The 288358-nt window shown below is 39.0% G+C and overlaps 1 protein-coding gene and 1 long non-coding RNA gene across 2 annotated transcripts; one reads left to right on the top strand and one right to left on the bottom strand.

Moving 5' to 3' along the window:
• The first annotated feature begins 97255 nt into the window (after positions 1-97255).
• On the top strand, positions 97256-216583 carry ZNF804A (zinc finger protein 804A). Its single transcript, XM_034065587.1, has 4 exons — positions 97256-97369; positions 195362-195505; positions 211104-211234; positions 213128-216583. Exons 1-4 carry the CDS (start codon positions 97259-97261, stop codon positions 216384-216386), a joined length of 3645 nt encoding a protein of 1214 aa, XP_033921478.1. The 5' UTR covers positions 97256-97258; the 3' UTR covers positions 216387-216583.
• Positions 216584-280105: 63522 nt separating this feature from the next.
• LOC117436601 (uncharacterized) lies at positions 280106-281789 on the bottom strand. The gene is made up of 3 exons (XR_004549937.1): positions 281646-281789; positions 280827-280964; positions 280106-280514 (listed from the first exon to the last, which is right to left on the bottom strand). It is a non-coding gene; the product is annotated as an uncharacterized lncRNA (long non-coding RNA).
• Between the last annotated feature and the right edge of the window lie 6569 nt (positions 281790-288358).

Below are 288358 nucleotides of genomic sequence, written 5' to 3' on the forward strand. Positions count from 1 at the left end.
ATGTTCCAGGGTTTTAACCTCATCAGACTAATAGATTTATATTTAAAGAGGCATTTAGCAGAGCAGAAATGTTTTTCCTGTCTAACATATCTATAACCTTGAGGATCTTTCCTTTTTTCCCTCTTTCTCTTGACCTTTAGTTAGAACACACTTTCAAACTGTGAAGTGGCAAACATCATAGAGCTTTGCTGGAGGCACACGAAGCTCGTTCAGAGCACAAATGTTACTGTACAAAGTTCACAAACTTTCATTTATTTTCCACCCATAGAAGAAAGGTTAAATTTTTTTTACTTTTTTTAATTTAAGGCAGTACATGGACAGAGACAAATTGAAACCCTGCTAAATGAAAGTGGCTCTTGAAAACCGTTTTGGCTGTGAACAGATATCAAATGAAAACATTAAATTTACACACCTTCAAAACATAATGATTAAATGATTCCTTTTGCCCTTTTGTTTGGTAAAGAAAAACTAAGATGATGTTTGGCTGTGTCTGGTGGAAATTAGGATTGAATCAATGTTTTCAGAAGAGCAAAGTGATGTAAGTACATGAAATATGCTGTTTTCCACTTTGAAATCTCCAGTCCAGTGGTGTGGACTGAATGCTTGCTATGTGTGGAACAGATTCAGGTGCACTTCTGGAGCTTGGCTGTTATGCTTGATTTCACCCCAAAGACACCCAGGTCATGCTCTCAAAGCATTCAGTGTTGGACTGGGTGTGTGGAAGGTTGGAGTGGGTGATGGTGAGACCTTCCTGGCCTCATCCAAAGTGCTCTTCTGACATCCCTTGTGAATCTCAGATTTAAAACCTTGAATTGTTTTGCTGATCAATATTTGTAGCCATGTATGTCTAAATCCTATTTGTATTGGCTCTCAGGAAAGGTGTTCAGATTTTTGTTGTTCAGAATTCTGGTCAGCCAAATCAATACTTTTGAATCTCTTTATCTGTGCTGGTAAAAAATTGGACCTTTCTTAAGGGTGCTTTTAGATGAAGAAAATGTCCATTGGTATTGGCTACCTGTTTTATACTTTTGCACAGTCCCTACAATTCCTGATGGCTCTGTCCATGGTGTTCTTGTCTCTTTCAAACACCCCCTTCCAGGGTGTGGGAAAGGGCTTTATATGTAGTTAGTGCCTGCTAGAGTGGATTTACATATGGAAACCATTAAGCAGCATAGGGCCCTGTTTGAAACTCACCTTTGCTAAATGCTCTGAACAACCATGTGGTTTTTTGTGTGTGGCACACTGAATTTCTCATTCCCATTTTGCTCTTGAGCTGTTTTCGTGTATGGAGCACACAGCACTCAGTCTGACATCTGGAAGGAAACAGAGTACTTTCATACTGGTGATTTATTTATTTGTGTCCTTTTCATCTTTTTATTGTCTATCCTGATGCAGGTTCCACTCGTAAACGTAGTCTGTTGTCTATGGACTTTCATTCTGGATGTGAGCTAGCAATGACTGAAAGTACATTTTGTAGCAAAGCTACTACAGCTGTTTTTGAGGATCAGTGTTTGTGTCACAACAGGTTTTAATCATTTTCTTTCACACAAATGCTGAGGAAATAATTTCATTCTTCTCCTATTTCTCTTTCTGATCAAGCCTTGAAGTCACAGGAGCCTTGACAGCCATGTAGCAACTTCAGCTTGGAGGGTGCCAGTGTTCTTCAACAGCGCCTGTTTTCTGTGTATCAGGCTCATCATTTTATTTGAAACAATTGGGCTTATTTGACTCATAGACGTAGTAGTTGCTGTAATGAATTCATGAAATATGCATATGGTGGACTAGAGAAAGCTATCAAGACTCATGCATTTTGCATGGGGCTCACTCACTTTTTTCTCCTCCCACATGTCTCCTCCCCCCTTGATAATGTGGCTTAGTGTGCAAGAGTCTTATATCTTCAATAAATGCAGGGGGGAAAGCTCTTCAGGAGCCCCATTATTGAAAAGCTTATTTGCATTTGTAAGTGTGGGTTTTAAGCCACATTTATTCCAAATCTTTAAAGCTCCAAAACCATCAGAAGAAGTCCCCCAAACTGGACATAAGGGTTTGCTGAGGTTATTCACTGCAGCTCAAACACCAGTGAGCACCATCTGAAACCAGAATTAGGAAGCAGAAAATTCAGCATCACATCTTTCCTGCTTTAAATAGAGCTCTGGGCAGCCCTCTGACCGAAGCTGCATCTGGCGAGAGGATCCATGCTGTTCAGCCAGCACTTGCTTGTGCATTGGCTGTCCTTCAGCTTCCCTTCCAAGGCTTCTCTTTTGTCCAATAGTGAGATGGAAAACACAAAGGTCTCTGCATTTTCCCAGTGATCTGGAAAGCCCTCCTGCTGCATTCCATGTGAGCACAGGATTATGACCCGTCCCTGCAAGTGTTCAAGTCTAAGTTGGATGTGTCTTGGAGCCACCTGGTGTAGTGAAATGCGTCCCTGCCTGTGGCAGGGGGTTGGAAGTGGATGAGCTTCAAGGTCCTTTCCAGCCCAAACCAGTCAGTTATTCTGTGGTCTCTCCTGGGCTCCGATGCTCCAAGGATAGGGTCACCTTCTCCTGCTGCAGTGGGACAGTAAACACACTGATTCAGATGTTGGAAGAACTTGGAAATGTACAGAGCGAGTATAGTTCTGTGGCCCTAAAAGGAAGAATATGGGTGCCCCACACATTGTGTTTGTGCTATACTTAGCATTCCTAGCTTTGTCGCTGGAAGAAGAAAATGTCAGTGGGACAGGAGTGAGAGTCAGTGCATTTGAGGAACAACTGAAATAAGTACAAGTTAGTCTTGGACTTCTAAATGCTAATTTGCAGGCACCATGCAATGGAATGTCACATTGCATCCAAACTCAGAGAGAGCTGCAGTCTTCTTTTGTGCCTTTTGCATATCTGCACTCAGAAACTTGCAGAGAAGAGTGTTCAACTAAGTGACTTTGACTTGATATTGGTAAAAATTCCACTCAAAATGACTGTATTCAGAATTACTGTGTGGTAGTAATGTACTGCAATGATAACAGCCAGCAGAAAACCTTCAGGTACAGTATGACAACTTGCTGCTTAATTTCTGGCAAATTCTGGCTAATCTGATCTGTGCAGTCTGGGCTCTTCTAATTTACTCCTCAGACTAATGTATAGGTGCTGATGGTATGGAGTTAGGGTAACTTTGCTCAAAGAGAACCACAATACTTCCAGCAAAACCAACTTTCTATATGTTTTTTTTTAATGTGGTTTCTCCTTTCCCTTTGTCCTTTGTCTTGAAAATCGGCCATAACTTATCCCAAATCTCAATAAAAAAGATTCTTCTGCTCATTTTATCTTCACAGTGACTAATCTCTCTATACTTCTTGCAGGTTAAAACTACACTGCTATAGTAGGTTTGTAATTTGAACACCATAGTATGTATATTTACATTGACAACAGTTGATATTTTTAATCCAAGCCTTTTTATCATGAGCTGAAGTGCTGCAAGAATCCATAGAGCTCTGTAGGAGGAGGAGTTCCTATGTACACTCTTTGATTTTGCCTAGTCTTGCATGTTCCAACTGTAACATGTGCTACTTCTCTGGACCAGTTACAAAGCTCAAACGAATTCCAGTGTGTTTGCACCCTCAGTGCTTGTCACAACCTAGAAATATGTATTTATGCTAATGAAGGACAAAAGTGACAGATCCTGCAGCAGATCAGTATGGTCTTTGGGATAAAGGTCTGATTTCAATGTCTTATATTTGCTGCAGATAAAACCTCTTTGTTTATCTGAGTCTTCATCTGCAAAGCAGTGGTAGCAATTCATGTAATGAAGCTGCATGCAGAGCTACGAAGGGGAAGTTGCTGTGTGAAAAGCTTGGAGTGATGACTGTGCTAGCCCAGGCTGCAGCACTGCAGGCAGCAAAGCTGAGGTGAGGAGAGTAGAGAGTTTAATTTGCTTTTACATGTAATCTACAATGCTACCGAATGCTGCTTTGAAGCTACTGTACTGGTATTAAGCGCAGTACTGGAGAGCAGTATTGGACACTGAAGGAAGGTTTTGGCTGATGCTAATGAATAACATAACACTACACTGAGAATAATTTTATTGTCTTTAAAATCAATGCACAGAGAGCCTAAGTAACTTTCTTTCTTCAGTCTTTAGAGTGAACTCTATAGCAGATACTTGCCTTTTATCTCCATACCCCATTTTTGAGCATTTGTGATGTTCAGAAGTTGAAGGGTTTCTGGCTCATATGAGTCTATGGGAATTTCTTTAGTTGACTTATTAAAAGCAAAACAATCCTCTCATGTATTATGGGGTTTAATACTTTTTCCTGGCACCTTCCCAAAAGAGTGGACTTCAAGGACACACCAGGTACTTTCTGTTTACAGGAATATAGTTCACTTTTTCAGTCAGTCATTGTTTTGTTACGTTTCTGTTGCTCAGCAAATGGCTGTCTGTGAAATGCAAATTGGATTATTTGCTAATTAGAATATTTCAGGTTTATGAGAAAGTTTGAAAGCAATAAAATATCTTTATTTCGGTGGAGTGGAACTTCTGTATTTGTAAGCACAGAATCCTGTAAGGTATAGAGGAATAGGAATAGAAATAAAACTAATAGGTGCTTTCCATCTCTTTGAAGATTGTTTTCTACTGGATGGTATCTTTACTATGAGGATATTTGTTCCCCAATCTAATTTAAATATCCCAGGAGATTGGCCTTGTAATGTACCTGTTATTTTTCATATGCAATTTTAAAGTGCCTCTCTTTGGTGGAATCTTTTAGTATTACAATTGTGATTTGCAACATGCCTTAGCATCTGACATGCAAAGCAGCATAGCATCTCTTAGTACTGGGCCTCATGAGCAGTCCAGTATACCTGGCCAAAGGTCAATAATTAAGGGAGGTCCACAGCAGAGTTGAGGAAAAAGAATACAAAGATTTCTTAATACCCTGAGATAATCTATTCTGAAAGAAGAATGAAAGATAAATACAAAAAATAGTCCTTTTTAATATATTTTTGTTACCATAGTAATTCTTCTTGTACATTTTATATAAGTATTGCCTGCCAGAAACATAGAAACTTCTATTTTGAAGAGAAAAATATTTTCAGGTGTATAATTTTGTCAGTGTTGATGTTAGCATCTATCATGGCCAAATCTCTGCAACTGATAAATACTGTTCTGTTCTTCTGATTTTTCATTTTCCTCTACTGACATTTTTAACCAATGCCCTGCAAATGTCAGTATTGTTAATTTTACATCTTGGAAAGGTGAAAGGTTAAAGAGTTATATATTGGGACACAGAAACAGAAATTGGGACATAGAAAAAGGTTGGATGTTTAATGAGACTTTGTGAAGATTGCTTTTAAGGCTACATTCTGGGTGTGGACTCTTTATATTCTTTATTGCAGTGCAGCATTTATGCCTACAAAAAATCCTGTTCCATAATTTCCAGGTTATGATTATTTTAATAAGAAAATATGTTTGTAAATGTCCTGGGTTCAGCAGTAGCAGTCAGTTTTTCTCCTTCTTAGTAGCTGGTGCAGTGCTGTGTTTTGACTTTCAGCCTGGGAACAGTGCTGATAACACCAGTGGTTTTCGGTTGTTCCTAAGTAATGTTTACTCTGACCAAGGACTTTGTGAGTCTCATGGTCTGCAGGGAGGAGGGGAGGCTGGGAGGAAGCAGAGACAAAACACCTTATCCAAACTAACCAAAGAGGTATTCCATACCACAGCATGTCATGCCCGGGGAGGTAATTGGGAGTTCCCCGGAAGTGCTCACGCTCTTCTGGGTCGGGCTTATTTTGGTGTGTGGTATCATATTCTCTTGCCTTGTTATTTCGCTCATCATTATTCTGATTGGTGGTAGCAGCAGTGGTTTGTGCTATACCTTAGTTACTGGACTGTTCTTATCTCAACCTGTGGGAGTTCCATTCTTTCGATTCTCCTCCTCATCCCTCTGGGGAGAAAGACTGGGTGGGGGTGAGAGAGAGACTGTGGTTGGGTTTTAAACCACAACAGTAAAACCATAAAAACTGGCAGTCAACTGAAACAGCATTTTTAAATTACATTTAAAGCTGATGGAAAAATCATAAATAAGCAAACCAATTTTAAAATGATTCCTGGAGATATCAAACTCATTATGGTATAGTAGCAGGTAAGCACTGAGAAAAATCATGGGTTTATTACACCTACTAGAAAAGTGGTATAAAGTCTGTAGGAAATATTATAGCATATAGTAGTATATAGTCTAAAGGAAAAAAAAACAAAACAAAACCAACTGTCTACAGAGAAAGAATTTCTTTATAATTTGAGGGAAAGGTATTGATGGATAGACTTGACTGTATGTTCATACTGGTCACATGCAGTGACTTACACCGTTCAGTCAAACAGATGTTTCCTTTCCCTGGTTAGGAATAAAGCTTCTTCCCGTATCTCTGTCTTTCACCTTCCTTTCATCTAGTGTGGCATGACTTACCCATGGCTTAAGGCTTCATATGAAAGCTGCACAGAGGCTGAATGTGATGCTTGCTTGAAGGTGAAGCAGACAAATGCCCTTAGTAAAAATCTGTTGAATTACAGTTTGGAATGTCATAGTCATTTCAAATGCAGTTGTGATAAAAAAAAGTAAACTAAAAATTCGTATTTTACTTCTTGGAGAAGCTCCTATGTTTTATTATAATAATTTCTGTTCTTTGCTGCTGCAAATGGGGAAAGATCAGTTGATTATCACAGCACACAAACATAAATTACCAAAGATTTGAAGCTTTAATGCAGCATAAAATTAACAATTTGAGGAATTTTAAGTACTTTGCCCTAAATAGAATCTGTGGAGAGATTTCAGCTTCCGGGTTTCCTACTACATGTTCCAAATACTGAAGGGCACAGATGACTAATGAACAAAAATAACTAACAGTGCAGAATTAACATGATTGCTGGTTGGGTATAAGTATGGCAGTAGTTACAGATTCTGCAGAGGAGAAATGGTGAGTAGAGTTTATGTTACTAGTCTGTAATAGAAAACCAAAGAAGGTCCGTGTCAGTACCAAAATGAGAGCTGCTTCTCTAAATGTACAAAGTAGGAATGTTCAGTCTGAGGTTTAAAATCCGGTGTGAAATGTTCAATAGATACCTGATACTGATTTGCTCCATATTTTGAAAATTGTGCTGATAAATGTTACTCAAAGTGTATTGTGAATTTTACTCAGTGTCTGCAAAACAAAGCATAAGACTGCAAAATGTTGTGTTTATTTTCATAACACTGTTTGGGTTTTTTTTTACTCATTCAGCTTTTATCTGCTTTATGATTATGAATTGTTTTATTTAGGGTGTTTAAAGCATTCTACCTTGATGTTTTCATGGATATAAAGCTTTGTTAGGCCAACTTCTCTTTTAGTGCTAGTACCATAACTGGGATTTATGTTGAAACCTTGTAGTTCTGAAAGTAGTGAAATAAGATGGCTGGATGTCATGCAGGTGTTCTGCTTTTGGGGTTCAAGGTTATACATCTACCTGTTTTCTGGTCCAACGTTATTCTTCCAAATCACACATGTACTTCTTTGAGGGCTCACTGAAAAAGCAGGGGTCTGTCCTTCCCAATATTCCTGCCCTTTGAAGAATACCTTCAGCCAAACTGGCTTCTAAACTGCTCTTGAACCCCTTCATCCCTGTGTTAATTATGACCTTAACATAATGCTGAGGCTACGTCAGCAGCAGCTGATGGGCATTTGCAGACACCTCTCCCTCCCTTTCTTCTCTTTGCTAATGAGCCCAAAGCAGACAGACTCAGCACAGCCAAAATCTGATGCTTCCCACATTGGTTCCTGATTAATTGTTAACAGCAGTAGGTGACTGCAGCTTTTTTCCCTTGTTTTTTGGATTTATAAATTAATAGGAACACAAATGCTTTAAAGTGTTTTTCTAGGGCTACATGCTGCACTAATCCTACCAAGAATAATGTAAAAATTGAAATAATTTAGAATCAGGATTCTTTTGTTAAATTATTCTCCTACTGAGGAGTCAGTTTTCACAAAGGAGAATAATCCTCATTTCATGTCAAAAACCAGAAACATGACACAGGAAAAAAATTAATGCATTTTAACACTGAAAACATTCTTCCTCTTCCTATTTCAGGCTTAATTTTTGCACTAGAAAGGTTACCAATAAAGGATGAAGAAATGTTTCTAGCTGTTAGGATATGAGAAGAATTATTTCCAACATCACAGCGATCAGCATCCTGTGGGAAATAATCTTATCTCTCCCTCATGTGATTTGATATAAAAAAAAAGAGCTTGGAAAAATGGTTTATTGCTGACTGAATGCAGAGACTCATCTGACCTTTCTGCTTAAAATGTTATTTCAAATCAAATCTATTTATTAAAAAGCTATATTGTAGGTTATCAGTGTTTGAGAAATGCTGGAGTATGCACTTGGTATCTTCACACACATCTCTCAGCTTATCTTCATTCTCTGCCTTCAAACCATCTGCTCTTTTCCTGTGGTCATTGTTTTCCCTATAATTAGTAGAGTGTCTGCTGACTAAATAAGGATTTAAAGACTTAATTCCTGTGTGCCTGTCAGGGGTGGGGGGAATGGGATAAAGCAGAAAAAAAGACAGTGATGCTGTCTGGAATTTGCAACTAATGAGTTTAAAGCTGTGAGTGCACTTCTGGGTGTTTAGGCAGCTTGAATAATTTAGGGCCTTTATATATAGCTGACTTGTCTCGTTTGATTTATCTTCTTCACATGGGATTTTGTACTATTTCTGGGTATTTTATTATCACCATTGTCTCTCACATTCATAATATGGGTAGAAGTGCAGAGCATAAGCTAAGCTTTGAGGGAAAGGGAGCATCTGCTACATCATTTGATTTAGCAGTATGTGGTATATAATCACATGTAGCCTTACCCCTCAAATATGAAAATCAAGCTCTATGAGACACCAGGATCTTACATGCTTCCTTTCATGTTTCAGCCTGCTTTTTCTCCAAGGTTTTCCAACATTTCCAAATTAACAGCATCACTAAAGGTGTCACTGGATCTTGATATAAATCCTTTCTGTTGGTTCTTGTGATCATTTCCTCCGAGGCATTTTGGTCCTCACAACAGAAGTACTGTGTGAGAATTAAAGGAAGTGTTAGGGTTGTGTGAAAACTTTCCACCTCCTCTGTCATGTGAAAATTATTGGCCATTTCTCTGCAGAAACCTATCTCCAAATAAGAGGGAAGTTGCTATGCTGACTCTGACAACAGCTAGCACATGCTAACAGGCTGTGTTGACCTTGATAGTGCTGGTGCAAAAGGGTTGTACTCTTGAAACAGCTACTGAAGGATTGTAGATCTGATGTAGATTTGGTCCTGATTCAAACAGAAATTTGATCATTTCTGTTTTTCATGTTTGTCTATTGCGTTCATTCGTGATTCCAATAAAACTTGCAGTGCAGCATGCTTTCACTGCATGCTTCAGTGCTGTCAGAGATACAGCATTAGAAAGCCAGTGGCAGTTTCTGCAGCACATAGAATACCTTGCTTCAGCTTTGTTGCACAGCTGTGATTCTTTTTTTCCCCTCATATTTGCTGAGATTTCCCTAAAATGTGTGAGATTATCATTAAGACAGGAGGTGCTCTGGTGAACCATTTACACTTCTTCCTTCAGATATCCTAGTATCCTAAAGGGTTCCTGCTCTCTGTCTCTATAACTCTTGCAGATGCATTTCTTGCTTGGCAAGTATTTGTGTGAAAGAAAATTCTCTCTGTGGTGGTGGGCTGGGGGTTGAGTCTGCTCTCCTTTGATAGATTCCATCAAAGGCATGTGTGGTTTGACTGTAGAATGGTGCTTCCTGAGAAAACGCAAAGTTGTACCATGCAAACCTGAAAACATCAGTCTTTCACTGTGTGAATACCCAGTAAAAACCAAACAAAGTTTAGATGTCTGGTGTAGAAGCTACACTAAATTTTATTTCATTCATTATTTGAGTGAGATAGCACAAAACGGTTTTAGTGCTTACACAGAATCACAGAATAGTTTCTGTTGGAAAGGATCTTCAAAGCTCATCTAGTCCAACCTCCTGCATTGAGCAGGGACATCTTCAACTATCATTCTACCCTATGCTTTTAGAGACGATATTTTATTATATGCACTATTATATTGTATCCAAAATGCAATCAAACTTATATTCAAATATATAGTTAACTACTGAAAAAGGTTTTGGTCTGCTTCTGCTGACACCTAATAGGTGTTGCTAATGCTGTATGTATCGATTGAAAAGCATATGAAATTGAAAATCAAAGTGGCCTCCACAATCACTCTTCCAATCTTGAGAAAGCCTGTATTTGAAATGTAATTACAAAATGCACTTTGATTTCAATAGAAGGTAGTTGCTAAATGTTCATCTTTAAGACCCTAGTTCTTCCATTCACTTACTAGTTTTCAGTGACAAGGCAATCATCGTGATTGTAATTAAATATTTATCACACAGTTCTCTTTTGTCATTTGGATGTTACAAGGCAGGCAAAGATATACTTTAAAGGCTGAGTAGTAAGCTATATTATGATAGTATATCAAGCAAATGAGTATTTGATGGGCTGTGTTAACGTGAGCTAAAAATAAAATGCCATCTGTTCACCTTTCAAACTGCATCAAGACACTGCATATGGGTTGCGGAATAATTTAATGAAACACAAATGGAAATAATGTTTATTTCCATCTTGCTGAAGCAAGTGAAATGGGCAACTTGTCAGTAAAGATGCTTTAACAAGCAAGGAATTGTGTGCTTATGGCTTTTCTGGAACCTAGTAACACTGCATTCTTTCAAAAACATAAATGAGTAGGTATAGAAATAGAGGTACTCACTGAAGGTACTGTCTCTAATAATTACATAAAGCTCAAATATTGATTAGTGGTGCCAAGAGTTTGAACTTTTTACACAAGTAAGGATGTGCCCTATTAGGCTCAGTCCTCCAGAATGCATTATGCATTGTGATCTTCAGAAACACTATTTCAGTGCTCATTTTTCTTATAATTGCATGAGTGCTCTTAATTTATTGGTAAACTGTCAGGAAACTTTAAAGCCACCTGCTGATTAACCCCAGCTAATTATCTGTTCCATAAAAATAAGCTGTTTCAAGGTAGGATGTATGCTACCTGTAGGCTAGGCGCTGTACAGTGAGGATATCAAGGGAAGCACCACTCTTGGAGCTCTTGCTGACAGTGGTATAAGCTGAAGCCACTGGAGCAACAGGAATTTTTGCATGCTCAGGACTTTTCAATGCACTGCATACTTTAATACTTCTAGTGGAATGATTATTTTTTCCCTGCTTTTTTAGGTAATTGTATCTTTGATGTTGATGCAGATGTGTTCATCTCCTTGCCCTCTTGTGCACAGGCACTTAAATACCTTGTCTCCTGCTTTTTACCAAGCATTTCCTATTACTTCTTAATCTTTAGCCAGATCTCAACCACATCTAGTGAGTTTGAATCACAGGTCTCCTTCTTTTGCTGAATTTCTGAAAGTAAACTGAAAGACATTGTGTAATCTGTTAACTGCAGTTGAAGTGCATGAGATGATTTGGTGGTTTTGAAATAGCTGTGTGATCTAAGTGTGAAATTAGGAAGTAATTTATTATCTGTGGCACTCCTATAGGTGAAATAGGTAGCGAGGTAGGGCCAGGTATGAATGGTTCGTCTGATTACTAAAAAGAGAAAAAGGACAGTATAAAATATGAGCAGGAAGAGCTTGGGGAAGAAAATACCTTTTCTTGGGTAAGATGTGCCTGATGGGACAGGCTACAGGGGCACATCTAGCACCATGAGAGAAAAAAGTGTTTCTTCATGGAAGAAAATGTGGATATAAAGTTATAGTATTGTTCACTGAGGTCCTGGGGGAACAGAACCTGTGTACCCTGCAGACTGCATGAGTCCATAAGCGCTTTCTTGACTTCAGCTTAGCAGTTGCTGTCAATAGGAGTATTTTTAACCAAAGGTATGCTGAAGATACAAGTTGAGGGGTGTGTGTGTGCATGTGGATGTGTGTATATATAGAAAATCATAATGTTTGCTCTGGGTAAACAGATTGCATTCCCAAATAGCTGGGATGTGTTACAACAACTCTGAAAAAGAAAGCCACTTGCAAAAGCCTTATGTTAGAGGGTAAAAAGCTGTCTGACTTGTCATCTTTTCCAGGTCTCAAAAGCCTCTGAAGCAGGTTGACAGGAAACATTGAGCAAGTGCTTTCTGTCAATCTGAAGTGAAGATGTTTTTTCTGGCTTTTTTTAAAACCAAAACCCAACAGCTATCAGGCAGTATTTTTAGATGTGTGGAGGTACATTAAAATGTGATGTCACATAGGTTTTCATCCTGAAAAAAAAAAATCTTATTTCAAAGTAAATTTTTAAGATTGAAATTTTGAAGAAAAGAATTTGTATTTATGTTCCACTTGCATTGACAAGAAAAGTGTAAAAAGTGAAATATTAGTTTGTTCTTACCCCCATCTCGCTTGGCAAATTGTTTTGATACTAAGGTAGTGCAGATGCCTGTCCTACGTGAATTTACATCCAGGGGAACTTTAGTTTTTGAATGTAAGCATGGTGACTAAGCACTCTGATGCACAATAAGGTACTTTGCTTTTCTCACAGTCTCTGCCTTAGGAAGTGTACAATTTGGAGCACACATCCTATATCAAACACTTCTGAAACTTGTGCTCTGAATAGATCCTTTCCTAATTTATTACACATCATCTAGTCAATAAGGTAGAGATTTTATAGAGTCTGTGCTTTAACTTACTGAAACAATGTGCATGCACATGTTATTACCATTTGTCTTCTTGAACACAATTAATGTCTCTTTTCCTCTGGTACCATGTAGCCTACTGGGACATAAAAATAATTAATACCTTCAAACTATTATCTCATGTTACCTCATGTTTGTTTTATTTCAGATAAAGCATTTCTACTACAGGTCCAAAAAGTATAAAAATAGGCTAACATTTGTGTTCTCTGGAGATACTTTAGGTGCTTTAACAGAATCTTTTTGCCTTTCTGCCAGAGGATCAGTTGGCACTGTGGCCATGTACAGTGACAGGGATTTTAGACAATGATATCAATATGTCACAACTGTGACATGCAAGTTTCCACATCTTCCTTCTCGGATCCTTAAAATGTTTCTTGCATAGTGAATAATACCCATGCAAAATATATTCAAGATATAGAAGTTACATTTAAGCTCAAACAAAACCATAGGTCCAGATGGTATATATTCAGGATTTGATTATATTTCAAACAATTAAGAATGTATTTCAGTGTACTGGCCAAAATGAGCTGTATCCTCCTTTATTTCCTGTTGTTGTTTTCCTCTAGACAAACCAAGCTGAAAGAGACATTGATTTAATTTGGTGAGGAATACGTTATCTGTCTGGTGCTTTGTTTTCTGCTTGTTTGTGTCTTGCCAACAATTATCTTGTAAAGAGGTAATGCAGGCAACAGAGAAACAGTTGGGAAACTTCTGATAGAGGTAAACTCTTTTTGTTGCAATGAAACTTGATCTAAAAGCAATCAAATGTTATTATTTAAGGAAATTATCTTCTTGTTTTCCCATAAGACAAATACTGTCTTTACCATTGACATTTTCTGGACCTGAACCCCTGCACATTAATGCAGATCATGGCCCAAAACAGATTTAGACATGAAATTAGATTAATTAGAGAAGCATGGTATAGAGCTGGGTCTGTGCTCTTTTCCAGTTCCTTTTGCTGGAACGAATGTAACTGGAATGCTCAAAGTATCCTCATGGGGCACTGGGACCTTGTAGCTGGGAACAACTGGGGACATTGCACACTGCTGGCTTCCGTGCCAATGCAGCAGTATGTGTAGGAAGGAACAATCTCTTTTCAGACTTCTATTGATTAGTATAATCAACTTTAAACCAAGCAATTGTTCTCTATCCGTTTAGCTTTAAAAGTTTCTGTTTCTTGCTCAGATCAAATAAAGCTTCATTGTCCAAAAGGTGAACAGTTTCTTCCCAGAAACAGCTGCTGAAAATATTATATCTCCCCCCAGTCTTTGTCATATTTATATCCTCAAATAATCTTGAGTAAAACTGTGCTGTTGCTTTTGGTGTGTATGGGACTGTTTGCAAACTCTGCCTAGTGAGAAACTGGGTATTTGTTTAAAGGTTGGGATTTATTTATATACATGCAGGATTTATTTATATACATGGTAGGATCACACACAACCCATGTATAGACGTTATATATACACACCTGTATCAATGTGAAGCCTTAAAGACTATTTAGACATTGATTTCTTGATGCAATGACCTATCTGCCTTGGCACTTTTACCTATTGGACAAGCTTGGGGGAGAATAGGGGTCCTCTTTCTATAGATAGGGCTTTAAATGTTACAGAACCATCAAAGTGGGAGTGAGGAAGGATGGGCAGTCTGTGGTGTGGTGGGAAATTTGGTCTTCTTTTGGTTTTGGTGCTGCAGAATGAGTTTTGATGGCTGCTTATGGCAAGCTTGAAAGATTTATGAACAGATGTCTGTCAGCTCTCAGGCAATGAGCTGGCTTGTTGGGGATTGGGTTTTGGCTTGAGGTTGTCTTCTGTATTTGGATACAGTAAATGTAAGTATTCAGACGAAAAAGGCAGAATGAGATTGGATTTACCACTTGGGTTTTTTCTTTCAGGAGGACTTGGGAACTGATTTTGTGTTTAATAATGCAGAAGCAAACGATGGCTGAAACATGTTTTTCTTTACTTTTGTAGTTCTTTTGGAGCAAGTACAAACACTGTAGGGTTTTTACATTTACTTTAACAACAAATATTGAAGGTATGGTAATGTTATTTGTCTTAAATTTAGGGTGTGAGTGGGGCAGAATCCTAATGTTTAGTAATAGAAGCAAAAACTTTAAAATGTAAGTTTGTATCTATTAATATTTGCAATGTGCACAAACTAAAAAAGTTCCTATACTTTTTTTTAAATGAAGGACATTAATAGGTTATAATCAAATTCCTTTACCAAAGCTGTGATTTTGCTGTTGTTGCTGAGTCAGGATTGCATCGTAACTCCTTTGTTTTTGTGTATCTAGTTATGAGTGTGTGAAAGAGAATGTTTAAGTGTGCTTATGTACCTATTGTATTTGCTTTTGGTAGTAATTCTGGAAATTATTTTCCCTGTTGAATGGGAATTGTTGTAGTCTAAAACTACAGAATAGGTACACCAGGTTTGTGCAGAAAACAGGGCTCTGTTTCTTCAGAGGGGGAACTGAACTGGGACCTAATAGCTGTGGCTAAAGAATGACTGCAAGGAAGTTGTGATGGTGTTCATAACAGTTCATGGGCACAGGGTGCCCAGAGAAGCTGTGGCTGCCCCATCCCTGGCAGTGTTCAAGGCCAGGTTGGATGCACAACCTGTGGCCTTTGAGCAACCCGGTCTGGTGGAAGGTGTCCCTTCCTGAGGCAAGATGCTGGAACTAATTGAGCTTTAAGGTCCTTTCCGACCCAAACCATTCTAGGATGGTAGGATTCTGTGAGTTAAAAAAGAAACAAAACAGTGTAAAAGAGTATTGTCTTTTGAACTTTTCTGCTTAAATATTCATGAAAGTTTGGAAATGGTTTCTGGCATCTCATTGCCATGGTGATTGACTCCGTGCATGATCTAACAGTGTGAGTCAGTGTGAAACAGAAACCCAAGCATACCTTCAGCTGCTGTATTTGTTTACATTTATATAGGCTGTGAAGAAAATGTTTTGCTTTCCCTATTAGCCGTGAACACCGTATAGCAGCTGAAGCTGCAGGAAGATGTAAGGGGGGGTAGACAAACACTGGAGGAAGAAAATATTGAGGTAAATATAATCTTTGGTTGTTATTCACCAGTTATGGAAATGTGGTGTGCAGCAATGACTGAGGCTGGCTGCTGCCAGAATGAAGATGCCGAAGACTACATTGGCTCGTATAGAAGTAGCACTAGTGGTGAGAATGTTACTTTGATGTGTCAGGAAATCCTGAGGTTTAAACTTAAGGAGCAAAAATTCAAGATTAGGCTTTCTGTGATACCTTTATTTATATTTTAAAGGGGTTCTTTATCTAAAAATTCAGCTTCTGCTTGGATTTCTTTTCTGTTTGAGTCATAATTTCAAAAATATGCATGAAAAGGCTTTTAAATACGTAATAGGGGCTATGGTATTTATAGTGATGCAGGGAAGGGGAAGGTTGGTGTGACTGGGCAATGTTCCTGTCTAGTCTGGGTCTGTCTGTCTTTTCAGCCTCCCACGTTTCCGAGGCATCAGGTTGTTAAATAAGGAGACTGTGTTCTCCAGACTGATAATTTTTTCTCTTTTTTTATTCTTTTTTTTAGTTTTTTTTTGCCTTCACACACTCTTTCTGCACTGTTGCAGAGAACAGGAGCTAATTGAATGAAGGGGCGATGGAGAACAGACTATGCGGTTCGGTTGCCTGTGAAACCTTAAGCCTAAGGGGAAGCGTGGCTGTGGGACCTGGGTAAAGCCACCTTGCATGCAGTCTGTGGTGCCCACTGACTTTTCTGTCTGATGAGTTGCATAGTTTTCCTTCTTTTGTAAATGACTGAACTTAGTCTAAGAAGCAATCTTTCTGAGTCTGTTTTGTTACCTAGCTTATGTTGAGTTGTGTTGAAGCTACTGGTATTTTCTTTTGCCTTATTCATTAACATGCAGCCTCAGTGTTAGCATTTTCCTTAAAACAAAATCTTCACTACTTCAATTGTTCTTGTTTTGAAGGGGAAAAGTTGATATGCAACTGGATGAATCCAAGCTTGCTTTATTTACAGGAGAGACTGGATAACTGGGGAGAGGAGCAGTGTGCTTGCAGCTTCCCTTTGGAGTCTGGTTTTCCCTTTGCAAATGAGCAAAACAGGAAAAGGTCTCAGATGGGATGGGAGGAGGGTAAGGCAGAAAAATGTGTCCCAGTTTTCTCCATACACAGCTCAGTATCAACTTGGAATTATGTAAGAATTGATTTTTGCTGTCTCAGGTGTGTCCTCTTCACTTCTGAAAGTCAAACTACTTACACCTACTTAGGTAATTTCAGTGTGTAAAAGTGCACTCATCTTCTACTGGGACTTGATGGCTTTATAGCTGTTGTTTAACAGACACATTCCTCTGAACTCTGAGGTTGAGCAATGTAATAGCCACATTGTTGGCTCACTGTAATATCACTACTTATGTCTTTTGTGGCAATACTGCATTCAATCCCAGCTAGTGGGCTGCAGAGGGTTGAGTTATCCAGTGTCTTTGCATCATGCCAAGTACTTGCCACAGGGTCCAGCAGTTCTCTCATTTTCTTTTTCTGCACCTTGCAGAGTAATAAATCAGCACTAAATTTAAGCTTTTAAATTAATCTCTCTTTTTTTTTGAACACTTTTTCCAGTATAGAGTTTCATTAAAAGTATGTTGTTTAGCACCAGATGGAAACAAACCACCTCTATCGTATTGGAGATCTATGGACAAATGGCATTTGTGGCTGTTTTCTTCCCCACCTCATTCTTTTGCTACTGAACACACTGAAGCTGGTTCATGTTCATTTTCTCATTGACCAACACCCCCAGGTCCTTCTCCTTGGGCTGCTCTGAATCTCTGCTCTGCCCAACCTGTAGCTGTGCCTGGGATTGCTTTGACCCAGGTGTAGGACCTTGCACTTGGCATGGTTAAACTTCATGAGGTTGGCATCAGCCCACCTCACAAGTGTGTCAAGGTCCCTCTGGATGGCATTCCTTCCCTCCAGCGTATCAACTGAACCACACAGCTTGGTGCCATCAGTAAACTTGCTCAATCCTACTGTCCATGTCACCAACAAACATGTTGAACAAGGCCTTAAGCTTTCTTCACACATGATTTCCAAAACATTTCAGCGTGAAACCAGCATTGTATGTACAGCGCTGGCAACAACCTATTTGCAAAATCATCTGACAACCAGGAGATACACCTACATAGGTGTATTTATATGGCTGTTGTAACAACTTACTGGTTGGTTTTGCGGTGTGTAACGTGGCACGTGCCACTGAAGGGCTTGCAAGCTGTTCAAAGCAACCCATCACTAACCCTCATGCACTGTATTCATAGCTTTTGCTATAAAATAATACCCATGGTGTGCACTGCATGATTGCAGTTTAACTGAAAATAATTATTCAGGTAGTTCTCAGCTATCACTGAAGTACTGATTGCTCTCCTAATAGAGCTACCAGGATTCCCTGCCAGCTCTTCAGCTCTCTACCACTAATTATTTTGGGCTATAGATTTCAAGAAATCGTATGTAATAAGAAATACACTTTGTATTCACAGCGATCCATTTCTGACAGTCATTGTAATACAGCTCAGGAAAACAGTATCTCGCAGAGCTAGAAGGCAGTTGCCTGGAAAGTTGCCTTTGAACTTCTTGTATGTCAGAGTGCTGAGGTTTTTGCATGACAGCTCAGAGATGCAATAGGGAAATGCGTAATAGAACAACAGAAGAAATAATTAACCTAATGCCAAATATGAAAGAGTAAGGTAGGAAGGGCTGGTAGCTGGACAGAGAGCTGCCTGCTGATGGGAGAAGTCAGGAACCCACCAAACTGAGGACAAAATGTCCACTAGTTGGAATTCCAAGTAAACAACACATTAAGTCTTTGCTCTTGGGTTGTGTTGCTTTGGTTTGCTTTGTTTCCCTGCAGGTTGTATTCGGAGCCACTCTGTTCCTCCAGTCTTTTTTGTCTCTTATTTGAGCTGAAGTGGTTTCTGTGCACAAGTGAGCACTAATTCTCCATATCTGCTGGAAATAAATAACAGGTGAACCAGAAAATGCCACATTCTTTTCAGTCTGTTTCATTCCCATGTTCCAGTGATGTGCAGTCCTTAGGAAAATTTTATCTGAAAGAGTTATTGTGCTTCTTTTAGGCAAAAATAAAAAAGAGATAGGGGCTGAGTTTATTAAAGCTATTTACAGTATGCTTATAATTCACAACTCTTCATTTCTGATCATGAGGTCATTTTTCAGTAGGGGTTACTATCTCTCTTATGTACTGTAATTATACAGTTCTATCAGGCAGAAGTTAGTATCATAGACATTTAAATAGTGTAAAGAGAAATAATCATCAGAAATAAGCTGCTTAATAATAGGAAGGTTCTGGTAAAAGCAAATTAGCCCAGTCTTAAGAGCTTAAATTTGCCACTTAGTATTTGCATGTGCATAATGCAGGGGTGTTACACTAGAAGGGAAAGAAAGGAGTTGTGGAGTAGTCCACAATATTCTGATTTAATTTATTCCTGAATATTTCACAATGTGGGAAGTAAAACACACCTGGAAGGTGTGAGCTCTGCCTGGCCACATGATGAGAATCATCATATTCAACAAGACATGTACAGAACACACATAGAAAGTCTTCAGCAAAATTGAAGTTTGAAGAGGAAATGGTAAACAATTGCCTTCCTGGTGTTGCTTTAGATTAATGCAGCAACAGGATGAAGAGACTGTGCAAACACGGGATCACAACACAGTGCTAAAATTGCCTTCCTGAAGAACAGTGGCTTTTCTAACCAAGGAGGTTAGCAATAGCTATTGGGTTTTAACCCCTGTTAGCAATGCTCTCTGCTCTATCCTGAAAGATACTCTGCAGAACTCTATATAGAAAGTGTCCCAGATTCTGGGAGAAATCACTGTTCTGCATTTCCTTCCTCAAGTCAGTCCTGTCAGAACTCAAACACCTCAGCAGTGTGAAACAGTTCACCCGACTGTATTACAATTGTTGCAGTGGTATTTGTTGTAGGATAAGATGATAATCTTACTATTCCTACATCACTGGTACAGAAAAGAACTAGAACAGTTTTTAATTCACAGGTCCATATAGACATTTAGCTCTTCTTAATGAAAATGATTGGGCCTGAAATGTCTAAAATTACCTGAATGTCTGTTTTGAGCTTAAGCTTGTAAAAATGCTGCTAGAATAATGCTTTAGAGTAAATGACATATAGTCTGTACATAACCATTTTCAATTTATATGCTGCACTGAGCCAAAACAAAGGCTTTCACAAAGTTTTCACCCACAGTTACTCCTACAATAACAGCTGCAGTTTGACATCCCCAAAACCAATAATGAAGAGGTGGCAGTCGTATTAGATGAATCTTGTTGCTTTAAATAAAGGAGATGGCGGGGAAAGGGAGAAAAGATGAACAAACTGTTCTAATTAGAAGGCTAAATACAACTCTAGGTTTATACTGATGTAAATGGATGCTGGACTCATTTTGCTGCTGGGGGTGAGTTTGGATTTGCACTGGTGCAAGTGCTGACTTGTGTATCAAACTTGTTCCCACATAAAGTACAAACTAAACTGTTTTGCAGAGTCCACAAAAATTAGTATCCTTAGGGAATTTCCTCCCTGTTCTCAGAAATTCACTGCTTCATTTATTCACTTAATGACTCTGGGTTGCATACTTGATGGGCAGCAGATCTTTATCTTTGCTGTTCCCCATGCAACTGGGCTGTCTGCTCCACTCACTCCATTCTATACCCATAACTCATTGGCTATAGCAGCCAGTAGTCACAAGCTTTTTAAAACAATAATTCCTTTGAAGTTTAAATGTTCTTTGGTTTGTTTTTTTTCTTTTAATTCAAGTTTTTAGTTCTACATCTGTTAGGTATTGCTAGAAACTATTCTAATAATAATATCTGCAGTGAAATAGAAAAAAGGAACCACAGTATTTCTTTTAAAAGGTGCTTTTAACACTGGTTTACTGCAGATACTTTTTGTCTCACAGCTAAGTGCAAACATAATGACTATTCTGATGAGATTTGTATGAAGGCAGCGACTTTTGTGATGTGGGTAGAAATCTTAAATGAGAAAATATAGAGAAATGCTACTGCTTTACTTGTGGCTCTGTCAGAAATTCCCTTTTTATATTTTTTTTACTATTATAAATTCCTTTTATACCCTCTTTATATGAATTGTACAGTAATTGGAAATAAAACTTTTTCAGCAATAGAAATTGATGTTAAGGAAAAAGAAAAGACAAATAGGTAAAGTGACACTGTAATCTTCAGATGTGTCTGACCAGAAAGTAGCAAAGCAAGAAAGAAAGAGGTTTCCTTATGCCATCCAGAGTAGGTCCTGCAAATTTGTGTCTGTACAGTTAATGTCCCAAGGTTCTGAAAGTTCTGAATGTCCATTCTTGCTTTGTTCAGTCCTCAGGGCTCCAGCTGAAGTGCTCACCAAGTACTTCTTTTGGAAGATGGGTTCAGCAACTGCAGAATTCTGTTGTCAAGAACAACTCTTGCTGTTTAGCCTGTATTTCACTGCCAGGAACATTTCTTAATGTTCAGTCTATATTTGACCTTTCTTAAGTTCCTTATATACTCTTGAAAAACTTGTATAAATAGGCCTATAGAAATCCTGCTCTTTGGTGGTTTTTCGTACCTCTTCCTTTCTCTCACCATCGATTGGTCCTGCTTCAAGTTAACCAGTATAACTCTTTTGTAATCCCTAGAAGAATTATTTGTTCTTGGAGAGAGACTGCATAAAATATGTGGAGCGGAACTGCAGTTGGTGTGTTTATACACACACATATATTTCAAGTGAAATTCAAGTATATATTTTAAGTGAATGAGTAAGACATGGTAGGAGGCTTTTGCGGATTCGATTCTTCCAAGGTCAGTCTCAACACAGCAAGTGTATTAAAGTTTTATGAGTAGTTTGCAAGTCCTGAAACATTAACTTGTTCCTGACCAGCAATAAATATGTAATCTTGGTCACTAGGTACACCACAAGATCGGGAGGTAAGTTCTAGTGTGCTGACCTCTTAGCAAGGGCCTCTCCTCATGAGCAGTTTCAGCAGAATATGTAACTACGGATTGCTTTTGAAATGCTTCCTATTTGGACAAATAATAGCATATAATTGCTTGGTAAATATGTTGGTTAATAACTAATAACATTCCATTCCTCTGAAATACTCCCTGCAAATAGCTCCATCCAATTAAAGCACTTGATTTATTGATCTATGTCCTGTTATTCTTCTTTCATCTTGCTGCAAGTCCTTTCATCCTTCTCAATACTGGGATTCATCAGTTCTAGTTTACATCTGCAGTTCAGATAACTGAAATAAAAGCTAAAAGTTGTAAAGTTTCCACCTTCTCTACTTGGTAGGATCAGAACTTGTACTGGAAGGTTTCCATTCCTCTTCCTGCAAAGTGATTACTCGCATAGTTAATTAAAACAACCTACATTTTAGTAGCATACATTAAACCAGCCTATGTATATTTAGTAAATTTCCATAAGACACTACTCTGGCATTGATGAAGGACCTAAATGTAGCAATTTTTTTTTGTGTGGGGGCCTTTTTATTAAGAGAAGTGCCTTTCTGCTGTCTTTGTGATTAAAGCCATTGCAAATAACATGCAGTATTAGGATGAGGCAATCTGCCCTATGGTCTATTTAAAGCATCATGCCACTGTTTAGCCTATTTTTTTCACCAGTAGGAAAATGTAAGTGCAAAGCAGCAACAATCATATTTTGTCAGTATGGAAACTTAAACTTATTAGGGACAAGCCTTGAGTTAGAATGTGTGGAAATGTTAGGAAGATGCCTCCCATACATCTGGGACATTCACTGCTTGTATCTTTACATGAGCAAGTGATTGTTGCTCTGGCTGTTTGTATTTACCTGACCTTCCATTATCAAATAAAATCCAGAACGAAATACAATTTCTGTCTGAGGCAAATATGCCTGAAATCCCCAGAAAGACTCTAAAGGTCAGATACCCTGTTTTGAGATATTGCTCCCCAGTATCTACACAGTGACATTAAACAGTGCAATGTGTAGGTTGCTAGAAGGTACCCCAGTGTTATGTATTTAAAGCACAAGCTATAACCTAGAAATAAATGAAAATCTGTGGTGAAAGACTTCTAAACCTGACCAGTATTTGTGGAACAAGGAATATTGTGAAGAGAGCTTCTAATGTGTCAGCAGTTGAACTCCAGATCTCTAATGTTCTGGCACCGCTGGTACGGTCGGATTGTGTCTCTCACCAAGCAGATTGACTTTGGTACTTATTTCTCGTTGAAAGAAAAATGGTGATTGCTTTATGTATAAATGGAGAAATATTTGCATTTTATAATTGTTTACGCAGACAAGGAAAACTGAATCATAACAAGGCACTTTTCCTTTGAAATGTGATAGAATTTTAATTAGCCCTGTTTCTTAGGAAGTATGGTACTATAGGAGGCTTGCTGCTGTTCTAGTTTTTTACACTGAGTTTTACCCAGAGGCTTATTAACTAATATTGAAATAATTTATTGGTTGTGTATTTAGACTGAATTAGAAGGTAATTAAATCTAAAAAAAGAGAAAACGGCAAATGTATCTAAATATATTAATCGTAAAACATCTTTTTTGGCATGTGAGAAAGAAAAAGATGTTAATTTTCATGGTTACCAAATTTGCAAAGCTAACTGCATGCATGCAGATATCCAGTCTATTTGTCTACTAAGAAAAATGCACATAAAGATCGCATGGTGATACACATGATTGCTAGAACTGTGAAAACATAAAGATTCAGCAAAATTGTTAGCTAGTTAATTTCTATGGTAAGACAAAAGGTAGCTCTGGAAATGAGTGGAAGTTGGGCAAGTGATCTCCTGGGATATCTCTGAAAATTTCCTTCCTAGAGTTAATCAGTACATGGGAAAATATAAGTGAGAGATGGGGTGAATATGTGTATGTGAGGAGCCGGATGAGTGGCAAAAGGGAAATATAACCCCCATTTTCAAGAAGGGGAAAATGGATGACCAGGGAATTACAGAGCAGTCAGTGTCACCTCTGTGCCTGGCAAAATCTGGGAGCAGATTCTCCTGGCAGGCATGCTAGGGCACATGGAAAACAACAAGGTGCTTGGTGACAGCCAGCAGGGCTTCACTAGGGGGAAATCCTGCCTGACCAATTTGGGGGCCTTCTATGATGGACAGGGGTAGAGCAGTTGATGTCATCTGCCTGGACTTGTGCAAAGCATTCGATACTGTCCCACATGACATCCTTGTCTCTAAATTGGAGAGGTGTCCCTGCCCATGGCTGTGGGGTTGGAACTCGATGATCTTAAGGTCTTTTCCAACCCCAAATATTCTATGATTCTGTGATTCTATGATTCTAACTACAGCCACTGACAGATATCACTCTGATATTCTGATAAGGAAGGAAGGTGACACAGAAAGAGTAGAAGAGTAATTCCTGACATCAGGCAGAGTTTTGTGCAAAAAAAGAAAACTCTGAGGGGAGTTAAGCTGTGGAATGAGAGATGTTTCTGTAAGTGACTGCTTCTGTGTTACCACAATGAGATTATGTTAGTTCTCAGGAGATACTTTCCATGATTAAATTTCACTCTTGAACTACTGTGGATTCAGCACATGATTGAGTCACCTTGAATCCAGTGATCGTTTAAGTGAGAAAAATCACATCCAACACTGAAATAATCATTTGTACTTCGTGTAACTCTTTTATAATGTGCCTCTCTCTGTTAAGGTACTGCTACCAAGAACAGCTTCAAACTGCTACCAAATTCAAGTGTAAATGAGCTTTTACTACTTTTACCTAATTATGCAAAAGTTGAGTACTTACATTCTAAGCATCTTTGTTTAGAAGACTTTCCATAATGCAGAGTAAATCTGAAAGATGAAATGTGAATGTCCAGTATACTGTGTTAAAGGAAGCATTTAGTTGCTTCTGTTAGTTGCACCTGTATGCTTGATCATTTAATAATGCACAATTTTGAACTGAGTAGGTTAGTACAACTTGGAGAAAAAAACCCAAACAAACCAAAACCAACAAAGACACATTCCTGGTATTTAATGGATTTTTTATAGTTATTAAAAATCAATCTGTTGTCAGGATGGCTGAAGGTCACCGAGGTGCAGCAGCAGCTTTGTTGAGGTAGGGATTCCTGGCCCCTGCTATCTTCTAAGGCAAACTCTGTTTCTAATGGAAAAACTCACATTAAATTAAACTGGCAAAGCAGAACAGCCTCCTGCTGCTGATCTTGTGTTTGCAGAATGAAGTGCATTGGGTTGTCACTGTAGCAGAGCGAGAATCATACTTCATAAGATTAATTCTTTGGTTTTGTTTTCTAATTGAGTTATGGGCTAAGTTTAGACCTCTAGGTTAGCCATAGAAACAGAAAAACCTACCAGAAAACAAAGCTAAAAACCAACAAGCCATAGAAATCTTCAGTCTTATCAAATTTTTATCACTGGCATAAACAGCTTTAAACAAAATTAACCTTTTAAATGTTTTATTTACCCTCCAGCTCAGACCATTGATGTTATTGACCTGCTTTAGGGCTTGCTTGCTCCACTGTGTAATCTAGGAATTTATTACATCTTTCTATGGCACTGATGTGTTTCAAACTGTAGATTAGGATTGGTATAGTCCAAACACTAGTCATTCCTCTGGTAAGACTGTGTACTGGGGAGATAAGGACATTTCATTGCTGAATGGGAAGTAACATCTGCCTCTTTCTGGCCACATAGAAAATGTTCATGTTTCCACTCCTTGAATTAGTTTATAAAAGCATATTTTTTTAGTAGAAAAGTTGTCTTAAAGGGTTTTAAAATCACTAAATATTTAACTTTACAGTTGCAAGTTTAAGCTGAACTGAATTGCAGAGCTCTGAGCCCTTCATCCTTTGCAGACTAAAGGAAAGATGTTTGATCATTCTTTCAGCTCAGGTATGATGTTCAATGGTATCTTCTGATACCATTGTCTTTGAGTTGTCATTAGGCACCTGCTTAAATACTTTTGAATGTGGAAATCGGTAGATCCGTTTTGATTTTTGCTGGATGAAAACCAGATCCCTGCAAAAGAGACCCTAAGAAATAGCTGTGCAGAGTGCTTCCTGAAAGCATCTTGTTAATGAGGGCAGGCAAGGAATTTTTCTTCATCAAAATTAAGTGTTCATTTTGTGTTGAAGATTGGCTTTTTATAGTTCTACTTTTTTCTTATCTAATGCTAATAATAAAATACTGCCTTCCATCCTCCATTTCAGAGGTATGTCTGGGGTAATAAATACAGGAGAACATTGTCATACATGCAAACTGCAGCACTAAGGGAAGTACAGTGAAGTATATAACTTGAGATATTCACTACAGTCATATGTGGCAAAACCCAGGGTAGATTATTGAGTTGTCAATGAGCAATTATGAGCAGAGATGTTATCACCTGAAATGAGGTCCTAGTAAAGTCTGAGGTTTCAGTACTTTTTATATGGATACACAGAAAGCTGGATCTGCTTCAAAAGGTAATGATGCTAATGTTATGGATCTGTCTTGGGCACTATAAAAGAGATGTGTGATGTTTATTATGAGGCAATAGCTGGTATGGAGCAAAGGTTTTTAGCAGCTGACACTCCAGTTATTTGAAGAGATGCAGAAGTAGCCATTGAGAAGTGTTCCTGCTTAATCAGTAGCTAAGTCAGTTTTCATCCATGAGCCACTATAAAAGGATTGCTGTATTGCTAGATGATCTTTAAGGTCCCTTCCAACCTGAACCAGTTCTAGTGATGGTTCACAGGTGATTCGGTAGGCTGAATTAAAAACCTCAGTGTTCTAGTTTTTGTGTGCCAGTGTTGTTCATCACTGCTTGGTAAAACTGCAGTCTTAACAAAAAGAACTGCTAGTTGTTTGTTTGAAGTAAATGGGTTTTTGTTAAGAAGTTATCTCATTGACTTACATCCTTGCCCCTAGACTTCCTGGTGTACTGAGACATGCTGGCCGTATATGCAGATTTCATGAAATGATGTGTGTCAGTCTTTTCCATACAGGTCTTTACTGTGCAAAAGCTCATAGGCTGGATAGATTTTATCTTCCTGATTATATTTGGTGTTGTGAAGTTCAATGGCAGCAAACGTTTCCATGTTCCTACTGAATGCTATTGCAATTTAGTGTGAGGTGTCCCTGCCCATGGCAGGGGGGTTGGAACTAGATAATCTTTAATCTTAAGGTCCTTTCCTACCCTGACTATTCTATGTTTCTATGATTTATTGTAAAAATTTATTGTAATTTCATTGCCCTGTAGAACAGAATATGTGAATCTGTGGTCATTTAATTTAAGGAAGGATTTAAAGTACGTTACTGTTGAACTAGTGAAAAAAAGACTTAATGAGAAAGGCAAGTAAAGAGCAGAAGAAACAGACTATAAACTGATTCTGATTCAGATTTTCCATTTAAAGGACTGATCATTTTTAATACAATTATTAAAACACAACAGGGAACAGGAACAGAATAAAGAACAATTCAAAGAACTCTTATATCACTGAGATGCTTTTGACTCAATGGAGTCTGATGAATTTCACTCTGGGGTGTTTCAGATCTAACTGAAGAAATGCCTTCCTTTCAGAGCTAACTGAAGAAATGTGCTTGAAACTGGGTAAAAACCCAGAGAACCAAGGAAGACTCCAAATAAGCATTATTTCCAAAGACAGATGGAATGCAGTGTTTCAGAAAATACTAAGCAGTTAGCTTAACTTGCAAAATGCAAAGATCCTGTAAAATTAAATGATCTATATATACATATGTAGAAACTAAGAATAAGCTGCTGATACAGTGACTGTCAAGTGTAAATCATACCTCTGACTGCTCATAAAATGCTTAAGTGAAAAGGATGTGAGGTTAGGGTAAAGTAGCAGATGTAGTAAGATTTTGGTGAAGATTTGTGTATTTCTCTATAGGATTTACAGAAGCAAGCAATAACACATGGTCTTGATAAAATTGCTGTAAGCCCACTTTACACAAGAGGCCACTCAAAGTAGATACCAGTGTTTTCCTGTGATGTAAAAAGGACTTTTTCCTTCTGAGTTCGGTACTGGATGCAATTCTGTACCCTTATAGGGTACTGAAGCTTTTTAATCAGGGTGTCTGACTATACTTCTATTACATTTTAAGGCTTTACAATATACAAAACTAGTTACCTCACTGATTATGATGTAACTAAACTTGCACATTAACTGCATGTGATAGGACATCTGCAAACCCAGAAGCTGGTATGTCCTATTGTAGAAATGTTCTCCTTTTAAATTTTATTCTTCATTTTCCTTGCTTTTATTGGGTGAAGACTTTAAAACAAATTTGGATGGGCAAATTAATGACAAAACTGGCATAATACACATCCCTTCAGCGTTTTCTTGACAAGCTTCCGCACCTCTGGGGTTTAGCAACACTAGTCGTTTGCAGTCTGTAATTTTCCTGGTTTCTGTGATGATAGAGGATTAAAGACCATTTAGGCTTTCAATCTGCACATTAATCCGAAGCTTTGGACAGGTTTTAATCTTCAGATTTGTATTTTAATGTAAGCCATAGTTGAGAGAGCTGGCCTGGCTCCAGGGGACCTTGAAGCAGCTTCCAGTGCCTAAAGAGGACTGCAGGAAACCTGGAGAGGGACTTTACAAGGACATGTGTTGGTAGGACAAGGGGAATAGCTTTAAACTCAAAGAAGGGAGATTTAGGTTAGATATGAGAAAGTTACTTTACTGTGAGGGTGGTGAGGCCCTGGCACAGGCTGGGGGGAGAGGAAAATGGTGATGAATAAGAGAAGGTACCACTTATTTTTAATTGCTTTACATCGAAAACTTGTAGGCTACCATGGAGTGAGTGGGGAGGTGTGCACTGCATTTCTCAAACAGGGAACACTGTCTGAAGCAATTACCTGAACTGCTTTTAGACACATTCAAGGAAATCTTTCATATTTAAAGTGTTTTCTGTTAGCCATGAGACTGTGAATTCTCTATGTGAGCAAGAGATAAGCTGCTTTAAAATATTCTTGACGAATGTTTGCAAATCATGAGGCCCCTGGAATTAATATCTTGAATGCAATGTGCTGCTTGGATGCAGTGTTTGCAAAGTCCCTCAACAGAAATGGTGAATTTCAACAGGAATATGGCTGTTTATTGTTCGGAATTCTTGTTTTTCCCCCCCTCATTGCCTATGCTTTTCGTGATGTTTCTAGTTTAATAGACAATATTTTTTCCCCTGAAGACCTCAGTGACATTGTTGATCTGCAGGCATACCCCCAGGCTAGGAATCGCAAGAAAACCTAGGAGGATACATGTTCTGATGGTAAATAGAGTCCTTTGAGAGTTATCTTTCTATTTTTAGATAATGTTTATTACTATAACTGCCTGTAAGCTGTACTGATCCCTGCATCTTGCAGTGTTACACCTTTGGGAAGAAGGCAAATTTGGGAACTTTGGGAGGTTCATGATTTAAATGATGTTGTGTTGCAGGAAGCAGCAATAACTTGGTTTCTAAATCTTAACATTTACCTGCTGTGCTCCCAGGAGAATATTTCCTTACTTATTTCCTGGGAGATCAGCTGGACACATCACACATATAGGGGGAAAATGTCTCTGAACACCATCTTAGCAGCAGGAATACCTCAGTCTTCTCAAATTTGTCCTGTAGGGTTTGTCTATCAGGGATAAGTTTGCTTCCCATAGGGTTATAATTACAATAGAGGCACCACATCATATCTGTGCAACTGGTTAACAGAGGTTAGAGGCAACTATGCCACTCAACCAACCCAATGTATTATTTCCTTTAGATTAACCTTTATACCATGGATTTGTTTGTTTGGTTTGTTTTCTTAGGAAAATGAGGTGCTTTATGTTCTCAGAAAGAATGAATTTTGTAAATGCAAAATAGCTTAATAAAATTCCCAGTATATCATAATGTGTTTTAATAGCTGTAACAGACTGCACACAAAGTCTCCTAGCTGTTTATCACTTCTCAGTCTTCAGTGATTTAGGACTCGAAATGAGATAAGTGTTGAACATTTCCGTGCTGTTCATTAATAAAATGAAGTCTTTGTAATTGGGTTATGATGTTAGAAACTATGGTAAATACGCATCAAGAAACCCCACTAATCTCTAAGAGATGTAAATTATCTTTTTAGTACTGCTTTCATTCAGGAATATGAATATCAGTTTAGTAATATCACATAGTAATTGCCAAGGTTCTTTACTGCTGTATAAGGAAAGTGAAAATGGTATGATTATAATTATTATGATATTTTACAGAAGGGAAAGCTGAAACACAAAGAAAAAAATAAATTCCCTGAGCTTGCATGATACAGTGACTTCCAAAAGGCTTTACAATCAGTAGCTGTTGCCCCTGTAATCAGACCACAGCATACACAGTGCATAATGCATAAACTTGTATAGATTTGCATGCTAGTAAAGTAAGATTTATATTCAATAGGTACTGGCAATATTAAAAAATCTTGGGCTTTAGATGCCTGACAACAGTAGGACTTCAGAAGACCAAGACAAATCCAAGAGGAATTGTATATTTTAGTGATATTCCTACATGTGGAATTGTATTAGGTAATATTGAAATTAAAGGCATAGTTTTCCAAAGATGTTTTGGAACACAGATTCCATCAGGCTTTGGTTTGCAGGTGGAGGTGGGAGGTGTTATTGTCCACAGCTAACTTTGAGATAACTTATCACCTGAATGTTCCTGCTCACTGAAAGGGTAGCTGAGTTAAGAGCCATCTGAGTAGCTTCAACTAAAACCTTTCCTAGAGGAATTCTTTGCTAGAGGAATTCTGTTGTCTTGAGAGGGAATGGAGACAGGGACAGCTGAGCTGAAGCTCATCTTTCTGAATACTTTTCTTTTTATTTGATGTCATAAAGTATTTAATTCAGTAAATTTAATAAATCCTTCTAAATTTTTGCTGTCATGCAGCTGCGCAAGGCCTGAACTTCTGATTTTCTGTGACATCTTTATGCTGTTGGAAAAGCACAAAGTGACTGTGTAGCAGGCAAAACTGCTGACTGGGGAACCTTGCTTTTGGCATAAAACTGGCAAAACATCTGTGTACTTTGCTGTGGCTGTTCCCATTATTCTGTCATTTTAGGAACAGTAAAGAAGAATTAGCCATTGGGATGGATAAGCCAGGAAGGAGGATTGAAACAGATGTTGTCAGAGATGAGAAGGAGATGGCAGATGTGAGACCTAAATTTGTATTGATGGGAAGCCAGAGCACAGCATGCTCCATCTGCTTCTGACTGCATGTGACCTAAGCTGCAATGAACTCCATAGTACTGAGTGGAATTTATCCTCTAGGGCAGCAAATCCTCCTCTCAGTAGAGGAGAGCAATTAAGGGAACAAAACTGGGAAAAAAAGATAATTTGAATAAAGCAAGAATTGTCAGAGGTGGTTGATGAGTCACTGACAGAACATTGATGTGTCACTCATGAAATGTAATTATTATGACTTTTTAAGTAAAGATGCAAGTCTTTGTTTCACCCGTTCCTTGCATGAGGTATGAAAGATGCTGAAGGGATGTGAGAGTTACACTTGCAGCTTGCAATGGAAGTTTGGGTGATAATCCCTCACAACAGCAGGCAGCATGCATCAGGAAGCTGAAAGCAGTGGCAATCAGGCTTGTGGGAGATGACCTTTTCTCAATAGAAAGGATGTATGTCAGATGTATACATATCTTTGTAGGAAGATGTGCTGCAGGGAGAAAGCTCTGGTTTCTGTCTGCTTTCAGCAAAAGCTTCCTTGTCTTCTGTGTTGGGGCAGATATTTCTAGAAGTAGATTGTCTTCTTGAGCCCTGTTCAGCTTCCTTCCAGGCTGCTTTGGATAGAATGAAACCAAGTTACATTGAAAACTATCCAGATTGCATTTCCCTTGTTTTTCCTGAAAGCCCAGACACCTACTGTCCACCGGTAGAGCTGTAGCCGAACTAAATGTGTTTGTGAGAAACAGAAATGTATGCCATATTGCCATGTTTTACAAAATGTTGTCCATGTCCTAATATTTTGCATTGCAGGAGCTTGGCCGGCTGGCTGTAATACCTCAGATATGTTCACTTCCTTTCCTTGGAAAACAGACTGCCTCAGAATGAAAGGAGGGTTTATGATAAGAACATGAAATGCTTCTGTCTGTCTTAATATTTATCTCAAAAAAGATACAAAGAGCAGTGACAGGAACATAACAAAAATCTTGCTATCCCTTTTAGTGGCAAAACAACTTCAAAATCATAGCAATTTGAAGATTGTGATGCAACTTAATTGACTTGGACAGCTATGCATTGCAGAAGGATGTCAGTAACATTTTTATATGTGATCACTAGTGGCTATAAATAAGAAGAGAGAATTCTCAAGATTAACTTTATTCTGCTTAGAAAAAGACTGAAAATGAAATATTCTGTTGTTGGAGCATGAAACAATGTACAGGAGTACGAGAGAAAATAACAAGAGCAAGTAAGAAATGTTCATGTATGGGGTTACATGAAGTTAATGGAAGTGGCTTTAAAAACAACTGCTTCATGATGAAAGAAGGAAGGCAGACAAAAGTATTATTGTTTCAGAAAGAGAGCTCAAAGACTAAATTACTTTAATTCCTGATTATTGCCATGGACACAGCTCCTGATCTAAACCTGTGTTTTACCCCTGCCCTGTATTAAATGCAATGAATTCCTTTGAGTTATGCTGAATGATAAAGCTTCTGGAAGGTAATTAGCAGTAAGTCCTGAAATAAATTCTAATCTAACATGTTGCAGTTGTTCACTATAATTGATTACATTATTGATAGCGTAAGCATAATTTCCTCTTCTTTATAGCAGGAAACTTAATAATTGGGAAAATAGTCCAGTAGAACTGGTATGTCTAGTATTAGTCCATTGCTGTGAGCATGGTAGTGGTAGTGATCTAGTGTCATTGCAATAGCATAAATGCTCTTGTGATTTTACATTAGGGTCTTTTGGCTCTCCACATTCCTTTCCACAGAAGTGTGGCAACTTCTTGGAAAATTCTTGATTAAGGTGGAAGAGGAACTCAGAAAGCTTTTATCTTGTTGGGTATGTTTGATCTCTTTGAGGTTTTCTTCTCTTTTGGACCACTGGTCCTGAGAGAACAGTAATCTCTGCCTGGGTCCAACAGAAAATATTGATGTCTGAAAGGAAAATGGGTAGGAGGTAACAATGCACATCAGAAGAAGTTTATTTCATGTCAAAGGAAAGCTTCAGTTTGATACCGATGTCATTGCAGAAGTGATTTACTATTTTACTGTACTCTATCTCATACTGTAGCACTGTATCTTCACACTGTCTGTGAAAGTCAATATCTGAGTGGGATCTGGAAATGTAGGTGACCCCTGATGAAAAAGCTCAATTCAGTCAGTAGTCTCAGAACAAGCCACCTCTCTGAAGGATGGCTATCTTATGGAGTATGGTATTTCATGGTGGCTATGTACTTTTGGAGTGGGGTACCTAACTTCTACTCCTGCAGGGATCCAAGAATTACAACCCTCATCTCAAAAGACACTTCCTGAACATCCAGGATCTAATTTTTTTTGTGGTGCACGTATTTTTCTTCCCTTCTACTGAAGCTTTTTGAATGTCATTTCTCAAATTGGGCATTTTCTGGGTCACTGCCATTTTCTGTCATTGTAGACTTACAGGGATTAGCTAGTAATTGAATCTGGGGAGCCATAACCAGAGGGTAAACTCATCAGCACTGTATATATATATCTTATCTTATACAGTAATTGATACATATTTATCAGATTCACCTGGTGGCCTAGGTTAGGGGCAGAGGAGTGGAATTTTTCTTGTTCTTTTTATTCTGTCATATACAGCAAATTCATATTTATTAATTAAAAAAACCCCAACCAAAACCATACAAAAAAAACCCAAAACAAACCACAAAAACTGAGCATTTACTTTTACTGTAGTCCATCTTTTTATGCTATCTGAGGTTATTTGCAAAACAAGATACAAAAATCTGAATAAAACAAGCATGAACATGACTGAATAATAGATTATTAAATTTGCAGGGAAACAATAATTATTTAAATTAAGAAGACATCAAAAATCTGCATATAATAATGCTTAGCGAAAAAACTATAACATCTAACAAGATGAGACAAGCAAGAACTCATCAACAGAGGGAGGCTTTAATTGGAGTGGCATAGAAAGGAAGACAAATAAAACTGACTTTTCAACTTCAGTTGGGTGTTTTTTAGGGACTGAAATTTGTTGAGAAACATAGGAGAAAACTCATTCCACTGCCATATCATCAAGGTAACAGAACAAAGCGTCTTAGAAGAAAATAGCATCAAAGACATGCTGTAAAAAGAAATAGCAGCCTGGGATAGATGGAAATGCTCTTGCAGAGTCAAATCAAGCCTTAGAGCAGAATACCTTCTGTGCTATCTTCATTAGTGACTATTCTGCATCCTATTAACAATTATCGCTGTGAGTGGCTGAACGCATGACACTTGATTTTCCCCAAGGGAAAAATCTGTCACGTAGGATCTGTAATAATGGTTGAGTCTGCTCTGTAAACACTTCTTCAGTGGGAGTATTAATCTGCCTCTCTCCTTGGTCGTTTCATGCCGGCTCTTTGGACAACCCGTGAGCTTAATGCCTGCGGTGCTTCTACCCAGAGTCAAATAGGGTTGACCTTGACTCCTAGGCATAGATGAGAAGTTTGATGTTTGGAAAATTAGAGTGGTGAATGATGGATAATTGAAATTGGATGTTCTGTTTCCTTTGGAAGGAGGGAATCCTGAGATGGCCTTAGGAAAAGAAACATATTTCTGTAATAGGTTCATGCTGTTTTCTAGAAATATTGCATTTGTGAACAATCAATTAATAACGCTAAATGACAGAGCCATATTCAGAATGCCCAAGTTGATCCCATCTAGCTGACCACATCTCTGTGTGCATTACAGCACTCAGCCTGTCATTAGTAATAAGTGTTTATGCTGGTAAAAACCTTGATGTTAGGCATCTGTATGTCATCTTTTTACAGGCTGACCTTCGGCGTTTACCTAGAAAGTGCCTCTGCTGAGTGCCTGATACGGTGCTTAAGGACATGGTTTAGTGGTGGGCTTGGCAATGCTGGGTTAACAGTTGAACCCAATGATCTTAAAGGTCTTTTGCAACATGAGCAATTTTATGCTTCCACATAGTGATGTAATTCTATTAGCTCAACTGTGATGGTGTTAATCCTCATTTACATGAGAATCAGCGATAGAAGGCAGCCCTATCTGAAAAATTGAATTATTCTGTGTATCTAGAGATTAATCAGATTCTTCTGGAGGGGAGGAAAAGGTTCCCACTGATTTTGGTAGTCTTTGGGCCCTTATTAGACTTCTATTTCATTCTGAGGTACAAATAAATGGCCTGAACAGCAGTGATCAAGCAATGCTGGTCCTGTTTAGAAGACAAATTATCCAGTGAAGAGAAATGAAAGCTTATATGAGAAGTACTGTAATCTAAAGGATAAACTATTGTTTTCTTAACAGCAGTTGTTATTTCAAGAGACTGCACTTTTATCCCTGAATAACAAATCCTATTTAAATCTCTGTTCAAAGCTGGCTGTCACTACGAACAGAGCCTTCTTGAGCAGGTAAAAAACCCATTGTAATTAAGGTGAAGGATCAGAGCTTTCGCTTTGGTAGGGAAATCTCCATCATATGAATGTCTCTGTTATGATAAAATAAGGAAGTAAGCTACAAAGAGGTCATTGACTGTAAGAAGCAATTTTCTAGCTCTTATTGCTTCTGATACTGTACAGTGTAATTCACAAACAAAAGCATAAATCAACAGCAACCTTTTCCAGCAGGTTAGCAGAGAATGGGAGAGATGAAGCCATATAACATGGAGTATTAAATTGCCACAACCAATTTTGTGTAATCATTCTTAAAAGAAAGCAGAACATTTCTTCTTTATAATTACAAAGATATTCTGTAAAATCCTGCATATTTTAGAAATGTTTCAGAGCATCCAGTCTAATAATTCTTTCTGCTGTAAAAAAATCTGAACAAGAAACAAGCAAATGCAAGCATTCCTGTATATTCCCTTGTCACGCTAGTGAATTTTCCTATCACATGCATGACTGCTCCCTATTCTGGCACTTACTTTATCACAACATCTACAAAGGCTTCTAAGCCATGAACAAGTAGTTTGAAGAAAAGTCTGTGGAGGCTGCTTTGTCTCATAAATACAATCCATTTCGTTTCATTCCTTGATAACATATACTCAGCTATAACCATTCTGCAGACTCAGCTGTTAGGAGTGTTTATAAATTGTATTGGTTTATGTTTCAACAACAATAAATCTCAGTACTTCAATGCTTATTCAGTGAGCAGTGCTGCTTACAAATCTCACAGGGGTGCATTGTTTGTAATTAAGCTGAATTTAACAGTAGAATCATCACCCTCTGAATGTACATTTGAACTTTGAAAAGTTGCTAGCTTAATTTCAGGAATCTTTAGTGTCTTAAACTATACCAGGGTGTCTGTGGTCCCAGCTGTGAGCCCAGGTACCTTGCCTACTGCTATTCCCTTCCCACGTCCCGGTTTGTGCATCACATATACTTCTGTAACAGTACTTTTAGAGGCTGATGTACTGAAGGGTAGGATAAGGGCAAACACTATCAGTATTACAAGTTTTGGATAGTTAGTAAGAGGAGAAAATTTATGCCTGGGACATGAGCCTGAGATCAGAATTTGCAGTTGCTACTTGGGACAGCTACTACTTGGGACAGTCATTACTGCTCTGGGTTGGGTTATTTGGTTAACTGTCCTGGTAAGGTTACATGTTCACTGTGGGATGGAAATGTGAAGTACCATACACACCAGAGCAATCTGGTGGCTGAAGTTGGAGCTAGCTTGTTATTGTGTCGATGTTTTAGGGTTTTATATTTTTAATAATTATTTTTTCTATCATTCCCATCTGTGCCTAAGTTCTGTAGAAACAGCCTTAGATCTGCTTCTATGTGCGAGCATCTTATTAAAGGTAGTTATTTTCAGAAATCCCAGATTTCCAAAATGCCTTGCTGTTTCCTTTATCCAATTGCTTAGTATCTTCACTTTGTTATATTTAGAAAACGGGTCTTACCAACAAGCTTAGTCTAACACACTTAGATAACTGTGCATATTGCCAGCAGGACCCCTGTTTTCAGATGAGGATCCCATCTTATAAGTTATCACAAGTCTGCATGGTAATGGTGTCTGAAAACGGATGCACAACTATTCTTCTGCTGGCTTTCCAGCAGTTCACAGTTTACAACTCATGAACTGTGCTTCACAATATGAAAAGTGCTTCATGAATCAGATGAAAAACAAAATTGAGACACTGATAATTTCCAACTTTGATAAATTCTACCCCAAGCATGAGGGTGGTGAAAGAGATGTAAGACAAAAGAGGTGCAAGTGGTAATAGTGTCAGGGGAATCGAATGCTATTGCAGATAGCGGTCTCTTCTTCCTTGGGTAATAAATACAGGACAGAAGAGACATTTATCAAAAGGAAAAATTGGCTCAAAGGAAAGTGCTTCTTTTCACAGAGGGTGCTGCCTTTTACTTCTGGGTGATGATGATGTAGTAGTGACTGTTATCAATTAAGATAAACTGTGTTTCTAATACATTAGCAAAGCAGGTACTTACCCTACTAAGGCTGTTTGTTCTAATTTCCTTAGATAATGAGAATTTCTGAGATAAGTAATATGTGATTAATTAAAAATAATACAGTTGACTCTGATTTTCTGTTCAAGCAACTCCTAGCAACCTTCTAAGGAAATGCATATTGAGTTCATGCAGAAATAGAAGTATTTCAGGTGTGTGATCTCCTGTGCATAGCAACAATTGCAGCAACATTGTGGTGGAATTTCAGCTTGCTTTATTTCATTTTGAACTTCACAGAGCAGTTAATGCAGGCTGGAATGTGGGTAGCATGCCCTAGAGTGATAAAGCTGTAAACTGTTAGCTTGAAATCAGTTTCTAATGAAGGAGCTACTGAACTGCTATGAATTGGTGACACTGTACTCTCACTTGCCAGTTATTGATATCAAAACTGATATTTTTTCCATTACTAACTGATAATTATTAGTCATATGTAAGATTTCATATAGCAAGACAATGCTGTTACACGTATATACACACACACACCTTTGTGAGAGACAGCTTTGGTCATTTTATTTTGGATTCCATAATACTGCGTTTGGTTCTTGAAACCACTCTTCTGTGAGCCTTGTAAGTTGTTAAAAAGTTCTGTAGGATTGGAAGGAACAGATTTGGAAAGCAGATCTCCAGAAATAAAAAGGAATCTATGTAAAGAACACGTTTTAAATCTCAACATTGTAAAGGAGAAGGGATTGGTTTCTTTTCCTGGGGACAGAATTACACCACATTATAACTCAAGTTGGCATTGCAAGGTCTTCCAGTCATTTCTTTGGTTTTACATGAGTGAGGATTGGGGAATGGAAAAATATAATTAAAAATAAGGGTGGATGAATATTTCTCAGTTTTTATTTAATGATATGCATTTGTCTTAGTAAAAAAGTGTTGGATTGGCTACCTTAGGTGACTATATGATTGAATGGCAATCCTTTGTAATTAAGGGCACTTGAAGGTACAGAAAGTATTCAGGGTCATTCTGTTTCTTGGATAGAACTCAGTTTTGGAACGAATGCTTGGTGGTTGTTGTGGGGTTTTTTTACCTTTTCCATAAATAAGGAATGTTGTTTAGAGTATTACATATTTCCTTTGGGCGGTGAAAGAGCTGCTTGAGCTCTCACATCAAATGTTCTAGGAAAACAAGGAGAAGGAAGAAAAAAGAACAGGAGGAAAAGGTGTTCTGCTCTTTACCAGTAAAACTGACACTGAATTTACCTTATGGAGTTCCCTAGATACAGGGAGGGGAAAGCATGTCACTTGTTTCTTCATGCTACTTGTTTCTTCCTGCTTAATGCAAGTTTCTTTATTATTGCACCAGGATGAAATATAGGACAACAATTTTCTTAATCCCCAACACCAATAAACCCTAAAAATCACAAAATCAGGGGGAAAAAAAAGGGGGGTGATGGTAAAAGGGAAAAACAAAGATAAGAAAAGCGATGGGGGGAAAAAAGTGAAGATTTTTCTTACTATGTCAACTCTGCCTGTTCCTGATGTCCCCCATTTCCCCCCCAGAAAATGTAATTTGGAATGGAGTGTATAAAAAAAGACACTTTAAAGAGACTTCACAAATTGGCAGTGCATTTATTTATACATATTTCGCCCTGACTCATTACATATCATCATGAGACACCGCAGGCTACACATAAAAAGAAGAGCAGGCATAAATCAAACTAGATGCAACTCTTCCTTGTCTTCCCTGATTTTCAGATCCCCCTGACCCAGCAATACACAGAGGACATGTTTTTTCTTATTACTCCCAGAGGGAATACTATTCCTTGTATTATCACCACGTTTTTATCCAGTAATTATGGTAATAATAATAATTCTCATTGCAGATATATTTTAAAGCAGGATAAAATTCTGTGGAGACACAAGCATGTTATTTTTTCCATTGTTTATCTAATCTCTTTAGGATTTTTCTTCCTAACAAGGAGCTGATATTAACCTTTTCTGTCAACTTCCAAGATGAAAAATTTCTACTAAACAATTATTAAGTGTTTTATTCCTCTGATTTTTACTCTGTAAATGGAAAACCCCAGTTGCTAAAGTGTGTGAGTTAACTGTGTCTTCTTTTCTGTGGGGACAGTATCTTTAGGAGTTTTTCCTTTTTTTAGTTAGTTTTTAGTTAAATTCCCTGAGGGTTGTATTCTTTCTGCCTCATTTTAGGCTAATCTTGTGAAATAATCTGTCTTTTGTGTTCAATGAAGTGAGAAAGGTTTCCCTTGAGGATGATGTATGGTACCTAAGTGAGGGTTCTGCTTTGGATTTCTCTTCAGAGAAACAGGACTATATCCACTGTCAAGACAAGAACATGTCTCAGTTTGCTATTGGAAATAGATGACTGAGTACTTTTTTCTTCATTTTTTATTGTCCTGTTGTGTTGGGACCGTTGAGTTTGGGTTTGTGTGTGTGTGTAGTTTGTGTGTTTGGGTTGGGGTTTTTCACCTAATAAATACGCTGATCTTCTGTGTTTTCTAAATATACAAACCAAACCAGTGCAAGCCAAAAAGTTAGAGACTCCCCCAGGATCCATACAGTTCACTACACATCTGACAGTATGTTCTCAAAGGGCTGAAAAGGTTGGGGATTGGGTGTGCCTGGGCAAAGTTTGAGAAACAAAGCTGGTTTTGAACAGGGATAAAGTAACTCTCATATCCTGTGAGAGAAATGTCTACCAAAGGCATAAATGGGAGCTCTGGGCTTGATTGACTAAGAAACAAGCAAGATGCTCCCAGACTTTGTTTAGGGCATACTGGAATTAATTGTCTATTTTTTATATGTATTTTTATTATTTTTTATTTTTAATGATGTTGATCAGTCTCAGTGTGGAAGAATGTGAAGGTTTAGTGCCATGGGAAAACGACAGGCAGGGCTGAGGAGAGGGAACCTCCTCCATCAAATCTGCCAATTCACAAGGGAAGCACATGAGAGCAGGAAGAATCATCAGAGAATAGAGGAGAGGGCAGCAATGACAAGAGACACCCCATCCCCAGACCCATTGCAGTCAGCTTGTGCTAGAAGAAAGATTATTCTTCCCTGAATGGATGTCTCTTAGGACTTGTCTTAGGGCATGTTTGTTCAACAGCTTAAAGATTATGCCAGAACATTGCTAGCATATATTTTATATGTCACTGGGAGTCAGAATTGAGTCTCACTGTTGTTCAGGTTGGTAAAGATCATTCAAAATGGTAGGTATTGATTCACACCTTTTCTAATCCAATGATCCTCAGCCTGTATAGATTAAGAGAAACTTTTTCTTGCTTCCAGAGGATAGGACAAGAGTTCTTTTTTGCACTGTTTTGTGGTGATACGAAGCAATTTTTTTTAGTTCTAAATGGTCAATGCTGTTCTTAATACTGAAAGTTTCACATTTTTCCCATGATTTATTTAAAGGTAAAAATAGCGAAGTATTTATTTCCAGATGGAGCATGGCATTTATTTAAACTCTTTGGGTCAAAAAAACCCCAACTATTTTATATATATATATGTATGTTTATATATTTATATATATAAAAACCTGTACATATCTTCATCCAGCACTTTTGAGTAAAGTCAGGATGTATAAATTACGACTTTAGCCATTTAAAAAGTTACAGTAGAGCATAAAATACTAGCAAATTATCAGAACCTATAATTATTACAATTTTCATTTTCCACCCAGTAAAAATCATCTCCTTAAGTAATGATAAATAGAGGTTTTGTCTTCAGATTTTATGCCCTACAGACCCCTCTGTAATTTCTTTCTCTTATAGCAGGATTTTTAAACAATTTAAATGGTCAATGGAGTTGGACTAAAGTGTAACATCACCTATGTAAGTGGTATTGCATTTTTAGACACCTGAAACAGTTTTGAGGAGAGTTCAAAAATCAAGCTTTCACTTTTGGTCACAACCCTTAGGTATTAAGACAGATTGATGTTTTCTTGTAGCAGCAATTGGTGCCTTCCTTGGAAAAATAAGTGCACTCCAAAATGATGTATTGCCAGGAGGGAGAGCGCTTCTCTCAACAGCTTCTTATGCAGTCAGCTGGAGGAAAGATGCTGATCCTGATGCTAATGCAGTTCACAGGATTCAGTGAGCTACAACTGGATTTCAGGGCCCATATATGTGGATTTTCAGAGAATAAAGGCCAGAGGAATAGATTTCTGCATCTAAACTTAGTGAGTTGAAGACTCTACAGGAAACCTTGCTTAAGGATTTTCTTAACAATTCCAGTTTGACTCCCAGGCTGCCCATTGATTCAGGTCACCCTTCTTGGCAATGTCTCATTTTTCAGCACTGTTCCCTCACCTGAACAGGGTCAGCCTGCATCTGTAATAAATCTGTATAACTGCAATAATATCCTTTATTGTTTTATATTAAAAGATACATTTAAAAGGACACATTTTATGGTTTTATGATTACAGGTAGTAAAAATGGATATAAATAATATTTGCTTGCTTATGTTTCAAAAACATATGGGAGACCATTTTCTAATTAAGTGGTCCTTGGACCACTTAATTACTGTTCCATTCCAGAAAGTGAAAAGGTGAAGTTTTGCCTTTTCTTAATCTATTCATTTATTTATGAGAGGTGCAATATATGCAAGGGCTTTGTAGAAACAACCAAAACCACTGGTCTCTATTCTGAGAAGGATCAGCTGCTGAGCATTTATCCCGTGCATGTTTAAGCCCCCAAGCAATCCTACTGGACTTGCATAAAAATAATTACAATGACAACTGGTTTAAGATCAGGTTTTAAACTCAGATTGGACTCAGCAATTATTGACTATAAACTCATGAATTCCAATGTAGGACAGGTTCAAAAATAGATAGTAAAAGGTAGAAAATAAAGGAAAAAACACACACCAGATAACTTACCAAAAAGCTTGGTAAAATAATGGGTACTGAAAATGAAAACAAGGTGCTTTGGACCAGCATAAGAGGTCAGCATTTCCAACCCCACTTAAAACAACCTGCTTATGTTTGTTTGGATAAATGCTCTAATTTCAGTATTTAATAAAAACACAACCTTGACTGGCTACCTAATGTTTCTGATCTTATGGAGAGATTTAATGAATGAGGCCCTGCAACTTTTATTTAGTGTCTTCAGGTGGTAAATGAACTGCAAGAGGGCTTCCCTATTGTTCCCTGAAAGCAGTAAAAGCAGAGGGAAGATTAAAAGCAAAACATTAATTAAGTGTAAGGGCTAGAGAATTCAAAGAAGGCCTGTCCTTGGTACACAATAACATTCATATGAAGGCAGAACTTCACAGAAATTAAATTTAAGTATAGACTATACATTTAAATATATGAACAACTCCTTTATAAATCCCCATGAAGTGCAATGCTTTTTTAATGATGGAAATTAATCTAGTGATTTTCTGATACAAACTATTTGTCATACAGCTAAAACCAACATGCTTCCATTGCTTTACTTTCCAAACACTTTGCAACTGAAACTAAGAAAGAAGTTAATAAAATTGGGGGGTGGTGGAGGGGGTTGCTATGGCTGTCAGGCTGACTACCAGATCATAAACTGATGCAGAGAGGTGTCTGCCAGTGAAGCCAGTGTTGGTTGGTGGGTAAAGCAATGGAGCAATAGTTTTATATGGGGTTTTTTATTGTTTGGTTGGGGTGAGTTGGTTGGTTGGGTTTTTTAGAGGAGTCCCATTCCTCTGTCAAATCCAGCTACATTGTCTATAGTGCTTTCAGTTCACTGTAAGGAACATGACAATATAAGCACCCCTGTCTGGTGAAGCCAAACTGAAATATGTGACAAAGAGGCAGAGGAAGAGGGTGCAGATGTGACAAAAGGGGTGGGGGAAGACAGAAATACCAAAGTTATAGAAAGAGACGCAATGCCAAGGCCTGGGAGAATAGGACCATCTGGTTCTGTTGCAGTATTTCTATGCAGTTGTCTCCTCTCTTTTCTACCCTTTGTCAACAATAGTGGATGAACTACGTAAGGTGTAACATGAAGCCTTTAGTGTAAAACATGACAAAGTAACCTACATTAAAAAGCTTGTTTTATTCACTATGATTTGTAAATGATCCCTCAACAGCAAATGCTGTGATAGCAATGTGCTGTATGCAGATGTTTCACTGCAGTGATAACTGTTTGCAACCACTTGTGCATGTTTAGCAGGCAATGCCTCACAGATAAACTGTGAATCCCTTGAGCAGAGCAGTGCCTGCTGGTGTTCTACACATCCAAAGCCTGGTTAAGGCTGACTCCCATTACAGCAAAGGACCCAGCTGACAAGCTGTGTGATTCAGGAAAGCTGGACCAAAGGTTGCTGCAAGTGACCAGGGTAGTTCAGAGAGTTTGTAGCAGAATACAAAGCCTTTCGCTCCTGGGTTACCTGCCTCTTTCCAAAATGACAGAGAGAGTTGTGTTGTATGGCCTGTGTGCTAAAAATGGGTTGGTTTACTTCATCTGTCAGTACAGCTGACGTATGGTAGCCATCGCTATAGGAAGATTAATGGTCCTGTGTTCGTGCCACATAAACCACCCCTAGCAACTTCTTAGTTTCAATCAGGTCATGATGGACATGGTTTGACACCTATAGGTATGAGTTTGCAATGCCATTACCTCTTCTGGAACTCCTGGGGAATAAAGAGCAACTGTAAGTGTCGGTCAATCTGGCACCATTAATGGGCACTGAATTGACTTAGGAGGGATGGCGAGAGAAACATTCAGGAAGCATATAATAGACCCAAAATGATCTTTGTGCCCTGGAACTGGAGTTTCAACATTTACAACAGAACTAATGTTTTATATGAAAACAACTTTCAAGCAAAACTACTATTGAGAGAATTTTGCATTCAGCAAGCCGCTGCTGGGCTAATAGGAGAGGGGAGTGCATTGCAGAGCTGGGTGCAAGCTTTGCATTTAATTAAAGTGGAAGCCTGCATGAAAGCTATGTCATCTCTGTGAGAAGCTCTGCATTTTGTAGCATTTCACATGCAGCATTTTAAGTAGAAGGATAGTTAAATGACAGCCACAATAACACGTTATGTTGTTCATAGCAGTCAGGTGTCAGCAAAATGGATTGATTTTGATTAGGGAGTGCTAAAGGAGGATTGGATTCAATTGGATTAAGTAAATGTGCTGTAATATCTCTCTGAAGTTTCTTGCATTTTCCTGTAATGGCACCTGGGAGAAGTAAAAATGTATGTGTAAATAGTTATTAAAGAATTAGCAGAGTACAAATACTGAAGAATTCCTGTCTAGGAAGCCTTTTGGGAACCATATTCTTGTTTACTGTTTTCAACCTTTCTGGACAGGATGCTGATTTCTACACCTATGATTAAAATAGTGTTTTAAAAATGGTGAAGGGAAGATGCAGCTGCCACAGAGAATGCAATTCTTTGTTAGACTGACTTCAGCCATGTCAAGCTGTTAGAAACAAAGTAAATTTGTTCAGCCTAAGTCAGCAAGATTAATATGAATGTATTTTTTTTAGTGCTACTAATGTGAATTTGCTTCAGTACATAGGAAAAAGTATCTTGGTCCTATTGTCCAAGACTTCTAAAATAGCAAAGCCTACATTGTCTTGTGGATGAGAGCTCTGAACAGCACAGAAAGACAGTTCCTTTCCCCATAGCAATGGTTTGTTGCTATCATCACATTCTGCTGCTGACACAGACCCAGATGAGCTCTTCATGCTTTGGTATTCAATTCATACACATCTGAAAAACCTGCCAAATTGGTATTGAAGGTTTCTGTTCAGGCTTTGGTGTACTGAACTGGTACCCTGTTAGTTTACATCTAAGCAGTCCTCTAAACAATCCCCTCCTAGTCATTTAGGCAGCCTGTTTTGTATGTGAATGCTAATTAAGGGATATCAGAAGTTTGAAGTATCTTTTTAAACACATCCTTAAACTTGCAGATTGTAGCAGCAAAACAGTATCTCCAGTATACCCTCGGGCACTCCAGGAACCTGGAGTGCTTATTGTGGTATGACTTGCTCCTACCAGAAGTCCTTTGTTTAGCCAGTGTTAGCATTGTATAGTTTCCTTTGGGTTGACTTTTTTCCATGCCATCTCTTGTTGTTATGCTAAGGTAATCATTAAGTATTAAAACAATGGTCCAATGGTCTCAGTTTGAACTCTAGGATGTACACAAAAGGTTAAACTTGAATGCAAAGTTGTAAGCTGTCAGAATTCAACAACCTGATGGGAACACATCACCGAGGATATGTTGCAATCAATGGGGATAGTGAGCAAGTTATTCATTTCACCTGTGGTAGGTTTGGTTTGAAATCAATAGCAGGGAACTTCCTGTCCTTGCAGGCAACTATTGGTGGACTCAGAAGATCAGAGCAATAAATTGTTGCCTCGTATAATCTCCTTGATTATTTCATAGGAGTGAGTGCCTGCAGAGTATTGTAACCTTTACCACAGCAGCACAGAAAGCAGACCTAGAACCCTGTGGAGAGGCACAAACAGTGACAATTACTGGGTTTGCATCTCAGAGGGAGCAGTAAGTTCACTCTGTCAGGTGCATACTTGACATAATTACACAACACAGTAACAGCAATCAGATATGATGAAAGTTGGAAATTAGTGCTTGCTATGGGAACTGTTGGGTGTGTTTTGAACCACACAGATACATAAGCTTTCAAAGTTGGAATAGATGCCTACAGTGTGTTCAGTTTTACCTGCTGGACACAACTACTTACCTTGAGCTAGTACAGGCATTGAGGTGATTTTCTGTCCACTTGTGATTGTGAAACAAAGCACTGATTTCTATTGATAGTCTGAGCCTTGCTAAGATAACAAGTCCTTTTTGTTTGTTCCCTGTTCAGATGAGTGACAGCTGTGAGATTTTTATTGCTGGCTCCTAATCCTGAATACTGCTGGTGTGAAGGATCAAAGGTAAACTGCCTCTTGATTTTGCTGCTTTTATTGGTTTCAAGCACTTGAATATGCCTCTATCAGCCAAACTGCCAATATTTGTTATACTGTGTTATCTGTGGTCTCACCTGTTTCCTGAGCTAAAGAAATAGATATTTGAGGTGGTTATTGTATTTTGAGGTTCTTATCATGCTTTTATACAAGAAGAACTCACTTGACTTGGGTTGAAATGTTTTGATTTACATCATGGAAAAAGGAGAGCTTGAGAAAAAGAACAAGCAGGTCATGATGTTTTAAGGATGATATCTGTATCAGAAGATAGTGGTCCAGAAAGCAAACTAGATAGATACAAGATATTAAATCAAAGTAATCAATATCTTGGTTTTATTTCCATTGAACTTTGCAGTTTTCTTTTGTCACAGTTATGAGGAAGAAATACTGTAAGACTGTAGAAACAGAAGAGTTTGTATATCATGAACACAACTGTGCCTTGAGATTCATGGTCTTTTCTCCAAAACGACAGTGAGAGGCTTTAAAGATGCATCTTTAATAGCTCAGAAGCTGAGTTATATGCACCCTCAGTAGCAGAAATTTACAGAAACAGCAGTGCTTTGATTCTGTGGCCTTTCCCTGAATCAGCTCCAAACTGAAACTGCAGAAGAGACCGATTAGTATGAATATCAACACTGTAACTGAGATGCTCAAAATAAGTAAGTAAGAAATTGCCAAAGAGAGAACTGAACAAAGTAATTGCAAGTTTAAAACAGTCATTAATACTGAAAAGCTAAAGTGGCATAAAAGGGGCCATGAACATTATGGTGCAGCTAGCCATGCAGCCTACAACAGTTCTGTAATTAAGAAACCATTAGCGGTCTAAATGCTGGGTAGTGTTATTCTAACTCCCACATCATGTCAGTTAAAACACTATTAACATGTTTGATGCATCGTGAGGTAAATCAGAGATAAACTGCTCAGGTTTAGGAAGATAAATTTGTGGTTTATGCTTTTACAGAGTTAGGATGCTGGAAAGGGGGATTTTCTGTAGCAGTGCTCAATAGGAACACTATATCCTTGTGTGGCTTTCCAGTTCAGATGTTTGGACTGAAACTTGAGAGAAAAAGGTTCAGTTCTGGGTTCTGCTATAAGTCTACTGAGTGAGCTTGTCAGTCATTTTTCATGTGTGGAAAACAGACAAAAAACTGTAAGTTATTTCTATATAAAGTAGTCAGAGTATTAGAGGTTGAAAATATATTATCACCAAAATCATTGAGCTTCACACTTTAACAAAATGTCCATCTGTTTCCTTTTTACTTTCAACAAGATACTCTCATTTATTAACAGAACAGGAAATGGAAGAAATTGCAGTGCTGCTTTTAGCTTAAAAAGTAAAACTGATTTCAAATGTTCTGTAGAACACTATTGGTCAAAATACTGAGGGAGTTTAAAATATGTATGTATCCACTGTGATTAGGTAATACAGAAGGGTTGGAACAAACATTAATAGAAATTAAACACTGATCTAAAGATCTGTGACTCCCAAAGGTACAGATCAACAATATATTAATAAAATAGTCAAAAAGCATGCACAAGAACACTTCTCAAAATGAACTTCAAGGGCAACCAAGAGTTTCAAGTAGAAAGCAAGAGGAAAAATGGGGCTCAGACTTTAAGAACTGTATTTTGTAGTGTTATGCATGTATTCTATGATAATAAATGAAATTGTTGTTTAGTATAGTGTAATAGAAAATAGAAGTGGTATGCATCACACATGTGTAAAGGCTTTGAAAATGCAGCAATATTTAAGTATAAGCCTTTCTAGCAGTTTTGGATGGAGGAGCAAGACAACATTTCAGCAGTGCTGAGCTTGATTTGTTTCTCCATTTAACTTCTCTGTTAATTAGTTCATTTTCCTAACTAGCCATTTATGTGATGAATGATTCCTTAAGTAAATGCAACAATAGTCATGCAAGCTTGGAAATATGATCTGCCAATATTGCAGTTAGGGGTTTCAAGGATCAGTGATCGGCTGATTAATCTGTACACTTGCATTCAAAATGATAGCAGCCTGTGGTATTGAGATGTCTGGAGTTCAGTCTGTTAACAGTTGGTCTTTTTAGCTGGAGAATTACTTAAAAGGTACCCAACTTAGCACATTGTCAATAAATAGGTGTGAGATTCTATGTATATTACTTGAAACAATACATCCATCACATAATAGTCAATATTTAAGGGAAGCAGGAGAGACTATACTTGCTGCTGAGAAAAATATATATATAACTATGCCCAGAATTACTGTAAGAGAAAAGCTGAATATATGAAATTGCTGCTGGATTTCTCTGTATGCCAAAACCAGTCTTTCAAAAATCCTGTGGCTTCAGGGATTGACAGCTTGGATCCTTGAAGTCAATAGGAGTATTGTTATTAAATTCAGTGTGATCAGGATTTCACCTTGTGTTCAGGCACTAGGAGTTTAACATGCAGCAGGAAATGAAGGCATTTTGCTCTTGATTTATGAAACACATCTTGCTGTGTCACATTACTAGACTGTTGCTGGTTTATGTTAACAAAGACAGGGTCAGATCTTTGTGCTGAAACCCCCTGGATTGCTGCCATTTGATCCAAACTAAATCTCTGCCTGTTGTTAGCAACATGGGATTTATAGAGCGGATCATGGTTCCATGTGAAGAGTGTTGATATGAGAACAGATACTACATTGCAGGACTGATAAAGTTTAAGCCTACACCTGCTGATACCCAGAAAAAAGAGGTGAATGCCTTAAGGAATAAAGGAGAAACCATCCTTTTTTTCCTCTTGTACTGTTTTCCTCAGCGTCCCCTGGCCACTGTTGGAGGTACAGAAGTGGTTTAACCAAATGTGTTTGACACTGTGTGGCAGTTCTCATCACTATAAACTTTTAAGAACAGTATTCACCCGTCTTTCTCTTTTGGCTAAAAATATGGAGCAAAAAGAGCAAATATGTAAGTCATGACCAACTCTGTCTTCCTGATAGAGGGGATAAATAGCCCTGTTCTCAATACACATGATATGGGGCAATGTCCATTGTCAGGGTTCATCAGAGTGAACATGAAATTTGAGTGAATTTGATGCTTGGAAAGAGAGTGCAGGTATTCAGAATAGTGAATCCGTTCCCTGCTCTGCTGTGCGCCCTGGGGGTACCCTTCATGCTTTCAAAGATGGCATTGGATACTGAGAGAATAAACAAATGAAAAACCCCAACCAAATAACTGCAAGAACAGCAACAAAAACCCAAACAAAAGAACTACCTGTGTTTGTAATGGGGAAAATCAGAATTTTGGGTATTTTGTTAGCTTGCAATTCTGTCCTGCATTATAAACTCTAAAGTTGGCATTTCCACTGTTTAAGTTAAAACTGCAGTAGAAAAAAGGTATTTTTCCTTAACCTTTCAGTAGAATTATTATTTCCTTTCTTTCAAGAACATACAGACAGAAAGACTATATAAATATGGAAATGTTGTTAGGAACGAAACATACCTTGTTATATCTAAACTATGAAAAAGTAATTTTGAGCTGCTCACTGCTTCTGTTGGAAGCATCGGGTTATTTTGGTCCAGATAAAAATTTAGCTTAAATTGAACAAAATCAACCTCTCTAAAGCGACAGATGTCTCCTTCATATATTTTCTTTAAGATATGCGTGAAATAGCAAGTGTATCTGAAGACAGTTGTTATAGTAAATTCTGACTCAATAAACAGATGCTGAAGACTTTAAGTAAATAAAGTGGAGCTTTATTGGTAAATAAAGTGGAGCTTTGTGGAACAAAATTGAACTGATGCACATGCACAGTACTCCCGGACATGTGCAGGTGCTTCTGAAATTGCAGCATTCCTGATTACTTTCAAAATAATAAATGACAATGAAGATCTTTTCTAATAGGAAACAAAAGTCATGAATTGCAGAGAATATTAAAAAGATCTTTTTGTGTTACTATTGGAATATTATTATGTTGTTTATGCCCATCTAGATTTTTTCCCTTTAGATTCTTATGAGATTTATTCTTCTGCAAATTTTTATGAAGGCCTTTTTAGTTTGCTTATGCAAAAATTAATGTGAATGCAGATTCCTCAAGTTTGAAAGGTATATTGGTTTTTTGTTTCTACAGATAGCCTTATCTCATGTCACTGAAATGCTGTCTAGAAAAGTCTTATGTTATAGTATTATAGATACAGAATATGGGAGAGAAAATGAAGATGTGAAACAAAAATTTTATACCCAATCTGTAAGATTTGTCTCAAGGGATTTGTAAACATTTTTACACAGGATTTGCTTAGAACTATTCACTCTGTGTTGTTTCATCATCTTACAGTCTGGCCAGTTAAACCTCAATACTGACATAACCTCTTGTGCTGTCCTTACTCTGTAAGTTACAGAACATTTCATCCCCAGTCTCAATCACAGCATGATGGACAGTATTGTGTATCCTAATGGCTTTCTGAATGTAGAAAGGCTGACTAATTTGGATGACAAAACCACTTTGCTTGAGGTATTCAACCATTCAACAAGCTCAGTCTGATGCTGGTATCTTGAGAAACTGAGATAAAATCTGTAATCCCACTACCTTTGCACGTATGTGTTTGTAGATGATGATGCACATGTACCTAGCAATCAGTATGTAATATGAAGTATACCCCAGATCTGTTGAAATAAGTTCCAAAAGGACCTGGGAGGAAGGCAGTCCTCCCAGCTGCAAAGTTGCTCCAGCCTCATAGCAATGCTGATTAGTAAAAGAACTGTGAAATAGGGTACTAATGGAAAACCATGGAGGCTGGAAGGTACACAAGAAGACTCATGCACAAGTTGTAAACCTATAGAGTCCTCGATCTCTAGTTATTAATATGATGCTGAAGAAGTTAATTTACTTTCTTAATGGTATTTTAGTATAGGGCTTTTTAGTAACCTCAAAATTGGACCTACCTAACTTAGTTCATTGGAAAAAAGCCCCGAACACAACATTTCATTAGCCTGTTCTGTGACATGGTTCCTGAATTTCTTTTTGTTTTGATGCATTAAAAAATATTCACTGTCAAAATGATTGACAGAAATGCACCATAAAAAGAAATAAATTAAATCAATGGATTTATCTGCTTGAAGCAAAATCCCATGCAAGATCAGTCTTGATCTACATGGCATTAAGTACTTATTAATGTTGTAGTAGATATATCTAAACTCATGACAACTGATTGTTTGAGGGAATTAAATATCTAACAACACAGATGAGGCGTCCTAGCTGTATGCAAAGAATTTGAAAGCAGATTTTCCTTGATCACTTTCTTGTACAATATTTAAAGGAAGTTTATTCCAGAATACCAATCTTCCTATGAATCCTATTTAAAATGTAGCTAGGGTGGAGCGGCCAGGGAAGAGGGGAAACCCAAAACAGACCCACAAACCCCATATGATATATAAGACCAGCCAATAAATGATGTGGTAATGCAAACAAAATTGCAATTTCTAAGAGAAGCTGGTTAAATGGAGTGCATATATAATTCTTAGTGTTAAAAAAGTGGTATTATGGGTAAAATAATTGTATTTGATTTTTACTTCTCAGTTTCCAAAATAGGTATTTTACTGTGGGACACATTGCAGGTAGATATTGCTGTGTCATCTGTGTTTTCCTGAAGTCAACTGACATAATAAGCATGAAAAACATCAGATGGAAAATCAGAACAAAATATTTCTCTTTGACAGTTCAAGCCCCCAAAATAATAAGGGTTTTACTCCAATAAAAGGGTATATGGATATTCCTTTTTATGGTAAAGTTAATTTTTATTTAACTATTTAATATAGATAAATGGTCTACAAATACCAAACACTGTGGTGGTTTTTATTAAAGGGAAATTTTCTGCTGAGCTTGTGCTACAGAAATGTGAGCAGAAGGAAATATTTTACTTGTGTAACCTCAACTTTGTGCTGTTTATAAAGTCTGTAGAATCCCATTGACTGTCAGATGGCATCATCATGATATATATGTCAGAGAAGGGTGGGCACTAGGAGTAAAGTCTTCTCTGTCTTGAAAAGAAAAAAGACAAACACTAACTGTATTCTCTTTGCTTGAAATTTCTCCTCATTCTTAGTAAAGGTAATAAAATCATAAAAGCTTAAGAATGGAGGGCAACTCTTTAAATTTATCCTTCTCTAGTGGCTCCTTACTTCTAATTTCCATGTTCGGAACTTGCTTAATTAAATCTTGGAAAGATTATATTATTACACATAGCCATCAAAGATTGTTACCTAAATGACATAATAATTCATATATCCTAGGCTGTTTAGGGACATATATGGGAAATTAGAACAAAATATGACTGCACAGCTTTTATTTGTATGCAAATCTCTGCTATTCTTCATGCATATACTAGAATAACCAATAATACAAAATATAATTAATGTCAAAATGTTACAGAAGGGAACAAGAAGTGATCTTGCCTTTATGGAGTTTTATTTAGCAGTTAATAGAATGTGGTCCTGTATAAATCACTACTTTTGCAAGTAAGAACATCTTTTATAAGAACATGTTTATATATTCTTTATTTTATTATAGTATTTTTTAAATTAGGTGATGTTATTCCCCAGTATACATCAAAATCAAAGACCATTGTTGATTCTTTTGGCATTGTTTTTACATGCAATTTCTCATACTTGAACCAAAATAAATATGCAGATTAATTGTGAATTTAGTAAAAATTATTGATTTTTGACACATTCTTTTCCATTCTAATACCACCTCAGAAAATGCATCTTTGTACTTGTTAAAGAAGAAATATTGTCTGAGAAATCAATAGCCTCAAAAGGTCACACCTGTCCTTTCAGAAGTTGGGAAACCTTAAAGAAAGGTGTTCTTTAGAATTCCAAATTAAAACTTGGGCTTCTATCCGCTCCTCTGTTAACTGTTTCCTGCAGTTCTTAACAGAAATATTTAGTGCATATCACAGAAGTATCTAAAAGTGAGTTATTAGGCACATAATAAAACAGCTTGTAACAACTGTAAAAAAGCCATTGCAGCCAAGTATGGAACTTTTGATAAATGTGGATAAGGAAATTAAATAAAGCTATGAGTGTATATTTTGAGTATTAAAACCTTGGCTAACTTAGTAGAAAAGAGATGCATCCCTCAAACCTGAAAAAAGTGTTTAGAATTCCTGTTTCAACATTGGGTTTTAAATTAATTTAACTTCAGCAAACACCTGTTTGTTGACATGGCTTTAAAATAACAGCAAAGTGGTTTGGTTTTGATTTAGTCAAGGGAAAAACGCTGCTTCTTCCAAAATCTTTGTTATTCAAATACAGTCAAGAGCTCTTAGGAGGTTGTGCCTTTTAATCCAGGGAATTTTTAATGGGTTGTGAGCATTAGCCATACTGCAGTGATATGAAAAGGTTCCTATAAAACAACTTATAATCCTACTTGGAAATAAGGTATAAGGCCAAAAAGAGAATCGTTAGAGTTCGGATTGTAGCCACAGAAACTTTCTATATTGTCTTTAGGAGGCCCAGGAAAACTTTGTGTTTCATGGGCTCAGGGCAGGTGATCTGCTGAACTAACAGGATGGGGATTTTTTCTAGGTATTTCTCTAAGCAGGGGTTGTTGTGATCCTGGAAACACTGGTACAAGAATTTAGCACCAAGTAATAAAAATGTTGATTTCCTAGGTAGAAAGCATAAGTTAAATAAAAATAAGTCAATTCTGCCAGCAGTTCATAATTGACTGGGAATTCTCATATATGTGTGTCTTTGTGTGCGTATATATACATCTGGAAGATGCTAGGGGAAGTGTTTTAGCTTTGGGGTTTGGACGGATTTATTACTAGTCATGGAAATTGTTCTCTTACTCTTTTTCCTCATCAAGTTGAGGAAGACTTAATTTGTTGTTATAATTTCCAGATATATCTTAATATTCAAGTACAGAATAAAAAGTGGTCATTTTCATGCTGCTGGGTTAATTACCTGCCAAGTGCTGTATAAGTAGAAAAGGGATATCAGAATGAAGTCTGAAGCAGAGATACTACTTTAATCATTCAAGGTTTTAGTTAGTCATTCCAGGTGGACAATGCTGTCTGTACATATGAAACTTATTTGCTTGGTAAATCTATGTGACATATAAATTATATGAAGATCCCAAAACCTAGTATAACAAAACAGAGCACGTAGTTCCTGTTCTGTGTAGATATTAAAATCTTCACAGTCATAATGCATATGAATATAATTGGTCTGTGAATGTATAAAAATCTTATTTTAAACCTTCATTGTCTTTTTTAACATCAAAATGAAATACTGATTAAATTGCAGTATCTAATTGCTCCTGTTTATTTGCAAACTCCTTTTTTAATAGAGTAATTAAAATTATATAACTTAAAATATGATCTAGCTATTGATTTTAATTATAAAATTCTATGTCTTTTAGAAACAGGCAGTATATGATTTAATGCAATTATCATATCTATTTGCCTGTAAGCATGTAATTCCAAATTAGTCTTTAAACCCAGCATTATTATTTCCCCAGTGCTTCAGAAAGACATAAAAATATGTACTATTCTATTTTATTGACTATTTTGTTATCCCATCTGGCTTTCAAGCTCCATAAACACTAATGAAGGTCAGGGGGCTTTAGAGTGAAATACAAGCCTTTCACCTGGAGTACAATACCTGCTTCTACAATAACAACAGAAAATACCAGTTTCTTTCTAGTGAATATTAGGTTGCTTCATAGGTGAAGATCAGAGCAAGGGTGCTGAAAAATAGAAATGACTGTATGAGTGGATTCTGGTACTTGAGTTCTAGTGGCTGGTACTTGATGGCCAAAGCTTATTGTTATTTTACTTGCTAGAAACATAATGGTCGTAGCAACAGTTAAAAATTTGTAGTAAAAGTCATGATAGTTAAATGTCTTTCTGATGTGGTTCAACTCTTGCACAAGGAGCTTAAAACTACCTTTGGTATAATAATAACCAGATATAACATGAATGAAAGATGAGTATTTAAGCTTAAAGTTTAGGACATGCTATATAAGCATTCAATGAGATTGCTGAAGTGTACAAAGAATAGGAATATGTGAACTTAAATGACTTGCTGGAGCAAAGTACTGTGACCATCTCTTTTAAAGGATCATTCACACAGTTCTTCCCAACAAGTCAGTGGCTGTGACTGTGCTGTTCTCTATTTTCCTATGTTTAAGGAAAAAAATGCTGTAGAATACTTCTACCCGCTTAAGAGTCTCTCAAATTTACAGGAATTAATGTTATTTCAATATCATTTTAAAGAAAATTTCTGGATGAGTTAATGTTCTAAAAGGCAGATGGTTTTTACTTACTTGTTTTTTGTCTTCATTGGTTTGTGCTGGTCATGAAGACACCCCAAAATTCAGAATGTTACCACAACAGGGTTCCTATTTTTCCTGTTATTTAGTTCACTACTTCCACTGCCTGCAGTTGATTCACAGCTCAATAATGCTTTCAAATCAGTTGGAACATATATATGTAAGTAAAGGGGGAATAAAAGAAAAATAAATAAAAGAAAAATAAATACAACTCAAGTTCTAACACAGTTAGAGAATAAAATATCTCATTTTCATGCTAAACTACTCTGTGTTGTGCTTCCCTGCAGAGTGCTCACACTATTTGCCTTACTTACATTTTATAATTCCAGTATTCTTTTTATGTATGAAATGATATCTCAGTCTATGAGATGGAATACCTTGCCATTGCTCTGAAATTCATATTTCTAATAGTAAAGAGAAAGAACTGATAAAATATAGACTGTAAATAAGTGTCTGAGGCCTCATCTCTCCAGGTGCTGAACAGAAGGTTAAGCATCATCTTCTTGCTGGCTATGAGCTCCTATGTTTGTGCTTAGTAAAACCTTAGTTAAATCTTCAGATTTTGAAGGTGTACAAGAGGCAGTTGCTGCTGTATTACTTCAGAGGAGTGTTTTCAGTCTTTATGCTGAAGACTGATACTATAGATTCCCTAAATTACACAGACCTACACTATAATGATCATAAGGATATTTAGTATTACATTGAGCTACTAATCTATCATGTTTACTTACAAGAAAATATATGTAAAAAAGGAAATAGGAGGTTTGAACGTTATGATAATAAAAAATGTTATTCTGTTCTTTCTTGTGCTCTTTTTCTTTGTGGCATTTATTATATAGACACTAGGAACATGAGACATGTTATACCATGTTGTATCAGCAGGTCATGGCTTAAAGGTTTCCTGGTCTAATGATTGTCTCTTTAAAATGTTATAGCATTTAATAGGAAGCACACACCTTAATATTTTGTGTATCCTAGTGCTCACAGTTATGGTAAGCATCTTCCTAGTAGTGCAAGCACTTGTATGATTATATGGCATAGAACTGACCTTGCAGCACTAGGGCTTAGCTGAGGGCTTTCAGAGGATGGAAAGTAAACTGTACCAATCTGCAAAGCCACAGCAAGTGGAATTTGCATCATTTACTGCCTTTTGTTGGTTTTCAGCATCTTGCCATGTCCTATTCCTGCCCTGCCTTTCTCCACTCTTTTCAATTCCTTTGCTTTTCTATTCTCCTGTCTGGGTTTTGAAATCAGTGCTGTGTTTTAGGAAGTGTCCGCATCTTTGGATGTTTATCTTTGGGTCTTCTTACTCTAAGGCATGAAATTATTCTTTGGCACCTCATCTCTTGTCTCAGGAAAGTGGCCCAGGGAGAGGGCCGTGAAATATGAAGCCCTTGTATCTATCTATCTGCATCCTTATAAAGCTAGTGGAAGGGAACTTAATAGCTCTTTAAATACTGACCACCCTATAGGCAGGCTTTGCTTTTACCTTTAGAACTGGAGAACTGCTGGTAAGAAATACATTTCTGATTTAATATATTTAATAGCAAATAAGTTATGAAAAAGTTTTCAGAGGGTAAAGCAGTTGCAAACCAGCTCCTGCTTCAGGAGTGTGGATGCTTATCTGCAGTAATCTGATACAGAACCAGAGGTGTAAATCTGAGATGATGAGGATTTGTTCCAGCACTGTCTTGCCCATTTCCAGCCAACTCAGAAATTCCACTTACAAATCTTCCTCAGGCACATTTTCTATCCTAAGCATGCTACATAATAGAGTTTATTATAACTCTGGTCTAGATAAACTTTTATGGTACTTCTAGTGAGATATAATTTGAATGTCTTGTATAAAGTTATATGTCACCATTGTGACATCCTTTTGAAGTTTCAAAATCTTAATGTCATGAGCAGCTCCTAAAATGAGCTGGGTTACATCAACTGTCAGACAGGATGCTGGGTTACATCACCAAGGGCATCACCAGCAGAGACAAAGATATCATCTCATGCTACTGAGTGCTTGTCAGGCTACACCAGGAATATTGTGTTCAGTTTTGGTTCCCCCTATGCAAGAAAGATGCGGACAGGCTTAAGGCGGTCCAAAGATGATCCATGGACTGTGAAACCACATGAAGAGAGGCTGAGAGAGCTGGGTTTGTTCAGCCGTGAGAAAAGAAGTCTCAGGGGAGACCTTATGACCATGTTCCAGTATTTAAAGGGTGGCTACAAAGAAGGTGGAGGGTCCCTTTTTACAAAGAGTCATGTGGAAAAAGATGAGGGGTGATGGGCACAGGTCACTCCTGGGGAGATTCTGACTGGACACAAGAGGAAAAGTTTTCACACTGAGAACAACCAGCCACTGGAATAATATCCCCAGGGAAGTGGTGGGTTTCCCAGTGCTGGACTCTTCTAAGATCAGGCTGGACATGGTGCTGGGACATCTAGTCTAGGTTACGCTTTGCCTAGAAAGGTTGGACCAGATGGTCCTTGAGGTCCCTTCCAGCCTGGCATTCTGTGATTCAAGCTGTGTGTGGATGCTCACACCTTCTTACCTACCTCTCTTCAGTGACTACAGCACCTTCTGGAGGTCACTGGTCTAGACTGGAGGCACCTCACAACTGTCCTTATTTACCCTGGCAACAGCACAGATAGCTTCATGATTGAGTACAAAAGTAGTATTTTGGTGCTGCTTAGGAATTAACATTTCTTTGCTTCTTTGGCTCTTAGCCATCATCTTCAACTTGTTTTTGTGATGTGGTTACACTGGCTGTATTGGTATTTTGGTGGCTTTTACTAGAGAGCTGCTGTAAGTGTGCAAGGAGCTGGTTCATTAAGTGGAAGTAAATTACTGACTTATTTTTTCAGTAGTTAAAGAGAAGAAAAACAAAACAACCACCTTCTTTTTGCAGAGACAGCATCAGTTGGTGCCAGGGCTGTGGACTGCTTGTGATGGCTTTCACCTAACATATGAGGAACTGTACCACTTAATTGCTGCTAGTGCCCATCTTATCTACTGATGAAGCTACCTGGAACGCGCAAGGCTCACTTGAATGATTCAGATCAGGTCAGTCATATCTGTTCTTGCAAAGTCTCCTGCAAAGCTTGGATTCCTTGATTTATGTATTGACTCTGACTGTAAATTGGGGTGAGTTGGTTGGTTCACAGAGCAGATGCGAGTTAAGAATAGTTTCAGTCCAACTCCCCCCACAAAAGCAGAGCTATAACCTAGCTTGAGCCACTTGTCTCTGAATGCAAACCTGAATTCAGTGAAGTGTCACTGACAGTGTTTTCATCTATTGATTGAAAAGCTGATAAAAATACCTGAATAAAACCTGTGTCCTCTCAGTATTCAAATCTCTCTGCCTAGTTACCTGTTGTCTGATGGTAGAGTACTTACGCATTGATTGAGTACTGGTTTCTTGGTACCCTGGGTGTCTTTGTCTCTATAGCTATTCCTTCTTGTTGAATATGTGTGTTCTCAGGAATGCAAGATCTGTGATGATAAAGAACAAGCAAGAAGGTATCTGTCTTACTATTTAACTGACAGAAAATACTCCTAAGGAAAGGTGGAAGTTTTGGGATGTTTCTCTTGCTAAGATGGGCCTTATTCCACCAGGTGGAATGGTTTTGAGGGCATCAGGTTGCACATTTTTTAGGCTTATTGAGATTTCTGTCTCAAATTAAATGGAAATATTGAACTTGTGAATCACTATGATCTTCAGCCTTGTCTCCCAGAATGGTTTTCAAGATGTGAATCTCAGTGGTAGTCTTGGATTTATGTGGACAAATGCCATGCTCAGCACTGTAGCCGCTACAAGAGCATGGGTTTAAGGACTAGGTACTTCTCAGATGAGATACCCCTGATGATGTGAATCTCTTTGCTGGATATGGCATATGCATAAATATATAAATAATTATATCATAAATAAATATATCTTGGGCAGTATGGTGCAAGCTTTAATCTCTTCTGCTTCAGTGTACCAAGTGTGAAATAATAACAGCAGCTTTTAATATCTCTTAGTAATTTTCCAGCTGATAGATGAAATGCTTTATTTCTGTGTTTAAATTAGGGAAGAGCAAGAGAAAGAGACAGAATTTCTTAATTCCTTCAGTATCTTGATATATTTGCTATTAAAACACTGAAAAAATATTTTTATTAATGCAGAGATTCAAACAACTTAGAAACTGAAATATTATTCTCTCTGAAAATATTATTCTCACTGTCATTATTCATTGTTGTAAGAACAATGGGAAGTATTTTTAGAAAAGGAAAGCAAAGAAAATATATGTTTAGATTCCAGAAAGCTCTTTGAAAAATGCCCTTGTCTTTTCAGATCCAAGTATTTAATAGTATTGTTATTTCAATTCTTTACCCTGTGTTTATGCAGCGTACTTGGTTTCACCAGGTGAACAGGACAGACGTTTCTGAGGTTGGCATGTTTTTTATGCTCAACAACTTTAGTCTGTATATGTCTCCCTTTTCTAATTACACATGGGAAGTGGGGTTTAATATTTAAACATGTTAAAAGACAAATGTCAACATCACTACTTCAGAAGAAATTAAGAAATAATCAATAAAGTGGTAGCAGTAAGAGAACCTCCAAAAAGGCTAGATCTGCCAACATTAAACACTTGTGGTGTGTTTCATTCATGCAAACTTATAGTGCAGATGTATTAAAAATAGCAAGATCAAGTTAGCTCTTATGGAATAAGGTAATGCAATTAATATTACCCACAAATTGCTTTTATATACAGGAAACTATCTGTAAAAGCATTTTCACTGCAGTGTATCAATTGATGTTTAAAATCTTATGAAGTAAAAGCGTGGGGCTTTCAGATTACACCTCTAAATGGCATGTGTACAATGTCCCTAACAGGTGGTTCTGTTCCAATGCTGAAATAGGAGCTTATTTTAAAGACCTTGGAAATTTTGAATGCCTTTACCTTTTGTCATTTTATATGAAGGAAATTATAATTATGCTTGCAGTTCATGCCTTTGCCTTTCTTGATTCTTTGAAGGTGGTATTTCTTACTGAAAATGTCAGAGAAAGATTATACTAAAATAACATTAGCTGATAGATTACAATTGGCATCTGACAGCTTAATGAAGGAAAAGAAAATGGCACATTTTGAGCCACCAGCGTTCTCCATCTTATCTTTCTTGCTGGGTAGGACTGGGGGAAAAGAGCAGTTTCTAAGTCCTCTGCTTGACACCAAATCAAGTGCTATGCAGTGACTGAGATGTATTTCTATTTTACTTCTTTAGTTATATGAGCCATAGTTCTTTTTAAGGAAACTTCCATTTGAAGCCAAATTCCCCATTACAAAGTTAGGGAATATTGCTTCTCTCAAATGTTCATCTTCCATTGGCACCTCTGAAAGCCTCCAAGAAATGCTCTAAGTGATGTGACTAATCTGCTTAGTCTCATTCTTTAATGTCACTGCATAACATCTGTGCCCAAGAGAAACTGGAGTGACATCCTGAGCATGGATGCTGTTTAGATAGGGTATAGGGGATTTACTGAGTTACCTATGGCACGTTTTGGAGGAGAGGAAGTACAGCAACAATTACTGGAGGAGCAAGGCGGGTGGATTGCTCAGAGGAGGTCAGTATCTGAAAACCTGCCTGCCTTCATGCATGAGTATAAAATACCTGGTGAAGGGGACAAAAATCTATAAAGTGATTTATCAGTGTGAGAAGTGCCCTTGAAAACAGTAGTATTTGATACAGTAGTAGCTGATACATCCCTTGAACTAAGCCTGCTTTTTTTGAGTCTTGCCAGCTGTTTTTGGCACTAATTTTGGCTGGATATTCAGACGCCTAGTAACTTTGCCATCTCAAATATTCATCCATATACTACTTCTGTTTCATCACATGCTGTGAAAAAAGCTTTCAGAATTGCTTCCTACAGGTGTTGAATAACTTAGATGAAAAATGAAACTTGCTGAATGCCACAATCAGTTTTAAGTATAGAGAGGAATTTCTGTTAAGAATGGCCTTTTCAGAGGAGTTTTTAGGGAGCTTCTCTTCATTGATACAGCTTGTTAAAGTCTTTGTTATCCCTTTAAAATTAATAATAAAAATTAAGAATATCTTAGTGATGCAGTAGTAATAAGCCTTGGTAAAGATTGATGATGTTATTGACAACAAGATTAATAAAAATAATGAACACTTCATCATGAAAATAAAGAAATCTTTAAAATATAGTTACTTGGAGACCAACACAATCAAGTTCCTAAAGTTGTCTTGAAGTCCATCAGGATTTAGCAACATAGGTGAATAAAACTGTATTGTATGCTGAAAGAAACTCTCCAATATTGATGTCAGCATCCCTCCTTAGACTGGTTTCAGTGGGTTTATGAAACTCAATGGCAAGAATTCACTGGGAGTTATAGGCATGGCTTTTCTGTTCCAGTTATTGTCTTTTAAGGGGGAATAAGTGATCTCTTAAAACACAGTTTATAAAGTGGAATATGACCATTTTATTATCATGTTTTAAAATGTTTAACTGAATATGACTTGAAATTGTCCTTCATTTAAAAAAATACTGCTGCTGTTATTTTGGTTGGAAAGGAGGGATGTCACTCACCTATGTAACTACATATAGTACTTATCCTTCAGAAATATTCCTGATACATTGCAGTTTGGGGTTTCATTTTCATTTAAATCCCACCTATCCATAGCTAGTAAATAGATATACAATTCCTTCAGAGCTGTGCAGGACAACATACCTTATTTCAAAAGCTTCTACTTTTAGCTTACTTTTATATAAAGCTTGCTGCCATGTGCTCCACTTGGAGAATAACCCTTGTATTAATCTGAAGGTGAAGATATTCATTATGAATTTGTCAGCTTCCATAATATCTTACGGATTTTAAAGAGGTATTTGGAGCTACATTACAAAACAAATAATACCCTTCTTCTGGAAGAGACCAAAGTAAAAAATGTTCTTTAAGTAGTGCTGTGTTGTCATGAAATATGTGCTTACTCTCAGACAAATACACTTACTTTTAATAACACCCTTGTTTTTATAAGATGCTGCCTTCATGAAATTTCTCTGCAGTCAGTGAAGCTCCACTGAGGTGAAGAGGTCTGTGCTGATGGGAGAGATTGTGAAGACAAGTTAGCCTGCCACATCATCACTGAATCCATGCAGTGCGATGAAAAGGGCACCTGGAATATCACATGCTCTCTTTTCCTCTCCTTTGAAATGCGGGTAGGGCATTCACATTGCAGAGATCTGAGCTGTATTTCCACCTCAGCCTTTAAACAGTTGCATGGGTCACTTTCCTGCCTGGTAACAGCTTCTTTTTTGGTGATAGAACAAGCAAAAGGATGTTAGTGATTATGTCACTTGAATATGCTTTGAGGTCTAGAGATGAGAAGCAGAACTGGAAGGCATAGGTGTTAAGACATCCATCTGTATGTACAGATACTGTAACAATACCCCACATGGGGAAATACAGATCTTGATGTTCACCAGCATACACAGAAAATGAATACCCTTGGCTAGAAAGTTGAACATGCTCTTTTACCCTACATGGAGAGAGATGCAACATGGAGTGTTTACACCACCACAGCCATATGGTGGCTTTAGGGAATGAACAGGTTTACCTCTTCCAAAGCTGAAATGCAGCCATATGATTGTGTAGCAAAAGGATGTTGCAGCAGTGGGGGAAGATGAGTTTTCTTTTAAAGGCATGTTAAAGGTGTTGTGAAATCAGAAAACTGACCCTTGAACTGGGGAAAGGGAAAAGGAAAGCAGAAAAGCTTGTTGCCTTGGTGGTGGGAAGGAAGTCACTGTAACTAGGGGTGTAATTTGTAGTGTTTCAACTTATCCTTTCTGGCCTATTTTTTTTGTTTGTTTGTTTTTTGTTTTTGACTTGAATGGTTTATTTTAATGCCTTTAGAGTTAGGACTGAACGTGAGCCAATTGTAACACCTGGAGTTAAGTGCTTCTGGTGGAAGATGGATCTGAAGGGCTGGTAGGAACAGTCTCACGTGAGGACACCATTGAAAGGCAGGCTGTGTGTTAAATGTGTTAGGCCATTTTAACAATGCCTTATCTTCATCTATCAACATAAGCATGTCTAGATGCTTTCTCTGACTTCATTCTCCTGGGTCACCTTATTTTAGAGGTGACTTGCCAACAAATGGTTAAGACATGAAGAGAGATGTCTCTCTTGTAGCTGTGCTCTTGTTCTGGCTGATGCTCCAGAACATTCAGAGACAGAAGTGCCAGCAGTGCTGGGAGGGGGTTCTTCACTTACACACCACCACTCATGCACACATCTCATTTGCCACAGTTGTTCTGGGTTATTAATTGCATAATGAATCTATTTGCACCTCTCATTTGCAACCAGAGCTTTTTACAATGAATGATTTTGTTGTCCGTGGCTCAGGCCTGAGCAGGACGTGTGTTACTGAATCTGCTGAAGCAGATTAGTACTTCCAGCTAAAATAAAACCTAAATCTTCTCTTTGCTGGAGCTACACATGGTATTAATATTTCCATCTGCAGTGAGAGATTTACACTACAAACCTCTGTAGGTGGTTAAGCCCAGGGAGGAAGATGAGTTGTTGAAAAGCAAGGAGAATGTAGTACTTATTATATTTCTTTAAAATGTTCAATATCTGTTGCATTGACAATTGTGTGATTAACATGGATGCAGTCCTGCAATCCATTTGCAGACTATAGTGGCATCCTGGTTTAGGCTTGGATACAGTTAATTTTCTTCCTAGTAGCTGGTATAGTGCTGAGTTTTGGATTTAGGATGAAAACAATGTAATAACACAGCAATGGTTTAGCTACTGCTGAGAAGTGCATACACAGAGCCAAGGCCCTTTCTGCTCCTCACCCCACCCCACCAGCGAGTAGTTTGGAACACACACATGTGCTTATCAGAGATACACTTCTCTTGACTATTTCCTTCTGAGTTTTGGGCAACCCCTGCCAGGGACTGTGCTTCCTCAAACTTATGGAAGCATTAATGTGGTTGTGGTGTTTGTGCCTCTGATGGTGTCCATCATGGGATGAGCTGTCAAGTGCAAGGCAAGTCTGAGGCATGGGTGGCATGAAGTTAGGCTGGAAAGAACAGTTGGCAAATCTGGGAAAGGTCCTTGGAATTCCCAGCTCAAGTATATCTGCTTTCCTTGACGAAAGTGCAGCATGTGGATATCTGTGTATTACTTGTGGGTATTGAAGTGTGGCATTGGATAGCAGTGCTTGTTTCCATTTGAATCTGTCTGGAAGGACATTTGCTCTTACTTTCAGTGTGGAGCCTGTTGTAATTACTGGGTGCTTGTGTTGACATTAAACTCTGTTGTTGTAATATAGGTCAGAGGATTTACATGGAAGGGGCATGGCTTGTGAATTAGTTCTAACACTGTTGGATCCCTGTCTTGAAGTGAAGATGTATCTAAAGTGAGATTCCGAGTCTCAGAACATGGATCACTGCCCTTTGCAGCATTGGAGAAGTAAAAAGGTTTTTAGTGTTTCCTTTGCAGAACCTTAGCCTCCTTTCACCACCCGCCTGCTGTGCTAAAGCCCGGTTGCTTTCCACCTTGACCTTCCTTGTGAGCTTGGAGCTATGGCTCTGGAGGCTCCCATATGGCTGCATGACAGGAATTTCTCTCTTGTCTTAAATAGTTTTAAGGCCAAGCTCAATCTGGTATTAAAGAGGTGATGGCAAATAAATTCAGAAAAACATTGCAAGATAGAGGGTTTATCCACATGCCTGCTATTCTTATTGCTTCCTTTACTATAAGAGATGAAGCAAGCAACTGAAGAATCTACCATTAACTGTAAGACTTAAGCTGTAAAAGATCCGATAGAAATGTTACAATGCAATTGAAAAAAGATTCAGTTACCTTGAAATTCTTATTAGACAGCTGCATCTCTAATGTGTCGTTCTTTCAGCTGCTGCTTAACAATACTTGATTCTGGTCTTTGAGTCATCAATGCCAGTAACAAAGCATCACCTTGAGCTAGGAAAATACAAATCAAGATAGAAGAGCATCAGCTGGTCCTGATCTGTCCATGTTACAGTGTATTTTTTCTCACATTAATGATTTTATGGAGATTATGCTTTTTAGAAACAGCATTTCCACCAAAACCACCAGAACTCTCAAACTTCCTAAGACTCTTAAGCTGCAAATTGCAGTGAATTATAGAATAATTTGAGTTGGAAGGAACCTTTAAAACTCATATAGTCAAACCCCCCTGCAATGAGCAGGGACATCTTCAACTAGATCAGGTTGCCCAGAACCACATCCAGCCTGGCTTTGAATGTCTCCAGGTGCATCCACATCTCTCTGGGCAACCTGTGTGAGGATTTTACCACCCTCATGTCCAGCCTGAATCTGTCCTCATTTAGATTAAATCCATCATCCCTCACCCTGTCACAACAGGCTCTGTTAAAAACGCATTTCCCATCTTTCTTATAGATCCCTTTTAAGAACTGAAAGGGTGAAAGCAGAATTTAGGCTTTATCTGTTATGGGAATTTCCAAGCAATTCTGACCATTTGAATAATGTACTTTTGACTTTTGGTTTTATACCGTACAGAGGAAATGCTGGTAGGAATGGCTGGATTCAAAGAGCACCAGTCATAGCTAAATCTAATTTTAAATATTAAAACTCTTTTTCAATACCAGTAAATTAGTTTAACCAAATTATCAATACATACTTTATGAAAAACACAGTCTTTTTGAAGGTTTGTATTGAATAATATCCTCTTCATCAGGATCTTAATGTTTTTTCCAGATGCCTGTGTTGTCAGCTTCATCACACCCTGTTAATTTTAACTTATCATGTCTCAGGTTAAATCTGCCACATCAGCTTCAGTGATAAAAAAGCTTGATCCTAGAGCTGGTTGTGAATGCCACTGTAGCAAAACTGTCAGCACTGCTTATTCAGGCTGGGGAGAGGGAAAGCTTACTTGAGATTCACAGCCCAAACAGTCTCATTTGTGATTTTGTTAAGTAGGAATAATTCTTTTTCTTTAGTTTTATTTTATTCTTCATAATACAAATATATAGTAAGCAACAGCTCATATTTGAGTAGAAAAACTACATGAGTTTATGTATTTTTATTCCACTAAAAGTATCTAGGAAGTACAGCAGTTGAATATCAATGTGCAGATCTGTCACATTTTTTATGAGCTTTAGGTGACAATGTAGGTTCAAGACAAAACAAAAGCCCAGGCTAATTTTGGTATCCATCTACACTGAAATTTCAAATTTACAGCATTTTTCCAGTCTTTTACAGAGCTTATCTAAAATCCGTAGTGGTAAATGAACAGTGGTTACTAAAAATACCTTCTTGATGTGACAGGAAAAATCACTTTTTATCTACCACTGGATCATCCATTTCTGAGTCAAAAATAGTCTGTTCCTGTAAAATTCCATGTAAATACACATTCCTTCTGTTTAACTGCATTTCATTTTGGCTGGTGGAGAGCAGCAGCACTGTGATCACCAGCAACCACTGGTATTTGACTTTGCCCCAGTCAGAAAATAAGAAAGCTCTGAGAATCTGAACAATTTGGAGAAACCTCAATGTTGTCTTCAAACACAGTTTTGGTTGATAACTTCATACGTGTTTCCTGTTTTCCTTCTGCTTTTCTCAATAGAAATGACCTAGAATGAAAGTGGACAGGCATAGAAATGTGCCCTTCTTCACTACCTGGTTTTACCTAGTGCTTAACACCTAATGTTTTCTTTTTTAAAGTATATATTAGAAAAAATACCCCAAACAACAACAGCAAAAATTCTACCCCAGGTTTAGTTGCAGCTTATGGAACAGCCTGCCATGATAATGTCATATGTGACTTTCTGCCTGGAAATCAGTATTTTAAGTACGGTTATAGATGTTTGCTAGTGCAATATTTACTTTTAATGTTTCAGTGTAATTGGCTCATGCAAAGTAAAAATCTCATCTGACACTGTGAAATGATTTTGTGATATTGGTAGCCAATGCTAGTTGTCATATAAATGTGCAATACTTGGTGCAGCATTTATCAGAGTTAAGTTCTGCTTGATAGGATGAGAACCTACATCTCTTTCTCTGAGAAATTAAACTGTTCTGGTGTACTAAAGCAATCAGATGACCAACCTTGTGTAAATGGTCCAGATAACTCTCTAATCCTTCTTCCCACTTCAGGCTTAAATTGCTAATCTCTACAAATGAAACTATTTTTATATATAATTTATAGAATCGTAGAATAGTTAGGATCGGAAAGGACCTCAAGATCATCTAGTTCCAACCCCCCTGCCATAGGCAGGGACACCTCACACTAAACCATGTCACCCAAGGCTCTGTCCAACCTGGCCTTGAACAACACCAGGGATGGAGCATTCACAACTTCCCTGGGCAACCCATTCCAGTGCCTCAGCACCCTTACAGTAAAGAACTTCTTCCTTATATCCAATCTAAACTTCCCCCATTTAAATTTGAACCAGTTACCCCTTGTCCTATCACTACGGTCCCCAATGAAGAGTCCCTCTCCAGCATCCCTGTAGCCCCCTTCAGATACTGGAAGGCTGCTCTGAGGTCTCCACGCAGCCTTCTCTTCTTCAGGCTGAACAGCCCCAGTTTCCTCAGCCTGTCTTCATATGGGGGTGCTCCAGTCCCCAGATCATCCTCGTGGCCTCCTCTGGACTTGTTCCAACAGTTTCATGTCCTTTTTATGTTGAGGACACCAGAACTGAACACAATGCTCCAGGTGAGGTCTCACAAGAGCAGAGCTATTTTCAGAAGCTGAGGAATGGGAACTCCAGAGAGGACCTTCACATTTACCTTTCCCACAGTCTGTATTCCCAAGTCTGGTTGCCTTTGTAAACTAACTAGTTAATGAGCTACTTTACTTTTAATGTGACATCCTAAGCCTTAGTTAGATTTCAGCTGTGTAGAGTATGACTGCCCAGTGGGTAAGCCATGGCCCTCTACACTGAAAGAAAGAGGGTGCTTCCTACCCTGCTCCATGCTGTACCTGTCCTCTGCCAGCTCAAGCCCAGGAGCTGTATGTCTGGTTTCAGTTGCAGTGCACCAAATTGAATTGGTTGCAGTAGATCTAATTAGTTTACATGAGATACTGCATGATGTGGTTATATTTTCCCTGTCCCAGACTGATAAGATCACATGTAGATCTTATTGGCTTCTTGTTCAGGGCATTCTCTGCACCACTTCTTAGTAAACAGAAATATCTATAATTTAATTGCAGCAATTTAGATTCTTGTCAGTATTGAATATTCATTGTCTGTCTGTCTAACAAAGCCATACAGGGCTTCTGTTATTGGGAACACGCCATGAATTTGTCTGAGGGATCAGTGCAGATCCATCCAATACAGCCTGTTACCATCGCAGAAAACCAGCATTGACACTGAGACATGAATGCTTGAATAAGAGTTGCAGATCTGTGGGGAAGGAAAACATCGGGTTTAATTAGTCCTACAGATTTCTTAAACAAGCAAGCAAACTTTCAATGAAAAATGTGTAGGTTTTCAGACTACTCTTGATATAATCTGAATACAACCAGGCTGATCTGATCATTCCAAGCCTATACTTCACCTGCAGGCTGCAGGACACATGAACTAATGGTTTGAAAGTAATTGAGGCATTGAGTGCTACAGAAAAAGAGAAGTATGAAGATGAGCTTTGAAAAATCAAAGGAACTGAAGAATTTTTCCATAGTCAGTTAATTATAAATTATCAAGTGTGTTTTCAAGAAATACCATTACTATATTTGGGTTATTGAAAGGCATAGTCATGTAATTAGGCAGCCACTGATGCAGTGCAACTGAAAATCAAGCTAGGTCACATGAAAAAACAGAATAAACAGCCCACATACTTCTTGAGTATAGTGTATTCAAAAGGCTTTTCTCTGTGGATGATGATAATGATGATAAACAGATGTGGGTCATTATTGGAGAGCTAAAGAAATAATGTTCCAGCTTTAAATTTACAGTTCAGCTCAGCTATTAGAGAGAAACCAGTGACAACTCCTTGCGGAAGCCAAAGGTGTAACATGAAATTCTGATAGGGAGGTATTGAAGCTCACTGGCACGTTCACATTTGTCCTGCCCTAGGTGCGCTGATTTAATAGTTTAGATTGTTCACATATTATTGATAAACATAATAATTGAAGACCATTAGCCTTCTTGCATTCAAATTCAATATATACTATTTGAGGGTTGATTACAATGTGACCCCCCAGAAATTAATGTGGAAAGTAAATATGGCTCAGGAGAAATCTATTTTTAAGCTTGAATACTCTGTTCCCTTTCCCTTGCATTTTAAATTATCTTGGTCAATTCATGCATTAATCAGAGCATCAAAAGAATTTGTTACTGTACAAGACAATGCAGACAGTGTGAAAAATAGAGCACTCCATCAGTTTTGCTGTTACATTACACAGATGTACCCCAGCTACTGTAAGAGTTTTTGCTGCTGTTCTTGATTTGCTGATGTCTCTGTAAGTGATTTTATAAATAGAAGGGATACTGTCATCTGAAAAATGCCACTCATTATATTTGTTTACAGTCCCCCACATTAGACAAAATGATTTCCATCTGAAACTGACCCAAGATAATGAGGAGCTGAGAAAGCTTATTTTTTTAGGAAATCAAAGTTTGGCAATTTTTAGTGTTATATCTTGACGATAACTGTTATATCTGTATAGTTGTATTTTCTATTTAGGTACAATTTATGTGTTGTCCTTTTTTTCAGAGATTGCAAATATCAGGCAGTCTCCTTCAAGTATTTGGCTTCTTTTCTGACTTAATAGAGATAAAATGAGATATTTATCACTTGACATAGCACATTGAAAACACATTGGAAGTATTTTAACTGAGGCTGATTTGCAGAAATAGCTTGATAGCTCTTCCTTTGAAAGCATAGGAGGAATTAGATATTATCAAGACCCTCAGGGAAATAACTCCTTAATGAAATGTTTAAAATGGAATGAGCCCTTTGGTGTCTGCGTAAAGAAAGAACTGTAACTATTTGGGAAAGGTACATGACAATACTATTGTTGCTTCTCAAGTAAGGAAACACTGAAGCTATTATTTTTGTTGAACCTCATTTCTGCCGGGATGTTGATAATTTATTTCTGTACTCTGGATCATAATCTTTCAGCCCCTCAGATGAGCAGGTGAAGCTCTGTTTCCTGCAGGATGAACTACTTTAAAACACTGATTCGTTGTCTCTTGTCACCCATACATTGCGTTCTGCAGATAGATGTGAACAAACTAGGAAAGAATTAGGCAATCTTTCATCATTTACCAGCAATGCCATGCTACTCTCTGGTGTAAGTGCTGGCAGAGAACTGACAGCTTTGAGTGAGAGTACAACCTGGGAAGACTGCATGTCTTTCTCATAGCTATTAAACCAAGACTATCAAATGCAATACTCAATTTCCTGACCTTGAGGGGCCTGGGGATGCTGGGCTTAAACCAGCAGTGACAGGGCAGTAGCTGGTGATCTTCCAGGTTGCTGCAGATGTAATGTTCCAAAAGTACAGTGCTTAGGAGGGCCTTAATGCCTAGACCAGAGCAGGCAGACAGCCTGAGTATTTTATTGATTCATTGAGAATGTTGGGTATCACTTGTCTTTTTCACTCTATTTGGAGTGAAAAATCAGCATTTCTACAGGAGATCCTTTCAAGCAGGTATTGTCCTTGGCTGAGCTGTTTAGAAGGGACTGTCTTAACGGGAGAGCACTCTTGTTCCTTTTTTCCATTTTCCTTTCCTATAATATTTTTATTCTTAATCTTCTTAGCCCAAAGGGAAGTCAGGAGGCAAAGACAGCTCTTGTGTATTGAGGAGGATTCTTTCTGTTCAGTGGTACCATAATTTCCTTCTGCTGAAGCCAATAGAAAGCCCCTGTGGTTAATCCCATACTGACCACCTTTTCTATGTGCCCACAGCCATCTCTATCTTCTCAGTAAAGAAAAAAGGAACCAATCCATATTTCTCATTGGAATGTTTTACTGCCCATTTTTGTTCTGCTTTATTTCTTTTAGTGTCCCTTCTTTATACCTTTATTGGCTGAGCAGTGTGACCTGAGTTTTTCAGTGAATTTAAGTGATGTGATCTCATTAGATTTTGTGGCAGTAATTTGAATTTTTATTTTACAGTGTAGGTTATCTAAATGTTAAAGGGGTTTTATATTTCTTTATTTTTATGAAGAATATAGGAATCAAACTGATCTTTCTCCTTAACGAGAAGGTTTGCCTAAGTGCAAAACCAGATAAATGTATAAATGCAAGAAGTCTGAAGTCTAATAGAGAGGATGTCAAAGTAATTAAAGTAATCTTGGCAGTTATTAGTGAAATCATCTTTACAAATAAGTTATTTTAACACTGATTTGGCCTACGTAAGCCTTGTATTAAAAAAGATAAAAAAGCCACACAATGCAAAAATAAGCAAGATATTTCTGCCTTTATGGTGTGCTTATTGCATTCTACCTTTAAATTTTTCTTTTTCACCCAAACTCTACCATAAAGAAATAAGACAATTCAGATGATTGCTCCTTGTTTTGCTGATTTTTTTGTGAAGCACAGAGGATAGACACTCTCTTCTGTTTGTATAAGAAACTGTTGGGTGTGTTTGGTACAGCACAGCAAGACTTTAAGTTGTAGTAGAGTTCTGAAAACCATTACAAATACTGTCCTCATGGATAATGTGAAAGCTGCTGCCATTCTGCTAGCTCCATCTGGTCCATAACATTGGGATTGTTGCCTCTAGACTATTTTTCCCTGTTTCTGCTCTCATTTTCCTGTTAAATTCCTGATTAGGAAAGGCCCACTCGACATGTATGAAATGTAACACTTTGGATAAATATCTCAAAAACGTGGGAAACCAAAAAGCAAAATATTGACCAAAAAGAGTGATTTCCATATGGATGTGTAAGAAAAAGAATATAGGCATGTGACTGTAGGGGGAAAAATATTGCTGCAACCCTCCTGTAGTCTATTCTCTATTAAAAATTCACCCTGCTTGTTAGGAGAGGCACAGAGGTGCTGGAGAATGCCCCAAACCAATTGCTTCCCATCATAAAGTATAATACTGGAAGATATGCACAACACTTCACCCTGCCGATAGCTGAAGAAACAGCCAAAGAAGTTAGAAAGTGTGCAGAGCTGGCTTTTCAGTAAGGAAAAGTGAGGAGTAATCTAGGAAGTGCAAAGCACTGTTATCATTGGCTTTGTGAGGAGCTCCATTGTAAAGCATCATATTTTAAAACACAAAACACTAAGAGCCTCATTGGATTGCAATATTGTATATAAATGTGAAACTTTCCCTGGCATAAATTCTAATTTCATAGGGTGCTGGAATACTACAAACCAGAGCTTTCACATATGGAAATGTGATGACATTTAATTCTACAGGGGGCAGGAAAGGTGAATAAATAAAGGGTGCTTAATGTTCTGTGGAATCTGGAATACCATTGTTAATGGGTAGCAACTATTCTGGGTATAAAACCAATTTGTCTGGGTTTTCATTGAAAGTGAGAAATTTCATAAAGTTATTGAATGGAATATTTTACAATAAGGCAATACTTCCTTTCTTGACTATGCAATGTACTCTGACCAGTGCACTAATAGAAAACCATAACAGGCAAGCTTCATTCTGTTAGAACTACTCCCATTATCACCATAACAATGGTGCATAATGGCATAATGATAACCCTTTACATCAATATTCAAAACACTGAATAAGGTATGAGAATAGAGTTTTTATTTCTTTTTTCAGTACAAGAGAAAAGGAGGAGGATACCTGTAAAATATTCACAGGGCAAGTGAGAAGGATTAGGTATGTTCTTACAAGTGCAATTGAATTTGCATTGGTATAGGCTGATGCTGGATTTTATTTCTTTATTATATCTTTATTTTCTGTATCTGACAGAGGAATCATAGACTCACAGAATCCCAGGTTGGAAGGGACATCAACAATCATGTGGTCCAACGTTTCTTGGCAAACCATGACTTAGACAAGATGGCCCAGCACAAATCTTATGAGTCTGACACAGGGGAGTGCATCACTTCCCTGGGGTGATTATTCCAGTGGCTGGTTGTTCCCAGGGTGAAAAAGATTTCCTCTTGTGTCCAATCATTTGTCCAACAAGACAATTCCTATTTTCTAACAAGTTTCTTCAAGGATTTAGCTGAATTTAATCTACTATTGGCTTGTTATTGTTCTTTAATAATAAAAAATGCTTTCAGGGGGTCAAAATATTACCTTTTGTGTATAGACACATAAGCAGGGAATTAATGCTGCAGGTTTTGTGGTCTTTCCTACATAGACATTTGCTAAACTGCGAACATTCTGGAAGTAGGTACCTGCACCTATTCCCAGACAATGAATGCAGTTCATTATTTTGTTGCTGAAGTCTCAGGTTTCTGGAATGAGGCAATTATGTTTGAGTCTGGAGGGAAATGGATTCATAGTAACGTGGGAAACAGAAAGTTAATTTGATTAAGAAGATCAAAAGAACGACTTTTACTAACACAAAAGAAAGTTGCTGCTTTGCAATATCTTAAGGAACTGGAAGAAATGAAAATCTTAGAACAAAAGAACATTCTGAAAATGCTGATTAATAATATGATCTTAATTATTATTTTCTAAAATCTAAAATGCTCTTGCAAGCTTTATAGATCCATGAAACATACACGTGAAGGAGGCTGAGTAATGCATCAAGTTACTTGTTCTTTTGTTTTCCCATTTTTAAAGCCTGCAGGCACGAGCAGGGATCTGTCAGTGGGAACAAGATGGCAAGAGGCCCAGGTAATTTAGCATTGTAAAACTGGAGGAGATGCATTGTCTAGCCTATGACACTAGTGTCATGTGAGATTACCCTGTAGTTAGACAATTCCAGACAGATGGCTATCTTCTCAGATTTAAAATCTAATGGAAGTGATTATTCCATAACCTCCAAGTAACATTTTCTAGGGTATGTCAATGGATGCAAAGGGGTCCCTGGTACACAGTGAACATTTTCCTTGCTGCAGGGTTACATCTATTCTTTCTGTTATACTGTTTCTGGTATCTTACACACCTGATGTGTGCCATTGTCTCGTACTCGGTGGTGGTAACAAAGTTGCCATGGGAATATTGATTTGAAAAATTTAGCACTTTCATGATAGAAGGATGCAGATGTTAACAGTTCTGTGCTTATGCTGTGCTATAACATTGAAATGTCTTCAGGATTTAATTTAATTGATCAGTTTAAAACATGAGCGCTGTTATTACAGCTCAGCATTGTTATTACAGCTCAGCATTGCTTTTCTCTGTGTAGGAAGTGTTTCAAAGAAGTTAAATGATTGAATATTTTACTGTTTGATCACTTAACATTGTTTAAATATAGCATCAGTCGAGAAAATGTTGGTATTTGTGTCCTGGAGGGAAGCATTAAGGTTTTTCTATGTATCATCTTAAGTCTAACTCTATTTTAACCTTAGCTTGAGACTTTACAACAGCTGTATGTTCATTGTAAGTTGCTTTCCCCAAAACACTTCATGTCTTTCCATTTTTCACATTGTACCAGTCCTTGCTGCTTTTTTCCTTCCTGGATTTAATGACAAGCTTCATTTATAGACGATACTAATCAAATGGCAGCATCTGTCTTCTCCCAGGCTTGTGGAGCATTTGTGCTGGCAGTGTTCAAGTTGTCCTAGAGCAGTCATTTGTTTAGGCTGCTGAAGGCTGCCCACACCACCACTGCAATCTGCACCCTTCTACAGTGTCATGTTGGTTAAAGGTATTTAAAATAGGTAATAGAGAAAATGATCACTCTGAAGATGAGGGAGCAAAAAACCCTGGACCTTAAAAGAGTACAATAAACTGACATTGTCTGTTACATGGAGAACACTTGAGAAAGGGCAGAAAAAAGGGGAATATTTAATTCTTGCCAGTGTTTGGAATCAGATATGTTTGAAAACACTGTCCCTTTTGAGGAACAGATGAAACCCAGGGGAACATTCAGCAAACAGAAACGTTTTGTTCCCTTGTACTATTCATTAAGCCTGTACTGGTGTCTGTGACAGAGAACTATTTTGTTTTCTGATCCCCAAACCTCAATTAAAAAAGCAAAGGGCCTAATAACATGTTTAAAACTAAAAGTGGCTGGCCTGTCTTGGTTTCAGTCTCATGTCGTGGCTAAAGAAATCTTTCAGAACCTTAGGTGATTTATACATTCACAAACTATTTATCATCATCCAGTAATGAGGAGAAAAGCCCCTCAGCCATAGAGATCATTGGGCAGGGCAGAGAGAAAGGGGGGACATGGACAGCCAAGGGTTCAACGCTGCAAAACTGCCCATACAGTTATCTTGCATAGGGCAGCCCCAAAAGCTGGCTGTACTTGTTAATGCGCTCTGGTTTTTGCTATAATCTGGAGCAAGATGGCATACACAAGCCTTTGAGAGTAGTTTCCCACTTCTGCTCACACCTTGAGTGTAAACCCTCAGTGGTGCAGGCTATCATTCAGCTGGGATCAATGCTGAGGCTAAACTGCTTTAATTAAAGGCTACTCCAGAGTAAGATGCCAGTAGTATTCATTACTGTGAGATTAAAGTTCATGTATTAGGTTGTTATTGAAGGGATTAAGCTAATTGATCAACAGCAATTTAGAACTGAAATAACTGTGCCATACAAAAATAAAACTATCTACTGGTAATATCAAAACCTGTATGGATTGAAATAAGGTAATGCCAATTGAACTGAAAGTGCAAAATAGATCTTTGAAAAGATCTATTGCAAAGCTCAGATTTTCAGACTGATGTGGTGTCACTCCCACTGTGGATAGAGAGCTGTTATATACAAGGTTAGCACAGAGAACTTCAGAATCCTGCTAGCTCTGCTAGTGCACTGGAATTGTGTTTGCTATCAGCTGTGGATGCACCTTTCCAGTCAGTTCCTTTTCGTTGGTCACAGTGGGGAATGATTTGGAGTCCAGCAAGGTGCTGAAGCAAATGCCAGACTTGAAGGCCACACATGCTGGCTAGAGCCCAGAGCTGGCTCCGCAGGGATGCAGGAGACATGCCTCCTCGGATGGAGGGTGCTGTAGGACACAACGAAGATGCCAGGAGCATCAAAACTGGGCTCACTGCCACTGCCAGCCCAGCCAGAACAGCTGTAATTGGCCTGATTTTAGGTCTGCTCCCTGCTCCTGTTCCTCACTGTACCATAGACAGAAAATTAGAAAACAGTTTCTATTTTTTGTTTTTTTTAACTGTTCCTCACTATTCTTCAGCAAGATCTCTCATGGTATCCTAACTATTCTATGATTCTATGGTCTACCTGCAGGTGATCTATAATTAAAATGGCACACTCCACACATTTTTTTAAGCCATCAGGCTTTGCTGTGGGGAGGCAGAAAGGCCTCACCAGGATGGGGGATGAATTGCTGTTTCAGGATGCCTCAGTTGGGATGCTGGTATCTCCAGCAATGCAGGGATGCTGTGTACTTACAAAGACTTACAAAAAGCTTTTTCTTGTTCTGAGTGATTTGCACTGACCTGGGTTAGCAGGTCTTCTGATAAGCTTTAGACAGACATAATGGAAAAAAAAAGCTCAAAACAGCCCAAGAAGTATATAATTTTTGTTATTTTTTTTCCCTTGTTCATGGTGATTAATGTCAGCGGCTTTGCACAATCCATTTCCAATTAATTTTAGCAAAGGAAGCTTTGCTGGCCCTCTATATGAACTAAATTCGTATTAAAAGATTATTTAAGGGATTGCTGGCTCAGGATTGAATGCAGAGCTTAAGCTCCAAACTAGCCATCATGTGAGTCACCAGAAGCCATGGTTCTTCCTCAGCATGAGTCGTCCTAATTATACGTTTGCAGCCAGTGGAGCTTAGTGCCTAATCCCCCTGCCACCAAACCTGCTTCTGCTCTCTAAACCTACTTCAGTTGTATCTGGACTCCGGTTGCTCTGAGGGTTGCTGACAGCCTCAGCCATGCCTGAAGAAGACAAGGAGAGGTCACAGCAGGTAACACATTTAGTGCTTTCCATTTTGGCATTGGGACTGGGTGAACAGTAGTCATGCTGCAACCCACACTGACCCCCTAAAATCAGAGACACCTTGGTGGTCTTAAGAGAGGGAGAAGAAATGTTTTGCTCCCTCTTTCTTCAAGCTCCTTTGAATACCTATGGTACAACTTTATGTCATCTTTGCTAAGGGAAATAAAACTGTTATTGCTTATGAGAGCACTTACTTCAATGCTGTCCTTGCTGTCACAGATTATTTTCCCCCTTCCCTGGTCTATAATAGCCTTTACAAATACAGTTGATGTTGAAGAGCAAGAGAACTTCTTTTTAAATTGCATTTTGAGAATTACAAGAAGCTCCATGTATGCTGGGATTTAAAAGAATGGAAGTTAACAGGCAAACCTCTGTAAGCTTCACTGAGAAGCAGAAAAAGGACGAGCACATTAATCAGCACTATCCCCTGTAGTTTTATTCTGCTAATGGCAAAGGTATATACTATAACTCTAAACCAGCTGATTCATTCTTCCACTTTTATTTTTGGGATGCCCTGACAGCTGCAGAATAGGATGCCAAGTGCTGGCTGCTGCCTGCCCTGGAGTGTGGGGAGCTGTTAAGATGGTGCTGACTTTAATCCAATAAGCAGTGACAGCACAGCAAATTTGAAGGTGTGTGGGCATTTGTGGTAGGCAAAACCCTTGGGATGGAGAGAAATTAGTCTGAGAAGGGATTTCAGGAGTTGGGGTGGTTTTCTTTCTTTTCAACCTAAGTGTAGGCTGATTTGTGATGCTTTCAGGCATTTAGCCTCTTCTCCTTACCTTCTCTGCTGGTAGGGGGTGATGGGTACTTCTTCCCTCCTATGTTATCCATGTCGCATTTGAGATTCTTTCATGCTGAGAGATGACAATAGGAAAGAAAAAGTGGACAAGCATTATTAGCAGTGTACAGGTTGTATTTCTCTAAGGAAAAATGAATGCTGGTGTTGTTTGCTCTGGAGCAGATGATACCACTTTATTTTCAAGATTTGTGAGAGATAGGAGGAGAACAGGTTGTACTTTAATGGCACGCAGATACAGCACAGAGAGAAAGCACACTTACATCTGCTAGCTGGAAAGGTTTACAGATGATTTGTTATGACCCATTCACTGAGCAGAAGGAAAAACTATTGCATTCAACACAAGATATAGTCTATGTGTTTTTCATGCAAGTAGAAAGCAAAAGTTATTGATCAGTACTAAAAAAGCCCCATGTTTTTCATTTGGCTTGAATCTTGCTATGGGGCAGTGCTCTCAGATGGTATCAGAGCACTGCACTGGGTAAACATGGAATTCAGGTATTGATAGTTACTATGTGCATCTACAGTACTTGAAGTTTATTTGGACAAGTAGAGTGTTAAAACACGAGGTGATGTCCCATATAACAGAGTATCTGTGATAGCAATAGAAATGAGATCTTGCAGAGGCTGGGCAATTTACTATGAGAGTGACAGAACACTGGAACAGGTTGTCCAGGGGGGCTGTGGAGTCTCCTACGTTGGAGATATTCAAGGCTCACCTGGACAAGTTCATGTGTGATGTGTTCTAGGTTACCCTGCTCTTGCAGGGGGTTGGACTAGATGATCTTTGGAGGTCCCTTCCAACCCTTGGGATTCTGGGATTCTGTGTAATAGCAAGTCTCAGATGGTGGAGTGGCTGCCAGAAGGAAGGAAACTCACTGCAGATAATCCTGCAGGAAAATTTATCTTATAAAGGATGTAAATTCAGACTTCTGTAGTGAGAAGAAAGGGAATTGGTAGAGGAAATTGTTGTAACTTTTGGTGTCAGAAATTGTATAGTCAAAACAACTGCTTTTTAAGCCTCACTTTGTAAGTTATTGCTGAATATGATTCTGCTGAAAGTCAAAGACAGGATGCCTGTTTTAGCTAAGACAGACCTGATTAGATGGAGAAAATAGAGATATGGACAAAGGGTAACTATACTGAAATATATAATCCCTCAAGGAGAAAAGCAGGTTCCACAGGAATTTGGCAGAGCATGAGCTACTGCTGAACCCATGACACTGAGTCAGCTAATAGCTTAGTTCTATGGACCTGGGGCCCACTTATGGGTGGATGAGTTTAGGCTGAGCCTACCAGTCCTGACTCTGCCCTGTTAGGACAGCCAAAAAAATGGGTATGCTAATTCCGATTCACCAAATAATCCTGAGAACTATGGAACAAGGCTTTCTGTACGTGAGACCTCTTACATGGTGTTTCAGAGTTGTTCAGACTTCCCTGCCTACGAGAAGGGCTGGAAATCTGTTATTAAAATATCTCTGTTTTCACACTTTCTTTACAGCTTTCTTTACATTAAAAGGAGAAGGATCTAAGTTGTAGGTTTCCAGGTCAGAAATTGGAGGCTTGATTGCTGAGAGTGCTTCTGCAGCGCGTTTATCTGGCACTAATTCTTGCAAAAAGTGATTTATCGGACTCCATACCCCATTTGTAACCTTTGATTATTCATTCTGGATGCACATGATTTTTCTGTGAAATTACTGGAAACGAGTGAAGGCAGATTTGAGAACGAATTGCCTGGAAAATTGTATGTAATGCTTTGGCTTTTAAGGCTGCTTTTCTTTTAAGGTGTTCACCTAGATGTGCAACAAAAAAACCCAAAACCAACAACAACAAAACATTTAACCCTCCCTTGCTTCTCATCCTTTTCATTATTTGCTATTCTCAGTAGTTTCTCTACTCTGTAGTAACTTCATCCAGAGTGTATGAAATTGGGGCAAAGACTGCACATTTGCGCCTTCAGCTGTCTCTGTTCTCCCCCTAAACACCTCTTGCATATAAGTGTTCGGATGCAGACTCAGCATGAACAAGTGGTAGTATCTCTTGCAATGTGTGGACCAGCTAGGGAAACAAATACAGAGGCCCTGAGACTGGGAAATAGACTTGTATGTTAGAAGAAGCAGACGGGGAAGTACTTTGACAGGATGTAATGGAAAAAAGGGGGTGAAAAAGTTGTATGGCTATTTCTGCATTAGCAGTGTATGATGCTTTAGATATGTGGCAGATTGTTTGTTTTAACTTTTAGCTTGGTTTGTATGTTGTGTTGGAACATGTTTGCTTATAAATACATTTGCAACTCTATAATTGCAATGACAAACATTGCAATAACACCTGTGAATGAAGTGTTGTGTTTAGATGTTCACTGGGATATTGTTCATTCTCCATTAAATCTATTTACTATTGGCAAACTTCCTATACTTAAACACTAGGAGATGATCTTGGAGGGATTTTGTAAGGACCGGTGGAAGAGCAGTGCAAGCTATCACTGTTTATTAAAAACAAGGGGTGGACCACAGATGAAGTCAGAACAACTGGGTTGGTGCAGCCACTTGGGGGCTGGGAACTTAAGGGAATGTCTTCTTCATAGGGCAAAAAAGATGTGTAATTGCTAAACACTTGTATTATATACCTCCCAAAGTATAGAGGTGATGACCACACTGGGAACGTAAACTAGATCAGTTTCATGATCAATGAGTCTGTTGTATTACAAGTCATTACCATTACCCAGGACAGCTATGTGTTGTGCCAGCACCTTGTTGGGGTTTATATAAGTTGATACAGTACTAAAATCAGATTTTTGCCAACAGTAACTGCTTTTCTTTGAGTTTTGTTCCTGACTAGATTCTCGTTCTCTTTGGGAAGGTGACCTAAGCTGTACTGTGGTCCTGATGATATTGCTGTTTGATTCATTTTGTCAATTGAACTCAAAGATTTATGTTTTAGGCAGTGTCATGGCTTGCATGATTCTCTTTCACTCCTACTTGTGAAAATCAATCATGGAGAACATGACAGGAGAAATTACCAGCATAAGCAGGGAGTTCCTTGAGCAGCAGTTTATCCCTATGCTGCTCAAAAGTGCTCTGCTCTTTTCCTGCCTATGTTTGCAGGAGCCTGGATCTGTTGTGTGGTATAAAATGAGAGCTCCTCTATAACACTGAATGAGTATGCATTTTTTATGCCTTAATTTCTCTTGTCTATAATTTTTTAGTATGATAATCATAATATAATACTTTATAAAACTATACACTAAAATCCAGTTATACATTATAAAAGTATTAACATTTTATGCATTCCCCGGGGGTGGAAACCTGTAATAGTTAGCTATATCTCTATACATATCACATATATGTATGAAGTACATATATATATTTTCATCTAAATGGCAGAGGCTCCCTTCTTATAGAAACATTTGCTGTAGTTGTGATTAGCTCCAAGTGCAGGAGACTGAAGAGCAGTGGTGGGGCTTTTCAGCATTTCAACTGCTTGAATGGAGCTTTTCACATCTAAACTCTCTTATTAGAGAGAAGCAAAGATGCTGGACACCCAGTTACAGAGCCATGGATCAGTCCTTTATCATGAGGTTAGTGCTTAGCCAGCCTTGGAGGGATATCATAGTAATAAAGCTGAAATCTTTAACTAAGTTTGCAGCTACTGTGGTAATGTTGGCAGATGGCTCATTTCTGAAAATACAGTGAATGCATTTGTTTCTGTTGTTGTGAGCAGCAAGCATGACAGAATCCCTAAATAACTGATGCCTGTGCTTAGCTGTCTTCTCACTGCACTGCATGTCCTAATCTCTGCTGGGTCATTTTTCTTGTTCAACAGTGACACTGCTTGCTTGCTATTTAAATAACTGTTATTGGTCAATGGCTGGTACTGACTGCATTTTAAACAAAAATACACTCAAAGTCCTTTGATTTAATTGCTTTCTGATATACCATATTCTGTCAATGAGGCAGGTTTCCTTGTTCTTAGACCACCTCTGATTTAATCTTGATTTTAAAGCAGTCAGCAAAGCCATTTAGCTCTCAAGTTTCTGATTCTGTTTATTAACATTAGATTTGCATTTATATATCTCCATTTCAGCAAACCCCGTTTCGAGTTCTTAAGACTGACTTATCTCATTTGGTGTAGATTGGTGCTCTCGTTGACTGCATTAGGACCACTCACTGCTGTGCATTTAAGAATGTGAGAGCCCTTTCCAGAAGTATGGCCTCAACATCTTTTAATTAATCATTAAATTACAGCATAGTTGAAGACAAAATCAGCAACAACTGAACTATTCCTACTGTAGTGCTTAAAATGTTGTAGAGCTTTAAAAACAATGTTAAAAGTTTAGCTCCTATGAGACCTTATAGGATTAAAAACAAACAAAAAATCTAAACCGAAACAAAACCCCAACAAAATCAGCGAGAACTCCACCAAAATTATGGTGAAATTAAATTGGCAAAGGGAAGGTAAAGGCTGTACCCAAATCACTGTATGTTTACACAGCTGCAATGAAAAGATCGCTTTTGTTGCTAAATCATACCTCATGCTTTGTGTCCTAATAAAGGGTACAGATTGATACCAGTAAATGCTGCATATTGCTTATATTAATTTTTATATTGATTATTGAAAAAAACTTCTGAGAATACATTGCTATGGAATGGAAGATGATTTCACAGTGACAGGATTTGAAAATGGATTTTAAATCCATAACAAAAATAAATATGTGTGCTCTATATACTATGTTTTCTACATGGGTTGAGGGGACGTGTTCTTGCAAAGCTTTGTAAGGACCTTATCATCTATGTTAGGGGTTAAATAACTTTCTCATTATTTTTAATTTAGCTTCTATTTAAACTTAAGCACTTTCACCTACCTACTCATTCCTAGGGGGGATGAAATATATTTACCATAATTCAACTTGAGCTTAATTTCCTTAGGTACACAGTAAGCCAGTGATCTCTGGAGAATGTGCTTCTGTTGTAAGAGGCTTATGAACAGAGGAAAGCATTAAATAATTACACAACTTCCAGATAGTCATAATGGCAGTGAGGACACCTGGCACTGGGGCCTTTTTTTTACTCTGAAATGGAATTATTTCAGGGTCTTTGGTGGTTCTTCATTTTTAAAGTATTCCATGATTTTTAAAATTATTTGTTATCTCTTCTCACCTTGTAGCAAAAAGACTTATATAGAGTTATACCAAATAAAAACTACTAGTAAAGTGCCCTAAATGGGAATTGATACAACGATTATGACTTTAGAAACATGTAATTTGAGATATGAATTTGATTTCTCTTGGTATGTTTACTAAGAGCTGAACAGCTGTTCTCTGTTGGACTCCTTTCAAGGTATGAGTTTAAGCACTGTAAAATGAATGTGATATAGGAATTTGAAGGCAGGAAAATCACAAGTGTGCTGCTAGTCTGTCTGCAGCAGAGCCTGGGTTGTATCTGGTTGGAGTTCAGATGGTTTTTGACGGTTAAGACAGCCCCTTGTTCTCACCTTTTTTTATGCTTGGCTCTTTGTAGCATGAATTGAGTGTAACCATGTTCTGGATGCGTTGACACAACTGTTCTGTTTTATGTACACACTGTTCACACTCATTCCTATAAGTTCTCCATATAGAGCCCCAGCCACTGCAGTTCCTTGTCCTTCACTCTCTGTGCTTACACTTGCCACAGACACATTGCACAGTTCCCTTCATCAGCAGGATCACTCCAGTACACCCATACCCCATGGAGAGAGGATAAATCAGCAAAAATAATCCAGGAGGATGGAGGAAGGATAACAAATGCCTCTTTGGATCACTGCCCTGTTTTAAACAGCAGCAGAAAGCAGAATTTGACTTTGTGTCTTTCCATCCTAATCATGGATTGTGGCTGCAGCTTCACCCTTTGAAGCACCAAATCTAGGAAATGGGCCCTTTGACACCATGCACTTGCTGTTCTAGACCTTATAGGATTTTGGCTAGTAAAGGATTTTACATTAAGCATATTCCAGAATGTCTTTTATTGTACCTATATCAGCATAAATTCCTCTCTTCTCCATACAAATCTGCATTTACCTTTCCCTGATGTTACTGATGTTCACTGTTCTTAACATGCTCATATCTAAGGATGCAGCTCAGGAGTTTTGGTGGGCTGAGGTGCCATGTGCTTGCTGCCAGGCTGTGGCAGTCACAAAAGAACCAATGGGGCCTGAGGGCAGCCAAAGCATCTGTGGTTGTTTTTCAGCTGGACCTTGGGAAGCAGGTCAGACAGCTGTGGCTGTACAACAGAGATGCCTGCACTGCTCCAGGCAATGCTGCTTGCTGGCTGGAGCCCACCACATTGTCCCAGCATGACTTCTTGCAGGGACATTGCTTCTCCCACCACCCACCAGCATGGAAGGTGGAAAAAGAAATCATAGATACCTGTCTTCTGATGGCATGGCCACCATGACATTGCACCATGGTGAGATGCCATGGGGTGCCTACATGCTTGTCTCATTGGAGCATCCTTATGAGCTCATGGCTTGGCAGTCTTTATCAGCTGTAGCAGACAAGCAAGCAGACAGACAGATGCAGACACTGAGGGCAGGAGCTCAAATATCTGGAGCAGAAGGTTTCAAGCTCAGCTAGACAGGATTGTGAAACAGTTTTTCAGCCTCCTGGTTGGTGATGTGAAGGTGATGGGAGTTACATTGTCCTGCTGAAAGTCTGTACACGTTTGCTCTAAATACTGCTGGAGGGATTGCAAAAAAGCCATAGTTGCCACCTTGCATGTGTTGATATGTCCTGCAGAGACATGCGGGGTCAAAACACTGCTGACCTATTCAACAGCCCAGGGCTCTGCCTGCTTTGGAAGGATCTGTGCTTGATGCAGAGGATGCACTGTCATATCATGTAAATAGGACCCAGACAGCAAAAAACCAAGCTTGCTGCTCATTAAACATTTTTATTACTGCATGTCTGAACACGGAAAAAATCCAAATGCTGTATACAGGACTATATGTCAAAATACTTTATGAAGAAAGAAAACATAAAGGATGCTTTCAATTCCAGACATCTTAAAAGCCAAATAATTAAGGTGATGAAAAAGATTGCTTTTATCGTCCTCACTCAGAAGAAAGGGAAGAGGAGGAAACTGAACACGTACAATGTACCAAAAATAAAGGAAACAAAGATGTGAGGTTGTTTAGAAATAATCTTCACAAAAACTTTTTCAGAAAGGTTTTCAAGAGACCTTCTGCAGGAAAAAACAAATCACAGTTTCTAACATAGCCTGGGTTTCAGTTAGCTCCTCTCACTTCAAGCATGACTATAGCTCTGTCTGCTCTTTGGAAGGCTGGAAAATGAGTTAGCTTCAGTATTAATGTAGTGAGTTGCATTTGCAAAGGGAATCGAGAGCTTTACATGGTGTTCTGAGATACCGGAATTTAATTCACAGATTTTGCCAGGCTCTATTTTTATTTTGTCTTCATCTGATGCTATCAAGGTTGTTCATGTTCCAAAAATGGATGAGTTTCAGCAGTAGTTAGCAGTTGGTAATAGGAGTCAAGAAGACCGAGGCTTTTAACACATTCAGAATGTTTTAATTTCCCCTCCATCTGATGGTAATAATTTAACACGTGAGGGAAAAAAATCCACAAAATTATGTGGCTTTAAAAAAGCCTCCCACGTACCTTATGGAATTAAAATACTGTGTGGGTCCGGAACCATGAGGATGCTCACTGAGTATGTTCTCCAGAAGCATGTTTTATTGGAGAAAAAGATTAAATGGAAAATTAATCATTGCTATTTTATCCAAACATTCCATTTTCCCAACATTTTGCTTATGCCCATTAGGTAATTGTGCCATTTATGTTTAACTGAGATTTTTCCTTAGGGGGATATCTGTAAAATTTAAATATTTGCTTATTCATTTGGGGAGTTTCTATTATTGGAACATAATGTTACCGTAAGTCTTGAAGTATGTCCGAGGAAGGGTCAGGCTTTGATGAAACTTTCACAGCTGACGTTTTTTCACCCAAAATGTGTTTAACGGTATAGTCTGCTGTGTATTTTTATAAGGTTGGATAATTGTGGTTGTGGCATGAAGAGCTGCTTGAAAGTCTGGCTTCCCAGCAGACCTGGCACACAACCAAGATATATACTGTGCTTTGCAGAGTCACATAACAGGCTGACGCAGAAGACATACTGGAGATAAATGTGGGAAATCCTATCTGCTTCATCATCTAATAGATGTGAAGAGGGGAAAAAAAACAAAACCCCAACAAATCCTTCTCCGAGGCATTTTTAGGAAGCAGTGTGATGAATATGAGTGCTTTCTGTGAATAATCTTTTTGGAAGCATGGCAGGAGGGACTCAGGAATTCTTAAGACAGGATAGACCCAGCCTTAGTATGTTCAGGAATACATAGGAGACTGCATTTTATACATAATTAACCTTTTTTAATTTACCTAACAAAAATATAAGCTGACCATAGAAAAGTGTTCCTTTTAATGGTACTAGTGCTGTAAATGAGAACAGTAGATGTTACAGTATAGTTTACTTACAGTAGTAAATAATCCCATTCTGATTGTTGTAACAATGATTTTAGATTTTAAACTCAGAATTAATTAGGTTAAAACACTTTCTTGATCAAAAGGACAACATTGCTCACAGGGAACCCTTTTGAAATCTGAGTTGATCTGTGAATAATTTTGTAGTTGATAGAGTGTAGGACTTTATAGATACATTTTAGGATACAAGAGTCATTGAGAAGATGAAGAATGACCCAGAAAAGGTTGACACAGAAAAGATATACATAAAAACTACAAAACACAAACCAGATATTTGATATAGTGTTGGTAGCTTGTAGTATAGACCCTTTATGATACAGTTAGACTACTGTTAAGAATTAAACTGCAAAGAAAATTATCAATCATACTTTTTACTATGTATACTTTGACAGGTTCCATTCATAAATCTCATATACTAAGAGCATTTTAGAGCTCTAATGATGAGAGATCATTACAGAAGCACTAAAAAGATACAGTAACTGTGAGCAGATTTTTGCCAAAAAAAACCATTTCCTGAAGAAGGCAGTCATGCACACAAAGCAGAAATATGCTATTTTTAAATGGATTTGTATATAGGAGGCATCTTCAGGAAGAAGAGATGGAATTTTATCTGCCTTAGGTATACACCTGTTGTTAAGATATTTTTATTATGTACTGCAATCTAATGTTAGATCATGTAAGAGGGGGTTTGCACATTCCTTTCTTATTTCTGTTACGAAATTAGATCCTTGTAAGATTCTATATGATGTCTCTTATCACTCTGTAGAGTAGCATTTTAAAGACCAGAAACACATAAGGTTTTTCATCTTTATGACCCAATTTTGACTACTGGAGTTGGTTTCCTGCTGCTGTTTTCATAGGTCAGAAAATGCTTTAACCAAAATCCACTTACTTTGCTGCTAGCCTTCATTTTGAGGAATGTTCTGTTAAATCCAAAATACCCACTTGCAATATTGAACAAAAATTGGTTTCCCATTAATAAATGAATACAAATAGTATTTAGGTTTCTCTCAGATTTATTAGTCCCTCATACGAAGGGTGACTAAGCTGCAGATGAGAAATGACAAGAAAACATATTTGACAAAATGAAGCATCAGTTAGAGTCAAGAAATTGACTGTACTGAAAATTAAGCAATGAGAAAAACAAACTGGATGTGAAGCATCTGCAATGACGACACAAAAGACAGCATGGGCTTGCCAGCCCTGAAGGGAGGGCACAAGGGCAGGCTGGAGTACCAATGTCATCCCTCACTACGGACTCTCCACAAGTACAAAGCAAGAATGAGGAAGGGACTATCAAGAAGCAGACCCACAGTTAGATGTGTGCCCTGTGTATTTATGTTCCATCTCATTTTGCAGTGACATTCCCTGACTGTTATTTTTATACTCAAAGCTGCTCAATGAGACAATTTTGATACAGCTCCTGCTTTTCAACCTTTATGGTGTTATTATGAAGCTAATCCACATTTCGCTTTCTGAAAATAACATGGAGCACATAATGGAGATGAATACCCAACCAAAGAACTTAAATTGCTGTCTTTAAGAGATGATCTTTGCATAGAATCAGTCTGCAAGTAGAGTATGCTTGTGGTCATTTGGGTATAAGTATACTTTTATAACAGAATTTTCTGCTCTGGAAAGTGAATGGAGGGAATTTAGAGAAGATGTACAAAAATGACTTGAAAGCTCAAGGAATCAATATATGTTTGAGAATTAAAGTAATAGCAATAAGTCTGGTAGGCAGAAAAAAGAAGAAGCAGGGATACAAAGACTTCAGTGTCTTGCAGTAATGCATAAGTATTTGTAAAGAGGAAGAAAAAGGCTTGAAGGTTGTTTGATTTCAGTGTTAGGTCACATAATTGATAGTGAGTTGTAACAATTTGAGTACAGCTGGGTCTTCTTTTTTGTTTGTTTTTCATTTTTTCTTCTGCATGTTTTGATTTATTTTAATGTTTTTGTTTTACAGTAAATACGTTTTCCTGTAGGAATTATAGAGGACACCAGTTGCTAGGGAATAGCTGAGTTTTGGTTTAACTTGTAAAACATTTTGTACTTTCTTTTCCTCTGACCTCTTGCATTTCAGATGCATTACAGTCATTAGTTCTAATGGGAATGCCAATGTTAAGGTTAGTTATTTAGGGGGTATCAGTGTTGAAATCCTATAAAAGCAAATATGTGTTACTTGGAGTAACACTTTGAATGTCTGTAGATATAGATAATAGATATCCTGTGTTAAATTCCAGTTTGTGTGGAGAAAGTGTAACACAGAGTTATGGAATTATGTCAAGTGACATGGGTGTGAACATAGCAACAGTGAAAGTGGAAATTTAAGCTCCTAACTTGATGTATATGCATGCACTGTGTCATAGTTATGCAGAGAAGAAAATGGAAGATGGTCTTTAAAAACTGGAGAAGGTTTATTTTTGGTGACCCTATCTATGTACTTCACAGCAGGAACTGCTGGTCTAAGGGACCATGTGAACCTAGCTGTAGAGCAGAAAGATCTTGGAGTTATCTTTTCTCACTCAAAGAAATGAGGTCAAAATGCATATCATTTTAATTAATGTGTAGTCATTAAAAGTAGCAATCCTTCATCTTGGAGACAAGAAGGACTGTTAATTCAGAGCTCAGCAGAACAGGAGCAACATTAACTCCAAGGCAACTAAAAAACTGGATGGAAAGACAACTGCTCATGTTGCTGCTTGGGCACAGATTTTCAGCTTACCCATTGCAGCAGTTGTCTTATATTGTGATTAATAGAATTTTGCCTTGTATTCTGACTACACAGGTTTTACAGATACCCAAGGAAATGTACATTTGGATAAAACTTAGCATTATTTATGTAGCTTGGGCTAATTAGTAATTTTTTACTTAATTAAATGAATTGTATAGACATTTTTTAATTATCAAAATGCCAAAACAGATAAACTGGGCTTGGGAAATCCTCTCTATTTTTAGAACAGCACTGATTCTGTTTCTTCTAATGAAACTTTTCAGGATAGTGATCTATAGTATGCTCATGGCTATTTTAATACGGCTGTCTTTAACAAAGCACATAAGTTATGAATATTTTGAAAGTCAGATTAAATTATTTTGCTAGTATTTTGAATGTGCCTATTTGTAATTCCATTCCTTCGCTACACCAGACAGATTGGTAAGTCATTAGTTATTAGGCAAAAATAATTGTTCTAATGAGTACACGGGGCCTTTCACACAGTAAGTTGATAGTGTTCAGCACCACTCAGGAGGACCATAATGCGTACTTCAGGACTGTTACTGTACAGCATGCATCTACCTGTATTTAGATCATAACTCATAATAATTGTGAGGGTTTACAATTATTATCATGATGATTATGCAGCTCAAACATATTCTTGCAAGGAGTTCTACAGCCATATTAAGCTATGCAGCAAGAATTTTAAATGAACCATAAAAGTCTATTCAGATAAAATGAGGAGATAAAATTGGGTGTAGAACAGTAAATTAGTGCAGATGTGAGGTTCTGACAGCCTTCTGCATCTTGCTTCACTCTCCTAAGGAAGCCTTGCAGTGCTATTGGCAGCACTTGTGTGCTCTAACGCCAGGGTCAATGAGGCAAAGGTCATCACAAGCCTCACTGGTGCTGAAGGGCTAAAGCGAACTCATATAACTATATCCTACTCCTTATATAAGCTGTGATGTAAAGGGTTATGAGCTAAATTTTACATGGCAACATGTCATATTATACAGTGTTAGAAATATCCTTCCCCAGCCCATACTTTATACTCTCCTGTGTTTTGGTATTGTTAGAACAAGTGTCTTGTGAAAGTGAACCAATTAATGCCTGATGTGATTTATGGTGTCTTAAACTTGGAGGATGTAACCATAAATATTGCAAAGGGCTTTGCTTTTCAGATGATGCCAAACATTCCCATTCTAAAAATTGAATCTCACTGATGTGTAGTATTAGGAAAGTAAACACATAATTTTTAATTTCATTTCCATTCTTTTCTGTGGCTATTACACTCAAAGTAACACATACTTTGTTATGTGTTACTTATAGAGTTTCATGAAAAAGGAAGCCATAATAGCATGTGATATACTGAACTCAATGAAATGTGTTAAAATATTAATCATTGGACTTTTTTCCCCAGTGGGTCTCCAATTTATATTGGCTTATTCAGGAATACCATAGTGCTACTTTCTAATCTGTTCTCAGTTTCACACCAACTCTCTTTAGCTTCTACAGTTATGTGTCAAACTGAATGCTAAAGAAGGATATTGATAACAATTTCTTTTGGAGGCTAACCCTTTGAAAACAAATGCTTCAAGTGTTTCCTATCATCCCTTGAAAGATTTTAGAAGCTGTTTTATTCATCCTTTCATTACTGCAGCACTACTTTGCGAGTGTTGTGTATCCACCCATAGGTAGGTATCTATGTTCACACACACGCAAAAATACCTATGTGTATATGGAAAGAGACAGAATGAAGGAATGTTCTGAGTTCTTTGTTACCAGGTCTCCTGAACTTCTTGATCTCATTACCACCACCCAGTGGAAAAGCTTGGCAGTAATGCCAACTCCTGATGAAGTTCATGACTTCTGCCTATGGAAATACCTCCTGCTTTGGTAAATGAGCCCGAGACCATTGAATGTGAAGCTTCCTGTTGACTGTGAAGACTTTTGATCAATTATTTAGACTCCAGATCTTTTAATTCTGGAAAAACTTGTGTGAATGTTTGCAAGGAAAATAATCTTTTTTGGATAAATGGCCATAACCCATCAGCTATCCTGGATGTCAAAATGTACTGGTTTCCTATTTAATTCACAAGTTTTCTTTTGCTTGCCCTGTTTTCTCTTAAAGTTTTGTTTGTTTTGGTTAAAAGCCTTTCATTCCTTAAGTATCTTTGAAGTATTGTATTCTTTAACAAAACAAGTATTAACTGGTATAAATTAAGAACAAATGTTACTTGGTAAAAACTAAAACTGGGTGCTGCTTATGCTTCAACTCCCTTTCCAGAATACATATTATACAAGACAATGAAGGGCTGCTGGAAACCTCTTTGCATAATGGTTATGGAGTGAATGCATCATTGGCTTCAAAAGTGCGCTAGCTGCGTAACCTGTCTGCTAGCTTTTGGGGGTTTTGGTTGGTGGCTCTGTGGAATTGCACCCATCTGGGGTCTTTCTGAATCTGCTTCTTGATTTATGGAGGGATATGTTTCTTTTGGGGGGGGTTGTTTGGTTTTTTGGGTTTTTTTACACTGAGGTTTTCCACTTTGTCCCTGGACAGATTGTTCTTTGCACTGTTGTGCTACATTATTATAGCAGTGAAGCTGGAGAGGATTTTCTATAGTAGTAACTTGTGAAAAATTGAGGTATTGCCTTAGTGAGATCATATGACTCAGTTTTTTGTTATATAATTTTTCATAGTTTGATTTCATTTGTTCTGCTTGGAAAACCAATGCAGTCAAAAGACTGGGATGATTGGTTTGAGTGGATGTTGGGAAACTCTAATTCCATCGCAGATTGTTCTCAGGATTCATTTGCCAGTTGCTGGCTCCATTTGCTTTTCATTTAGAATCATTCCTCAAGCATACGTGACGTGACGGAGATTCTGTTCATAAGACAGTGTTTAACATAGAGTGAATTTCAGTGTTTGAAATAGGCAATAGTTGCTTTTGCAGAGGCTTCTTTCACCTTGGCTGCATCAGCAGGTGCTTTCTGGCCACTGTAAAAGTCTCCTATTTAATGCTCTTATGGTACATCAGTTACTTGTTGATGTCAGCTGAGTGTTCAGAGTTATTTGCAAATTTCATTTTCTTTTCTTCTTTTTATTAGGGAAGGTAAAATAACCAGGAGCACACATGAACTGCTGGGGAGATTCTGCTGCAGAGACATTAAGAAAGGGAGATAGAAAGAACAGAGTATTTGATTCAATAACAACAGAAAGGACTTTTTCCCAATAGTACCCTAAAGTAGACAGTGGTAGTATTGTAAATTTGGAAGAGAAGGGATGGAAAGGCACCTTGTACCTACAGGAATTTGTACAGAGCTAGATAGAGATGCTATGTGGATACCTGAAAAGAGGGAGGAGGCAATTCTTGCCAGAGGGCTTCTTCCTGGAGCTGCTGTGCAAGACCAGGGTATAAAATGATGTGCTTTGGAAGGCTGAAAGAGCAAAGAAAAGAAAAAAATACAATGTTTTATAAATCTTTGATGCTACTTTTGGTATCAAGCAGAAACACCAGTTTGTCTTTGCAGTTCTCTTCCTGTGACTTGGAGGACTTCAGGGTACAGCCCAATCTGACTGCTTGCCATGGGGCTTTAAGTCACTATTGCCTCTCCCTGGCTTTTGTGGTACCAGTGTTCCACTTGGCTCATATGTTGAAATAGGGAACCCACTCGGATACTCTTCACGTACAGTGAAGGATGTGCTGAGGAACTAGGCTACCAGAGTGTCCCAGTTTCCTTTTCTCTAGCTGCACCACCCCCATAGCTGATGAATGAATACAGTTGTAATATAGTGTTATAATCTGTGTTACACCATAATGGGCTTAAAATGGTACAGGATACTCTCTTTTTCCTTCCACTTAATGCAAGGATGACAAACATGTGAAACTGGGAAAAACACCTAAGGCTAAGTGAAAAGAAAAGGGCGGGTGGGGGGGGAAGGAAAGAGCAATAAAAGGAGACTGAAAATGCAGGAAATGGTAAAAAGGTGTGTCCCACAGTAGATTACTTACAGGGAGATATTCTAAGGATAAACTGAATTTCACTGAATTCAGTAAGAAATGTTATGGGAGTGGCATTGAGTTTCTTGTGACTTACAGCATAGATATTTCTTTCTGTTGCTGATGAGTGTGTTTCAGTAGTGAGCAAATGATTTCTTGGGGTACATGCATTTGGTAACACATACTCTGTGCCATGGTTTAACAACTGGTAACCAAAAGGTCACTGTTTATACTTCTGGCTATTTTTTCTGGATTATACCAGGGCAATTTCTTGAATTATAAGTATTAGTGAGTATTACAATGCAGAATTGTGAGTATGGTCCCAGGCAGAAAAGCAGTATAATGTATGAAAACTAGTGTAATTTCTTCACTTTTCCCAAGTTTTCCAGAAAGTCTTTCAGATCTGTAGCCTGTTTCTTGAGTTGGTATCTGCAGTTTTATACAGGAACAGCTCCTGGAAGATTCTTCTAAATAGTAAGTACCAGGGAGAATAAGAGAATGAGTATTTCAGTAGCACTGGTTATTATTTTATGTCAGAGATGTGAATAAATAGCAGTATGCACAGCTCAAACCCCAGATACTTACACAGGGGAACAAGACGGAGACAGAAATGGGTAAGACTGGTGATGTGCAAGAGCCATGGGGTGAGGGACTGATGGAATTAGCAGTTTATTAAGATTTAAACCAAAGCAAAGCAAGATTTGACAAGGAAGCAGCATCTTGAGCCTGTGTGATCACAATAGAGAAACAGAATGAGGCAGGGAAAGTACAGTGAAGGATTAAAGAAAGACATACAAGAAAAACTGGAGATGGCAAAGAATCAGAGAAGCAGCCAAAAAGAGGCCAACCAGAATAAGTAAGAGAAGAAAAATGTATATTTTTCTTATTAGGTGCCATTTAGTACAACTTGTCATTCCTTTATAGAGTGCTTTGGCAGAATCAAGTGGTCTTTAGTCATGGGGTTTTTTCACGCTGTTAACAGAGGACAACAACTTTCATTAGCAGAAGCTGTACCAGCTCCTAAAACCATATTGGGCACTCTCATTTGTTACAAAGCATGTTTATTCATTCAAACTCGAGCTACAGAAGTGGATTATTTCTCTGTTGCTACAACAAGGCATTTCCCAAGTCCTTAGACTCCCACAGGAGCGTGCCAGGCCAGAGAGCAGCCATACAGCATAAAAGGGCCTACCTATTGCTGCAGCAGGTGTAATGAAATGTGCCAGCAATGTGTAATTAAGTGGCCAGTGCATGGATTTCAGAGGAGAATGGTCCAATTCTTTGAAATGGTGGATGTGTGGAGCAGATGGACTGTGAAGGTTTTCACCCCCAGGCAGAAGGGTCCTCACATACCAGTAATGTATTTATAAGGTGGAAAAAGATGTTCTAGTCTGAGTTGGAATACGTTTATTCCCAGAAAGGAGCTTCAGTTTTATTTCTTGCATAACTTTATGTCCTTTCATTACTCTGCCCTACCTGAATTTCTGACGTTTTTGAAAGAGAATCACATCTGTGGCCCAGTCTGAAATGGGAACTGGGGCTTAACTGTGCTGTTAAATCTGTGCAATATTTATAATATTGACTTCATTTGTACACTGTAATAAACTCGCTGGTTATTTCCAGATGCACACGTCCATCCTTAAATGCTGAAAAATAGAGTTACTATGTGTGTGCACCTTTTCACTCTCTTTTTTCTGTTACAAGATGCAGCAAATTCCCATCTCTCACCTGTGTCTGAGCTGTCAAAACTTTTCACTTCTTTCATTTCCATGATTCCTTTGGAAGAGCTGAAAATGCTGCAGGATGAGTGACAGCTGTCAAAATTTACTATTCACTGTCTACCAAGGGAAGTAGCAATAGAAGATGTGTATCAGAGGAAGGCACTTCTCATGAACTGGGGCTTCCTTCATCAAGGATAAAAGCACAAAGACAGGAATTTCTTCTAGGGAAGTGCTTCCCTACCCTCCTCCCTCTTTCTTCCCCCCCCCCCCCCCCCCTCCCATTTTCTGGAAGTGGTTTCTTTATTGTGGAGGACAAAGTGTTTGGGTGGTGGTATTAGTACACGCTGACTAAGAGACATTTTCAGCTGTTACATCATGATTCTGGGCTCTTTTGGCACTGGAATTTCTCCCCATAAATCTTGATTTCTAGCAATCGAGAATAGAGGTAAAGCAGGCTGGAGGATGAGCCAGCAAAGTGTGTTTCAGGTCTTATGTGATAAAGCTGAAAATCGTAGATCTCCTGGTGTGTGTGGGGGAAGGGACTCGAGCATCTTTATTAAACACGTCTTTGACAAATTCTGGTTCTGGCAGCAAGTTCTGGTTTGCATGCTACAGAGAAAGGCACACTCACGATGGGGAAGGGGCACGGTGTGTATTGCAGTTGCCTTATGCTGATGTATCTGATGGTTTTCATCCCCCACTTTGCTCTGGGCTTCACAAAACGGAGAGAGTACATTTCACATTAAGGCTGAGGGCGAAGACCGCAGCGCAGCGCCGGAGCCTGCAGCAAACAGCGGTGGTTTTCGTTCTCCCCGCTCCGCCGAGGCCCTGCGAGGCCGGGGAAGCCGTGAGTAACAGCGGGAGCCGCTCGGTGCCCGCTCGGTGCTCGGCTCCCTGCTCGGTCGGTGGGTAAGCGGCAGGCACCTGGACGGATGCAGCCGCAGGTTCCTCAGCGCCTCCCTCCCCTCCGCACCCCAAACCCGCCGTGACCCACAAGTTTTGCCAGCACGCTCACGGTTCTCAAGCCAGCCGGGCGGGATGGATGCGGCGGGGATGGGCGGCGGCGGCGGGATGCAGCGATGCTGTACCGGCGGCAGCGCAGCCAAGGGCAGTACGGAGCTGGTGAGGAATGGACCCGTGTCCCCAGTTAGGGGTCAAAAGAGCCGAACGCGGCGGGCAGGGACGGCGGCAGCGATCCGTGTTGTGCTGCCGAGCCGGAGCCGGGAGCGGGGCGGGGGAAGCCGCTCCGCCATGGGAAGGTTGAGACGCCCGCTGGGTTAGGCGTTAAAAGACATATACATGTAGGATAAACTAGGGTGCGGTGGCGGGGCGCGGAGGCTGCTCGGGGGAGGAGAGGGGCCGGAGCTTTGGGCTGGGGGCGGTGTAGCCCCAGGCTCTCTCGCAGCAACCCCAAACCCCTGAGGGCCCCCACTCCTGCGCCCTTGGTGGGAAGAGGGACCCCGGACACACCCTCCATAGGGCTGCAGCGCCTGTCGGGGTGACCGGTCTGTCCCCCACCCCCGTGCTCGTCCCTCCGCCTTTCCCTGCCGTTGCCCGTCCGCGGCGGGGGCAGCGGAGGCTGTGGGTGGCGGTGAAGGCGGCGTGTGACAGATGTCCTCCTCTGACAGCTCTCGGTATCAGCCCAGTGGCTCCCTGCCATTGGCTCGGTGCAGCCGACCGGCAAGGCAGCTCGCTATAACAGCGCGGTGCCCGGCAGAGGCGGCAGCTCAGACGGCTCCGCCGCGCCCGCCCTGCTCCTCCCCCGGCAGCGCGCTGTGCGCCGGAGGGGCCGCACACACCGGCACATGCCGCCGGCCCCGGCCCGAGCCGAGCCGAGGGAGGCCGGCGGGGAGGCGGCCCCGGCCCCATTCCCGGCCCCATGGAGTGCTACTACATTGTCATCAGCTCCGCGCACCTCAGCAACGGGCACTTTCGCAACATCAAGGGAGTTTTCCGAGGCCCCCTTAGCAAGAACGGAAACAAAACTCTGGTAATGGCTTCTCTCCATTCCTTCCCTTCTTCCCCCCCTTCCCTCCGTTTCCCAGCCGCGTCTCCGCTCCCTGGGAGCCGCCGCTGCGGGTGCGCTGCGGGCAGCCCCGGCTCCTCTCCCGCATCTGAGATGAGATGCCCTGGGCTCGCTGTGCCGCGGTCCGGGACGTGCTTGTGCCTTCTTCCCAAGCTGGCTGGAAACCCAGAGCGGCGAGGCCGGCGTGAAGCGGAGCCCCTCGGTGGTGGTGGTGATGGTGATGGTGCCCCAGGGTCACCTCGGGGCCGAGCACAGCTTGCGAAGCGCGGAAAGCACCGCAAGTTGGTTAATGGGGATCTGAGCTGTTGGGTATGCGGTTGTTGGAGGGTAGCGTCGGAAGCAGCGTACGTTTGTACGCACCTTTGTGTTCGTCGGCTGCCAAGTTTTTTAAAAGCAGAGCTCTGGGTTTGGAGGTAATTGACGGGTTTAGGCGGTGTGGTTAAGTACATAGGCTATCAAAACTGTTCATATATATATATATGCCCCATACTTTCATCTACATCTGCTGGGTTTCCTATGAATTTTTGCTGACTTGTTTGGACTTGCTTCTCTGTTATTACTGAACTTGAATGGAAGAGTTAGGATGCAGTAGTATCGCCGATACATGTGCTTTCTTGGCTGATCAGATAGAACGGATGTCGAGTGACAGCAGGCTGGGCAAGCTGCATCTCCCGACACCCCAATCACGACTCAGCAAAGCGTGGACAGATGTATGGGCAACAGAGCTGAAGGGGGGTTTTAGCCACCTGGTTTATCACTCCCTCTCCCACCACTGTCTTATTATGAAATCCCCTTTGGAGGAGAGGGAGCAGAACTTACGCACCACATCCTTGTTCCCTCGAATGCACGACCTATATAGATGGGGAATTTACCAAAGTACTTAACATTTGCTAGAGCTGGCAACCTTGCAGTTTCTTCCTAAATAGAGAGATTAAAGCGAGTCTGAGCCAAGTTGTAAAAATAGTAACTACAAGAGAATCTGAGGCAGACTTTTATTTTATCTTTTTCTCTCTTTCAAATGTGAAGCTCCTGTTTTCACTTTGTAAATCTCACCACAGTTCTATTTGATGTACATTCTGCATACTTTTCTGTTAGGAAGAGTGTTCCTGGAATCTTGTAAACAAGTGTTTGTAGTACCCATAGGATGGCAATATGCATGTGGTATTTTACTGTCACAGTGGCAAACCCAAGAACTATCATAGCAATATTTGGTACACTTCAAGTAATTGCATGATACATCACCTCCCTTCTGCTGAGCAATTTCAGTAAAGATGCATTTGGCAGGACTGAGGGTACTCTGATGCAGCTTTTGGACTGTGCACTGTCTTGTAATTCATAATTGATTCTTCTTCAATAGCATTTTACTTTTGCTGTTTAATTTTTTTTCCTCTTGGGAAACCACCACCAAAGAGGCAGCTACCTATTCTCAGCATTCCTGACTGGTTTATTTACTGGTTAAAACATTAGTGGCCAAAATGTGTTGGGGAAATATTGGTGTTAACTCAAAATTCAAATGGATGTATGGCATAGGCTTTGAAATGCCCTTACTCTGAAAATCAGCTTAACTCAACCTTGCTCCTCTGTGGGATAAAAGCTAGTGTTGGTCATGGATTTGCTATGAGAAGCCTTTAAAGTCTTTTGCTGAGGGCGGTAAGTAGTGTTAACTGTCAAAGTTTTTGCCGGGTTAGAAAGGGAGAGTTCTTGGTGTTGACTCTGCAGACAGCAGAGTGAAATCCTTCCCTGTGAAATGAACAGGATAGACACAGACATCAAGACTTTAATTCATGTTTGAGTGTTTGGGTTTTTTAATTTAATGGAGGTGAATGTACCATTAACTTGCAATACAGGGTGATGGGTTAGTTCTGAGGCACCAAAGTGCCAGCATCCATGGGAAAAGCATTATGTCAGAGGATTGGTCACTTTCACTGTAAGTAGACTTTTAGACCTGAGAAGATTAAAACCTTTGTTAATACAAAGTAGAATATGACTTTAGATATTCTGATGAGAATGCAGCCTTTTAATGTGCTCTTGGCTTGTTCCATCCTAGAATAAGACTAGAAGAAGCAGTGATTTGTAAACCTAAAAGCCAGGAATGTTTTGGAGCTGTTCTGACTTGTATACATCGTCCAGTTTTGGTGTAAAGGTTTCAGTCTGATTTCATCTGTACTCCAAGCTTTCTAAAATCACTGCTTCCACCTAAACTGAGAAGAACCTGAAAAGAGCCTCTGCTTGTACTGTGTGGAATTGCTTCTGTGCAAAACTTATACTTTTGTTAAGCTTTGCTTCTCTTAAAGAGTTCTGCCACCATGTTCTGTCTAGACAGATAGATGACCGTAGACACTGCAATAGACTTTCACAGCAAACAGGAAAGTGCTGGTCCTGGTCCAGTGATGAACTTATGGTTTCAAGATGATTTCACACAGCCTATCTTCAAACCCAGAACCCAGCTCTGTTTGTGTTTCAGGGGAGGAAGGTCCTTAGAGCTTTTGGCTGTTTTCTCTCTCAGGGGTGGCACAGTATTCACTCATCTTTTTTGCCCTGCTTTCCAACAGAGGTCAAACACTTTTCTCTGAATGCTTGTCCCTGCTGGTAATCCTTACATGTCCATCCTCAGCCAGTGTCCTGGTTCACACAGCATTACTCATTTAAAGCTTCATGAAGACTCAGAGAAATGGTGCAAGAAATGAAGGAATGTGTATGTACATGCAGTTCTGGGCATCTGATGGCACAGCTTTGCACAGTGCACAGTACGTGCACTTCCCCAGCCCCACCGCATAGCTGTACAGTGTGGGTGTCATTACACAATTGTAACCTGCTGCTTCTTACCAGGAAAATAAGCCTGAATTATGAGCTGGTGGGAATCAGGCTCAGCTCATGTGGAAGAATGGCATGAAAACTCTTAACATTCCTTCAGAAAATGCAGCGGTTTGGTTAAAAGAAGTTGGTGGTGGTTGGGCTGTTGGATAAAGTTCTGTTCTCTCCCACTAGAGTTTCTTCTGTCTGGATATCTTTAGATATATGTGGTGTCAAAACAATAGCTCATCTACTACTGGAGTACTCTGTGTCAGCTCTTTGAAAGGAACTTCCTGTTGGTGGATAACTGTCCAAGTGAACCAACTTGCTGTCTGGTCTTTGCTTGGCGATGTTTTATGAACACGAAACTCAAAACTTGACACGTGGGTCAGTAATGCACAATGATGTTGCAAATTTCTGATGCTCTTTCTGCATTTTTATGTAGTATTGTTTATACCTGGATGTTTTAATGAACTAATATAGGCCTGGTGGCTTGGCCATTTCTTGTCAGTGTTCATATTTGATGACTTTGAAGCTTTTCCTGAGACTGTGCTTTTTAGCTGTAGCAGTTTATAGAAATCCATTTGCTACAAACTCTTTCTCTTTTCCATGGTTCTCCTGAAGTTTTCATGCAGTTGCTCTGTTTTGTTTTATTCCTTATGTTATTAATGTCAAATTACACCAGTGTTTCTCTGTAATTCATCTTCTTTGTTATGGCTTCTGTCTGGCAGCTTATGATCTCAAAAAGTATTGAAACATGTACAAAAACATAGCTCTATGGAGGGTGAAATCAGTTGTTTGGTGTCACAGTGACAGGGGATTTGCTAAATCCTGAAAATTCCTTTCAGCATATAAACCAAACCTTTTTAAGGCATTATCCTAGTTATGTGTATGATTTCTGGTTGCTCAGCGAGAGAACTGACTGCTTGGTCTTCTGAGTAGCGGGTACATGGGTGGTGACTGGGTATCTGCTATTTCACCCAGAGATATCCCACTTGTGTAAATGGCTCTGTATCTGTATCTGTCGCAATTTACAGTGATGGAGAACTGGCCCTGCAGGGCTTATTCACTCTATTGATTGGAGCAGTACATTTTCTCCATTGGTGACCAGAATGAGTAAGATCCTATTACTTGCCCAAGGAGGTCAGTGGAAGTTTAGACCTTTGTATGCTATAAATTGCTACTGTAATTCTAAGTGTTGTCTTGATACTGGTAGAAAGTAGGTAACATAAAAATTTCCTAGTAAGGAGTTAGTTAAAGGTCTGTAGTTTCAAATGTACCAAGCACTGAAGCCTGTTATTGTGTATAACAATAACTGCTCTATATGCATATAAACACATACAGGTTTATACTTTGGTTACAAACATTCACAGAGGAGTTACTTCAGGGGTAGAATTGAAATAGTCCTCAGCTCCAAGGGAGTCAGGCACAAATTATCTCCAACTGCCATCAGCCTCTGAACTCAGTGGTAAGCCCTGCTGAGAGGAACCTCATGTGAACTTCAGATGTCTGCTGCCCATGTAGTGCAGCATCATGCCTCCCAGTCCACTTGGGTATGGGTGCAAGGGGTGCTTGTTGACCTTTAAAATACAGTGGAGGTACAGGTTCCATCTAAAAAGCTGTTGGATGTCCATTTTGACCATATTTAAATAATCCAATTGGTTGTACCATCAGCTATCTTGCCTCAGGTTTATTGAACAAAACTGCTTTCAATTTTTATTTACATATATGTGTGTGCATATACATGTTTATAAATACTTACAACTCTTTTAGAAGTCCTAGAGCTTAGTTCTGCTTTTATAAAACCCCATGGGCTTCAGATACTGATACACTAGTGTCTGTTGAAAATGTCATCTGTTGTTCAGGGTGCCTCTGTCTAGTTCTTTTACATTTTGAAGAGTGTTTTTTGTATTTCCAGATCAGCTATGGTAAATATGTTGTAGTGGACATAAAAATCTGTTTTATGAGAACCTCTGTCACAAATATCCATACCTTGCTACAGTAAGAAAGCAGTAAACTACCTGAAAAACTGTCTTCCTGATGAATAACACCTAAGCTGCCGTACTTTTGCATGATCAAGTGGAATGTCTGGATTTCCAGCCATCTAGTACATATGTAAAATAAGCAGTATTTATCATAGGTTTATTTTAAATACAGATAAAAGCAGGTCTCATTTTCTATTTACCTTATCATATATTGGCAGTAGCTGAGGGTAATTTTTAAATTCTATCTTATATACACCCAATTGAATAAAACTAGTGCAGTGCATTGTTTCTCATCTTTAGCATTGCAGAATGTTTAGGGTAGAGTTGTTAGGCTAGAGCTATATTGGTTAAGGGAGAAAGATCACCTGTTACTGTCACCAGTGTTTTGTCCCCCATGGATCTGCTGATGTCTGGCATTTCAGCGTGCTCCTGACCTGAGTTTGGAGCTTGAAAATACTCACATCCTTTCTGTAAGAGAAGCCAAACAGCTCTGAGTCATTAAAATATTAAAATGGCAAAACAAATCCTACCTAATTTATTTTGAATAGTTAATCAGTGTCATTTCAATCATGACTGAAAACCAATCACTCAAAACATGACAGAATAATTTGGTAAAATGGAAATAGCAATAAAATCATACCTGTATTCTACTTTTAGGGCTTATTTGTATCAACTCTGCACCTTTTAATTAATTTATCTATTTATTATAAGGCTACTGGTAGTCACACTGACTCAAAGCATCATTAACAGGGTCACTGAAGCTGGCTCAGCAAGCAGGAGGCTATGATCATTTAAAGTGCATTTCTAATGCACCAGGTCTGGTACGCTGGGGTGCAGTGCTCCCATGTCCATCAGGCTCCCTGTAAATGCATCATCTGGTCCAGAAAATAGTAGTAGCCAGGGTCTCATATGCAGCAGCTTTAAAGTGGGGCACTTTCTGATTTGGAGCGACTGCTGAGGCAGACTTTTGTACTGTGAAAGCTTATTACATGCATGGTAAGCTTCAAACACATTGGTATTCTGTTGAATGTAATTAGACTATTACTATGGTTAAATTAGTACACTTGTTTAGTTTTTTCAGATCAAGAGTAAGTCTGAGGAGAGCGTTTGCCTTGAATATTTTCAGATGCATATATCCATAGCAATCTCTTGGCTCAGAGATGCAATATTAATTTCAACACGTTGCACAAACTGGAAAACACTGCTGCTAACGTGTTGTTTTAACATGTTGTTAACTGAAACACCAGCAAGCTGGCTTCTGTGCTTTCAAAACCACACATATTTTTGGATCCATTAGAGTTACCAATCGTCTAGGTGCAGGTTGCATGAAAGCCTCACCTTTCCTACAGGCTGTGGGTTTTCCGACCTACCCACCACCAGGGATTCGCTGCTGAAAAATGAGTTAATTGTGAAGAGCACATCATAAAATCATTGAGGTCTTTTAGTTCAGTATGTTGGGTTTTTGGAGTAGACCTTGACTAAGCAGCTGCAAGATCTTGGATGCCCCTATCTGGTGACAATGAAAATGTCCTTGGTTTTGAATAGCACTTAGGCATGCCAATGGGAGAAATTAATACCTGAAAAGAAATCAAAGCTATTCAGTAGATTGCATCTTGAAATGTTGGGGTGGACTAAAATAATCCCACAAAATCAATCCAGAGCATTTTCTATTGTTAAATATCTTAATACACAACAATGATGGTGGCCTTATTTACAGCATAGATTCTTTAACACTGCCTTCTGGTGGTGCAAAGTAGTTGATTTTTGGTTTGCTCTCTTGTGATTCAACTGTAAACACAGCAGAGGGAGGGAGCTTTCCTAATTTACTGTATCTATCTAGCTAATCCCTTAGAAATAAACAGTAGTCAAACCCTTTTATTTTTGCATGCCTTTTTGGAGTGAGAACAAATGCTTTTCCTCCAGCATTCTTGAGAAGCTGTTACATAATAAACTGTGACTTAATGGTGCTTATAAACCTCCAAAATAAACAAACCAACATTTGCTCACAACAAGGCACAATATTTGTCATGTTTAACCTTGTTTCTTCAATAGAGATCAGAAAGGTGTGAGGAAACTGGAATTTTAAACTCATAGTGTAATTAATGTATTTTGCTGGAAGATATTTGCAGTTCCCTTCCTTCTGAACCATCTGAATTGTGTGTGAACATCAGTTTCTGTGGAACCCTATTTTTTTAATTAGATCCAGTTGTAGATTTCTAAATGTTCTAAATATTATCTAAATAATTATTTCTAAATCTAAATACTCTAAAAATTATCTAAATATTATCTAAATAAAGGAAATGCAAATTCTTTCCCCCCACCCCCCCGCAAGCTGTAAGAGCAAATCCTCAAATAAAGCCTGGAAAGTAATCTCTGGATCTCCCTCCTGGCATCGCTTTCCTCACTGCACATGAGAAAGAACGGGCTTTTAACTTAACATTCTTGGAATGTCTTGGAAAATGTTTAGATTTGGTTTGAGGAACTGAGAGATTTTTCTTTGTAGTCTCTCATCAGTATTCTTGGTTGGGATGATTTCTGATTCAGGCCTTTGTTTGACCAAATGCTCATTTGCATTTCCTTAAATGACTTTTTTTGTGTGCGTGAAAATTATGTTTTTGGAGACTCTCTTTCCCAAATAGGAAGTGATCTGGCTGCGTCCTCTGGGACCTAGCTCATCTCAAGCAGTCATGCTGCTGGGTGTCTCACAACTACTGTAGAACCGTATACTTATATTGGCCAGGTCTTGGTCAGGTTGTTTTTGTTAAGCCTTTGTAGTGCGAATTCTGGTAGAATTTGCCTCTCCACCTTTCAGAAGTAAGTTTCTGGACTAGGCAAGCTGCTTCCTCTCCAGATTATGGATAACATACACTGCTTTGTACGTGCTGTGGATGTTTGCATTGTGTATCAGAGACCTGTGAGACTGTAAACTAAACAAAAAACAACAACAAAAAAGCTTTTTCTGTGTTTAGGTATCCATAAAGTGTTTTGTTGTTTTGGTTTTTTTTTTCCTCAATAAATGCACTTGATCTACATAGCAGAATGTAATTGTTCTTTTAGGGTATCTGTTTAAATACATGCAGTTCTTAAGTATTTAATTTATGCTGAAGGTGTTTTTAACAGGAGGAGACCACAATACCCATTACAGAAACACATATCAGCTACTACTTCATAAAATGGGTTTTGATGAACTCTCTGGAGTTAATGATGGGGACACCCTTGGGTCTGTATAAGGTTATGTTGCATAATCTGTAAAGCAAAATGCACTTTTTTTTTCCCCTCAAACTAATCATTATTGAAATATATAATTATTTGGGAAAGTTTGCTTAAAGATGTTTAATGATATAAGATGTTTGATCTTGCTCTATTGGAAACAGTTGCCTTTATCACTAGAGAGTACAGTGTGGACAAAGATGTTCACTTAAAGCCTCCAAGGTCTTATGCTGTTTCCAGCTTGCAGGAGGAAAGAAAGGCATGCAGTCATCCAGTATCATGTGTGGTTCAATTCTCCTTAACTGTTTGGTTAAGAGCAGCATGTGGGTACCCATGACAGATGGCATGCTGCCGCTCTGCTCCCAGTGGGCAAGGTCTGAGTGTGTCTTTGGCCTTTGGAAAAGGCAGGGGCTTTAAAATGTGTTTCTGGCTACAGTAATAAGCTTCACTGGACCAATAGACTTGAATTAATCAGCAAGGGTAGCTTTTAATCCAAGCATTTATCGCATGTTACTATTTTTCATGTGTTTGGATAACTTTTTATACCCCTAAGTGTTATTGAGCAAAACAAAGGAGCTTATAGGAGACACCAAGAATGACTTATCTTTTCCATCAGTGCAAAACCTCTACTCCAGTGTTAAAAGCACAGAAAGATGAATATCTAGATATTAAGCTCTCACTTTATTTGGTTTCTGAATTAAAAAGAAAGGACAAAGAATTGGTACAAATAACATTCCACATGAGATCTCATGCTTCTTATGTACTTGTAGCATAGAAAACTAGACTGTAGTCCCCAGTGTTTTTCTTTTTTTTTAACTATTGTATTTTGCAAAGTATTCTTTATTGTCAAAAGTGGTGATATATAGTTCAGGTTTGCTTAAAAATGAGACTCTGGAAAGTTAATGCAATTTCATAAAGAACTTTGCATTCTTTTACATGAGCAGTAAATGCTTATACAAATAAAACTGTGTTGTTGATAAACAATGATTTTAAAGCAAAATACCTTTTACGCTGCTTATTTATGATACTTTCTTAAGTTAGAGTTAACGCTTTAGGAAATGCTGAGGTTAGATATGGAATATACTGCTGAATAGACTTAAATTGTGTTGGTTCTTTGTGCTGAGTTTTCTAGTAGTAATGGTGATTTTTCTGGCAGTTTTAAGGAAAATACTCTTTCACAAGGGAGAAAAGTCAGGATAATATTTGCTTGTCCTTCTGCTGTGCAAATGAACCATTAAATCATCTGATACCTGTTTGTTTGGCAAATAAGCAAATGTGTGTGAGCTAGCTGGTAGAATTAAGGATTAGAAAGAGATTAAAGCAGTTTTAAAAGACCAGTTCCAAGGGTTGATGGAGTTGGGGTTCCAATGGCCTGCTGAGCCAAGAGAAGAGCTTGCTACCAACAAGATGTCACAAATAGTAGAGTTTCTTTATGAAACACCTTTAATGCTTGTGGGTATGGAAGTGTTAGGGCAATGTAATTAGAAAAGTCTGGTGGAACCTGGTAGCATTGTGTTGGCACCTGCAGGTGTGAGAGGGTGCCCAGGAGTGGACCTGCTTTATAAATGGGAAGGAAAGAAGAAGAGTGGAGTTTCCCAGTGTGCTGGTATTTGTAGGGAAACTGCAGAGAGGTATGTGAGGGAAATAAAAATACCCAAGCTGTTTCATAGAGAGAAAAGGAAGAGTTAGCAAATGATAGCAACCAATTATAGTGACTAATGATGAGAGGAAAACGGAGAATGACCATGACAAAAGTTTGCCTGTCACTGTCAGCATAGTTGCGGTGACAGTGGTAGTAACTGCCTTGTTTGTTCAGGTTCTTGGCTTGAGAGACCGGGCAGACTTGGAGTATTTTTGGTCATCCAGACTCCTTTTGGGAGTACGTGGTGGGAGGCACCAAGCTCAAGCTGAGAAGGAAACTTCTAATCAGGGAGAAAGAAGGGTTAAGGAAAAAACTGAGAGTGGTCAAGCACTGGGAGAGGTTGCCAGAGAGACTATGGGATCTCCATCCTTGGAGACGGTCAAAACTCAACTGAGCAATCTACTTGGCTTTGCTTTTAATCAGTGTGTAGGACTAAATGTCCCTTTCATCCTCAGTCAGCATTATGGTTCTCTGATTTATCTATAGGAGAGCAGCTTTTAATTTAATCTTCTGTAATGAGGTTCCTTGGGGAGTGAGGCAGGTCACTGTCATGACCTTGTGGGACCACTGGGTGCTTGTGGCTCACCTTGCCCCAAATGATGGCTAGCTGGCAGGAGAAAGAACGGACTTTCTCTGAGGATCTCCTAATCTGTCAGAGATCCAAAATACAGTGCTTGTTTCAACTCCAGTTATCAAATAAATCAAATGCAAGCATTGAATCTACTTAGGATTTCTTTTCAGGGATTCCTGAGCTGAGTCATGCAGTTCATATAGTCAGGGACCAAACTTGTAATTGGAAAGATGCTGGACTCGGAACTTGTCCAGAACTAATTCATATTTAGCTCTTACTCTCTACAAAACATATGCGTAATCAGCAGTATTTTATTGATTGCACTTTTTCATATTAAACATTGCTGGAAAGGCTTTTGAAAGGTATTCAGGAGCATTACTGATAGAGGAATTGATTAGTTGTCACTAGAACAGCATTATGCATGGGCCAGAAAAACTCAAGCTGAGCATTTTCTAAAGGCATTGTATGCTGCACTCCTCCATTACTAGAAGTGGAGATTGTTGTAAAGAGGGGAAAAATAAGGAACAAGCCATAAGCTTACCTTCTTCAGCCCCCAGAGCTCTTGCACTGAGAGATGGGCAGTATATACTTCCATTGTTTGAGTATTTCCAAGAAATTGGTCAGGTATTTTACATCTTTTTGTACAATGGGTATGGTGTGTTTTTAGTGCTTGATTCTGTTTGGATTTGGTATGTTTATATACTTAGTTTTTATATTACATTGTAAATAATATTTATATATTTTCTCATATACAATGTTTATTATAGTCTTAAGGTATGTTCTTTATATTCGCACCTGTATTTAACATAGTAGTGTGAGATCATACTCATTTCTTACAGTTCATGATTTAAGTAGAGCAAATAATATTCTGCAGGAAGGCAGTGCCAAAGCTCTTTGGGAGTGGCTGAATCTCTCTCTTCTGTAAGAGGGAGGTAGTTGATGCAAACAGAGCTTCCAGTTAATTGAATGGGACTGAGCAGATGACCAGCCTTGGAGGGGTCCCCATAGGGCAAATCTGTGCATGTGAAGACCCTGTTCTTCCTCATCCCCATCATAGGCAGCAGGAATACTGAGCTTGAAGTGCCCTGGTCACTGCAGGCTAGGTAGGTGGATAATGCTGACCGTCTTGTAGTCAAGAGATGAATTCACTTTCAAATCAGTTAGTAGAGTAACCGGAGCCATGCATTAGCCTTCTAAAAAAAACCTGTCAGAAGTTTGATGCATAGTAAATGTGAAAGCTAAAATATGGAATAAATTATCAAATGGCTCAAGTTCAGTGTCTCTTTGACGGCTATGGGGGTGGGGACAGAGGAAATTACACTTGTATTTTACACCTGCCAAATTGAATTACAGCAACAAATCTGTATAATTACAATTCAGAGACCATGATTTAGTCTCAGAGGTAGGTAATTAGAAGCAGGACTGCACTTGAAGGTTCAAATTGGATTCTTAGAAAGAGTCACTTACATGAATATGACCTGTACAGAAATCAGTGTATTTATCTCCTCTATTTTAAGAATTTTGAATCATAATGTAAAGTGACTCATCCATTATTTCCTCATCTCTTCATCAGAGAGACACACAAGAAATTGTTCCTTTGACTGTTTTCCTGCAAATGTGAAATCTTTACAGTTTCCTCTCTTTTCAACAGAGCATTATGTGTGTGCATCAAGAGGAAGACAAAACAGACCTTTTGTCTCTTGAAGTATGTGTTTAATTGCAGAAAAAATGAAGAAAAAGCTTTTGGTGAATTACAGGTTACAAAGTCAGTAACTTCTATCTCCTTTCTGCAGTAGCTAACACATTCCCCTGTATCTCTTTCCCCTGTCACGGGTCCTTGTATGAGCTGTAAATGCAGGATGAGCAGTGCTATCGGTGGAGTGCTGTTGTTACCTCTGGTTAGAAGATTAATTACTGATAGGCCACAACTTCAACTGTATGACAGTAGGGTTCATGTGGCTGTGCTTTTGTCTTGTGACATAACTATGGGAACAGAGTGAAAAGAAGTAAAAAATATCTTTTTATCACTAATATCTCAGTGACCTGTAGAAAAAAAGTACTTTGTGACCCTTTTCTTCAGAGGTTCTCTTATCCCTCTAAAGAATAGGTTGATGTTAGTGAAAGAAGTTATGATGTTAGTGCAAGAACTTAGTGGTATTTTGTGTTATTCAGTAATGCTTTTTGTTTACTTATGTGAGATTCAGAGCAGCTGTGACTTTCCCAATGTCACACAGGGTCTTGATCTTGCTCATTGCTGTTAGCAAGTGAATGGGTCTTAGTGAATTGAACAATGACCTCTAAAAAAGCATTCACTCCTGTTGGTGGCACAGCAGTCCTAACACAAGGAATTTCACTGAGTTTAATTCATTGCTGATTAACACCAACTTTTGCTTAGTGATTTGGGTATTGGGGTTGGGAAAGCAGACTTAAATTGAGGAAGCACTTCCTTAAAATTGGCTCTGGTGAAGCTTGGTGTGGGATGTGCAGCTCACAGTGGTGTCAGCACCATGGGGTCCATTGCAGTTCTCCCCGTAATCCCTTGAATCCCCTCACCACCAAAACCTGCCATGTGTCCCAGCTAAGCCCTAGTCACAGCTCAAAGGCAAAAAGGCTCTAAGGAGCTTATTGCAGTATAAATATGCTGAAACCATATGGTCTATCAAATCATAATATCACTTCAGAGGCTCAGAAATAGCATGTTTATTAGCTGTGATCATGCCAGAATTCTCATTTAAATCAATAGCCATAAGTACTCAATACACTTCTACACCCGTACAAAAGCTTTTGTGCAGTTTGGGTTGGAATACAAGGCATCATCATCCAAAGAAGAGTCAAAGGCTCTTTGGCTGACCACTGTGTCTGCAGCCATCTAGTTAGAATCATGCCTATACTTACCATGTATGATGATCTAGAGAGGATGTTCTGTGCTTTGAAAGAACTGTTTTCTTTCAGAAAGCATTTCCTGATACTGTTACTATTTTGCAATTGGGTTTCCTCTGCATTATTGGAAGATTTTGTTCTAACTAATTACTGTCACTTCTCAGTGCTTACATTCTTCAGAAATGCGTAAGCTGTAGGAATCCTCATTATTTGCATCTTCTGTAAGCTTGGAATGCTTGGCTGTTTTCCTCTTTATTCACACATCAGTTCCTCTAGTCTTGGTTTTGCTGTGGCTTTTTGATTTTGGTGTGTTTTTGAACTTGCTCCAGCCTTTCAACATAAATCTATCAAAATGGTTCCCAGCAGTCCATATAAAAGGTGAAATTAGAATTCTGTGGATGTTTCTAGAGGTTCCTTGATGTGTAGATACTTGGGGGTGGATTGTGCAGTCTGTATTTATAGTGGCATGTGCTTATTCTATACATAGTCTCACTAACATCATTGAAATAGCTCACTTCATCCTATTCTTACCATTTCCTTAATTCCCTCCTCCCCTCCTCAAAATTCTTTGCCACAGGTAGTTTTTTGTTTCCAGGAGTCTTATTTGTGATATGACAACTCCATTGCCTCCAATACATCAAATATCTCAGGAAGGTGCTTTAATAAATTTTCACTTCTAACACTTTCAAGATGGACTCATTTGTATTTTATAAGAGTAATGTGATCCTTGCCAGGACCTGACGTTTATTTCCTTCTGCACTATTAATTGCTTAAACTTGTAGATGTGTAAGTACATACTGTTAGGGTGGTGAGGCACTGGAATGGGTTGCCCAGGGAGGTTGTGAATGCTCCATCCCTGGCAGTGTTCATATCAGGTTGGATGAAGCCTTGGGTGATATGGTTTAGTGTGAGGTGTCCCTGCCCATGGCAGGGGGGGTGGAACTGGATGATCTTAAGGTCCTTTGCAACCCTAACTATTCTATGATTCTATGACTCTACCATTTACAGCGACTTCAGGTTCTTGCATCATTTCTTCATAGATTGTTTTTAAAATGACAGACAAAAACTCAATGAAGTTGAGCTTCACATCAGACAAATACTAGTCACCAGTACCCCAAGTTAATTTTTACTTGTAACACAACATGAGAGCCATCAAGATGGGCAATTATTTAATCTGAAGCACCATCCTGCTTTTGCAACATCCATTTTCCAGTGATGTCCTACACTGCTAGGCTGCAGAAATACCCATTATTGTCAACTGTCTCATAACAGGATTAGCTCTTACATTTGTCTGTTCTCTTTCACCGTTCATCACTGCAGAGGAGCCCAGGATGGAACTTGATGTGATTAGATGTTGATTTGCTTTGTGGTGACTGTGCTGTCCTGCTGTCCCTCCTCCCCTGTGCTGGGGAACAGTGTGGCACAGCTACCTTGCTTTCACTCTGTCTTAAGTACTGAATTTGGCAATGAAAGGGAGGCAAGAAAACATCATAAAAATTCCCAGTGCCACCTTGACAAGTTAATATGTGTGCTTGAACACTGGAAAACATGAAACAAAATCTTGGGATGCTAGGATTGTCTCCTGAGCAATCATTTTCATGACAAATCTCTGGATTTGAGAAATACTTGAAGTAGATAAACAGATTTGGTGATTATTTTCCTTGACATCACCCAACACTTTTTTTTCCCAACCATATATTAAACTATAGTACTTTGTTTCTTGCTGCATTTTCCTATCCCCCTGTTCCATTTTTTTATATCAGTCATTTGGGGGTAGGGGATGAGGACAACCTGTGACTACAGTACTTGTAATTGAAATGATGATGTGCTAAATGCAATTCTCTGCTATAATCTCTGTCCTTTTTAATGTCTGTCTGTTCTGGGTTCAGCAGTAGCAATCATTTTTCTCTTTCTTAGTAGCTGGTGCAGTGCTGTGGTTTTGACTTTCAGCCTGGAAACAGCGCTGATAACACCGATGGTTTTAATTGCTGGTCAGAATGTTTTCTCTGACCAAGGACTTTCTGAGTCTCATCCCAGGGAGGAGGAGAAGCCAGGAGGAAGCAGAGACAGGACACTTGACCCAAACTAGCCAAAGGGGTATTCCATACCATGGCATGTCATGCTCCATATATAAACTGGGGTCAGTTACCCGGGAGGGCTAGATCACTGCTCCTTCGGGTGGGGTATCGGTCGGTGAGTGGTGAGCAGCTGTATTCTCTTCCCTTGTTATTTCCCTTATCATTATTATTATTGGTGGCAGCAGCAGTAGTTTGTGTTATACCTTAGTTACTGGGCTGGTCTTATCTCAACCCATGGGAGTTATATTCTTTCCATTCTCCTCCCCATCCTTCTGGGAGTGGGGGGAAGTGAGTAAGGGGGAACAAGGGGGAGTGAGCAAGGGCTGTGTGGCTGAGTTGCTGACTGGTCTTAAACCACAGCACTGTCCTGTGCTCTTGCTCTGCTTTTCTTTCTCATGTGCTCTTTTTTGCATATTTTTCCTTTCTGCCCAAACCTTGCTAATGCAGCTTGCTTTCCTTTGTGTATTTTTTGAGCTTTGTTCCATTTCACATCCCAAATCTTTGCAAATTGTTTCTCAAAATTGGCTGCCACTTTAGAATTAGATTAACTGGTCAATCAAAAAATGAGAATTCAAGCTCTGAGCTTTTGGTTTGATTTTTTTGTTGTTTGTTAGAAGCAAAGAAGCATTTTTGATTATGTTGTGAGGATAAGGTCTCTAATACAGTCTTAATTGCTTTGCTCATTACTTTGGTAGAACTGGTACAGATTTAATGACACTGTTGCAGCTGGCATTTAGCTGATTGGAAAAATACGACGCTTGTGTTTCAGTTATTGCAAGTGAGAAAATGCTAAAACTGGTTTATGCTGCTCCTTTTTCCTACTTGCAATGCTCCACTGTTGTTAATGTGAGCAGTTGCAAGTGAGAAAAATCCTCATAAAACCTGACTAGACTGAATTCAAAACTCTCTGTAGTAATTACCACATTTTCTGCATGTGGTAATTTCTATTACTTCTTTTGACAAAGCCAAACTAGGACACCAGGGTGAGTGTGTGTGTGCACACACCTGAGTGTACATCCGTAAGATGTGGTTTTAGGGGCACCATTGCTTTTATACTATGATGAAGGCTGTATTCAGGTAGACATGGTCAAGGAGGGTGTAATCACGTGAAAATGAAGAGACTTGTAAATTTTCCTTGTAATAGTGTTGTTACAGCCTTCTTAGACAAGGAGACAATGGTAAAACTGAAGTCTGTTGTAAAATTGTTCATCATGACAGTGAACACTTAATCTGGTGTGAATTCACTCAGGTCTGGAAAATAAAGACCTGAGCTGTTGTTCATAACAAAAACGATGTGAAGAAGTAATGAAGAAATGATTTTGGAGAAATGGAGAAGGGGTGAGGAAGCAGAGGGGGACTTGGCTGGTCACAAAGCATAAGGATTGTTTCAACAGCATTGCTAGGAATGCTGAGGTGGGCTCGACTGCATGGCTGAAAGGTTGTGTTTTTTGAGAGCCATAGAGGAATGTTTAAAACAAGATGGTGAAACTTGTAACTCCCCTGAGCTGTCAGACCTCTTTGAAGCTTTCTTGTGCAGTTTTCCTTCAGCTTCCTCCAGCTCATCTCCCACAGGAGCAGTCTCTCCAGATGACATAATAGTCAAATACTCTGATAAACCTGTGTATGGTAATTAAGTGTTACCTGTGCATACACACCTGCGTGCTTGCTGATCTGTGGATGTGCACGGATCCATAAGGAATCAGACACCTGTACACACCACTGGTTAGGCTGGTGTTTGGAGTGTGTATAAAAGCCAAATGGCTGGAAAGCAGCGATCTTGTTCAAAAAAGCCACTGAATGAGACAGCCAGTGGGGAGGTAACATCTTCAATATTTAGTGCCACTCAAAGCCTGAAAAGGCAACTTTCCAGAATCTTTAAAGACTGGCATCATTCAGGGAAAAGCTGAGTGGGTCTCATGCAATGACATTGCTGTCTTTTAATGTTATAATCTCTCAACTGATTGATAGGAAAAACATCTCTTGATTACCTTATAGTGAGATCTATTTGCTACCTGGAAATACAGCTTGTACTGAAGAATATTAATTGTTTAAAGTTGTCGGATGTCAGAAGAAAACTGGCTTTGCTACACTGCATTAAGCATGTTAGAGTAATAACTTATAGTGTCCAAGCTGCTGACCAGGCAGGGCTCAGGAGTCTTTCCAGCTCTTCAGCATGGCACTCCTGGCACTCTGCACATGAACAAAAAGCAGGGTTGTTTTTAAAGGCTCCTGCTAATGCAGTGTATGCAATCCCACGCACAGCTGCAGTTGGGCAGAGAACAGATTCAGAGCAGCCCAAGGAGAAGGACTTGGGGGTGTTGGTCAATGAGAAAATGAACTTGAGCCAGCTGCAGTGTGTGCTCACAGCCCAGAAAGCAGCTGTATCCTGGGCTGCATCAAGAGGAGTGTGACCAGCAGGTGATATGGCAGTTCCTGCAGTGGGACATGGCCAGAACTCTCTTGTCTGCAGAGCTCCTTATGTGGCCAGAGGAGTGAGTATTACTTTTCTGCTGTGCAATACTGTTTCTGAGAGTCTCCACACTTTTGTAACCTGAATGGCAAAGGTTTCTCATACAGGTTGGTGGCAAAATGCCTGTTGAGCTTAATGTTGGAGCTCCTTTTGTGCAGTGTTAAATGTTTGTATGAGACTTTGTTTCCCTGATTATGCAAAATATGTGCAAGTTTTTGCAGTAGAGATGAAATGTGTACTACATGAACTTTTGGAACATTATTGCTCACTACTGGTGCAGCTGAGATGTATATAAAAGCTACAATAATTGTTAGAATATTCATGTTTTTATGCATTAAGAGATTTATATTTGTGAAAATCAGGAAGTTCAGTATATCTGTAAATTCCTGACTTTTTCAAAGAAAAGCAGTAAGTGGCCAAGCTTGTTCTGGGTTTATAAAGTATTTTGTACAGAGTCTAAATGATACCATGTTCCAATGGAATGAGATACAGGCAGGTCGTTTATCTTTTCACTTGTGTATGTTCTGAATTACAAGGTAGCTAGGTTGGTAGTGATGTATTTTCCTGTTGTTACTGATCTATAACCTGAGCTGACATTTCCCTTTAACAACTGGACATAAAAGCCCTAAATGGGGTGACTGCTACCAGCATGTGCTCGGTCCTTCTGTTCAGTTGGCATTTTGCCCACCTAGAAATTGTTCAATAAAAACTGAGTAAAATATATGGGCATGTAGTGGTATTTTTAAAATCCCTAGTAACTACCTTCCTTATTTTACCTCCAACACTGACTGTTGTTCATTTGCTCAATAATATTATCTGTGTTGGTAAAGTTAAGGGGAAATATTTAATGGATTTTCTCAGTTGTAATGAAGTGTGGTGGAGCTAATTTTTAAATAGATACTATAAGGTACAAAAGAATAATACGCAGATTTTGACTTGAACTTGAACTTTAATAGCGGCATAGCTAAAAACAGTCACTTATGAACCAATAATACAGATAGAGGAGGGAAAAATACTGAGTTTTGGGAATGTGGTATGAGCTATAATTGCAGGTCTTGCTCATTCTTTAAAAACAACCAAACCAAACTCAAAACCCAACTCCTCATTCCTTTTGGCTTCAGTAAATATTGTGTGGGGTGTAAATGCACATTTCCAGTGTGAAGACATGGGTAATGCTTTATATTTCAGAATAGTTGAATAGAAGTATGACCACTCATCCCATTTTTTGCACTAGGTTTAGGTGTTCTGAAAACTTGGGGCTTTTTCCCCTTTTCTGTTTCTAGTTTTAGATTTTGATGGAAAAAGATTCATGGCTGGACTCGCTTTTGCCAGGTACATCTGAGCAAGATTAGTTGGCTCCTACTCAAAGAGAGCATAAGGACAAGAGCAGTTCAGCACAGCTGGGTACAGGAGTGGGAAGCCAAAGCCTAGAAATAACCATTAGCCATGTCCTGGCAGGCAAGAGCAGGAATCAGATGACTCCCAGGCAGGATGGGAGGGTGCTGCAGCATCTTTGTTGCATGACATTGGTGAAACCTTGAGCTGATCTGATTTTCTTTGCCAAAAGGTTGTTTATTAAAAGTAGGGTATTTTTTGTACTTTCATATTGCAGTTTCTTGTGATTCCCCTAGGAATGTCATGTAATTGAAATAAATAACATTAGCCTGTATGTTGAATGCATCTGCTTGATATTCAGGTTGAAAAGCAGGGGGGTGAGGTGGTAGAGGAGGTAATTAGAGGAAAAGTACTTAATTTTGTTGCTTTGTATTTTTTTATGATCTTACTTTGGAAAAAATATATAATAAGTATTTTCTTCCCTGCTGCCCTCTTTTCTCCTGCTCTCCTCTATTTCATTTCAAAGATGCAAATATTTTATAAGGAGATTTCTTTATATAGTTTTTCTTCAATAATTTGAGATAATTCTCAATATAAAAGATAACAAGCTTGTCTACCAATTGAATGGACTTTAGTCTCTTGACTACAAATTTTGGTTAGGGCATGCAGATACATGGAAGGTACAGAATATATTTAAGAAACAGACTGCTGCTTAATTTTCTTTGCATCTTCCACTCTTACAAATTTAAATACCAGGAATGTATTTGATATAATGGAAATCCCCAGAACCTGAGCAGCAGCTCTGGGCACATAATCTGCAGAATTGCCTGGGGTTTGTGCAGTAAGTGCATGCAGAGGAGACTCTTGCTCTGTGAAGTGCTGCAAAATATGTGTCTTCCTGGCCAGATGGAAGAGCAATAGGGCACACAAGCAGGGAGGTCAGTACGAAAAACAAACACAGAAATTTTCTATTTCCCATGATGATTTAAAAGCTGCAAAGCTTTAATAAAGTCATTGTTATTGACCTTTGTTTCTAAACTGTGTTTTCACTGTTTATTAGAGATGAAAGGGAAGATGTTCATGTTCTTTATCAGTTTGGTCCCAGACTCTTGACACATCTCCAGCCCAGGTGCTCACATCTGTATTACCATGGGAACACATTAGGGTAGGAGAGTCAAAGTTAATAATATAAACCACCAAACAGTACCACCTCTCCCTTTTCCCTCAAAAAAAACCCAAAACCCCACCAAAAAGCCCCAGACAACCAAAACCCAGCATAGTCCATTACATGTTATGTTTCCAGAGGAAAGCAGTGAGAAGCATGAGAGTGCTTCAACTGAAGTATTGCTGTGAGTGCAGGGAGGCTTGTCAGAGGGTGAGCCCTGCTTTTCCCTTCTGCTGGGGATATGCACTTGTTTTGGCCAGTTTTGGTGTTCAGAAGTCACTCCCATGGTTGGTTGGTTTTGTTGTTTCCTTCTGCTTTGTGTATGCTTTAAATTAAAAACTACTTGTGGAGTTTAGGGGACATAGTGTTTATATAAGTTAACTTAGAATTACAGCACTATCTTTTTCTCCCTCCCCCTAGATCCCTCACTAATTACAAGGATGGATTATTTTATCTAGGGTTTTTGCAGGCACAGTAGTTCAGTCAAGGTTATGACTTTGCTCCTATTCAAAAAATTTGGTTTTGCAACTTCTACCATCACACATTCCCTTGGGGATTAGCCTACTAAGAGAAATACAGATAAAATCGCAATGATTTTGTGGAGGTCTACTAAGGATGAAAGTGTAATCATTAGCTATTGTTAAGATAATAGTGACTAGTTTATGTTTATAACTTATTGACAGTTTACAAAGAAATCAGCCTGGAAATCACACAATCTTAGAAATCTACTTAGCAAGTTTAAAGTATCCCAGGAAACCTGCTACGTGAACATCATTCCATTCATCCACAACACAGACATTTAAAATAGATGTTTGTGTTTTACATTCCCATCTTTTATTCCTAAATAATTAACCTATAGACATAATGAATGTATAGACACAGTGCACCTCACAGAATTTACCTGTAGAAAGTCACTAATCCTTCTGGTTGGACTACAAACATGGTCTTTCTGAGTGTTGATGTGTCTATTTAAATGCAGTTTCTTTGGAGCCCAGTAGGGGTGAATAATAGACCAGAAGATAGACATTTCCAGTCCAGAAGAATATAGGTATGTCACCTTGGGCAAATAAACAAACTCCAGAATTTTGCTGTTGTTGGGTGGAGTATGGCACAACTTTCTTTTTCTTTCTAGTTTATGTGCCCTTCCTTTGAGCTCACTGCCAGACTTAGAAAACTATTTGGGTGTAGCACAGATCTTGCTCTTTATTTGAATATGAAAGGGTGTCTTGGCCAGTAGACTTAACCCTGAATCACATGTAGCCTGTCTATGTTAGTGTTAAACTAGAGCTGCTGTTGTCTGTCCTGTCAACAGCACGAATACAGCATAGAATCCATTTCAAATATGCTTTTGTATCCGATCTAACCCAGGCTTGAGCCCCTGCAGCGACCTGGTGAATGAACACGTGAATGGAATCTTGGTTATCTGCTCTGGATGGGATCTGTGGTGTCATCCTTAGCTTACAGAATATATAAGGGAGTAAAGTAGAGGGTTATTTTTTGGGAAGATTGGAAATAGGAGCTTTGTCCTTGAAGGCTCTTCTTTTCTCTGTTCATCTTCATCTGTATGTGGCCAACTAACCAATGTGATGGTTGGTCACATTGATGATGTGATGATAAGAGATGTGGATTTTTCTGGGAACTGGGAAAGAGTTTTGTGTTAGAGATCCATAATTACTGTAGTTTATGCTTGCAATTTTAATAATTATTTTAATAATTATAATAAAGATGTAAAGCTGTCTATGTATCTGGTTTGACATACTTAAGATAAAATTAATGAACACTTGAATTGGGAAATAAAAGGAATGTATGCTTGGGTGTTTCTCTTCCAGTGCAGGGGAATTCTGACATGTAACAATCCTCAGTGAGCACACTATTCTATATTAGTTATGTAGAGATTTAAAGGAAAACCTGACAGAATAAAGTAAAATGTGAAAAGTGTTAAGTAGGATCATTTTTTCTTGGAAATCCAGATACTTCTGTTAACACACACACCACACTGGGGCAGCAGTTAGCAATTATAGGTTGTCTGAGCTCCAGTCTCATATCACAAGTGTTATGTGTTTGGCATTCTTGAGGAGATCGGCAATTGATTCCGATTGCCTTCGTGTGGTTTCTTTAGAGACAAACTCACTTGTACGCATCTTCTGATCTGGATTATATAGCAGCTGTTAACTGCTTGGGTTGGTTTATATGAAGAGGAAAAAAGGTTAAAGAAGAAATGTGTTGCCAGCTGATGCTCCTGTCAGCATCTCTGTCTCTAGTGTTCTCATACACATTTTGAAAAGCATTTTGTAACTATACACGTAGTAAATTAGCCATGTTTGCTTATCTACTGATGACACCTCTGTGTTTAAGTTGGCCCTTTCCCTACCTTTTTAGTTTTCTGATGCCAAAAAGGTAATTCTCTCACTATAACCTGTGGTTGGAATGGGGTTACAGGCATTACAAATCTATTTGACCCTCCTGCCCCCCAAGGTTCATATTGTTTTCAGGGATACAAAATCCTTCTCTTGGTGACAGCTGTGGGCTTCCTTGCATTGAATGTTTAGACCAAATGTGTCAGGAACCTGGTAGATGGTTAATGTACTGTAGGCTCCAGAGCTATCCCAATGCTCATGGGTTCCTCATTCCTCTTGCTTAAGTCCCAAACCTCACTGAGAAAGGGCCAGGGTATCATATGGTGTATATAATATCATATGGTGTATATAATATATGCAAGAGTTGCATGCATATTTTTTATTACTATTTTTAACCAGGGTTAGCATTCTGCTGGACTGATAAAGTATTTCTTTGAGATTAACCCACTATTTTGATCTTTCTAGAATTGATTTTAATGGAGAAAAGGAGATGTCATTTCCCAAAAAAGAGCTAAGAGCAGATTACAGCATTTATAGTGTGGTAGATGACTTGCTACAAGAAAAATGTCTATAATATTATTTAAATCATTAGAATAGTTGCATAAGGAAAAAAAAACCAAATACTTGCGTAAAGTATTTTGCAACATGTGCTTTCTGTCTTAAACATGCAAGCCCAGGCTCCTGAGCATTCTGCCTGGTTATTTACATGTGAATTGATGGAGTTCATTAGGTACCTAATGACTGCTTCAGCTTTGGGTCCTTATATTTTAGAGTAATTATTATCCTCTATAGAACTAATGAGTTAATTAAAAATATAGCCTGACAAATCCCATTAAGGTGACAACTTTATTATAATCTGTGATAATTCCTTTTGGAAACTTCATAATTACCCCTGAAGTTTTCTCAACTGCTAGGTTTGGTCATGCAGTGGCAGTAAATAAGGTTGATAAAGGAGTGAAAATGGGTGACAATCTGAAAGTTCACATGTAAAGTTAAGTATGCTTGGAGTGTCTGTAGAAGGAAGACGGGTATCTTTTGAGTGAAGAGGCTCTACTAAGCCTACTGATAACCAGAGGGAAAGTAACTTACTGTTCTTTTTCCTGTTTTGGAAAGGCAGCGCTGCGCTTGCAGTCTGTGATCTTGGTTTGGTACTTGTGCATGCTCTTCCGATGTACATGACTGTGTATGTCACTGGCCTGAAATGGTGACTTCTGGTCTAGGTCTGTCACAGAGAGAAGACAAGTAATTTTGTATTTCCATATATCAAGTTCTGATTTTTGTACATATACATTGAGTTTGTGACAAAGAGACGGGAAGATGTCTGACCTAGTAGAACTAAAGCATTTAGCTAGAATGTTATTGAGAAGAATGTAGTGCAAACACAGGAAAAAATGTAGTAATATAGATAAACTAGTTAATCTCTGCATGTCTTGGTGAGAGACCAATTTATTTGTAATAAACCTTGTGATTCTTTTGAACTGTCAGCCTGTAGGTACATCTGACAAAACCTATATATTACAGGTGTGCATTGAATAAGTTTTGGCCTCAAAATATTGAGATTACTTAGTGCATTTACCAAACTTGATGCTGAAGATAGAATAATAGTGATATTGAAGTCAAGAAATAAATAAATGCATACACACACACATCAGCAGAGTTAGTATTATCTCTAAAAGTATGTAACATAATTAGCTACTAGTAGGTGATGCAGCTAGTTCTATTAAACAGCCTTTAAATGACTGTTGAAAATCTTGTACTAAGTAATGCTGAGTTATCCATTCCTGGTTTTGTTCCCTGTTGTAATTACAGAGAATTTCAGTGTATTTTTTCAGTCCAATGGTCACATACATTGGCCATTGATTATCATTCATCTTTATGTACTCTGCATGTGCCTGTGTGTATATAAAATATATATAGGTGTATATATATATGTATGTCTGTTATTTAAATATGTGCAGGTTTCCTGCTCGACTTCTAAAATTCAGTTCCTTCATTTAGATCCATGTATCTGAACTATTTGCACAAATACATGTATTTCTGTCAGCCTACCAACATATCAACCTGCTTTATTTCGTATGTGTCAAGCTCTTTATAGTAATGCTGGGAGGAAAGCTTCCTCATTGCTTTTAAGCCGTGACTGTCAGTAAGCTACAGTTACACTCAAATGACTAAGGTATTTATTCTTCCTGCTAAATGTAACTTTCTTTTTTCCTAATGAAAATAAATCAGACAGAAAAATGTCTCTGCCCATCCAATGGTTATACAACATTTTTACTTTCAATTTTCTGCTGCTTTAAGTCCTAAGCGGTGACCTTCAGACTGTCTGATGCACTGTGAACAGTAGAAATAGTGTGTGTGCTACGTTTTGGTTTGGTTTTGTTTTGTTTTTCCTGTGACTTTTATATATCAGCAATGGGATTGTGTGCTGATGGTCTGGGTTAAAGTGTATTTCCAGAATGCAGTGGTTTAAAGGTGGGAGTGGTAGATGTTAGTGGGGAAAGGATGAAGGGGTGCATGGATGGTTTAATGTTATTCTAAAACTACTGACTCATGAAGGGAAAGTCTTTTGTTTCCCTAATCTGCCAATTAATTGTTCTCATTGTTTGTGTGGAGACTTACCAGCAGTAGGTAGGAAGTGCTAAATAATGAGCACATCCTCATCAAAATAGGTTTACAAGCAGTTATTATTGAGTTTGGATGGCTCCGGCCGAAGCCTTCTACCTAGTGCTCTGGAACTGAAAGATCCCGGAGAAACTTGAGATGTGCAGAGAGATATTTCCAAGTCAAACTGTTTCTAAGTCCAAAGGCCACTATTTAAAACAGTAACAGCATATTCATAGTGAATGTCTCTTGTTCATCATATTGCTCTTAGGGTAAGTCTTTTAGAAATAAATCCAAAGCTCCAGCAAGTTCCTCTGTATAAGGTCTCTTTATTTTTTAGAGGGTTTTGTGTTCACTGTCTATTTTTCAAACTTAGTATCTACTAACACTGATGTTTGAACTGTATTTTTATGTTTTCCCTTTAACAGGGTTAGCAGTTCTGTGTCTGGCACTCTCTAGGTGTTTTCATAACTCTGCAGCATTACTCAGTAGCATCTGCTGTTGCCTGTGGCAACTGCTGATAGCCAGTGGTCTTTTTTTCCCCTTTGCACTAAATTATTAGGTGTGTGTGTATTAGGTCAAACTATTTTGCCAAAGAAATCATCCAGGATTCTGTATATGTCGAAGTGATACTAAACATTGATAATTTAGGAAAAGATGTCAGTCTGCTGCATTTTTATGTATAAGCTTCCTAAGGAAAAGAAAAAATCATAACCATGTTCTTGATATTTAATCAAGTGTTTTTATACTGGTGGATGAGAGATTGAACATGAGTTGAAAATGTGTACTTGCAGCCCAGGTGGACAGTTGTATTTAGGGCTGCATCCAAAGGAGCACCTCTCCTGTGAGGGAAGGCTAAGAGGGTTGGGATTGTTTTGCCTTGAGAAGAGAAGGCTCAAGGGAGATGTTATTGCAGCCTTTCAGTACTTAAAAGAGGCCTATAAGAAAGATGGGAAGATGCAGCAGGATGGGGGTGATGGTTTTAAAATAAGAAGGGGGCTTCAGGCTGGATGTGAGGACAATTGTTTGTAGTGAAGGTGGTAAAACACTGGTACAGGTTGCCCGGAGGTGGTGGATGCCCCATCCCTGGAGACGATTCAGGCCAGGCTGGATGTGGTTCTAAGCAACCTGATCTAGTTGAAGATGTCCCTACTTATTGCAGGGGGGTTGGATCTAGATAACCTTTGAAGGTCCCTTCCAACACTAACTGTTCTATGATTCTATGATTTTCCCTCTTAATTTGAAGAGGTAATGTCTGTCATATGCTCTCTCTCATGCTCTCACATTCACTCTCACATACTATTTAATTCCTATCCTTCCTGATGTTACTGTGTGGTGCTCCAAGTCTATTTAGATGGTAGAAGTTTAACAGAAGATTTTGTGGTAGACTTGTTTGGTTTTGCATTAGAGGGCTGTTTGCTGATGAGACCTAGATTTTAGTCCCTTACCTGCATGAGCTGAAATTTTACTCTTAGTAAAGTTCCATTGTAATTATTGGGACATCTAGAAAAATAAATGGCCAGGATTACCAGAGTAGTATTCAGCATCTTCCCAAGAGTCTTTTCTTTTCTGTTTGCTCTACTGAGGGAGTTTCTTAAGTCTTCTGATCAAAATCTCCTCATTCTTAGAGAAAAGGAGGCAAGCTATTGGTAAAAAAAAAACATCTGCTGTAGAATATACCTGTTTGGTTAGGGGAAAGGCTTTAAAACATGTAGCTTCACTGTCACTGCTCAGTTCTGCATCATGGTTTGGTACTGCTGCTGCTAACAAAAAGGAGGAGTAAAAAAAAAATCTGAAAACACATTTGAGCAAGTTTGTTAGTTGTTGGGGTTATTTTTAGATATATTTTCTGGGATTTCCTGTGAGCCAATGACAATACACAATCAAAACTGCGGTTTTGTTATACTGTCATGGATATTTACAATTAAGATTGGAGTTTTGGGCTGTGGAATTTTATAAGGAAAGCACAAAATGACTGGGTTTGAGTGATTACATTTGAGTTGGTTGTATTATTTTCAGTATATGTTACCTTTTGGGGGAACTGAGCAGGTCTTCAACGGCTGTTCTTGTCATTACTGCCCATATTTTAATGTCTGACAAGTATCTAGGCTGCTTTGTGTGCATGGAGGAGCCGGATGAAACAGAATGGTGTGCTTCTCTTTTCATTTCAGTTCTTTCCTTCATGCTACTTTTGGCTATGAAGCTATCAGTGAAACGGACAGCATAGTTATTGTGCCTGAGGCAAAAGTATCTTGCATACTGTCCATGCAGTTTGGAGGAAGGGGAGCAGCCACCCTAAAACTTCCCAGGGGAAAGATTTCAAGTTATCAATTGAAAACTCATAGATTGACCCCTGAGCAACTCAAAACCAATCTCAAAACATCCACAATTTTCAAGCATCTCCTGGTCTGCCCCCAGCAGGTGGTTCAGCACTATTCATTGCTTTCCAGGAACACAGTATCTGCCCTCTCAATCCCGGTTTGCGTCACTGCAAATCACTGGCATGATTTGCACCCCACTGAAGTCTGCACTGAGGATTCTTTTTACAGCACAGAATTGATGTAAGCCCTTCTTTAATGGGGAGGTTATTGTATTTAGTGCCATTATGTTTCATTAAAGGACTTCAGACAATCTGAAATGCAGGAATATTCTCCATTATATAAATGGTGTGTCTGTGACCTTTGTATTGCTCAGTTCTGTAGTCTTATTTTTTCCAGCCACATTAATAGGTTTGCAGGGCTGTATGCCTCTGAAGCTGAATTACATTTGAAAATTTTCATGTACATGAGTTGGGCTTGTGAGTAAGTGAGGACAAGTTTTAGGACTTGGGAAGTATTTACTTATTTCAAGGATTGATGTAGTAGTGTTATTATTACTGTGAGTGTTGCCCAGGTGTCGTGGGTTCAGCAGTAGCAGTCATTTTTCTCCTTCCTAGTAGCTGATGCAGTGCTGTGTTTTTGACTCTCAGCCTGGGAACAGCAATGATAACACTGATGTTTTTAGTTGTTGCTCAGTAATGATTACTCTGACCAAGGACTTTGTGAGCCTCATGCTCTGCCAGGGAAGAGGGGAGGCTGGGAGGAAGCAGAGCCAGGACACCTGACCCAAACTAGTGAAAGAGGTATTCCATACCACAGCACATCATGCCCGGGGAGGTAACTGGGGTTACCGGGAAGAGCTCGCTCTCTTCTGGGTAAGGCTCATTTTAGTGGGTGGTGTCGTATTCTCTTCCTTTGTTATTTCTCTTATCATTATTATTATTGGTGATAGCAGGAGTGGTTTGTGTTATACCTTAGTTACTGAACTGTTCTTATCTCAACCCAAGAGAGCTACAGTCTTTTGATTCTCCTCCCCATCCCTCTGGGGGGAAGGAAAGAAAGAGGTGGGGGGTGAGAGAGAGACTGTGTTGTTGGGTTTAAACCACGACATCATTCTTACTGTTCTCTACAGCTTCCAACATGTTTAAGTTCATAAATGTAAATACATGAATGATCCCTTGTTTATTTTTGTTTATTTATTTTTAAGGAATTGTTTCCTGTCTTACTGGCTGTCTTTAATCATAGAATCATAGAATGATTAGGATTGAAAAGGACCTTAGGATCTTTAATACACATAGCATATTGCTAAGTTCAGGTAGTTTTAATATTTACCTAGTTTTAAGTTAAGTAATTAAAGTTATGGTATATTTACTTGTGTAACTATTGATCTGGTAACTGAACGGACATTAGCAGCAGTAAAAGTGATAGACAGCACTCCAGGGGTGTTGTGTCACGAGCCAGCCATGTGGCCTTGTGGCCAAGAAGGCAAATGGCATCCTATGGTGCATTAGAAAGGTGTGGTTAGTAGGGCAAGAGAGGTTCTCCTCCCCCTCTACTCTGCCTTGGTGAGGCTGCATCTGGAATATTGCATCCAGTTCTGGGCCCCTCAGTTCAAGAAGGACAGGGAATTGCTTGAAAGAGTCCAGCACAGAGCCACAAAGATGATGAAGGGAGTGGAACAGCTCCCTTATGAGGAGAGGCTGAGGGAGCTGGGGCTCTTCAGCTTGGAGGAGACTGAGGGGTGACCTCATCAGTGTGTACAGATATGTAAAGGGTGGGTGTCAGGATGATGGAGCTAGGCTTTTTTCAGTGATATCCAGTGGTAGGACAAGGGGCAATGGGTGTAAACTGGAGCATAGGAGGTTCCACATTAACATCAGGAAGAACTTCTTTACTATGAGAGTGACAGAGCACTGGAACAGGTTGCCCAGGGAGGTTGTGGAGCCTCCTACAGTGGAGATATTCAAGGCCCGCCTGGACAAGTTCCTGTGTGATGTACTCGAGGTTACCCTGCTCTTGCAGGGGGTTGGACTTAGATGATCTTTGGAGGTCCCTTCCAACCCTTGGGATTCTGTTTGGTTCTCCAGTGCAGATTATAGAGGCACCTCCTTGGTCTTGATTGCTAAAGAAGCTGCCTTGTTCTTTGAGGAGTCAGCCAGCTTGGCTGGGATGAAACTTGCAGAGAATAAATACTGCTTCTGCGAGAAGGTAGTTTTCTAAGGCCTATGAAATGTGACAGTATTCTCCTTAGCTGATAAATTGCAGTGTAGCAGGAAGGATGCTATAATGAGTATTGATTTCTTTTGTGCATAGAACTAATTTTGCTCCAGCTTGTGAATTGCCTTCATGAGCTGACAATCCATTAAAAATCACTTTGTGTGTCTCTTCCTTCATTGTTGCTTCTTTTACTGCTTTCTGCTTTACTGCCTTTAAAATACATTGTCAAGGCAAAAATAAAATAGGTAAAGAAGAAACTGTGACGGGAGCAAAGCAATTTGTCTCCTGCTAAATTACTTTATTGCAAAAAATATTTTACTAGGAGACTATCTACAAAGACAATTTCAGGGAGATAAACATATTATGTTGAAATGATTTTATAATAGGGTAATCCACCTAATGGTTGTAATTTTGTGACACAATTTTGTGTCACAAAATAAAACACCTTTTACTGTGATACTATTGGGTTTTTTTGAAGTCTGAAGACCTAAAATTCCAGTTCTATGTGGACACAATTTAGTCTTGTCTATTCTGCATGGCTAGTCAGTGCCTCATGTCATGAATATGTGCCAGTAATACCTTCACAAATGCAGTGCATGGTTTGGTTCGTGTCCAGGAGGGCTGTTTATCCTTATTCTAGGCACGCAAGCACTCCATTTCTCTATTTTAATGTGTTTGCTTTTTTAAGAAAGTAGGCAAGGTCTGTGACACAAGTGCAGTAGTAATAAAAAAGCAATTTATTTTGCAAGAATCTTTGGTATTTTCCTTAGTTATGTAATTGTATTGACTCAGTTTGCACATTTACATTGTAGGAAAGGTTGTAATTAAAAATTCCTAGATAAGGCTGTTGTCTATAAGGCTAGCAGCAATAAATGTATTATTTTAGTCACCAAGAATTTTTTAAATTCATAATAACTTCCCATGTGTCTTTGTTTTGTATCCTTTTCATGTCATTTTGTTTGGCATTGGGCAAGTCGTATCCTGCCAGGAGTCTCCTGCTACTATCAGCCTCTTGAGCGGAGGGGTAGATGTTGACTGCACAGTGGTTTGTGACCTAGTGGTGGAGAGCTCTGCTGAAGAGATGGGCTGCATTTTGGGGAGACAGATGTTGCTCTTCAGAGCTGCTTTTAGAACACACAATTAGAATGTCCCGTGGCAATGGCTGTTAAAATTCATTTCAGTGTAGTTATTCACACACATTGCAGAATTTTTCTCTTTTTTTCTGCCCCTTGGACATTTGTTTGAGGGTCTGATTCATCTGAACCCTGCAGCTTCTGGCACATCCTGAGTTATCCTGCCAGGAACCTCAACTCTGGTTCCTTCTGGGGGTTCTCCAGTAGACAGTGGCTTCATTAATCCCACCTCAGCTCTCTCATGCAAATGCTTTGCTATTTCAGCCCAAGAGTGACTCTAAATACATGAAGCAAAGTTGTTCTTTATGAGTGGTTGGCCAGACCCTTGATACTTGCTCTTTTTCTCCCCACCTCTTCTTCCTTACACTTATGCTTTTAACTTTGGCTGTGACCTACAGTATTGTATCCCCATGCTTGTGTTGCGTTGTCTTGGATCAGTGGCCTGAAGAGAATACAACTTTTCATCACCCACTAACCGGTACCTAGCCCAACCCAAGCAGTGATCTAGCCCTTCTGGGTAACTGCCCCCAGTTTATATGCTGGGCATGACATGCTGTAGTATGGAATACCTCTTTGGCTAGTTTGGGTCAGGTGTCCTGTCTCTGCTTCCTCCCGGCTTCCCCTCTTCCCTGGCAGAGCATGAGACTCACAAAGTCCTTGGTCAGAGTAAACATTACTGAACAATAACTGAAAACATCTGTGTTATCAGCATTGTTCTCAGGCAGAGAGTCAAAAACACAGCTACTAAGAAGGAGAAAGTGACTGCTACTGCTGAACCCAGGACACCTACTCTTTGATTCCTCCTTCTTTTTTGTTTTCTCCTACTTCTTTGTTTACTCGTTTTTCTCCTTGTTTTCTTTTTTCTTCCTTTTTTTTTCCTCTTTTTTCTTCTTTTTCCCTTCCTTTTTTCTTCATTTTTTTTTCCTTTTTTTCTTGTTTCTTTTTAATGGGGAGGACTTTTTATTTGTTGTGGGATTTATTACTTTTTTGAAGGAAGGTTGCCTTTTTTCAGTGTGTATTACAGCATTCACTTTTTTTTTATTTGTTTAGGGTCAAATCCTTGGCCATGTACATGGAACATCAAGAGACACAGAAATCAGAGGTTTGTGCTATTTCTGAATACCACTGAGTGTAAGGGGGGCTGGAGGCACTTGCTCCATGCTCAGGTCCTGTGTCAGCAGACACCTTCCCAATTTATTCTTATCCTTTATGGTGGTCACTGAAGCAGTCAGCCATGGAGCAGGGATTAACGTGGTCTGTAATTCACTTGAAATCGTCTTGAGACTTCTGTGAAGGATGGTTTCTCTCTTTCTTTGCCTTCCTTCAGCCCTAAACCCTCTAGTATTTTATCCTGACATGTTGCGTGGTGGGGATCAGCAGCATCTTTATGAGCACAGAGCTTTTGAAGTCAGTTTTCATTTTTGTTTTTCTGCTGGTGTGTGTTAAATGTAATAGTTTCTACTGTATAAATGTATGCATGTATGTAACACCTCAGCAATGAATCGCTTGGGGAACTGGATAATCTCACTACTCAAATTGGAGTTTTTACTCTGTGAAACAAATGAAGTGTTAAATCCCAGGTTTCCTGATAAAGGCATAGGTCTGCCATGGGTATATTGAGAGACTAGTTTTCTATTTAAAATACAGGATGAGACAGTTTGAATGTTATGCACATAGTACACAACTGTTTTAAATAATAATAGAAAAAGATGAAAAGGACTGTAAGCTCAACATGTGAATACAAAAACTCTACAGTAAGCATAACACACACACACACACAAATCCCATGGAGGAACACACTTCAATATGCACAGGGAAAGCTAATAGCCCAGCTTAGCTTTACCAAGACATTTGGTAATAAGAAAAGTGGAAGTCTTACATTTCTTCATAATGAATAAAAGCTTTCCCAATAGTAAAGCAAAATGAACCTTGGGAGGCTTTTCTATGGGGTCTTCCAAGCCATATGTGAAAGTTGGTAGAGCCTTGGCAGGAGGAATGGGGAAAATTTACTTTAGTTTTAAATGAAAAATGATTGTATCTTTTACATATTTAATAGTATACCACTTGTCACACACAAAAAGTCTTCTCCCTCCCTTTCTATTGGACTTGTGTGCTGGGTGCTGATGTTTGTTTCTCTGCTTACAGCAGAAATAATTTTAGTATTCAAAACATTAATATACAATCAGTTGAGTTGAACAGTACTTCTGGATTTCTCCTATTGCCAGCACTATTGATTTTTAGACCAGTGCCTCAGTGTATATTGCCTTCTTGTTATAAATTCTTAATTGGTTTATGGTTTAGATGATTCAAGCTCGTAACTCCTGGAACTCTTGTGTCAGTTCTTGAGCATTAGTTTGCTTCTCTTTAAGATAATTGAAATAGAATTCTCTTTACAAGTGTTTGGGGTTGGTTTTTGTTTGTTTTTTTCTTATCAAAATTACCAATTTTTTGTTTTTTTTTAATATCTTTTTGGCTAAAAAAAAGTCACTACTGAAAGATAAAAGAAAAATAGTTTTAGTACCACACTCAAACAAAGTAGCTCTGCTTTTGCTTTGTTTTATTTAAAAGGTTTCTGAATGTTAGCTAGTCATTACAGCTCCTAGCAAGCTCTTTTTAAGTTGGGAAAGACTTTGGCATGTTCAACCATCAATGAGCTGAACATGCAAAACTGCTGTGTGTGGTATTTTGTGCCAACTATGAAAAGAGGTAAGAGAGAAATCCCCACAATTATTTTTGGACAAGACTAAATCCAATACCAAGCAGTGACTTTCCCCAGGCTGAACTTTATATGGCAAGAATTTAAGAAGCTAGGCTTCTTATATTCATATGGGCTTGAACCCCACAGAATTCCCATATCAAAACAGAGGGAGGTATCTTACAAGGAAGAAAACAGGAGGAACAGAGCATAGAGAGGAAGCAGAGAAATCGTATAAGCTAGCCTTTGCAAAAGGAAGAGTGTAATTTCACCCTAATTTTAATGAAAAGAGTGCACCATTAAGATGTTTGCAGGATGAGGAGTTGATGTGTGTCATCGTGTGAGTTTTGTTGGCCGAGACAGAATGATGCTCAGGATAAGAGGAAGAAGGCAAATAACTGGAGTTTGTATATGGTGGGTCTAGCCAGGACAGTCTTCGTCTGTGCTCAGAGTGCAATGTGTGATGCAGGCTGCTGGCAGCTGGTTGAGAGAGGATGCTCTGGGGACAATACAGTGGTGGCCTGACTGCTTTTGGATATATTGACATCATTAAAATGAAATACACCTTTTAAAAATCCATCAGTTTGGTCTTGATTTAATTTAGTTTGTCTTGAGTTCAGGTTTCTTTTCATAATAGTAAGCCGATTGGCTGCATACATTTTTATATTCTAGTAATTTAAAATGCCTTGAAGTATAAGTTGTTTTAATGCCACAATACTTGAGAAAGAATGTGAAATATACATAACTAAGAAAAACATGAAATAATGTGGAAACAATGGTAAGGACAGACAAATGGGAGAGGGGGAGGGAAATACTACTCCAGTCGCTTTCAGCAGCAACATGCTTAAAATAGGTAACCCTTGTAACCACAGCAGTTTGGACTGATTTAACTGTAAAGCAGAGAAGTGAAGTGAAGTTACTCTCCCATTTTTACAGTTTAGTGTTTATAGTGAAATGTTTTTATTTTATTCTGAAGATCTTAGAAGTGTTTTAGAGCCACATAGATAATTAAATTACTTTTACCCGTATGTCAGCTTAGTCTTGAAAGTTGGGGATTAAGAAAAATACTTCTTTCAGTATTACTTCTTCAGAAGTTAAGATAGCCTTGTCAACATCAAAAATACTTATCACAGTTGTAATGCTGATTTCACGCTAAGGTGCTACTGAACTTCTTATCAGGTCTTTTATGCTTTATTATTCTGTCTTAAAAGACTACTTGGTCATTAGGGCATATGGTTAAGTTTTATTCTGATATAATTCTTCTGATACCAATTTTCAGTGTGATAGATCCATATGGGAACTGTGTTGTAACAGCCCAGAATGAAAGAACATGCCAGCATTGTAACAGTCCCCTGGGGCTTTTGGCCGTGTAATGCTGCTCTCTGCTTCAGTGAGGATTTTGGCTTTGATTTCTTTGGTTTAGGGACTTAATATGGATGCAGGAGATCTGAATACAGCTCATGAAATTATCCTTGACCTTGAGCAGTGAAAACACTTTGGATGTGAACACAATTAATGGCTACATTTTTATTTATTTAAGTATCATTGTTTTGTCTTACATGTTTGGGCAAATAAACTGTGATACATTGATGTAAAGATTAGTGGAAGAATATTTCTCTGTTGACTTGAGTTAGCCCTATCCTGTCTGCTGCATATACTAAATATCTGACTGCAGTGATATAATTTTTCATACTTAAGTTACGCATCTTTTAAAAAATATTAAATATACTGTAAAATAATGAGGAATTGGAAAGTTCTGCAGCTGGTTTTGTCAACCAGAAGACTTAGCTGTAATCTGAAGGATGACTTGTGTTAGTTTTCAGCTTTAGCATCTATCACAAAATAGCCTGTGTGATTGTACATAAATGTCTACTGGTAAGCATGAAGTGTTTTTCCCCTCTAACCTTTATTTCAAGGCTTTAAAAAATCATTTGTGAAGCCCAGGCCATAAATCAGAACCATGCGGTCTACTCAGACATCTGTCACTTGGTTTTCTTTATTTTCCCAAATTTGTTTTGTAGAGTATATTGTCATGGAGAAGTCTCTCCTATGGGGCCTCTGTAAAGGGCTCCATTTTGCAAAACACTATTTGTGTCTGTGTAAGCGCTGCTGAGCAGTAACAAAACCATCCCTGTTTTGTCAGCACTGTTTGCAGCACAAATCCAAACCAGCCCCATACCAGCTGCTATGAAGAAAATAAACACTAAAATGAAATCCATCTTTCTTATGGAGGTGGGACCAAGGGGTGGGTTTCTCCTGGGTGTAAAACCACCCAGCACTCCTGGGATAAGGTTCACAAGTCATAGTAAATCGGTTGGGTTTCTGTGAAGTAGCAGGCCTGAGGAGGATTCATGAATTAGGTTGAACAAATTTATGTGTATCAGCATTATTGGGTTTTTCCCAGGCACCAGAGAAGGTTGAAATTGCACTTTTTCCCTGTTCTCTGAATGACTCCTTTTTCTTTTTACTTATTTAAACGCAGCTTTGATGAGCCTGTTAGTGGTGGGGGTTGTGTAATTTGAAGTTTTCAAAATACAAACATTTTACTTGGAGTTGCAAAACAACTGCTAAAATGCTTCATACTTGTCCCCAGGGTGTATTTCTCCCATTGGTTCCAGGCAGCCCATTTCTGATGCAGGTAAACCAGTTTTCCAGTAAGGATTACATTCCTGCAGCTCCTCTGCTCCTAATCTGATGTATCATGTAACTAGGAGAGAGGATGGAGTTGCCTAATGTCACTGTTTCTGCAGAGAGAAGACAGGGCTGGAAGGTGCTGGATGCAGGGAGGCATGTTGCAGTGTTTTGCTACGTTATTTGACAAACACTTATTTCTATAGGGATTTCAGATCAATAAAAGGTGATCAAATATTATGTTTTGGGTTATCTGATACATGTTACAGAAAGTTCATTTTCTGCCAGGAGACTCGATGTGATGCCGAAGTCGCTGAAAGCTGTGCTGTATTTTCTAAAGGGGAACCTATGCTTGACTCAGCTTCCCCATGGGTGCTTTGCATAGAGAGCTTTTTTTTCTGTTTGCCAAATCTTCTGATCTTTCAGCTGTGGCTTTTTTCTAATAATGATTGTTTAAGTAAGAGTAAAGTAAGTAAGTAAATATATACATACTTAAGTAAGAGACTACACAATTTACTTACATGTGCATCCTATAGAAATGCTGTATAATAGGAAAGACATTGAAACAACAGATTGTTGTAGACCTTTGTTTAATCAGTCCAGATAACTTAATGAAGAACAAAATCCTTGCTAAAATGTTTCACAGGTATTAAAGCATCCTGTCAGTAATGAACAGCCTCCCCAACAGGTGTTGTAAGTTCTAACAAAACAAAAGTGTTACTTACAAAAGTATAAAGCTGTATGTTCCTAGTTTTAATCTGTGTGATTTTGGTTTTAGGGTAAGGATCCCTGCTACTTTGGGGTTGTTCTGTTCTGCTTGAGATAATCGTCAAATAATAGCTAATTCAATACAATGATCAATTCTGTTGCAGGTTAGTGTAGCATTCAGCAGTAAACCAAATGTCGCAAAACTGTAGAGACCCAAAGCACTCCTTAATTCTAGTACAAATTAGCTGTGCCTGGGATTGCTCCAACCTAGGTGTAGGACCTTGCACTTGGCATGGTTAAACTTCACGAGGTTGGCATCAGCCCACCTCACAAGCATCTCAAGGTCCCTCTGGATGGCATTCCTTCCCTCCAGAGTATCAACTGAACCACACAGTTTGGTGTCATCAGCAAATTTGCTGAGGGCACACTCAATCCCACTGTCCATGTCACCAACAAACATGTTAAACAGGACCAGTCCCAACACCAGTCCCTGAGGGACACCACTCGTTACTGGTCTCCAGCTGTACATTGAACCATTGACCAGAACTCTTTGTGTGCAGCCATCCAGCCAGTTCTTTATCCACCGAGTGGTCCACCTATCAAATTGATGTCTCTCCAATTTAGAGACAAGGATGTCATGTGGGACAGTGTGTAATGCTTCGCACAAGTCCAGGGAGATGACATCAATTGCTCCACCCCTGTCCATCATTTCCGTAGCCCCATCATAGAAGGCCACCAATGCTTTAAGCTGCCTTACTTTAACATATGCAGCTCTTTTAAATGTTGCAATTTCAATCGCTGGTAAATGGGATTTTAAAAGTATGAAAATTTCTTATCAGAAGAGAAAGAAGGTTTAGTTTGCTGTGTGAAGTCTTTTGGAGGTGATTACTCTCTCAATCAGACACTGTGTTCAGCACTTTTGTGCACAGGCATCTGTCACTCAAACAGATGTCACCCCATAAACCTGAGCATATAACTCTTTTTTTCCCATTCTGAGTGGATAAGTGAAGCCTTCAGGTTGATATATTCAGTGACACTTGTTTAAATGACAGATGTTCACGTCTAGTAGTCCTCAGTGGGGAGATGACCTTGTTGTCTTAGTGGGAGTTGTGTGTCAAGTGCTATAATTATACGTGCAGAGAGAATATATGCCTTTATGAAGGATTAAATCAATAAGGATGTTTTTTACACTTCAGATTGCTGTGTGTGCCAGCAGAGAGGCTTGGAAATTAGATAGCAGTATTTCAGGGTTTGATTCTAATCTGCCATAAATGGAGCCAGATTAACTCGATGAACTCTGGAGATGTAAAAACCCCCAAAGCTGTGGAGGATGAATGGTAGAACAACAGGACTCAACATTTTTATCTTGCTCCTTACATGTGGAAAAGACAAGAGGTGATGGGCACAAGTTATGTCTGGGGAGATTCTGACTGAGACTTTTTTTCACACTGATAGCAATCAGCCATTGGAATAATCTCCTCATGGAGGTAGTGGATTCCTCAACACTGGACACTGTTAAGATTTGGCCGTACAGGGTGCTGGGAGCCTGGGTCATGATTTGCCTAGAAAGGTTGGACCAGATGATCCTTGAGGTCCCTTTCAACCTATATTCTATGACTCCTTCTCCTGGATAGTTTAGCTGTTACCATAGGTCCAGGTTGGAGGGTTCACTCGCTGAGGAAATATCAATAGCTGCATGTAAGGATGATGTAGGGAGGAAGCTTTTGGTCTGAAGAAGTAAAATGTCCAAACTTGTTGTGTCTGGTGCTGTCCTCACCAAGCAGATGTTTAACAGTTGGTCACACATAGCTAAGTATAGGAAAGATAATGAGTTTTTCAGCAAGGTGGATTCTTCTTGGATTAGTTTTAGGATGAGTGCATTTACTTGGTGAAAAATGGGGGTTCAGATGGTTCAGTCTTCACTGCTGTTATCTTTGGTGGCCAAATTGGTTTCTGTACATGCTTTCTGAATTTAATATTTGTTATCTGTCATGAACATATTCTGAGGCTCCAAAAAGTTCTCTTTGGATAGGTAATCTCCACATAACTTGTCCCTTCCAAGCATGACAGATCTTCATTTAAAACCTGCCACTGATTCATTTTCTGCCCCCCTATTTTCTATTTTCTAGCTGGTTTAAAGGCTATGAGATTTGTAGTACCCAAACTGTTGTGTGACACAGTGCTCCAGCATACTTGTACATGGTCTCAAACTAGTTGCTTCAGGCTTATGATTTTATTACAGGCTTTCTAATTTTTTTCCAGTGAAAGCAACTAAACACTCATTCTCCTTCACCTTCTCTGTGTCATTGCAGAATATGCAAAGTCATAAAGAAAATCCATGCAGATACTTGGGATTACCGAGATAGATTTTTAATTAAAAATTCTTGAACATCTTGGTCTTTGTAAGTGAATTTATTGCAGATTTTATTCCCAAGAGTCTTCATAAAGCAGCACAAAAGACCAAACATTCCGGTGTAAGTTGTATTTGGCAGTGATGTTTTGTTTATATGTTTATTGGGGGGTTTGGGGTGTTTAGAGTTTTTGTTTGTTTTAAATGGTGAATTCTCAGTTTCATCAAGAGTTTTGCACATGAACTGGAAGTGTAGTACTGGGGTCCATAGACATATAGACATATAGCATGTTCCTCAAGTACAGCATGGATCTTTAGCTCTTCATTTCAGGCATTGCATCATTTCAGAAGAATCCTGGTTGATGACACTATGTGTGGGTGACACTAGTCTGAAAATAAGTTGCTGACAAAATAGAGTTTGGTGCCGCAGGTTTTTAGTTCCATTTTTTTCTTCAGGTATGTTTTCAGTGCAGTGAAAATGTGACAAAATGAAGCATCTTGGATAAACTCAACACTGGTTTTAAAGATCTTTTACTCCAAACTCGTTTTGGTGGATTGTTATTCTTGTGTTAGGAGTTTGCATTTGGCAAGCACAATACCTTAATGAATTTTCTTTGTTACAGGAAAGCTACTCAAGTTAGTGATCTTCAAGTTTCTTTACTAGCTAGCTCCCTCTTTGCTATGCTGTGGGAAAGGGAACGACAGTATTTGCTGGCGTTTAGGTACCAAACCTTCAAAATAATTGTGTTCATGGATCTGGTTTCTGAAAATGGATTTGTGTTTATCCAGTATTTGGATTATTTTCAAATGTTACTTTTGGGAATATGCCATTTGTTCCCTCTTCTTATTTTTCATTTCCTCCCATTTTCTCTTAACTCAGCATGACTTTCCTAATTTGACTCCCCTCCTCCAGCTGTGACAGGTTTTTCTTCTGCAGTCCTATGTGTGTTTCTGCAGAGCTTTTCTATAGTCAGTGTATATGAGGGGATTGCTGCTACATCTGCCATAGCGTTGGACTGAGTACCTGCCTCTGAGGGGATTTTTATATTTCCATTTGAATACAGATCTTTGTTACAGTTTTCTTAAGATGTGCTTGAGCCTTTAACAGCATCACAAACTCTGCACCAAGATGACTGTTTTAGACTGCAGGCGTTTTCCAGGTTATTAGTCCCAGTTTCAGTGTCAGAACTGTGGCACAGTTTGGGAGAGAATGATGCAGTGGTTACTGCATAGTGTTGAACAATTACAAGCATGGTAATATAATACAGGACAGCAGAATATAATATATAATGTAGTGTGGAAATTCAGGCTACAAAGAACATAATACCACCCAGTAGCATGCTGCCTTCAGGGCAGAGAATGATGCAGGGTTTCAAAAGCGGATATTCCCTATACATCCCACCTTTCCTACACATCCCTTTCTTCTGCTCATATTCATTAGTCACGAGGGAGCTTCTCAAGCTTGTTCACAAAAAAAGGTCTTGGGTATTTTTTTGCTATGAGTATCATCCCTTTTTCTGAATGCTGTTGAAACAGTTCAATTTTACAGTCTTTTCCAAGTAACCTACTAATAGTGTCTTGCCAGTGCCAGCTGTTGTGAGTTAGATGTGGCATTTAAAACCCACCCTCTAGTGCTTTGCCAAATGGTTTCAGAGCCTAGCATGTTTCTTTCATGGGGGTGGGTGTCAGCAAGTCTCATAATGGGATGCTGAAGGATGCTTATGGAAAGGGGAGTTCCTTTAACTTTAATTAGCTTTAACGAGGCAGCCCTGATGGAGTATGTGTAGTGAAAACCTTCTGACTGTCATCCTCTGCACACAGGCTCAAATTCCCCTGCTTTGCTTTTAAATCCCATTCAGTTAAAAGCTTCAGTGCAGGAATTGTGAAAGTAGATTAGGATAATTATTAATCATGAGTCTTCCGTCCACTTCGCTAACTCATCTGGAAGAAATTATCCCCTGTGTAAGTTCAAGTGTATTAACTGCTCTGCAGCTTAACAAGCCCTTAATCTTCAGGCTTCTAAACCCATCCCCTCATGCTTTCAGATTTTCCTTATCTTGAGGCTTCTTTGTCTGCTTTGCATTGCTTTAAAAAACTCATTTAAACACTTGCTGGCCATTCATGTTAAAATTCTAGAAAACAAAAATCATTATAGGCCTTTTGTAGGTGACTTGTGAGATAAATATTGATTGAGGGTTGATCCAATTCAGCACACTGTGAGTGCTCCTTTGAAATTTAGTGCTTGGGTGTGGGGATGTTACAGTTCTTTCCATAGATGACAACTTTACTGATGCACCAAAACTTCCTCTCTAAAATACTTTTTCTGACTTGTCCAACTCTCGTTTATTTTGCAGCCTGTGTATTTGTACACAGATTTTGATATTATTTAATATTTATATATGTTATTTTTTAAATATTATTTAGTATTTATCTAGGTTATCTTCAATTTACCTGCTGCAGGCTATTGTGTCAGATAGCACTTACAGTATGAGAAAAGATTATTATGCTTCATTAGCCATTGGGATTTTTAATCTGCTAGATTAGGAGAACAGACTGTGACCATAGACTGTACACAGCTGTCAGGCTAAACTATCTAATGCAGCCAGGATGCACAGGGGATGGGTCTGATGTGAAACACTCAGATGCAAAAGCTTCTGTTTTCAGTGTCTTGCTTTGAGTGCTGCACTGTGCATTGCCAGTATGTCTTCTTGTGCCATGATCAGCAATTCAGCTTGTTTAGCATGTTTCTTGCCAGTTGCTGCTGAGGCTGGAATTTCATGCCAGTTTAATTCAGCATCATAGCATGAAGTTATTGGTGTATTTGCTACTTGTTTTGTGAAGTGAGTTAATGTTCTTATGATTAAGGAATGGATGCATCACATTCCAATGTGCCTTCATGCAGCAATAAGTACATAAATCACATTTAAAGTTATTATTTCTATAAACAGACGTAATGCAGGAAACCTGTGGTCAATGAGATGTTTCAAGCCTATTGTTTTTTAATACAATGTGCCCGATTTCTCTTGGCACATTGAATGAAGATCTCCAGTAATACTTCTGCCAGGACAGGGTTCAGTCTGCTGGGACAGTGCTCAGCCAGACCCCAGAAGAGTTTCTAGACAGGGCTGTAAAGGTTGAAGAGTGAAGGGGGTGTAAGGAGCACATTAGGGCAAGGCAGGCTTTTAGTCTGCACCTCCTCCGTCTGTGGGTTTGAGGGTATTGGAATCTTTCTTACTCCACATTGTAACAAGCCAGTAGTTAAGTAACAAAATAGATCATTTGCATATGGGGAGGGATTAATGGCTGTGCTTGCTTTCAGAGGCATGCATGCCTTCCTTCAAAATTAATTAGTCTCTCAGGTTTCTGAGGAGAGCAGTAGACCTACCACCATCTTAGTATGTTCTAAAGCTTTGTGTCTGAGAGAAGTGAATTAAAGGATCTTAAATTTCTAATTACTTCAGATGTAATTAATTTAATCCTTTTTTAAAAGAAAGTTGGATGGGAAAATGTGGTTTTAGAAGGCAGAGGGAACGTGAAGGGGGATAGCTGTTACCCTGTGAGAACTGCTGCAAAGCACTGAATTATTTTATATTGTGCTTGGCAATTAGTTGTAACAGGATGTTACAGATACCAACTCAGTGCTTCCTATTTGTGTGAGAAGTATCTTGCCTTTTACAGTGGTGAGACTTGCAGCATCCTCAGGACTAACACCCTGTGCTTGAATGCTGCAGCCTTGCAAAGGATACCTGGAGAGCTTCATCCCAGGTACGAGCCTGAAGGGATCTGCTGGGCCCTGCTGCAGTAAGCTGGTTAAGCTGCAGTAGCTCCTGTCAATGCCACTAACCCCAGAAAGAATACTTGAGTTGCCCTCTCTGTAAGTTTCTAGCTTTCAATGTCTGACAGGTATTTTGTGGCAGCCCTTGAGATTTATCATCACTGCCTGATCTCCCCATCATATCTTGCAGTAGAGAATTCACAGCTTCTGACTTCTGTCTGCATTGCTGGCACCAAATGTCAGTTTTATTGAATTTCCCAGAGATGTATTAACTATGCAGAGATTGGTGTTGAATCCACCCAACAGCCACCTCTGCTTTGAACAGTTAAGAACATGCTAAAACTAATATAAATATTGTAAGGAGAGATGCCTTTACATATTCTCAAAGCACTGTCAGTGTTATCTCTGAATGGCACAACAGCTTGGTGCTGAGTAAGGGCTAGAAGCTGTTAGATGTACACTCTGCTGCCGCAGTAGCTGTTGAAGGTCTGTGCTGTCTTCCACATCAGATTTGCATCATAGCCTTTCCTATCATCCAGAAGTACCAAAGGCCCTTTCTTCCCATGGTGCAGGAAAATCCACACTGCCTTGCCTGATCACGGAAGGGATTCTCTTGCAGATTTGGGTCTTTTTCATCTGCATCCTCTTACACACTTAGCCCTGTCTGTTGAATGAAATCATGGCTTTCAAGTGCAAGGTAAATAAACATGAAGTCTTGACAGTACCGGCCAGGCTCAATGTACCTGAGGTAACCTCAGACCTCTCTGCATGTCAGGCTTAGGTGTCTTGTTTAAGCCTGCAATCTTTCTCCTGGAGGATGCTCATGACAAAGCACTCCTTCCCACGCCATGCTCAGCCCCAGCAGTGAGGCAGGATTGCAGTCAGTCATTCTCCAAGAGGTTCTTTAGCAGTATGTTGCTTTGTTGCAGGAATTAAGAGCTAAGATGTCAATTGAACCCTTCTTCACCATTTTTGTTTTCTCTCTAGTGTTCCTTTTCAAACGAAAGTCTATCTCCAGGATGTTACCATATGTATGTATGCACTGTAAAAGGCAACTCCAGACAATTAGCTGCTGATAATGAGCATATAAGAAACTTACATGAAATAGGGACTTAGGTGTGTGTGCTTTCATTTGTTGGGTTTTTTTTCCCCTTTCTTTTAAATTGCACAGAAGCACAGAAAGTAAATCTTAACACTGGGCTATACTCCTTGTAGAGGCTGGGTTATGGTCCTGAACTGTAAAGTGGCTAGAGTTTCCCAGTGAAATAAATTGAATAATTACTTTTATATGGACAAAATAACTTCCTTCCAGCTTTGTTTGCAAAAACAGTTCTTTGTATCTGTCAAAGCCATTCCTGCTGCAGCTTTCTGCAGGATTCCCTTGGTCCTAAACATTAGAAAGAAAAGGTGTTTGTGGGGGAAAGTAATGTAAAATGTTGGGGGAACTAAACAAGAGTTTGCAACCAGCTTGTTTTCCATTGGCTGTTCTGCTGGTTTTCGATTTTCTAACTGGTCGGCTTACCTGGCATTCAGCTGGGTTCACATATGCAGAGCCTAAACACTGGGAGTGACAGATTGCTTCTTGCTCAAAATTCATTCTTTGGGAAGCAATTTATCCAAAAGTATGTGTTCTGCTGCATGAAAATGGAGATTTCTAACCAGGCTTCTGTACTTTGGTTGTGGTTTGTTATTGGTTTTTGTTGGTTTGTTTGGTTTTTATTTTGTTGCTCTCCTCAGTGTGTTCAGATCTCAGTTCATGATAAAGACTTTCCTTCTTTCAAATTACTTTGTTCTTATTCATGTTTATGCTGCTGTCTGTGGCTACTGCAAAGAAGTTATTTGGAAACCGCAAGTCACTGGAATAAAGCAAGGCTGATCTCCAGTGGTTTTTGTGCCTCAGTGCAAGTGACAACGTTTATAGCCTGCTTCCAGAAAATAGAGCTAAAGCTTTAAGGGAGTGAGGATGAAAATATAAAATACAAACCTAATAAATGTTGCATAAGGTTGTTTTGTTTTGTGGGTTTGGTTTGGGTTTGTTTTTTCCAGTGCTACATCTGTAGTCTCAGCTCACTACAGAGAAATGGCAAAAGGGAAAATATCCATTTAACAACCTTCCTGCTACCACAAATCTGTACTTGGAAGCATTTCCTTACTCACTGTGAAGTGATAAAATAATTGTAAGAGCTGTTTGAGTCAATATGTCCTCATCTAGGATGAATAATGGTTCCTCCTTAGCGGAATTGTGCTGGCAGACTAGGAGCAGGACCAGTAGATCCTGGTACTTCTGCTCATAGGAAGTAGTAACTTATTTTGGAATAAGGAATCACTTTGCCCACAGAAAGAAACCGAAATGTGGTATGTTCTTGCACAACAAAGCATCAGCTTACAGTGTGGTTGGAAGGTATGGAAGTAATTTGCCTTTTATAGATGGAAATGGAGGCACAAGGTTGAATTCTGGGGGCAAGCACCACAAGCAGCATTGCAGATGTTAATTTTCTGGTGCCTCTGTCACCTGAGGTGGTCCTGGAGCCTCCAGTTTCATAAGCAGGCAGAGTGAGGTTCTTCAGAGTGGGACCCTGATGAGCCAGAGGATTGCCAAGTGATTCCTTTTAGCTTCCTTGCTGGGGGGTTTAGGGTCAGGTGCCATCCAGGGGGAAGGATAAAGATGATCCAAAGACTCTCCTGGTGTACATCATGTGAACAGAGATGGCAGCAGTTTGTGACATCTTGGATGTGACCCTGAACTGAAATACCTGCCAGTGGTGAGGGAGGCGGAGGAGAGGGGAGTTTGTTCATTCTTCAGTAGTTTTGGCATAACAGAGGTAAGTTGTGCAGTGCTGTCAGGGCTGTATAACCACTGAATGATTGTGTCCAAAGACTGCACCTGAGGTACCTGGGAGGCATTCCTGATGGAAACTGGGAAGAGGCCTTTATAGCTTGGGAGTGGTCTTTGTTGCTTACTGGTGGCTGTTTCCTGTTTGAGCCTGTTGTTTGTGCAGAGTTAGCATTAGTTTCTCAGAGTGGCAGTATAAACTAAAGCTAAATGACATACCTTCAAAAAACAAAACCTCCAGACCCCTGGTTAATGCCAAATTAATCCTCGTGAGCCAAATAATCAATGTGTTCAATCTTGGCCATAACAAAAGTCCAAATACAACCATTGGTACCTGTGACTATGTTCCGCTATGATGTTGAGGTCAGTTGTCTCTCCTTATATGTGTAGATTAATGTATTAAGCATCTCACAGCTGGTGTATAAGTTTTGGTAGCTAGCTATAGCTTAAATTTAACAGAAATGTTCCACTAAATAGCTATTTTCTTAAGTACTTCCTATATTATGGACTAGTTAAGATGACAGAAGAGCCTCACTTGTGTAAAAGCAGGTAAAATTGCTTTGTCCTTTGTAATTCAGAAATAGAAATGAAATCAAGTAAAGTTGCTGCACCTTCAGTTTAGAGCTTTAATGCGATTTGCCATATATTTGACCAGTTGCAGGGTCAGGAGTTAGGATCATGTAACTGAAATTAAAGTGATCTGTGTAACATGGCTGGAAAGGGGAGACTGCAGAAAGACTGGAGGGACTTGCATGGCTGGGTCCTCCTGGAACTGCCATGGCCAGGTTCTCCTGTGAATCTAGGAAGAAGATGAATTCTCTGAGGGGTCAAGCAATGTCAGAAAAACTCAGAGGCAATGGAGAACAGCTGCAAGCACTTCAGTCTGTTGTTTCTGGGGGAAATAGTCCAAGTGATCCATGGCAGCCAAGGAGAAGCTGCTAAATGTGTGCTTTCCCTTGCAAACAGGGAAGGGAGCCAATTGCTAAGTATCTGAAATAAGGAGAAGTAAAAGAGGCTTGGTGGAGGGACAGCTTCTCCAGGAGTCTGTGTATGTCCCATCCTGAAAGGAAGGTGTTGATGTTCCACACTGATGCCAGATTGTCAAATGACTTCATTGCACTCAGCACTGAGCCTGTACTTAATGGGCTAGTTTGAAATATGAGAAATCAAGCCTGGATTCTGGTGCAGTTCAAGTAAAGCCTCAGATATCAGAATCTGCCCATCAGAGGATTTTGCAGTCAGTCACTCTTAAGTGTCTGAACAGTGCAGAGTTTATACAACATTGTAGATGGAGTTGAGTGTTGCTAATACCCAGTGCAAAAAAAACAGTTCTGTATTCTGCATATTTTTGGTAAATCTATTATGGAAAGACACTAACTAGGGCTGAATATATGAGACTACTTAATTATATTGGCAGTCTTCTCATTAGTTTTTAGTGTGAAGTGGAAACTTTACCGCTACTATAATTTTGTGTAATATTGTATTGGTAACATTATTAACATATGAGAGTTGCTCAAAGACCTGTGTGTGAAGTTTTTTATCCTCTTTAGGAAAAGGGCAATTAATTTCTTTGTGTTCAGTGAAGTAAGGACATCTGCAAATTATAGTTCTGGTACATAATTACATGTTTTGGGTAGCACACTGAATGCTACTCACAAAACATAAACAATGTGCAGTGATAAATATATCAACCAAGTCCTGCAAAATAAGTGGACCTTTGTTACAGATATTTTAATGGCATCTAATTGAACTATTTGTTTGTTTGTCTGTTTCATATCTCTTTATATCTTGAAATGAAATTTGGGGGCAGGAGAAAACTATTGGGGTGCTTGAGGAGATGATTCAGATTTCTTATGTCTGGCTCACTAACTGCAACAAAGTTTATCAGATTTATGGACAATATGTTAAAATTAAGGCTTATCCAAATTATGCACACTAAGTATTTTCCTCTTTTCTCACTTTAAACACTTCATGATATGATAGCCAACTTCACCAAAAAGGTTAGAATTAAGTCTCTCTGTGTTGAGTTCCCTGTCTGTGAGGATGGATTGATGTGGATAGAACTTCTGGGCTCAGCTCTCCATGGCTGTGCATTGTGACTTCATCCCATGGACCAGATCTGTCTCTCTCAAGTGAGGTCAATTGCCACAACCACTAAAACTGACAGCAAAACAGGATGTGTGTCTTGCTGTTGGGTTTAACACAAAGATTAAAAAAGTAATCATATATATATATATTAAAATAGTGGTGTACTGGCTAATTATTAAAATATGTGAAATCTGCAAAGAAAGCTTTAGTTCAGAGATAAAATTCCTGTGTGGTTTTTTACTGTTATTCAACCAAATGTACTACAAGGGGCTGTGGGAATAAAGAAGGATTTTCCTTTTTAACGTGTTAGGTTCTTGTAGAGCATCACTGGTCTTCCTGTATGAAAATGCCATCTCATGATGTTTCATTTGGATGACTGCCCTCCTATTGCCCAGAAAGTTATTATGAAAATGTTTGTTGCTCACCTACACCCTTCAAAAACCAAAAAACTGCAGGTATTAATTGCAACACCTTTATTGGGTTTATTAGTGATTTGTAAGCTTGGGTGTTTTCTGTTGCAAATTCTATTGTGGAGCAGATTTCAATAGAAATTTAAAATAGATTATGATATTGCTAGGTGTATATGTAACTCCATAAGATTGAAATACCTGTGCAAAAAAACAAGGGAAATATAACTAATTGTAAAATAGTTCAAAGCTGAATGTACAATTAAAACTCTTCAGATTTTATTGAGTTGGACACATTTAAAAGGGTTTCTATAATACTGGTTGCATATACATAGCACACCTAGAGATGCTCCATGTCATTTTTTGCCAGGAGATCTGTGAGAATAGGGTGGTGGGTGGTTGTGTGCATTTGTGTGTGAAGGCTTGGCAGTATTAAAAAGCAAGCCTATTTTTGAACTTGGCTATTTTGAACTCAAAACACAAGGGGTTTGAAACTCGGCTTCCTTTGAATTATTTATAATACAGAACTGCTAGACAGTGTGCTTTAAAAGTAAGTGATAAGCAAGAACAAAAATGAGCGTGGTATCGCCTCGTCTGCACATCTGCATTTCTAAAGATTAGCCAGAATTTGATAACAGACTAAAGGTGATTTCATTCTTTGAGAATTGCTTCTCTTCATCTGTGCTGCATTTCTGGAGCTGGTATCCATGGCAATTTGCAAGGGTGATTTTAGGAGCTAGGCTTGAAAATGTCTATGAAAGTTCTTATTCTGACATGCTTAACAATCTTACTTGTTGAGTTCAGTTTCAGAGGTAAACTGTTGTAAGCAGAAGGTTTAAAAGTCTTCGCTCCCTCCCAGCCCTGATGCCCACCCACAGTGCACATAGAATATCTTGGGTTTAGTGCGGTGGATAATCCCGATGGATTTGGTTCCATTTCTGTAACAGGTCTGAAATCCAGGTGCTTCTGGATACACCTGAATGTTTTTTTTTACAGCTTAAAATAAAGCACAAATGAGGTTTAGGTGAACTGCTAAGGATAATGATTTAAATTTTTAGTGCTATTTAAGTTATTGAAGGGTCAGTTGATAAAGTCTGATAAATGTCAAATTTACTAATAATGGTATTTCAAGTGCTGAGCATCTTCAAAGTCATGTCTACTAAATCTTGTCTGAGATGAGGTGTCCCTGCCGATGGCAGGGGTGTTGGAACTGGATGATCTTAAGGTCCTTTCCAACCCTAACTATTCTATGATTCTATGGGGGAAAAACATCACACAGGACAAAGACTTCCTAGTTGTATTCGAATTTTAGATACCTTGGAGCTAAGAGCATCGGTGTGACCAATATCTAAGGATTAGTAAGCTATTATTTCCCCAAGATCATCTTCTCTTAAAAACAGTTTATTTGTCTCTCACTTGGTAGTTTTATGAGCTTCTGTGCCATTCTACCATATTTCCAAGACTTTAGCCCAGCTAAACAATAATTTGGTTTGATCAATAGGTCTGTGTTGCTCTGAAGTTATTTTTATTTGAGTTTTCATTAGATACAGGAAATAGAAATTGTTTCTCCTATTTCTTTCAGCCATGGGTTTATTCCTTAATCTCCACTTTCTTCAATTCCAGGTTCCCTTAGGAGCTGGTTTTAAGATTTAGCAGCCTGAGGGAAATAAATAAATGTTTTGACTGAGCTTTTAAACTTTGTTACTTGGTATAAAAACTACTTTAAAGAAATTCTGTGATTTCTACCTTGATTATGACATTTGGTATTTTTAATGTACATTAAGTATTCTAAAGATAGAGTTATTTTAAGCTTTTGGCAGAGTTGTGTTCTGGTCTAAACTTGATCACAAAATTAATACTGAGATTCTTAGAGAAGAAGGATGAGTATTTCAAGAGTACAGTAGGTCACAGTACTTCAATTCTTATAATCCTTTGAAATTGCTTTGGTGCACTTGGAATCTGCTCCAGGTGGGTTGTATGCTTGAAGATATTTTTGCACATTGTGAAATAAATTCTTTTGAAGAACTTAATGTTGCAAGCCTAAGGACTTCCTTCGTTTTCAATCCTTCCATCAAACCTAGGAAGACCAGGATTTGTCTTCTAAACAAAGGAGTCGATATTCTATCATTCCTTCCCTTGCCTTTTCTGTAGAAAAAATGTCTTCTCTGTTTTCATGATCTGTCACCTGAAGTTCCTAAGGTCAAGCTGTATGTTGTACCCACTTACTATCCACACATCATAGACTGTAAATCAGAATTGGCTTTTCCCCTTACAGAAGCTGATGGAGTAGATTTTTATTTCAATTACTTAACTGTTATTAATTTTGGAGCTTACAGCTATGGTACAGAGCTTAATACAATGATTCTTTTGGAAGCTGATCAGTTCTGGAAGCGAATCACAGAATGTCTGAGGTTGGCAGGGACCTCATGCAATCCTCTGCCCACCCTTTGACAACACTCTGCCTGATGCAACACACAGTGGTGCTGACCTCCTTTGCCCTGAGGGTACATTACTGGCTGCTGGGCACCTTGGTGATCACCAGGATCCCAAGATCTGATTTTCCCATTGACTTTATTAAGAGTGCGTGTTAGAGCAAACCCCGTGTTCTGTTCATTGTAGTCACAGGAAAGGAAGAACAGCCCAATAGACTGGGACAGTGGAGTCTAAAGGTAGACTCAAGTTTTAGAAAATCAGGATGTATTTCTCGAAGTGTATAATACTGAATGGCTGGAGAGTAGCACAGCTAGCAGAGATCCTGGAATTCTCCTCTGGAGCTAGCTGGCATAGACACTAGGATTGCTGGCACAGCTTATATGCAAAAATGCTTTAGGAATTGGACAGTTTGGTGAAGCTAAGATAAAGCAAAGTGCAAAGAAGATTGCCTTTGTGGAGATGATTCTTCTTGTGGTTAGAAACTGTGATGTTAGTGAGTAATCTAAGTGCATTCTCTATGATACCTTGCAGGCTTGAGAACGTTCTCTTTTTTAAGAAAGCATTATTCAAATGGCATTGCTTGTACAGGTTATGTCAGCAAATGCCATAAACCTGCCCAGCTGCTGGAAACAAGTTGTGCTTTGGTAAAGTTTGTTGAACTGTAACATACCATGTAGATTAATCTAAAGCTCGTGTGTGTTGTATTTTTTGTGTTTTGTTAATTAAGCTTTAAATTTATTTTTCAAGTACTTTAGTGAATAAATACTTCATTGATTTCTATGTCATGTATATTCTTTGCTTCTGGAAAAGCAATTTTCTTGATTGGTTTTTCATTGATTCATTTAATTTTTTTTATAGTTATTTGTTTTTTAAAATACATCCCAAAGCACTTGCAGCTTTAAAAGTAACCCTTTCTTCCCTGGAAGTGTTTCTTAAAGTTTCCTAAAAAGGAACTTTATCTTCTATAGCACAAATTCTCCTTACTCACCACTAGCTAGGTATTACAACACCTCTTTGTGCATTCAGTTTAGCTCTGAGTTCAGGTGGATGCTTTGTTCTTATTAACTTGCAATTTGTCTAAAATAATCCCTAATGCTATCCAAATGTGCAAATTCATTTAGGACTAATTAAAAGACTAATTAAATGTGAAATGTGTATTTGCCACTTGTGGACTCAACAGTATCGTAAGTCCCTGTTCTTACCACTTAGCATTAATATTACTCTGCAGACAATTTAGACATCTGAAGCCATTCAAAACTGCTGTACTGGACTGACTTATTAAAAATACGTTATCTAATTCAGCAGCTCACTGCTCTAAGCAAACCAGCTGGCATTGCACAGAGCTAAACAAAAAAGCAGTGAAAGATTAATTTACAGGGCACAGTTGGTAGTTTTGTTAGAAGAGATCTTGAGCAGCAAGAAAAGTGTAGGTTTTATTTTCTGTTAATTAGAATATTGGTATTTTTTTTGCAATTGCTTATCCACTTCTTTGGTGTGTATATGCGGAAGATCTCTTGACTGCAAGGATTGCATAGCTGAAAAGGGTCTGGGAAAATAGATGCTGATTTGGACTTTGGTATGTTCAGTCTATGCCTTTCCCAACTGCTGCAGCTGTGTTAGAAGATGGAGGATGACCATGGCCCCACTCTTAGGAACTGTTATGGCTGTGCTGGAATTTCCCAACCTGGTGTTAATGTGATGAACAGAGATTTGCCTGTGACTGGAGTTGCACATGACCAGTAGTTAGGGATAGAAAGTGTTATCATAGGTGAAATCATAGAATGGTTTGGATTGGAAGGGACTTTAAAGATCCTTGCAGACTGAATCAGAGTTTTAACAGGAATGTGTCCAGTTAATGAGAAGATTGTGCAGGTGCTGAAGAATATAAAGCAGCATCTAAATCTTGGAAAAGGTGGAATAGTTATTTGGATCATGCTGGCTGCTTTGAGCTTATTGGAGTCTGCACTAAGGACGAATTTGTGGGTATCTCCACATCCTATAAGCAACATGAGTCACCTTGGCATTTAGAGTCCGTAATGATTTAATCTGTTGGAGGTCATGAAGGTTCCATTAATGTACAGGTTCAGACACTGAAGCTATGATATCTGCCTAAAGTACTACTTGTGACCTAAGTAGAAATCCCTGTGAACTAAAAGCCTCTGACTCATCTCTACAGAACATAGTGATGGCTGCAGTGTAACCTTCAGCTTTTAACTTTGTTTCATAAACCTGTGCACATACTTGTGAATAGTTCAGAAATGTTAGGAGAAATCCATCCACGTAACTCACAAAGACTTATGTATGGTGCTGATGTGATAATAGCAGGTTGTTAACCCTGAGCAACAGCAAAATCATGTATGCATTCACAATAGACATCTTTTAGTAAACTGAACTTATCTATCCAGTGAGCCTTCCAGAAAGCATATTTAGGACCTGAGGGCTGTGCTCTGTATATGCTTCATGGTTTTGGTGTTGGTTTTTGGTTTGGGTTTGGGTTTTCTTGGTTTGGTTTGTTATGGCTTTGTGTGTGTGTGTGTTTTGTTTGGATTTTCGTATTTGTGTTTATTGGGGGTTTTTGGTTTATTTTGAGGGGGTGGTGGTGCATGGTTGGGGTTTTTTTGTTGGTGGGTTTTTTTTTCTGTTTGGGCTTTTTTATTTGCTTTTTTATTATTATTTTTTGTATGGCATCGGTCCTGCCCCCCTCCCCAAATAACCAATTTATCCAACTTCTGCTGTATTTGGAAATAGTTCTCATGGAACTTTTCATATTATTGCTGATATGCTCCTGATTTCTTTCACTCATTTATCATTTGTTGTCTTAGAAGGTAAATGTTTGTTAAAGCTAGTAACAATCTGAATGGGCCCCTAAAGAGGAAAGCAGTAGTCTTAGCAACACATATTTACGTCTGTATACAACAGCTCTGGTTAATTAGAGAATTCTGAAGTAAGCTTTTGTTATATTCTTTGCAGAAAGGTAGCTGTGTATGTATAGTGACCCCTGGGTTTGTGTTAGAAATAGTATTGAATGGCTGCTGGTCTTACTTTGTAACCCTTTACAATTTGCTTGTGAGCTGTGTGAGGTGGACACTTGGAAATTGCTTTTAAAGGAAGAAAAAACTTGTCATTTAAACTCCTAAGTTAAAAATACTAACGAGATCTGAGCATTGTCCATGAAGATAACAGCTGGAATCCTGCAGCATCCCCCTGGTGAGGTCTAGCCCAGCCACTATTGACAGGAGAAATACACAGAAGTGAAAAATAGTTTTTATTATGCTTTTCTAAATGGCTGTCAGTGCTTCAGTGGGCATCTCACAGTGCTTTTCTAGAAGGAGAAGTACAATTACTACTCTCTGGAGCTGTTCAGCATTGTGGCTGTTGGTAGGAAATAGGGGAGATCACCTTCCTATGCTGGAACATGGACAGACATCTGGGTTTGTTTTTTCCCAGGGCTAGTCTGGCAACTTAGAGATGCTAATACAGCTTTCACTAAAAGCTAATTGCTGTGTTTCTGCTCCCAACAGGATTTTGCTGGAATATTTGGGAATATAAGCTCTCATTTTACATTCCCTTGCAGGCTTACACCTTGGGCTATGCTGTTGTCTACAGATGTTAGCCTTTGGACATGGTAGTTTAAAAGCATCAAGTGAAAAACCTGAGGAGCTCAAGATTTAATGCTGATAATACAGAAATCAGTAGGGTGTTAAGGATAACAATATTAATGCAACTGCAGGCGACTGATGCTGATGAAGTACAAGACACTGTGTATGTTCCTTCTGATTTCATAACTTTTCAGAACCTTCCCAGTGCTTTGGAATTTGAAATCAGGTACAGGGGAATCCAAGATGTTAACAGATATCTTCTTTCAACCCATAATTTTGCTTGGGCTAATTAGATGTTGGTGATTAACTTTTTCTAAGCAGTTTCTTTAAATAAATGCTTTTCATTCCTGTTCATAAGTAAAACTGTAATGCTCCCCCCACTTTCCTTTCCTCCTTCAAGAACAACCTGTGCCCTCCTCCTGAAGCTTGGGGGATTGCAGCAGGCAAGTGTAGTGAGTGTAGTTTGATTTGACTATCTGGTAGTAGACATTTGTAAACCTTTTTATCTACAGATGTATACTCACACACAGGGAAATTGATGGATAGACTTTAGAAATATTTATGTGTTTATACATAGCACAGCACGGCATGGACATGAATATATACATGTGTGTGTGTCTGCATCTATACACACATGCATCCCTATTTATGAAATTAAATGTAGAGTCATAATTCATTTTACAAAATGTCCTTCCACAAAAAGAATGAAGTTCTGTTAAATCATTTATAGCTTGTACATACAAATATAATTTGCACGTACAAATACAATTTGCAGATACTAATTGTTACAAAAAATTAAGCGATTAGTGGTTGGCATTTGTGGACCTCTCTGTATTTGAACCGTTTGAAATTACTGCAGTAGAAAGGAAGTGAATGATATTTCTAGATGCTTATGTGTGCAAAAAACATTCCATAAAGTTTCATTAAGTAGATTGCTATTCTTTCAGAGTATGATTTGTGCCTTTTTATTTATTTCATCCCTTAATTTCGATAAGCCTTTCTTCAGACTCAGCAGTTGGTAACATTTAATTTTGTGTCATTTTATGTCTTTAGAGATGCGTTGACATTTCTGCTTTTCAGAATAGTGTTTTTACTTTCTGTCACCAGCCCGTGAGGTATAAAATGCCATATTAACCTTTCTAACACATTTAGGTGTTACACAGAAGATACTTTTAATGGAATAATATGCCATTCATTACACAGGTAGCATGTATATATATGTTATGGGGAAAAAAATGTCTGGATGCCAAAACTCGATCAGGACATTCATGGGTGTATATATTAATAGTTTCAGGGTACAGCACATAATTATTTAAATAAACTAAATAAATAATTATTTAAATAAACTTGGGATTTCCTTCAGGAAAAGAAACAGCAACATCTCCAACCATGTAACTAAACAGGCAGTGTCCACTGCCCTTGACATTTCAGGGTTTAGTAAAAGTCTTGGTGTTGGGTAGAAGGGGCCAGCCAATACCTAAAGGATGGTGGTGGGAAGAGAAGAGAAATGTCCACATGCAAGACACTTCACCAAACAATCATGACAGGTGGTTCTGATGTGTGAGTTTGGTATGTTCTGCTTTGGCATAACGAAGGTAAGAGTTTTAATTGAGGGCAAAATTTGTCTTAAAACGTTAAGAGTTGCATGTTGAATCTGTTAACTACAGGATATTCTTTTGTTGTTGTTACTTCATAGGGGTACTTTAAATAGCTACTTTTGTGGCTATTTAAAAGTTAGTACCAGAAATTGTCAAAGTAGTTCAAATTACTTTGCAGCGTGTGCCAAGGTGATGGGAGAGTTACCTGGAGTTGGTGTATCCACACGGAGTTTTAAATGCTGCAGCATTTAGATGTTGACATTCTAGGTTAGGTCCCATCAGTATGGTGCTGCCTTTCAGCTGCAAATCCTCAAAGCAGAGGTTGTGAGTTCAGGTATAGAGTCACTTGGAGCATGCCCAGCTGCTCTGGAATTTGGAGCAGACTTGTATGGCTGCTGGTCAGATGGAAATGTATTGGACTGCTGATGGAAACTTAGAGGAAGCTTCTTGTTGTCTTTCACTCTTTATAGGAAGTCATTTAAAGTTTCTGCACTTTTAATTTGCAGCAGACAGTTTAGAATAGCTTGTATGGCAAGGCTTTGGTGGTGGGGAGGGAGGTTACTGAAGCTTCCCCTGTGTCTGACAGAGCTGCTCATAACTACAGTGACTCATAAAATCCAACACTACAGAGGTGTTTAGTTCACTGGGCAGCTAATTTTCTGGTACACCTGGAGAATAAAAATGCAGCATCAACCTTTATTTTTGTTGATTGCATGACAATAATAAACAGAGAGACCAGGTAAAAGACTGATAGAGGCACAGAGGGTTTGTTATGCTAAAAGGAAAAAAGAAAGAAATATGCAGGATTTATTCTAAGCTGAATGCATATCTGAAAAATGTTCTGGAAACAATTTGCAAAGTTGATAAAATATGGGAAAAACATAATTCTTAAAATAGATCTTCTCAAGTTCTGCCAAAACCCTGTGGTTCTTTTCTCAGGTCATATTAATATAGGTGAATGTATAATCTAATTCTTAGATTGAAACTACCAATCTACATTTTGATTTCTGTGTAGGTAAACAGAGCTCTAGCTTTCTGTCTGGAATCCAGTGATTATGGTCAGGAAGAAGCCTGGCAAAATGTTTAACACTTAAATTTATTGACATTAAATCCTATACTTCATCATCTTGGGGTCAAAAGGATGCTATTAAGTTGGTTTCAATTCAGTAAGTAACTTAATCATAGTCTTTGTATCCTAACTATTTCTGTTCCCAATCAGTGAAGGTAGCAGATCCCCTTTTCCACCTTTGTCCTGTTTCTTGATGCTGTTATGTTGCTCAGAGTCATTTGCCTGCTCCTGTTTTCTGTAGGATATAATTGTATCTTATCTGAAGACATATCTACATCGATCTACTGTGGTTTAGAAAATATGTTGCCAGGTTGTTGTGTATATTGAACAGCATGCTGGAGAAAACAGATTACTGAGAGACTCTGCATATGGAAGCTCTGCTACCACATGTAGAAATGGGCTCTGATATCCGTAATAACAGGTCTGACTGCAGGCTAGATACTGAACTTTATTTCCAGGTCCCACAGGGTTCTGAAAGCAAATGTCAGGGCCTTATTAAATGAGTTAACATTATTGTCAGTCAGAAAAAGTCAAGTAGAGGTTTTTTGTGTGTGTGAGGTTTGGGTTTTTCTTAAGGTTTCCCCTGCTTCCCCCATGTGATTTTGCTTCCCAGTCTGAACACGTTGGTTCCCATGTGGAAATTTTGCCCTCATTCAGTCTTAGTCTTCATCCTGGTTACAAGGGGGAAATGCAATAATAGGGTTCATGGGTTTCGTGTAATGCAATTGGCTTGGAGATTGCTCCACAAGGTCTGTTAAATAATGCAACTAATTTCTGTACATGATGCTATGTCTGAATAAACACTTTAAATTTGGGGAGCACCTGTTTGGTCTGAGATTAGATTATCTATAGAAAATGAACAAAGAAAGTATTCACAACCCTGCATTTAGAGAGGAAAAAAAAACAAAACCAAGAAACAAACCAGCAAATTTTGCAGATGGTTTTCAAAACCAAATAGTAACTATTTCTTCTGTTTGTTATCAGAATTTTCCTTTATCATGACACAGGGCAATAAAATGTAATCCCAGCCTAGGGATGTTAATGCTGCCAGAGGACAGCAAGAGTGAGCAAAAAGGTCATCAGTTTAGAGCAGTACTACTGCTTCTGCTTAAGAGGGATAAGCAGCAGCACATGGAGAGGAGAATTCCTTGGACACTAAAATATGCTCAGAGCAATTGCAAGATGATTATAAATGCTCTCTGAACATTAGTGATTTTGGGGTGGTTCACATTTACAATGATAAATGCTTCCTCATGTTGCATCTTGGCTGGCTTATTGAAGAGGCTTTGGAGACCCCTGGAGCTGAATGCAAATCCTGAACTGTGTGAATCTTCCTACTGATGGGCATGATTCATGGGGCTGGCAGCAGGAAAATAGATAGGGGTGCGGGGGAGTGTGTGCTTGATTTTTATGAAAGGAGGAATGAGAGACCTTGTTGATTCTCTTAAGATGTTTTGGCAAAAATATTTTCTAAAATATTTCCAAAATATTCTTTTTTTTTCCAAGAAAAACGTTAATATTGGTGGCTGCAAACAGCAATGCTCTGAGAACAGCAAAATTGTGAAGGCATGAGAATAAGAAATACAGACTGACAAGCCAAAAAATTTGAGCCCTGTAAATGAATTTATTTATGTATTTATTTATTTTAAATCTGGAAAAGTGGGGTTTTTTTTGTTTGTTTGTTTTTTCCTTTTACAGGGAGAAAGCATAAAGAATGTCACTTATCCCTGTCACTGGGACAGGAGAATCTAGAGAAGAGGTCAGAGAGGACCTTGTACCCTAAAGACATAATGATAAACATGAATGCTCTGTGTTAGGTCTCAGGGGATAGCTGCCCTTTTTTCCTTCTAGTGCTGGCAAGGCTGTGTTGCAGCAGTCTGTATCCAAGTGAAATCATCAGGCAATCCCTTAACGAATCTTAACTGAATGATGAGTAGTAAGCAAAGGACAGTAAATTCCCTGCTGTACAGATATACTGAATAATGGGTTGTGTTATATTATGTGCCAAACGAGCTTAAATAGACACCAAACTCAATTTGAGTTGATGGGTTAGGGTGGTCTCTGGTGTTCAGGTAAATCCACAACTTCCACTCAACATCTTCTGGAGAAGCTCTTACTGATTTCAGGATAGAAAGAAGCGTGTAAATTGTAGCCCAGGGCAAATCAACCACTCCATAGGCTGTCTACCCTATAGGACTGTTAGTATTATGATCTTTATTTTAACATAAACATCACTTCATACTTGCGTTGATCATTGCAGTGAGTATTTGTCAGGAGAGAGGTGTCTTTTGAAGACAGCTGCCTTCCTGGCAGCACACACATGGCAAATGTCAACAGTGGTTTAGTGTTTGGTTTTGTTTGGCTTTTATTACTTATGTGTACAGAGTCATTTACTTGCCTAGAGTCTCGCAGCTACATATACAGAATGCCTTTACCTGGCCTAAGTGCCCTTTGTACCAAGTGGAAATCAGACAAGAAATTTGTTCTAATTTTCAGTTCAGTAAGATCTGTCAGTGCCCTGAGTTCTCCATTCAGGATCAGTTAAGCAAAATGAGGCTAAAATACAACCCTGCCATTCTTCATGGTCAGAAATAGGATTATCACACTTATATGCCTGAGTCTTTTGATGTAAGAAATACAAGATAGTCAGGAAAATACACTGAAAGACTGAAAATAGTATTTTGATAAAAGACTATGAAGTTTACATTGATGTGTTTTGTCAGGAGCAGAAACCTTTGATAATAGCATTAGTTTGATCCTTCCCTTGCATTTATCTCAGCTTCAGGCTAGGAACTGGTGTTGTGTCCTATTTCTCTTGAATAGCTTAGTATTACGTAGTAATAATAATAGTAATATAGCTTAGTATTACATGGTAAATGTTATTGCAGCTCACTTGTGTGTATGAATGAAGTTCAGCGTGCAGATTGTCACTGTGCTCTTCAAGGTCTGGCACTGCTGTTCTGAGGGACTTCACTGGAGAGCATATCCCAGTCCATCTGATGTTCATTGTGTCTGCTTATTGTGAATGGTTTGGGGTTTTTTTAAAGCACTTCTTGATCACTTGCTCACACCCCCCTGAAGAAACTTGGAATCTTACCCTATATTTTGTTTGGAGTTGAAATGGGCTTATTGTTTTAAACAATTGAATTGCTGTAATTAAGCCATGTAAATTGATAACTTAGCTGTGGACTGGTGTTTAGGCATGACAAGTAACATATTTGACCAGAAAAGCCTGGGTTTGGGGTTTGGAAGAATGTTGGGTAATACATTTTGTTCTCAGAGGTGTTGAGAAATATGGTTTTGTTCCAGTATGAAACTGGATAGACCTTCAGAATGTTCTGTTGCTCACATAACAGCAACAGTAGCTACACCAAAAGGTATTTTCTGGTCCCTCCAGGTGCCTACTCATACCCTCCCTGAAGCGCAGAGGTGGAAGGTATGCAGTTCTCCCCTGAGCTCAGCTGTCAAGTAGAGTCACAGATCTTAAACTATGAAAATTGAAGTGGAAATAAAGAATTAGATTGGTTTGGGTGTAAGAGCATATTCAGTGATGAGAAACTGGGACTGTAACTTAACATCACTATAGTGATTTATCTTGGAGGGGAGCTAGAATTAAGAGAACATGCTGAAGCACAGTATTGCTGTTTCAGCAGCAGTCATAGGCTCATCCTCATACTGCTGTTTCCAGCTTCTCTGTGAGTTGATTTAACCAATTACCATGTCTGTTCTCTGTCCCAAGCATCACCGTTAACTGTTTTGTGACCATCTCTTGTGATAAAGCCCAAGACATAATCTAAGTGTTTATGTATTATCTAAATAAATTTAATGATGGTTCAGGTCCTTCAGAAAAGGGTTTTCTTTCAAATCACATATTCTTCTTTTCCTGATGATTACTGCAATTTAATATATGTCATGTAGAAGCTTATTCTTAACATGCTCAGATTTTTAAGTATCAAAAATAGATTGAAGGGAAGAAGTCATTGGGGGAGATAGGACAACCTGTCAGCAGTCTCTGGCTTAATATATCTTGTGGGAAATTCTAATTTACCATCAAAGTGGCAGCAGCTCACTTGGTATGAGGTGCCAAGGAGACAGATGGCAATGTTGAAATGCTCTCTGTTGTGCCTACCATCAGGTCTAGTGAAAAGAGAACTTTGGAGCAACAACATGTAGTAGAGTAAATAATACTTGCTACCACTTTTTACAAGGAGTGAGTTTATTTGAAGCTGCTGATGTAAAACTGAGCAGGATCCTGTAATGTGGATGGAATAGAAATGTTAGTTACAGAGACAGGTTTATACTAAAGTCTTACTACCTAGAAGCAGGTAAATTAAAATTTCATTGCAGCTGAAAAATAGGAATCTTAATGTTCAGTGGAAGCATGCACGCTCCAATCTGCTGGTGGGAATAACTTTGGGATTGAGTGCCTGCCTCTCCATCCTTGCTTTTTGTCCCAGGTTCACATCTGGATGATATTACTGTTGCTGCTTGTGCCAGACTGATGCTTTTTTGAGGCAGCTCCTTGTGGTGAGTTGTAGTGTATGGGATTCTGTATTGTAATTTGTATATGAGCAGATTAAGTTCTTTTTGTATTGTTGGATTACACTTTGGAGGCAGCACAGTACAGTTTGTCGTAAGAGGCTCTACAAAAGTAATATGGACACATGTAAAATGTTAATAGCTGTACCCCTTATCTCAGTGAGAAGAGGAATCATAGGAAGGAAATGTTTCCTTAAGTCATTCCTTTGGAAAAGGGATCTAAGAATTGGGATTTGAATGCTGTGCTGACTCTTCTGGTGGGGCATCTGAGCATGTCTCTCTGAATGTCTGTGTCTGAGTATGTGAAAAAGTGATGTCATGATAACAAGGAAAACAGTATGAACTGTAGTAATTTGTTGTGTACTCTAATGCACTTGGTTATTTGTAAGTGGCATCAAGTTCTTAAAGCCACTGAGTATTTGGAAAATGTGGACACTATTCTACGTGCTCTAGATCTTTTTCAATCTGCTCTATCACGGCTTTATGTTCTGAATCCTAAAGGTCAGTCTCTAACGCAGAAAGAAGCAGAAAAGTTAGAGTTCACCAGTTGTTTTCTGGAAGTGTTGGTTCTTTCTTTCTTGCTCATGAAAGATTTTTTAAGAAAAGAGTTTTAATCTTCATTGGAATAGCTTCTTTGTGGGGAGTTAAGCAAAACAAGAATACAACGTACTTGAAATGATATCACAAGTTTTGAATGACACAAAGTTTAGACATAGCAATCATATGTATTATGTTGATGCTTCTGGTGATAAGCTGATTTGGTATTTGTATTTCTTTGGCTGGATTCCAGTCAGAGCAGTGATTCCAGCTGACTTTTAAATCCTGAAGGGAATGGCTATTTTATGTACAGAGATTGTCTTTCCTGTCTGAATTTCTTCCTGGACAAAGATTTGGGGAGCTATCACTATTGAGTTTCAAATTAAGTGTTATTATACGGCTAGTGTTATTTAAGTCTTAACAGGAAATGCATTTTTCTCCTTCCTTTCACAAGTCTTTTTGTCTATAGTCTTGGTCTGTTACACAAATTATAATGAAAACTTAATCTTTTCTTATGTTTTCTTTAGCAAGGAAATAGGAAATAGTCCACAAAACTGACTCTTAGGAGGGATCTTCTTTGCCCATTCCCTTTGGTTATGTTACTATCTTCAGAAGCCATTAGGGGGTTTATATGTAATATTGTACAGATATGGCTTCTTTTAGAGCTACTTAAGATCCAGAGGTTGCCTTGTACATAATGCTAAGTGAAAAGCTCACCTCTGTAAATGTGCTCACTGACAGTGAAGTAGTTTATGCTCTTCCAGCCAAAACACATCCAAATGGTTCTGTATTTTATCACATCCCAAATAGAAAGAAATGCACTAGAAAGATAAAAGTGAAAGATATAAGATGGCTGAGGTTGCATGAAATTCAAGATTGGAAGCAAAAAAAATGTAAATAAGAGCAACTAACAGACTTAATGATGCTTAAATAGCAAGGATTTTTTTTCCTTAATTCATATTCCATGGTCATGTATTATGTTAATGATACAAGGTAGCAATATTGCAGCTAAATATGTTTCCAGTTTAGCTCAGTATGTTTTTTATAACAGCCAAGTAAGACAGAGATGTTCTGCATTATAACAAGCACATCATTAAAATGACAGGTGACCATAAAATTAAGTTTTAGTGTCTCATGGGATATTTTTGACTGTTAAGTGAAAGCATCTGCAACTGATTATTTTGTCCTTATTAAGCTCAAATAGTCCAGAACCTTGAGTTTTAAATGCAAGTTCATCTCTTATGTCATATATTTGTGACAAAGTAATTGAATAAAAAGATGGAGTATCTTTTTAATAACATAGACTTATATCACTGATTGATTGTGATTGAAGTCTGGGTTGAGGTCTTCCTATACACGCATTTATTTGATCTAGAACTCTGGCTGTCAGTCTTATGTCACAGGTACTGCTAGAGCAACTTTTAAGTCTTCTTTCTCATGTGCAAGTATGTTATCACCTATTTTTTATTCATAAGCCTGTCTAAGAGCAGCAGGTATAGAGGTGAGTAGGAACATATTTGGTCATTCCAGCTGTGGCAGAAACAAATATTGGGAGGTAGAGGAAGAGACTGGCCTGACATTAAACCGTTATGAATCCTCTTATAAACTTGCAAATCTTATATTTGCACTGTGAACTCAGCCAGTCTGAAGATTTTTATATTACCTATATTGCATGAGCCACTGTGTGCATGAATAGACATCTAAAATTGAGTCTTGCTTTCAGACTAATATGCACCACAATAACTAGTTTACAAACAAGTTACCTTGAAAGCCTCTTTTCATAAGGAAGAGCTGTATTGCTACAGCATCATCTCTCACATACATCCCTGGCATACAGCAGTACCCATATTTACCTACTTTTAGCCTACAAGATACAGGGGCAGGTTTCATTTTAAATCCATCACTGGTGACTTCCATATTTCTGTGTCCCTTGGTTTTCACTAGTGCTTGCTCTTTCTAATTTGAATCTAGAAGTGCCTGAACAAAGTACTTAAGCCCAAATCTATGCCAACATCACGGGGAGTTTATGAATGCATCTCTGCATATGGAAACCCGAGTTTTCACCAATGCTAACATTTTGTGAATGTTATTAGAAAACAGATTTTTTTTTATCTAATGGCCAAATTTCATCAATTGCATAGAGCGGTATATTTAACAATTACATGGTAACACAAGTTACTATTAATGTCTTTTAATCTCATTGTTTTATTTTATTTCATTAAACTTTTAATTTAAAGTGGCTATTTAATTTCTCTTAACAATCCTAAATTATATTCAGGGAATGTAAAAACAAACCTGAAATGGGTTTCAGGAAACCCTTTTCCACCTGAGAGGCTGTATTTTATACGAAAACTGTGATACAGGTTTTTATTATACATCGCTGTTTAATTTTAGTATCTTCTCCTCTGTGTGCTGCTTTACGTGTGTAACAAATATAATGTGCTTAGGAAAAAGAATGACAGAGTGATCTAAAACTGAAAAAAGGATTGGTTCAGGGATGTGTTCACTGCTGCAGTATTGATAGGATCTTAAATTATTTCAGTTGGCTGCATAGAGCTGTGTAGTTAAAATTGTCTAGGCTGATCTTACTTTTCACTGAGTTAAATTAACAAAAAACTTTTCTTCAAAAGTGGCTACAGGAACACAACCAAAAATGAAGAAAAAGCCCTAATAAAACCCCTAAGTGGCAGTATAAAATAGGTGATGTGTTCTGATCTGATACCCATTTGCTGCTTTATTTATTCTGACATATTTATTACGAAAGAAAATAATCTGAAACAGATCAGCAAATAGTCCTGACATTAGGGTTTTTTGCAAACTCAGGTAATCTGTACATCTGTAAGCTATAATCTTCCTATTTTTCAGCCTCCTTAAAGAGATTTACCTGCAAAAAATGCAGCTATATGCAATCAATTGATTGCTAAAAGTTATTATCCCCCTAGGATGCTTTCTTCTTTATATGCAATAAAACATTAAATTTAAAAATGAAGCCTGCTGTGAAACTAACAGTCTTCAATTGAAAAATGTCAATCCACTTAAGACAATTTCACGAAGATGCCTTATTTTGCCATTCACTTAAAAATAAGTAAAAACACAGCTCTGAAGGGACTGTGTAGCACATCCTCTCTCAAGGCCTTGCTGTGCATCATGAAGACCATGAGTGTGGCCATGTCTCTGTGCTGTTTTGCTGCTGTGTCTGTGGGAAGGTTTGAAGGTAGCAGTTGGATGCTGACCAGCTCTTCTTGGGAAGGTGACATGAACTGAAAGGCTTTGTGAAGAGCACACCCTGCTGAGTGTCTTCTTTCCTTCACCCTGACAGTTCACATCCCAGGCTTTGGTGAGACTGAGCTGTTGGGATTGTTTTTCTTTCAGACCTTCTGCCAGCCAGCACAGGAAAAATTCAGTTTTTATTAATTTATTAGTAATAATAGTTGGTTCCAAAGGTCTCAATAAATGAGAAATTGAGGAGTTCTGACCAGTGTTGCAGTTTATCAGCTTTGTTTGTGGAAGTTTGTGAAGGCTTATGTCTGTCTGGATTGAAGCAAGGAGAATTTTGTGTGGTTTAGGGGCTGATTGCTGTCATATAATTCTTTGTAAGTCCCAGGTTGTGGTGTTCTATTTGTATCAGAAAAGATGAAGAGTCCTTTAGGTTTGTTCCCACTCATCTTTTTGAATGAGGCAGTTTTTTCTGATGATGCATCAGTGGCATTTGTGATGTACTGTTACTGACTGCTTATGGGTAATAATAATAATAGTATATACATAACTGTTTTGATATAAACTTTCTCAAGTGCTTTATAAAATGGATAAGCACCAAAAAGCCCTGTAAAGGGTACTTTGGGTCATCCACAGCTCAATATTCTGTTCCTAGCAGTGGCCCAATGCAATTTTTGAAGTCCAGCTTTAACCCTTTGCAGGTTAAAAATGGTTCACACTGATGTTTAAGCCTTAGCAGATTTCTCTTACAGCAATTTTTAAAACCTCCTTCCATTAATACTTTGTATTCAGAGCATCCTGTAGCTGTACACTGATGGTTTAAATGCACTTTGTGTAGCGAAATACCTCCTTTTTTTGGTCTTAAAATGGTCTAATGTTAATGCTGTTGACTGATGACTGGTTCCTGTGTTAGAATACTGAGTGACTGCTTCTCGTTCATCTTCTCCACATCATTCATGTTTTTAATACAATTATTCCCTCATTGTAGTTGGAATGGCCACAGCACAGATATACAGGATTTATGTCTCTTCAGGGCTTGCTCCATTTCCTATATGTAGTCATACACACTGGGAAAGCTGTTAAGGTTGGATTTTCTCCATTTCAAATGAGTGGTTCTGAGTCTAGCTGTGCTAGATAAAAAACTGTTTCCAGGTGTAAAAGTGGTGTGTTGTAAGTGGAAGGGAACAAGTTATGCACGTGGCTTTTATGGTTGTACACACTTTGTCAATATGGGAAATGAAGACCTATAAATATTTTACAGTTGAAAGGCAAAAATAAGAACATTCACAATAAATATTACTTTTTAGGTAACATAGCTTTTATGTGAAAAATAACAGAATTCAAAATACGTACAAAATTTATTGAGGCCAGAATAGATAGAAACCCTTGAAATACACCTGTATAGCTTGGAGGCCAAGTAGACTTCCTTACAGTGAAATAATTGTTGGATTTCATATCCTGTTTATTTTTAGTGGATAAACAAGTGCATTTGTGCAATGTCTGTAGGGAATACCTTGTCGCTATATTAATTAGTGTAGTTTTCCTGTTGAAGTATGTAGGATCTGCCATACAGATTTATTTATGGGTTTTTTGTAATCAGTTTCTCAAACTGTAAAGTCTCGTATTATGCAAAGAAAATAACTGCTAAAAGCCAAAGCATACCCTTAGCTTGCATCCAAGACAGCAGTGTAAGAAGAAAGACAACTTTTGCAGCACCTTGGAGGCTCACTCTGTGTTAATAAAAACATTCCCCAGTTTCCCAGGAGTGCTGTATTTATGACTGCCTTAGGTTTTATCTAAATAAATTTTACTCTCTATATACTAAATTTAAAATTGTTTGGTAGCATCATGCTTGGATATGTGATAACTTATGAAGCAGATGAATCAGTTTATATTTGGTTATCTGTGGTCTAATGAGGTAGCATTGTCTTCTCTGATGGTATGGCATTTTGGAGTAGCTGGAGAAAGCTTGAAACAGCTACACTTGATAACAAGAGAGGAGGATACTACTCTTATGCTAATGTCCAAATAATTGTTTTCTGCTTGGCATCAGAATTCTCTTATTGTCAACATTGGAATAATTCACATATATGCATTATTCTTTATGCTTGTAGGGAGAATAGGAAACTCATGGTGTAAAGCCAGCTATAACACTGTAGCACAAAAACTTTTGCAAGTCATTGTTTGGGGCTGCTTTCCTAATCTCTCTCCTGGTTTCATTATCAGTGAGGTTGGTCCTTTGATACGATTGTGCCTATGTCTGAAGTTTCCTGCACTTTCTTAGTGTACGGTGTGCATGTTTTCTGCAGATCAACTGAGTGTTTTGTAGGAAAAAGGCAAGAATAATGCTAGTTTTTGTTCTCATGGTATTTTGGTAACTTCTTCAATGCCATAATTTAGTGTGATGGAAAACATAGTAAAATCCTGTATGGCTCTATCACAGCTCTTGATGGAACTGTACACAATTAGGGAAAAGATCTAAGTAAATCTTGTAACAAGGAAGAGGAGTAAAGAAAGATCTAAAGGATGTTCACTTTTTAAAAGGTGGAATCGATCTGGCACTATCATCAATAATAAAGATGTGATGTTCTATGGAAAGATGAAGTGTTTAAATAGATGCACTTGGTGAGAAGTACAAGATCTCAGCAGGGATCACTAATGCAATAAACAGTTTTCAGAAATGCTGCTTAATAAGTAATGACTTTGCTTGACAATCATGTAATAGTATCTGAAATTTGCAGAGAAACTGCATGTATTGATCTCTTCATACATCATAAACTTTGTTTTGTAAAGTTATTAAAGAAAACTCAAGCTATTTCTTTTCCAATAAATATATAGTCTTTGAAGTAGATGAGATGGATACCCTTAAGGTACCTCTCTTGATGAGGAAGGTAGTGTAGTGGCATTTAAGGTGTTAAGTAGCAGAACTCTGTTCAAGGAGCTGTTGTGGATTTACTCAGCTTAATTTGTGTTTTACAAACTGGTGTGTTTTCTGGCACTGTAACTTTTTTTGGCATTTGTATCCTGCTTGCAAATACCAATCATTCACTTGACTGCACTGTCAAAGCACAAGACTTAGCAGTGGACCAAAAATGTCAGCATTTTATTGCAAATGCAAATTATTTTCAGTAGTTTCATACAATTAAAATCTATGAATTACAAATTGATTTAAGTTAATATGGTTGTGATGATTTTAAACATGCCTGAACACGACAGGTTTGGACTATCTGGGCAACGTGTGCATATGAAGCTTTTAGCTCAGTCAGCATGGTCAGGTGTTCTAGCATGGACCAGGAGTGTAGTTCTGAAGTCAGTCTCTGTGTCATCACCACTAGCCAGACTACAGGGTAGCTCTGTTCACATTACAGAACAGTTTTCAAGTGACCTTCCTTTGAGTGCATCCCAGTCTGCATGACACACGCAGCCTGTAGTGGTGGGAGAAGACTGCTTTTAACCTAAAGGAAGGCCTTCTGAAATCTGCTCCTGTTGCTCCGCATGATTTACTAATGCAGAAACAGGGAAAGTTTGATTAATGTTCCTTTCCAGTTTATATAAGTTTTCTGTTTGCCCAAACTGTTACCATGTCCCCCCCTTTACTGCCTTCCAGTCTCATGCCTGTACTTTGACACTCACCAGCTTTTTACTTTTTTGCATGAAATTGCAAGCAACTTATTCCATCATATGAAAAAAAAGGATACTAGATCTATTTTCCGTCAAATTTCAGTTTCCCCTTTATTTTGTATCCATGAACCATTCCACAGATCACTAACTGAGTTTTAGGGTTCTTTTGTTTTTTTCCACTTGTAATACATTTCTGACACCGTTGACATCAGCTGTTCCTTCTCTATGCTGTTACAAGATTTTTAATGATCCGCTTCCAATGATTTGTCTGCTCTCCCTCGTCTATCTTGCTTGTTTATTCACATTCAAAACTGTTAACTGCTCCTTTCCTAAACTTCTGTCTTCCTGGGGCTTTTACTATACCAAAAGTGTTCTATCTTTATCTGACTGTGTTGGTGAATTATTCGCTTAAGCAAATCCACAATAGAAATGGAAAAAGGGTACTGGAAAGTAGCACCCACCTGACCTTTTGTACAATGGATAAAGAGAGAATCTTGACATGAACTGTAATCCAGGGCAATATTTTAAGATAAGGAGTTGAGGTGTGTGGTAGGGCTGGTCTCTGGTGGAAGTTATTTTACTGCATGTTGTTGTAAGAAGAGCTGGTCTTTTAGAAGGGAGAATATGGCCAAGGGTGCACTGAAAAGAATGTATGCAAAGGGAGAAAACCCATTAATTTAGCACAAAATCAAGATACTGGAAACCAACATCAATCAATGCATCAAAAAAGATGAAAAGAAAGAATTCTTTGCCTCTGTGCAAATGTTAAGTGTCTGCAATAAATAAAAAGTAATGAAATCCCTCATTTATAATAAATTTGAACAGGTTGCTAATAATATAGCCTAATGGGAAAATTCAAATGATTGAAAGGCTGAAAACATACTTAAATAGCACTGAGAGGGAAGAAGAGGAGAAGTGGTGCCTGAAATATGTGGAATTATTCTGTGTTCACAATTATTTATGAAGTAATTCTCATGAATAACTCACAGCTCCACTTTCTAATATATAATTAGCAAACTGGGGATCTAATTCCCTCTGTGCAGTAGGCCACCAGCAGAGAACAACACGGCCAGCTCCTTAAAAGCCTCTTGTAATGTGGAGGAGGAAAATTTGCTAGTGTGGGAGACTTCTGTTTGTATGATGTTATGGGAGTCATACTGCCTTCTAACAGTACTCTTTGAACTACTGCAGGAATATATGTATCTGGTATATGTAGATGGAGATTATTAGTTTCCTTCTATGAAGACTGATTTTGAGAGAATTCTGTAATTGGCCTTATCTTCACAGATGAAGACAAAATTAGTGATGGCTTAAGTACCAAAGGGAGCAATTAGCCAAAGTACAAGAGAACATGAGTTAGCTAAATTCTGAGCCGCAAGAATAACTTCAGAAAATCTCTCTTTGTGTGCATATATATATATATATATATTTATATATCTCTCTGTGTGTGCTCAATGCCTTAAAGAGGACAGCTTTTAAGAACAGTTGTGGCACTTGTGATCAAAAGGAGAACTGAGAGCAAGGCAGAGGGGCTAAAATAAATCAACAACAACAAAAAAAGAAGTTAATGTTAACAATTATATACCAGAACCTACAAATTCATAAAAGCTACTGAGGAATCTGTGTGTGTATTTATATAAACCTATATATTACATTTATTGTATATATATATCTATAAATTTCCTTCTAAATAAATAAGCAGTGAGGTAAAATCAACATATATAAAGGTAAAATACTCTTTCAATTGCGCCAGAATGTTCTATAGAAAAATAATAAGTAAGCATAGAGCATTACTTCATTAGTAATGCAAACAGAAAGGTTTTATGTAGCACAATAGAAATGAAAAATAGAAGTGTTTCAAATGATAATACAGCAATTCAAAAGCTCTGGGCAAACATTGATACTCTGTGCTTGGAAAAGTAAGTTAGCAGAAGAGCATGACAGTATTTCATTACAACAGTAACTAAGGATGCTGAATGGTGGATAGTCATGCTGGGCATTTTGCAGTCAACAGGTTTGAATTACAAGTCCCTGAGAGTTTTGAAAAATGTGCTTGAGTCATTCTCTGAGTCATTACTGCTGATTTTCAGTAAGTCACAGAATACTGGGGAAGTTCCAAACAATGGGAAGAAATCTAATGTTGTGCCAATAAAAGGCTAAACGGGAAGACCCAGGTAATTATGAATCTGTCAGCTTGACATTGATCTCAGGCAAAATAATGGAATGGTTTCTAAAGGACTCAATTAATAAAGAATTAAACAAGGGTAATATGGAAAACAGATCTTGTCAAATTAGCATGGTATATATTTTATAATACCACAAATTTGGCTGATGTAATGAGCTTCTATAGGGCCTCATTTGGTACAAAGTATTGATGAAAAGCTAGAAGAACCTAGATCATTTTGCTGTGTAGGAGGAAAATTAGTAAGTTCAGAGCTTTATAGCTAGCAGTGTAATAGTTATTTTGTTTAAACTGGGTACAGTGAAGAACAGTGCAACTTGAAAATAGGCACTGGTTTATTTTCTACTGAACCAGAGACAGTGTGCACTTACTACACAGCACTGCCTCCCTGGACCATGATGCATCCCAATGTTCTTCTAAAAATAATGAAGACCAATTACTGATAAAAACCATTTATTTATTTAAAAAACATCTGGTTCAGATGTTGAACTGAGAGCACATTTATATATGTAAATGCCTTAAGATCCGAAGGTTACTGATAGAAGGAAGGGTGCAGATATGAGTTATGAAAGCATGACAGGTAAAGATTAAAGGGGTGTAAGGATGCTTGGTGACAGCAAAATCATGTTTTTATTCATTCCTCTTCATGTGTTTCTCTCTGCTGTGTCCTCCTATTGATTTCTTTGGGTGTGCCAGTTAATGGACATGTCCAGCATCTAGGATGGTCAAGTGATACATCATACTGCTCAGAAATAGGTTCTTTGTGATTTTATTGGGGTTTTTTGACAGCATGATGCAGGAATTTTTTTCTTGCAACCTTTACTATTAAAACAAAAATATACAGAGTCTAGAAGATAACAATTTGTACTTAGTGCATGTGGAGATTAAATTTAATGACCCTTTTTACTGCAGTTTTCTCCATCTCCTCATATAAATTATTGGGCTTGCTTCCTAAGGATTCATTCTTTAAAAGCAAATCAGAGTTTTTCTATGTACTTGCTGGTTGTTAGAGCTTCCTGGAAACATTAATTTCTTTTCTGTTGAGAATTCAGAGGGAGGACAGAATAGAAGCAAACCCCCTAAATTTCTCTCTGCTGTGATCGATGAAGATGTTGCTGAGCGGTATTGCAAGACATTTTCATGTGCTTGTCTTGCCCACATGTTTTTATGGGAAGTCCAATTCCACTGGAAAATTCTTCATATGAATGAGGTGATATTCTCCATTAGAAAAACCACCTTAAAAGCTACTTTGAACAATTCCTTTCTCATCATGATCTTGATCATTTTTTATTAATGCCTTATGCAAAAAAGGGAAACACAAGAAGTTTTGAAGTCAGTTCAGGTCTTAATGAGCTGTAAATAGGTCTTATCTAAACACATTGAAGTTGCTTGATTAATTAATTTTGAATAATTGATTTTGTTTCATCTATTTTTTAGATTCCTTCCCCTCCCCCCTTTTAATTTATACTAATTGACATGCAGATTTTTAGGTCTAAGTAAATAAAAGTTATATGGTAAAAATTGATCTGGGGCAAATCAGTTATTCTGAAGTATCCTATCCTCAGATATGGTGTGTTTGTATTCACGGATAAACAACCCATGGTGGACAAGATCTCTGGATATTCTTGTGGAGGTTCATGATACTGAAAACATTTTTATAACTTCATGAGTCTGTGAGAAGAAACAAGCAAAGGAAATACAGAAATGTGATAGGTTTTATTGAAAACATGGGAATTCTCTCATTAAGATGAGCAAAAGTACAGGTTTTAAAATTCTACAAGTTTCAAAATCTACAGCTGTGCAGGAACTACTGTAAAAACTCCAGTACCAACTTTAAGTGTGCATTGTTTGAATCCATTGCTCATATATTAGTTTTATTTTAAGTCCTGGTTTCTCGAAAGGTTTTCACAAACAGTTTTTGAGTCTATAAAAATTGTGTGCAAGGTGAGAAAAGTTTGAAAGCAATTTTAGATATGAAAAGGCTTTTGTATGCTTTTTATTAAAGGCAGAGGGAACAAAAGAGTCTGTTCCCTTAACCATAAATAAAGAGGGCTCCTACTGCCCCCTCCAATTTACAGTAATTAGGGCTGGTTTAAAGTTGTTCAGATCTAGCAATGACTTCATTGAAACTGAGGGACATGACTTCTAAAACCAAGAGCTTGAAGTCATGGATAATTCAGTGTGACAGAATACCACTGAGGCCAAGAGCATGATTAAAGAAAAATCAGAGCATATCTTTCTTTAGATCTGCAATTACAGGAGGTGAAATGTGAAAACGGAAGGCAGCAAAAATCCCTCATTCTTTACAAAATTTACAAATAAATGCATAAATAAATAAAAATGAAGGGCGGAGAAGGGGGTGGGGAGTAAGAGAAGAAAGGAATTTTGTTAGGAAATGGTTATTTTTCCAGCGTTGTTCATGAAATCATTTTAATGACCTTGAGAAGACCTGTTAGTGTCAGTAATGAGCTCTTAAATTAGAGATGTCTTTGTTCTGCCTTGATTTCATTATTCTTCTGTCCCTTAATTTTTTTGGAGATAATTAGAGGATTTTCAATAAGTGCATAAACCTCACAGCATTTGCAATTACAACCAAGAAAAACTGGATACCTGCATTGAACTTGGAGTGTGCAGTAAATACTTCTCAGTGCCAATATAGATTATTGATGTATAAACTAGAAACATGCAGCTTTTAGAGTGCCTTCTAATACTGTGGTCATGACAGACATTCTGGGAACACACCTGCAAATAAATACAGAGAGTAAAGATTCCAAGTTTCAGGTAATTGTAGTAGCCTGTTAACCTGATCAAACTCAGATATTTCTAAGGTGCAATTCTAATATAGTAAGATTTTTCTGGGTTTCACTTACAGAGGCTCTGACCACCAAATAAGGAAATATTTTACAGGACAGGATGGATTAAAATAGCTTGCAGCTCTTCAGAAAAGTGTTTTCAAAAGTGTCTCCAAAAATAAATACATCAGCAGTATGGGGATGTTCATGCAAAGAAAGGCATCCGCTTTTGTCAGAAAAATGTAATGTTCTAAGCTGATTTAGCCGTGGTTATAATCAGCAAGAAATTATAATCATGCTAAATGATGAGGTTTAGTATGTGGAATTGTAACACAGAACAAAGGATATTGCAGGTGTTTGTGAAGTGAGTAAAATACACTGATACATTCAAAATTCAGTGCTCAATGTTTGGAGATGGAGCCTTTTTCTTCTGTTACATTTTGAGGTATTTTTAATAGCTGGCTGGAATTTTTTAGAAAAGACAAACCTAGCTTTATAATTTTGGGATCTGCTTCAGCAGTATAGTGATGACCTATGTGTTTCTGGAAACCAGGAGAATAAAGGAGCCTACTGCTTTAGAAATCAAAATACAGAATTATGCTTTTAATGCTAAAGACTCGGGAGAGAAGAGCTAGAAGCATTGCTGAAGGCAATTATGTGGAGACTTACTAAACTCACTGAACTGCTTATATTAAATACACTGATTTCTGAGGCATTAACTCAGCTCAGGGAAGTTTCCTATCTCAATATTGTTAGAACAAAATAAAGCAGGGAAGCCAGATCAATTTGTGAGCTAATTGGAGTAGGATGAAGCGAACAGAAAAGATGCCTTCCTTTCCGTTTGTAGAGTTTTGAAGACCTTTGATCTGTCAACTTTTATGAGAGAAGGAAGAAAACTTTCCAAAATGCAGTGTGGGAGCCCCAGTCCCAGATACAGGAGATTGCATTGTATCTATTACTGGTATACATCAACCAACCAGTGGTCCTTATCCTGAGAATCTCTTTGCTATTTCAGTGCTGAGCTGTTTCCTCTTCCCTTCAGACTCTGGCATGCTGTGTTTTGCCATGCTTCTGCTGTTGGTTATTCCACCTGTTCTCTGTTTCTGTAATTCCTTTTTTTTTTTAACCTGCCCATTCCTATTTGTGTCCTCTATCCTTTTATTGTGCTTGAGAATTCTGAACCAAACTGGTATCTGCCGTCATAGCATCTCTCATTTTATTGCTGTATGGATTGCTTTGGTTTTGACAGAGCACAAGACTGAATTCTCTGCCCCATCCAGCCTGTGTTTTCCTATACTCTTACACAGTGAAGGAAAGGAGGGGCTTCCCAGAGAGTTTCTGGGCTTGTTGGTATGACTTCTCTGGTGTATAAAGGCAAGAAATGGGGTCTGGGTGGTGTTAATATTTTCTTGTTCCCCAGCTATTTTCTGTAGTTGTTAGAGACTCTCCAGTCCCTAACCCAACTTCATATATGTAAAGCAAACCACCGCAGTAATAGTGTCTTACTAAAGAAGCTTTGTCTTAGGATATAACTGCAGTTTCAAAGGTTGGGTGAAATATGAGGCTATCTTTGTTGTATGAATGGTCTTTTCCTCCCACAGAGTGCCTAAATGTTCAGAGCATAGCTGTTGGCCCAGGTTAATCTTGTCTGCAAGTGCCTGATGTAAAACAGTTTGACTATATGTAAATATATACTTTATAATATATAATATATACTTTTAATGTAGATCCTGAATTATATGCTGGTTTTGTTAATTTCAATTACATACATTTTTGTGTCTGTAAGTAATACTAGAATCCAGCAACAAATCTGGGTGTGATTTAGTTAAATATAATGTTTGACAAGAAGAACTGGGCATTGAACAACTCTTTCATGTTTAATTGGGGGATGTTTTGTTAACAGAAAGCATTTAATGAGAATGCATTCCAGAGAATGAGAGTGATGCTAGAAGGCAGAAGTTGTAACAGAAAACCCTGTTTTTTATACAAAAGCTTGCACACAGTGCAGTCTAGGCTAAATAAAATCCTTAGAATTCCCTTTAAAGTTCAGTTAAACCCCTGACGTAACTCTCACTTTAAGAGTTATAATATGAAATTGTCATCTAGATACAGTACCTTCAGTTTAAAATGCTTAATGTGATTGGTTGCTTGGCGTAGCATTGTAATTGTAATAAACCCTGTAAGTACTCTTCTTCTTATCCATAACATTGTTTGTGAGAGTGAGTTTTAAGGCCTGAATTTTTAACAGATTAATCAGCTTTGCACAGCAAAGCAAACACAATTCCCTCCCTTGCATACTTTGAGTAATCCAGGCTGGGGGAAGTGCCCAGGCTTTTCTTTAATTCCTGCATGAGTCTAAATCCTTGAAATTAAAGATGTAACAGTAGAAAAAAAACCTTTGCATTTCACAGTGTTTTTCTACCTCCTTAGGAGTCTGTGCCAGGGTGGTACAAACACAAGGCTTTCTGTCATGCTGCTCTGGAGCTGTGCATAGGAGGTGGTTTGGAGACTGACCAAAGTGAAAAGAAATGCGTATAAAAAGTGTGAAACCTTTTCTTCTTGCTGATTATATATATATATATATATATATTCCAGCTTAAGCTGAAAGCACCTGAAGCTCAAGCTCCCATGACTCAGCCATTTCTCTGCACTGTACTCAGATAAGCAAGGCTTTATTGATAGAAGCAAATTAATTGGTGGATCTTTTACTTATAGTGATTTCTTTCCTCTGCGTGGTCATTTCTTTTATTTATACAGAAACATTTGGTAGACGGTGGCAACCAGATACGCTGAATGTTTTCATCCATAGCTGCAGAAAGATGAGCTGCATGCTCCCTGCTGTGCAGGGCAGAATACTTCTTTTTTGTAACCTTTTGAAATAATAATTAGATCTGCAGCCTAGAGTATTTTAAATTGTGTTGGTAATATGTTTCTTTTTAGACACAGACTATTCTTACAGCCACTATGGATCTGATCTTGCAAACGTCTAAATGGTGCTACCTCATGAATAATCTTACTAAGACTGGTGTCCAGGCGTCTGCAGGACTCAGTCCCAGGTGTCTTGCAAACCTTAGGAGTCTGGTGCTGATCCATACCTCTGCCATAGCCACAATCTCTTGCTATTAGATAGAATGATGTGAGCCTGAATAGGCTGCAATTAATTCAGAGTGCTGGAGCCAGATTACCTAGATGAAATTCAGCTGTCATATAATATCTGAGCTCCAATTTAAACCCTGGATGCCTGTAACATTTCACATCGATTGCAAGGCTTTGCATCTCCTTTGCACTGCCAGACACTGCTTTTAGTCATGTGTTTTGAGTGTTCCACTGTGCATCTCATCTGCTTTTATACCCTCTTAATGTTTTTAAGCATTAGAGTGGATGGTTACTTCATCAATAGCAGACTTATGATTAGGCTGTAATGCAGTTGCAGGTGGTGTTTGCACATCAGTAGATACACAAGTGTGATTCTGGTTGAGGACAGAAATAAAGGTCTTTGATTTTCAGCTGGATAATGATACTTCCAAGTACCTTTACATCTGCTTTTCATATGTTTGAAATTGAGCGGTTTTTTATATTGTGCTTCTGTCAAACAGCACAATCTGACTGAGTTCTGCGATTACAAGATACCCAATTGTTTTCTGTAGTCTCTGCTGTTTAAGGAAGCACAGAAACACTACACTCTTGGCTGAACTATCATTCACACTTTTACTCCGAGCCCACATTCTTTCTGATTCATGCAGGGGATTTTTATATAAACCTGTACTTTTATAGTAGACCTGCATTATTCATTTGGGGGAAGGAGGTGACAGCATTAACGCATAGAGAGATCAGTTAGATTTTACTAGCTATATGGCTAATAGAGTAGATATCATTGAAATGCTTGGATATAAATTGAACATAGTGTTTAAATGTGCTGCAAGTCTACCCTATGGCACTTCTACAGTAGGTGAGAAATCAGTGTTAAGTGTTTAGATGTATTATTTATGCTAACAGAAAAATGTGTTTGATCTGATAGTTTTATCCTGGAGCTGGTTGAATAGGACAAAAAATGGGGATTTGAAATGTAGCTGTTGCCTGAGGGAAAGGGTATTCTTCCATGCAATTGGGGTGGGCACCTTGGTGAGGAACAGGGCATTGGAAGGAGAGGGACATTTGTGTAATTCAAGTCTTTGAGGAGCAAAATCATTGAGCAGTCTGAGTGCTGCATAACCATTGTTCACATTTTTAAGCAAACACTAGTGCAAAAAGCCTAAATTCATCCAGCTGCCAAGATTTGCAGTTCTGAGACAAAAACATGGGGTGTGAGTTTATACTTGAGACTTCCCCTGTTAAAAGTGTCATTGAAGGTGATTGTTATTATTGCATTTATAAGCCAAGATAAATATACAAAGAAAAGAAAAAGGCACACCTGCAGTTATTTGCTGTATATGAGCATTAACATATGGACTGCAGAAGGTAATTGGAGAGTGTGCTGAAGCACAGTTTTCAAGTAAGGTATGAAGGCTTTTCCCTTGGCAAGGCTGCTCATTTGCTGCTTGGAGGCTTTACTAGAGCATCAGCAAAACTTCATCTAGGCTCAGCAAGCTCTTAAAAGAGAATAACCCTGATTTGCAAGGGACTTCCGGACATTTTGCTGCAGTTTCTTTATTGAAACAAATTGTTGTCTTCCAGATATTTTAATTTGGTTTGTCAATAGCAGATTTATGCGTTTCAGAAATATTTTCAACTGAGTTCCAATGTGAAAATTAGAAACGTGGGTAGATTTAGTTGTGTATAAATAGAAAATGTAAAGTGTTCAGTGCTCTAACATATTGTGTCTGGCTGGCAGTTTACTGCTCCAGAAATCTGTGGGTGTATTGTGGGTCCTGTTGTGTCACAGACATGGTAGAGAATCAAGGACTCATCTCTAGGCTTAGGCAACTGAATCCCACCATGTGTTAAAAAATAGTAAGTTTTTTCTTGAAGCAGAGACCCATTGAAGTGCTTTCCATAGCTCTTCATTGCAATGCTGTTTAAAGGCAATAATTAATGCCTGACTTACAATGAAGTACCATTATTTGGAAATGTAACAAAATATGTGACAAAGCAGATAATCTAAACTGGAGAGCTGTTTCATCATACACAGCTAGAGAATGCTACTTTTTGGAGACTGCACCTGTGTAATTTGAATTGATATAAGTATTACTAATTTTTCAGACTGTACTGCATATAAAAGAGCCCTGGTTAATAATCAATAAAACATTAAAATGGCATAGAATCATAGAATAGTTAGGGTTGGAAAGGACCTTAAGATCATCCAGTTCCACCCCCCCTGCCATGGGCAGGGACACCTCACACTAAACCATATCACCCAAAGCTTCATCCAACCTGGTCTTATGCATAAAAACACTAAATATCATTTGTATTCCTTCAGAATGGGCTACATTTTTTATGATACAGTCTTGATATTGTAGTGTTCTCTTATGTGAGAAAGTTTAACATTGTAAATTCCATGAAGATTTATCTGTCTTGAAAAATAGGTGACTAGATGAGCATTCTTGGTCATAACTGCATTATAAAATCATAGCAAACCAGACATTTCATTAAACGGTGCTGAGTGACTCCAAAGCACTCAACTTCCTTTGACTTGGCTTGAGCAAACCACATTACACATCTGAGTTACCCAGGCTAAAAGTTTGGGCTTTAAGAACTTGTAAAACACTGTTCAGAGGCAGGAACATGTCAAAGAGGGATACATAAAGTTTGCATTGGGAATATTGTTTAATGATTCCCCAAAAATACTCAAAAATACAGAATTTATTATGTCTATTCATTCTTATCTAAAATGCAGCAGTGAAAACCTCTTTATAAACATCACTGCAAATTACAGAAATGTGCTAAATACCAATTCTCTGAATACTGCACTTCCAATTAAAGTTATTTTCAGTACATGTACAGAATTTTGAGAGCCCTTGTCAAACTACAAAGCTGTATTAAAATGCACAAAACCTGCAGAAAAGTGATGTGTAAAATATAAAAATGAAAAATAATATATATGGAATTCATACTTGAGGGCTGTAGCAATATACAGCATCTGAGACTGGTATTTTTATGGAGTATTCCATACTGCTAAACACCATTTGACTTGTTTTTGTAATGTTACCTTCTTCCTGACCAGGAAATGAGGCCACCTTGCATATGAGTCAGAGTCCAGTTTATATCCATGGGTCTACTGAACACTTCTATGTTGGCTAAAACACTCAAGAACATTTGGCTTCATGTTCTTCTTAGAACAAAGTATCATGTTAATTCCTTTCCTTCTGAGGTCTTGGGTGTTGTAAGTGGAGACAGACTCTGATGCTCATAGAATCCTCCTGGAAGTGCTTTTTGAGATCCTTATGTATATTATAGCTCTGAAATATTGCAATACCATTATACTGAACCTGTATTAATGGTCATATTTTCACATAGGGTTTGACAACCTGGTGATTTGTATGCCTCTAGTTACGTTAGTTCATTCCTTTTGATAAAGCAAGTAGCAAGAATCTTTGCAGAAGAGTCAACTTCTAATACCTACCAGAGAGCCTGTACTGTAGACCTGCAATGCTTATAATGGGGAAAAAAGAAGACAAAAACAGTTAAGAAGCATTATCAAGATTTTTTTTTCTAATCATAGAGGCATAACAAAAGAATTCTGGAAAAATGAAATTGCAGGATGCAAACCTCGGGTGTCAACCTGCCACTATGTTACATTTCAAGTAGTTATTAAAATCATTATGCTATCAGCTTGTGAGGTTTAGATACACCAAATATAGCAACCCTCTTAATTGCTCAATATTCTTCAGTGAGTGAAGGAAAGGTGGAAGGGGAGGTAGGAGTGGAAAGAAACGTGTGTTTTCAAGGTACCCTAACAACCTATTTTCCTGTGGAGTAAATTATGCATATGTTGTTCACTGTGACCTTCATCTTTGCATATAGAATATGTTATTAGAAATGCAGCTGCCTGCCTGTCTACTTAGTTTAGAAATGGTTTTATTGATATCTTCCAGTAATGCAGCATAATGCATATTGACACAGCTTTGTAGCTCTAATCATGTTACTGATACTGCTTTTCTCTTGGGGAATCAGATTGAAATGAACAAATTTAGCCAAAACTCATGTCTAAAATATTTAGTTCAAAATATAATTTGTAAAAAATAATTGGAGTAAAGCTGGAGAAACTCAGCTGAAGTTACTTCAGGTTTGTATTTGTATGAGGAACAACTTGACTCTTGATTATCATACTAGAGACTTGTTAGTGGAAAGGCTGAAATGTGGCTCTGGAATAAAACAGGCATAGCATTGCTACAGTAACTACAGAAAGTAGCCAAGGAAGGGACAATTTCCAAAATACAGGACCACAAAAACTCAACCGTTTAGTTTTGAAGAGTAAATTTCCCCCAAATTCTGTGGTGTTCCCATAAAAAAAGAAAATTGAAAAGCAAGGAAAACCAGTAATTTCTCCCAGTGCCTGAATAGTCACTGAATGGTAACTGATGATGATGCATTTGGATTTCTCCAGAGCACTGAAGATGGTTAAATGACTCAAACCATCACTAAGTTTTCCAGGTGTATTATGCAAAATGTGTCTGCGTAGTTCCATATCCTTTCTTTGCATCTGACCATGGAAGTGGCTGGCATTGTATGCTCCAGATTTGTTAAGTGTTTGTTTGGAAGAATGGAAACTGATACTGAGTTCATTAACACTGCTATGGTGGGATGTTGTTAGAGTTAGGAGAGCACTGGGGAATTCAGATGCCCTGTTCTGTCCCATATGGAAGTATTTGGCTACTGTAGTATCATGATTGTTTATTTCATGTCTCCTACTTGCCAGGTGGTAGGTTGATCTGGGGGAAGACTAAAGGTTAGGAATCCTGTAGAGTGAGAAATACCTGATTCCTTCTCTCCGTACTTCATGCCTTTTTTTATTGAGCTACTATTCTTTTTTATTAATTTTTCCCATAAGACTTTATAATAGAGCTGTTGTGATTATTAATTGTAATGTTCCCACAAGGAAATTTATTGTACCAAATGCACCTCATTTTGCACAAAAGATTTTCAACCTTATATGAATTTATGATTTAATTTTGGGTGTCTCTATTTAAAACCAGTGAATGCATATGGATAAAAGCTATTAACATACCCACTCAGCTAGAGAGATTATTCTGGATACTCTACCTACTGTGCTGTGATGCCATAATTAATTCCAACAAATGTTTATATTTGGAAAAGTCATGTTCTTATTCAAAGTAAATAAGTTATTTGGCAGCTCCTTCCCTCCCCCACATAACCCCGAACCCCAGCACCAGGCATTTGCACACTGAATAAAATTGCTTGGATTTGTTGGGTTTCTTTTTTCTTCCCTAATTCTTCCTAACAAAGCCACAACTTCAAGCCTTAAGCTTACAGTTGGTTCAGGGACAGATGTGTCCTTTTCCAGACATATAGATGTATTTTTTGTTTTATTTTTTCACATAGCCTGTATTCTGATTGTACCTCATTAACCATTGACTGTACTCTTACAGATGCTTATGAAAGCATAGGCACAATCTTTGCATTTTAACTACTAAGGGCTATTTCCATGATAGGTTGTGAGCATAGCAGGGAAAAAGAATAGCATTTGTTCTTCTTTCTGTGTATGCAGATACTCAGAGGCTGGTTCATTTCACATGGCTGTATGGAAAAGCTGATCTCAAAAACTCAAACGGGAACTTGCTGTTGTGTGTTTCAGAAACAGTATAAGGTGGAAATGAGCAGTGGCCATTGTGATGAATCTTAGCTATGTAACTTAGGTTCTTCACACTATCAGAGTGAAAGACAAGACTTTATAACTTATTTTTATGAAGATATTTTACAAATATTTTAGTGAAGAGACTTCTATATGGTCTCAGATATGGTGTCAGAATCCAAGGCACTATAGGGAAAACAAACTTGAATCCAGCAACACACATTCTGTGTTGGCAGGTGGAACCTTTCAGTCCTGATTTCTTAAGCCCTTTTTCAACTGCTTTTTGGAAGACTGAATGTGGCCCATCCCACCCAGATGCACTGAAGGATTCCTGGGTTATTTGGTCTTCTTTGGTTTGCTGATGTGACAGTTGTGTGTGCACTCTATATTAAGCGGTTGTCAATCTGTGTGGACCAAAATCCTATACTGCAATGACAAAGTTATAATAATTCCCTTTGATGTCTGTACATAGATATATACATTGGACAGGGACAGTGCTTCCAAGCTCCTTAGTTTTCTACAGAGGAAGATTTTCTACAGAGACAAAGGCAGAATCTGTGGTTGGGCTTTTTCTGAGGATGAAAACACTTTGAAATTTCAAATGCAAACACCCGCAGGAGGAAGTCTGGTTTGTTTGTGTGCTTTGGCTCTAGGAAGTGTTTGTGGAAAAGGATACAAACCAGAGTATAAGGTGTTTATCAGCCTGGAACTGATGTTTCCCTCTGTTATGTGCAGACTGCTGTTGTTTTTTAGCTACTTACATTTAAAAACCAAACCAAATCCCCAAAACCAACCAACAAACCCACAAGCAATTTAAAAACATCTTGATTAAATCGCTTATAATACAGCACAGCAAACCTCTTCTAGTGCTAGGTTTTTGTCTAGATTTTTTAAATGTGACTAGAAACTGTGAATTAGTTAATTGTATCCCTTATTTCTTGAGAAACTGAGTAGTTACTTCACTGTTACATTACCATGTACTTGAAGATTCAGGTCATTTTCTCACTGGAAAATCTATGGTCTGGTTAGACCTCTCTTTTCCAGGCAGACTGTCCTCTCCTGTATAATTGTACATTCCTCATCCCAGTGGATGTAACTTACTGGCTTTGTGTTGTTACATCAATATAGATGTAAATTATTGGCATGATTAAAGTGACTGAAGTAGCAGACTTCTCCTTAAAATCTGCAGACATAGTCATCCCACAATGCATTTTAGCATTTACCATAAGACATTCATTTAAGAAAGTTGATTTGCTGCTCCTAGTAGTAGCTGTCAGGAGGAAAATTTTCTGGTTGTCTCTCAACTGATATGAAACTTTATTTGTACTACACAAATCATGTTCAAATGATAATCTTACAGAAGCAAATAACTGCAAAAAATTTGCCCATCCTTTCCTTGGAATGAGGGAAAAAGAAATTGAAAGTTTTGACAATGTGCTACATTTTTTTCTTTAGACTCAAAGTGCACTTTATGTATTAGTTGTTCAGCTTGTTCCTAAACTGTTGAAGCCAGGAGGGATAGTCTGAAGTCTCTGTGAAATAAAGGCAGATAAGAAGGGCCTGACTGAATAGCAGGGGTTGAAGCTTGTTCAGGAAGCAAGCAGACAGTGCAGTGGTGCCAATAAGATATGTAACTTCGTTAGCATGGCATGCTTGGTTCTATTAATTTAGAAGTTATTGAGAAAAAGGTCAAATTCACTTTTGAGTTGGCAGCTCCTGAAAAAATGTGACAGATACAGAGTGTCTGTCTCTGGGTTCCTCAGTGCCTTTCTAAGTCTCACTTGTAGGAAATGAATTATGCTTTGAAAGACCTGTTGACTTTCTATGCCATTCTCATTGTCAACCAAGATGACACATTGGAATGTGGGATCTCTTTCACTGCTCTTTGGCTTTACTCTTTGTGATGGTGCTTCTTAAAAATGTTGGAAAGGGAGATAGAGAAGATATTACACATTTCCATTTCCTTTTCCCAGTTAATTCTATGTTCTCAAGTTATAATGAGTAGGCCTGATCTGAAACTGAGTCCTTAAAATGATGCTAAGCTGCATCAGTTGAAATGACATCTATAAAACTGCTTTTGCCTGATGAATGCAGGCATGGATGATTTCTTTTTTAAAGATAAAATCAAAGATGTTATTTGTATGTCTGTATGTGATGTTTTCATGCTAAAGCATATAAAAATACCACATGGCAATCAGCTGATGGTATTGGTTACTGTGTAAGTGTAGCTTTTGCAGTACATCATTAGTTTGATTCAGGTCACATGGGCTGAAATAAAACCATCTGAAGCAAGTCTCATTTTGCATGGCATTTAACAAATGCAAGATGATAATTGCTGTCACTGAAGCATGACTACTTTTGTAATGAATGCTTTCCGCTTGTGTTCAGAGTGTGTAGCTCTCTGTGTGTAATACAGCATGCTTTAATTTTCAATAATAAGCAAATTTGAAATTGAGTTTATTGTTCAATAAAGGTGTATTTGACAGAAGTTCTGGCTTCAAGTGATCAGTGTTCACTTTAATTACATGGCACTGTAGGGATACTGTCCACCTGTTTTTGTGATAAAGTGTGTTTCCAAGCAGTTATGTTGATAATCAAATCTGAAAAGCATGGCTTTAGATGGATTAATCAAGTTAAGTGTTGGCCCAGCACATCACGTTTTCTCCTCTGTGCTGATCAATCAAATAAGTGTTATTTGATTTTACAGTGGCTTTAATGTGGTCGTCTTGTATTTAGGTGGGATTGTTTGACTTACTCGCCCTTCCATTGATCTTGCCCCACTGATGATACTGATGTTGCCTTTCTGTATGTGTAAAGTCAATACATTCAGCAGTAGATTAAGAGCGAGTCCCTTCTCGCTAGGAAAAATAAGCACAATAGGACTTTGCCTTCTCATGCTCCTGTGGGATGGTTATGTGCATATAAATGTACATGTTAATTTACAGAAAGCCTGCAGGAAAGTTGTGAGGTCTTTTCTGGCATTAATAAATGCCACACCTGTGCAGTGATCTCTGTTAAAAAATTCTTCACCAAGTCAATCTGTTTGAGTGTGGAAAATTGAGAACCACAGAAATTAAAACCCAGAGATACAGATACATACATGTACAATCATAGAATCATAGAATAGTTAGGGTTGGAAAGGACCTTAAGATTATCTAGTTCCAACCCCCCTGACATGGGCAGGGACACCTCACACTAAACCATGCCACCCAAGGCTCTGTCCAGCCTAGTCTTGAACACTGCCAGGGATGTATATGTGATATATATATATCATAGATATGTGTATTACATTTGGAGAAAAAAAAAAACAAGACAGACTTGAAAGCCTACAATTTCATCACTGTAACTGTATTGGGTAATATAATGAGGATTTTTTTAAAACATCATTTTAATATTTCAGTGTTGTGGTTTAAGAGGATAGGAAAAAAATATTAAGGTCAGTATTTGCTTGCCATGAGCACTAGCTATGGACCTTTGTCCTGACTTTCTGCTGGGAACTTCTCCCAGCATGACTTATTTGCTTGACTAGATTCCTGTTATCATGACTAGTTACGATGTGTTCTCATAAGTGCTGGACTAGTTGTTTGCAAGTGATTAGATATTACTTCATTAATGGTTAGGCCCTCAGGTATAGTGGATGGGCTGCTTGCGGTTGCTTGCTTGGGTGTGGGATCTGTGACATCTGTTGGGAGTCGATTTGGCTGCTCAGAATAAAGACTGAAGCAAGCAGTGTTAAATCCAAGGAGCTGCGGGACCAGGCAAATAGCCATTCAAATATACATTAACAGAATACGCATTTTCACTTATTGTTTGAACTATTTTGCCTGCTACTTCCCATTGTGACTCTATTACTTTTCAACGCACTTTAAAACTATTTCATAATTATTTGTGTGGCATATAGTTACACTGTAAAGACTATTATGAGTCAAATCAAGTAAACAGAGGGGAAAATATTTGTTAATGAAAAAAGTAAAAGCTTCATGCTAGTAAATATTTTACCAATTTATGAGAAAAATGGTGTAGGAAAGCTTTTTAAAAGGTCAGTGAATTTCTATTAAATCGTTATGTTCTCATTGCCTTTAAAATTAAGCTTACAAGGTCAAAATTAAAAGCAGCTGAATTGCCATTTAAAGCAGAAGTTGAACACTTGGGTTCAAGAAAGAGAAAGGAGTGAAAACTTTTACTTCTTCCTGCAATTATTGCAGCCACTGTCATTCACAGCAGTAATTTTAGATCCACATCTTTTGGTAAGATATTTCCAAAATGAAAATAGTCTGTATGTAGAAATTATATATGCATATATATATATACCATCAGCACTAACCTCTTAAAGTGTCAGATTCACGTTGTGATGGTTTTTGAATACTTAGTATCTCCTAAAGCAAGTTAGCCAGGGAAAATATGTAAATTACCTGTATGTCATGCAGTGTTACAGGGCTTTGTGTGCTTTGTATCAGTTAGGAAGCTCACCTCCCATTCCTATTGGAAAGGCATTTGCTCTACATGTGGTTTGGTTGTGACCTGGAGACAGGTGGTTGGTTGGCTGGTGCTGGTACTGGGGAGCATCATTGGTCCTGGGCATGCAGGGCTCTTTTCTATGTGATGAGGTGTCAGTATTGCAGGCTTGATCTTCATTTCGGCTTGCTTCAGTTGCTGAAGGCTTATGTTTCCATGTGGAGAGATGCGGTAACAAGGTACCCAAAGAGTTCTTCTTTTAATAAGGACAAATACCAATACATAAGTAGCTTGTTTGAAAACATTTGACAGAATTATCTTCAAAAGCCAAAGCAATGGCCACCGCAACAACTTCTCCACATTCATCACTTGCTCACTTGTGATTATGAGCTAGAAAACTCATTTTTAAGATGACAAGAGCACAGTCCTGAAAAAGAGATATTTGGACACCCTCACACATTTAGGATGCAGAAAAAATAACAGAATCATCAGACATATCTCACATTCTCAAGGAAAGACTCCAAATAAAACCAGGATACTGCCGAGCTTTGATTATTGATTATGTATGTTCAGCTTTCTTTTCAAGGACAGAAATTGTCATTTCCTGATGGATAAGATTTGTTTTTCTCCCGTTATTGTTGTTAAGACACCTTTTTTTAAGAGAAGATTGCTAAGAGCTGCAGCACCTGTTAATTTTTTATATCAAAGTTAAAGGGATGTTTAATTTATTTTACTTTTAATCTGATTTAGATTGGAATGACCTTTTCTTCGCTTCATATTGAAATCGCTTCCTTGAAAAATTAATGTTTTCCTTCGTGTTGCATTTATTGATTATTTGTGCTGGTATTTATTCATAATTAAAAATGCAGTAGGCAAGAGAACTCTATAAAGCTTGACCTAAAGCTTTCTGGCATTTTTATTTCACTGTATTTTGATATTAACCCTTAAGAGCATGTGAATAGAGGAACTGTTCTTTTAAAGAGCTTGAAGAAAATCTAATGGGCTCAACTAGTATTAATCTGTCTTTCAAATTTTAGGCTAACCTACTTCAGAAGTGTTCTGGTTGATACCCAAGTGCAGTCAGTTGTCATGGTTTTGGACAGCCTCTGTATGAAAATGGACCTTCAATCACAAGAGTACCTGCACAAACCCTATCCAAGAACTAGCTTCGTTCTGAATTTTGTTGCTAAAAGCAACGAATTTCAGCAAAGTAATTGTTCTGTTTTCAGCTGGGGTAGAGTTAATTCTCTTCCTAGTAGCTAGTGCAGTGCTGTGTTTTGGCTTTAGTTTGAGAACAGTGCTGATAACACACCTATGTTTCCGTTGTTGCTCAGTAGCATTTACCTTGATCAGGGTCTTTTCAGTTTCATGCTCTGCTATGAGGAGGGACACAAGATCACAGGAGGGAGCAGAGACAGGACACCTGTCCCAGACTAGCCAAAGGGGTATTCCATACCACAGCTCATCGTGCTCACTATATAAACTGGGGGGAGCTGGATGGAAGGGACTGCTATCTGCTCAGGTTGGGCTGTGTATGGGTCAGCAGGTGGTGAGCTGCTGTCTTGTGCATCATTTGGGTTTCTTGAGTTTTATCTCTCTCCTCTTTTGTCTCCCTTTACATTATGATGATAACTATTTGTATTTATTTATATATTTTACTTTATTTAAATTGTTAAACCGGTTTTATCTCAGTTTGTGGGTTTTTCCTTTTTCTACTTCTTCTCCCATCACACCAGGAGGGGAATAAGCAAGCGGCTGTGGGGTGCTTCAATGCAGCTGGGGTTAAACCACAATTGTAATTCCTTCTTTTTTTTCCCCCCTTTTTCTTTTTAATTTTACAGAAGCCAGATTCAAGCAGTCGAATATCAGAAAGATTAGAAAGAAGTAATTTAGCTTAGAAAGAGCTATATAGATTGTGGAGGCTGACAGAAGTTGTCAGTATTGATTTTTCTGTCACTTTCCTGCCTGACCTTTTGGATTCCAGCAGGCACTCTTAAGAGGATTTAGCTTGTAACAAATTAAAGATATCACAGAACAATTGCTGACTCATATTATGAGAGCCGCCTGAGCTCCTTTCTATTGGCACAGTCTTATTGTATGCAGGGGTGGCATCAGTACTTGATTGAATGGGGTCCTATAGATATAATTGATTGAAAAGCTGTGTATAAAACCAAGGTTAATAATGATAAATTATATTACCACTTCCTTTATTGTTATAGATGTAATGTGTATGCATATGTGTATATTTAAACATGCAGTTTTAAACTTTGGTTTGTGAATTTTATGACATACAAAAGGATCAAAATATACATATAAAATTTGGATAAAACAATGCTTAAAATTAAGCAGTTAAAATATGCATATATGGAAGCTACATCTACATTGTTGTGGATGAAATTGGAAGAAGAAACCAAAGTGCTTTGTCTTCATTTAACACCTCCTGGCAGCATGCTCTGATTTCAGTCTAATTGACATTATTAACAGCAAAGCAAAGATCTCAAGGGTTTATGGATAGTGCAATGATGGAGGATATAATGGAAGAGGAAAATGGACCTCAGTCTGGGGATATTACTCATACATCTTGTAGGTTCCATGCTTGAAACTCAAGCCCAGAAAATATCAGGACAATGCTGTCGTTGATGGCTGAGCTCTGCTTTGTTTGAGAACAAAGTCCAAGATCCAAAGACTTTTTAAGGTTTGAGAATATATGTGCATATAAAGTATATATATATATATGCTCATATATGTGTGTGTATATATATATATATATATATATAATCATTGCTACTTAAGAATCAAGCTTTTTAGGTAGGCTTTGCTAAAGCTCTGTATCCAGAGTATCAGTTTTGGTTTCATTCGTAAGTAGACATATTATTTCAATATTAAACTTTATTGGTTTACTATTAGCTGCAGCTAAACTGGAATCCTGTTCATCTGACTCCTCTATCAGAATACTGCAGGTAGGGTTGCTTTTTATCAAAAATGCTTAACAGTTTCAGAAGCTTTCTCTGAGGCAAATTTAAACTTAATTCCATTTCCCATTAGGACAAACCTTTTCCCTGGGCTTCCAAATAAATTAGTTTATTTGCATTATTTAAAGATGCCAAAAGAAATTATGCTTTTTTAAAAACACTTTTTCTGTGTTTGTTCAGATGGTGTTTTTCTGACTGTGGTAATACTGAGGATTAATTTTAGGAAAATAAATATTTACTGCATTATATTGCATCATAATACAAATCTTAAGCTTGTATGTATTCACAATTAAACTACTGAGGAAGCTCAGGAGAGTAATTCCCAGTGGGTTTGGGGTTTATTGTAGTGGTGGTGGGGTTTTTTAGCTAAAAGTACATTGGTCCAGCCCTACAGGATATGTTCCATTTAGTAACCGTATATCTATATAGAAGATACTTCTTTACAGCAGGATAAGCTGATACAGACCATCAGCTGCATATCAGAATTGACTATTCTTCTAGTTTGCAGCTGGAATTGTTTCCTGCCTGTGTCCAGAACTTACTGGGCAGGCACACAAACCTGCCTAAGAGGATTTTAGACCTGGCCTATTTCTAATGTCTCTTCTTCAGTGGCTGGGTATTTAACTGCTTGTGGAACATAACTTCAAAGCAGATAATGTAAGGCTAGTCATGATGGGTCCCTGAAGCCATAAAATTATTGTAAATTTGCATTTAAAGGTTTAATGGTCTGGAAATCCATAGTAAAATGGAATCAGTAAAAGGATCTGTAAAGAAAAGTCGCTGACCCAGCAGTGGAGATTCCAGGAGCACTTCCTGCAGCAGGCACCACACAGTTCAGTAGCACCCTGCTTCTAATTAACACAACTGTGAAAGCAAAATGGACCTATTGAATTTAAGTGCAGCTTGAAACTTCCTCAATAGGACAAATACATTGCTCACAGTTTTGAGATGGTGGGGTTTATTTAAGTAACAATTGTTCAGATTTGTTTGAAACTAATTGCAGTTTTAACTGGTCATGGAGAAGCTGTGGTCTCGCGAGGATCAAAGTGGGACAAAAACATCTTTATTTCAAACCAAAGATTATTACATTTCCCTTTTACTTTCCTTAAAAAAAGAAAAATGTTTGGAAAAAAATATAAGCAGAAATACAAAAATAGAAGAAAAAGTGTTTTGAAAACTCACAAAAAAAATCACTATAGATGATCATGTAAAAACCTTCAGAATAATAAAGAATAGTACAGTCAAGCAGAGCAGCCAAAGCTTGAGAGACTGAATCACCAAGAACTCTCATGCTGAAAATAGAGATATGCACATTTTCCTGTGTAAGTTGTCTCATAGATCAATACCATGTTCAAAATTAAATATGTTTATTCAGATGGGGACTGGTTTTCTGTTTCCCTGATCCCCAGCCAAGTTTGCTGCTGATTTTTACTAGACCCAAAATTAACTTCACCAATGAGTTAAAGCTTGAAGAGCTCTATGGCACCTTTTTAATGCAAATTAATAGCAACTGATCAGTTGGCAATCACTTAACCTGAGGTGAAGTAAATAAACAACTTGTCCTTGTCCTGTCCTTTGCTTTCCTGGGGTCCTGACAGGTTGCATGAAGGAAGTGGTCATACCCCTTGGGTGGCAGGCTGCCAGGAATGAACACTGACGTCTGTCCAGCATTCAGTTGTCATGCCCAAGAGGGATTTTCACTCCATCTCTAGAGCTGCAAGTTCTGCAGGGTTAAAAGGCACTTCATTTAGTTTAGTGTGTTGTTAGGAGGAAAAGCTTGATTTTCCCAAAGAGTCTGATTATTTTAGACATCTATGTGTCAATGAAATTACATTAAGTAGCTATGAAAATTATGGATTTCTACATGTCTGTTACAAGGAAATTAAACACCAAAAATCAACCCCACGATGTTTTAGAATCAAAACTCTGATCTAATTGAAGTGTTTGATTGGACAACTTAATGTAGAAGAGTAAAGAAGATTAATGTCAGGCTCTTTTTTCCCTTGATTATCATCAAACACTGATGAACATTCAGTGAGGAAGATATTATCTAGGGTCAGATCTTCTTTCCTTGCCACTGCAAAACCACCTTCAGCTTGTACATCAAAAGGTTAGTGGTAGAGATGGGGTAGGTAAATTTTTCTCTCTTATGAGCTTTTTCACAAGCAGTGATGAGAATTACTCTTCTTAATACTAATGCCCAATCAAAAATGTGTTGCCAGGACTGTCAGCTTGTAAGTGCATGTACTGCCTTGAAGTAGGTTCTGAAGCACTAGGATGAATAGAGTTCTGCAGACCTATGCACAAGTTAGTTTTAATGGCAGAAACCCCCAATCAAGTTAAAAGTAATTATATAGGATAAGTGCTTTAAGTAACTTACTGAGACAGACAAATTTGATCACAAATTGCTGTCTCATCATTAACTTCCTTTCAAGTTAATTCAATCTTAACACTGCAGGACACAGCTCTGCATTGCTTTGCTCTCCACTGAGTTCAGCTTTGTCCCTCCTCACACCTGCCTCACTCCATTTAGTGCAGGAGGGTGCAAAATTCAGCTGTTTGCATCAGTAGATGTATTGTTAACAAATTTGGTGTTGAAAAAAAAATGAGGATGGCATTAGGAAGCAGACAGCACTAACTGGAATAACTTTTACTATTTCTTTCTGATTTCACTATGTTGTTTATCCCAATGCTGTGGTGGTTATCTGAATGTAAAATTCTGTCTGTACGTTTATCAGGAAGCTGAGAAACCAGTTTAATATTTTGCATGCCTTTGATAGCATTTTCAAGTATGCACATAGCAGAATACTGATGAGCTCTCTTGTATGTAGTAAGTGGTTTTGGTTGGAACTGGTTGTCTGTGGGTAGTCTTGAAGAGAAAATAAAGGAAGAATGGGTGTTTTTCAGCCTCTGATATTCAGTTAATGTAGGGGTCTTCAGGGTACCACTACTTCCTTGGCCTGCTCTCACCCAGTGAAGTGGAATGCTAGGGTCCTTGCTGAGGAGAGAGCTCCTTTCCCTGGAAGGAGAATGTCAGAAGGGATGAAGAAATGAAGGGTATAGCATCTGATGTTCATGGCCTTGTACATTTTAGGCTGCTACCACATCTCACAGCTAATGCAAAAGTTTCAAATATAGTAATCAAAAAGATACGACAGTATTCTTGGTATTTATTTTCCCAGCTAGTCTCCTTGATGGGAGACTGAAACGCGATATACACTCCCTGGAAATGAATTTGGTAAGATCAATGAGTAATTTGATCAGTGTACCTAATTGCCTTTTGCTTTGGTCTCACTGCCCTGATAAGGACAAGAACCTCATAAATAATTAGACTTGGTACTAGACTGCATTAGTATTATTAATGTGTTCTATTTTTTATTTATTCCTTCAAGTGCATCAGTGGATGATGCATAGACCACTTACATGAGAAAAAAGTGATATATAAAGATGATTAAAAAAGTTATATATGCCAGGTAATACCAAGGTGGATAACAGCAGAGATGTTTGTAAATCGCACATTTTGTTCAGAGAAATCTGCTTCTTTGGATGTCTTTATGATACCTGTAAATATACCAGAAATTAAGGAACCTGTTATAAATTATGTCCACAGGTATCACAGTTAATTGACTCTAGAGAAGTGTGCCCTTAAGTGATGGCTAATTCTTCCCTGGCTTGTTTGTTTTGGGGTTTATCATCCTTTTTTGCAGCATATTTTTAGGCAAATTTTTTTCTGTAAGAACGGTCAGGATGAAGTTTCTGACAATATTCAGAATATATTCCTGAGGGGGATCATGGGGGTATTTGATGGGGTATTTTTGTTTGGGTTTTTGTTGGGGTTTTCTGGGGGTTATTGGAACAGAAAAAAATGCTTTAAATGTTTTTTTTGTGAAACAAGGTTTTACTGGAACATCTGTCAGGTCTAAAGGGATCTAATCCAGAGGATCAGACCAGAACAGTCTAATCCTCTCTGGGGTAAATTATCCTGAAGAAGGGATTTGTTTCTGTAACACATTTTACTCTGCAGTGACTGCAGGCCTGACCCTTTTAAGTCTACAGTAAATGCAGAATAGCTTACTGCTCACATTTATTATCAAGTAAGAATATTCACACTGGCAATCACCATGGAGTAGATAATGTATTCTAATCTTATATTCCTACTTGTTTTTTTCTATCTGACCTTTCTGCAGACGGTAGAAGTATGAGCATAAAGTGCACTCCATTAAAATATCCACTAGATTGAGGCATTCAGACAACTCTCTCCAGTCATCTGTGCAAAGGGTTTAATGTTTCTGTGTCCTTCTTTCTTTTTCTCTCATATACTGGGAGGAGAAAGTCCAGTCTAGTTAGTGACAGGTACCCCTTCTGCAGGTGAGCCCACTCTTGTTCTGGTTTATCAGATGTTTGCAGTCGCATTTTCCCAGGCTTAAGGCTTTGGAGGATGGAGAAGATGGATTTAGAGAAATAAAGCCAACTGATAGATGCGATCACTTATTAGATATCTTTCATATAAATTATGGAGATTAGCTGTGGGCTTTCAGACAATAAGCCTTCCAGGAAAAAAATAATGAAACTAAGTGACAGTCAGTTCTGAGTTTCATTACCAAGCTGCATCGTCATTCAAAGCTCTTTTAAAACTTCCAGGATGGTTTGCAAATCTTTATGAAATTGAGACTAAGCTTGATCATACTTAACCAGTTTAAGTGATTTGGTTTTGCTCCTACTTTAATCCAGGAATATTCATCTCCAGTAAGTTTCTCAGTCATTTCTGTCTGCAGTCCATTGCCCAGTACTGTCAAGGTCCAGGGATTGTCATTTTTTACTGTCAGTGTTTGCAAAGTTATCCCTCATCAAAACTGATAAATCCTCCTTTTCCAAGGTGGTCCTCCCTGCAAAATTGCTAGAAATAGCCTAGCAGGCATGAAACCAGCAGCCTGTGTTCTCCCATTTCCATTCACTTTTCATCCTTGAAATCAGATTTTCCTCCTCTTCCAGTGCCAACCAGCAACAGGACTTTATCTTCAATCCCAGGTCTGTCCAGAAGATCCTATGGCTGCAGGGAATCTCCTGAAGACCCTCCTTTAAGGGTTTTATTAAAGGGGTTTTTTTATGCCTACATGTGCAATACAGTAAGCCGAAGTTTTAGAACAGAGTAACAAAGACATTGGGAGAAGTGATTCAGTATCTTTTCCCGCAAGATAAGAATTAGAATTGTTCCAGCTCATCTGGTGGTCTTAGGGGCTAACGTGAAGAAACTGCCTTGGTTAATTTTACATGATTGGTGGAAGTGTAGTACAATGCAAACTTTTGTGAAAAATACACACTTCTGCTGCTATTTCTTTAGAAGTTTTTTGCTATGGATACATTCTTGTCCAAGATCAATACTACACTGCCACAATTAAATGCTATTAAATGCTACAGTGCCACAAGTACATGCTATTGCTGTTGCCCTCGCTTAGATCCCAAAGCCAAAACCTTAGCCATAAGGTTTGTTGTGCCACTAAAGAAATAAAGTTTCTGAAGCCAGGTGAAGTTTAGTAGTTGGAAAAAAACATCTCCTGCCATCGAAATATTATCAGCAGCAAAAGGTACATGTGATAAATGAGTTCTAGAAAAATGTTGGTTTTGTGCCTTATTGTGATTTTAAACAATTCCTGTGTTAAGACTTAGTACTAAAAGGAGTAAGGTACAAAATAGAGAATATTAATATATTATTGCATGGCACCATGGCATATTGTATTATCATGTCTTTTGGAGGCTGTGAAAAGAACAAGCAGAGGTGATGAGTGGCCTTGATATAAGGAATGCCTGTATAAACCAGAACTGTATCATTCAGACAGAGATACAAAAGGGACAGTGTGATAGGGGGTGTATGTAATTATGAATGAGCCAGTCAAAGGGAATAAAAAGTGTGTGTTAATGACCCTTTCCAGTATGCAGCAACTGAAACTAGCAGAACAGCTGCAAAGCAAAGTCAAGTCACTTCCCTTAGTTCTACAGAATAAAATCTTATGCAGATTTGAATGGTTCATCTGGTCTGTTACAACCATTCATATGTTCCTAAGCTTGAATACTTTTGGTTCTTGTTATTTAAAAGTTCTGGTTTTCCCCTTGCGCTTGCATGATCAAACTACATTATTTATTATATTTCATCCTGCTTATTTGTGTCTCATTTAGATTATGTGATGACTTGTCTCTGTGATGTAATAATGTAATGTAAAATGAACCTACTCCTAAAAACCCTATAGCTGAAAGATTTTAGTGGTAGAAATCCCAAGATAATTATAAGATTTTATTACTTTGCAGTAAAGTTGTTCTTGGGGTTTCACTGTCTGTGATCCATTAGATTGCATTGGCATGTCAAATATGTTTGTTTTCAGGTTAGGTTCTGCTATATAATAAGTATATTGCTTCTAAAATGGTGCTTTATGTCAAGAGGAACACCAGTGAAGTTAAGTAACTCTATTCAAGGCATTATGCTACTTTAGTAAGTCTTGTAAAGTTTTGCTTGAGGATTAACCAACAACATGGTGTGAGGTCTTTTATATAGTGAGATCGTTTATATAAAGAAAAGGTAATATTCACTGTTCTTGTCTTAGAATCCATCACATTTGCTCTTGTCCTTCACAGAGGTCATATATAATATTTCAGAATTCTGGTAATCCACCAAAATCCAGATTTTTTTGTGTGTGTGTTTTAAAAAAACAAAACCATGTGGCATTGCTTTGTAGACTATGAAAAGTACTTTAGAAGTGTTTAAAGGGAGTATATCTCCTAAGGGTCTCTCTGTGCTAGTTTAAATGAATGCTTTCTGGATATAATTCTAATTGAGTGACTATTATACCTCTTTTTCTTTTAACAGACATCATTGTTTTGCAAACATTCTAAGCTGGAAAACTTGAATTTTCCATGTTAAACTCCCTAGAATATGTTGGAAGTGTACTAGTCCTGAGCTCTGAAAACTCCTAGCAAATAGGGACATTTTTCCCCAAATGATCCCAGTTTTGAGTGTTCTGATTATGAGATCATATTTTATCTTGATCTAACTGAACAAGGAAGAAGACAGAAACAAGGAGAATTTGGGGTCAGTTCCAGAATTTTGTGAAACAAGTCAAAGGGATGTTCTCTTCTTAAACAGTATTCCCTGCATTTAGGGTTTGAGGGTGTGATTCTGTCCCAGACAGACTCATCAAAAGCAGGGATCATTGCACTAAAGTTATACATGTTCAGTGTTTAACTGATATTAAACTAATTTGAGATGACAGACCATTTCCACACTCTTTCAGAATAGGCCATGTTATCATCAGTGTATTTAGGTAATTAATAATATTACTTTTATTTAATTAGCTCAAAATGATAAGCAAGGTTGTTTGTGATGCTTTTGCTAATGTATGGTAAATGGAGTTGTATGTCCTTCTAATACACGATGACAAATAACAAAGTGATGAAGATACTTGTTACATCTCAGCTTTGAAAGTGTTCCTCAGGTTTTCATGTCTCCATGGGTTCAAGAAGGACCCAGGATGCTTCCTTGAATTCTGTTTTCTTTTTAGTAAATGCACTTTCTTGTAAAAGCCTAATAACTAATTTATTGCAGTTTGTATCTTCATGCTTATTCTGCTTGGATGTATTACCTAGCAGGTCTTGCATAGAAATTACCTCAAAAATAGCCTCAGCATGGTAAATATTTGTATGCAGACAGAACCTGGGAAAATGCTTGTAGCCTCTAACAGAGCCTGTATGGGGAGCTGGCAACTGTATAGCAAATTGGGATGTGCAAATCTTCAGCATCCCAGCAGATACAGTAAATATGTACAGTGTAACACAGCAAATATGTGAAGGCTTTTAGTTACAGAGGTGTGTAAATATTGACAAATATGATTAACTGCAGAGCACAAAATCCATTTGCAGCATCAAAGGCAAAACTAAAATTCCTTTTTCCCACCCCCTTCCAGGATTATGCTGAAAAGAAAAACACGATAGCAAAAGCTCTGGAAGATCTTAAAGCCAACTTCTACTGTGAACTTTGTGACAAGCAGTACTATAAACACCAGGAGTTTGACAATCACATTAACTCTTATGATCATGCTCACAAACAGGTAAGAGGAATCTGCTCACTACTCCAACTTAGTTTCAGGTAGAACTATGAAGTAACGTGACTTGGAAATTACAGTTGAGTTATGCCCAAATTTCAGGCTGCGGGAAGCAAAACAGTTTTCTTAGAAACAAATCTCAATGTGAAGATTTTACAGTCAAAAATTTGGAGATGGAAGGAAAGAGAAATGTAAACAGTTAAATTGCAAAAAGGAGCAGGGAATGATGAAAAATACAATTATAAATGTGCAATTTCATTGTCATCAGTTTAATTTTGCATGTACATAAATACCGTGTTACACTTGAGAGATGACTTACTGGGAAGTGTTTGTTGCAACAGAGGTGGATAGGGAATCTGACATACTCTGGAACTTTTTCTTTCAGTGCAGATACACTTCTGAAATGGTCTATGATTTTACATAGATGCATTGCATTTAAAAAGCCTGTGGTATGAAAAGTTTCTGCATCAGCTCACAGTAAGAAGTGTTAGCTTTAAAGTGTTGGTATTTACTGTTTTATCACCACACAACCTCCAAGTTGTGTTTTCTGCTTTGGTAACATGAAAGTAGTGCTCCCATGTATAATAGAGAGAATTCAGGAGAAAAGACAATGCATCTTGATTCCAAGGTAGATACACGTAATGATAATGTAATGATACATGATAAGCGTACAGGAAATTGCTACTTAGTCCACTTAGCTGGTAATTATGCTATGTCTTGAAATCCTGGGTCTGGATTGATTGCTTTTCATTCTAATTGAATCTCCCCTTGTCCTGTAACTCAGAGTGAACATAGGTAGAGTTGCTCCATGTGGTTTATATCTCTTATTATCTAAGCAAATAATCTGCTTTCCTTCCCTTCATTGCTCCTCCCTGAAACACTTCAGTCTCTGTTACTGATAGTTTTATTTAGCCCAGAATTGACACTTGTCAGCATTAGTGTTACATTTAGTTTTGAGAACTATGGAGATGGGGACCTTAGCAGCAATAGCAGTCTCTGAGAAGCTGTAGGGAAAGGTAAATTCAATAAGAAATTAGCAAGGGGCTTCACTGCATCGCGTAGATATTTATTATGAAATGCAAGTATTTTTAGTTAAAATACAGCTCAAACTGATGCTTCAAGTGCTGTGCTCACACAGCAGCACTTCATTGCTGGAAGGCAAGAAAAAAGTGATGGGCAGAGGATTCCACACTTGGATTCCCTTAGGATTGTAATTTATTATTTTCTAACTGCTCTGAAGCACTTTCAAATAATGAGAACCTGAAAGCTGCAGTGTTCATTCATCTGTTCAATACTGATGAAAGATTGATTTTGAAACTGGGGTCAGGTGTGAAACTGAACTGGGACTTGTTTCCAGCAGCTCATATAGTTATTCTAGTTTTCTGATGCCTTTAGACAGGAGATGGTGAGCGGCACCAAGTCCTATCTCTCCATCTTCTGTGTAGGGGACTGTGTGTCTGTGTTTGCATGAGGCTTTGTGCTTAGTGAAAGAGCCATCCTCTTCCTCACTGTATCTCCACAATTTGAATCTCCCTGGTAGGAAATCAGGCAAAAGTTTCTAGTTTTCCAGTAGAAAAAAATGGATGGATGCTCGTTTGAGCAAACTAATAATTTACATTAATGTTACTGGCAAATGGAACTATTGATTCCTGAGATTAAAAGGTGAAGTTTAACTCTTCTGGAGTGGATTTTTGGGTTTATTTTTTTGTGTGTGTGTGTTTCTTTCTACTGATATTATAAAGAAAATTTTTCCTCTTCCCATATTTTGTTGACAAGGGGAGTAGGTGCCATGTGTGGCACTGAGGGTTCAGTCAGAATTGCTTAATTTTTCATGGAACTTAATATCATGTGGTTTTTTTTGTTTTTTTAATAATCTGATTTTACTGAGTGCACTGGAGCTGTTTGCAGGTACTACTGTTGAATGCTCTTCCTACCTCAGTGGCAGAAGTTTTCCATCAGTTCTTGGAATCATAGACTAGTTTGGGTTAGAAGGGACCTTAAAGCTCATCCAGTTCCAACCCCCTGACACGGGCAGGGACACATCCCACTAGACACAGTTGCTCAAAGCCTCCTCCAACCTGGCCTTGCACACTGCCAAGGATGGGGCAGCCACAGCTTCTCTGGGCAACCTCATAGTGAAGAACTTCTTCCTAATGTCTAATTTAATCTACCCTCTTCTAGCTTGAAGCTATTCCCCCTTTTCCTGTCACTGTATGTTCCGGAAGCAGAGCATTGCAATAGGCTTTGTGCTGCCTCTCTTAACTCCTTTGAAATTAAACATTTTAAACATATTAACATCTTTGTTGCGTTAGACTGTAGATCAGTTAGACAGTTATCTGGAAGAAATCAGTCATTCTTCAACAGCACCAATCTCACAAAGTTAATTTAGGCATTATTATTGCTCCAGGGTTCAACCCAATCAAGAGAATATCTTTCCTATAGTTTTCAGAAACTCCAAATGCAGTTCAGTTGCTGTCCTGAAAGTAATCAAGTAGAATATAAATTAAGTCGCTTACTTAGACTTAATTTAATGAATCATATGAACAGCATTTTGTTACTCCATGTTTTTGAGCTGTCATTGATCATAGGGGAAAAATAAAAAGTTATTTACAGTGAAGCATTATATTTTCTTAAAATGAAGGAGAAAATAATATGTTGCTAGTACTTTGTTTAACCTCTCAAGGTGAATCATTTTTTATGACGTTAACATCATTTAATTTGCTAAAAAGAATTAAGTGGTGCATAGGAGTGGGTAGTACTCCCTGCCTGATGCTGCAAAAATCATCTTACAGTTTCCTATTTGCTACCAGAAAAAAGTTTCAGGGCAGTTTTTTTTTTCCCCTTAGGAGAGATGCTATAATTATATCTTATGCCCTACAGCTTGTGCATGCTGGTTTGTACGGGAGAATTCATTCTTCACTGGAAAGAACTGTGCAACCTTTTCAGTACAAGCCCCAGTACAGCTCATGGTAATTGTTGCAGTCTTTGCTGATCAGTGCAAAACCCGTCCTTCATTCATCTCAGGAAAAAATTGTTCTCTTTTTAGTGGTGGCTCTACCTGTTGGTAACACAGCATTGCCATCTGCGATGCCTGTTGTGAAGAGGTGCCATGGGACATACCTACTGTATAGAAGTGGTAGCGGGTTTCCCTCCAGAGATTCTATTTCTCTTCCAGATAATTGGCTCTTCAAGCTGCATGCAGTAGGACCCTGGGGCCTCTACAGAGCCAGGGGTGAGCTTATGGTATGTCTAAAGAGAGGTAGTATGCCTTGAGCAGAGGACAGTGGTTTCTTAACACAGGCTAATGCTACTCTAGATATAATAATTTTAACTGCAGCTCAGTAGCAGCTTGTACAGAAGCATCTGCAGGTTCCTAAAGCTCTCTAGGAACATTCCGAAGTCTCAAATATGAACTTGTGGTTTTCTGATTTTTGACACATTCAGCCAATGAAGACTTGGAACCATTTAGCTGCAGAGCCCTTTCTGTTTGTGGTTGGCTTCTGGGGTTTGAACTGTGATGGTTATAGCTGGTCAGCTTGTTTGTGTTTCAGATTCAGCTGAGCCTTTCCTTCACCACAAGGATGCCTTGCACTGTCATTCTGTTAATGCCTCCTAGCTCCTCACTGTGCTTTCACTTGTGCTTGTTTGTGGCAAACATCCTTGTGACAAACCTGAATTATCCTGTAAAGGACCTTTTGGTTCTTTCTGAAGTCCCCATGTGTGACAGAAGGACAGTGCTTCAGCAGGAAATCATTGCAAGGGTTGAATGATTTCTTTTAGTTTTTTTAGGCCGTTCCATCTGCAGAAGATAGTACAAATACAGGAGTCTAGTGATGGTACCTCCCTCTTCCAGGCATCCTCATTCCTTGTGTTGTCTGTTCCAACAGCATCTTGGATCTTTTCTTAGGTTAGAACCTACAAGTTCTAATTTTCTTAAATTAGAGCCATGATATACTGTAATATAAAAAAATAAATAATATTGATTCAAGTTCATTCATGATTAGAGCTGCTGCTTTTAGATGCCAGACTTCTCTCATATGACTTACTGCTGTTGTCTTGATACACAGTCTTGATATACCTGATGATACCAAGAGAGAACACAGAAAGTTAGCTCTGCACCTGTGCCCTACCTTCCCTTTTCCAGTACTGAAATTCAAGATCATTAAAAAGATGTATTAACTTAAAACCTCCACCTTCTTAATTCTGATTTTTATTAGTTTATTTTTAACCAACTTTTTTGTATATTTTTGCATAGCTGTTAAGTGCTTGCTTTCACTGCCAGCTGTATGTTCACATCTGGTACTGGATCTCATTGCATGCATGATTTATAACTAAAGAGAGATATATCTGCCTACAAATTGGTTTTAATTGGTGCTAGGGAAGAAACAATGCAATAGCATGGAAGAGAAGTGTGTGAAAGACTGAGCTGAAATCAGACTCTACTGTCCATTGTCTCAAAGATTGGTATGAGAAGCTGAGATGGAATTCCACCAATCCATTGTCTCGGATGGGTGAGAGGAATTAAGACTCCATTATCTGTAGCCTGGGAGAAGGGTGTGAGGAGCTGAACTGGAACTCCACCATCCATTGCCTGAGGGATGAGTGGAAAGGAGCTGAGATAAGACTCTTTTATGCGTTACCCTGAGGACTGGTGTGAGGAATTGCTGCCCAATATCCCAAGAATTGCTGCAGACACATGCAGTTGAAGAGCTGGCTGCAAGACCAGGGAAGCTGGTCCACCAGGAATGTGTATTATGTGACATGAAGAACAGAGGTACTCCCCCCAACTCATTATAAAAGGTGGTACAGATTGGTCCTTTGGTTTATCTGCAGTGTCTGTCACTGGGTTGGGAGTGGCTGCAGTGCTGTTGTCAGGTTGGTGTGACTGGGGATTGAGTAACTGTGTTGTCTGTTGCTTTGCCATCGGATCCACGGATATCTTTTTCTTGCTCCTTACAGAACAGGGCTCTGTTCAGGAGTGAAATTCCAAAGCACTGGAGTCTCCCACCGGCTTAAGTTCTTGTCCATATGATCCTGAACACCCTGCCACTCATGAGGGTCCACCTTGGGGAAGATATCGTGGTAGTATTCTTAAATAGTTGTTTAATAGTTAATAGACAACACCTGAGCCATACCCTGCTTAACTTCTGAGATTGGACAAGATCGAGCGTTCTCAGGATGGTCATGCCATAGGCAGGACATAGAGAGCATACGCAGCAACAAGCTGTTTCCCAGCAAAAAGAGCAGGATGCTTTCAGGGGTATTGAAAGAATATTCAAGATCTGTAACTTTCCCAGACCTGAAATGTAAAGGACCTGGTGGGGGAGCAGTGTGAGGGAATATCTCCTCCATAGGTTGAAGCCCCGAGGGAAGGAAAATGATGGTTTCAGTTGTGAGAACTGGGGACTTTCACTGCTTTAATGTGCATGCATTTGATGAATAGACCCACTTTGTGCTTGTGTCAGGTGCAGCTGTGTACGCAGTGTTTCAGGAAAGGCTCTGAATTTCAGCTGTGAAGCCAAGGATGCAAATTTAGGTTTTCAGTTTCTTTGTGCTTACACTTCACCATCTTTGAACCATTGAATGAAAGCTTGAGCTTTTAACACTGCAGAATTTTAACGTGTACAATTTTGAGTACAAAGGATATTTAAAATTATGCAAAATGACTTAAGCATCCCTCATATTCTGTTTTTTATTGTCGGTTTCTCAGAGGAATTATGCCTTTTGGAAGGCTATCTGTAAAAAAGATTTCTTTCACAAAGGCAGCCATTTGCAATTACTCTTCTTAAACTTTGGAGAAGAAAATGCAAAAAGCCTAGGATAAGATGCTAGTTCAACTGTACAGTTTATCTCTATGCAGCAAAGTGCTATACTTAATAAGAAGATCAGAATAGAAAACACTGTATAATTTGTAACCAACTTAGTAAAACCAAGTAGCTATGACTTTAATTGCATCTTCAATGATCTTTTAGCAAGTTATTTCTTTTAATCCAAATAGCTCTAAGTTGGGCAGTGAGATCAAGAAACAGCTTCAGGTTTTTGCTAGCAGCTTGCCCAGGGACCACTTTGGGAAGTTCTTACCGAGTGTGGGTGCAGGTTTTGGAGCACAAACTGGGCTCTTGTGCTGCCTTTGCAGAATGGTGAGATGGTAAATAGTCCTAAAAAAGTCCCATGTTTGTCACTCCATCTGAAGAAACGTTTTGAATGATGAAGCTGCGAACCATTCTCCTGCCTTAAGTTAGTGCTGGTCTACAACTGCTAATAATCTCTGTGCCTCTGTAATAAGACAAGGTGAAGTGGGTCACGCAGATCGCAACTGTTTCTAAACGTATTCAAATCAGAAATCAGATGAGGTATTGATACTGTGCAATGTTTTTCATGGCAGCTGCTTTACACTGACTGTATTTTACAGGGAAGGATTAAAGGACAAGTTGTTCTCTTTAGCAACTGGAGCCATACAGTAATTCTAAGTCAGAGCTAGAGATGGTGTATGGGTCTCCTGATTGTCTTTATTTGAAGCCTATTTGGCCATCCTTTCCATCAATTACAAATGTGCTCACCACCCAGTGTGCCATTATTCATTTGCTGATGTAGCCTAGTTCTGTGGCACATTGGTAAGTCTTTCAGCTTGTGTATTGCATAATAGAAATGATGTCATATGAATTGTGCTTTTTCCTATAACTAGAGGACATTTTAATATGTGTATATTTGGTAGAGGTAAGAGTACAAGTTTTGTCCACAAACTTTCTAAGCTTTGGAACTTGAGTGATTTTCTAAAGCTTTCTGGGTATTTCTGTGACTATATAGTTGCATCCTACACAAGTAAGCAACAAACAGTTTTGGGGGCTGGCAATTTGATGAATGGATTCAAACTTTCATAAACAATGAGTCACTTTGATGCCATTAAGAGAGAGAATTCTAACAATATATCCCAGATGTGTGGGGAGGAAAAATGTGCTTCTTGTGTAAGGTGCTCTTCTAACCTTTCATAAGCATCATCTGTGGCAATTTCACAAGAAAAAAAGAAAAGAAGAGCATATGGCAAGGAAAAGCAAGTTTCTTACAGATTTTTCCTACCCAGAGGCACTGCAGACCAACAAAGACCCATTTCAACTGAATAGTATAAATATTGTGCAGAAATAGAGAGTTGGGTCTGTAAATAGTTATTAATTATGGAGTGCTATAGCGATGCTTGTGTAGTGCTTGAGGATGGTAAGAGGTTTGTTTGCAGGGCTGGGAGTTCTCAGAATAAGATTATTTTTCCTGGGCTTTGTAAGAAGAGTGGGCAAGGGTTTCATGGGTCTCACTGATAGCTCTTTGTTGCAGAGTCCTTTTGTTTGTTTCTCTGAATTTGCTATAGGAAAATACAGTAAGGCACTTTTTTTGCTAACTTTCCTAAACACACAGTTACATTGACCTTGAGATGATAAAGCTTCTGCTCTTGTTTTCCATTTTCTGTGGCAATATTTAATCCATGAGAAGTATAGACCTTTTAAATCTATCTTCTGCTGAGATACACAGAAGGTCCACTTAACTAATTGCCCCTGTTATTTATGTGTCAGATAGATAGCTTTTATGGGCTTCTGTTTCTTGTTTTTATCAAAGCTTGAGCATATAGTGGTTCAGATGTCAGAGTTCAGTGCTATAGGTGCACAGTGCTCTGTGCTGTCTTCCTTGTGGGATGCTCACTGGTTAATCAGAACCTGTATTGTGAGAATGGATGTATTTCTATCGTGAATGTTGTCAGGAAGAAAAGGTAAAAAAGGATGTTGTCAATTTTCCTGAAGAACTTCTTTCTGTTTCTAAGAGTGTAGACTGAGATTTGGGTACATTTCCATTCAGTAATGAGTTTTATGTTATTAGTTAATTACTGTTTTTATTAATTTCCTAGTGATTATTAATCAAGGGCAAATTATCTCCTGAAAGGTTCATATCTAACTGAGGCAAGGGAATGCTGTTGTGAATTGCTTCTGGGTTATATTAAAACAGAAAGCTGAACCTGCTAGACCAGTCATCAGCTCTGCCATCCTGTGTTCAGCCAGTTCTCCAGGCTGGGCTATCTGACCAAACACCTCCTGCAGGTATGTGGGGAAAGAAACACACCCAATATGCAATGCCAAGGCTTTGCTCTTAGTTCAGCTTAAATCCTAACAGCCTACTAAAATAGTTATTATTGGGCCAATTATAATGATATCAGTGCTTACAATGCAAATTATCTGATTATACAAGCTCATTCCTGGTAATGGTACTGATGTATGCAAGCTCTCTAGTCCTTGTCTGGTCATATGGTCCTCCTGGAGAAGGGAGGTTTTGTTATAAGTTGTCAGCACTAAGTTCTTCAAGTAGGGGAGTATGAAGTTGATACAGATGGTTTCCTCCTCCTTTTTGCCAGGAAGAAGGTGAAGTTAATGTCAACGGTTTCTTTCTTCTCACTCTGAGGTCCATTTGGGGACATTTTTATGTATTTACTAGAACAAATATTTGCTTATTTAATTTTTCTTTCATATTTCACAATATTGTAGTTAAATTTGTTATCTGTAGTATGTTTTTTACATATCTTGGATATGGATATGGATATGGATATGTCACGTTTCTTTTCATCCTTAAACTCACTTTTATCCATATTTTAAAGCTGTATTTCTTTAGCAAGCAGTAATTGAACACCAGTGTGTTGTTTAAGGTCCTTTTCAACCCTAGCTATTCTATGATTCTATGTTACAAGTTATAGTTCTGGGACCCTGTTGTCATCCCATTCTTTGCGACTTTTAGGCCTCTGCTCTGATCTTGTGCTTGTCCTTTTGGGAGTCTCTGTTACAGTCCTGATATACCTCAGCAGCCTCCAAGCTGTGTTTTACTGATAACTTCAGTAATACTTTTATCAGTGTAATATAGTGACACATACATCCTTGCTCTAGAGTTACTAATATTTCAGTCTGCAAAAGCAGTGATGCAGTAGAAGATACACATAAACACAGATACATACTCTCATAAAACCTTGATGCCAACATCTGCTATTCCTGGTAATGTCAGTGGTATATTACCAGTTACAACACATCATCTGCATAGTTGAAAATGAAAGCGTGTGTCAAATGACAGTATGAATTAATTTTGCCTTGTGAGCTGCAGTCCTCATATTTAATAAGTTTTTCTGTAATCTTGGTTTTATCATTCAGAGGCGTCTGTGTGACTGGTATTAAAGGTCAGCTTACGGATAGCTTAGGTTTTGTCTGTGCCGGTTAGCTGAGGCTGTGAAATACATGTCAGAATTTGCAAAGGCTCATTCTTGTCTCAATTTCCATTGGTCAGATTTATATATTTTTTGAAGCAGCTTGTCATGGTCCTGAGATAGTCTCTGGCAAGGCCCAGATCCTGCTGGTGAGAAGCAATTTGTGAGCAGAAGCTTTGAACGGCTCAGTGATCCAATATAAAACTGATACAAGAAGGGGACTGTGATTTAACTCTGACATAAAGAATTAAAATAAAGGTCTTGCTTTGTGGGATATCATGTATCTTCTTCAGCCTATCACAGTTATTAGTGTGTCCTTCAAGGGTTATGGAAAATAACCTTTAGAGGATATTCTGTAAATACTAATCCCTCATTTTCAGTCATTGTGCGCATTGTAGAGACTGGAAAGATTTAGGATTTGGTAGGTTCGTATCAGTCTCCATGTCAGTCTTTCCTGAGACATCAGTGACCAAAGAGGCTGAAACCGGAGAGCAGACTAAAAGTTTCTGCTTGCCTTTTTTAATGTGCTTGTACAAAGGGGTTTTTGTCCACCTGTCTTAACAAAGAATCAGAATAACAGCGTGATCTTACAGAGAACTTCAGTGCTGGAGACCCAGTGAGCTGTCTTGAACAGGTGAAAAACTGGTAGGTAACAGCAGACACCAATAGGTGTTGGAGGGCACTGGACCGAAGAGCTGTTGGATGAAGTCTCAAAGAGCTCAGAGCTGCCAAATGTATTATTCATGTAGAAAACAGCTAAAATGGTCTCCAAAATGAGCAAGGGACAACTTTAACAGCTGAGTCTCTCATTATTTATGCATGGGAAATTGTAACTGGCCAGAGACTAAAGCACTCATCAGCATTTAGCCCTCAGTGAATGGTGCCCACTGGAAAATGTCAGGAGCAAGTTCCTCCCTGAATCAGTCTTTTGGTTGCAGCAGAACTGACAGACATGAAAGTATTGTGTCTGCTCAGCAGGATTATTCTGCATGCTTAAACTTCACTGCTGAACTAAAAGGAAGGTAGGGATAATGCTGTGGGACCAGGGAATGGCACATGATATCTGAAACAGTTCCTACTGGGTTCTAGCCCCTCTGAAGCAGCAAAGAGGAGCTGTGCCCTCAAGGCAGCCCCACATTTGCAACCTCCTGTGTCTTTCCAGAGGTGTGGATTTGAGCCCTTTTCCCTACAGCATTGCCCTTTCCTCTGATGGCAGCAGGAATAACCATCTCTGGACAGGATTTAAAATGCTGCTTATGTTTTTTGGATTAGAATCCTAAATGGTGCAGGAGTGGGTATGAAGGTAAAGTGATCCTTAAAGAAGGTACAGGTACTGATCTTGTCTTTAATGTTTCTGATTGAAGAAGCTTCCTTAAATGCTGCTGAAAATGTACATGGTGAATGTTAAACCTCTGCTCTCCCTGAGCTCAGTGGGAGTTACTCCATTGACTTCAAGAGAAGTAGAATTGGGCCTGAAGTCATTAAAATAAATACCTTTAAATTAAAGACTAGCATATGTAACCACTTTGTGGATGCACAAGTGTGTGTCAGCTTTATGTTCTTCTCATTATCTGGTAAAATTAATTTGAGAGGCAAGATGCTAATTCTGTATTTCTGTGCTGTTTTCTTTGGTCTTGTCCTTAATATTTATGGAGTATTCAGATTGTTTTTGCTGATGCTAACAAGAAATATCCTACAGCTTGCAATAAGACGAGGCTGTTACACATGCGGTTAGTAGCTATTGCAGTGAGATACCATGCATCGCTCAGAAATTCTGTACACTTAAAACAATGTTTTTGCACAAGTGCCATTTAGTCAACTTCAGAAAACATAGTTATATTAAAACAAAAGCAACAAACATCTTAATGTATGCTCCACAACCTGTTTGTCGAAGTCCTGGAACCTTATTCGGTGGGAAGCCATAATGCCATCTGAATCCTACAGTGGGGGATATGGGGTAAGAGTTGATGTGTAGGCACCAGAATGATGTCATATGAAACATGAGGCTCAGTATGCTGAAAGGGCATTAATCATCACATAATAAATGTACAGCTGGAGAGCAGTAACGAGTGGTGTCCCTCAGGGATCGGTGTTGGGACTGGTCTTGTTCAACATCTTTGTTGGTGACATGGGCAGTGGGATTGAGTGTGCCCTCAGCAAGTTTGCTGATGACACCAAGCTGTGTGGTTCAGTTGATACGCTGGAGGGAAGGAATGCCATCCAGAGGGACCTTGACACACTTGTGAGGTGGGCTGATGCCAACCTCATGAAGTTTAACCATGGCAAGTGCAAGGTCCTACACCTGGGTCAGGGCAATCCCAGGCACAGCTACAGGTTGGGCAGAGAAGAGATTCAGAGCAGCCCAAGGAGAAGGACTTGGGGGTGTTGATCAATGAGAAAATGAACATGAGCCAGCTTCAGTGTGTGCTTACAGCCAGAAAGCAACCGTATCCTGGGCTGCATCAAGAGGAGCGTGACCAGCAGGTCAAAGGAGGTGATCCTGCCCCTGTGCTCTTGTGAGACCTCACTTGGTTTGGGTTGGAAGGAACCTTTTAAAGCTCACCCAGTCCCAGCATCCTGCCGCAGCCAGGGACACCTCACCCTAGTGCAGGTTGCTCCAAGCCCCTGTGTCCAACCTGGCCTTGAACACTGCCAGGGATGGGGCAGCCACAGCTTCTCTGGGCACCCTGTGCCAGCACCTCAGCACCCTCACAGGAGTTGGATGTACCCCAGCACTCTTGGTAATGGGTTGCAGTGCTGCAGCACCAAGGCAGGAAGTTTTCCCTGCCACTAGCAAGATCTCTGTCCATCTGTTGTGCAACTCACTGTCGAGCAGCTGTAGGCTGCTGTTAAAGTCCCCCTGTTTGTCTTCTATTGCAGGAACATATTACAGCAATTAATTCCATGCAGGCAGCATGGAAAAACGTAATAATTGTCTATTAATTTCTTCCTTGGCCTACTTATTTGAGTAGTTGAATTACCAATTTCATTGAGAAATCTTGACATTTCTCCTTTCTGTAGAAATAACTTGCCTTGTTTAATGCTGGGGAAGGCCTTTGGCACTAACAGGGTAAGTTCTCCCTGTATTGTAGTAGTTTTTCTTGGAGCTTTATTTTTTTTTTCTGTAATTTTTACAAAGGGAGAATGATTTGGGTTTTTTTTTTAAATAATATCAAAGGTATCATTCTGAAAAGTATGTAGAATTGCTGACCAGAGCCCAAGTGTACATGATGCTACAGTGTATGAAGGGTTCTTCAGTTGCAAACTATATATGCCCACACAAACCACCAAAGGCAGAAGGAAAATATGTGTATTATACATCTTAGTAAGCAACATTTTCTGCTTTAAATTACATGTTTCCACATTTGAGTGTTTACAGATGTCACAGGAGCTCTGATCTATTCAGTTATTATTTATACTTGATTAGGCTCAATCCTGCTTAGAAAAGAATACTAATCTGGTTTAGTGTGACAAGTGTTTATCTAATGAGTATGTTGTTGTTTGTCTACCATAATTCACATAAAGAAGCAATAAACCATCTCAGTTAACAGGGAGTATATTGACAGCAGTCATGTAGTATTCAGAGAGAGGGGAATATGCACAACTTCTAGAATAATCACCAGCAGCAAAGAAATACTGGGGGAGATAATTTGCAAAGCAATGGTGGTCTGTGTTCTGCATGCTCAAAGTAGCAGTTACAGTGTGTCAGAAGAATGAAGAAGACATTTAGTTCTCTTGGAGAAAGGTCATTTAGTTATTCATTGTGAGCTGTTTGTTGAACTCTGCTTGCTAGGACTTACATACTTTGAGGTGGTTCATAAGCAGAGCAAAATATAGGATGTAAAATATAGGAGCAAAATAAATATAATGTGACTGCCTGCTAATTATTTACTTACTGATACATGGAAACAAATGTACATAACAGGCATTAAACTAAGTATTGAAGTTACCACTAGTGAATAGCTCTGCCACATGGAAAGGCACAAAAACATTAAGAAAAAGACCCTTTTTAGGAATAAGGCCCACTTTGCTTTTCATTACTGCCATTCACTTTGAACCGTTCTAAGGGAGGGGGCTTGTGATATTCAGAATGCATGGAGTGATGGGTTTTTTATGTGTAATTTGGTAATATGTCATTTTCATTTTCATAATACAAACAAAATTAACAAAATACAAACATAGCATAGCATAACTGCAGTGCTAGCATGACCAAGGACAGTGAGGGAATGCAGGTGATGATAGCTTATCAGATGGCTAAATAAAGACAGGTGGAAAACAATTACATTATCAAAAACTGGGGACACAAGTTTTCCCACTTCATTAGATCACTCCTTACAGATTGCTTAAGCTCTTCATGAAAAAGCCTGAGATACCAGTTGTAAGGAAACAAAACAAAACCCAAAACCACCTTCTATAAGTAGTTTATATTCTGTTAAGGCAGTTTTCCAAATGGCAAAGGAATGGTGTATTTGGCAGGAGGTCTGACAGAAGGGGAGCTCTGAAATGAGAAGTTCTCCAGACCAGAAGAACAGGCAGTTCAACAGGAAGGTTGTGCACACAAAACCTCTGCCAGATTTCTCTGTCTTGTAGTAATCAAGGAGAGTAATTTAATTACTTAAATACTGGGACCGGTTCTTCTGTAACAGGTATGTGTAAAACAGATAACGACTGATGGGGCTGACTGATGGGGCTAACAAGAATTCAGTCTGAGCGAGACCCAACTTACTCCCTTGAACATGGAGTTGTGTTCGTTTTAGCATCCTGATGGCAGGGAGTCCTGCTGACTGTAAGCAGTAAAACTGAAAGGGTCAAAAATCTGTTCAGAATCGATCACAAATTGTAATAATCTCAGTAATTACAGTAAAGTGTTGCTGCTGGAGGGTAATTATGGATTTTTATACACCTAAGCTTCTTTTTATAATCTTGTGGAAAAGTAGCCTTTTATCTCTCTTCTCCTGCTTTACCACATCCTTCTTTTCATGTGTTGGAGGGGAAAATAAACCCTTTAAAATTATTGAGCTCCACAAAATGGAATGAAATTCTGTCTTTAAATGTCAAGGGCTGGGGGTGGGAGGGGAAGGAGCAAATTTCATCCCCTCTCTTGTGTTCTGAGTCCTCAGAAGTCAGGTATGAAATGAAATGCTTAGGTTTTCATGAGTGACTGGTGTGAAGCAGGGTCAGAATCATAGGATCTTCAGGAAAACAGGAATGCACAGGGCTAAGAAATATTCTACAAAGATGCTTCATGTTTCAAGCTTTTTTTCATGGAAAAAAAATTACCATGCATCCAGTTTTGAGTGTATTTATTACCTTATACAGTATTAGTACAGATTTTGATAACTAGAAAATATAAATTGGAACATAATTACCTTTAAATTATTTATCTGTTATCTATTATGGATATCCAGTTATTTGACAAACAGTGCAAAAGCTGAAAATTTGAAGTGGGTCTCATTTTTGTGTGTTTGTTTGCTGTCTCAGCATATTTCTAAATGTATGTCTCTTGGCACAGCCAGGGCAGCATTAGCATCACTCCTAATGACAAAGACATACTCAGTGTGTAAATGAATCATAGAATTATAGAATATCTCAAGTTGCAAAGGACCCATAAGGCTCATCAGTTCCAGCTCCCTGCTCATTGCAGGGCTACCTGAGACTAAACCATATGACCAAGAACATTATCTAGATACTCCTTCAGCTCTGACAGGGTTTGAGCTATGACCACTCTCCTGGGGCCCCTGTTCCAGTGACTGACCGTCCTTTCAGTGAAGAAGTAGATGACAGTATATGAGGAGTGTTGCTACTCTTACAAATCCACATGGCCCCTGCTTGTGGCTGGCCATTAACCTTCAGCCACTAAAATGGCAAATTACTGGATTCTTACCAGAATTGTGGGATTATAATCTCATAAGATTATGTCATCTGACTGCAAGCCATACTGGGGACCCACTGAATAACTGAGCAATACACCAATGGGGTTTGAGACTTCTTGCTGACATGGAGAATCGATTAGGGAAGTCTCTGTGTATTGTCATTCTGTGATATAAGAAAATGAAATCTCCTTTTCATGTGGAACATCAGAGCTGTGCATTTTAATTTCTTTCCCCCTAAAGAAACATGCTGGAGATGAAACTGAATGAGATCCTGGACTGAATCTCAGTGTTTGCTTAACTGCTTCATCAGACATGACCAGGAGCAGGAAACAAGCTGTGGTTATTCATGAGAAATGTAGAAATCTACTGAATGGGTCACTTTGGTTAGGTTAAAAAAAAAAAAACAAAAAATCATATCATGAGTGCTTACCAGAAAGCACTATAACTGTTGTTATAACTGTTCATCATCCCTATTTTGTGTGCATTATATGGGTATTTCTTGCAGAGACTGAAGGAGCTGAAGCAGAGGGAGTTTGCCCGAAACATAGCATCTAAGTCATGGAAAGATGAAAGGAAACAGGAGAAAGCCCTTCGACGTTTGCACAAGCTGGCTGAGCTAAGGAAAGAGAGAACGTGGTAAGCACATAACTGCTGAAACAGAAAAGACTTTCAAATAAGCCTTTTGCTGTTAGCTGGTGCTGTGGGATGCAAGGCTATTGGAGTCCCCTGACTGGAGCCCCTTGGATTTGTTTGGATGGTATTTTGAAGCAGTATGTATACAGTAATCTGATTCACAGTGCAGAAATGAATGTTTACCCTTGCTATTTCAGTGGAGCTAAAATCACATGTATTTTTAGTAAAAAAAAGGAAAAATCATATATATTTCATGAAATCAGGCACACTGGTTGAAAGCTGCATGAACATGCATTTGCAGGCTGACACTACTTCATTGATGAGGATGAGGTGAGGAATACAGTCTGTCTTTCTAGGATGTAACAGATCTCTGCCATTTCATTTTCAACCTGCTTGCCTGGGAAAATATCCAGAAATCTTGGTTTAGATTTCAGTAACTGGATTTTTGATATTAAAAAGTAAGTGCTTCTTTTCCCCAGCTCAACAGAGTGTTCACCTCCCTCTGCAAAAGTGACTCCTTGCTAATCATACATCTTAGTGTTGCATCTGGGGATATTGTTGAAGTTAACACTGAGCTTGCTCTTTATGACTGTGTTCTCACTTAAATGTGACAGTTATGACACCAACAAGCCACTGAAAATATACGTACCACTTTCTCACTGTGGAATCTCAGTGGGGAAAAGACAAAAAAAATGCTGCTGAAATGCAAATGTCATGAAAGAGAGTTTTATCTCTGAGCTTATTTCTCTATTTAAGAATTGCTGTTTACTACCACTTTGTAGTAAGCAGAATGTTTCTTAGAGGTGTGATACAGACAGACATGGGGTTTTTTAAACTGGTATTTTCTAGGTTGGTTTTACAGAAGTCACCACTTTATTGTGTACAGAAAAGATTTGTGTAGGGGTTTAATATATATTTTAGATTTATTAAGAAATGGACAAGGCAGGAATTCTCATGAGAAATTCTCTTCTCCTGAAACTTCTACTTTAATTCTAGACCCAGTAGAGTAAGTTCAGAATTCTTTATCTCAGCACTTCCAGGGCTCCTAAACAACATCTGAAAGTTTCCCCAAGGACTCGTTATCAAGTACTGCTCTACACTGAAGCACAGAGTAATTTGGTTACAGAAAGAAAAGATGTTGTAAGATAGGTCCATTACTCCCAGTGCTGAGCAGTTCTTGTGGATCCTGGAAACTTGGCAACTTCAACAGTTTTTGCTCTGCTCTTGGCTTTGTATTAAGTCAAGTAGAACAGATGGGAAGATGACATGATGTGAAGAACAGAAGTAGACAGTGATAGATTTTTTCTGGGGAAGGATGAATCACTGCACTACCATCAGCTGAAATACTTGCCTTGAAATTGTTTTTCCATGAAAGAAACTGCTGAGATTGCAACAGTTCAGTCTGTGAACATGAATAGGATGGGAGCTGTTGGGTGATTGCCAATGGGATGATGACTAAGGTGGAAGTCATGTACGTGAGGCACTCTGCGGTTTAGTAAATTTTGTAGCACAAAAGAATGTAAAACTTACACTGTTTGTAGTAACAGCCTCATAATCACGATGGTCTGCTGGGAGGAGAAGCAACATTTTTAGATAAATGGTCTCTTATTGGGACAGGCAGAGTGTCTAGGAAAAGTGAACTACCTCACAGGGATCTGAGCCCTTCAGCTGCTAACTTCACATGAAGGAACTGGAGGCACAATATTTACTTCCTTTTTTTATTCTAGTCAGCTGATCTTACTGTAAAAGATTACTTTTTCTCATATTCTAAGTCTACATATGCTCAGATTTTTCCTCTTTTGTTAAAAAACAATGTTGTAGATACCCATGTAACTCCATATTTCTGTCTGCAGCTCTCTGAAAGGTACTGACCCCAGTTTTTGTTTTCCTTCCTAGTGCACCTGGAAGCGGCCCTATGTTCAAATCTACTACAGTGACTGTGCGAGATCATTGCAGTAATATCCCCCAAAGTGCCACCATAGATTCTTCCAACAATCAGGATTTAATGCATGATGCACAGAATGGTGAAGATGTTGCTTCTGTTACTTCTTCCATTCCTGGAAATGTGTGTAGTAACAAATCTGACATTGGCAAATGTGGAGATCAGGTTCAAGGAGCTCAAGGACACAGAGTTGGTTTCTCTTTTGCTTTTCCCAAGAAAGCAGTGGTCAAACTGGAGTCTTCAGCTGCTGTTTTCTATGAATATAATGACGAGACATCTATAGAGCATGGATTTAGCAGAAGAAGTAGGTTTGTTCCAGGAGCATGTAACATTCAGTCTCCCTCAGTGGCAGAAATAGTCCTGTGCCCTGAGGAGAAGCATAACTGTTTTCACCCTCTGGTGGAAGAATGCATAGGCACAGCAGAAGCTCCTAAAGCTCAGGAGCCAGAAAAACTGTCTGGTGAAGAAAGTGGTGTGCTGGAGTCTCCTGTCTTAACTCCTGCTACATCCCATTCAAAGCAGCTGGTTTCCTTGGACATGGGTGGCTATGGCATTGATGTGAATGCAGCAGATGTAGTGGACCAAACGCTGCCCACAGTGGACAGTGCTCAGGTCCTGCCTCTGGACTGCAGCGGGTATGAGCTGCAGGCAAACAGGGCTCTTGCACAGGCAGTTGTGGAGGACTCTTTATCTCTGCAGGATGTTGCTGAGGAAAATGATACAGATAGCAACAGTGATCCATCCATGACTGAAACTGAAACAAAAAGGCTGGTTGCAGATATATCAGTTCCATCAGTGTCTGAAGAAGGTAATGGTGGAAACCCACAAAGCAAACCAGACATGCACAAGAGACCCTGTGAACCCTTCGTTCCTGTTCTTAGCAAACACGGATCAAATATTCTTCAGTGGCCATCGGAAATGTTAATTTACACAAGTACAGACCCCTCAATTTCTTACAGCTGCAATCCTTTATATTTTGATTTCAAGTTATCAAGAGCAACGGACAGCCAAGAAAAGCCCAAGCATCAGGCAAACATACCTCATTTGCACCATAAAAGTGAATCCAACCATAGCTTAGTCTTGAATTTTACAAATAAACCTACTTCAGAGTGTGGTGATTATGAAACAGAAATTAACAAAGGTGTGTGTGACTATACAATACCCCTTATAAGTGATGACACCCTCCTCAGAAATTGTAATCTTGCAAAAAATCAAAATAAAGTGTCCTTGGATGAATCATTCAGGATTAGAAAAATAGAAAAGTATCACATTTCTAAAACTCACTTACGACAAAACACTGTGATAGATGAGAAATACAACAAAATCTGGATCAAAGAAAGCCATGAAAAATGGCTTCACAAAAGTAGAAAACGGAAAAGGAAAAGAAAATTGTGTCGTCATCATCATCACTGTGGGGACATGACAGCAGCAGAAATGGAGATGTCCTCAATGAGTGAAAAAGAGATCAGTTACCGAGATGAAAACGAGTATCAGCACCTCCAAAATAATCCAGAGAAGTGCAGATATGATGTGGGGAATATCTGGCTAGCTGCAGGTGAGCTCCAGCATTCGCATCAAAAACTTGGTATTGAAAATGGTCATAAGAGAGTTATGTCTGCACTACATCATGTACATGGGGACAGAGGCTGGTGTGATGTTTGGAGTGCAACCAACAGCCAGCACTGTGGTTGTAAGCAATGGCACAGAAGGAGCAGAGCAAGTTCTCGGGCATATGCAAAGCAGCTGTCTCTGTGTTCCAGGAGGCACAGCCTCAGGTACACTAAACCATGCTGTAGCTGGAAAGTCAGGAGGTCAAGCTGTAGCCCAGAGCATAAATGTTTAGGGCACTGCAGCGTGGAAAAGAATCTCAATCAAAACCAGTCTGTAAAGAGAGGTTACAGTGTTCTGACAGAAGAAACAAAGAAATCCCACTGCAAGCGGAGAGAGCATATCTGTTCCTGCTCATCAGAAGAAAGCTCGTACGGACAAACATTATCAGCAGAGGAATATCTAATTCAAGCTCAAGCTATAGGTACACATCACAAGGCAAAAGGGAAACGAAGGAAAAGGAAAACCAGAATCCATCATGTATTCCTTGACAGGAAATCAAGGAGTGAGAACTCCAGACCTGCCACAGAAAGTTCTGCAAATTCTGTGTTAAATGTTTTGAGGGACCTCTCTGCTCAAGACAGTCTAGAGGAAGTTAGTGCAGATCCCAAAGCTGATCATGTGAAAGACACGGATGAAACAACACAAGTGGAGGAAAGCAAGTCATCTCTAGACACTGACAGCTCACACGTGTTAGAACACAATGAACCAAGGGGGTGCCCAGAGATGGAGAACACACCGGGTGTATTTTCTGATGTTGTCACTGTGCCTGTTCCTGAGCACCAGGCTCCAGCAGCTGCCAGCACACAGGGTGTTCTCCTAGAGGAAAAGCAGAAAGAAGAGGTCAACCATCATGAAAATCAGGCTCATTGCAAACCTCCCCTCCCCAACAGACATTTGGAACAAGCTCCTCCCAGATCCCATCTTTGCCATTATGAGTTGGCTGAGTCTCTACCACATGAGAAAATAACCGAGGTGACTGGTGAATGGGTACAGTGTAATCCTGGTATATTTAGCAGCCCACCACCCCTGCCATTCAAGGAAGCACATGTAAACAGTCACACCTTTTTAACCACTGAGCAGTTACTAGCCCCTTTTACCCTGCCTGAGCAGACATTGATATTCCCTCCAGAAAACCACGACAAATTCAAAGATCTCCCATCTGAGGCCTATCAGCAGATCATGCCACAAAACATACTGGCCAGCAAAGTGAAGTTCAGCTTCCCTCCCACAGCAATCCAGCCCTCCAGTTCCCCGCTGCAGCCGGTACCCCTGCAGCCGCCGCTGTGCTCTACCTCCATCACCACCATCCACCACACTGTCCTACAGCAGCATGCTGCTGCTTCACTGAAGGTTCTCCAGCCCCACCAGCAGTTTCTCTCACAGGTCCCGGCTCTTTCCCGAGCTCCTTTACCTCATGTGCCAGTAGGACCAAGGCTTTGTCCGGGGGCTCACACAGCTTTTGTCACCGCGCCGCACTTGCCACTGCTGCCACCCTCTGTCCTGCCACCAAGCCCGCCGGCATTCCCAGCGCTGCCGCACACCGTCTTCCCATCCCTGCTGTCCCCACACCCTACTGTCATCCCCCTGCAGCCCCTCTTTTAGGATGGGTTCTCAGGGCTGGGGGAAGGAGCCCTCAGCTCTGGTCCTGCTGCTTCTACAGCCCCCTCGGCTTTGCAGGATGGTTCTGTGAAATTAACTGGTTAAAATTCCTTGTTCCTTGGGGAGCATTTACTGTAAGTACAATGATGCAAACATTCATGTTGAGTTCAGACCTATACTATAACAAAAGCACTAAATAGTCTGATGCTAATATGAACTCTATATATATATATGTGAAAATCATGTCTTAGAATATGTACAATGTAAATAAAATATATTTATAGTTCTATAACTTATGTTGTATTCACTTTTTTGTTTTTATCTTTGTGTATTTGCACCTATTTAATGTTTAGACAAAGCTGATGCACTATGTTTTGTACTATGTCCTCTGAAACTGTAAATCTAGTGACAAACTATCTCTTGCAATAAATTTTTGTTAACTACTTAAGTATATATATAAAAAAATCTTTCATTATAAGCCTCATGGATGTTGTTCTTCCATGGTTTTCTGCAGCTGAATAGCATCCTCTGCCCCTACTCGAATAATCAGGGTTCCTATGCATCAGTGATTTATCAAGGAGGCTCACAGGCTAATACCTTGAGGTATTGTCTCACTGAACAAGAAAGGAAGGTTAATAGATGTGTTTGTGTTAACAGCTTGATGTTACCATGACAAATTGTGCCTACTTGTAGTATGTGCACAAACTGCTCACTGTTGGAACTAATCCCTTTTATACTAAACCACAGAATGATGATGTAACAAAAATGACATCAATGATGGGCCTAGGGGGAATATCAACAACAGTTTGACTTCAAGGGAGTATTGTTCACACTGGAATGGTGGAGCACAGGGAAGGTGTTGGTTCTGCCAAGCAGTTGTGCTCTGACTGCACACAGCCCTCGGTGGGGCAGATCTGTTTGGGTGAGGTCCTTGCTGCCTGTGCAGTGTGTGACAGTAACAAGGACACATGAGTATGAAGGGGATGTCAGGAAGAGGTTCACATGGGGAAACCCACCAGGGTTTGAGACAGATTCTCACCTCACTTCCACCCTCTCTTTCCTGAAGCAGTTTGCTAAAGTAGAATAACATTGAATAGAGATCAGCTATAATAATAATATACTGCCATTACTTCTAACTCTATTTCAGAGACTTCTCCCTACCTCTGCAGTCTGTTTATTGCTGTTGAACCTCACCCAGCTTTAGCCAGTGAAATCTCCACATTTGTTTTAATTTGGGATGTATCAAGCCCACACCTGTGATGGACTACAACAAAACCGAAGACATTCTGAGATAGAGCCATCTTTTTGAGTTAAAATGAAGTGTTACCATGTGATTGAAGCTAAGGATTTGCAGCATGACCCTTAGTGCTAGAAGTAGGCCCTCTGTAATGGAAGGTAGGTGTTAGCAATCCAATTAATTACTTAGTTTCACATTTTATATAGTATAATAAAATTACATAGAGTTGAACTTAAAGAGTAGCAGTTTTGGACCATTATTAATGTGCATTACATATGAATAGCTACAGACATTAACCATTTGAAAAATAATACTATACCTTAAGACATATATATGGATGTTACTTTCTGCATCTATAGCATTAGAACTTACCTGTGCCAATAATTAAAGTTTTTATATAGTATTACATTAAAACTATAGCAAATGACATCTTGTCACTATGATTACAGTGTCAGCTACTCAAGGAATGTGAGTTTTCCCTGTCTTGCAGTTACAAAGGGCTAAAGTATGCCAATAAGAGAAAAGCTGATAAGAAAGAGCATTTGAGAGATCAGGGTCTGGAGAGCAACTTGGATCCCCTGACTGAGGCTGTGTCATGGAGCAGGATGTTGCTATCCCTGTAATGCCATAAAGAAGGTATATTTTCTCTATTTGCAATTCCAGGTGAATGCCTGTTTCTATTTACCTGGTACCTGAAAAACATAGCATAGAAGTGACTTTATACACTTTTATTTTGCAAGTATGCCTACATAATCTGTATGTCTCCACTACCACCTGTGATGTGTAGGTATCAAGCAGGTGCTAAACACAGAAATATCTGAAGTGGAAAGGTTCATACCAGCTCCCTTAGCTGACTTCTGCATTTCTGTCCTTCTGTGTAGTAGCCAGCACAGACAGTCCATTGTGTTCTGATGTCTCAACACAGACCAAAACCATCTAATTATATGAGTACACTTGAAAAAGGTCATGTTGGAAAATCATGATTGCATGTTATCAGATCCATCAATTTTTATCTGGCAGGAGATGAAAAATCACCAATTTCAGTTTTTCAGTTGCAACATTCATTGAAAATCCCATCTTTTAAATTTAAAAGTCCACACTTTTTAACAAGTGTTCCAATAGCTTTAAATTTTACTTTTTTTCCTTACAATTTTCTTCCTATTTTAAGTTGTTAAACTTTGAAGACATTGCACATTTATTTGTTATCTACTGTAACTGCTTTAAGTGTATAAACTACTTAAAAACACTAAGAACCAAGTGTACTCATATGCTATTGCCTGGATTGCTAGAGCTGTTTATATATACTACTTCATTTGTAAAAGCAAAACCAATATAAAAATAAATCACAAGTTCAATTTAAAATTGGACATACTAAATTAAATGACCTAATGAAATATTCTTTTGAGTTTTTCTTTTATTATTAAAGATATAACTTCTAGTAAGTTATATAAGGGTAGCTCTTCTTGTTCATGTTCCATCCAATATCTTATATTAAATGTGTATTTTTCTTCCATAACTTGGCAAGATAATTTGTAGGTAAAAACTATTTCAAATGCTAAATTATTGAATTTTTATCATTCTAAATAAATTCCACAAAATTTGTTAAATCTAATGGATTTATGGTTGAATTTTCAAATTTACAGATTGAGTGTGTCTATGCTTCTGGCCAGTTTTCCAGTTTGTAGAACTATTGGCCTATCTTCCTAGTGTAACCAGGTAAAGTGGTACACAGAATTGAAGGAATTAAACTTTCAGACCTAAACCGAAACAAGGTTATAGATTTTGTTAAGTGATTTCCCAGACCAGCTCTTCAGAGAAACTCCTTGGAAAGTTAATCTGTTCTGCTGAGGTGAGAAGAGTATCTTTGTTTGGTCCTTGGAAAATTGCAGTCTGCCCAGATCATGATCTTCCTGGGGATGTCCCATTGCTCAGGTAATGTGACCCACAGGCTCATGCTCTGAAGAAGCTTTTGGGCATTAAGGAACATACAAGACAATGTCTTGTATTGGTATGCAGACTAGCAGCTCTGCAGGTTTTGAATTACTGCAGAGCAATCATCACATCTCAGGTTCTACAGGAGTGATGGGTAGTCATTTATGGAGAAACTGTTGACCACAATCATTGGTAAAATACCCACCTTTTATGGTCTTACTGAGAGATAATGTTTTTATCATTTGCTGTAATCAAACAGAAATGAAATCATTATGAAGCAACATATTCTTTGCTTGCAATGTTAGCTTTGTAGTAGCTCATGTGTTCAGGCTAAGCTTTAAAAGGCCATTGGGACATCCATTTTTCTTTAACATCCTACTCTACATGATAATATGCTGCTTGTACAACACACGACATGGCTATAGATTTTTTTTGTCAAGTTAATTTTCTATGACTGTGCATTTTTCTCAAAATACTTATTTTTTGTTGTGATAATATTTACTTTGTGTGCTGCATTTGAAATACAGCTGTAAGTATAATTTGGCCAAACTTCATCAGTGTAAATCATCGCACATCTTCTGATGTCAGTGGAATTTCATCGATTTGTACCAACCCAAAATCGCTCATGTTGCAGTGTTAAGGATTTGGTCAGTTTTCTCAGTTAAGGCAATAGGTTATGACCATGTGAATGTATTTTGAAGGCAGTTATTTGTTTGTATCTAAGGAGGTAAATTTTAATCCCCTGGGTATTGTCCTGTGGTGCTCCTGGCCTACATGTTCCAAACACCACACATTCATTTTCTAATTTCCCTGTCTGTGCATTGCCTAAAGACTCATGTATGTGTAGCAGTGCACATATTTATGCAATATGCCTACCAGATGTACAATTTTACAAAGCTATATTAACCCTAGTGAAAGTAAAGACCTTTTTACTGTATAAAGATCATTTGATATTTTTTAATTAACATGGCTTACTCTGTGAATGTATATGTTATTTTATAGGTCACTGAATGCTTGCAGCAGGCATGGTTTTGTATATTATTTTATGTCCTTCCTTCTCCCCTTTACTTCAGGAACACTATAAAGCTTTCTGGTTTTCTGTAAGGTTATCAGAGTGTATTGTAATGTACCTATTTCTGAATATGAACCAGGCTTCGTTATTACTTCTAACTGCAAGAATTAGTGTACCAACTTTAAGAATTATCCTATTTTTGCTTCAAGCTTCTGTTTCATTTTATGGATTGTATAAGGTTGAGAGGATTTCTAGTCTGAGTCTGAAGTTTGACCTGTTGATAAAATTCTGAAACCAGTGAATTCTTAAGACAGTTTTGCCATTAACATTGCTGAGGACTTATTTTGTCCTGGGACATTAGGGCACTTTATATATTAAAACTCCCTAATACTCGCTGCTTTCACTTGAATAATAATTTCATAAGGCATGAGGAAGAGCACAGACCAGTAAGGAGAAATTGATCCGTTTTACATCAGTCTTTTGTTGATCTGTTTTTGTTGTAATGGTATTTCTGTAATTAATGACCATAAGGGTATATCCTTAAAACTTCTCTTCTGTATCATCAGTGTTTTGAAACACCTACATGCACCTTCTATTTGATACCAAAGAAAAAAACAGGTTTAGTAAGTGTGACTAAATTCATTCAGCATTTAGATAAAGTGTCAGTAGTCTTTAATGGGATAAGATCAGAATGTGCAAATTCATGTAGAGAATATAAGGATAATAAATTAAGCTTCAAATGTGAATCCGCGATGGATATAGTATTATTTATGTGAATTAAAGAAGGTTACTGTTAAATCAGTAGTGGTGTTTGTTTGCTGTGAATGAGATTTTTAGAGATAAATTATTTTCCTTTTTTTTTTCTTCAAAAGAAGGAGGTAACAGGAAAATACTTTCAGAAATGCATGTTTTAAAATCAGCTCTAGGTAGAACCTGCATTCCTTTTCCCAGGGATGAGAAACAGCAAGTAAGTATTGTGCATTCAAAAAAACACGTTTTCTAAAGAAACATCTTGTATTTCTAGTTCAGTTTTATCTTGATTTAGTCTGGTGAAATCTGGAGGAAGAATTAGGGTAAAACATAGAAAGTTCTGCCACAAAAGGGCAAGATCCTTTTTTTATATTGTAAGAAATCAAACTAATTTAAATTAATATATTTGCACTATGGTGAATATGGAGAAAGCAAAGCTGAATTTTTTCTTGCAATGTAATTCAGATTTAGCAATGTAATTCAGACCCAAAACCTTCATGCATGTAACAGAGTCTTTTATACATGGCTTTTATGTCAGTGGAGTGCTGGCAAGAACAGCAGTAAAATCCAATCTCTTCTCTCATGTGGATAATGCCTGTTGAAATGAAAAGGAGGCAAAGGCTGAAAGGAGGTAAACCTGAATCTGTCAATGCCTAAATAATACTTGTTACCTGTGGAATTGTAATTGGAAATAGAAGTTTACTTGAATTTTAGTGTTTGTACGTATACAGGTGTGCCTGTGCATGTTGCCATGCACATATTGGGCTACTAGTTGAGGACTCTTTTTTTCTAGGTGTAATTTTGCACCTGTAATTAAGCTGTAAGAGTTGCTTGTTTGAAATGTACATAGTAGAAGAGACTGCTGAAGGGAGAAATATTTAATAATAATAATAATTATTATTGTATTTAAAAAGTGTGATTATTAAATAATGAACCCATCCTTTTCTCTCCAGGATGGAGAGAAGTTGCTTGAAGTTGCTTTACCTGGCCTTATTTTGTGTCTCTACCACTTAAGTTACAGGCACTGTTTTCCTCAGTAAGCCTTTTCCAGCTGGTCTGTCAGTCCTTTAGTGTCAAAAAAGACAGGATAGCAAGAGAAGATATGCATACAGTTTCATCTTTAGAAAGTCCCTTTTCTCTCTGGAGAAATTATTCACTAGAATGAACCTTCAGTATGCAAAGCAAGAATATTGCTCTCTCTGCCACTGCCTGTGGCTTCACTGCTCACCTTCTCTTAATGTGTCATTCTCCAGAGGAAGAAGAAGTACAAAGGAAGGTCTTCTAGCACCACTGGTTTACCCAGGACTGGGTGCAAAGAGCACATTGGAAGATTACCCGTGTTCTTCCCAGCAGATGTGTTACTCTAAGTGTCACAGTCACTGGGCATTTGTTTTTCAGTTCTTACTAACTTCAGACTGAATTGCAGCCAGGCTAAAAGAAGCACACGAGGAGAAACACTAGGGCAAAGTGGTTGGAGTGAATAAAGCATTTCACTGAGATGCTTTACTGTCTCAGTAGATGCCCATCAGCTCTATACTTGCTGAGTTCTCCACACTGCAGACTTCCAGAATTGGGAACTCTCATAAGAAATTGAGCAGTGGTTGGGTGAGGAAGGAAGTGAATTACACTTTGCTCCTAGGGAAAATCATCAGATTATGCCCATTTGAGTGGGTAGGTTGGTAGAATGGGATGGAGGACCTTCCCTGTGTTCTGTTGCTGGTGTTCCAGTTTCTGCATGGGGAGATACCAGGTCACTGAACCGTCAGTAGTGGATGGGAGCACATACAGCCATAGGGTGCAAATGTGTTACGTGCCAGCCAGCTGTCTGTCAGCTCTGTGTTTGGTTAGTGGGGAGACTCAGATCTCTTACTGGGTTTCTTTGGGTCTGTTGGATGTGGGAGCAGTTGCCCAGCTGTGGCAGAGGTCAGCCACGGCTCTCTTCTTGTGCTGGGACTAGAGCATTAAGTGGAAGCCTAATTTAGGATGTAGGATATTTTGTGGTTTGTTTTCCATAAAGCAATGTGGACAATAAATGTGTTATTAGTTAATAAAAAAGGCAAAATGATATTCAGGTTGTAAAAAGCAGAGTAAATAGAAGCTTAAGTGTTGGGATGAATTAAAGAATGTAAATCACAAAGCTGTCACAAGGGAATTCTCAAAGCTGTGAAATTCATAATGAACAACAGTAATAATAATAATAACATAATAATAAATATATTAATTGTAAAATTATTACTATTATTATTATTATTGGTTTTGTTGTTATTTACATGCAGTATATAATATCCTGAGATCTATAATATCTATGTAAATCAGTCCTGTGAATCACAAGTTCAGTACTGGAAGCATGGCTAGATTCTGGGCAGTAGGTTGTTGAGTGTGAAACACAGAGCAGCCTTCAGAGGAGTAGTAGTATTTGCCACTCTGAAGAATGTCTTGAGCACAATAGAAAATGGATTTAAGGGAAAACATGCAGGTACTTTTGGAGGAAAAAGGGAAGCTGAGAGGGACTGAACCTGGCAATGTCTGTGGGGATGGATGACACTGCAGAGAGACAAGGGAGGCTGGGTGAGAGGGTGCACTGCTACAAGGGTTTTTACGGACAGCTTTAATAAACTCTGTCTGAGCCTGCCAAGAGTGGTGATAATTATTCTCTAGACCCCCCCTACCTCCTTTTATTGGGTTCTACTTGGGGGTACTTTTACTTTATAACCCCTGGATACCAAGCAATGGGATTTCCTGACACAGTATCGTGTGGCATTAGCATGAGCAGTGGGATATATGAAATCTGCAGCAGCATAGGAACCGATCACCTGGAAGGGCTGAAGGAGTAAACACATACTGGAGTGTTTTCCACAGAGAAACAGAGGTGTACAGAAACATGTACATCTAAGAGGTTTTATTGGAGATTTCAGTGTTTTAGACTCTTTCTGCTGCTGTGTCACAGTGTGATGTAGGTATCAAAGCTGCTTCTTACCATTGCTTTTCATTATGCAGGGTTTTTAAGCTTAATGTCCCTGGTAGATGCAGTTTGACACATCACAAGCAGATGCGTCAGCAGGAGCATCTAAATATGACACATTTTTCTCAAATGTTGCAGTTACAAAAATTTCCTTCTTTGCAGGATATTTTGAATTAAAACTGTATTCATTTTGATAACAGTGCTGAGACCCCTTTCTGAGGAGTGTTGGTGTATGGGAACTGTCAGCTGGTTCATAGAATCACCTCACATTAGTGGGAAGAAGTGCTGGAGGGCTAAGCAGTTATTGCCAACCAGGTAATTTTTTTCTACATTTTCTATAATTTTAGCAACAGGAAAGCAAAATCCTAGTGGTTGTTAGGGATTTCTTGTCTGTGACTGCTCAGCAGACAGCTCTCTGGAATGCAGGGGCCTTGTAGAAGGAGAAAGCTCCATAGAATAACTTTCAGCCTTTCTTTTCATCTCTTAAACCTGTAATGCATGTATATACATATTGTTAATAATTCATACTAATGGAGAGCTCTTGCTCAAGAGCACATTCCCCTATCACAGAAAATAAATTGTTTAATGATGTCTAGGATACAACTCAGAGGCTGGCTGTAAATCCAGCTGTATAGAACAGTACTACACATGCAGTGCACACTTCCCTAAACAAATAAATTCATCACAGTTTAATAACAGTGGAAATAAAAAATGTAAGGTAATTTAAATAATGTGCAAAATTGATCCATATTTTATCCTAAAACCATGATGCCAAATGCTCACATTATCAGGAATTCTTGATAGCCTTCAAGGCTGGCCCTGGTGAAGGTAAGCGCTAAGGCTGAATTTTAATGTTATCATCCTGGCCTAAATTTATAGGGAAGCAAAGTTCAGTTTTGTGGTGGTGGTTGCTTGAACCTGGGTATTAGATGGAAAAGGATTAGGGATTGCTCATCTGGGTTTTGGGTCCCTCAGTAGGTTTAGGTGGCAGAATGGGATGGAAAACAGCTTCTGAGGTTTGAGATCAGAGATGATCCTCAGAGTGTCACTGCCATTGAGCACTGCCAAGGTGTGGAGATGTTGGTAGTGCATTGCTGGGGTGGTAAAAATGGTGACGAATAAAAATAGGACCTTACAGACTGAACCTTCAGCAGTCTTGCAGAGAAATGTTGCAAATTATCTGTTCCCTTTGCATGTTAGCTAATTTAAGTAGTTTATTTTCATAGGTCTAAAAATAAAATACAGGATGGAATTTTTTTCCTGCTTAGAAATGGGTAATAATGTTAGATCAATAGTGACTGGGATTTTATTTTTCAAACCACAGCAATTGAAATATTCTTTATGTCAATGAGAGCTCATTCAGCTGGGTAGTGCCATGTCCTGCTGGTGCTCTCCCAGTGAGTGCTCCCCTTCAGCCAGTTGCTTCTGGTCATCAGAAACAGCTGAGGTACCAAGTGTCCTGTGATACATTTTACATAAGTTCTGGTTATCACGTATCTATAATATATGCAGACTGTTTCTGTTTAGCATTATGTCAGACTCTTTTTCATTATATTTGTGTTCATTCTGCTATAATTGAGCTTAAAATAACATTTGTTTGTCCCTATTTAATGATTACCCCTTTTCCCTTCACAAATCTTTTAAAAGCATCTTACCCTAGAACTGAATTAATGATTCTTGCAAAGGATGTGTGACTTTTCCTGTGTGATAACAGCTGTGTGATGCTAAGAGAAGGGCCTTTTGCTTTTCAGTGTCCTACTTGAAGCAGTAATTAGGAGGTGCTGGTTTAACTTGAAATCTTCATCTGTTTGAGTGGCTCTGAATATGTATTTGTAGCCTGAACTAGCCTGTGTCAATCTGGTTTTGGTTCTATAAGGATTTAATTTATAAATCTCAAGCCGAGGTCTGGATTTTTAATCCGGGCTACTCAGGGAATACTTTTGAATCGGGCCTGTGTTTGACAGTGTGATTTCTGAAGCCATTACATTGTTCTGGATGCTCTTTATGAGTCTGTGTAAGAACAATTTTCAGTCTTCACACAGACCTATCACTCATCATCAGCGTCATGGACTCAGCCACTTTGTTGGAGTTTTAGCATACTAATCATACCATGTTTGTGTATTAACAACCAAAAATGGGATCTCATCCAATTATTTTCCTGGAAATTCTCATCATACAAAACTTCACTTAGAGTTACTGAACTTTGTCATTTAAAAAACACTGCTATATTGTTTTGTTTTAAATTCTATGCAATAATTTGCACATTCATGCCCCTCTTGCAAGCAGGGAAGATTCTGAGAGCTGCCTTTCTCTTGCTGTTTGTCACAAGGAACTAATTTTCTGTTCAATAATAGTTTTTTTTCTTTCAAGTTATCCAGAAATTTTAATATTCTTGCTCTGTTATGCAAACAGGGAATGACTGTTTATCCCAAAATAAAAGAACTTTTGCTTCTTTGAGGGTTTACACACAATTCTTGTTTCCTCTCAGCTCTCTGTCTTGTGATGTTCCTTGTCACATTACTGTGTTTTAAAGCTGTCTGTTGGCACCTGAGCTGTCAAAAAGGAAGATTAAAAACACACCTTTCTTTCTGGGGATTTTGCATTGCAAAATGCAGAGGAAGAAAAAGAAAACCTTTCCTGTTTACTATTGGTATACATCTGAGGCTTGCTGTATATGACATTTTGGTTACATTCTGGGGTTAGGAAGGGATTTCCGTTCCTGTCAGACAGCCCAGGGTATTCATGCTAGAATATATGCAGGATCCTGAAATGGTTATTATTGTGAGGGGCAGAATCTGCTTGACAGAAATGAAGGGTCATAGATTTGATTTTTGTCTAAGTCACAAACATGATGTGTGACTTAGGACAGAAATAATTTCTCTCTGCTTCCTTTAGGAGACTGGAACAATTGTAATTACCTCCTAATAGGGTGAATACATTTACTTTCTAATACAGGTATTGAGAAATAATTTCAGAAAGCTTCATGATGTAAATCCCTAGTGTATTCATGAATTTACAAATTGAAATAATTTCTGAAAGGAATACAGAAAGTAGCCCTTGTAATTGGAGCAAACAGGGAGGCATCCTGCTGCAACTCTGTTTGGTCCCAGATTCCAATGAGACCATAAACACTGGCAGAGGTTTGGAATGAAAATGTACACCAGTGCCACTAATCCAGCTGTACATCAGTTTTTCACAACCTGGGTCTTAGTTGCTGCTCAGTCTGAGTAATAAAGTAGATAGAAGGGAAATGATGTACATGTGAAACCTTTCCTCATTTCATTTAAGACTTGACTGATCCAGGGCCATATGTTTCTCTTGTGATTCAGCCATCATTTTGGCTATGCACTTATCATAGAAAATGCTTAATTTTGATCTAATATGTATTCTGAAGACACTTATGACCATTTTTTAGTTTTTTCAAAGTTAGAGCCTGTTCCACTCTCACTGACTGTAAATAACTTAGTTATTAACTCTTCTCTGTATATGGATGATCTCACTATATCTTACAGTCAGTTCATGTTTGGTTTTTTTCTTCTTAGTGGAACAGGGGGAACTGATTTGGAAAAACAGCATGGAAAAAACAGTAAAATCAGACAACATCAGATCTTTATGCACATATGATAGGTTTAATGAAGAAACAAACATGCAAAATCCAGTTCTTAAATTATGTCTGTGATTGCTTAGCAGAAATGAAAAACTTTGATGAGCTGTTGGTTCATCCCAAATCCTGCTTAGTGAGACACTAAGAAAATAAAGCAACCAAGGGAGACTGCCTTGCAGTTTATAGACTGGCAGAATTCATAAGCAGAGCGTTTTATTTCACTGGGATATAATGAAATAAATGGGCTTGCAGATGTTTCTGGATGTTGAAACCAGCTGGACCGGAGGCAAGGCTCTTGTACTGCCCCAGAAAAGGTGGGTGTGGGCAGATAGGGAAGGGATGATCCTCAGATTGCCCAGAATGCAAAACTGTGCCTGATAATTGCTTGGGAAAGTGCTAATTGGTGTAAGATGGGTGTGTGCAAGACAGCACTGACTTTGCTGAAGTCAGTAACCCATAGCTTTTCAGTCTGTGTTTTTGGAGGTGCAGTGTAGGAGAGGACAGGCTGACAACAGGTTTTCAGAGATAAACCTGTGTTGGATTCTGCTGCTGTACAGGCAATGTACATATCGGAATCATCTGATCTTAAAAAAAGATCAGTTCCTTGCTTTTGATAAGTCACCTGTTCTTTTTTTTATTATTATTGTTTGGTGTAGTACCAAATAAGAAAGTAATTGCACAATTTTGAATGCACATTTATGTCCCACTGTCTTCTACATTATTTGAATGGAAAGTGTTGCTATGAAGACTTAAACAGAGGAAGTTTAGATTGGATATAAGGAGGAAGTTCTTTACTGTGAGGGTGGTGAGGCACTGGAATGGGTTGCCCAGGGAAGTTGTGAATGCTCCATCCCTGGCAGTGTTCAAGGCCAGGTTGGACAGAGCCTTGGGTGACATGGTTTAGTGTGAGGTGTCCCTGCCCATGGCAGGGGGGTTGGAACTAGATGATCTGAAGGTCCTTTCCAACCCTGACTATTCTATGATTCTATGGTTCTATGTCAAGACTTAGTGAGCACAATGACCAGTGATTTTCTACATGTATGCTGTTCACTGCTGTGTAGAAATTTCTTTCACATTGAAAAATGACAGTCAAAACTGTAAATGCATTTGTATCAGGTCATATTGTAAGAATGTGAAAGTATGTTCCATCATCCGATACCTAATTTGACTTTATCTTGCTGTCCCAGCTGGAGTTGGAGTACACATGGTTACCATATGAATGGTACATACAAGGAAGCTTCTTAATAGAAAGTAGTACATTTGAGTTTAATTTCTTTTTTTTTTGTCATTACCAATTTCTTTCACGTACAATATTTAAAAGGCAAATATTTGGAAATAGTCTCTATGCAGAAAAGGTGTAAAACACTTTAATGTGTACCTTGAGAAAAGACATTTTCTAGACATATATAAATGCTAGCTCAGAGGTGATCTGCATCATTATGTTTCTGCTGCAACCTGCTATTAGAGGATATATGCAGCTTCTTGTCAGTCTGGGCGTGCTACATAGTTGATGAGATCTGAACAGGCTTTTCATGCCCATTGCCTTCTATCTACTCTTCATCTGTTCTGCTCCATTGTGATTAATGTTTTCCTTGCAGCAACCTTAATTGTTTTTTCAGGGTTAGAAGAGTGATTGTTGTCACAGCTATTGTGAGTTTAATTCTGAGCTGCAAAGAGACTACCCTATAAGCAAACATTTTCATTTTGAACACTTTGATCAATAGCTTTCAATTACAAATAGAGAACCCACTAGCTAGGAACATTCCTCACTAGAGGGATGTTTTTAGCCACATTCCTCCATAAGAATAGGAGCAACCATACCATGCAGTATGAAGTTCCTCAGTGTCTTAGCAAGCTATTAACTCTATCTTCCTACTGTATTTTGCATGTGGAAGTGGGCTTTAAACAAAATTAACCTCCAGTTCCACTGGTGCTGTGCAATACTATTTACTTCTGTCCTTTAGGGTTCCTGCCTCAGAGAGGATGGAGCACCAAGGGCTAACCTGGGACTACAGCCAGCAGCAGGAGGAGTCAAAGCCAAACTGGTTCCTACAAGAACAATTCTTACTTTGTCCTGCCACAGCACCATAAAAAGCCCCTGGAAAGCCTTGGAAATTAGGGGTTTCCTGAATAACACACCTGTGGGTTTCTTATCTCCCTTTTTGATATTACTGCAGTCAGTGCAAGGTAGTCATTTGTGTTTGTTCCCTTTTTTAAATGAAACGAAGCAGTTATTACTCTTCTCAACATGGAACAAAATAGGTTTTTATTTTCTTTAAAGAAAAAATAATCAGCTGCAAGTTTTGTAACTGGCTGCCACATAGTTGCAATGGGAAGTATTCTCAGGTATCAGGAGAATGTGCTGCTGGACTAATCCTTACATCCAGTTTCCCTTATTTGATTCTGTGAACTGAAACTCTATCACCTGTTTTAAGCATTACCACCCCCCACAAAAAAATATTCATTGTGCTTGAGGTCTTAGAAATAAGTATTTATTTGTCTCCTGCAGTAATCTCTGTTCCACCTCCTGTACGGAGCTTAATTTGAAGATAATTCAATGCAACACTGTATCTTTAGAGCTCTAGTGACAGAAATGAAATTGTTTTATCTTTTGTTCTTGGTGTGCTGTGCTGGTTGGGATGGTGCATAGACCATCTGCTGCTGAGGCAACTCTTGGGATATTTCTCAGATTGATTGCACTTAGGAACAACTGAGACAGAGGTAAAATAGAGTTTCTAATTACATTTTAACAGGGATCTTGTTTAACTCTAGGAGGTGGTAACTCAGGAATAAATGGGTTTGGTGGACATCTTAGAATCTTTAATTCACAATATATTCTATTAACACATACATTGTTTTCCAGGTGGCTGAGATCATTTACCCTTGGGGCTTTTTTTTCCACATGCCTTCTGTTTCTCCAGCTAAATATGTAAGAAAATGAAGTATTCATTTTGATCACATAAAGCACATGGGTATACAATTATATGAAAGATAGATGACATTTGTTCCTTGCCGTCCCTAAGGCCCCTGCAGGCTTGTCCTTCCCTAAAAAAATAAGTCATAAAGTGATGTCCTGGGTTCAGCAGTAGCAGTCATTTTTTCTCCTTCTTGGTAGCTGGTGCAGTGCTGTGTTTTGACTTTCAGCCTGGGAACGGTGCTGATAGCACCTATGTTTTTAGTTACTGCTGAAAGAGTTGAAGCTCTGTGGAAGATTTAGCTATAGAATCACTAATTACTAATAGGCTACTGTAGAAAGCATCTTGATCTGTATTTACCCCAACAGCCCACTTAGGCCCTACCAGGACAGGCAGAGAGAGACCTGATGAGCATTTGCCATGAAGCAGTATGGCAGTCTTCATGGTCTGGGCTACAGAATGGAGACAGATGGACAAGAAGGGGCAGAAAGGGAGAAAGAATTGGGAAGAGTTTATTAATTATTGCAGCCAAAACATCCAAAAGAGATTAGTTGGTTCTGAGTGTAATTAAATTGTTGTGTATTTTTCTTCGAACACAAGAATAATGTCCTGGTTTTGCAACCTCATAAGTAGGCAGCAAGCTTGAGGCAGCATCTTAGTCTTTTTTCCCCATCTCAGAAAGGGGGAACAATGAGCTGATGAGCAGCACCTAAGACACCTTTCTGAGCCTTGGCTAGACAGGACAGCTTGCTCTTTGTGGGAGTGTGCATGTACAGTTCCTAATGCGTACAGTTCCTAATGCAACAGAATCCTCTTCTTGATGTACAAACAATACAACAAAATAGCATTTAATTATAATCCATTAGGATTTATAGACTCTGAGGGTAAAAAAAATGCCAAAAGTTTATCAGTAAATGAGGTAGGACAAGGAGGAAGCTGCAGGAGAACATTAACAGTAAACACCTATTGTCTTTTGAAGAGAGTCTGTAAATTATTGCAATCTTCTGCTTTAGAAGAAAACAAAAGTGATGTTTTCCTTCTTATGAGGTAATTTCATATGTTGGCCCAGTGAGAGGATAAGTAGGGCATAAAGTTCTAACAGGCAAATGGAATACAAGGTAAAGAATTTCTAGTGAGGCTTTGCTTTATTTTATTATTTTTAATGCACCTTTGCATTTGAATTGGTCTTAACATCTTTAATTCTTCCACCATGAAAGTATTGGAGAACAAGAAATCTGGAGAGGGACTTTTTACAAGGGCATGTAGTGATAGTACAAGGGGAAATGGCTTTAAACTGAATGATGGGAGATTTAGATTAGACATTAGGAAGAAATTCTTCCCTGTGAGGGTGCTGAGGTGCTGGCACAGATTGCCCAGAGAAGCTGCGTCTGTCCCATCTCTGACAGCGTTCAAGGGCAGGTTGAATGGGGCTTGGAGCAACCTGGTCTAGTAGCAGGTGTCCCTTACCATGGCAGGGGTTTGGAACTGGATGAGCTTTAAGGCCCTTTCCAACCCAAACCAGTCTGTGATTGTATAATACAGTTGTAGGTGCTTTATAGCTCTTCAGGTAGGTGCAAAACTATGGTTTGGACCTTTTCTCCCTTGTGGGTTTGTTTTTTTTGGTTTGTTTCCCAATATGATCAGTTGTGAATTAGCCTTAACAGGCTATGTTCTAATTTAGCATTGTGTTTCATACCCTATGTTGTTCTAATGGCTTAGGCAGTCTTTTGGCAAGCATAAATACAGATTTCTGTCTTTGTTACCGTCTCCATTTAGGTGCTCTGTTCTTGGCATGTAAGAACCAGCAGATGCAATAAAGTATAAAGTGGCATTTGGAATCTTTGTGCCTGTGCCTTCAGAGGAGGGACTTGCTATAGAAGAGACACTGCTCTCAAACTGGCCATCAAAACTCATTTTGTTTAGCATGGAACAAACCTGGCACCATCCTGGGCAAGCGGGCACTGTGCCATCACAGCAGATGGGCTGGGTGCAGGGAGCTATCGGGGGAAACCTTGTCCAAGCATCAAGTGCATGTGTCTAAGGGCAGGGTTTCCAGCCAGCAGCACCGAAATCGCTCCCAGTCCCAGCTGCAAGCCCTAGTTTGAAAGGCTCTGTGACAGATTTGAAGATGTCAGTCCTAGTTTTAAAATGTGGTGTTGTTACAATGCTCTTGATAAAATTTTTTCAGCCTGGATAATAGTAGTTATGCATGTAAATAAAATATAAATTTTATTAATATAAATTTATTAATACAAAGCTTTACTGACATCTGGAAATAACACACTTAAGGTCTGAACTACATGTTGTTTTTTGAACTGGTTTAGTTGGTTGTGGGTTTTTTTGTTGTTTGGGTTTTCTTATCAGCTCAAAAATAAGAATGTCATTTGGGATAATGCTAAGAGCTTAAATACGAATCTTTCATCTCTCAGCAGATACCTATAAGCTTTATGGAACACAGAATAACTCTGGGGAGCACTCTGGGGTGCCCTAATGCAGGCAGTGTCCCTGGGATGCCCAGCACTGGCATTGTGCTCTTGCCACTGGTCCCCAGCACTGCTGCCCCTGCAGCCTTGGCTCCCTGTGCCGCCTCCAGGAGCTAGAGCAGCCCTGCTCTGCTGCTGTGCAGGCCTCGTGTTGCAGGAAGTTTCCAGGAAGAAAATCAAGCACAAACAGTAATTACATTTTAGGAACTCCCAGGCCCTGAGGAGACCGAGGGTCCTATAAAATAAGTGCCACTTGGCTTAATTTGGCAGTTTTCATTTCACAGCATAGACAAGCCTCTGAGGCTGCTTACGTTACAGGGTACATGGGTCTCAGAATGAGGTTTTCAGAAGTCTCTGTATGATCTGTTCAGGCTGAACAGAACAACACCCAAACACACTCAAACACCTGACCCATTTTTTTCACTTCAGAGTGAAAGGATTTCAGGTATAATCCCAAACCTTCATCTACCTGTCAGAAAATGCTTCTTTCCACAGGAAATAAAGAACAAAACCAAACTTTAGCAAAGCTGCTGAGTTTACTTGCAGCATTGGGATTCGCTACAATACCCAAGTCTTGTGTCTTGACTTGTGTAGTACACAACCATCAATAACAGCAACAAGGAGGTAACTGGGGGCCTGTTCTCCTCCAGTACTGGAAAGAATACGGAAATCTGAGACAGGTTAGGGCAAAGAATACAGTCACAGCAGGGGGGGGGGGAAAATCCCTTTTTTAATAACATTTTAATTGCATTGCATTGCAATGTAACAGTATGTCTTGTAGCCGGAGAGCGTCAACACATTATACAGGTCTTGTAGACTAAATGGGTAATTAATGCCCTTTCATAGAAATGCATTGATAGGATGTTTAACTTTCATATCAAGAGTAGCATTTTTTTGGGAAGGGGTTTAGCCTTCAGTATGGTGCTGCATATTATGTGTTTTTTTCCTTCAGCTATTCCATTACCAGATCGAAATGCCACCAGTATTAATATGATGGCAGAGCAAATGTCACAAGCTGAAGGGACCGCAGGAATGTGTATTTGCCACATGTAAAAACAGTACTTTATTACAGCGTGATGTGGAATTTATGAGCATTGCTGTAATATTCAGGGAATGCCTCTCTGGTAATATCTGACATGTATCAGTGCTAAAAGTCAGGCTACTGCAAAATCAGCTCCCTTTTGCTCTCTGTACCTTTCCTTGACGTGATTGAGCTATATAGTCCCAGTAATGCACTGTCAACTAAAAGAGGTAAAACTAGCCCCTGAATGTTATTGGCCCGTGAATGTAGATTGCATTCACTCTTTATTACCTGCTAATTTACTACCTGCTGGCTGAAGGATGACAAAGGTCTCCTCTTTGTTTTATAGGAATTTATTATGCCATTAACCTTTCACTCCTGTAGGCCACAAGGAAGAATTTCCTCAGTTAAATCACTCCTTTAATAATGCTCTACAAATGAAAACAATGATTTACTGCACACCACAAAGTCTAATGAATATAAATTATATCCTAATGCTTTGCACGTTGCACATGACTGTACGTACAACTAGTTATTCTTCCCAAAGACTGTTCTGGACTCCTATGAAACATGTTAAGTAGGAATCATGCCCATTTCAGTATTTGAGGTAACATTTTCACATTTTGCATTATAAAAAGAGGGACACCATTTGAGATTTTGTGTTTTCTCTATTCTAGTTATTCTTTTAGAGAGGAAGAAGAGAAGGAAAGGAGAGAGAAAACTGCAGTCACCTTACCCTAAGAACCAAAATTACATCTAATATTTTATTGATTTCTTTTTGTTGTAAGAAGTCCTTGAAGGAAAGTTGGTGTAATTTCAAAAGCAATCAGTGGTTGTTTATTTGAAAGCCATTCTGTTTTGAGCAGGTGTTTCACACGGAACTTTTAGTGGCTGATGGAGGATATGAGCTGGGTCCCTGCAAGCCTCTGTGCTCTGTGGAGAGAGCTGATGCCTTCATGGGCTATAACCAGAGCAAGCGGTCAGACTCAAGGATATTCCAGCAGAGGCTGCTCCAGGAGTATTTTAAGGAATACTCTGGTTTTGAACAGAAGTAGCCATGCTTGATTCAAATTTATTGATACATTTAGGTGCTGAGATTCTGAGCTGGCGTGGAACGTGACCATTGTCTGTCATGCTTGTGCTGGAGAAAGAAATGCTCTTCAGGGTTCCCCAAGGAGGTAAGCAGTGCAGGAGACCTGGCAGGAGCCAGCAGCTCCAAAGGCCCCTTCAGTTGGTGGTCCTCGCTCTCCCAGACAGAGTTTGTGGTGATGTCAACCCAGCAGAAAGTGACATCCTCTGCTCTTACCAGGACAGATGTGTCAACACATACAGAATTCCCAGGAACACATGCAGCCATCCTGGTCATGGGACATGCCAGAGCCTTTCTCTGATGATGTCCAGCAGCAGCAGGAAGGACTCTGTGAGATGAAACCAAGTAGATGGTCTCCTCATTGTCAGCCTGGTAGCAGAGCTGTGAGAGGAAGTAGAAGTTAGAGAGCATCAGGGAGTCAGAGAGAGAGACTGGTGGAACTGTGCTGTCCTCCCTGAGACGGAAACAGGAATGGCAACCAGAAAAAAAGCAAAAGATGAAGGGAATCCTGTATCCTGTTCCCACCAGGCAGAAGGTAGTGGCTTAAAGAAGAGAATAGAGACAAGTCCACACTCAGGGCAGCAGGTGAACCTCCTCCTTACTCATGTCACCATTCCAGGTGCCTTTCTACAACAGGTACAAGGCTCTGGATGTGGAAGGCTGGACAGTGGATAATGTGTATGATGGACCCTCTACACCAGAGGTGTTTCAAGGTCAGAAAGGATTACCCTCCGTATCATGACCACCTTCCAGGTGCTCCATCCCTGGAAACATGCAAGGTAAGGCTGGACAGGGCTTGCCACCCCAACTATTCTATATTCTGTATTCTATGAAATATAGAGGTTGTTTGGAGTCTGTCACAAACAGTTCTATTGTATAGTGTCAGAATACTGTAAGTGGCTCTAGTCTCCTTTTTCCCTTTTGTCTGTCTTTTCTCTCTCCATTTGGAGACTTGTTTATTTCAGATTTGGAGAGGGTTGACTCTGGAAGTATTTTTGTTACCGTCCCCCCAGTAAATAAATGTTCTGCAGATTTTCCAGTGTTTAACGAATGTTTTGTGAAAGGGAGGGTACCTCTGCAATGAGTGCAGCATTAGCACTCTCACTTCTGTATTTTCTGCACCTTTATTATATCTTACAAAATCTCTCAAATGCATTTCAAGCATTGCCACTTAAAAAAAAAAGAATCTTTTGCAATATGTGTGGCATTCACCTCGATACCAGTGACATCCAGAGAGCCTGCTGATTCTTAAGCTAGTGATTAGGACCTGTCTGAAGTAGTTTCACACATGGTTTGCAAATCCTCAGTCAGAGCTTATCCATCAGTGCTGCTGTGAAATATTTCCCCTTGGCTTTGCAGATGTTTAATAAATTCTTTTGCAGGAACTATCTTGAAAATGAAATGTTCATAAACATTTTCTACAAATACCAGAGCTACGAGTCAAGGACTAGAATGTAGCACAGTTTTGCACTAGATAGAGGTCAACTTAGGACATGCCCAAAGTAAATTAAATAATGATTTTATTTATGGTCTCTCACTTTTCTCCTGTTGCCTACTTTTTTGGTTTAAATCTTCATCCTGGTGTTTTCCCTATGCTCTTGCTGCTTCCCAGTGAAGCCATTTAATGCATCTTCCTTCTGCTCCTCCATTTAGAATTTGTTCACAGTTCGAAATAAAACAGACTTTGATGGTATTTCCATTCATCTTCAAGAAACATATTGATTTGTGGCCCCTGTGATCAACTTGTTTAAGGCATGATCATCTTCCTTTTAATAACAACTTAAAATATCAGAAGCTAAATAACTAGATTCCAAGGAGATCTCTTAAAAGGAAGATGGTGTGAATGAAAGGTATTAATGGCTGTCGTGGTTTAAACCACAGTTTGTATCTGGGGAATAAAAGAGAAGCAGTGTTGAACTCCTATGAATCTGTAGTCTAGATTCCCTGCTACCATGATCTTAGTGATGTTATGCCCCTTCAATCTTTCTTTTTTAAGCTGTAGTTTCTTAAACTAAAAACAAGTCATGCAGACATTAGTACAAGCAGCAGCAATCACAGTACACTGTGACCTATGAGAAAGTTGTTAAATGGCATGTAGGTGGCATCTCATAAAGACTATTCAGTTTCCTTGAGTTGCTGCCTGTTAAATGAGAGCTCTTTCCTTGAAAGAGTGTTTTGCAAGGTCTGCTCAAGTTCCTCCTTGAAACTGCTAAGAGTGGCACATAACTGAAGGCAAGGTAGAGTCCAGTTAATCTTCCAGAGGTAGGCATAGATAAGAGATGTTGTTAAACAGTTCCATAGATATTTTACACTTCAATCTGTATGGCTTGTTCTAAGTCCAAGCTAATAGCAAACACGTTTTGTAGGTTGGGTCAGAATGTGACATAAATATCTTGGTGAGCAACTCTAAATGAGTGATTGCCCATTCATATTCTTGCCAATAGGACTAAGTGATACTTTCAGAGTTACATCCAAGGAGTAAACAGCACGAGTCCTTTGAGCAGCTGGGTAGCCATGCTCAGAGGTTTCCTCCAAGAGTGCTTCTAGATAATTTGATAGAGAATAATCCAGTTTAATCACACCCCTGAGTGGAAGCAAATTACTTAGAGTCTCTTTGTTGTTAGGCTGATCAACTTCTGTTCATCTTCTAGCTTATCATTGTTCTTTTCTCTTTCAAATGGGTCTCAGCCACTGTGATCCAATTATTAATAAAAATAGAGTTGCCACATCTTTATTCAAGGAGATGAAGATGGTCAGCAGCACAACTGCAGGAGTTCATATCAGATCCTGATCGATATATGTGGCTGAGTCAGAGTCACAGGTCAGTTGAAAGGCTTCTTTGTTCTTTTGGTTGTCTGTTTTCCAAAGAAAAAGTATTTCACTCTGTTTCTTTATTCTTCTGTCCCACATTCTCAATGCTTCCCAATAACTTCTGTAGTTACTGGCTTGTTTCAGCCAAACTTGGCAACTCTGCCTGAACTGAGGTCTCATAGCTGTGAAGTATCACCGGTTTTCATTACAATTTCTACTTTGGCATGTGCTTTAATATGCAGCTGAAGGTTACACACTAAAGCAAAGCTGAAGGTGCAAACACAGCTCATTCTGCCTGGCAGCAGTGTGCTGACCCCTGAGTACTCTCATGGCTCTGAGCTAGCCACGCCATGTGTTGTCTGGCAAGTGATGGACCGAATAAAGGTGCACAGAAGCAGCTGAGGACCCTGTGGAGGTCAGGAACAAGACGAAAGTGAGTGTCTGTCAAAGAAAATTGTTTAAACAGTAAGACTGTTTTTTGTCACAGCACAGTACAGGAGTTGGTAAGTGGGGCTTGAGAGGTAAGATGGGAGATGTGAGGCAGAGGAGCTTGGTTTGTAGTGGTAACTGGGTTAACACTTTACAGGCAGGATAGAAGATGAATGTCTCAGATGTGTAGGAAATCAGGCTTCATTAGGTTTACTCGTTGCAGAAAAATATGTAATTAATTGCCTTTGGTCTCCTGGGGAAACACTAGCCTACTTTGAAACTTGGTTGCTGCTTATTGTCTGATCACTGAGGCAAGCTTTGAACAGAAGGACGTCTTTGATGCTGATAGATCAAACTCTGAACTGAAATCTGCTGAGAAGAGGAAGCCTGAATCAGCAAAGCCAGCTTTTTAAGGAAGCAGAGATCCCTCTCTGTGGAATAAAGGAGCAAGTATTGCCTGAGACTGGAAATATGAAGTCTGTGCTCTTTAACAATCAGGACTCTCTGGGGCCCAGCCAGCAGCCTGGAGAACAAAGGAGAAATTACTTGAGGATTTCTATCCAAGAAGGAGAAGAGAGCTAAGTGATTGTACGTAGGAGTGAAAGGACAGCCTGGCATGATGTATGGTTAATGCTGGTTCCCATCCTTACAGACTTGGAATGCAGGGAGCAGTAGCATTAGTACATGCTCTACAGTGCTAGGGAAAATTGCCTGTGACTTTCTTTCCCTGTAACTGCTAATACATTTTGAACCTGTATATTTCATTTTAAGCTTCCCACTTCTGGGTTAGAATTTTAACACTAAGAACTGACTTCTGCACAGATAAAGTCTAAATAAAGGGTTTGTTTCATCTCTTTTACTGTGCAGATCTGGGAAAGGGATGAAAAATATCGTACATTGTTTTTGGAGGAAAACTAGTTCCCAGCTCTGATTTCATTCTCAGTCTTATTCAATTCACACTCTACTATTCTTTGCATTTTCTTTCACTATAATTACCTGATAGAGGTCTGTTTATTTTTTGCAAGGGTAGCCAGTTTGTAGATTTGCCTGTTGAAGGCGTATGACATGAAAGATTAGATAGTACTGATTAGAGAGAAATGCATTTGCATGCATAAACCCATCCCCTGGACTGCTTTAGAGGATGACACAATGCATTTATCTGCATCCCCCATGCTAAAATCTTCAGCTAGATGGGCTCTGATTTTACTCTGCAAGCCTTATGGCATAGTTGTCAAAACCCCAGGCAAGCTTCACATGCAATGTTTGCTTTTCATGCTGCTTCCAAAAGGAAAGTCTGAGCAAAAGCAATAAAACACAGGTGAAATTTGGTTTGAACTACTACTCTCTTTACAAAATTAATGTAACTGGACAATGTTTCTGAGGGAATGGATAGGCCCTGGGTATAAAGCATAAGCTACATGGGAAATTTGTGGCTGACTAAGCTGCAGGTGATATGAGCAGCAAAACAAAATATTGCAAATAAGTGTATCTACAGATACTTGATCTTCTTTATTGATTATTTTTTAACATAACACAGTTGATAATGGTGTTTAAATTGTAGTTGGTATATCATAATTGTAAAGGTCTCAGTTAGACTGCTGAGTAATTCCTTAGAAGCAAAATAAATTTGGGAAGATTGGTCACTGGAATTCTTGTTTTGTAGGAACTTCAGAAGGGCATTAGAACAGACAAGTACATTAACAAACTTAAAATAAGCTTTTTATTACTTAATGTTTTTTCGCTGAAATTCAAAACGTTGGCACTCCCAGTAAAGCAGAAAGTAGAAATCTCAGCAGCACTGCATTAATTTTTCAAGCCTTAATGTGCCAGACAGGAATAAGTTATTACATCTGTTGCCCTCTGGGAGGAAGAATGAAAAGCACAAAAATGATTCTCTGCTGTTAGGGTGGAGTAACTGAATAATAGCTGATAGAAGCAGTGGTGTTGCAGAAGAAAAGCTTGCAGCAGCTTTTGTGTCATCATTAGGAGTGAACATTTCTCTGTATAACTACTGTAGCAAGATTAGGAAACATGACAGGGCTTATTTGCTCTTTTCAAGGGGCCATTTACAATTACAGAATTTCAAAGGAGCACCTCATGTGCAGCTGCTTATAATTTATGTGAGATCCTCCTTATTTTCATGTTGAATTTTCAGCCCATACCCATCGCTTCCAGCATCCATAGGAGAAAACATAATTAATGTCCATGGCAAGTTTATAAGAGCAATATGGCTCTTCAAACCGTGGTGCCTATATGCAGGGTAGAGCTGTGTCTGCCAGAAGCCCAGCTCTTGGGTGGGCTCCTGGGCATGAGAAAATAAGCCCATGAAGTCCTTGTCCTTCTGACAGGCAAAAATGTCTGCTTGGTTCTTGAGTGACTTGTTTTCCAAAGGAGAACCCAGAAAGCCTTTTATTAATGATTGCCTTCTCTGAAAATATGTTCATAAAGCTTTTTAAGTACTGAAGGATAACCTGAGTCTTGAGTAGAGGAAGTATTTTTGTGTTCATGAGCTCATTTGAGAATTAAGGAAGATATCAAAGCACCATCACCATGCCTCAGACTAAAGTGTCTCAGCCTTCAGTCATCCCCAGGAGGAACGAAAGGCTTCACTAACAGGGAATGGAGCAGAGGAAGAAAAGCAATGTGAATTTTTAGAAAGCTCTACCTCCTCCTGTCTCCTGATGGAATGTATTACGATAGTATGTGGATGAAGGAGGCCACGTGGGCAACAGGGATAAAAGCATTTTAGGCATTCTCAAATCCCTTGTTCAAAAGAAAATTAGAATGCAATGCATATATTTATTATCTTAATTTGTATTTAATCCATCATAAGATGGCTTTACTGCATACTGTATTGTAGGCTGCCGTTGGCTTGTGAGCCAAAGAAAGCTCATTTCACCTGATGAAACCAACTGCACCAAGAGTTTTTATGCACATTAATTAATACTGAACTGATATTTTTGTCTCTGAAATGACCATGCCTTGTCAAGGGTTCATCTGAGATCTGGGAGGCAGAAGGCTGTGGCAGTTTCCTGTACTGCAGGAAATTTTACCCTTGATCACTGCATAAGCAAAGGCTATCTTAAGGCCAATATGAGCTACTAGGAAAGGTAAGTGCAACTTAAAGCTGATGGAAGCATTCTGTCAGTGATTTATTGCAAAAACCATATAACTGTATTTGTGTATCGAGGCAGATTAGGAATAGCCCTCTACTGTTCCCTCTATGCATTCTTTAATTTTCTTAATACTTTTAGTTGTACTGGGCAATGGCAGAGCAGCTATTGGTGTGCAGATTTAGCTGAAATCAGCTTTTTTAAACTTGGTTCACCACTCTGTTTAATTAATGGTTGATGGAAAGCTTCCACATTATTGTAGACTAGCTATGCCTTAAGCCTTACCGTTTTGATTTTGACAGTTCATCACTAAATCATGACAGGTCATGTGCTCTTACTACTTATATTAGCATTGTACTTTAAAAAGCAGTGTAGCAATTTGACTGTGACCTGGTTAGGAATGAGGAATCATCCTGATCTTAACCACCTTACACAACTTGCCAGTATGGTACAGTGGTACACCAAATGTGAAATCATTTCTCTGTGAGCATAGAGCATGTATGTGCCTGTATGTTATTTTGTGTGTAAACATGCATACAGACAAAAAGTGTTTTCAACACCCCTGCTTCTGTGCTGGCTTGTAATTAGCCCTGTGTATTGGACTAAACATCAAACCCCAAATCATGTGCAAATTAGTCTTTCATGCTTGAGATCCACCTACCTCAGAAGTGAACTGTAGCTACAGGCATTCAAAAACCATCACATAACAGCTCAGGGAAGGAAAGCTCTGCAAGTGTTAAGAATAAAACAATTATAAATGAGGGGAAGATTTTCTATTGTGAAGGGTAATCTGTCTCAGAGGTAAATTAATGCTGACATGTCCCCTTCAGACAAGAAGCTCAGAACTGACAGTCTTTTGGATTTATGTTTGAAATGGTCTTGAAATGTTGTCAACACCCACACGTCATGAAAAACCCTGTGTTCTCTTTGTTGCCTGCAGTTGCAGCCATCTGTTTGGATGGGAGATTCCTGCTCATGGGTTGGTTGGAGTAGTTCACCAGGACTTCATGGGTGCCAAGCAGCAATAGCTTAGTAAGAGCAGATTGTGTGTCTCAGCACGCACTGTATTTTTTATTGGGAGCCCTTATTCTGCATGACTGCAGCAGCATTGCAGACACCCTTGGCTTTCTGACATGTGTTGGTACTCACATGTCAAAGTAAAGGAACAGAGACAAATAAAACAGGTTTTGGGGAACCTTGTACCTGCCAAGATGCAGTGCAGTAGGCAACTCGAACATAATACAACATGGGACAATCCAAACGTCTTTAGGAGTGCTGTCTCCTGAGCTTTCTAAATGAACAGGAAAAATAACTGCCACTTCCCCACCCACTGAATCAGCTGGAATTTATGAAATAAAATTGTTCATTTGTTTCCAGAATTGGAGAAGTCAATCAAAATACCTAATAACATGAATATTAAATATGGACACATCACCCTTTAAAAAACCTATTGACTGCCACATTAGTGGGGAGATCTGCATAGCCACAAGGCAGTGCAGCTGGGATTTTATTCATATGCTCTGGATTTTACTTATGGATTTGTTCTACATTTAACAACAAAATTATTTCACTTCAGAAAAGAATATAACTGTCAGTTATTAAATCATTAGATTTTCAATATACTATTTTTATCTTGATTGACTTTTTCAGGTTTTATTGAAAGCTTTTCAGAGGAGAAAAAAAAAAGAAAAAGAAAATCCAGTAACATTAAACCTAAATTAAGGGACAGTGCAGGTATCTCTTTCTTAGAAGAGTAGTCAGTGTATCACAATAGGCTTTTAAGGTTAATGTCTAGCAGTGCAGATTCCCAAGGACATACACTGACTGCCTTTGTAAGACAGACACAACATGCTTTTAAAAGGCTCCTAAGGTGGAATACAATAGATACCATTGGACATGAATATTCCCCTTGCCAAAAAGCAGTATTTTAAAGTGCCTTGGTTTGTTTTCTTTTTGTTTTTTTTTTAGCTAAATGCAGATGAGATATTTTATCATTATTTATTATTATTATTACTGCATTTTACACACCATTCCTGCTGAACCCTTCCTAAGTTTAGAAGAGCATTACATTCAGTCTCCCTGTCAAAGGTCTGTTGTTACTTGACCTTTTCCCCTGACAAGCCTAGTTACTCTTACACGTAACTTTTTACACCTGACTCTTTTTTAACACATCTACTTTTCTCACATGCTTTCATAATTTTCTCTTTTTTGCTAGATCTCTGATTCTTGATATGAACTTGTTGGTGACTGGAGAATGCCCCCACTGACCCCCAGCAAGGAGACAAAATGCATTGGGTTGGTTTGCAGGTTTTTTTGTGTTGTTCCTTTTTTATTTCATTTTTGGTTTTGTTTTTTTAATTTATGTTTTGCTAGATTACTTCAGAGTTAAAACATGCAGAGTAGTTTTCTAGCACAAACTCTACCCATTCCTACAAGTGGCATGCTGCTATAGCATGCAAATTGGGAAGAATAAGATATAAAAGATGCTGCAGAAAATAGTTTCTATGTACTATATATACCGAGTGATGACAGAAGACAAGATGTAGTGTATGGGAACACTGAGTGGTGGTAGTGGGGAGGGAGGTTGGACCATCAAGTATCTCTGAGTCAACTACAATATATAATAATGCACATGAAGACTGTTGTTGGCATGTCTCTCTCGGTGACAAGGTGTCTTTCACCTCTTCCCATGCCTGTCAGCTGCTCATGTTGGAGGAGCATGCTTCATCCCCGTTCTCCATTGTCAGCAAAGGATTCAGGTGAGCAGGTGTTTTCTCCTCCCTTAGCTAGCATTTTACCAGGGTGTGACACTGAGCTTGTGTTCAGGGCAGTGGTTTCAAAGCAAAGCCCTGGGAATGATTGCACCATCCAGGACATTGGCCAAAGCACATTGAAAGCTATGCAGAGTGTTTGATGGTGTGTTCAAAAGAATTGCTATACAAGAATGGCATCTATATTCCATTCTTTGCCAGAATAATCTGTCAAGGTTTTCTGAGGTTACTTGTTGAAGTAAATATTCTCTACTTCTTCCACTTCCAAGAACCTTTTACCCTTGACCAGACAAACGATGACGTTGTTGTGTTAGTAATCTTACTGTTTTTCACAGTGTTTGATAAACACTTTGGAATAGATTTCATCATATCCAGCAGATTTAATGCTTCTTAAAATGAGGCAAATCCCTAGCGGTAACATTTTTCTCAGTCAATTCAACTATGAGTGAACACTGTGTGTGATTATAGGATTAAATCTGAACCAAAAGCCTGGTTTTGCAACCAGTTAAAGACCTTCTTATTGAAGGTCTTCTTTCACTCTTGCTATAGAAAATGTACTCATTTTTCCTTGACAGGTTTCCAGTTATAAAAGATGATTGTAGACTTTAAAAACAGAATCTTAGGGAAATTATAATTTTCTTCTGAGAGGATCTTTTTTTAAATGAAAATGCACTAATTTTTGAAAAAATTCAATTTTCTTTGTTCCAAAACTCCCTGCAAATTTCTTTTTGGCTTTATCCATTTTTCATTTTCGTACTTCATGAAAGTTGCCATAGCTACGCATAAATTGCTGATAATTTCACTCTGTAAAGTAAACAACTTTTCTTTTCCAAATAGATCTTGGTTGTTATGAAGAAGAAAGATGTTGCTTATAACTATAAGAGGATTCCTCCTCTCTCCCCTCCCTCTTGTCAACTGAGTCTATTAAAGCAGCAATATTTCTCTGACCTGATGATTCACAACCTCAGAAATGAGATTCCATAATCAGAAATTACCAAAGTGGGTGTTAAAATCTTTGTGGGATATGGTAAATCTTGTAAATCTGTAATGCCCAACATGCTGTATCAGACATCTGAGAAAGCATTCCCATTTCCTCATTTTGTGATCTGTAATGTTACACTGGATAGAGATATCAAAGTGCGTGTTTGTTTCTTTTGCTTGTTTGTTTTATCTTTACACATTTCTTCAAAATCATGAGACTTTTTGAGTGCTGCAATTTAACAAATAATAATACTTTAAAAAATATATTTTATGCCATTTCTGTGCCTAATGGAAAAAGTTCCAGAAGCTGGTTGCGGTTGAAATGACAACCTGTTTTCAGACAGTGAGAATCACTGGCAACATCATTTACTACCAACACTCTTTCAGTGAGCAGCACCTCTATAAGCCCAGGAGACAAGATGGAACATGTCTGAAGGTGACGCAGGACAAAGATGGTATTGCAAAGATGCTCTCCAGCACTGGGAATGTCTTAGCAATTACGGGTGTTCCCCAGTGACTAAAAAAAACCCCAAATGTTACACCTGTCTTCAAAAAGGGAAGGAAGGAATATCTGGGAAACAACCAGCCATCAGGCTCTCTTCACTCAGTCCCTCAAAAGTTACAGAGCAAGTAATGACAAAAGCCATTTGGATTGTACTGTATATCGAATGGAGGGTTGGTCTCACTCCATTGTCCCCTGCAACCTCTCATGCAGTGGGTACAAAGACAGATACCTATTTGCAAGGGGTATCCTGTACAGTCTGTCTTCTTCCATGCAATCTGTTTTCTTCCATAAGCCTGAGAAAGCCAAGAGCTTTGCTATAGATTGCACTGGTGGAACTGAACAAAACATTTATATCTTTATGAGGAAAAGCCACAGCAGTTTGGCTTTCTCCTCTAAAGCGGTTGCATTTTTAAGTCATAGTTGAAGCAAACAAAAAGCCTTCCTCACGCAGCTTTAGTGATAACATATCACACCAGACATAGCCCAAAATGCAGTTGGAGTGGCTGCCTGAAAGTGGTATTTGCACTTCTGAAGTCATGATTTACTCATGTGCTCGCTTGAGACTTTCAGCAATAAATCAAATGTATTGTTTTCTGTTTCTACAGAAATAGAGCAGGAACACTCATAAAACCAGCTCGTTCATCTTAGCTGATGAACAGATAAAGGAAATACCACCCCCAACTGTGTAGCTGCTTCAGAACCAATGCCACTTAAATGCTTTAAACCAATGTTTTAAGGACAATGTAAAGCAAGGCAGGAATTGAGGATTGTGTTACTGCCTTGAGGATGCCTGGGAACATTGATTTGTTCTAGGAAACTTTGCTATGAAACTCTTCTTACATTAGACATTATTTATAACCAGATGTACCTTTGAAAGCACAGAGCAAACCGTTTTGTTCCCAGTGAGCCATGCTATGGCCAAAACTGACAGGGACAGCCTTTCCAGACATACATTTTCTATACACAAATGTGCAAAGGGCACACACACAGGCAACTGTGCATATATTGACATTTAAATTGTCAAGTCTTCTTTCAGGTTGTGGGTTGTTTTTCCTTTGTTTAAGTTTTAGTTTTAATTCATGTATGTGGTGTGCTTAATAAAACAATCTGAGTAGTCATGGCTGTATCTTGAGCTACAGCACTTTTTGATATGTTTGCAGTACTTTGAGTATGTGCATATCAAACCCCTCAGTAGGTAGATGTTACCAGTAACTAGAGTCTGTTCTGAAAAGCATCAAGTCATCACACAAATGTGTAACATGTTTGATAACATAACATTTTCTTAATGGGAGACAAAAACAATTCACTAGAATGATTGTATTGCATCCTTTATATAATCTTAAGGAAATTAAGTTTTGTAATTAACTAATGTCAATGCTTGGCGAGAATCCTGTTTTAATTAATTATTTATGTTAGTGTCTTTTTCTTACTGTCATGCAGGTACCCAAAAGAAACCCTTCCTTAGATGAACAGAGCACTTCAGTCCACTTGTGTTGGACTTCCCTAGTAAGTAGAGACCACAATCTGCAGTTTGTTGCAGCAGGGGCAGAGGTGTTCTTACGCAATCCATTGATTAATCTGGAGCTGAATATATGATGAAAACCACACATCATATATAAAATACCAGTAAAATTACTATTATTGTTTGGCTGGTCTTGCTAGAGGTATTTTCACTCTTTAAATGTGATAGGCATGAAGGTGTCTCCAATTTTGCCATGTTTAAAGAACACGGGAATTTCAACATTGCCAGGGTGATGTTTGATGCTATTTCATCCCTTCGCTCACATGGTTTGTGACTATTTAATTTGGGAAATTGGCTGATCCCTTTTCTCTGATGTCTGTTTTCACAATGTTCCTATCTTTGGGATAAAGATCTGTAAGAATTTTAGAAATAAGTAAGCCTTGTATGTTTTTAGGAATCTCAACTTACACTGATAGGCTGGAAAATATATTAATAAATAATAATAAAAAGAAATCATACATCTCTCTTTTGAAATGCTGATATTGAGACATTTTAAATGAACACTTAAAAGGAACCCTTATCAAAAGCTTATCTTCTTTTGATGATTTACAAAGTTGCTTACTCTGTTATTTTTTAAGGAAAATGAACATATTAATTGTTTTCCTCATTTCGTCAGACTCAGCTGAGGTGGAATAGAATTAATATAATGGCTTAATTCTTCATACGGTAATTTTTGTTTTTCTGTAGGGAATGTTCATGTGTCTATGAAAACCTTTATTAATAATTCCTTGATGTGTGGCAGAAATATGATATTTTCTGTCAGTGAAAATATCAGTTATTTGTTTCATTACATGCAATATAATTGCGTTTTATTCTTCTGTTTTCTACAGCTGACTAGCTTACTACACTTCCTTTTAGTAGATGCTATATTAGAGTTGTAATTGAGCTTCAAAAAGTGAACTTTCCAGCTGGGTTGGGGGGACATTATTTTGCCCAGGTATGCAAATTACTTTCTGGAGAGGGGCTATGAGCCCGGGCACTCAAGAGGGAAAGAGCCAGCATGTTCAAAACGGGGTTTGACAAAATCAAGGGTGATTGTCAGCCCTGAGAGCAGCACTAGGCTGTAGTTGCCCTGATGAGCTTGACCTGGCCCTCCACCCACCCCTACAGGAGTTCATTTCAGCTCTAGACTGAAGGTTCAGACTTGGATTGAGCTTCTTAGAAGCGTACCTGTTCCTGACTCCTTGTTTGTGTTTCCTGGGCTGACCTGACTTGTAACCCTGCTTTTGCTGAGGACCACTGATGAGTTTTGTTGTTGTCATCATATCTGCTCACCTGGATCAGGAGCTTCATCTGTCAGTGCTTCTATTTTTAAGACCAGAGCAATGGAGTGACCTAATATACTGTAGTTTTCCTAAGCATTAACTGAGACAAACATGTATTGCCTCTACAAAAGTGCTTAGACTTTAAATCTCTGCTTGGCATTCAGCATATTTACTTGGTAACAGTTAGCTTATGGCAATTCAGCAAGTGCTATAACACTACTCTCTGTCTTGGCTGAAATACGAATTATAAGGGATTTTATACCAAATTCAAATGAAGTATGTTTAAGTAATGTATTACTCTGGAGGGGGAATAATGACTTAGTAGATCAAAATAATTTGTGTGTGTATGGGAAAAATCACAAGATCTGATATCTTACACTGTGTTTTCCCTCCTGAAGCATTTTTAAGCCTAGTATATGTGGGTTTAATCCACCACCCACTTAAATTAATCTGATTCAGCAGGAAAGTATATGAGCTTTCTCTTCAGAGAGCTGTTTGAGTATAAAATGTCAGGAGGCTGTAATTCCCCATTTCTGACTGAGTGGGTACTATTTTCCCTGGGGAAGGGTAGAGTCTTCAGAGGGTGATTTTAAATGCACAGGCTGTGCACAGACATACTGCATGGCATTTCTGCTTGGAAACTAACCCAAAGTATTTTTCTGTATTTCATCAGCCCCTTGTTATTTGTGCTCCAGTTAACGTCAGTTGTTAATCTCTCATTCAGGTAAATGCCACTTAAATTATACAAATTGTGGTACTTCCGTGGCTCACAGGAGGACTTGGAGGTCTTTTGTTAAACCAGGCATATTATTTCTTATTAGTAAGAATCATCTGATATCTTTCAAGCCAATTGACAGAGCCTGGAGATGTAGTCAAAAAGTGCTGGTGATTTATTTCTCCACTGATTTCTAGCTCTAGTGGAATGCACGGTTAGAATGCAAAGGTTTACTACTTAGAAATAACTTTTATGTGATTATATCCAGGGCTTTCCTATTAAAATACTTAGAGTAAATGTAAATATATTCATAGTGTTGTGTATTTTGTTTGTAGAAATGCATTCACAGTGTGTCAAAGTGTTATAAAAAATAATGATAGTACTATTTTTAATAAACCCACAAAAATTGAAAGCAATAAGACTAGCAAAAGTTGTCCCAAAGAGACACATCACTCTCTGTATTCTGTGTTTGAAATTCAAATTGCAATTACAACATTGTATTTTGAGATTGAATTGTGATTTACATTCTTTCCAGTAACAATTTCTCTATTATGACTAGGTACTAAAATGACTAGGTGTTACTGGTGACACATAAATATCTGTCAGATATGGTCAGCTAGCTTAATCCTGGATGTGGACTGTTTAGATAGATGCTAGAATTACTTCAAAACACTGTTAAAAAAGTAAAAAACCATAGAATGTTTATGTTGGGCACCTAAGACTAATTTCCAGGATGTGTCTTTAGGAGTATGAAACTCTTTGTAACAAGCAACTGGAAAGGATGCATGTAGTATCTCCAAACTCCTAGGCATGCATCATCATCATGGTGTGTGTATATATGAATGTTGGTATATTGCCATGCTCTGGTATGCATGTCAGCTGCTGAGCATCATACCTAATGGTTAGTGAGATGGAAATGTATGGGATTTACAAGCATGTGGCTGGTGGTGTTAATTCTGAGAGGTATATTAATAGTTTCACTTAAAGAATAACTCATTTTGTAAATAAAGATACACACTCTTAAAATGTCTTAGTCTTCCTTTCAGAAAATCTCTGGCTTTTTCACTGTAAGAATATGGAGAAAATCATTGCAATTTAAAATGTAACCTTCAGCATATGGATGTGCATGGATTGGTGTCAAAGAGATTATATTTGCTTAAAGAAAAAATATTTAAATTTTAACATATCTGTGCATGATTGTGTCCTACTGAAAGCTATAGCATGAAAATATGGAAGTCAGCCTGACAAAGCTAAAGTTATTTTATGGGTACCTCTATAGAAAATCTGACATAAAATAACATATCAATGATTTACATTAGACATTTTGATTTATATTTATTAGCAGCTTACATGTGTAGAGTTTCCACAGTAATTAAGTTATAATGTTGAAGGAATGGACAAGGTTATAGGCCTTCTGCTTAGAGCAAGAGGAACATATCATGTATGTTTAAAATGTTGCTAGCCTTCCAGACCCAATTAACTATAAACAGTGGAGGCATTTTTAAAATTGTATTTTAACTTTCTTTGTGGGGAAAAAAGCAAAAGTATACATTGGAAATTATTACAGCTCTATAGAGGAATTAATATATGTGCTGCTCCAACATAATCTTTCCTACATCCTAGTTAAATATTCTCACAATTCTGCAAACCTCTCAGTCTATTACTATTCTGTTGTATCTTATACCATTACACTGCTTCTGTTAAATTCAGCGTTTTTCTTGCTCTAAAAATCAACATCAATTGTTTTAAACAATGGTTGATGGTTTTAGTATATGAATAGTAGGAGGTCTCCTTGCTTAGAACAAAACATTGACTGTATAGCTTTAAAATATCAGAACCGCTACAGTAGATATAAGCAGGGAGATGCAGAATTCCCTTGCTTCCTGCAGCTGTGTCGTTCTGTTATAAAACTCTTGATATTACATGATGAAAAGAGCTTTGGAACTGAATGGTTTATTCATTTCATTAACACAGAGGCACAAGTAGCTGGCATTGCAGAAATATGGGATACCATTAATGGAATTAGTAAGGCTCTGTTGCAAATATGCAAATATATATCTTCTAAAATTATTCTGATAATCATAGAAATGCTTCATAAGTATCATTCTAAGTCAACATTCACACAGTTGTACACTAAAGCCCAATAGCATTAATATAGGTATATCAATTTTGGGTTTATTACAAAATGAAGTTAATTGCCACTGCAGAACAATTTTATTTCTTCTAACTATACCTTCTCCATTTGCAGGGGTATTTTTTCAAATGAGTAATTGGTGTAACTTGATTCTAATAGTATCCTGCTCATGAATACGTAAACTCATTTTACACGCCAAGATAGGAAAGCCAATATTCAGCAGTGATTTTTGATGTGCCTTGGATCATGGTAGCTACTGACTTTGAAGGATCTAAAAAAAAATTAACCATGTGTTAATCCATCTTATAATAAAAGTGGACAGAAAAATAAAAATGCATAAGATTGCAAAGCAACTGTAGCAGATAAGACTAAATGTTATTTCTCCCAAGTTCTTCATCACATTCACCGAAGAATGGGATTGGAAGAATGATTAGCTAAAAATGCATATCTTGCATACACACAAATGTATAAGTAAAATATCTACAAACACATATACGTATTCCATTTGTCTGTTCATGATGGTGGCTTTTTAATTGGTGGGCAAAAGAAGCAGGGTTAGTGTTGATACCTTTGCTTTACCCAACAAAGATAGCAAGTTGCAGTCTGAGGACTGCTTTTAAGGTTAGAACACAATCAGTTGCACCATTCAGCTGTAGGAGAAAAGCTTCAGTTCACACATGTTTTTTTCTTTTTCTTTACTTTTTTAAATGGGAACATCCACGACAGTTCAGCAGAGCTCAAAATCACAGCTGAGGAATGAACACTTACATCTCAAAATATTGCAGGAGGGAAGTGGAGTGAGAAATTAGTTTCCTAATATTGACACGATACTGCAGCCATCGGTATGAATAAGGCTGTCATCTGATTTCATTTTAGTTTTACGTATGGGTTTCTTTCATCTCACAATGGATCACAAGAATTTCCTCACAGTCCAGTGAAATCTGAACAGATCTATTTGACACAGTTTTTTATATTAATTAAACAAAGGCTTCTTCAAGGAAGGTAGATGTATGTACTGGGTTACCCAAGTTTCCTGAGGACCTTTGTGCTACAGGCAACTGACTTGTTAACCAGCTACACTCGATGTGTGCCTTCCACAGGAATCATGAAAACTTCCTAAACTTTCCCAAGGATGTTCCAGCAGCAAACAGTAAGTATGAAGTTTGAATTGTTATTGGCTTTTACCATTCCTCAGGGCTCTGATTCAAATCTATTAAGACAACAGAAAGATGTTGAGAACTGTTGTTTTGCTGTCAAGTCAAATTTGTGTGCGTGTATATGGACACACATATATATGCATATACCTGTATGTATTTAAGTATGCATAGTATATTATTTTTACAGTGATTTATCTTTTCATGTACATTACTAGTTATAGTGATTTTACACTGAAGAAATTATGGCTGAAATTACATGCAGAATTTTTAAAGAAATCTCTAAAAACTGAAAAGCATTTAAGTCCCCTATTGCCAAGACAAGCATTCAGCAATATCCCCTGAAGGATCAATATTGAATATGTATGTCAAATACCCAAACAGATAATGAAGTTATCTTCTGCTTTGTCTGTCTTTTCCTTGTAATGCAAGAAAATGTTAATATTCTCTCCTGAGTGATCTAGGAACAGACTGTGATTCTGTGTGGGAATGTTTTGGTTTTTTTCTTTAGTCTATGTGATGGTGCCTGAACAAATTAATTCCTTTCCTTGTGTGATGTAGTGAGACGAGGACAGTATATGGAACAAAGGCAAAGTAATTAAGCTTGCTAGGAAAATTCTGTGCAATTCCCTACTGTGTGCTCATGTCAATTCTTGAAACAGGTATTTCTGATTTAAAGTGATTCCCACTCTAATCAGACTGCTGTGATTATAGGAGTCGGTTATGAACTGAGGCTAGACATGAAGAAAATGTATGTTTCCTGTGCCTTGGTTCTGGCAAAGCAATATTGGCCATCTGCTAATTGAGGCTGAGTCAAAGGAAACGTTCCAGATTTCCCCCAGATGTTCGAACAAGAACAGATCTTGGATTGGAGCTTGACACTTTTCAGGAAATCAAACCTCATTTAAGTCTCAGACTGATAAAGGACTACCCCAGATTATGCAATATCTTCTCTCTGTATTGCATTCACTCATACAAATACTATCTCTGTCTTTCCAGTCTCTTGCACTGTTATGAATTAGTTTCTCTAGCGTGTGAAAGGCACTGTCTCACCAGTGCTGTCAAATTTCTGTCTGTTATTTATGTCTCCTGAACCATATGAATAATCACAGAAGTGCAGAATAACAGAATGGTTGAGGCCACAGGGACATCTGGAGGTCACCTTGTCCAACCCCCAGCTAATATTATAGAAATGTTTCTTCACATATAGTTGGCAACACTTCCCTTCATCCTCTGCCTACTTGGATCTGTCCACGTTGCATCATGTTTGTGCAATATGGGCAATATGGTAAATTTGGGTTCAGCAGTTGTCAATGGAAGACATTTAATTAGCTGTGTTTTCCACAGAATGAAATCTTTATTAATAGGCTGCAAAATCACAATAACATTGTTTGCTGCCATCTCAATTTACAAGTTTATATTTAAGTCACTGTCAGAGAGGCCTCCTCCCTGGCAGAGCATGAGACTCAGAAAGTCCTTGGTCAGAGTAAACATTACTGAGCAGCAACTAAAACCATTGGTGTTATCAGCACTGTTCCCAGGCCTTAAGTCAAAACCACAGCACTGCACCAGCTACTAAGGAGAAAAAATGACTGCTACTGCTGAACCCAGGACAAACTCCTTGTACATAAAGTGTTTTCTCAGGTAGAGGAGGGCCAGGCAGGGAGGAATATGCAGAGCTAGAGTGGTATTCATGGTTTTTCCTTTGCTGACAAGGTGGTTTAGTTGAAGTAGTTTCTAATTGTTGTGTATTCTTTATACTTTGTCTGACTTTAATAGATTTAGAGATAATATAGATCACAGTTATCTATGCAACCAAGAAATAAGAGGAGTGTATAGATGTAAACAGATTTATTATTTCCCAAGTGTCTAGTCTTTGAATAATGCTTTTTCATCTGCATGGCATTAGCTTGTTTTTCCAGAAAACAACCTTACTTTATTCCTATACTTTCAAGTCCATAGAACCTGTACTAATTATTTTTCAGTTTTGATTATTTGCAACTCTTTCCAAGCTATGTATTTCAGCAGTGCACAGTTTGCGGCCTCTTGGAGAGCTGTATTGAAGACACTAATCAGTCGTGTAAATCCAGATTAGATTTACTGCTGCTACATTAATGAACATTATTATACTAAAATACTAAAAAGATATTTTAGTAAGCATTTCTAATGTATCTCTAAACTATAAAGTGATTACAAACAACTTTTGATTTGAAGTAGACCTATAACAAAAGTAAATTTATTTTCCAAAATCATAGAGGCAGAAGTAGAAATTCTTCTGAAATTCAAATCCCTTTTATCTCTTCTCAAAACTCTGCCTGCTCGTAACAAAAACAGTCACTTTTTCAGTGAGACTTCACCTTTTAGAGTAGTTAACTTTAAAGTTCAATTTTAAATCAGGTGAATCTGAAACCCTGCACTTGGAGATTGCGTGGGATAAGACAGCATTGACATAGTAAAGAATGCACCTACCCATCCTGTGCTCTTTATCTCTTTGTTCTATCCTTAAGAAAAACAATCACAGAAAATGTTTTTTGTTTGTTTTTTTCTGTAGGAATTGTTTATTAGTTCTGTGTAATTCTTACAGGAAGGAAGTTGTCGAAATAATAATGTTTGGAATCAGGTAACTTTTAAAAGCATCTCAGCTTGGCTCAGAGACAAAACATAAACGTGAGCTTTCCCCTGAAGGAATACAAGAAGTAAATTGAGACTAATTACTTAGAGCTTGGGGGAGAGGGAGGAGCGATCTCCAGGGGCTTAGAGTTGCATGTATGTTGCCCTGTGAAACTGGGAAATAGGTACAGAAATACATTCCAAAAAGCTGTGAGTTTGTGTGAGGGATGCTGTCTTTATGCAGTGTTTTCAAAGAAAAGTAAGTTGCCAGTTTTATAACTTTCAGATTTCTTTAAGAATATTACAATAGTGACTCAAAGCACCAAGTTAACTTTTTAGTGCATTAATGTAGATAAAAGTGTATTTGGGGGTCATCGGTGACAATTTTGATTTTTTTTTCTTCATAAACAGTATAAATTCTTAAGGACTCATACAGGCTCTAAATGTCAAAAGTGTCTGGTTGTCTTTGCAATATTAATGCAGAAACGTGGTCAGTGAAGTATTTGGGTAAAATATACAAAACATTGCTAGAAATAACATTTGATAAAGGTAGGGATGGTCATTTTACCACTTGCTGTGCAGAGCAAATGAGTGTGTATTTCAGACAAGCTGGGTTTTCTCACTGGGTTTCAGACACATCCACAAATAAGGTATGCAGACCTGGACAACAGCTGGGAACACCCATCACCTTTGAATTTCAGAAACAGTGTATTTGAGTTAATAAGGGTGGGTTGGGTTTTTTTTTCCTGCCAGTCTTATTGTGTATGTGATGCACATGTGAAATCAGAGAAAAGCTCAGGTTACCAGAATGACAATGTCTGTGTTAGTGCAGTTACTATTCCAGTGGGTCATCTGGAACATGGAAGAGATTCTTTTGCTGTAGTGTATTTAAAACCCCAAGCCAACCAACCAACCGAGAAACCTTCACACATATAAAAAACCAAACCAACAAGAAAAAACAACAAAACCAAACAAAAAAACCCCAAAACCCACAAACAAAGCAAACTAATAAAAAACACAAAACAACAGAGAAATCCAAGCAAACAAAAAACCCAACCAAAGAAAACCCAAACCCGTCTTGATCTTTGCATTTACAGAAAGTTTTTATTATAAATATAATACAGCACCATAAATATTTGGGTAAATCTGTGTGCATTCATGGGGAAAAGATTATCTTCTACTTCCCCCACACACAAGTGTCATGTCCTAGTTTTACTCTGTATTTTACTTTTATCCCAAAGAAACATGCTTAGGCTTTGTTTGCCTTCTAATCCCTTGTGCAAATAAATACTCTTCTTAAGGATACCCCTATGTTCTATGTAAGTTAGACAGTGCAGTTAAATGCTCACCCGAGGTAATGTGGAAAGGTATCACCCTGTTTAAACAGGCATTAAAATAAAATGGATTCTTCTTTATTTCTAGGCTGTGTGCTTCTTATCTATTTTTTTTCCCCTAAAAAGGCTGTTTTCTCATTTTACGTTAATAGGAAGAAATTAATTTAACAGGGCAAATAGAAAGGTTTGAGAATAAAAGAGACCTGAGACCCTTAGGCTCAGTTCCTGACTCATTTGTAGAATTGTTCTGGCATTGATGTCTGCAAACAAATCTCTTTTTACTTTCACCCAGATTCTTTATTCTCTTCCCTGTAATTCTTCTCCCAGTATATATAATTCTTCACTGCCCCAGTATATTTATTTTCAGGTGCCTAGAGGTGAGGGGAGCATCAGAGTTGTATTCACAATCTACAGGATTTGGTTTTCTTCTGTTTATTTTTTTTCTCCAGTGGAATCATGAAACTTTCTCTGTCCAAAACTGCAAACAAATCACAATGGTTCAGTATTCATTGAAGGCTTTATGTTCAAAACATGAGCCTGGCATGGGCTTTCTCAAATGCTCCTGGGTCAATTCTGTATAAGGCCAATGTCCTGATAATCAGGACAAATGAGTCTCCTGTTAAAGTATTTTTTCTTGGTAGTGCAGAGTGCAGTGATAGTGAGTAGTGAATAACTCCACTCCAGGTTGCAAAGCATGGAGTGTGGCACAGCATTAATGTGTTTTCTAACACTGAACTTTCAGAAAAGCCTCTTAAGATCCACTTTGGTTAAACATAGAGCAGCTCAGCTGTTTGCTGGCAGGGTAGAAATGGGGGTAATATCACTGCATCATGGAGAGTTATTGTGCTGAGTTTGTGGTGGCTGCCCAGAGGGAGTTAGAATGATGACGTTGCTGTGTTTGGTTTCATGCACAACCAGTGGGCTCTCTGTTTATACCCATCTTTACAGAATGGGCTTCAAAAGAGGAGAGCTGCCATGAAAAGAGATACTTCCACCATGATTCATTCCAGCCAAAGCCATTATTATGTTATTCTATACTCTTTCTAGACAATGTATAAATTCTGTGCTTTATTTGTAAAAGCATATATTACCAAAGCTATCCATTTAGTGTTTTCAATTAATTGCTCTTCACTTTGTTTTGACTTTATTAATATTTTCTTCTCACTTCTGTTACCGTTACTGAGGCAGGTGAACTAATAATAAACTTACTGTTTCAATAAACCTGGTGTATCCAGCCAAAGGTAGTTTACCACTTTATGAAAAGGAAACTTCATTAATAAATGAGACCAGTAGCTTGTGAACAAACCATTGCTACAAAAAGTACTCAAAGGAAACTAATTAGTTCATTTAGTTGAATCCAGGTTATAGATACATTAATTTGCTTTGAAGTCTTTCAATAAGCAGAGTCCCAAGGGGCTAACCTTCCTTCATGTAAAAGCATTTAAAATATTAATCAAAAGGAAATATGCAAATGCCCTGAAAAGGCATCATGCAGAATTTCGTCTTCAATATTTTCTGGACTTCATGGTCTAAGTAATACTATGGTTTAGATAAACTGAAGGTAATAGAATGAAATGGCAGTAAGAAATTTCTCCAGAGCAGTGAGGAATGATGTTTTGTTCACCAGTAGCTGAAGGTGGTAATGGACAGGCTGCTGGATCAGACATTAATCTTCTCAGCTATATCCATAAATGAAATGTCATGCCTAACAACTACACTTTAATTGGTATTTCATCTTGGCTTTCCCTGATTAAAATTAATGTCTGTGCATGTATGTATAAAAATGGGGATAAAAAGATCTACATGTTCAGATGGTCAGAGATTATACAATGACACAGAGAGGGCCCAATTTCAAAGGGTAGATAGCAAAAAATAATAACAGCAAAAGAGTCAGGGCACCTGCTCATAACAAACATGACAACCTGCCAGAATTTCATCTTGAGATGTACTTAAAACCGTGACATAGATAACCAGAAATTACTGTGTGCTGGGATAGCAAATTAAAATCCAGAAGTCAGCGAGGCCACAGGATATTGGATTTAAGACCATGAAGAGGCTGTCAGTGCTAATGACATTTCACTGCTGGAAAAACAACAATCTATGCAATGCTTGTCTACTTTGAATGCTAGAGCTGGGTGAAAGCCTAAGTCAAATCCATAGGAAAATTTGTCATCATAAGCCATTGGGCATCCTTAGTTACAGTCATCATGGGGGCCAGGGGAAAGTCTGAATGTATATACTATGAAAGAAATGAGACATTACTCTGATGAAACAGAACAGAGACGTGTAGTGTATTGTAGCTAAAACCTGGATGTTGGGTCCAGCTCAGCATGGCTCATCTTCTGGTATATTGTTAATGGGAAGTAAGAAAGTGAGCACTGAGGGAAGTTGAACTGGTTAGAACATTGCAGTCTGCTCATTCCCTGCCTGTTGGCTCTGCTTGGCCATTTACAGGGGAGAGTGCTGTTGCTGGGGTTAAAAAACCAGAAAAAAGTTACACTGTTGAGCATTGTAAGGATTGTGGGTTTGTTCTGGGTCTGCTCAGAAATAGCATCGGACACAATGGCACTATATCTCATAGCATGAGTTAAATCCCTAAATTCTGATTCATCAGTTTTAGCTTGGCAATTAAGTCTGCTTGAATTTTACTTGTAATACCCTGCTTACTAATCAAGCACAGCATTTTTTCTTTTCTTACCCTTCAAACAGCTTCATTTGACTAAATCTGATGCTTTTTTAAAAAAATACATCAATAAACTGGGGAAGAAAGATAACATTTTAATGATCTTCACAGGTTCTTTTTCAGGTGTGTGTTTTGGATAACAGTAAGAGACATGACTGACGTGCTAAAGCCTTTTGTCCTTTGACTTATCTAACTTCATCTTTTGCCTTAAAAAGGGCAGCATTTCTATGAAACATAATCTCCTATCACTTCTGACCACACTTCCAACCTGTAATGCTGTCTGACAGTAAATACCTAGCCTCATCAAATCATTTATCTTCCCATGTTTCAGCAATAATTGTCAGGGAATCTGCTTTCAAACAGCAGAACTAATGAGTTGTCATGATGGGGGGAGAAGGAAAGGTGCCTTGCACCCATAATCCGAGACATCTGACAGGGTGATGCCTGGTCAGGTTTAGTCCCCATTGCTAATTATATGCTGAGGAATCATAGCCACTTTTAAGTTAATGTCTGGTAAACACCTAGTGACAATTTATAGCAAGAAAGAATTGGCCCAACAGTTTAAAAAGGGGGTGGGAAGGATACTCTGCTGAGCCTCCAGCAGTGACAGTCCAACCCAAATTACTCTAAACTGGTGGTTCTAGTTACTTCTGAGGCTTTTTAATTCTCTTCATATTTATAGCTTTTTAATTTCCGTGGTGTTCTGGTTCCAAAGTCATTCCAGTTACAAAAACTGAGGACACTTCCATTTTACCATTTAACCTTTTTTTCTTTTTTTTTTTCTTTTTTCTGGTAAAAACATATTGACACCTTAAAGGCAAGTCTATTTGGTCATAAGCAAAAATACGATTATTCTCCTCCTCCATCAGTGCTTCTTCTCAGCTAAGTATGTAATGTTGTAATAAAACATAGCAGCAGTGTGGTGGTTATACCAACAACAAAATCACTTGCTCTCCATTTTTATCTGAAGACACTAAATCTGACACGCCAGTTGTATCTCTGGAGTGGATTTGAGTGAGTGGTGAACACTATCTCAGTCAGCAGAGTTCTAAATCAATCCTGGTGTTCTGTGACAACAGGAGTACATTGTCAGGTTTGAAAGTGTTAGTGGACGAGCTGGCAAGTGTGGCTGGCATTCAGATTTGAAACTTAGATAAAATTAAAAACAAACAAAAAAAGTTAACATATAGAACTTGTCTGGTGAGCCACAGGCCAAGCTTTTCAGAGTACAAATCAATGATAAATAAGCTAAGAAGAATGTGATGAGAAAGGTAGGTAAACAGGTGAGCCTTAAACTCACAATACTGTACATGCTTCTGTGCTGCTTTAGTGCTGCTGAATATTTATCAGCCTGGGATTTTCCCTTCAGGATGTCTTGCAATATTCATCCTCTCTGCTATGGAAGAGGGATGACAATGCATGTCTTAATACTGTGATACTTGAAATGCTTAGTCTTGCTTAGGTGTCCGCATCTTGAAAATGAAGTTTAAAAAAATCCAAGAACAATAAAAGCCCACATCAATGTTTTCAAAGCTAAAGAAAGTTCTTGATACTGATAAACTGAAGTCAACTTGTTTAATTTATCAAGAGGAAAATTGAGATGGAATTTGATTGCAGTTATGTGAATAGTTTATCTTTGACAAATAGGAGAGCTGGTGAAGGGGCCTCTACTTTTTCAGGGAAAAGCATGACATATTTTGTTTTATGGACAAATTCTAATGAATACTAGGCCCAAATGTTTGATCTTTCAAAACTGAGAGCAGCTCAAGAGGCAAAGGGCAGATTTCCTGGTTCTGCATGCTGTCTTATCATACCCAATGTCTGGAAACTATACTTGAAGATATTGAAAGTGAAGTGCAATAGAGAGCTAACTTCTTTATTTGTATTACTCTCTGATATACTCAACTGAAAAGTCTTTACCTTTAAAGAAAGTAAATGAACGTGTAAACTTAAGGCAGTGGGCTAGAAGAGTTGTTATTATCTGTAAATGTATACTGAGGTTGGTATGATGTTTAAGAAAAACAAGCAAACAAAACCCACAAAAGGTATTGCAGCTGGATTTCTTTTTTCTTCTTGCTCAGTTGCAGTCAGTTCTGGTGGGTTTTCAAGTGATGCAGTGTTTGTATTTAAATGCAAAATAATCTTAATTATCAGAGAACCATCTCAAATTCATCAACGATTTCTCAAATTTGGCTTCTGCACAGGAGAGATGTTTTGGACTGAAGTCTTCACAGGCATATAGATAATGTTCAAAAGTACAAAATAGCTTTAAATTTTTAAAATTAAAAATGTAAAGCTTGGTAATGAATTCAGACTTCAGAAAGTCATTTATGTGCTTATTGTTAGCTCAATATTTACATATATGGGAACTTTTTAGAGTGAAAACCCTATTTCTGTGTTCTGCTTGAAGGAAAACTGATTCTGAGTGGGGATTGAAGGGAGCAATCATTTTCTTAGTGAAGTCCAGTGAATTGTTTGTGTGGGTTTCGGTTGGTTTTTTGTTTGTTTCAGCTAAAATGAACTGGAAACAGGAAAATCATTGCCTGTTTCTCCACTGCTGTACATATTAAACCATCTTTTTTTTTTATGTGTGTGTCACTTAATTGCTAATGCTGAAAGACTTCACCAAACAGTTCTTGGAACTGTAGTGAAAGCCATGATGTAGTAATGCTGAACAAAAAACCCCAAAGTGTCCTGATTTAATACTTTTTCAGGGAATTATTTTTGTAAGTTGAATTAAATAAATAACAGATGTCCAAAAAAGCCTCTCTGCTTTGCAGCACAGGGAATTAGAAAGTCTGCTGTTGCTACCTAGCAGCGGTTGTCAAAAAACTAAATGCTTGCTTAGAATCACAAGTTCTGTTCAGAAGTACAAAACGTTGTGGGGTTTTGGTGTTTTTGGGTTTTTTTACAATCTCTTTGGTGGCTTCATGTCAGCTTGAAATCGAAGAAGCATAGCTTTGCTCAAGAGCTTGCTTTCATGTTTTCTCACAACTAATGCTGTCTATGCTGGCTGGATGCAACATGTTCATGCAAAGCACATGATCAAACCAAGATCTTTATCAAACAGCTTCAGTTCTGAGTCTGCTAAATCGAATAAAGCCACCTTGATGGCTACAAACCCCTTAACAGTTTTCCATTAAAGGGTCTATATTATATCACTGTAATTGGTGGGGACAGACAAGCAAAACCAAAGAACCCTTGTGAGTGTTCCAGTGTCCACTGTGGAAATGCTTCTCAAAAATTAGCACAGCAAAACTCATTTCCAGGGTATTACAGCTCTGGCTCTGACATTGGTACTGCTTTTCCTTTTGCTGAGGCATTTACTGTAATCCAGAGATGTTGGTCCAAAACCTGAATTTACTCAGGAACCTCCCACATATCTTTATTCTCTGTAAGGACATACTGTAAGCTGACAGTAAAGAACAAAGTTATTTGGTTTGGGTTGGACTGGGTTGTTTTCTAAATTTAAAAAACTTATAGCTGAACTGATTTACCTGTACCTGATTTTGTACAGAAATGCTCAACAGTGCAAGCTGGAAGCAGCCATTTACAAAATTCCCTGAAAATCTGGACTTGCATCCTTTAGGCCAGAAGGGAGCTCATGACAATTGTCCCTATGTAAGGAAGACCTCTGACCTGTACATTAAGTGCCAGGAGCAATAACATGCCATAGGAATAACTAATCATGAAGGCAGTTTGTTTTTTCCAGGCATCCTGTGCTTTAGAAGAGATCCCAGCACAGGATCAGGGCTTCCTGCCTTCTCAGTGACTGGATCCACTTGATTCACATGCAGGAATGTGGGCTACAAGAGGGATTTGGCATAACTAACCTTCTGCAATATGTGCCACAGATCTCTAGTTGTCTGTTGGAGGGTGATTTATTATTGCTTGATAAACAGAAGCATTTTGCCAACATCTTTAAAAAGCAACTGAAGTCACTCAGGGATGTGTTGCATGTTCAGATCATTGACAAAAACAAAACTGCCCTCCTAGGTGAAACAGAAGTCTGTAGTACTGTCCCTTGGCACTACCAGTTTCAAGTGTTTCACTTCAGTTTGCAGTTATGCTGAACACTTGAATATATATGTTCTTTTGGGGTTTGTTTGTTTTGTTTCTTTTTCAGTCTGGTATAAGATGCTTTAAATATTTTGTGCTCTGGGATAAAATCATGATCTTTGCCAGCACCTTGAGCACATGTTCCCCATTCTTCACTTTAAAGTGTCACTGTAGCTGAGTCCATTTGCACTGTGGTATATTTTTTCCCACAGATGATGGGCTGCTGCTGCTCCAGGCATCTCTCGGGTGTTCAGTGGGATGAGGAGACAAACACCTGGTTGTTTCCCCTGTCTGTATAATCTGTACCATTTTTGCAGATGCTGCACTACACAGTTCTTTGAGGTGTGTGCTAAGGAGTCATGAATGACTTGGAAGGAATATTGGGAAAATATAGAGACTAAAACTCCCATCAGTTTCTGCTGCCATCAGACATTTGAACCTGGTTGGGCAAGGCAAAGCATAGGAAGGGGAGGGCAAAAAGGAGGATTTCAAATTGCAGGTGTTTCTGGGCTGTCAACATGCCATTTTTCAGCTATAAAGAAATCTTCTGTAATACAGAAATTAACCCAGCAGAAAATAAGTGTTGCCACTTTATTGCTTTTAGCAGGAGCTGGTGGTTCATAATTTGGAGACATCAGGTACTTTCTTTGTGACTATCATATAATTTAAAAAGACAACGTTTCATGTGGTGACAAAATGACAAAGTATTGATCTATGGTGGAAATCTAGTATGGTAAGAAAGATTCAGTAGGGCAGTATTGTCTGGAAAGGGAATTGGAAGAGCTCTTGGCTTTCAGTTTATTTACTGTGGTTTACCTTTGTTGAGTCATTATAAGGGAACTAGTGGCTGTGAATGCCACCTTGAAATGTCCCAAATTTGTGTTTGGGTATTGTATTGGTGGTGTTGTCTTCCAGCATTTTGAGGACTCATTTATACAACATTGTTCACCACTTTGGAAATGGAGCTAAAATCAAAGCTAAAAGCGTTTGCTGGGGTTGGAATATTTATGTCTGTCCACATCGTAAGGAAAAATAAACCTCTGCAGTTAAAACTCACACAGCTGGCTTAAATTATCACAATTCCTTCTGTGACTGTCAAATAGCAGAGAAATTAAATTGCATTTCAGAGATACATGTTCTTCTAGTCTTCCAAAATTCCCTGATATGCACAGGAGTTGCCTTATGGCAGAAACACAATACGAGTTGGTACTGATAGTCAACAGTAGGACAGTGCCCTACGGCTAGGAATTCACTGCTGCCTTTCCTGTGATGGGAACTAGGGTGAAATCTTCATGCTGCTCCATAATCCCACACAGCTATTTTCCTGAGGGATTGAGTGGGACTTTAAGGATGGGAGTGAAGGTAGATTGTATGGTGGCAAAACAGGATTTGTTTTCTGTGGAAAAGGTGTATATTATTAATGTACTGACTAAATAATGTCTAGCTAAAGTGCCTTCCATTCAGCAGGGAGTGAAGTTAAATGAGACACTTGAAATGTACAAACATGTACTAGTTAATGATATTACTACCTCAGAGGCTGGAGTTATTTCTAAATGTAACACAGCTGTTTAGACTGAAATTAATAGACAGGCATGTTGTGGCACTTTTTCTCTTCAGTCACTTTTACTGCTGTTCCCATGAGAGGCTGTGAAAGCAGGATTGACGGACACTGAGGATGATGCCTGGGATCATCTTGTTCTCTGTCTTGCCAACAAGTATATTTTAAAAGGGTTTCCTGTTCTCCTTCCCACCCCATGTCCCTTTTGGGCTGCAGGAAAAGCATGTGTTGAGGCAGGCAGTGGAGAGCTGGGGATTGATATTCAAACCAACCTCCTCGCTTTAGCTCAGCATGTGTTCTGTATGTGCTACCACTGTTCACTGGTATTGGAGCCACCAATACTGATTGCAACTCAGTTCTAGGAGCATGTGCCTTTCTCCAGTAACTTAGAAAACGTGAATTCTGTGTCTGACTGGCTGGTCTATACTTCAGCCTTACAGGTTGGTATTATTCAGTAGCCATAACCGATTGTAAAATCCCATAAATGGAACAATATCTTGAATGAAGCTACATAGTGTCTTTCAGATTAAGAACTGGTCCTTCAAGTATGACTGTTGCAATGGCAATTTGAAAAAGCTAAGCTAACTCCTGCATATCGCGTTTGTTTTGTTGAGCGAATTACATGGTTAAGAGAAGTGTATCTATGCCCAGGAGTTGTTCCACGGCCGTGTTCAGCTTAAACTTGTTTTGATTTTGTGATTAACTTGTATTTCCGAACAAACAAAAACTGCCAGACCCCCAGATCTTTGCAACAAGGCATTTTCTAACAGAAGACAGACAACATCTGTGCTGTAGGAGACTCAGATGCTGTGAGTGACATTTCAAAGGTGGTTTCAAGAGTCGGGCTGGTGTGACTGGTCAGTGATACACTTTTGAGATTTACAGTCTGATTTCTTGTCTCTACCTTTCAGCCTGTGGTTTAATCTTTTGTGGAGATGTGCTGAACAGAACAGCTGGCCTACAGTCCTCCTTTGCAAGGTTAGTACAAAGGTACGTACAAATCACAACAATTGTTACCAATGGGTATTTACCATTTGGCCAGTGATGATGTGGTAGTTCCTAGGAATGGAATATTAAGATGTTGATGTTAGCCATGGCAAGTGGTGACCTGTAAGATTTGTCCCACCAAGACAGCCTTAAAATCTTCAAATCATGTACAGCTTTAACACACTTTCTCTCTTGCTTATTTTCTATCAGCCATTCTTTTCTTTGTTTTGTCCTCTTGCTTTCTCAGATGAGCAAAGATCTTTGATCCTTCCATTTGCTTGTTCTGTGACTGGATCAAACAACCCAGCATCCACAGGCTTTGAAACAGGAGGAGTGTCAAAAGAGAAGGATTACAGTCAGATGGCAAAGGCATACACTTCTCTGGCACTTAATTGGTCTCATTTTGATGTTGACATTTGTGAGTATAAAAGCATTCAAGAGAAGTAGCAATGGCATTTTTAGCATTGTGCTACAAAAATACCTGCCCTAAACCTTCCTATTTGGCTTATGGCTATGCAGTATTCCTTTTGACCCCTCACTCTCCCACGTCTGCTCCCCTCTACTACCTCCATAGTTATGGCCTCTGTTGTTCTCATCAAACCACTCATTGGAGCAGCAGTAAGCTGAACACAATTATTGTTTTACCTGCTGTTCAAGTACATCATGTTGCAGATCTTTGGCATTTTTGTTACAATTTTTGTGCTTGTTGGCTGTGAGGGTGCTCTGACAGTTCTGGGCCTTTATGTACTGGCACTTAACCTGATAACTTCCTCTGCAGCAACAAAAAAATCGCTAACATAACTTAGCCATAGCACTCCGTTATACCATTTAAAAATCCATTAGCTGTTGGGTATGACTGCTTAGCTTACTGTGGCACAACTCTGCATGTTACTGGTTTGATGTACAGTAAAGCTAGCAGAGTATCACAGAGTACCTTAGAACACTTCTAAACCACAATATACAGGCATACACATCTAGAGATGAAATGGGGAAGTCTCTGATCACTTCTACTCAGTAGATGAAAAATGTTATTTTTGTACTAAATATGGTTGTAAGATACTATCTTGCAGTAAATTTCTAGTCATTTGAAGTGGTAATCAGTGCTGAGTGATTTATTTGCCTTTAAAGGATCCATAGTCTAAGGAGTTTCTAGAGTGGCACTTTAGATATGAGAAATGTTATTTGAATGACGTGCAGTTTAGAGTCCTATCCATTTTATGGTACTTTCCAGAGTCTTTACTTAAATTTTAGTCTTTCTCTATAAAAGCACATGCAATAACAATTCTGCTGCCACCAGCTTGTACGCCTGAAAGGTTTTGGGGGCTTTTTTGGACCTAACTTTATCCATTTCTTTAATAAAAGATATAACTCTCCTCACAAACTTGTCTCCCACAGAGAAGAAAAATATCCCCTGCTCCAAAGGAAATATCAGTTCTATTTAATGATTAAAGCAAATCAGTGCAAGAGAAGACATGAGGCAACTACAAGAAAATTCTGGGAAGCAGCAAGCTATAAAAGCTACAATTTTCTACCTGTTTTGAAAGTGGGGTTTTGTTTCTCATAGTAGAATTGAGTTTGAAGGAAAAGTTGTAAGTGGCCAATTTATTGAATATTAAACAGACTTCAGCTCTATTTCTAGCAAATACCAAATAAGTACTAGATGAAATGGTAAACTGAACTGAGGACTCTCACGTCTCTCAGAGGCACTGGTCACTGAAGCAAGCTGAGCTCAGCAAGCATTGGCAGCTGGCAAGTGAAGTTACTGCATCCTGCATGCCACAAGCTGATCCTTGCTTATTGTGGGTAAATGAGAACCACAAAATAGTCAGAAAAATTTAAAGACATGGCTTTAAAAGAGCATGGGTAGGGTCACTTTTCAGTAAGTCTGGAAAAGAAGATGAAGATGTTGTCCTAACGTCACTGCAGTGGCTTAGCATCCTGCAGAGCTCTGAAACTGGTTTATTCTGTACTTTGGGCTCTCTCATTGAAGAGAAGCTGCCACTTGTGTAGCTTGTGCTCCTTGGGGTTAAAGAAAAAGGGTTATGTTTGTGTGACCTGGCCAAGATTTAGATTAGAGGATTAGTCCACTATGCAAAAATACCTTTAAAGGTGGAAGGCTTTAAGGTTTTCAGCCATACATATGTATAAACTGGCTCAGAAAGGTTTGATTAACAAGATAAGCTGTCAGCAAGAGTCTATTTCGACTACAGTTATTTCTTTCTAAAGTAAAAACAAACCAAAACCAACCAATCAAACAAAAAAACCCCACACAAAACCAACCAAACAAAAACCTACCAAAAAAGCTGTGTGGTCAGATTAACCTCCACATTTCCAGCTTCAAACCAGCTTCAAAGATTTCACTAGATATATGAAACAGGTTTCATTGGAGCATGAGAAAACTTTGTAAGTGGTCTTTTATAAATCATAACATTTTTATGATAATTTTTAAATCATCTTTAAAAAAGTTTGCTATAGATATGAAGCATTTCAGGTGAGAACATCTTGTTTCTTACAGCTCACACGCTCACACACTCATGTCCCCAGAATTACCTCTGTGGCCTCTTGGGAGCCCAAGGTTTTAGTACCTGAAATCCTTTTCACACTGTCCAGCTAGCTGAGGATTGCTCAGAGAGGCCAGATTCCCAACTTGGAGTTTCTCTGCCTCTCAAGCAGAGGTAAGGATGTGAAAACATTGGTCTCTTGCTCCCAGGTATGAAGCTGCTCAGGGTAGGCAGAGCTGTGCAGCTCTTATGGGGTGATGGGCCCAGCCTTTCCCTTTCATGGACAATTCTGTATATTCAATTACTTTCTGGTTTAGAATCACCAAATTTGAAGCGTTCACTGTCCCAGGTAACATGGAAGGGCAGTCAGAGGGAACAAGGTGTTTCTCATGAGTGTGTGTTTTACTGGAGTTTTGTGAAAACATCTACTCATGAATCACTTCAGTTTTGGCACATTGGTGTGTTCTAATGAAAACATTATCTGGGTGAGCTGTCTTATGCATCTTTTTCTGTTTGCAGGTGAAGTTCGTGTCATATGATGGCTTCCTTTTGCCCTGTGCCCAGCCCAGCTGCCCTCCCCCTTCTCCAACTTGCTCCAAAGGCTGTTTGGAACTAAATGATTGTCAAGTGGTTTTATAGGAAATTGTGGGGTTTTTTGGCAGACTGACAGGGCTGCTTCCTCTACAAAGCACAATTGAGGCTGGAGTTTAATTACACAGGACAACAAAAAGACACTTCCTTAACTCAAAAGGATTCAGTCAGTCTGTCATGTATCAAAGGTGGCAATACATTAATGAGAGCATTTCCAAGAAGAGACATTTATAGCAGTGCCTGTTAAGCAGCCAAATCACAGTCACCACTCTCCTTTAACTAGTAGTGTATTCTGTGAAAATAAACACCCATAACAATAGGTAGGAATCTGCATTTTGACTAGTAAATAAATTTTATGAACATATTGCAGAATAGAAATGTTAACATCAAGGCTTTAGGGCTAGAAAAATTAGCTTGCTGATCAGCTATCAGTATTTCATTCAGCTTCCATTTAGTGAAGTCTGAAATGAATATATAATTATTATTTTCCAAAGGGGGTTCATATTTTCCAAATGACACTTTTAGAGAAGTAATGATAGGCATAAAATCTTGTTGCATTACTAGTGAGAAATATAATTGTCACCAATAAAGCACAATTGTATAAAGAAAACCCCTCTGGTCCTCCAGAATGTGTACTCTGCCTTCTGCATACTACTGACTCCTTAAATGACAGTAACAACTATGATGGGAAGGCTGCAGAACAAGCAGATACTCAGCTAATCCTGCAAATGAAATTAGTAGCCATAGAGACGTGCAGCTCCAGTACGCTGCTTCTGTGCTTAGAAAGTACTTACAGCTAGGAAGTTGTCAGCAAATTGAATGTGTTATAGCTGGACCAAGGTCCACAAACAAAAAATACGGTATTAATTTCCACTTACACCTACCGTGCTCCTTCTGGATTTTGTTGCCTTCCTTCTTATATATCTCTCAAATGCCTCCAGCACAGTCCAGTGGAAGCTATAGTAAGCACTGCAGTTAACCACCCTTATTCTGGATGCACTGATCCTATGCACTGAGAAATACACATTGCAAATGCATAGTCCAATTTAGATTCCTGATAAACTGAAATGTAAACTGCACTTTTTTTAATATTGGGGTGATTAGCATACATAGCAGCTTACCAGGGGGGTATAATAATTAAAAATAAATAAATAAATAAATAAATAAATAAAAACAAACGGGGGGGGGGAATTATAAATTTGATTTGCAGTGTTAAGACTGGAAGGTTGGAACTCGATGAGCTCAAGGTTCTTTCCAATCCATACATTTTGTGGTTCTATGTATCAGCATAACTACTGAACATCAAAAAGGTATAAACTCAATATCATCTTTACAACTAGGGCTCCACTGAATATTGAAGCCACAATAGAGGATTACATGTGTTTTACTGTTCCTGTTTTCCTGCAGAAGCCATCAGTGCTGGATGCACACATGGAGCAGATGTGCAAGGAGTGCATGGAGGGTTCGAGCCCATCCCAGTGTAGCAGCTACCTGTGGGAGCCCTTTTCTGAACTGGTGGTCCAGAATGTGTCCTGTCCTCTCTAGGACCGTGAGGTGAGAGATACCCTAGGCTGTAGTGGCTGTATTTAGGCAGTCGTGTGGAGGTAGTGCTGATCAATTTTTATTAATGTTTCTGTAAATGCTCCTTCTGCTTATATACTGTGAAAAGCTTAATGGTGCATTTTACTTCAGTCTCTGCTGTCTGCCTTCATGTCTGCCCTCAACAGTTATGGAGGCAGGGGGGTAGGGAGTCACCCTCAGTGAAACACTGTAAATAGCAATTTTTAGAGGAACAAGCTATTATACAAAGGTCACGGAACTTTGTAAAGATCATAATTGCCTCAAGGCTTCATTAACCTTTACAAAATAGTGGTTGCTGGATTACACAACATACGATTAAATGACCATTACTATCCAGAGCAATTAATGAAAGTAACAACCTCAAGGTACCATAAATCACATAGATGCTACACAGTATTGGTCTCTAAGCACAAGCCTTATTCCAGCAAATGGGGTTGAAATAAGGTGTTCTGCAAATGACAAAGACTGCATTCTATAGAGTGCGCCATCTAGGCAACATACTTACCTCTATTAGTGCCTGACATAACATTATGGTGACATTGGGTGGAATATCCAGTCCCTACAGCATTCTCCTTTTTCTGCAGGTATTCCAGAAACTATGAGTCTCACGAATAATAGACACTTAAAGTAATGGGACTCTGTCTCTTTTGTTTGAAGAGATACTAGAGAATGGAAATCAGTTTTTTCCCCAAAATCTTTTCAGGCTTTAAGCTGACAATCCATATTCTAGTAAACAGGCACACAAAAGCAAGGTTAAAACCTTTTTAATCCACCTCACTAAAATAATCTTGTCCAGTTTCAAAGAAATAAAACTTACCTTCTATTATTAACCAAAATGGAAAAGCTGATCCCGTTTCAGCATTGTTATTTCTGACGATGTTGAATGTGTCTTTGTAACAAGCCATCCATCACCTTTCCTAATAAAACTTATAAAATAACTTAATAAAATAATGTGTTGCATTGGAAAAGCATATGCTTTATTAACTGGACTTGTTGACAGTCTGTGGTACTAATTGCTACAGTATCAAAGTAATTCTCAAACATGAGTTAATTAACTTATGCAGTACTGCTTTATTGGTGTAGAATTACACTCACGTGAAAAGCAAAAATAATGGAGTAACGTATTATCTACTGATTTTGGATGCACCTTATATCATGTTTTTTGAACAACTGAAGACCTTTAAATATGAATATTTAAAGAGGTACATGCTGTTGCTTGTGACCTCATATGAAGTCATAGGTACCAAGCATGGAATGGTCAATTTTAGCTGGTGAAATGTCTCACTGCAACTGAAGAATAGTGCCTATAAATAGTAGAGGAAATAAACATTTTTTCATTCTGAGAATATTTCTGTAATAAAGAATCTGATCTAGCCTACATCCTTGTTCATTTGTATTCCATCTGAGTCAAAGTCAGTTAGATTGACTTGAATAGGAGGTGTATAATCTGCATTTTACTAAAAAAAACCAACCCAAAAACCAAAAACCAAACCACAGATCTTTCAGTTTTCATGGTAATTAACAATCTTTCATATTTCCTAAGTTTTGTTTCAATCCTTCCTTTACAGCACAAAGTACAGGAGGTGATGGGAGAGCATGTTGGCTGAAGAACCTAAAGGCTGAGCTTTTGAAAGCAGTCGAAAGAGTGAGCAGGGGAAGGCTGAGGGTGAGGCAGAGGGCTGGAAAAGCATGGTACCTTGATGAATCCTGGCATTTACTGTTGTGGATTACGGTATTGCTATGTACAGGCAATGCTGCTTCTGCTCTGTGTTCACCATACAGTCTTGAAAAGGAAAAATGATAAATCCTGAAAGGTAAAAATCCATGTGCCATAGGATTCTCCACATGACAAACAAAGATTGTTCTTGGTTTGCAATACACTTTGGAAGTACAACAAAAAGACAAATGTGGTGAGTTGGTTTATATTTTTGGGTTTGCTCCCTTCAACCTCTCCCCCCTGGTGCTTCAAAGTGCAAGATAAAACTAATAGAGGCAGTCTTGCTTATGGTGTTACCATCACCATAGATCCATATGGATAGTTAACCATTCTCAAACTTCTTTTTTTTTACAATTTTATTAAATACAGCCATGTTTATCACCATTTACTCTACCAGCTGATATGGGAAAATGCAGATCATAAATCATATGTCTTTTCATTTACTGCCTTTATAATACATCCCTAATTTTCTGTTGTTTACTGCTGAAATAAGATCTTCCGGTGTCTCTCTTATAACAGCAGGTGGGTGTATATATCTCTTTTATAATAGCATCTATTATATTAATATTAATATTGCTATTATAGTAGTAGCAATAGTAAGTATCTCCCTTATAATATCAGGTGAAAGTGTTTTTCTGGGAACACTTCCTTTCTTCTCACTTTCTTTGGGTTGGCCTTTCTGGTTTATGTACAACTTTACTCGGACTTCCTTTTTTATTCATGGGGTTGTTTATATAACAAGATGCAACTTATCTGGAAAAAGGTTTAGGGTATTTAATAAAGATTTTTATTTTTAATAGGTCTCAAATGTAGCTGGACTACACTCATACCTATAAAAGCATTAGCAAAACAGCTTGCTCTTTTTGTTGTTGTTGTTTTCAAGGTTGGCTAAAACATTTAGAGGGGAATTACTACCTGCTCATCTCTAAAAGCAAGCAAGAAAGGTGAACTGGTTGCATAGCAACAGCTTCGACAAATAACCAGGCATTCTCAGATCTTAGACAATATTATAAAGAAGAAATGCGATTTGAGCCATGCTGAATATATTACAGACAACTTATAACAGAGCCCACTGATACAAGAGCCATTTCCCCTAAGCATGTTCACAGCAAAGAAAGTAACCTGAAATTTGACTTCTTGATAGCTTTGAGATCCAAAATGTGAGCTATCCGAAACTGTAATGCTGGTTTATTATCATTACTTGTTCTATAATGGGACACCTGCAAACCTATGTTCAGATAACGCTCTCTAGATTTCCATGAAAATCCCTTGAATAGAATCACTTCCAGAGAAAGTGTGCTTTATAACTTAACTTACTTTAACCTACTTAACTTGTGACTGTTATTTTATAGCTACCTTAGAGCACCTAAGATTCAGACAGATTGGTAGTATCTTAAGTCCATTGGGTCAAGTTAAAATTAACATTTGAAAAAGCAAAAATGCCATTTAGCCCCACAGTCCCCAGAAAAGTACACTGGTGCCAAATCCCAGTACCACCAGTCTCTTTACACAGTTAAATACTTAACAACTGGTTTCTACACTGTATGTCTTTGTACTCTGCCATTTATTTTTCCCCCTGTGATTGTTGTGGTGCTCACTGTATGAAACAGGCATTTCATACTTGCAGGGTGGCTGGTTCATCTCCGTTGTTAGCTGTCTTTTCTGGAGCAGCTATTTTCTTTGTCCCTGCAGTTGTACAATTTTGGGATGTCAGGAGTTAAATTATGTAGCTCTAACATGTTTCTGATTTTTATTTTGCTGAAGAAGATGGTCTCTAGGCCCACATTTCAAAACTGCATTCATAAATATTTGGTTAAAGGTAATTCTTTTCCTTATTTCTGCTTCTTGCCTGTCCTGTCCTTAAACCCTCTGTCAAAATTCACGCACTATCCACCATACTAATTTCAGATCAATAGCACAAGACTGTGCTATTGATGGATTACTTTTATATGTTTGGACATGAATTTCTAATCTGTAAGCCATTAATGTTTTCTTCCCTTCCTTCATTAAGGAAAATTAAAGTACCCAGAAATAGTTGATGTTTAATTCAGTTTTCTTTAGTGAAAAGGCTCACACTGCAAGTCAGACTGAAGTACTGAAGTTCAAGTAAATATTATTACTTGTGTTTGTTTATTTTATGGAGCTGTCATTTGGCACAGAAGGGAAGACAGGATGGTGAAAAAAAATGGGAGAAAAAGATGCTGTTTTAGTACAAGAGAAGGGGTAAGTCTGGCTTTTTAAATATTCCCTTCTGAGCTCTCTGTGAGGCTCATATTAGCATGCTGTGGTAACAAGGGGTTTTAGTTTTCACAGAAGTTGGTGCTGCCTTGAAGTAATTAATTGGCAGAGAAGCTACTTAGTGTTATCTGGGGTATTGTACATCTATTGCAGTAATGTCTCAGATTTCATGTTTCTTAATATAATTTATTCCCCCTTACCGATCTAATGAGCCTTCGCAAACAAATGCCATCAACCTTCCTGGCATGGATGGTGACCACTAAGATAAAATACTAGTCTTCCCAAATTTCCAGAAATTCCCAGCTTCAAGACAGCTTATCATTAGAATTATATCACAGTTCAGATTCTGAATGTTAACTAGTGCCTTACAGTATCTTAGAAAACAGGTGTCCCCCAGTCACACACTGCTGCCAGCCTGAACTTATTGTGGCTGGTGATCTGCCTGACTGTGACTTCTACTCATGGGCCACTGTGAGTGGACATCCCAGGTAGAGTCAAAGTGACTGTTAATGGGTAAGACGCTGCTAATCCTAGGAGCAGTGTGCATTCTTAATGTCTATTAGTCTTGAACTATTACTAATTACTATTACGAATACAGAAGTAAAGAACAGAATAACTGTAGAAATTCACCATAAAGAGTTGATGGGTTCGTTGGTGTTTTGGGTTTTTGCTTTTATTTTTTCATCAGAACTCTTGAAATCTTACGATTTTTTCTAAACTTCTCTGTGCTCCTATCAGCAAATTAATTACAGCAAAACCTGTCACGTGAAAATACTGTTTTGAAAGTTCATTATTCCATAGTAATGATAGAAAAACTCTTGTAAAAATTCTACTCAGAAACAAATATTTGTAGCCTACTCTAAAACACTGTTGCAATCATCGATATTTGCAGTGCAGAAGCTGTGACAGGGGATTTATTATGCTTGAGCTATGAATAAGCAAAGTAATTTAGTTGAACTTTTATTGACATCTTGCCAGTGCATGCGCTCATTAATGTGATTTGTCTGTTAAGCTTGTACCTTACTAGCTAATTTAATACTTAAATAGTAATAAAAATTACCTACACGGTAATCCTTGGAGTTAAGTTGCTATGGGAGGGAACATTTCTCATACACTAATGATGTGCCCCAAAACTGTATAATCCCTAAATTAAAGGGTCATCAGAAATAGCTTTGATTACAGGAAGTCTGTCAGTAGATATGCTATTGTATTTCCAGAAAAGGCAGAAACAGAAGTTGTTAAATCCATGGAGGACTAATGGAGACAGTGTATGTGAGTGACATGGCAGGAGCCACATACTTATCCATACTTCCCAGTGTGAGGCTAGGATAAATAGACTGACCAGTGTCAAACAAGGAAGCTAGTTAACTGCTCAAATATATGAATGCTCCTCAGCTATTCCCAGCCACATAACAAATACCTGATGTAAGTTCAGGGTAAATGGTTCTGGAAATAAATGTATAAACCTGTATCTACATCTTAAATGACTTCAGCATGGAAACATTGAGGCTGTCCAATGTTTCCTGTATGTTACCTAGCCTGTGGTGACTAGAAAACAATGGGCCTTAGGAAGCCACTTTCATCAGAATGACTGTCTCTGTTAACCCACAAAGAGGGAAAAAATCAGAGAATTAAAAAGGTTGCCTGAACCTTCAAGTCCATCCAGCTGACTTCAATGATGCTATGTCCTGCTCCAGAGTTTATCTCTACAGAGTCCAAATGTTACTGCTCTCTCTCCTTTGTACTTCAGAGTTCACACTTGGATCATTTTCTATTTGCAACCTGCCACTCAATAGATTGGATTAAGGAGTCTTTGTGGTTTGTGATTTTATTTAATCAGCTGAAGAAATTGTAAACATGTCACTTTCACAAATTAAAGAGAAAAATACAACAGCAGCACTAAAAAAAGTAACTATGGCACTAGAAACAGGTTTTCTTCTAATGGAGGCAGCCTTGGTGCTTTCTACAGAGCCCTGGGCAGCATGCATGTCAGTCGCCTGTTCCTCTTTCGTAGCACTAGTTTCACTGCAGAAAGGCACCTCTTAAAAACCACACAAAAGCAAGTATCTTCTTATTTACTATTTTCCTATTTACTACTTTGTAACACAAAATGCCTGTGCAATTGTATCAAGGAATTAAAGATGTGCCAGAAGCTGGGGTTCAGAAACAAATGTCAGCTCTAAACTTAGTTCTCTAAACTGTTAGAACTGGTGAATCAAAAAGGCACAGTGAAGGAGCAAAGTTTCTCACACAGCAATGTGTAAACATCCCCTGTCCCTGTGGCTGGGGATACCTGTGAGGCATATGACAATTACTGTGCTATCCTCTAGTCACTAAAGGCAGATAAAATAGACTTTATTTTACAATAAAGGTTTATCCCAGACCTTTGCAATACACAGAACTTCTTTAAACCACCTCTGAGTCAGTTATGAACTCCTTGAGCAGGACTGAAGAGCTTTGCCACAGCCAGTGATGCCAGCATTTTTCTCCAAGGAAATTACAGACTGTTTGTGTCCAAACTCAGGACAGCCTGTTCACATATAAGTAGGATAAAGGGCAGACAGTGCAATCAAACACCTTCCTTCAGTTGGTTACTGTGTGAAACAGCTTAAGTCAGCATGTTGATGACAAAATTCAATGATTCCCTCATTCAGGTCACTAAGGCAGCCTTCTCTGACTACAATAAAAAAGACACTGCATATATTTCAGGTCTTTTTTTTTTCTTTCAAATACGCACTAAAGGAGAAAGCTTGGCCTAAGGAGATGATACTCTACACATCCTTAGGCTAGGTCTTGTTTGCCATGAAGATAGAAGCTCTACTCTTCATAATAGTAGTGACATGGGATTCCCTCTGTGATGATGGTTATAGGAGAGCTTGGGGTGCAGAGAGCAGACCCCACAACAACAGAAACCTCTCTTGCAATGAAGTTTCCCCTCCTCCATTCAATTAAAAGTTCAGCAGGATTGCACAAAAGTAGTCCTCAGAGACTTAATGGGATGAAGATTAGGAGACAGCTCTGAGTAGCTTGCAGGATTCTTGTTTGTTTTCATTATCATCTAAATCCACCCTAGAAAATCTGTATCTTTACTTTGCTGCTGTCCTATAATACTGTGCACCAGCATCTTTTAGAGAAGTCAAAATATATTTTCCCATGAACAGATGATCTTGCAACAGATGTTGCTATAAGCGTAGTATCAACTTACACTTTGCTTTAGTACCACCTATTGACTGCTATAGAAAAATATACCAATTTAATAGTGGAACTTGGATACCTTCAAAACATCTAGTACAAGTGTACTAGCTTTCCCAAAAGAAAAAGGATCATTTATCTTTGTCTCTTGGAGCTACTCCTACTGTTCAAAACCTCTCTGCCTGGAATGAAGCTGTAAATTGCACGTACCATCAGTTCCTTTTATAGAAGTTAGCAAGTTTTGGCCCAGCAAGGCATTCCTCTCTCTCATCCGCTCATAAACACATCAACTTCAAATAAAATGCAAGATACTTTGACACTTGATTGCGACTTCAAGTCTAAGCCCATCACAGCACCAAACTGAGAGCATGAGGATTTTCACAGTTTGTAACATAAATTGACATATGGACAACTGGAGATTTTGTGAACCTGTCTGACTTTCTTACATGAGACAAGATGTAGAATGGTATTTGATTCTAAGCAGTGCATTGAGAGCATAACATCTGACAGAGCTAGAGCAAGATTTAAATATTTAAAGTGATACAAAAGGCATGTTTTTCCCCCATGTTTTTTTAAAAAGTAAAAACAGAGTCTGAGAGATACCTTATAACCAGCCCAATTTAACCACCCTTCAGACTCCAGTCCTTGTTGCCTTTTCCCCAGGATTACTGACTTACATCCCATTTACATTCAATCCCCATGCTCAAATTGTGACTGACATTTCTTGTTTCTGGACCGACCAAAGTTGTATCTTGGCTTAGAGGTTACATAAAGTTTTAGTTAGGTTATGTATTTAATTCACATGTTCATTGCTTAGACCAAGCTGGAAATGGATGATGAGCACGGAGAAAAGACTGCTTTTGGCTCATCATATCACCTTGTATTGCTGCATACGTAATGGTGTGTAATCTGGAGTGTACCTGAAGACAAACATGTGCCTTTGAAGATGTAGTTTCAGATCTAGAAAATGCTACAGCAGCTTGGTAATGGGAGCAGTCCCCTTTCTTCAACCTGCCTTGTAAAGCAACACACAACTACTGGCTTTAATTTTTGAAAAAGACAGAGGTTACTTCTATAAGGTACAATTTGAATTATCCCAGAGAAAACTGAGGTGGAGGAGCTTCATAAAACCTGTAATATGAACGCATGTGAAAATGGTGGGGGAGAGAGAAAAAATCCCACAAGATGGTAGTCTACTGCAAGTAACCAAGACCTGTGGCATTTGTAATAAATGAAATACAGATCCCAGTCTGCATTTCCACCCACTGCATTTTTTTCAGGGTCAACATTTAAATTAAGCCCGTATCTGGAGATGAATAATGAGATAGGTACCACTGTAGAATAAGAAAGAGCTAAGTCTGTGCAGAGTTCATCATCAAACTCTGTTCTGCATGGTCTCTGTTCTGCATGTTCACTGTTCTGCCTGGTCACTGATTATTCAAACATGCCCAGAAGAGCAAACAAACATAACAAAAACATGGCTACAGGGAACATCTTCATAAATGGTTATTAACTGAGATACAGCGCATGCTGTGCTCCTTATTACAGGACCATACCTGAGAGCCCCGAACCGCACTCAAACACCTGCAGCCCCACGAGCCTCCTCCGGGAGCGCTCGGAGGCAGGAGCACAGGGATCGGCTCTGCCTTTCTTACCCACGCACCGAGGTGGAACCAAGAGAGGCCACAAGCCTCCCATGGCATCAGGCAGCGTTCCTGCCAAGTGCAGGAGTTACAGGAAAGGGAAGATCCCAGCAGAGGCTGTGACGGGACTGACAATACCCCGAAGGCAAACAGGAGGGCACCTGTGCCTTGCTGTGCCCAGCGGCGAATCCACTTGCCTCTATGTGCCCCACCACACAACACAGCCTCTAACCTTCCCTTTGCACACCAATGGGCTGCTGGCCCTGTGGCAACAAGCACAAAGGGTCCCGAGTGTGCTGTGGGCAAGAAAGCTGCTGAGGGCTGGAGCAGCCATGCTGGGCAAGCCCGGGGCAGAGGAGCTGCTGCTACACCCGCACCAGCCAGAGCACCAGGGATGGGCACACAGGGGGTGAGAACAGCCCCTTTCCTGCACATCCTTAAGGGGCAGCACACAGCTCCCAGCTGAGCCTGGGCATGGGAAGGGCAAACAGCCCTTTCTACCTACAGCCCATGTGCCCCATGGTACAGCCAGGGCCTAGGGAAGCAGTGTGACCATGGAGTGCAGTCATTCCCATGGCAGCAGGTGCTCTGCAGCCTCTTACACACGAGGAACCACAGCAGCTTGTTCTCAGCTGGTTTTATTCCAGCTCTGTCACAAGTGCAGAAGTTTCTCAGCTGTTCCAGTGATTCTCATCCGCACGTGCAGCCCAAGCACCAGTCTGGAACAGGACCCTGCCCATGCAGCCCTGGGAGACTGCAGGACCAAGCTGAACAGGAGCCCAAGAGCTGCCATAAGCCCTTGTCTGCTTCCCACAGATCCAAACCTTAAGCCCCCAGATTAATCTTCCCAAGGAATAAGAGTGGCACCAAGTGGGCTATTAGGAGATAACCCACTGTTGCCTTCCTTCCTTGCAGCACAGCTCAGGGGACAGGCTTCCTCTCACTGTGCCTTGCATCCCAGCTCACAGACGTGCCTCACCCAGAGCTCCACTGGGGTCTCATGAGAAGAAACTCCCATCACCTCCAGCATCCTGAAATAAAGCAGAAGAAGAGTCTCATTCTGCTCAGCCATCTCTCACCTGACATAGTGTGACACCCACAGCCAGAGATGAACCAGGCTGGTTTGTGCTGGAAGGGATCTTAAACCTTACCCAGCTCCAACCCCTGCCACGGGCAGGGACCCCTTCCACTGGAGCATCTGCTCCAAACCCCTGTGTCCAACCTGGCCTTGAGCACTGCCAGGGATGGGGCAGCCACAGCTTCTCTGGGCACCCTGTGCCAGCGCCTCAGCACCCTCACAGGGAACAGCTTCTGCCTCAGAGCTCAGCTCAGAGGTTTCTCACCTCTTTTCTGCCTCTTGGAGAAGGGATTTCGCGGCTTCAGGGTCACTCTTCATAAAGGTTTGATATGGAGAAGATGACTCCAGGTAACCCACCACACCAGCGACAGTCATGGGGATGGTATCAAAGATATCGGTAATTCTGGGACACATGGGGGAGAAAGCAGCACTGGCAAGTTACATCTTAGAGGCAGGGGAACAAGGACAACAGACTGACAAGGTGGTGAATATCTGATACCATGAAATACCAACAGATGGAAACAACATCCAGCTGTGGCATTTGGTAGGTCAGAAGCTCCAACTGATGCACTACTAGAGCAGAGATGGTCATTAGGACCATCTAACATAGTCTGTGACCTGATCAGCCCTTTCAACACAGGCCTATTCCCCTCCAGGAGCCAGGACACCAACACGTCTGCACCACCACTGCCAACATGTCCTTTATGCTGCAGAGTCAGCCCCTGCCCCAGGCCCTGGTGGGAAGGGGGCACTGGATCCCTGCAATTCTTGTCAGGTTCTTTCACTCACTGCATTGTTCCCCTTCCTCCATGAAGTGATCAGCCCAGACCCTCAGATTACCCTAACTCACCATAAAGAAACCCCTAACCCCGTTCTCCTTGAGCAGGAAGGGCTCTTGCACCCCTCGGACCTCACACGCTGGCCAGCACAGACCCACATCCAATGCAGCAGAAGTGGAAGTGCAGCCACAGTGCATGTGCTGGAAGCTCTGGCAAACCCAGCTCTGACCGAACTGGTGGCAGGGAGAGGAGCGGAGATGCCACCTCCACGCACTGCTGGTGCTGCACCGAGGGGTTCTGCTCACCTCTGCTTGTCTGGGAATGGCAAAGCCTCAAAGATCTCCTTGTAGTCCTCCAAGACAAGTTTTATCCTGTGATGGGAGTGTTTTAAAAGCAGGTCCCAGAACTGTAAAGGCAGTGCATTAGAAACCAAACACAGCCCTGCTGGAAGCTCTCAGCCTCACCTGGCCATAGATCTGATGCACTCATAAACATTTTCTTAAACACTCCTGGCATTAAAATACACCAAAATCTTTCTTAGCATCAAGAACTTGAGAATACTCTTTTATTATAGAGATGAGGGTCTGCCGCGGAAAGGACTCAGTCAGAGACCAATATGATCAGACAAGAAGCCCTTTATTGCAAAGCATTAACTCCTTATATACTATTGCTTACACACACCTACAGTAATCTGGCATATAATGATTGGATACTTGTCTTGAAGACCCTTAGTGACTAACATAGAATTGGTTAAGCACAGGTGTGAGAACTTGACCTCGAACGCTTGCCAACAGTCCACAGTTCTCATAACTCAGTGAATTACAGCTTCTTCTTATCTTGCTTGCTTAGGCTTCCTCAGGCCTCCCACGGCCTTGCTGTATCCCTCGGAGTTATTCAGAGCTCATGTACCAAATATCCATTCTCCTGTGAGAACTGTCTCCACACCAGGTTATAGTAAGTGGCCTTTGTATGTTCCTGTATGGCCAGGAGCAGGGTCTGGACTTTTGTGCACAAGGAGCTTTCCCCAAGCTCCGCGTGTTGTGCCCGGGGAGGAAGCAGGAGGGAGAGATCAGAGGCTCAGATGGGTACGGGGGTGGCGGCTGCGGATGATGGGGCTGTGGAGACACCGCGGTCAGGGGAGGAGCAGGCGGGCGATAGGACCCGGGCGGCATCGCCGAGAGGGGCGGGGCCTGGCTAATTAGGGGGCGGGGATATGCTGGTTGTGGGCGGAGTCACGTGGTGACGCACGCGCCACCTATATAAAAGGCGAGCACCGGCTAAGCCGGGGCGTGGCTCCGGCGGCTCCTCCATTGCGGTGAGTGTGAGGTCCCTGGTGCATCCGGTTCTCCGTGTCCCGGGGCCATCCCCGGCCCCTTTCCGAGAGCTCCCGGCGGCTCCAGCGGGCGCTGCTGCTCAGCAGAGCCGGGACCGACACCGGGGAGGGGCCCCGGGCTCCGGCGGCCGAGTGCTGGGAGCGGAGCCCGAGGGCTGAGCCTGGGCTGGGGCCGCGCTCGGAGCTGGGCAATGGAGTCCTGAGCGTTGGAGTCTGGAAACCAAGCGGGGCCGGTTCGGGGTCAGAACCAGGGACCGGGGGCTGGGGGCTGGACCCGGGGTCACTAAAACCGGGTTTGGGGCTCGGCAATGGAGACCAAGCCCCACGTGTTGGAGTCTGGAGCCCGGCTCATGGGGTCAGTTGGGGGGCTCAGAGAGAGCCCGAGCTGCCCAAAGCAGGTTCCGAGCTTAGACCCAGAGCCCCGTGCATGGAAGTCTCCGCATGAGCCCTCCCTGGGCTGGTGCCGGGGCTCAGGCACAGAGCGGCTCCTGCCTTCTGCCCCTGAGTCCCGGCCCCGGCTGCACCGGGCTCCGGCTGCCGCTGAGGCCGTTCTGCGTCCCGGGGAGAAGGCTCTGCCGGAGCCGCAGGCGGCGTTAACCGGGAAGGGAGGAGCGGTGCGGGGGGAACCGGCTGGAACCGGCGCTGGGGCTGCGGCTGCAGGGAGGGGGGAGGGAGAGGAGAGAGGCGCGGGCGGGCACGGGAGCAGCGGCTGCGGATGCCGCGGGCGGGCGATGGGAGCCGGGGCGGCCCCGGCGGCTCCGTTCGCACACAGGGAGCGGGTTCCTGGGGCCCTGAGAGCGCTCAGTGCGGCCGTACGGAGATGGACTCGGATGCTGCGGGCACCGTTCCGGAGGGCCCCGTGTGCAGGAGTTGTTGTTTGCATTGGGTCCTCATGAACCCACTGGGTTGTTGGTGCTGGCTTCAGGTCCAGCGTGAGCAGTGAGGTGAGTGGGAGCAGTGTGCTCCCGGGTGGGCTTGGTTACCCTCGGCAGCACCAGCAGGTTCTGTTGATTGTCCTGGGAGGGCTGTGCTTGCAGAGGAAGGTGTGCAGGAGCTGGGTTCATTGCATCGTGTTTTCCTGAGATGGGAAGGATGAGTTTGGCTTTGCTTTGGGAAGAAGCAGGTCTGGTTTTGTTGGGGTGCTGGCGTCTGATGTCCATGGGCTTCTCCTTGACTTCTGCACCTGCTGCCTTGAGCCTTCTGTGTGCTTTGAGGCAGAGTTTAGCGCTGCCCTCTTCCTTGAGGACTTGGAACAACAGCCTGGCAGGGAAAGGAGGTAGGGAGAAGGGGAAGGAATTTGCCTGCTGCCCTTACAGTGGGATGCAGGAAGAAAGTTGTCTCTTTGCTGAAGGTCTTGAACCTCTGAATTGCTACTGAGTCCTGAGGGTACCCGGTGATGGTGCCCCTTTGGGAGCAGGGTTTGTCTGTGCCCTGTGCTATGGGTGGCCAGCAGGCTCTGTGCTTTAGAGAAGTTGCTTGCTATGTTTTAGAGCCTGCTTGTGCTGCCTGTGGTTGATGCTTGCATTGGCACCAGGCCATGACCAAATGCTCGCTGTGTCTTTGTTGAGAGATGCTTTTTGCTTTGCTGAGTGATCCCTGTTCCTTGCACTGAAACATGGAGGACTCTAAAACAATGACATTGGACTCTGTGCCTGTGGTGTTTGCTCTCCGCACTGACTGCTGGCCCCCAAACCCCTTTTGCTTGACCTCTACTGTAAGTAGTCTGTATGGTCTTTGGACTGTGCCTTGTTTACAGCATGCAGCAATAACATGAGGTGTGTCTAACAGTGATGTTATGTTTCAAAGCATTGCATGTGCATGGCTGCTGTCACTGTCACCATTTACAAGGAGGGAGAAAGAAGCCCAGATCAGACAGAGAAGAAGATCAGAGCTTCCCAATGAGTCTGTAGAGGAGCTGAGCCTGAGCCCTTTCCATGGGTCCTGTGCCTCCTCTGCTCTCCCTCAGCTGCTGCCCGAGGCTGGGATAGCCCAGAGCAAAGAGAATGACTCCTGGGGTCCCCAGGTGCTGTAGAAACAAGTGCCTGGGCCCGAGGGCTGATGAGCTCCTACCCACACCTGATCTCAGCCTACCCAGAGCCCCCTTGCTGTGTCTGTGAGAGGGGAAACTGAGGCACGGAGCTGCTGGGTCATCTGCAGGGCCTGCAGGGTCCCTGCTGGTGCAAGCATCAGGGAGATGCCTGTTGGAGGCTGCAGTGCTTGTAATGAAAGGTACTGGAGGCAGAGAAGGTGCTTGCTGCAGTTGGGCATTACTGGCATTCACGTCCCTCTTTTTCTTCATATATTCTGCAGGAGCTTCTTCTCAGATCTCGTTGTTCCCAGCATCCCACCCCTAAATGCCTTTCCTGCTTTCCCTTTGTGGCGTCTGCTGGCTGAGGGAGGAAGCTGTATTGGCACTGCTGTTCTCAAAGGGAGGGTTGCGATGCTATTTGGAAAGCTAACAAAAGCTTAAGGGCAAATCCTGCTTCAGGATGTGCAGCAGGCAAGAAGGCCGGTCTGGATGCAGCCTGGAAGCTGGTGGATGTTGTGGATTGTCCAAGAGATGGGAGTGGGTTTTGGCTGAGGAAGTGTTGGAGGATCCTGATGGACTTTCTGGATGTGCTGGGCAATCTGTTCCCTGTGTCTGCACAGTTGGGGTTTTACAGAAGCTGCATCCTGTTGAGTGTAGTTGAGTTACATATGAATGATCCCTGCTGCTGGGCCTGAGAGGTTCGTGTCTGTCCAAAAGAGCCTTTCCCTCTTGTTGCACTCCCTGATGCTTCCAAGAGCTTTGGTGATGCTGAATTGTACCTGCACATAGGTTTATACCACTCCAGCAAGGCTTTTGCTGGGCTAATGTTGTCAATGCTTGTTTGTGTTCCCTCAGCCTTGATGCTGGTCCTGTCTGCACGTGATCCTCCAGAGCAAGACCAGAGGCAATCCAGGGAAGACTGCTGGGATGAATACCTTCCATCCTCTCCCTATGTACCAGAAATGGGATCGTCTGACAGTAAGTGACACCTCTATGCTTTTACACATCATCCATAAGTGTAAAATGGCTTTAGTTCCAAGTTACCCCCATGTATTACCCAGAAGCAGCTGAGAAATTGTGGTTGAGCTCTGAATGGACATATTGGTGAGAGATCTGAGGCATGTTTCTCTCTAGAAAATACCCATGTTTGTATCAGCCTCAGCTCTGTCTGCAAAGGATGCTGTTCCTTATGCTGCTGCTGAAGTGTGTTTGGGAGAGATCCCAAGCAAGGCTGGCTCTGTCTATATAACAAGCAGAATTTGTCTGGGACCATTTTATTAACTGGAAAAGCTTCTGGAGAAAGATCTCGGTGTATTGGGAATATGATGGGAGATGTAAAGGTCTTTGCTGGTGTTTACTGGTGCTTGGATGTGTGTGGTAGAAGGAGAGCAGGAAGAAGTCCTGTAGTGGTGCGAGCTGAAGCAAGGGAGATGGGTGCTTGGTGACTTGGAAATGACTTTGAGTTCTTCAAGCTTGTTCTGAAGGAGGTCTCATTGCTCTCTTTGGTTAAGGAAGGGGTTTCTGTCAGCCTGGGAAGAACATTTCTAACCCTTGCAGGAGCTGGTAACCCCTGATGTGAAGTGTGGCAGCTCCCTGTCCACCTTCCTTTTGCTGGGGGTTCAGTGGCCAGTGCAGGCTGTAAGGGTTGTGTTGGTCAGGGACATGTTTTGTGCTGGTTCAGCTGGAGGCTGAGTTGGGAGGAGGCAAATGGATGGAGGGAGTGCTCATGAGCAAGCAAAGGGCTGATGCCATCTGCTTTTAGGGATGGTGCAAACAAGGTGAGGAATGGTGTTTGGTGGCTGATTGTTGTGTGGGTTTGGGTTTGATGCTCTGTGTTTGGAGGCTTCCTCTACTCTGGTTCTAGCAGTTTGTGTAATGCTGTTTCCAGGGGAACATGGAGGATTATGCTCTTCCCTAACCTTTAAATGACTTGGGGTTTTACTGAGCACGTCAGGGTTGGAGTCACACCATGAGGGGGAGCTAGAATGTAACAGGAAGGAATACACCTTTCTTGTGGAGTAGTCAGGCTGGTGAGTGTAAAACCAATGTTGTTGAGAACAGAGGAATGAATGGAGGCAATGGGGAAGGAAATTAGCACTTTCTTGTTCTTCCCCCTCCCTTTAAAAAGATAAAAGAACTTAAAACCCCTTAAAATTCCTTCCAGAACTTGAAATTTCACAGCAATATTTAAATGCCATGATCAGGTTTGCAAAGATGAAAGGGAATAACCAAGTGGAAAGTGATGGCAATGGATGGATGCTGTGGTGGGGCAGTGTGGTGAGGGAGAGTCAGCTGGGTTGAGGTGCCTGTAACCCTAAAGCGCATTGATGGGGCACATGAATGTGTCCTCTGGGCCTTGGCAGTTCCCAGAGTGCTTCCCTTGAGGTGGAAGTGATTGAATCTTTAAAGGTAATAATGAAAGAGCCAAGTGTCAATGAGAGCTTCTGGCAGAGTGTGATGGGGCTGTGGTCCTGGGGGGGGATGCTCACTGAGGTGACTGAAGTCAAGAGTACCAACTGAGTGTGGGCAGTGGGCAGGAGCCCTTGTTATTGTGGAAGGCATTGATATGGGAAGGAAAAAGGGGATGGAAGAATTCACTGGTGAGGAGGGGATGTGGGACAGATGAGCAGTGTTTTGTAGCTGTTCCAGCTGTGTGCTTGGTTGCAGGGCAATGAGCCCATTCAGTTTAGCAGGGGCTTCAGCAGTTGATTAATTCATGTGGTCTGGATTTGTGAAATTCACTTTTCACCTTTGTGCTGTCAAAGTCTGTGCCAGAGCCAGGTTATTCTGTGTACACCTCAAGCTCGCATCAGAGATGAGAGGCGCTTGGGGCTGGGCTGTGTATGAAGGTGCTGTGAATGCAGAGATTGCCACTGTTGGAGGGCTGTTGGCATCCCCATTTTTCACACCAACCAATCGAGGCCCAGGGAGAAAACAAGCCCGGGGAGCCCCAAACTGGCCACATGTGCTGGTGCTGAGCCCTGGGCTTGTGCTGTTGTGACTGGGATGCCCCTTTGAGGTGATGGCCGAAGGTACGTCCTTTCTCCTTGTCCTATGTCCAGGCCCTAATGGCCTGAAGTCACTGTCCCTTGAGGTTCTGTGCCTTCAGTGGAGTCTCCATGTGATTTGCCCACAGTGTTCCAGCAGTTACATCCTCCCCTAGGTGTAAGATTGCATTTTGGCTTTAGTTGTGGGCTCCTTCCACCTTATGGGACATTTCCTTTTGCAATCCCTGCAGGTGATTTCCTCTTGTTAAAGGCAGTTTCCATCACTGTGCCATAGATGTGCAAGGCTGGGTGAGCACCAGACCGGTGTGCTGGGATAGCCCGGAGGACGCGCTCTCTCTTGTGCTCCAGCACAGGAGGAGCCGTGGGAAGCCTGAAGAAATCTGGGATTAGAGCTCGGAGCAAAACTTCCTTCCCAGCAGCTTTTCCCTGCAGAAAGAGGAGGCTTTTGGCAAGAGACCCTGACGTGTGATGCATCAGTGCAGTGCTAAAGAAAAGGGGGAAAAGACGCTACGTTATTCCCCCCTCCTTCCCTCTGCCTCTTCCCAGCAAATTGGGAATCTATGGAATTGTGATCATATGGGGTGAAAACTAATAAAAGGATTAATAAAGTGAGATGATATTCTGACTGGGCAACTGTTTTGTTGGCAC

The sequence above is a fragment of the Melopsittacus undulatus genome, chromosome 8, assembly GCF_012275295.1.
Source record: "Melopsittacus undulatus isolate bMelUnd1 chromosome 8, bMelUnd1.mat.Z, whole genome shotgun sequence".
NCBI lineage: Eukaryota > Metazoa > Chordata > Aves > Psittaciformes > Psittaculidae > Melopsittacus > Melopsittacus undulatus.

What these genes read in the sequence shown, in the direction of transcription:
- ZNF804A (XM_034065587.1), top strand. Translation starts at nt 97,259, where the DNA reads ATGGAGTGCTACTACATTGTCATCAGCTCCGCGCACCTCAGCAACGGG. An exon ending in AGAACGGAAACAAAACTCTG is followed by an intron (nt 97,370 to 195,361) that starts GTAATGGCTTCT and finishes ACCCCCTTCCAG; the next exon opens with GATTATGCTGAAAAGAAAAA. An exon ending in ATGATCATGCTCACAAACAG is followed by an intron (nt 195,506 to 211,103) that starts GTAAGAGGAATC and finishes TATTTCTTGCAG; the next exon opens with AGACTGAAGGAGCTGAAGCA.